We start from the raw sequence: 288,358 nt of genomic DNA, 5'->3' as shown, positions 1-288,358 counted from the left end.
AAGCCATGGTTTGGCCACCTTTCCTGTTTTACTTTCGCGCCAGATAGGAATAAACAATTGTTGCAGTTCACCCACGCGCACATTGAATGTTTACCATTGCCTATCCACCGTCATCCCTTAAGTAACATTTCGCCTCATACCATTGTAGTTTCCTTTATTAAGATTCAGGACCCTAGTCTCAGAATCAACTATGTCACTCTCCAAAACAAAATAAAAACAGAATTACCTGGAAAAACTCAGCAAGTCTGGCAGCATCGGCGGAGAAGAAATCAGTCAACGTTTCGAGCCCTCATGGCTCTTCGGCAGAACTGAAGTATAGTTTCAACAAGGGAGAAATATAAATTGGTTTAAGGTGGGTGGGGGGGAAGAGACACATTGAGGGTGTGGTGTGAGCAGATAATCAAAAGATGTCAGAGACAAAAGGGTCAAAGAGGTGTTGAAGGTGGTGGTCTTTGTCTGAGAAAAGTAAAAGTCTATGTCACTCTCCATCTTGATGAAAAATGCTATCATATTATGGTATGGTATGAGGGGTCGCTCATCCCCAAGGGGCCTTGCCTGATACCAGCAGCAGCGAGGAGGCCCTTGTGTGTGCATTAACTGCCCACTTAAGGCCCTCATTTGGCAGTAGGTCAGGATGGCCCTCCATGGGTCTTTTCACTCTGGGCTTAACTATGGTGGAAGCAGGAAGGTGGCAAAACTCCCCATCCACAACCCTCCCACCTGAATAAATGCCCCCGCCACCAAACTCACCTTGAGGAGGGCACAAAATTCCACCCAATGTATGCTCAGTCATAACATGTTCACTGAAAACATTACAAATATATTTGTTGTAACTGAAGTGGTTGATTATGTGATGGTTTAAGATCATTACTTGGTGGCTTTCAACTGCTTGTTGGTTGTTCCTTGATAGTTGTCCTGCATGTGTGACCATATTTAAGGCACAACATTATTTAGTTTATGAAGACCAGTTTTTGGGAATATACTTGAGCCAATTAGTACTTTAGTTTGTTTGAGCAAGCTTAGTTTGCATGATGGACACATTTGCACCATTTGTCCATGGATTCTGTGGATCTTCTATTGAAGTTATGACAGGATTAGGAGAATTTAAAGAATCTAGAGCAAAACTTATATTAATATAGGGATTAAGGTCTAGAAAGTCTGAATAAGACTGTAAAATTGAGCTCTCTTTATTTGTCTCATTGCACCGATGGTACGTTTTGTTAGATTGTAATTCACAAATATTGACTGTGCTGTTAAATTGCTTAAGACAGGAGAAGAAATGGATGGAGACACCATTGACAACATTAACAATTAACGTTGACAGTGTATGATTTTGTAAGGAAAGATTATCACAATTTTATTAATCACAACAGTGATGACACCATGCTATCTGTGCTGTCAATTCCCTGCAAATGGAACTTTCTTTCCGGGTAGTGGTGCTTTGGGCTTGTACATGCCTCTTATGTTGATCTGGCACAACTGTCAGATTTGAAGATTATCATCATAGGTGAAAAATGACAGATACAATTATCATTGCTTCTTAATGTCACACTGTCTTAGCATGTCAGAGCACTGATAAATTGTGACATCCTGATTAACAATTTTTTTTATAATAAAAGTTGAAGGGGGCTGCATTTTCTACTGCATAGATCACTGTGAGCTTTATGAACAATGTTCTGGCACAGGTAACACATTTTATCTTATGGTCTTGATTTCTTCAGCATGTTTCACGCCTACCATGGGCCAATCGATTTATTGAAGCGCATTGTATAAAGTAAAATGTTACAATGGTAGATTTATTTTGTTAATGCCCATTTAATTAATTTTAATGCAATCTCAAATGCTTTAGGACAAAGTATAGCATTCTTTGAACCTGAAAATAGCATCACGGCAAAGAAAAACTGAGCCATAAAACTTTGAGACTTAGAAGGCATTCATAATTTTACAAACTGATATCAATTTTATGTGCAGGTATCAATTTAGAGGCATTAAGCCGTGTTTCTGATTTCGCTTCATTTTCCATTCCTAGCAGAAGAAACAAAGCAAAAATGGGGTAGAAATTGGTATAACTTATCAGCCATGATTGAATGGCGGAGCAGACTCGATGGGCCGAATGGCCTAATTTCTACTCCTATGTCTTATGTTGTGATCGGTGTTTTTTTTGCATAAAATAGGCTCAAAAATACTTATTTAGCAGTGAGAGAGCCTGCACACAACCTGCGCAGATATTGATCCCATGGCTAATTTTGTGAGGACCATTTATTAGGCATCTCTGGTGGATCCCTCTATCACAGCATCAGAACACAATTTTCCACCTTCCCATTCAGCACGCCATCCATTGGTGCGCTAGCATGTGCTTATAGCTTTAAGCGATCGTATCTTAGACTGCTGTCAATCACTACTACCACTGTCACAGGATATGACATATTAGTTCCATGACTTGCAGTCAGTCGGCCAGCAGCAGGGGTAGGAGTAAGATGTGTGCATAATCGTGTCCCAGTTAACTCAACCTGTAAATAGTCTTATTTTCAAATAAAGAACCCACATCATTGTTTCCCAATCCTTGTGTATGATTGGTACGTTTACATCGAAGAGAAGAAGAACGTAATGGGGGTATGATTAGAACTGACAACTCCGCGCCCCCCCCACCCCTCCCCCACCCTTAAACCAGCTTATATTTCACCCCTTTCCTATTTCTACTTAGTTCTGTTGAAGGGTCATGAGGATTCGAAACATCAACTTTGCTCTTCTCTGCCAATGCTGCCAGACCTGCTGAGTTTTTCCAGGTATTTCTGTTTTTGTTTTGTTGTCGCTGATCGCATGCTTATTAGGCCTCCCACAGATTGCATCGGTTCAAAGGTTGATCAGGACTCTGGATATGCTGATAGATGAGTTTAGCTGGAAGGTGGCTTGTGTGGTGTAAATGGAATTACAATCAGAACAATGGAATCCAATTTGTGCTTTCCAATTATAACTTGCTAAGATCACTTGAGGGATTGTTTTTCATAACATACACTTTCTATATTGAATTTATCTTTCTGATCAGCACATAGGAGAGTCAATTTTTAAAAAAAATCTGTGGCAATGGGATAGACCAAATTATATATTTCTGCACTGTAATATTTTGATTCTACAAACTAAAGCCTCTTTGGTTCTCAATTATTACTTTCAATTCACAAATACAAAAATCAAGAAATTAAAGGTTGAATATTACAATCTTAAACTTGTACTGCAGAAAAAAACAACTTGCAGGACATAAATGGGTCCAGCAAAATGGAGCAAAATGATTTTCTGTGGTCCTGCATCTTACTACAATTCTAAATATCAATAAATCCAAATAAAATACAGACCATCCGAAAACGTAGTGTAATGAAAATGACTGAAGCTAAGTCCAGAGATGGACGATTAGTTTCTCTCTTTACATGTCTCACATGATGTGACTCAATAAGAGGCACAAAATAAAAGGATAAAACAAATCAAATCCTTTGTTGTTGATATCCACTAGTTGAACATGAAAATTAGGTTGCATGTTGGCCTAGGTCTCCTGCTCAGTAGCAATGCTGGGTGCATTTTCTGACTCAACTATGCTATCCATTTCTTCTGGGATCTTTTGATCATGGCTGAAGCAGAATGGGCAGCGCAGACACTCCAGGGTAAGTCCAGCGAGTGTGGGAGAGTCACAGGAAGGAGAGGACATGCCCCCTTTTTATGACAGTAGCTGCTGTATTCAATTAAGTTTTTCACAGTCTTAATTCTTTTACTGAATGAGCGTGGGTGAATGAATGCGTAGGTGAGTGAGTGGGTGAGGGGGGTGAGTGGGTGAGGGGAGTAATTGAGTGAGTGGGTGGGTGGGTGAGGTGGGCAAGGGGTAGGTGAGTATGTAGATGAGTGGGTGAGGTTGGTAGTTATGTAGTCGGATCGGGGGTAGTAGTGTCAGAGGTAATTGGATTGTTGGGAGATAGTCGAGTGGTTGAGGGGTAGTCAGGTCTGATGGAGGGGTAGTTGGGTGGTCGGGGCGGGGTTAGTTGGGGTGGGTCAGGGGGTTAGGCAAGTGGTTGGAGAGGTGATTGTGGGGGGTCGTTGTGTTGCTCAGTTGAGTTACACAGCTGTTAGGCCGGGTTGTAAACAGTCTAACATTTCCTGGGTAAGCATGCGTTTCTGGTCCAAGTCTCCGTCCTGAGCTCAGTGTTGGAGACATTCGTGGAACGTCCTAGGCAGCAAGGAATCAGCCCATCAGTAGTTTAAACTTCCTGTGCAATTCCCAATTGTGTCTGTACATCAGAACTTCCACTGGATCCCGATGTGCATCTCCTGACATATGTCCCTCCGACGATCCAGAAGCAGGAAGATTTGGGCCATTATTCAGTATTGACTTGATTTAAGGCCATGTAATCAATAAGATTGTGCCATTATTCACACAAAGTATGCCAAAGGTTGTCTTCATTCTTTGTTCACATTTTTCCCCATATTGACCTTTTGTTGTAAGAGAATAGGTATTAGTATAACTCCACATTTTATATCGCATCAACCAGCCACCCTTCTCCCATCCCAGCTGTCCACCCCAACTAACCTCTGCTAACAGATTCTAAGTGCCTTTCTCAAACTGTATCTCTTTCCATCACATTCTCAGCAAGTGCTTCCTGCTACTTCTAAAAGCTGAAGTAACCATTTCACCCATTTCTGATTTAACACCAATTAATTAGATTAAAGCTTGAACATGTTCCTCAGGCCATTTATACCTTGGACAGCACTCGCCGAGAGGGGAAGAGAGTCAAAGGCCAGAGCTTGGGCCTGCACCTGTCACACTCAACCTACTGCTCAGTTATATTACGTTACAGTGGCTGATGGTTGCAATCCCAATAAATTTGAGGCTAGTTTGTGAAAATATTGAGTAACGCCTTTGGAGCCAGGGTTGCAGGGCTATTTGAGACCTCAGGGGGTGGTCATCCCTGCCCTTTTGTGAGTCACCCCAGGCCCAGGTAAGGGTACCATCCTCAGCATTATGAACCCTGACCAATGGTGGGGAAGCAACAAATTTTCGGTGATAATGGCAGAAGAGCGAGAGCCTCAAAGGACAATGGCTGCTTACAGGCAGAGCATTCTTTGAGAAGAGGACTTGTGTTTCCTTAACAGCACACACAAGAAAGACAATGGGAAACGATGTCAGGTATTCTTTTCCCAGTCATATTGCTCATTTCTCATTGAACTTGAAATTGGGAGGCTCTTACTGAAGAAGGAAGTGCAAGACTGCAAGGTGTGGAGAAATGACCAGAGGACTTGCCCGGACCACTGCAGTTACCTTCATAGTAAAAATATATTCTATAAGCATGTGAAAGAAGAGTGAGATTCCCATCATTCACAAAGATATCTTTTAACTATTGCATAAATGGTTATACATCTGTATAGCAGGAGCACAAGCCATAAAATTGAGCAGCCCCTAGCCCATGATCAGTGATCCTTCATCCATCTGGGGGACAAGCAGGGTCTACAAAAGTCACATTTCTGAAAGCCTATCAAAAGTCCCAAGATTTTAGAGACCTCTATAAGATCAGTGGAGGGGCTTAATTTTACCTTGATGTGGGCCCAGATCTCCTGAGGACCAGCAATCATCGTCAGATTACCTCTCTGCTCAATGACCTGCCTCAATGCTGTTCTGCATTTCTTGCCAGGTCTTCCAAGCCCAACTTTACCAGGAATGCAGAGCAAGATGTTCCTCGGGATACTCAGTCGCAGAGCTGTAGAGTTGCGGGGTGGGAAGACACACCACATAACACTAGCTACTGTATGGTAATGTTAAATGTCTGGTGTGAATGTTAGTGAATGGGTGAATGGTAAGTGGATGAATGAGTGAATGGGTAGGGTGAGTAGGTGGGTGACTTAAGTGAGAGTGTGGATAGGGTGACTCAGGTAGGTGGGTGGCATGAGTGAGATGGAGGTGGATGAGCTGGTAGGTGTGTAGGGTGGTAGGTGAATGAGGTGGTAGGTAGGAAAGGTGGCAAGTGGGTGTGGTGGCAGATAGATAGGATCATAGTTGGGTAAGGTGGCAGGTGGGTGAGGTGGTAGGTGAGTAAGGTTGTAGGTGGGTAGGGTGGCAAGTGGTGATGTGGTAGCTGGGTGAGCAGCAAGTGGGTAGGGTGGCAGTTGGATGAGATGGTAGGTGGATAGGGTTGTAGGTGGGTAAGGTGGTGAGGTGGGAGGTGGGTGAGTGATTAGGGTTGTATGTGGGTTGGGGAGTAGTCAGCTCGGGTTGATGGGGTAGTCGAGTCGGGTCAGGCAGGATAGTAATGTGATATGGGGGATAGTTGGGTAGTCAGGTGGGGTGATTGGGGGGTAGTCAGGGGATAGGTCGGGGGGATCAGAGGGTAGTCAGGTGATTGAGAAGTGTGGTTGGGCGAGGTAGTCGTGGGGGGGTCAATGTGAGTGGTTGTGGGCGGGTGGGAGTCGATTCTGTAGTGATTGTAGATGTAACCTTTCATACTACCTTTAAGGGTCACGTGATTGTATTGACGAAGGAGCCCTAGGCACAGGTAATCTTAGGGGAGGAGCTTTCTAGTCACAGACTTGGTTCAAGCATATAGCTTCTACAAGAGCTCTGTAATAAAGTTAAAAGCAAAATACTGCGGATGCTGAAAATCTGAAATAAAAACAGAAAATGCTGGAAAAACTCTGTGAGCAGAATTTTCCCCAACCGGGGGTGGGGGGAGGGGTGGGGGAGGTTAATGGGTGGGTGCGTGTGGGCACGCTTCCGATCGGCGCCCCCAATCGGAGGCGCGGCGCCATTTTACATGGGCGGGCCAATTAAGGCCCTCCCAGCGTGACGTCCACAGGGAAGCGCTCTGTGTTCCCTGTGCGGGTGGGGGGGAATCCCTAAAATCGAGAGAACGCTGTATCGTGCATGCGCACGAAAGAGCGCACTCATCTCCCTGAGGCTAAGTGCAGCCTCAGGGAGATCAGCGCTACTTTCAACAATATTAAATATAGAAAAAAAAAATTCCCTTACATGTCACCTCATGTGACATTGTCACATGAGTTCAGACATGTCCATAATTTCCATAACAACTTCATTAAAATTTTAAAAACCCTACATGAAACCTCATCCCGCCGGTGGATGAGGTTTCATGTTTTTTCTAGTTGCCGCCGGGGCTCCTGGCCCTGCCCGCCAACCTTAAGGTTGGATGGGCAGGTCCTTTAATTTCTTAATTAATTCTGTCAATGGCCTCAATTGGCCATTGACAGGTCAGTAGGTGAGCAGCTGTTTTTGCTGCTCCCCCGCCTTCCTGAAAATTTAAACGGAGCAGGGTGACGTCGGGAGTTCTGCCCGACGTCATCCTGTGTCATTTTACGTGTCGGCGAGCGGGCCCTGCCCCTGCTCACCGATGGTAAAATCCTTCCCAGCAGGCCTGACAGCATCTGTGGACAGAAAAACCGTAGTTAACGTTGCGAATCCGTGTGACTCTTCTGCAGAACTGACTCTGTAATAAAGTTATCTGTTTCGAGTAAGAAACTTGTCTGGCACTTCAAGTTCATCACAGTAGCTATCCAGGTGCGTCCATGGAACTGTCTGAAGTCTCCAACTCAAACTCAGAATTGGAGACTGTTGTGGAGGGTCCTGAGGAATTACTCATTGGAAGTTCAAACTTCCCTGGCAATTCCCACATAGGTCTGGGTTTCTGCAGGGCACATCCTGGATTGTACATCTGGTCTCCAATGACCTGTGTGCCAGAAGATTTGGGCCTTCGTGCATTCCTTAAAACTTTCAGTGCTTATTGATTAGCTTTGGTCAAATGTCTGTGAATTTATATTAAAGGTATTTACCTATAGTGCAAACTCAAACCAGTGAGACAGCCTGGTCCCTCTGGTACTCTCAGTAACCTCGTGAACTGCACTCCTACTAATATGCACCGAAAACTACATCATACTGATACAGAAGTAGAAAATAAACAATATCTCTAACCTTTTACTTACAGTTTCATTGTTTCTCTGAGGCTTCCAACTAGCATTTTTTACCAGCTGACTGGACCACTCTGCTGCTAATACACAAACTCACAAGATCTGCTGACTCCCTAATGAAATATAAACCCTCAGGACTAATAGTGAACAAGAGTTAGATACAAGATTTGCGCTAATTATATCCTTTAGGAGCAATCACAATAATTGAACAATTTGTCTGCTATTCATACAATCAACTCCAATTCCATTGGTGTAATATCACAGCATGAACTGACAATTCAAAGAAACACTTTAAAATATACTTAATTACCTGAAGGCATTCATGGATTGTATACCGTAAAAATATTTGTGTAACTTTTGAAATATCGTGTGTATTGCAAAAGAAAAAAATGCATTGTGAAACAATAGAGTACCAAGTCCATCCCACTTCTGAGAGAGACTTCACGACTCATGAGGTCATGTATGAAGGCTTTAAAAATGGAATATTTTGATTGTTACACAATTTTAAAGTGTGATACATATATGAGGCAGCTCATGAAGAATGCTGCACACTGAACAAGGGCAGCACTCAGATTCAATGATGCCTCACGATGATGCCGTGCCGGGGTTTTTTTAATTCTTCCACGGGACGTGGGGGGTCATTGGCTAGACCAGCATTTTTATTGCCCATATCTAATTGCCCTTGAGAAGGTGATGAGCTGCCTTCTTGAACCGCTATAGTCCATGTGCTGTAGGTACACCCACAGTGCTGTTAGGAAGGGAGTTTGAGGATTTTGACCCAGCGACAGTGAAGGAACGGCGGTATATTTCCAAATCAGGATGGTAAGTGACTTGGAGGGGAACTTGCAGGTGGTGGTGTTCCCATGTATCTGCCCTTGCCCTTCTAGATGAAAGAGCTTGTGGGTTTGAAATGTGCTCTTGAAGGAGCCTTGGTGAATTGCTGCAGTGCACCTCATCGATGGTACACACTCTGCCAGTCAGAGGTAGAGGGAGTGGATGTGGAAGGCGGTGGATGGGATGCTAATCAAGCAAGCTGCTTTGTCCTTGATGGGTGTCGACTTTCTTGAGCATTGTTGGAGCTTCGCGAGATACATATGTTTCCCCAACAATGAAAGGAAGGAATTTTCAGCTCCCATCTAAAAGGCATGTTTGGAGGTAACTAAGGGGAGGGCTGTTTTCCAGTTTTGAATGCAATGTAGGAAGTGCATTAAAGTGCATTGGGAAAAGTGAGCACATTTTGCTGATTCAACTAGATACTGTGGTTTAAGTCTATTCCTTTCATTCTGTCAAGTCAAGTGTGCTCAATCTTATCATCCCTCGCATTTATTCAACTTTCAGCAGCAACCAACCTTCACTTTCTAACCACTTCACCTCCACATTTATCCATGCAATTTGACCAGTCACCGAAAAACCTTATGCAATGTGATGCATGTATATCTTAGTCACTCTCACTGAATGCACCATATCCTGAATACCTGACCTTCATTCACTGACTCACCGGTCTGTTTTCAGATCCCTATAGCAGAAGAGAGTGCAAAATACAAGGCAAAGGTACAGGATTGGAGATGGGCAGCCACAAATAGTACAGCTTATAGAGGAGGACACCCTGGAGATAAGTGGCATCTCAGTCAACGATGGGGAGACAGGAGGTGGCATTGGCACTAAGTGCGGTAGCGGGCGAGATAGATGACGTTTTACCCGCCGGCCACAATGGCGGCTTTTCATGCTGTATCATCCTAAACCTGCCGCATTAATTATGCATTCCCGGGAAACATGTCATTTCCATGGTGGGCGGGCACTCATTCACCCACCACGCCATCACCTCGCCACTTCATCACGCCAGGCGCCATACTTAAAGTGCAGCCGCACGCGCACATCTCAGTGCTTCCAGCCCAAGACTGCTGCACAAAAGACAAGATGGCCCTGAAAGGCAAGAAGACTGCAGCCCCTCCCCACACTCCAGGTTTAGTGACGTGTCCCTCAAGCACCTTTTGGATGCCGTGGAGTCCCACCATGATGTTCCCTGCCCCTGCTCCGGCTGCAGGAGGGGCAGCTGCATCACCAATCCAGCATGGGAGGTGATAGCAGCAGTGGTCAGCGCCAATGCCCCGCAAAAGAAGACAGCCGCCCAGTGCCACTACAGGATGAATGGCCGCATTAGTTCTGCCAGGGTAACTCACTCTTCTCATCACTCTCAACTCGCACACTCACAAACTCATCACACACCCACAGGGATCCCACACCTCAAGGGACAACATCACTAACTCTCACACACACCCTCACATCTCCATCAGTCTCATATCCTCTGGAGCTCACATCCTCATCCTGTCCATGGCTCCGCTCACCACACAAACATTCCACACAGTGCCATGTACCCTGCTCACACTCTCTCCATCTGTTTCCATGCAGGAGAAGCCTGCTCACATCAGCAGGGAGAGGTTCCAGACCGGGTATGGAGTGGCCCACATTAGATCCCTCACTCACTTTGAGGAGTGTGCCATCACGCTGACTGGTGAGGACATGGATCCTGTCTGTGGCAACAGTGTGTTCGGCGGCAAACACCCTCATGAGGATCCTGCACCACATCATCCCTCCCTTAACACAACTGTGAGTGCTCTCTCTCCTGCTTTTGACTCTGTTGCCATGCACTAACTATCTCTACTTTGGTTCACAGGGAGCTCTGCCAAGTGACTGACACCCTCAGCCATCCAGTCCCTCAGCTCCATCCAGGTCCTCACCTGCAGCCAAGAGGCCACCTCCTCCATTGAAGAGCTGGAAATAAGCAGCCTGGAAGACCCATCACAGTGTTTACCCACACCCTCCACCAGCGCAGAGACACACACCTCGGTGGGACCTAGATCTAGAGCAGGCTCGGGTTCACAATCTGGCGGTCATCGCACGGAAACGTCTGCAGCGGGAGGAGGCAGGTTTAGCCGAGCTTCCTGGTGCTCGGAGGACTGCTGGGAAAGAGGCATCTGTGAGGTCTGAGTCAGATGATGAGCCTCTGGATTTGGCCTTCTAACTCATCCTGGAGAGTCATCAGATGGCATGAGAACACTACACAGAGCTGTTGGAAGCCCCCAACAGCGTGACATGCGAGTCAGAGGAGTGTGTCTGCCTGCTTTCTGATGAAGTGGTGCCCACATGTGTTGTATGGAGGTCCCAATAGGAAGGATGGCGAATGCCATGGAGATCCTGGTCCAGCAGAATACAGAGACGTGAGCAGACCTGCACTCTGTCGCAGAAGCCATTGGCGAACTCCTGCAATGGCAACACAAGAGGGAAATGGGACACCTTGACATCTCTCCAGGTGCCCCTTCCTCTCAAGGAATCTGGCTGGGCCCTTGGGCACCCGAAGGGAGGAGGAGCAGCAGCTGAACACCCCTGGGTCACCCACTCAATAATCTCAGAGACTGTCCTCTCCCTCCGAGTCCTTTTTGCCTGTGAGCCCCTCAACCTCATCCTCTGCCACTGCAGAGGGAGCAGCTGGCCAACAAGTGATTCTGGAGGGAGAAGTGTATGTGTGGCAGGGCCTTTTGGAGCCTGGTGCAAGCACTCTCCCACACACACGAATTATTCTCATATCACAATAATCTCACTGTCCTGAGCATTTTCAATGCTGCCTGCTGGGGTTCACTTTCAGTTGTCCATCTGAGCTGACCTGCATCTCTGCCCACCCACTGATCATACTCCCATGCAGCACCTGATCTTGCCCACCATGACTCTCTTTTCACTTTCGATTTGGACAGCACGGTTGGGATTCAGCTTTTCATGCACCCCCCTGTCTTCCCCTGCTCCAGTCACCCATTTCCTTTCCCCCATCACAGCTGACACCCCGGCATCTCCTTCCGCCTCCCCTCCGTGACCTACCAGCCACAACCCTTTTCCTTTGGGGATGTCCAGATGAATGTGCACGTTCCCTTCCTTCCTGAAAATCACACCCCCATTCACATTTACCTCCGCAACCTCTTTCCCACCCAGGGTCCCTGACTGCCTCCGAGACCCCACCAACCACCCTCGCCGTCCCTTCTATCGCGACCGCCGAACCCTTAACCTCCCACCCTACCGCCTCACTCTGCCCTCGGTCATTCTCACCATTCCCTCGTTCACATCAACGCTCACTTCGTTCCCCAGGAGGCAGTCATGGACTCATTAGAGCTCTCCCTTATATGTTCACCTGGACTCCCTCCCTCTGGGCCCCTTCCCCCCACCGGAATTCCCCTCCATTTAGTTCTATCCTTTCCCCAGACTCCTTTCCCCTTGGTCCTCCCCCTCCCAGACTCCACACCCGCTTAGTCCTTCCCCCTTCCTGATTTCTTCAGACAACCTTACTCCTTCCACCACCCTTAGTCCTTCTCCTCTTCTGAATATTTCCTCAGCCTTACTCCTTCCTCCAGCATTACTCCTTCCTCCTTCCTGACTCCTTCAGACACCCTTACCTCTTCCTCCAGCCTTACCTTTTCCACCAGCCTCACTCCATACCCTCTCCATACTCTTTCCTCCCCCCTCCGGACTCCCTCCCTTCGCTGCACTCCTTCCTCCCCCCCAGACTCCCTCCCCTCTCCACACTCCTTCCCCCTCTCCGAGCTCCTTTCCCTTACACCTTCCATCCTTCGTACACCTATCTCCCCAGTTGGCGTCTTCTCCCCTGTTACCCCCTCCTCCCCCTGTGCCCCCACCTCCTCAACCTCCCCCCCAACACCTTCATTCCCCACCTCCCAACCTCACCCCATTCATTCCCACACTCCCAACCTCACCACATCCTGACACCTTCATCCCCCCCTTCCAACCTCACCCCATCCTGGCACATCTTCCCCTCCCAGTCGATCCTAGACCATTGTCTAGGATCCTACCTGTTGGTACATTCTCCCTCCCAAACACAGCTGGACCTTCCTCTCCTTCCCCTCGACCATCATCTGTTGTGAGCAGACCCTCAATGGTGACTTTACACCTTCCGTGATCTGCTTTGCAGCAGAGCCATGTCCATGAGGATCCACCCAGTATGCCATGGACGTTCCTCCAGTGTGCCATTGCTGTCGGAATCCAGCATTTTCTGCTCCTTGGATGTCCGCGATGTGAGCAAGGCCCTGACGGTAAGTCCCAACATCTGCATGTCACAGTTGTTAAGATATGTTCCGCACCGGCCGCGCCCCTAGCCAAGCTGTTCCAGTACAGCTACAACACTGGCATCTAGCCGGCTAGGTGGAAAATTGCCCAGGTATGTCCAGTACACAAAAAGCAGGACAAATCCAGGCCGGCCAATTAGCGCCCCATCAGTCTACTCTTGATCGTCAGTAAAGTAATGGAAGGGGTCATCAAAGGTGCTATCAAACAGCACTTGCTTAGCAATTACCTGCTCACTGATGCCCATTTTGGGCTCCGCCAAGGCCACTCAGCTCCTGACCTTATTACATCCTTGGATCAAACATGGACAAAAGAGCTGAACTCCCGAGGTGAGGTGAGAGTGACTGCCCTTGATATCAAGGCAGCTTTTGACTGAGTGTGGCACCAAGGAGCCCTAGCAAAACTGGAGTCAATGGGAATAAGGGGGAAAACTCTCTGCTGGTTGGAGTCATAACTAGCACAAAGGAAGATGGTTGTGGTTGTTGGAGATCAGTCATCTCAGCTCCAGGACATCACTGCAGGAGTTTCTCAGGGCAGTACCCTCAGCCCAATGTTCTTCAGCTGCTTCATCAATGACCTTCCTTCCATCATAAGGTCAGAAGTGGAAATGTTCGCTGATGATTGCACAATGTTCACCACCATTCGCGACTCCTCAGATACTGAAGCAGTCCATGTCCAAATGCAGCAAGACCTGCACAATATCCAGGTTTGGGCTGACAAGTGGCAAGTAACATTCATGCCACACAAGTATCAGGCAATGACCATCTCCAACAAGAGAAAATCCAACCATCGCCCCTTGATGCTCAATGGCATTATTATCACTGAATCCCCCACTATAAACATCCTGGGGGTTACCATTGACTAGAAACTGAACGGACTAGCCATATAATTACTGTGGCTATAAGAGCAGGTCAGAGGCTAGGAATCCTGTGATGAGTAACTCACCTCCTGACTCCCCAAAGCCTGTCCACCATCTACAAGGCACAATTCAGGAGTGTGATAGAATTCTCCCCATTTGCCCGAATGAGTGCAGCTCCCACAACACTCAAGAAGCTTGACACCGTCCAGGACAAAGCAGCCACTTGATTGGCACCACATCCATAAACATGCACTCCCTCCACCACCGACGCACAGTGGCAGCAGTGTGTACCATCTACAAGATGCACTGCAGGAAATTCACCAAGGCTCCTTAGACAGCACCTTCCAAACCCACGACCACTACCATCTAGAAGGACAAGGTCAGCAGATAGATGGGAACACCACTACCTGGAAGCCACTTACCATCCTGACTTTAAAATGTAACACCGTTCCTTTACTGTCCCTGGGTCAAAATCCTGGAACTCCCTTCCTAACAGCATTGTGGTTGTACCTACACCACATGGACTGCAGCGGTTCAAGAAGGCAGCTCACCACCACCTTCTCAAGGGCAATTAGGGATGGGCAATAAATGCTGGCCTAGCCAGCAAAGCCCACATCCCATGAATAAATTTAAAAAACAATTACGCCAACATGGGTGGAAGATCCAGCGGGGAAAGGGGGGGATAAGTCTGGCGCGCTGGTCTTATAATGATATGCAGGTGTATTACAACGAGGTTCCTGATGTCAGATGGGGAACGCGACCTGTCATCGATGGGCTGAGCGGACGATTGCAAACTTTTTTCATTATGTCTTGAAACCGAATTCTGGCTTTCTTGCCATATTGTCCACTCACGCCGCCAAGCATGCCCAACACCAGTGGGCACAGAAATTTCCACCCAGGGAGCTTGCAGATAGCTGGTGACAGAATTACAAATACCTCTGACATACATGTGCTGACTTGATTTTATCAGTGACTTAACTATCAGAAAACTAATTCTAGTCAATGTTAAGGTTGTGGCTTTGCCACAATTAAATCATATCCCTTTCAGCTGGTTAGTCACATCTCACAAGTGAGCAAGAGCAGACACTGGAGGCAGGGGCAGTTGAGGAGAATCTTTGTTGGGGGTGCAATCATCACCAAGATCCACTCAGCTAGACATAGACGTTGAACCCAGGGGGCTGTCATTGAGAAGGAGAATGATTGACATCCATTGACAATGTAACATGGTACTGACAGATGTGCCTTGCATATTCTCCATAATAGTGGAGAGGATGAAGGAGTCCAACTCAATTGTTAATGGATTGGTGACCCAGGGAATTGTGAGAATGTTGTGGAGAGTGAGTGGCCTCCAGGTAGCATCAATCACAGATCTTTAATGGGTCCACATAGGCCATGACCACAGCCATACAGGAGACGTTAGTCACCTTAAACAGGATGTGGCCTTACAATGCATCACTAATCTCCACTAAGCTGGCCTGCAGCAAAAAAGTAGGCTGGTCCAGGAGCGATGATGGCAAAAGGGGACATGGAAGTGGGAACTCCACACAAACACTCCCACTTCTCACCTATTGCTCCCTCTTCAGCTAATATCAGACATGCTGGGCAGAATTTTCCATGCCCGCTGGCGTTGGGCCTGTTTGGTGGCATAAGTGGACAATGTGGTGAGAAGGCCAAAAATCAATTTCACAACGTCATGAAGTTGTCGGCTCTGCCTATCCGTGGCGGGCCACATTTCTCACCGTCAGACAGCTAACCCACGCTTCTCCCTCTTTCACCCTGCAGGAGGAGTACATCAGGAGCATGGAGCCTGGAGCATGGAGGGACGAGCAGCACACTCAGGAAGAAGGGGCAGCTGGGGCTCCTGCACATACCACTGAAGAGCCACAGTGAGCCATCACTAGTCGGCGCCTAGCTAGACCCAGGGTCTATAGACGCCGCCTTTCATTCCTGCAGATGACTGAAAACTAGTGTCACTGAAGACTGCACATGTCACATCTACCAGCTGCTGCAGGATTTGGTGCCACGTGGATATAAAGGGCATCCCTTCTTTCTGAGGGTGCTGCCCCTCCATCAGCAAAGCCAGGCACCTCCGTCACTCTCTTCTCCGTTGTCCACGCTCTCTGTAAGCCATGAAGCATACAGCTAGTTCACCAGGCTCCATGCTCCTGATGTACTCCTCCTGAAGGATGAAAGAGAGAAACGCATGGGTTAGCATGTTCCAAGGACCTCTTTTGGTTAAGTCTGAAGGCCCCTGAATGCATTCCAGAGAGTGCTGACCACCACTTGCCCGTGGCCATGAAAGTTACCATGGCACTCCATTTCTATGCCAGTGGCCCCTTTCAGGGCTCCACAGGTGACCTCAGTGGGATATCACAAGCCTCCACCCACAAATGCATCCATGAGGTCACGGATGCCATCTTGTTGAAGGCACACAATTTTGTGCATTTCACCCGGGACCAGGAAAGCCAGGATGCAAGAGCACTGGGATTTGCCCAGATCTCAGGTATTGCGCAGGTGCAGGGCACCATCGACTGCCCTCATATAGCGCTCAGATCTCCATCACAACAAGCGATCAACTATGTTAACCGCAAGGGCTTCCACCCGCTGAATGTGCAGCTGGTGTGCGACCACCACAAATGCATCCTGCAGGTCTGCACTCGGTTCCCAGGGAATGTCCACAACTCCTACATTCTCAGCCGGTCACAGATCCTTGATGCCTTCCAGGGTCCACAGAGGCTGCAGGGATGACTCCTTAGGGACAAGGGCTACCCGCAGAGGATGTGGGTGATGACACCCATGTGGCGGCCTCAGACTGCAGCAGAGCGACAGAGGCTCATGCTACAACCGCAACTTGGTGGAGCAGACCATCGGGATGCTGAAAATGAGGTTCCGGTGTCTGGACCGGTCTGGTGGAGCCCTGCAATATAGTTAACAGAGGGTGTCACACATTGTGGTTGCCTGCTGCGTACTTTACAACCTGGTGCTGAAATTGGGAAGGGAGCTGGCTGAGGAGGAGATGGAGGAGCTGGAGGTCTCCTCCAATGAGGAGAATACCAATGGGGATGAGGGTGAGGAAGTCCTTGAAGGCGACGACAACCATCACACTGGTCAGACAAGGCAGGTGTGCTCGGGAGGCCCTCATAGCTGCTAGATTTGTGGAGGAGGGTGAAAGCATGCAGTGAGGAGACACCTTGGGTCTTAAATTGTATCTGTGAACGTTTGACTCCAGTCTGGCTTACGGCAGCGCACATACCCTCTGTAATAAGGCTTATGTAATGGAGTTGCAGTGGAGGCACACAATCTTGTGTCAAATTGTCCTGCATGAATAGAGATGGAATGAGTGTAAGCAGGATGCCTGCCAGGCCAGATGATAAATATGCCTGGCAGTGTGGATGGTGAGTGGTCCCATGAACGGGATGAGGACAATAGTCGCTCAATTCCAGGAGGATGATGATGACATGCAGTGAGGAAGATGGGCTGGACGCTCCCAGGGTCACCTGGATGGATGGCTACAGGGTGTGCACCTGCTGATTCTCCTCCCTATGGGTGCCAGAGGATCCCTGGCTGGCTCCTTGAGGAGAAGGGGTAACTGGAGTGAGATCGAGCTGCCCAGCACCCGTCTCGTATATACACTGTTGGAGGCCAACTATGACATTAGTGATGGAGTTAGCTCACACAGCAGTGCAGGAGAGGTGTCCTGGACCAAGGTCTCCATGTCGCCTGCCATCCTATCAGTGTTAATCTCAGTGCGTTGGCATGCTGATGCTATCACCTCAGCCTGAAGGTGGATGTTCTCCTCCATTGTACCATGCAGTCTGAGGAGTGCAGCGGACACCCCTTCCTGATGTTCCTGAGCTTGCCTTTGCAGCTCCGGTAACTGAGGTATGACCGAGTCCAGAGGCTCCTCATCTGACTTAGGCTCAGCAGATTTCTGGCCTCCAGCAGCCCTCCGAGTGCTGGACATCTGAGAAGTCCCTGCTGCCACCTGCTGTGGATCAGACAGTGTGTTGCGCTCACCAGATTGTGATCCCAAGGCTACTCTAAAGCTAGGTCCCGCCTTGGTGTGTGTCTTTGCGCTGGTGGAGGGTGTGGGTGAGCGCTGTGATGGGACTTCAGGGAGGGTGCCTTCAGATTCCTCTTCAGAGGTTTTTTCGGGGCTTGATTGGAGGCCCTGAGTCGTGGACTTTGTCATCTGTTTGGCTGATGTACCTGTGAAAGCACGGGGAGATAATTAGTGTATAGCAGTGGCCTGTGAAACAGGACGCATCACTCACAATATGGTTGTCTGATGGATGTTGCACTGCTGGATACTCACCTGGTAGAGCAGCGCCGACCTCACCATCAGCACAGGACCAGTCCAGATCCTTGCCAGCCCTATGGATGGCTCTGTTTTCAAAGTCTGTAAGAGCTTTGATTTCAGGTATTCCTCCACTGGTCTGCAACCTCTCCCTCTTATAAAAACAAAAAACTACTGTGGATGCTCGAAATCCAAAACAAAAACAGAATTACCTGGAAAAACTCAGCTGGTCTGGCAGCATCGGCGGAGAAGAAAAGAGTTGATGTTTCGAGTCCTCATGAACCTCAACAGAACTGAGTAATATTAGGAGAGGGGTGAAATATAAGCTGGTTTAAGGTGGGGCAGGGGGGGAGAGAAGTTGGGGGGAGTGTGGTTGTAGGGACAAGCAAGCAGTGATAGGAGCAGATAATCAAAAGATGTCACAGACAAAGGAACAAAGAGGTGTTAAAGGTGGTGATATTATCTAAGAGAATGTGCTAATTAAGAATGGATGGCAGGACACTCAAGGTACAGCTCTAGTGGGGGTGGGGTGGAAAGACTAACCGGGCATTACAGGTATAGATTTTAAAATAATGGAAATAGGTGGGAAAAGAAAAATCTATATAAATTATTGGAAAAAACAAAAGGGAGGGGGAAGAAACGGAAAGTGGGTGGGGATGGAGGAGGGAGTTCAAGATCTAAAGTTGTTGAATTCAATATTCAGTCCGGAAGGCTGTAAAGTGCCTAGTCGGAAGATGAGGTGCTGTTCCTCCAGTTTGCGTTGGGCTTCACTGGAACAATGCAGCAAGCCAAGGACAGACATGTGGGCAAGAGAGCAGGGTGGAGTGTTAAAATGGCAAGCGACAGGGAGGTTTGGGTCTTTCTTGCGGACAGACCACAGGTGTTCTGCAAAGCGGTTGCCCAGTTTACGTTTGGTCTCTCCAATGTAGAGGAGACCGCATTGGGAGCAACGAATGCAGTAGACTAAGTTAGGGGAAATGCAAGTGAAATGCTGCTTCACTTGAAAGGAGTGTTTGGGCCCTTGGACGGTGAGGAGAGAGGAAGTGAAGGGGCAGGTGTTGCATCTTCTGCATGGGCATGGGGAGGTGCCATAGGTGGGGGTTGAGGAGTAGGTGGTGATGGAGGAGTGGACCAGGGTGTCCTGGAGGGAACGATCCCTATGCAATGCCGCCAGGGGGGGGGAAGGGAAGATGTGTTTGGTGGTGGCATCATGCTGGAGTTGGCGGAAATGGCGGAGGATGATCCTTTGAATGTGGAGGCTGGTGGGGTGATATGTGAGGACAAGGGGGACCCTATCATGTTTCTGGGAGGGAGGAGAAGGCGTGAGGGCGGATGCCCTCTCCCTCTCCCTCTTGTGTGCCAGATTGTCCTGCATGAATAGAGATGGAATGAGTGTAAGCAGGATGCCCGCCAGGCCAGATGATAAACATGCCTGGCAGTGTGGATGGTGAGTGGCCACATGAACGGGATGAGGACAATGAAGGTGTGTGTGAGAGAGTGAATGGTGATGTCCCTTGAACTGGCAGTGAGTGAGGGCCCTGAGGATGTGCGATGGGTTTGTGAGTGTGTGAGTTGAGAGTGATGAGAAGTGTGACTTGCCCTGGTGGAACAAACAAGTTCACTCATCGTTTTTCGGCACTGGGTGGCTGTCCTCTTTTTCAGGTTGTTGACACTGACCATGGCTGCCACCACCTCCCAAGCTGGATTGGTGATGTTGTTGGCCCTCCTGAGGCCTGAGCAGGGGTAGAGGTCTTCACGGCGGGCCTCCAAAAGGTGCTTGAGGTATGCAACATTAAACCAGGAGGCTTCTATCTTCTTGCCTTTTGGGGCCATATCTTCTCATGGGCTGGAAGCACTGAGAGGTGTGCATCCAGCTGCTCTTTAAATATGACGCCCAGCGTGATGCAGTGACAAGGTGATGGCATTGTGGGCAAATGAGAGCCCACCTGCTATTGAAATGGCATGTTTCCTAGGAATGCATTATTATTGAGGCAGAATTGGGACAATACAGCATCAAAAGCCACCATTGCGGCCAATGGGTAAAATGTCCTTTCTCGCACCCGCTTCTGCACTTAGTGAAAATCTAAGACGATTTCGTCCACTGTCCGGTCTCGCATTGATAGAACTGCCCCTGGATGCAGGTGGAGCAGTCTTTGGTGGTGCCTTCAGAGGCTCCAAAACCCAGGGGGTGGAGGCTGAACATACCTTAACAGTCAGGGCAGGGATCTGAGCAGTCTGCCTCTACCCCTGTTGAAGCCACACACGATCCTCCATGCAGAAGTGGTAGGAAGCAAATGTTAAAAAGATTGTAATTCACCAAATGTATGCATATGGGTGTTTTTCAAAATGTTATGTTCTTCAGTTTCCCTTTTTTAGTAATTCCAAATAAAATTTATTGATTAGCACCACTTCCATTCCTTGCCCATTATTGCATCCAAGTGTAAACCTGCCCTTTCACTAAGATAAAAACAAAAAGCTACTGCGGATGCTGGAAATCTAAAACAAAAACAGAATTACCTGGAAAAACTCAGCAGGTCTGGCAGCATTGGTGGAGAAGAAAAGAGTTGACGTTTCGAGTCCAACAACTGCATGGTTGGATTGTTGGACTCGAAACGTCAACTCTTTTCTTCTCCACCAATGCTGCCAGACCTGCTGAGTTTTTCCAGGTAATTCTGTTTTTTTTCTGCCCTTTCACTAGTTTCATGGAGAATGTCAATACAAAACTGGACCCATTTGGTGGTTTTACGGTGGGTGAATGAATGGTTGAAGAATTGTACAAGAGAAAGGGTCCAGTGGGGTTGGGAACGAATTGCAGGATTTCATTTCTTATGCTTTGCTATGTGAGTCAACACTAGGTGAATGTTCACAATATTAAGACATTCCTGGCATCCTGGGCAGCAACGTCAGTGACTGGTCTGGTGATGAGTACCTGCTCCCTGTAAAATTTCAGAGAGGTAGGGGCAGGCGAGTAGGTGGCAGGAAGGCCACCTGCTGGATTTTACATTCACACAGCCTTCAAACTCGCTGGCGAGGGAACATAAAGTGCAGCCCATTGAGTCAGAGATATATGTAGAATGATACAGCACAAAAGGAGGCTGGTTGGCTCATTGTGCCTGTGCTAGCTGGGGAAGATGGTGGCATAGTGGTAATTTCATTGGCCTAGCGATCGTGACTCCCAGGCTAATGGTTTGGGGATGTGGGTTCAAATCCCACCATAGCAGATGGTGGAATTTAAATGCAGTTAATAAATCTGGAATTATGAAACAAATCTCAGTAATGGTGAGGGGTACAACTATCATTGATTGCTGTAAAAATACAGGGGAGACAATGGCATAGTAGTATTGTCACTGGTAATCCTGAGACCCAGGGTTAATGCTCTGGGACCTGGGTTCAAATCCAAACATGATGGTGGAATTTGAATTTAACAAAAATACGGAATTAAAAATCTAATGATGATTATGAAACCATTGTTGATTGCTGTAAAAACACAGCTGGTTCACTAATGTCCTTTAGGGAAGGAAATCTGCTGTTCTTACCTGGTCTGGCCTCCATGTGACTACAGACCCACAGGAATGTGGTTAACTCTTAAATGCCCTCTGAACTAGGGGGAAACTAGGGATGGGTAATAAATGCTGGCCTGGCCAGTGACACCCACATCCCATGAACGAATAAAAGAAAAATCTGGTTCACCAAAGTGCTTTAGGAAAGGAAATCTGCTATTCTTATCTGGTCTGACCTCCATGTGATTCCAGACCCACAGCAGTGTGGCTGACTCTTACCTACCCTCTGAAATGGCCTAGCAAGTCACTCAGTCCAAATAGGAATGGGTAACAAATGCTGGCCTTGCTAGCAACACCCACATCCCATGAAAGAATAAAAAAAATCTCTTTGAAAGAGATCTCTCCTGGTCTACTCCTGCCCTTTCTCCACACCTCTTCAAATTTTTATCCATCAAGTATTTATTCAATTTCCTTTGAAAGTTATTATCTATTTCCATCACCCTTTCAAGCAATGCATTTCAGCCCACAACAACTTGCCTTGTAAAAAAACTTCTCATCTTGACTTTGGTTCTTCAATCCCTGGTTGCTGACCCTCTACCACTGGAAACAGTTTTCCCTTCAGTCAAAATTCTCCATGTGTCCCCTTAACATTTCCTGTTCTGAAGAGAGCAACCCTAAGTTTTGTAGTATCTCTGCATAACTGAATTGTGTTGAGTTAAAAGAAAACATAACAAAATCTCAGAAAAATGAAATTACCCACTACAAGTGATCTCATAACTCTTGGTGCACTCAGTGATTGCTGACCTGATTCCTGAATTAAACCGTCATTATTATTCTTTACAAGAAATTCCTCCACATTGACATCATCTGGTTGGCCCTCATTATTTATTCTACCTATTATTTAGATATCAATCAATGACAACAACAGCTTACAATTATATAGTGCCTTTAACATAGTAAAGTGTCCCCAAGAATTCCAACAACTTATTGGTGCCAACGCTCCTCCAGATCCTTCCTCCCCTTCCCCTTCCCTCTGACTCCATCCCTTCTTCTAATCCCAGCTCTTACTGTATATTCTGTATATACCCTCTGACCTTCTGCTCTCTGATGCTGAACGAGCTGTACTCAACAAAGGATTCAGTTTTATCCCCTTACACCCTCAACTCAATGAATTTTGGGCTTAGCATGACACTGAACTCCTTGTCCATCACCTTTGCCTTTATGCTCGCTTCTTTGGGCAGGAGTTGGCCCCCTGCTCAATGGACCCTTTCACCCCTTCTAGTATTCTCCCTCTACCTAGACCCCTCCCTCTGGCCTCTTAGTTGCTCTTGATCTTTTCATTGAGAACTGACAGCGTACCATCGGCCATCTTAAGTTCTCTGCTCCCCTCACCCACTCTAACCTATCTCACTCTGAACTTGCTGCACTCCATTCTTTCAGGTCTAAACCTGACTTTGTTATCAAGCCTGCTGACAATGGTGCTGCTCTTCTTGCCTGGCGTACCAACCTCTACCTTGCAGAGGCTGAGCGCTAACTTTCAAACACTTCTTCCTACCTCCCCCTGGACCATGGCCCCACCACTGAACATCAAGACAATGTTTCCAGGACAGTCACTGACCTCACCTCCTTTGGAGACTTTCCCTCCACAGCCTCCAACCTCATAATCCCTCAGCCCTGTACAGCCCACTTCTATCTCCTTCCCAAAATTCACAAACAGGACTGTCCTAATTGACCCATTGTTTCAGCCTGTTCCTACCCCACGCAACATTTTTCTCACTACCTTGACTCTATTTTTTTCTCCCCTTGTCCAGTCTCTTCCCACCAAATTTGTGATTCTTCTGATACCTTACATCAACGATTTCCACAATTTCCAGTTCCCTGGCCCTTACTCCTCCTCTTCACTATGAATGTTCAATCCTCCTACACCGGCATCCCTCACCAGGACAGTTGCAAAGAAGAGTCATATTGAACTTTAAATGTTAACACTATTTCTTTCTCCACAAATGCAGCCAGACTGGCTCCGCTTTTCCAGCAGTTTCTGTTTTTGTTCATCCCAAAGTACTTCACGGGAGCTTCAATAATGTGACATAAAACCACAAAAGGGAATATTATGAGAGTGGACCAAAAAGATTTGTCAAAAAAATAGGTTCTAAATGCTTCCCAAAGAAGGAGAATGAAGAGGTTTAGGGAGGGAAGTCCAGAACTTAGGGCCTACGCTGGTAGAGTGATAGAAATCTGGGATTCCCAAGACACCAAGGCCAGGATTTTCCCCTCGGCGATTTGGGGGCGGGGCCCGCTCACCGAGGGGAAAATGACACGGGATGACGTCGGGGGAAACCCCCGATGTCATCCCACCCCATTAAAAACTTTTCAGGAAGGTGGGGGCACAGCCAAATCAGCTGTGCGCCCGCCGACCTGTCAATGGCCAATTGAGGCCATTGACAGGATCATTGAAACAATTAGAGGACCTGCCCGTCCAACCTTAAGGTTGGTGGGCAGGCCAGGAGCCCCAGTGGGCTTCTGAATAAACATGAAACCTCATCCACTGGTGGGATGAGGTTTCATGTAGGGTTTAAAAAAGTGTAATAAAGTTTTTGTGAACACGTCCCATCTTGTGTGACATTGTCACATGAGGGGGACATGTTAAGGATTTTATTTTTCTATTTTTAATATTTTTAAAAGTGTCAGCGATCTCCCTGAGGCAGCACTTAGCCTCAGGGAGATGTGCGCTCTTTCGTGCGCATGCGCGAAAGAGCGCACTCTCGCTTTTGGGAAATCCCCCCCCCACCCGCACAGGAAGCGCATAGCGCTTCCGGCCGGGTGTCACACTGGGCGGGCCAATTTAAAATGCTGGTGGGGCCTGCTTCTCCAGCAGGGATCGGCTCCCCGCCCACTGGAGATTGGGTCGGGTCCGCCCGCCTGATAGGCAGAAGATTCTGCCCTAGGTTTTTTTCATGTTGCAAGTTGTTATGACTGAGAATGCACTGCCTGAAAAAGATGTTGGAAACAGATTCAATAGTAATGTTCAAAAGGAAATCTTGTAGGGCTATGGAAAAAAACTGGGTAAGTGGGATTAATTAGATAGCTCTTTCAAATGGCTGACGCAGTCACAGTGCGCTGTGTGGCCTCTTCCTATGCTGTAACATTCCATAATCCTGTAATCCTATGGGCTGAATATTAATTCCAATAGTGGACTCACATCAGATGTTTACACAAAATGTCAAACAGGAACCTAACCCACTTGGCCTCTTCAATCACTGGCTTTAATGGAGCCAGGATGAGGAGCGTGTGACCAATCTCCTCACTGGAAGCAAGTTGGTGGTTTAAATATTATGAGGACATTGCTACCTTCAATTTAGCAATTGTTCTATTTTTAACCACAGTCAATTGGGCTTCCCATGCCTTTGGGAGTTCAACAGCATAAAGGAGGTGAGCGGGACTGAATCCATGAGCTAAGTGCCTTTACACCACTGCTTGTGGGCCAGGAGGAGCAGGGGTCCTTTCACACTAAACACCACATCAAAGCCCCGCACCACCCTGTGATCTGTCTGCTTGCATCCCCAACCTCCAACTACTCCACCCAACCCTACATCTGCTGCCACCGCCCACCATCGAACTCCCTCTCCATGATTGGGATCGCCAGGCCACCACTGGACTCCCCTCCATGATGTGGACGGCCACCACTTCCCCGTGATCCAGTCATCAATCTCCAACCTCCACCCCCACAATGCAGAACTTCCCTCCCCATGCTGCACTTGAAATCCCACCCTGCCCCCACAACAATCTCTCTAACTCCCTTAACAGACCTACCTGGTCTTATAGGCTTCGGCCCTTTGGAGCAGTATTCCCAAACGAGAGGCCTCTAGATTGTCAATCAGGCTGCCTCTGGGTGGGACCCCACCTAAAGGAGCCCTGAAGTTCAATTCTACAGGACATGCAGGAAACTGGTTGTTCTGGGTTTCCTGACTTCACAACAGCATTCACCCCACATAAAACTCAACTCCGGATTAAAATCCAGATCTATGATAATCCACTGATAATCGCTTTCTAATCTAAATTAGCATTGTTACATTTTCTCAGAGAGTTGATAGTTCCATCATTCCGCTGATTATGTATTATGCAAGAGCAACTTTGTTGACAGCACTGTCCCTTTAATACAACAGTTGTGGAACTAGCGCTGATCTAATTCAATCAACACTATTGTAGTCAAGATAATCTGTGTAGTGTAAATTAGATTCTGCCAGTGGTGCTTATGCTACTTAGGGGTAAAGGTTCTGTGACCATTTTATCTGAAACTTCTAAAAAGCTTGAGAATTTTGTGTATATATCAGTTTGATAAATCTTTCTATGATAAACACTTCATTGCATACACAATTTCTATATTGTCTCATTTTTCACCTTAGTTGTTGTTACTTGTTTATAGACACAGGTTAGAAGTGTCTATAACATGATTAAAAAAATTACCCAATGAACATCTTTTGCCCAAATTTTACATTATCATGAAAAATATCAACAGAATATATCATATCTATGGATTAAAGTAATGAGTTGTACACTGAACTTTGAAAGGGACAAACCATTTCCAGGAAAGTTGCATTACTTTTGACTTCTGAAATATCTAATAAGAATCTGATTCAAAATTTCCATTTCTATCTGTTTTACATTTAAATCAAATGTAAGCATTGAAATAGGAAAAAGATGTTAACATAAATGCAACACATTATTGAACATTACATGACAAATTCCTTAGTAACAGTCTTTGAGATACCCATTTATATTTGTTACAACTGTCACATTTTACAATAGACACAACATTTTCCACAGTTCGATAGCAAAAAAAAAAATCAGACAATCTGTTTGAAATATGTGAATCCATCTCAAAGGAATGATACATTCTGCTCTAGTGCTCACGGCACCATTTCAGTTTAATATTAAGAATCTTTTCTGCTTGACCGCTAGGGTAGAACCTGAATTAATCACCAAGGATCAAGTGAATGGGCATGATTTTTGAAAAACATGGCAATGCACAGCACATTCGTTTCTGGCCGTGTGCCTTCCTTATGTTCTTTCAACACAGTGAGGGTAATTTTGGCTTTGTGTGATAGTGTGATAGAGAATCTCTTGATTTTTGTTACACTATAGAAATTAATGTAAAAATTTGCAGGTCTATGAAGTAAGAGCAATCAAATGGGAGTAATTGAATGGATCTTTCAAAGAGCTAGTAAAGGTATGATGGGCTGAATGGTCCCCTCCTATGCTATATGATTCTATATGGGTCAATTCTATGAGAAATTAACAATGGCTGTTGATTCTCTATTTTGCACTATTACATAAGCCTTATAATTGGAAATGTGGATGAGTAAATATTTGATTGATTGACATGTGATAGCCTCATGAGAATACAATTCAGAATAGTTTGCAGGTACTTGTACAAGATGCAAAGACTATTTATACAAACAGCAATTTGTGTTTGTCTTTATGATCATTCAGGACGTTACACCTGTTTTTTGTAGACTGTTAAAGAAAATCAGTAAGTCAGGCCTTTTAAAAATATAAAATATTATAAAAATCTTAGAATTTTATCCAATTCAAAATTTTCTATGGCAGAAATAACTTAGTGCAGTGGATGTGCATGTGAGTCCATTGGATGTCTGTCCTTGTGAACATACCAAAGTGACACTGGAGTTTAGAAGAGTAAGAAGTGACTTGATTGAAACCTTTAAAATCCTGAGGGGTCTTGACAGGGTGGATGTGGAGAGGATTCCTCCTGTGGGAGAATCTAGAATTAGGGGTTGCTGTTTAACAATAAGGAGTCGCACATTTAAGACAGAGATGAGGGTCGGTGAGCGGGGGCGGGCCTTGCTCACTGACGTGTAAAATGATGCGCGGTGATGTCGGGCGTGCGTCCCGGTGTCACCGCTCGTCATTCAGATATTCAGTTCAGCAGGCGCGCACCGGAGTTGGGTGCACGCCCGCCGAACTGCCAAAGGCCTATTAAGGTCATTTAAATATAAATTAAAATACTTAACTGAGCTGCCCATCCAACCTTAAGGCCCAGACGGCCTTCACATTTATCAGGAAACCTCATACATGGGCGGCATGAGGTTCCATGAAGGGTTTTTAAAGTTTAATAACATTTTTTTAATAAAATTCTTTGACATGTCCCAGCTCATGTGACACTGTCACATGAGGGGGCATGTCTTAAAAACATTTTTTTCTGTCTTTATTAAAATTTTTCAAGATCAAACTAATCTCCCTGAGGCAGCTCTTTGCCTCAGGGAGATTTCTGCGCTCTTTCGCAAGCATGTACGATAGAGCGCAGATCCCGACTCAGCCTACTCCCCCCGCCTGCACAAGAAGTGCTCAGCGCTTTCGGGTGCGCATCACGTTGGGCGGGCCTTAATTGGCCCGCCCACGTAAAATGGCGGCACGCAGCCGATCGCGGGCGGTGATTGGCTGCACGCCCGCCTGTGCCCGCTCCCATCCAACCCCCCCTGACGGGGAGAAAATTCTCCCCGAGGAGAAATATTTTCTCTCAGAGGGTGTCGAGTCTTTGGAACTTTCTTCTTCAAAAGCCAGTGGAAGCAGAGCTAGATAGATTCTTGATTAACAAGGGGGCGAAAGGTTATTGGGGGGTAGGCAGGTATGTGGGGTTGAGGTTACAGTCAGATCAGCCATGTTAGTGGCGGAGCAGCTCGAGGGCCGAGTGGCCTCCTCCTGCTCATAATTCGTACGTTCGTTCGTATGTTCGTTCGTATGTTCGTATGACAGGTTATTCACTTTGATTCAACACCTCAGCTTCAATTCAGAACAAAAGACCAGCAGAATTTACACATAAATTCCATCGCTACTTTTATTCTGTAGGATCCCAGCACTGAAACAAAATTGGTTTTGGACAATAGTAAAAAATGTGTGGTTTAACATTAGTCACCTGTTACACTCCTGCCCAACATTCGGCTTTATTTATATCAATCGGGCTGAATATTTGATGGACATGTAACAGACAACCAATGTAATGTCACCCATTTTACACAATCATCCAAGGCCAATTTCTATGACTAAAAATTGTACGATTTTGGAGGTGACATATTTAGTGATTAAGATGCCCATAATAAGATCTGGGCAACAAACTGTGGACTTTCTTTTTAAAACATTGATAGTGGTAGCAGCAGTTGTAGTACAGGTTTTCTACCTTTAGATGTTGTTAGTGGGCTTTGTAAATACAGCACTATATCAGTGTGTGTAATACTGCTCAGGTCATGAATGCCACTATTTTTAGTCTCAGTGGTAAGGAATAGAATGCCTTTTTTAAAATACATGCCCCTTACAATTTATTTTACTATTGATGAATATGGTAGACAAGCTTTGCCATGAACTGTTCCATTGTGGTATATTCCACATGCTGCCCAGAAAGACACTGAAGGCAAACGTTTCGAGTGGAGGTCAAGTCCCACTGTTGGGGATGAAAATGAGGCCTGGCCCTGCTCCAGGAAGTGGCAGTACCCCAAGGCAGCATTTTGCCAGCAGTGGCCAATTAACAGGCTACTTCCATGGCTGCCATCGAATTGATCTCAGCAGCCCGAAACTCCCCGGAGGGCTGGCAGCTCAGCAGCCTCAGCTAAATGCAGGGATCAGAAAATTTGCTTTTTGGCGGAATCCTGACTTTTGGATCACAGAATTCCACCCTTTTCATTTTTTTCTGACCTTTGCCTGGCCAAGGGGAGCCATCACTCAGCCCCTTGGCAGCAGTTGCCACTTTCTGCCACCTCTGACTTGGCCTGCTTGGGACCCTGGCTCTTTCCAAGCACCCAGTGATGTGCTCCCCAACTCACGGGTTCTGCCCCTCGGGGTCTGAGCTCCTATTCCCCAGGGAGGTAGCTCACCATTCCCCTGGCAGTGCAGGTCTAAGTGGCGCAGGCTGAGGAGAAGCCATGGCCACCCAATGACAGGGGAAGTGGCAGCAATGAGGACCTGAGTCCGGGCAAGGTGGGGAGATCCAGTAGCGGGATAAATGGAGAAGAAGGAAGCGATGAGTGAGTGGATCCGGGCGGGGAGGAAGGGAGAGAAGGGCTAAGTGAGTGGGTGGCGGGTGGGGAAAGAGGGAGGGAAGGTTGTGAGTGGGGTCTCAATAGGGAGGGAGGTTTGAATGATTGAAGGCGAAGAGGTTAGGGAAGAGAGCCTGCTGAATGAGTGAGTTTGTGGGTGGGAGGTGGATTGGGAAGAGGTGTATGTGTGTTTGCGTGCGTGCGCATGTGTGCGTGTGTATGCGTGTGTGCATGCGGTGGGAGAGTAGCTAGTTACAATGTGTTTGGTTGGGTGGAGAGGGGCTTCACTGAGTCTTCTATCAACATGGATTATGGAGAGTTTGGCTGAAACCTACATGAGTACATAAAATAATATTTTTTACAAAGCATTTTAAAAACACAGATTTTCATATTTATATGATGGATTATTATATGTTGATCGATAATACATGAATTTAAATAATAACATACCAAATGTTACTATGCTGTTATTGTTGTTTTGTTTTTGCTGTTGGCTGGAGTCATGTTAATTTTTAAGAGGTTTTTTTAAATAAATATTCATTCATAAGATGTGGGTATCATTGGTAAGGTTAGCCTTTGTTGCCCATCCCTAATTGCATTTGGGAATGTAGTGGTGGGTTAAAATAGGGTCACATTGGAAAATACTTTGTGAAGGACTGCACACCGTAATCCTTATCCGCTTTGCATGAATATAATCAAGCAAGGTTATGTGCTGTGGTTCAAATGGACTTCATCATGTATTACATGCAGTAACCGCTGAAGTGCTGAGGTCACTGCTGATTTGATACAAATGCATTGGTCCACAGTCTTGGTGGTGATTGAAGGTAAACAAAGGGAAAACTAATGTTTCTACCCACCTGAGGTCTAATAATTCCACCTATATGAAGTGGCCTACAAGTACTTGTATTTCACTACAGGTCATAAAAAAAGTTACGGGATTCCTTGTCACAAAAAAATTTAAGACTTTTTAGTCTTTGGCCAGTCGCACAACCTTAAATGGGATAGATTCACAATAGATCTAGCAGCTCAAAATGGGAAACCAATTCTGCAGAATTGTGGCTGGATGTGGCAGAATTGTTTTCTACCACAATCTATAACCCCTATAACCCCTTACTCCACTGTTAAGCTATGTGACCAGCTCTGGTCCAATCAAGAGTATAGAAGGCCATGCCAGGAACAACACTTGACATACCTGAATATTAGTTGCCAACCTGGTGAAGCTACAACATAGGACTACATGCATGCTAAACAGTGGACACAGCATGCTATAAATTGAGTTAAATGATCCCACAGCCAATAGATCAGATCAAAGCTCTGCAATCCTGCCACATCTAGCCACAAATGGTAGTGAAGAATTACACAACTGATGAAAGGAGGAGGGTCCACAAATATCCCCAATCTCAATGGTAGCAGAGCCCATCACATCAGTACAAAAACAAGCTTTATGATTTGCAACCACCTTCAGCCAGAAACACCGAGTGGATGTTAAATCCAGGCCACCTCCTGAGGCCTCCACCATTACAGATGCCAGTCTTCAGCCAATTCAATTCACTCCATGTGATAGAAACAGTTGAGTGCACTGGGTGCAGCAACAGCTATGGGCCCTGACAACCTCCCGACTGTAGTACTGAGAATTTGTGCTTCAGAGCTAGCCACATCCCTAGCCAAGCTATTCCAGTACAGTTACAACACTGGCATCTACCCGACAATGTGGAAAATTGCCCAAGTACGTCCTGCCCACAAAAGCTGGACAAATCCAACTCAGTCAATTATTGCTCCATAAACCTTCTCTTGGGGAAAAACTTTCCCCCCGTAGGTGGGGAAAGGGAAGGAGTGGGCAGGCAGGCGCGCCTCCGATTGGCACCCCCAATCGGGGGCGCACTGCCATTTTATGTGGATGGGCCAATTAAGGCCCGCCAGGGCTCCCGGCCTGCCGGCCAACCTTAAGGTTGGATGGCAAATCCATTAATTATGTCAATTACTTTTTTAAATGGCCTCAATAGGCTGTTGGCAGGTCAGCAGGAGCGCAGCTGATTCGGCTGCGCTTCCGCCGACCTGAAAATGGAAATGATGCGGGGTGACGCCGACATCATCCCGCGTCATTTTACGTGCCGGCGAGCGGGCCCCACCCCCAGCTCGCCAACTGAAAGGTCTTCCCCTTGATTAATAGCAAAGTGATGGAAGATGTCACTGGCTGTGCTATCAAACGGTTCTTCCTCCATCAATAACCTGCTTACCAGTGCTCAGTTTGGATTCCACCAGGACCACAAGGTTGCAAAAGTTATTACAGCCTTGGTCCAAACATAGATAAAAGAGTTGAATTCCAGAGAGAGAGACTGCCCTTGACATCAAATTGAAATAAATGGGGATCAAGGGAAAAATTCTCCACTGGTTGGAGTCATACTTAGCATTAAGGAAGGCGGCTATGGTTGTTGGAGGAAAATTATTGGAACCACAGGACATCGCTGCAAAAGCTCCTTAGGGCAGTTCTCTGGATACTGTCATATCCAGTTGCTTTATCAATGATCGTCCCCCAACATGTTCACTGATGATTGCACAGTGTTCAGTTCCGTTTACTATTCCTCATATAATGAAACAATCCATGCCCACATGCAGAAAGGCTTGGACAAAATTAAAGCTTGGACTGATAAGTGGCAAGTAACATTCATGACACACATGTGCCAGGTGTTGTGGAGTATTTTAAACCAACACTCAACACAGGGTCTTTCGTTCAAACGTTAAGCAACCTTTGTTTTTACACGGATGGGGAGACAATCTCTACTGGTAAACCAGGAGACTTCTCCAACAACACAGATTTTCAAGCAGTTTATATACTATTCTAATTGTGTTACAATCACAGTGCTGCCTACAACAGAACTGATACTATTAAAAGGATTGGAATTTAGGACATCACAACAATGACATAGGATGACCATCATCATGTAATCTAATTAAGAAATGAAGGAGGCAATTGTAACAACCAAATGGCCCCAGACAACATCCATTCACCCCTGTCACAGACGGAGAGAAATATTTTACATAAAGATCAACTTTGGAGCCAGGGGCAGCTCATCTTGGTGGGATCCATTGTTTTTAGTTGTGGAAATAACATCAGCACTGAGCAGGTCTGTCCAGAACAGACTTGCTGGATCAAAGTGTGTGCTAAGCACCAATCATCCAACAAGATGTCCTCAGGAGATATGTTTGTGATACTCTATAAGCTTAACATCAGGGAACCATTTTAACCCCATAATTGCTGTAGAGCTTGAAAGCCCCACTTCAGGGCTCCACTTTACAAGCAATGACCATCTCCAATAAGGGAGAATCTAGCCATTGCCCCTTGATGTTCAATGCCATTACCATCACTGAATCCCCTACTATCAACATCCTACGGGTTACCATTGACCAGAAACTGAACTGGACTAGCCACATAAATACTGTGGCTACAAGAGCAGGTCAGAGGCTAGGAATCCTGTGGCGAGTAACTCGCCTCCTGACTTCCCAAAGCCTGTCCACCATCTATAAAGCACAAGTCAGGAGTGTGATGAAATACTCCCCACTTGCCTGGATGAGTGCAGCTCCCACAATACTCAAGAAGCTTGACACCATCCAGGGCAAAGCAGCCTGCTTGATTGGCATCCAATACACAAACATTCACTCCCTCCACCACCAATGCACAGTGGCAACAGTGTGTACCATTTACAAGATGCACTGCAGGGACTCACCAAGACTCCTTCAACAGCACCTTCCAAACGCACGACCACTACCATCTAGAAGGACAAGGGCAGCAGATGGGTGGGAACACCACCAGCTGGAAGTTCCCCTCTAAGCCACTCACCATCCTGACTTGGAAATATATCGCCTTCCTTCACTGTCACTGGGTCAAAAACCTGAACTCCCTTCCTAACAGCACTGTGGGTGTACCTACACCATATGCACTGCAATGGTTCAAGATGGCAGCTCACCATCACCTTCTCAAGGATAATTAGGGATAATTAGGTCTAGCCAGCAACGCTTACGTCCCATGAATGAGTAAACAAAAATGGAGGCACTTTCTGTAGCTTTGGGAAAAATTAAATATTGTGCATGGCCACGTGCTGTCAGGCATTTTTGTGGAAGGGGTGTTGTGTTGGTGTGATAGAGAATAGGCATGATGGCCCTGGGCCTCTCCGGCCTCAGTGGTGGATGCACCCTGGTGGATCCATCAACATTCCTCCAATTGGTCTATTTATGGGGCTACTTGGCTACTGCCTGCTGCAGGCAAGTAGCCTCTGCTGTGTTAACCCTGCCTCTGTTCAGATTGCTATTTTGCACCTTTGCTTCCCATACTGCAGAGGCGATACAGCCCAACATTTCAGGTTGGTGACCCTTCGTCAGAACTGAAGGCACATGAGAATGCCACCACCTCCTAGCTCCCTTCCAGGTTACATACCATCCTGACTTGGAAATATATCGCTGCTCCTTCCTTGTTCCAGTGTCAAATTTCTGACACTCCCTCTCTTGCAGTGCTGTGGGAATATCTTCAGCCCACAGAATGCAGCGATTTAAGAAGACAGCTCATACCATCTTCTCAAGGGCAATTAGGAATGGAGGGTAAATGCTGGCCCTGTCAACGATGTACACATACTGTGCATGAATAAATAATTTTTAAAAATTCCTGGACTCCAGCTTGATTTAGCCCTTTAATCTCTTCATTTGTCTTAATCTAAGTGATGTGCACATTTATGATCCCTGTGGGGGAACCATAAACCAAAATAACCAAACTTACCAAACAACCCCCAAATGAAGAAATTAGCAACAAGATTTCACTTCTTGTAACTTTTACATTAACACAAATGAGAACCAATGTAAATTAAGTATGAATTAAGTATGAATGCTACTTAAAATAAAAAGCAAAATTTCACTTTAAATAGTCAATACAACAAAGATACATCTTACATAACCACAAGCATTCACATCACTCCCCGTGGACATGTGGCACTACAGTTCCACACAGTTCCCCAATATGCTGCTCTTTATTCACAAAAGGGTAGATTAGGAGCCCTATCTGACAACAGCTTTCACATTCGAGTATGATTATCATCAACAAGGCACACTTCTACGAACTCCTTTCCCTCAGGTCATGACAGTGTTGACAGTGTCGCTTTCGAGAGTCCCTGTTCAACCAAACAACCAATGACACCTTGGTTCCAGAAATGGAAAAACACCCAGCCCTTTAGCAACTCCAAACTATCCACACAGTTTTCCAGATTTTAGCCAGTTTGAAAAGCGCCTGTTTCCCATTCTGCCAAACAAAAAAAATGGCCTCTTTGTAGAGAGCTTTTCTGGCTTCACGTCATAAGAATTCTGTGTTTCCCTTTCTGTCTCTGCTTTCTTGTTGTATCTGCAGCTGTGTATAGATCACCTTCACCTTCCAACCTCTCCTTTGTACCTGGCCACATGGCTTCTGTCTTAACTTCCATCTTGTTGATGCTGCTTCGAGTTTAAGGGCCACCAGGTCACGTAGACCAACATTTTTTATTATCCAAGAAAATTACAATTGATCCCTTTCCAATTGATGCAAACATTTAAAAGTCCTTTGCTGAGATTTTAAAAACAATTCCAGATTCCACAGACATTTTAACGGAATTGCAAATTTTCCTTATTATGCTGCTTCCAGGTGGTCATCAGAATTTTTTATTTTGATATTTAACTTTTAGATTAAACACAAATCAATTATTTCAAAACATCACATCCAGATTATCCCACTTGCCGTTTTTTGGAATACAACTCGGGGTGATCATTACTCCCTCCACCAAGGCCTGAAAATTAGGTTGGACCATTTCCTGCTCTATTTATGCTGTTACTCCAGCCACCTCCACCTTGGAAAGGGTCCTTATCAAGCAACCAGATCTCTTAACTTCTTCAGGCAGGATGGCTTGAAAATTGGGGTCCTATATGTCCATAGGGTTTAATTTCATTTTGCTCCTTAAAGTGAAAACTGGAGGCTATTCACAAAGATGTAGGAGGACCATCAGTGATATCTCTGGGCCCATCAAAAAACTCCCAACCACTCTTAGCCCACTCAAGGCCCCACACCTCTGGATGCCTCCCTGTCACCAGGCTCCGGCTGTTGGATGACTCACTGTGGGAAGTCGCCAATTTTCTACCTTTCATCAATTGACGAACTGCAACGGGACACCAGTTTGACATGTACAGCTTGTTGGTGGAACATAACTGAGGCCTGGGCTTCTGTACAGTTGAGGCCTCAGGTTGGCAGGAATGGATGGGCAGCAGTTGAGCTACGTCATTTTCATACAATTGTTAAAATTGCCCTTCTTGTTTTCTAATAGAATATCTTTTGACAGTTAGATATTCCTGATATTGTTCTTATTTTAATTACCAAACGTTACAGCGTTCATCATTACTCAAATCAGGTTGATTTATCCCCCACCCCACTCCATTTAATATACATTACACCAGCAACATGCACTTTATTATGTGACAGTTTACTATTCACTTGCTGTATTCTTGCCTCATGAATTACTGATCACATTATTTAAATAATTGATAATTTTCATTAAGCAGTTTTTCATTTAATTTTCTAAAGATTTTTACCTCATAGAAAATTTATTCAGCTTCCTGTCTTATTAATGCTTAATATACCTAGGTTACATATGGTTCATCAGGCTTTGAATTAATATGGAAACATGATGACTGATAGAATCATACAGCACAGAAGGCAGCCATTCAGTTCAAGATGCCTGTGCTAGCTCTTTGATTAACTGTCCAATTAACCAGTCTCTTGCTTTCCCCATAGCCAGATTTTTATTTTATTTTCAAGTATGTATCCAATTTATTTTTGAAAGCTACTATTGAATCTGGTTTCACCACCCTTTTAGGCAGTGCGTTTCAGATCATAATAATTTGCTGGGTAAATAATTTCTCCTATCCTGCTTTCTCATTCTTTTGCCACTAACCTAAAACCATGTCCTTTGGTTATCAATGCACCTCCCACCAACCCCCAACCACCAACCACATGGTGGAGACAATTTCTCATTATTTTGCATGAAACCCCTTTATACTTTTGAACCTCTCTGTTAAATCTCCACTTAACCTCCTCTGCTCAGAGAACAATCCCAGCATCTCTGGTCTTAATTGAATGAAAGTTTCCTCTGTTTGCTGACTGAAGGCCTTGTGTGAAGAGGGTTCACACAATTTCAACTCAGTTGCATGAATATACTGCATAAAGCTGTTCATAGTTTAATGTTAGCATTAATCATCGCTATAATGGAACTTGGTTTAAGGAGGGGCAAAAATGGCAGCTCAACATTCCTAAATATAGACTTTTCAGACAGGATAGGGAGAGGGATAAAAAAGGTGAGGGTGTAGCATTATTGGTTAAAGAGTCAATTACAACTGTGAGGAAGGATGATACACTAAATGAAGCATCAAATTAAGTCATATGGGTTGAGCTCAGAAATAAAAAAAGGGGCAGTCACATTGCTAGGACTGTACTATGGACCGCCAAATAGTGGAAAAGAGTTAGAAGAGCAAATATGTAGACAGATTTCTGAGTGCAAAAGCAATAGGGCAGTAATCGTTGGGGACTTCAACTACCCTAATATCAATTGGAATATGAACAGTGTGAAGGGCAAAGAGGGCACAGAATTCTTGAAATGCATTCAAGAGAACTTTTTTAGCCAGCACTTAACAAGTCCAATGAGAGGGGACGCAATTCTAAATTTAGTTTTAGGAAATGAAGCGGGCCAAGTGGATGAAGAAGCAGTGGGGGATGGGGGACCATTTTGGAGATAGTGACCATAATCTAATTAGATTTAGCATCATCATGGACAAGGACAAAGATAGAACAGGAGTAAAAGTTCTAAACTGGGGAAAGACAAATTTTACAAAGCTGAGAGGTGAGCTGGCGAGAGTGGACTAGACACAGCTATTTGAAGGAAAAACTGTGTCAAATCAGTGGGAGATCCTATGGGGACAGTGTATACATGTCCCCACAAATAAGAAGGAAGGTACTGCCAAATATAGAGCTTCCTGGTTATCCAGAAGCATACAGGCCAAGATAAAACAGGAAAAGAAGTGTATGATAGTCACAAAAGACTTAATACTGTAGAAAGTCTAGAGGGGCATAAAAAGTACATGGGTGAAGTAAAAATGGAAATTAGGAAAGTAAAGCAAGGATATGAAAAAATACCAGCAGGCAAAATCGAAGAAAATCCTAAGATGTTTTACCAGTACATTAGAGCAAGAGAATAACTAAGGAAAAAGTAGAGCCTATCAGAGATGTACATGGTAACTTGTGGGTTGATGTGGGCAGGGTTCTCAATCAGTATTGTGTCCCTGTCTTCACTGAGGAGATATTTTAGTTAAAGAGGGGGAGTGTGAAATATTAGATACAATAAGCATAGTGAGGGAGGAAGTACTAGACAGACGTCCTTGAAGCTGGATAAGTCACAAGGGCCAGATGGATTTTATCCCAGTCTGTTGAAGGAAGCCAGGGAGGAAATAACAGATGCTCTGAAGATCATTTTCCAATTCTCACTAGATACAGGCAAGGTCCCAGGGGATTGGAAGTTTGCAAACTTTGTACCATTTTTTAAAAAGGGTGTGAGGGATAGGCCAGAAAATTATACGCCGGTCAATCTGACTTCGGTGGAGGGCAAATTATTGGGAACAATTCTGAGAAACAGGATAAATTGTCACTTAGAAAGTCGCGGATTGATCAGGGGTAATCAGCATGGTTTTGTTAGGGGAAGGTCGTGTCTGACTAACTCAATCGAAATTTTTGAGGATGTAACAAGGAGGGTTGATGAGGATAGTGCAGTGGATGTTCTCTACATGGATTTCAGTAAAGTTGCACAAGGTCCCATGTGGTAGACTGGTCAGGAAAGTGAGATCTCATGGGATACATGGGAAGGTGGCAGGTTGGATCCAAAATTGGCTCAGCAATTGGAAACAAAGGGTAATGGTCCATGGATGTTTTTGTGAATGTAAAATTGTTTCCGGTGGTGTTCCACAGGGCTCAGTGTTGTGGCCCATGCTATTTGTTGAATACATTAATGGTTTAGACTTAAAAATGGGAGGCATAATTGGGAAATTTGCAGATGAAACAAAAATTGGCTGTGTAGTTGATAGTGAGGAGGATAGCTGTCAACTCCAGAATGATATCAATGGTTTGGTTGAGTGGGAGGAGAACTGGCAAATTAAATTCAATCCGGAAGAGTGTGAGATAATGCATTTGGGGAGGGAAAACAAAGCAAGGGAATACTCAATAAATGGGAAGTTATTGAAAGGGGTTGAGGAAGTGAGAGACCTTGGAGTGCATGTCCACAGGTCATTAAAGGTGCCAGGACAGGTGAACAAGGTGGTCAAGAAAGCATATGGAATGCTTTCCTTTATTGGACGAGGTATTGAATACAAAAGCATAGATGTAATGATGGAACTGTATAAAACGCTGGTTAGGCCACAGCTGGAATTTTGTGTATAGTTCTGGTCACCACATTACAGGAAGGATATAATTGCTCTGGAGAGAGTGCAGAGGAGATTTACAAGAATGCTGCCAGGGCTTGAAAATTGCAGCCCTGAGGAGAGATTGGATAGGCTAGGGTTGTTTTCCTTAGAACAGAAAAGGCTTAGGGGTGACCTAATTGAGGTGTACAAAATTATGAGGGGCCTAGGTAGGGTAGAAAGGAAAGACTTGTTTCCCCTAGCTGAAGGGTCAATTACCAGGGGGAAAAGGTTTAAGGTGATTGGTAGAAGGATTAAAGGGGAATTCTTTTCCCCCCAGAGGGTGATTGGTGTCTGGAATTCACTGCCTAAGTTGGTAGTTGAGACTGAAATGCTCAACTAATTTAAAAGGTACTTGGACCTGCATCTGAAGTGCTGTAACCTACAAGGCTACGGACCAGGTGCTGGAAAGTGGGGTTAAAATGAGCTTCTAGTTTCTTTATTCTCTTTTTGGCCAGTGCAGACACGATGGGCTGAATGGCCTCTTTCTGCACTGTAACTTTTCTTTGGTGCTATGGTTCTAAATTGTTTCTCTTACTCAAAGTCCATCATAAGCCTCACTGGAGTGGGAAATGAAAATGCCACATTACTGCTCCATTTAGATTGTGTAGTTGTTGGTGGTGGATTTGGAAAATTTCTGTCTTTGCTCAGTTGTAGTATACCTGGCCTGATTATAACATCAGGTGCACAGGAAGGAATTATGTGCCCTATTCCTTTGTACAGTCATCGTTTATATCATGAACACATTTCACAGAAAAACTGGTAGTTCCGGTCATGTAACTGAAGGGTTACCCAATTTGTTAATACAATTTAATTAGATGTCTTCTTTTGGCAAAGTTGAATCTTAAAAATTCTAACAACAAAACATAGTGAATGAAGGCATAATGTTCCTTTAACGGTAACATTAAATTCTTAATCATAATTTACACTCAATTGATTTTTTTTAGTGGCAGAAACAGGCCCAAACAATGTTACAAATATAGTGCAGTTTATAGAAAATATCACATGGAATCAATGATTCATAGAATTACTTAGAGCGTGTGGCATAGAACAGACCATTCAACCCAACAATCTGATGCCTGTGTTTGCCCTCCACACAAATCTCCTGCCACCCTTCTTCATCCAACCTTATCTCGATTGACTTAGTTGGACATCTGGAATAAGGTGCATGATTTAAAAACAAGTACAAAAGTAAGGCATGAATGTTATAAAGCAGCAGCTAAGGTCATATATGGGCATAACAGAACATAACATTTGCTTATGGTCTATACAGAAAACAGACAACTGGCATGATTCCAATCATCCTTACCTCCATCTGCATTGACCTGTTTTGGCTGCCCATCCACCCTTCTCCACATCTCTCCATGGTCTCACCCTATCAGGTCTCTGCAACCTTCTCCAGCTTTTTAACCCCACCTTAGAGTCATAGAGTCATAGAGGTCTACGGCACAGAAAAAAGCCCTTCGGCCCATCAAATCTGTGCTGGTCAAACAAGTACCTACCTATTCTAATCCCATTTTCCAGCACTAGGCCCATAGCCTTGTATGCCATGGCATTGCAAATACACATCCAAGTACTTCTTAAATGTTATGAGGGTTTCTGCCTCTACCACCCTTTCAGGCAGTGAGTTCCAGATTCCCATCACATTCTGGATGAAAAAATTCTTCCTCACATCCCCTCTAAACCTCCTGCCCCTTAACTTAAATCTATGCTCCCTGGTTATTGATCCCTCCACCAAGGGGAAAAGTTCCTTCCTGTCTACCATATCTATGCCCCTCATAATTTTATACACCTCAATCATGTCCCCCCTCAATCTCCTCTGCTCCAGGGAAAATAACCCCAGTTTATCCAATCTCTCCTCATAACTAAAACTCTCGAGCCCAGGCAACATCCTGGTTAATATCCTCTGCACTCTCTCTAGTGCAATCACATCCTTCCTATAATGCGGATTCCAGAACTGCACGCAATACTCTAGCTGTGGCCTAACCAGCATTTTATATGGTTCCAGCATAACTTCCCTGCTCTTATATTCTATGCCTTAGCCAAAAAAGTTAAGTATCCCATATGCCTTCTTAACCACCTTATCTACCTGTCCCGCTACCTTAAGGGACCGGTGGACATGCACACCAAGGTCCCTCTGATCCTCGGTACTTCCCAGGTTCCTATCACTCATCGTGTATTCCAGTGCCTTGTTTGTCCTGCCCAAGTGCATCACCTCACACTTATCCGGATTAATTCCATTCGCCACTGATCAGCCCATCTGACCAGCCCGCCTATATCCTCTTGTAATCTAAGGCTATCCTCCTCAATATTTACCACCCCACCAATTTTCGTGTCATCCGCGAATTTACTGATCAACCCTCCTACATTCAAGTCTAAATCATTTATATATACCACAAAGAGCAAGGGACCCAACACCGATCCCTGTGGAACCCCACTGGACACAGGCATCCAGTCACAAAAACACCCCTCGACCATCACCCTCTGCTTCCTGCCACTCAGCCAATTCTGGATCCAATTTGCCAAATTGCCTTGGATCCCATGGGCTCTTACCTTTGTTATCAGTCTCCCATGTAGGACCTTATTAAAAACCTTGTTGAAGTCCAAGCAGACTACATCAAATGCATTGCCCTCAACTACACACCTGGTCACCTCTTCGAAAAATTCAATCAAATTGGTCAGACATGACCTCCCCTTAACAAAACCATGCTGACTGTCCTTGATTAATCCCTGCCTCTCCAAGTGTAGATTAATTCTGTCTCTCAGAATTGCTTCCAATAGTTTCCCCACCACTGAGGTTAGACTGACTGGCCTTGCCCCATTATCCCAGAATCACAGTATGGTCACAGCAAATAAGGAAACTATTCAGCCCGTGGTGTCTGTGCTGGCTCTCACCTAGGCAATTCACTTAGTTCCTCTCCCTGCCATCTCCCTGTAGCTCTGCGCAGATAATAATCTAAATCCCTTTTGAATGCCTCAATTGGAACCTACCTCCACTACACTCTCAGGCAGTGCATTTTAGAGCGTAATAACTTGGTGCGTGAAAGCAATTTTCTTCATGTCTCTGTTGCTTCTTTTGCCAATTTCCTCAAATCTGTGCCCTCTCATTCTCGATCCTTCCACCAGTGGGAACAGTTTCTCCCTATCTATTCTGTCCAGAGCCCTCATGATCTTGAACACTTCTATCAGCTCTTTCTCAACCTTCTCTTCTCCAAGGAAAACAGTCCCAACTTCTCAAATTTATCTGTGCAATTGACATTGTTCATCCCTGGAACCTTTCTCGTGAATCTTTTCCACACTCTCTCTAATGCCTTCATGTGCCTTCACCACAACCATTCCATTGGTCATTTTGGCAATGCCCTTCCTGGATCTGCATTAATTTTCCTTACATGCATCTCTGAAATGCCTTGGGATATGTTTTAAATTAAAGCCCACTATATAAATATAAGTCATTATTGTTGCCTCTGTGATGAATCAAAGCCTATCATCACAGAATTCCACTGACAGATCAGTTGACTAAGAACATAAACTTAAGAAATAGGAACAGGGGTAGACCATATGGCCCATCGAGCCTGCTCTGCCATTCAAAATGATGATGGCTCATCTTGGACTTTGGGTAGACAGAAAACCATCTACCTTAGCCTTAAATATATTCAAAGATGATGCATCCACAACCGTCTGCAGTAGAGAATTTAAAGATTCACAACCCCTTTGAGTAAGGAAGTTTCTTCTCATCTCAGTCCAAAATGATTGGCCCCTTATCCTGAAACTACCCTCATGTTGTAGTTTCCCCAGCTAGGGAAACAATCTCTCAGTATCGACTCTATCAAACCCTTTCATAACCTTGAATGTTTCAAAGAGATCATCTCTTGTTCTTCTACACTCCAGAGAACATAGACTCAATGTGCTCAGCCTCTCATCATAAGACAGTCACCTCATCCCAGAGACCAATTGAGTGAACCTTCGTGTACTACCTCCAGTGTAAGTATATCCTTCCTTAAATTTGAGGACCAAAATTGTGCAGAGTTTGTCAGGTGTGGGACAGAATCTTGTGGAGGCAATAGAGGTCTCAGCCACGGGCTAGAGAGCTGGTGAGGCCCCCACATCGCTTCTTTTTGAGAAGGCCCGCTGCACCTTGTGCCACTCAGGCACTTAACAGGCCAGGGATCAAGGACCCCAGGAGTGGAAATCCTGCCTGTTGAGAGCTGCCAGCCAATCAGAGGCCGGCATCTCTCCTATAGTTAGCTGTTGCCAATAAGACCCCACCTATAGGCCTAGGATAGAGGAGGGTTCCAGGCACAGGTGAGTGATGATGGGAGGGGGTGGCATTCACAGTTTGGGAGTCAGAGAGGATGGAAGGGGATATAGATTAGCAGCCAGGGCAGAGGAGTAGCTTTCAGCAGGCCCACCCTTGCCGTAGACAGGTCAGGTACCGAGTGCCTTTGGAAGAGAGACCCCCTCACCCCCCATCCCCTCCCCCCAACCCCCCAATCCCAGGAGCCTGCAAGCAAATATGCCAGTGATTTCCTGTCTTCCTCACTGCATCGTTCACCCTCCTCCTGCTGCTGGTTTAATACCGGATGGTGGATGAGGCCTTGACATGGGCGTTAAATCTCACTTAAGGGCCTCAATTATGTCAGGGCAGGAAGGCACCCACGGACCATTCTGCCCCGGAATTAGTGAGGGTGAAGGTGGGAAGGTGGTGGGGTTCCCACCTGCTGCCCTCCTGCCTGATTAAATAATTCCCAGCATCAAACTCGCCATGGGGAGGGGCAGGCACAAGATTCTACTCATGGTCAGTTTTCTCATCCTCCTTGCAGTCACTGCTGTCACCCACACAAGCTACAAGAGCCCCGATCCTGTTGGACAATTGAAGGGGCTGAGGCCTCTGCATTGCTACCTTCTGGGTCACAAAATTTGCCTCACTCAGGTCACAACCACCTGTCACTGACAATGGACCAAACAGCAGTACCTAGCCAAAGGTGTGTGACTGCCTCCTGGAACAAAGTGTCCAGGTAACGTTCCCCCTCTATGACGCATTGAGGTGTCCACAGCTCAGACCCAGCTCATCAACTTAGACCCGAAGTTCCACAAGCTGCAGATGCGGTTTCCATGGATCACACTGGCCTCCATCAGCTGCAACATATCACCTGTCCTACCATCTTTATTGTGTTTTATTTAATTAATTCCGTATCAAATTTAGAAATACCACTTAATTGTTATCCATATTTATATTAAGTAGTTTAACTAATTAAGCTATTGTTATGCCATCTTCCTAACTTTTAAGATATGAATTTTGTTCAATGTGGACTCTTTGAAGTTGACTTTTCCTTCAAACGCAGACTGCAAAGATGGCCGCTGAAGGTCAGTTGACCCGGCTAGAGTATTCAAAAACTGGCTCCCTATCCAACAGAGTAAAAACCAGACAAAAAGGTGTCAACTGCACATATCCTGATACCATCAGAAGATATTCCTGAATTGAATGGGTCTTTTTTGAAACAAAGCAGATGATTCTCATAACCCCTTCAGGGCAAGTGTCTTAAAACAATAAATCAGGATGTGGGTCATCAACCTAAGACCACCCCCATATTTCGAAAAGGAATGTGAGGAGTCACGTAGTGAGGTAGCCACGTTTGCCTCCTTTTAATCTTTAAAAGCTGCCTGCAGAAAGGCAGACACAACAGGAAGGGCAATAACATCTCTGTTTTAAGAACCAGAGCTTTAACATCATAAGGTTTCCAAGCCTGTTCCTTTTCAGGTCCAACAATACAGCGAACTGGCCTCTTGGTAATGAGACTACAAGCAACTAACTTCATGACCTGCAGAAAGCCCATCCGTTCAAGAGAATCCTGAAATGACTCTGGCAAATGATTCCAGCTGTTAAATTCACACAAGCAACTTTTCAGTAATGATGATATCTTCTTCATCAAGTATGATTTTTGGAACAAGACAATCATGTGAATGAGGAACTATTTTTTGCTTATAACCTGTAAAAGTGCACTATTCTCTTCAACCGCACCTTCCTTGAATATGTTTGTGTGTGACTGTGTTAGTGAGTGCAGTGGCATTAGATTTCAGGGTGAGCGCATAATTGAACACTCATCTTGCTTTACTTTAAACCCATGAAAATCTAGCTGCTGATTATTCAAATTGTCCACGCACTCAATGGTTAAAACACATGCACACACACACACACACAAACACAACTTCCTCTCAAAAGCCTACTAATTACAGGCAGTTGGGAAGGGAATAAGGATTTCAGCAGTTCTCTCTCACCCTGTCTATGATGCTATAATTTTAATGCAATACTTATATCTCTCCAGTACCCTCATTTAGAGGGCTACTACTACTGCCCCAGTTTAGTGGAATAAAATCTTAAAATTTATCAACGAATCACCTACCTACTTACACACCTTTGAATATTTATCAGCTACTGGAGGATGAAAGAAAGGTATAAAAGTGGTACCTCATGCCCCTCTACACTAATTTCCACCTACAACAAATTTCAAAGTTAGCACCCGTTCTTTGAGGTCTCCACTCTGTGCTCTCACTCTGTGTGGTCACAAAACCTGAGTATTTTTCTAGAGGGCTGGTGACTCACATACAAGTTGCAACTACTAAGTCACCTTCCTGCTGCAGTAATTAACACCTATTCAGGCAACCATCTTCAATTATATAAAAGCAAAATACTGTAGATGCTGGAAATCTGAAATAATAACAGAAAATGCTGGAAAAACTCAGCAGGTCTGACAGCATCTATGGAGAAGGAAACAGTTAACGTTTCGAGTCTGTATGACCCTTCTTCAGAGCTCTGAAGGAGGGTTATACAGACTCAAAGTGTTAACTCTTTTTCTGTTTTTAAACTCATTTTTTGTTTTTATAACCATTCTCAATTGAATGACAGATACCTGCCACTGATTGTTTAGGCCTTTTAACTAGATTATAGTTTTAAAGTTCTAAGTCAGAGCCTGACTGTTAATCTAAATTTCAACTTGAGAGAAACTTGCCAGAGAATACAGACCTGCGCCAAATTCCCAAGTTAGCACTCGTTCCTTGTTGCACTCAGGCCTTGTTGTCTCTACAATTTGCTCCCAATCTTTATTGCATTCCTACCTGAGTTAGCAAATTAAGGAATAATGGTGGGCAGGCATGTTTTTTCACTTTATTTGCCTCGCCTCCCTAAATTGCTGCACATATCCTTCTCCCTCCTGAAAACATTCCCATATTGAAAACCATTGATCACATTTTGTACACTTAATTAAAATAGGGATCTGGTGTATTCCATCTAACAAAGTTTTCTGAACAATTAAGTGAATAAAAAGCATAGTTAAAGGATGGTTAAAGCATGGTTAAAAATACCCACCAATTTACATATATTCTTCAAAACTTGCAGTTCATCTTCCTTTGGTCCATCACATGAAGACTTCTCAACTACAGTCAAGTAATGCTGAATGTGTTAATGAGTGATTTCAGGTTTGGTGTAGTAATGCATAAATAGTGAGACCTCTATATGGCACCATCTAATCTTAATTTTAATATGTTAATGAAGTGTATAATTATAGGATGAGGTCAAATTTAATTGGTTTCTCTCATTCACATGAGATAACAGAACTGAAAATTCTATCTAATGGCTCCCGTGCACCTGGGAAGAGGGATAAAGTGTTTGTGAAGGCAAACTGATTGGGATTGAATAATGGATATGGTGGAGTGGATAAAGATACATCAAAGGAATGATTGATTAACTTTGGTGAACAGGGAATATTTCTGCCCTGGTTAATTTGGGAGATTAAATGGGTGGGATAAGCTCTAGAATAGAATTACTTGCAAATGGTTTGTGGAAACAGTGTGGGTGGGCTGCATGATCTTTCCTCATTCTTCACTTTCTTCCTCTTTATATTCTTGATGATTTGATGTGGTGACAGGTAGGAATATCATAGACATGGGATGTAATTTTCCTCTGTGATCCCACCACCAGACATATCGTCCCCTCCCCTCTTCTTTCCATTTTCTTCTGTGACATCCTTTTTCACTGTTCTACCACTGCTACATCCAACTGCCCCAACTCTGGCTTCTTTCCATATAAACACATGAGGTACAACATTTCTCAAACAATTGATCAGAACCAAAATGCTACTTTAGTATGAAATAGCGATTTATGTGTACCTCTGCTTGTTCAGTATATTGGATTTTCTTGCTCATAATGTTATCTCCCCAATATAGGGGAAACAGATTAAGTGATCACTTTACATAGTAACATAGAAACTAGGAGCAGGAGTAGGCCATTTGGCCCTTCGAGCCTGCTCCGCCGTTCAATTTGATCATGGCTGATACTCTATCTCAATGCCATATTCCTGCTTTCTCTCAATACCCCTTAATGCCCCTAATATACAAAAATTGATCAATTTCTTTCCTGAATATACTCAGTGACCCCGCCTCCAAAGCCTTCTGTGGTAGAGAATTCCACAAGTTGACAACCCTCTGAGTGAAGAAAGCTTTCCTCATCTCAGTCCTAAATGGCCTGCCCCGTATCCTGTGACTGTAGCTGCTGGTTCTAGACTCCCCAACCAGTGGAAACATCCTCCCTGCATCCAGTCTGTCTAGCCCTGTTAGAATTTTATACGTTTCAATCAGATTCCCTCTCATTCTTCTAAATTCTAGTGAATCCAGACCCTGTCAAACCAATCTCTCCTCATACGACAGTCCTGCCATCCCTGGTATCAGCCTAGTGAACCTTCGCTGTACTCCCTCTATGGCAAATATATCCTTTCTTAGGTAAGGAGACCAAAACTGCACGTAATACTCCAGATGTGGTCTCGCCAAGGCCTTGTATAACTGCAGTAAGGCATCCCTACTTCAGAACTCAAATCCTCTTGCAATGAAGGCCAACACACCATTTGCCTTTCTAATTGCTTGCAGCACCCGCCTATTTACTTTCATTGACTGGTGTACAAGGGCACGCAGATCCCTTTGTACATCCACATTTCCCAATATATCACATTTAAATAATACTCTGCCTTTCTGTTTTTCACACCTAAGCATATAACTTCACATTTATCCAAGTTATACTGCATCTGCCATGTGTTTGCCCACACTCACAACTTGTCTAAATTGCCCTGAAACCTCCTTGCATCCTCCTTACAACTCACAACCCCGCCCAGTTTTGTGTCATCAGCAAACTTGGAAATATTGCATTTGGTTCCCTCATCCAAGTCATTTATATATATCGTGAATAGCTGGGGCTCAAGCACCGATCCCTGCGGTACACCACTAGTCACCGCCTGCCATCCGGAAAAAGATCCACTTATTCCCACTCTCTGTTTCCGGTCTGTCAACCAATTCTCAATCTAGGCCAGTATTTTACCCCCAATCCCATGTGCTTTAATTTTGCCCACTAGCCTCCTTTGTGGGACCTTATCAAAAGCCTTCTTGAAATCCAAATACACCACATCCACTGGTTCTCCCTTATCTATTCTACTAATTACATCCTCAAAAAACTCCAGTAAATTAGTTAAGTATGATTTCCCTTTCATAAACCCATGCTGACTTTGTCCAATCCCATTAATGTTTTCCAAGTATTCTGTTACCACATTTTTTATAACAGACTCTAGCATTTTCCCCACTATTGAAGTTAGGCTAACTGGTCTGTAATTCTCTGTTTTTTCTCTCCCTCCTTTTTTAAATAGTGGGGTTACATTTGCCACCCTTCAGCCTATAGGAACTGCTCCAAAGTCTATAGAATTTTGGAAGATGACCACCAATATTTCCAGAGCCACTTCCTTTAGTACTCTGTGGTGTAGATTATCAGGCCCTGGGATTTTTCAGCCTGTAACCCCATTATTTTCTCTAGCACCAATTTTTTACTAATACTGATTTTCTTCAATGCCTCCCTCTCACTAGACCCTTGGTTCCCTAACATTTCTGGAAAATTATTTGTGTCCTCTTTTGTGAAGACAGAACCAAAATATGTGTTCAATTCTTCTGCCATTTCTTTGTTCCCCATTATAATTTCCCACGTTTCTGACTGTAAGGGACCTACATTTGTCTTTGCTAATCTTTTTCTCTTCACATATTTATAGAAGCTTTTATAGTCAGTTTTTATGTTCCTTGCAAGTTTACTCTCATACTCCATTTTCCCTTTCTTGATCAATCTTTTTGTCTACTTTTGCTGAATTCTAAACTGCTCCCAATCCTCAGGCTTGCTGTTTTTTTTTGGCAATTTTATATGTCTCCTCTTTGGATTTAATACAATCCCTAATTTCTTTTGTAAGCCATGGTTGAGCCACCTTTCCTGTTTTATTTTTACCCCAGACAGGAATGAATAATTGTTGTAATTCATGCATACATTCCTTAAATATTAGCCATTGCCTATCCACTGTCAGCCCTTTTAGTAAGGTTCCCAAATCCATCATTGCAAATTTGCGCCTCATACCCTCATAGTTCCCTTTATTTAGATTCAGGACCCTAGTTTCGTATTCAACTTCTTCACTCTCCATCCTAATGAACAATTCTATCATTTTATGGCCGCTCTTCCCCAAGAGTTCCCCAAGCACAACAAGATTGTTAATTAATCCTTTCTCATTGCACAATACCCAGTCTAGGATAGCCTGTTCCCTAAATAGTTCATCAATGTATTAGTCTAAAAAACTGTCATGTACACACTCCAGGAAATCCTCCTCCACAGTACTATTGCTAGTTTGGTTTGTCCAATCTGTATGTAGATTAAAGTCACCCATGATTACAGTTGTACCCTTATGGCATGCGTCTCTAATTTCCTGTTTAATGCCTTCCCTTACATCACCATTACTGTTTGAGGGCCTATAGACAATCCCAACTAACGTTTTATTATGTTTCTTATCTCCACCCAAACAGATTCCACATCATGATTTGCTGAGCCAATATCGTTCCTCCCTATTGCATTGATTTCCTCTTTAGCTAACAATGCTACCCCACCTCCTTTCCCTATTTTTCTGTCCTTCCTAAATATTGAATATCCCTGGATGTTCAGTTCCCATCCTTGGTCACCCTGCAGCAAAGTCTCTGTAATTGCAACTATATCATAACCGTTTATATCTATTTGCATTGTTAATTTATCTACCTTATTGCAAATGCTCCACACATTAAGGTACAATGCCTTTAGACTTGTCTTTTTAACCTTGTTGGTCATCTTAGCTTTATTTTGCACTATGACCCCATTTGTTTCTCGCCCTTGTTTTTTCTGCCTTCCACATTTGCTTCTAACTTTTCTGTCTTTTGTTTCTATCCTTGTTTCCTCCTCCTTTGTCTCCCTGCTTAGGTTCCCATCCCCCTGCCATTCTAGTTTACACCCTCCCCGACCGCACTAGCAAACAACCCTCCCCACCCCCGAAGACATTGGTCCCGGTCCTGCAACCCGTCCTGTTTGTATTGGTTCCACCTTCCCCAGAACCGGTCCCAATGTCCCAGGAATCTGAATCCCTCCCCCTATCACCATTTCTTCAGCCACGTTTTCATCTGATATATCCTGTTATTTCTACTCTCGCTAGCACGTGGCACTGGTAGTAATCCTGAGATCACTACCTTTGAGGTCCTACTTTTTAATTTACATCCTAACTCCCTATATTCAGCTTGTAGGACCTCATCCCTTTATTTAACCTATGCCTTTGGTATCAATATATACCACGACCACTGGATCTTCACCCTCCCCCTTCAGAATGCCCTGCAGCCTCTCTGAGACATCCTTGACTCTGGCACCAGGGAGGCAACATACCATCCTGGAGTCTCTTTTGCGGCCACAGAAATGCCTGTCTGTTCCCTTTAACTATTGAACCCCCTATCACTATAGCCCTGCCACTCTTCTTCCTCCCATCTTGTGCAGCAGAGCCACCCGTGGTGCCATGGACTTGGCTCCTGATGCTTTCCCCCAACAGTATCCAAATCAGTATATCTGTTAGAGGGGTGCGGCTACAGGGGACCTCTGCCTTCCTGGTGGTTACCCATCCCCTTTCTGCCTGTTCAGTCTTTACCTGTAGTGTGACCACCTTACTGAACATGCTGTCCATGGTAATCTCAGCATCTCAGATGCTCCACAGTGAATCCACCTGCAGCTCTAGCTCTGAAATGCGGTTAGGCAGTATCTGCAGCTGGACATACTTCGTGCTCACATGGTAGCCAGGGATACTGGAAGTGTCCATGACTTCCCACATAATGCTGCAAGAGCAGTGTCCATGACTTCCCTTTAGATTAAGCTCATTAGTTACTCCCTTTAAAGAATACCAATTATGCTAGGGGCCTTATTCCACTCCAAACACCCCCAGTACAGTCCAAAGTCCTCACTTTATTTTGTTTAAGCTAATGGACTGCAGCAGTTTAATTAGGAGAAAAAGTAGAAGTAGAAGTACTCACCTAACCCAACTTACCAATCAGCTGATTCCCCTGCGCCGCGTCACTTTTTGAATCGTGACATCACTTCAAGCTCCACTGCCTCTCCTTTCCAGTATCAGCCTCTGTTTTCCGTGCCCTTTTATACCATTCTCACTGGCCTCTCCTCTCCGGTCAGCCCTGAGTCTCACCGGAACTCTCGCTCTGTCCTCGCGCCACTTTCAGCCCCAAGTCTCCCTGGAACTTTGCTCTGTCCTCACACCGCTTTCAGCCCCGAGTTCAGCTCCTTCTCTTTTCAAATCTCCGCTCTGACTCTCAGCTCACGCTCTTTTTAAATCTTACCCAAGGCCGCCGCTCCTCTCGCACTGCCTCCTGGTCTCTTGCACTGCTTCCCGGAGAGGTGACATGCCAAACATACCCATTCTGTTTGCAAGTGCAGCATTGAGCTAACTGTGGGCTCACCATTTTCACTCCCTCCCTTTTCAATTCTTTGCCATTGAACACTGTGCCAATGAAGCTCAATGTCAACTTTACAAACAATATCTCATTTGTCTCCTAGCCAGCCTTCAACTATTTGATCTGAACAGCATCACTCCATAGCTTTATTCCCACTTATAAACCTGTTTTAATTTCACACCTCACCCTCAGATTTTCTATCGATCCCATGTTTTCACACTTCCCCAGGCTTTACGCTTCCTTACATTCATCTGAATTTAGTGTAGGTGATGCAGGCTCAGCTCACCAGTGGAAGAATTGTTGGGAAACCCATGTCACCTCTCCAAGGAGCGCCTGGTGCTAGTCAAGTGTGAAAAAATTAGGCAATTGAGTGGACAGTGTCGGACCTCCCACAGAATTAATTCCTCAGAAGGGTGAAAATTCCACCCCAGAGAGCTGCCGGCCAATCAGAGGCCTGCAGCTCTCCATTACAGGCAGCACCACTGGGAGCAGTGGCTGGTGCCAGTAATGCATTGAGCCTTTCCTGGATCTCTGGAGATAGGTGAGTGTGAATCGCAGGGAGGGGATTACAAGTGAGGTAGGGGAGGGGGATCATTTGCAAGGACAGGGGTTGGCTCACAGAGGGCACCCCCTTTCCCGATGCTGGGTCCCTCAATCGGGCACAGGGCCCCTTTGAAAGAGGGGTTGCCTGGGAGGCTGTTGGACTTAACAGGATTTGCTGGATGGCCTTCAGGGGTCATGGGAGATGAGTTCAGGAGAATCCCTGAGCCGCCACTAAATCCTGGAGGCCTCAGGGCTAATGGGCTTCAAGTGGCTCAATAATGAGCTTATTTAGCCAGTGGGCGGATTCTGTTCATCGGCCCACTCCTGCTGCTGACTAAATAGGGGACCATCTTTCCGCTGATTGGGAGGGATCGCGCAGCCTCCCCTGTAATTATTTGGGCCCACCTGCCAGCTAGCTCACTCCGGCAGGTTCCATTAAATCCCACCATTATTTCTGAACATTACTGAATAGAGATGATCTGCTACATCACTCCACTCATGATTCATTTCTGGGTTTGTCTCTGTAATATATATATGTTTTCACCCTTCCCCCCTGACACAATGAATTTGGGTGTTGTGCTGCACACTTAGCCACTTCAGTTGAAATGCTAACCTGAGCTGACATTCATATTCAAGTTTAGGTAATGATGACAGGAACCCAGTCAATGTTCCCTCTGAGTTGCATGGGTGCAGCAATCAGGGATATGCAAAAATAAGCCATGCACAAGCAACATTCCCGTTGAGATGCATGCATGCATGGCTCCGTGGCAAATGTAAAGGGATCGCACAGTGCAACAAGCAGGCCGTGCAAGGCAGGAAGAAATTAGAGGGAGCATTGGACCTGACTAAATTGACTACATTATTATTCAGTACAAAAACAATTAGAGGCAAGATGCTTTGATTGAGGGAAGGGAAAATTAGCAAGGGTTGCATTTTCAGGTTATATCCTGTCTCCTTCCTTGTTGTTTGGCCATATAAAGGAATGCTTTCCTAATAACAGCACATCCATTGCTACCACTAGAACAGTTATAGTATAAACTATGGGCATAGCTGTGGGCATGCAACCCTTTACCCAAATATTCTTGTGTGTGGTGCAAATGGTCAAGTGAGCTATTGCACATATTTACGTGTGAAATGTCAAGAGCCAAAAAGAGACCTTAATGCATTTTTGTTCTATAAAATTTTGTATGTGTTATCTGTGCTGCTGTGAGCAGCTGCCTATCCTTAATTGTCAACTAGGGCTTTGATTAAATGCCAGAAAAAATACACTTTACTGTATTGCATGAACGGGCATGAATTAAACTCACACTTGTGGTAAAATGGCAGTCGTTCAGCATGTCAAAACCAAATATTTCTCAGAATTTGTGTCAAAGGTATGTTTTCAAAGGTAGCTGGAAAAATATTATCTGTGGAATGGATAGTGAGCTAATGTTACTAACAGTTGTCAGGAGAGTTCTGTTTATAAATTCTGCTTTACCAGTCAGGACAAACTTGCAGCTTTTTTTTCCACATACATTTACTCAGAATTTCGGAGTCATCTTGGAAATAGCCACTAAATTTCCCTTGAAGGATTGAGAACATGTCTAGCCTAACAGCAACAGTCCTAAAGGAATTCAATTCTACCAAGAAATCTTTGCCTTTTTTGCATTTGTCACATTGTGGTGTTAACTTTTATTTTCCTGAATTCTAGTTTGAAATGATAAAGCCAGAAAAGTTATCTTTTAGGAGGCAAAATGGATGCAAAAATATTAAAATCTTTATTTTAAAAAAAAACACAGCCTTGTGCTCTAGCCCTCTGTTGCAGCATGATTTTTCACATAATTTGTGGAATGCATTGCGTAAAATGGTTGTGAAATTTATTCAATTCAAATTAAGTAGATGTAGCACGGTGTAATCCTTCTCTATTAAATGTGTCACTGTCTGCAATTGTTCCTTAATATCCTTCACAACTTCAATCTAAGATTGGTAGTTTCTTATGCTGCCACAGTATCAGTAACCTTCTGAAAAAATCACTGAAGCAGAACCTTGAGATATCAGGTTTGCAAGACCTTGATTATAGCAGGAAGTGGACTGTATAAAGCATTTTTTTTCAGTTGGTGGAAATGTTTAACTATAGAATATGCTGAGGCTGAAAAAATTGCCTAAAATGATTTTTGAACTTGGCATAATTAACCTGATGTACTTTAATTATTCAAGTGTATGAAGTGTTATAATATCTATTTTCGAATTGTAACAATTTATTTTTATAGCACAGTTTCGGTATAAAGTATTTTTAGACACTATTAGCCATTCACTTGCAACAAACGAACAGGAGATCAAACTGTACTGGTTACAAAGTTGTTTGAAAATGAGCCTTATTACAACTTGCAATTTTTTCAACTAAATTATCAGTATTTTTGAAAACTAAGGTTTAAGTGCAGTCTTGCAGCGTATATGTAACAGTGCAGTGCCTTAGATCTTTAGAAAATGTAGCCATAATTCTTCTTATTACTGAGATCCTACTTTCAATGACTGTCAGTGATAAGGTTATGAGGGAATGCAAATTGCTATCCCATGGGGGGAGGAGTCTAGAGAATTGAAAAGCGATTTACCTCGTTTAACAACCAGCAACCACAAGAGTACCAGGGAACAGCATGTTATATACAATTGCAAGTTGCAGAAATGTAGGTCCAGATCTTCCAAGCAGCGGCAATGATCATTGGGTTGCCACTGCGTTCGAAAATTCCCCGACTCGACGCTGCTACACATTTCTACCCGGACCTTCCAATTCCAGCGTTCACAGAAATGCACAGCATCATCCCTTGGAGAACTCTATTGGACTGCAGTGGAGTTGGGGAAGACAGGAAACACTCTCTTTTTAAGGCACTACGTGCCATATGGTAAGTTTAAAGATTCAGTTTGAATGCTAGTGAATGGATGTGTAAATGGGTGACTGGATGAATGGATAGGGGTGTGACGTGGGTAAGTGTGTAGGTGGGTAAGTGGTAAGTGAGTGCGGGGTAGGTGGATGAGGTGTGTAAGTGGGTGAGGTGGGTAAGTGGGTAGGTGGGTAGTAGGTAAGTGGGAAGGTGGATGAGGTCGGTGAGTTGGGTAGGTGAGTGAGTGGGTTGGGGTAGTCAGGTCGGGGGGGTAGTTGGGTGGTTCGGGGTAGTCAAGTTAGGTCGTGAGGGTAGTTGGGTGTTGTTGGGGTGGTCAGGTAGTCGGGGAGAGATCAGATGGCTGGGGAGTAGTTGGGTTTTGTCAGGAGGGTAGTCGGGTGGTCAGGGATGTAGTCGGATCAGGTCGGGGGGGGTAGTTGGGTGGTTTTGGGTAGTCGAGTTGGGTAGCGAGGGTAGTTGGGTGTTGTTGGGGTGGTCAGATAGTTGGGGAGTGATCAGATGGCTGGGGAGTTGTTGGGTTTTGTCAGGAGGGTAGTCGGGTGGTTAGGGATGTAGTCGGATTAGGTCAGGGGGGTAGTTGGGGGGCCAGTGGTGTTAGTCGGGGGGTTGGGGAGGTATCGGGGGGATCAGGCACCGTGATTGAAGGGGCAATTGTGTAGTTACCTGGATGTTAGACTAGGTTTTAATCTGTCTAACATTTCCTGGGTAACTATCCAGGAAGTGCTGCAGAACTGTCTGAAATCTCTGATCTCAGAGTTGGAGACATTCGCAGATGGTCCTGAGGAGCAGGGGAATTGCCCATCAGAAGCTGAAACTTGCTAGGCAGCGCGAAAGGACTTCCACAGCATTTCTACGTGCACCTTTAGTTGTACGTCTGGTCTCCGACGTTCTGGAGACCGGAAGATTTGGCCCATAATATGATTCCAAGTTTGTTGTAGCATTCTATTAAGGCAATAGTTAGCCGATGTGTATAGCTCATGGGTAATCTGAGATTTGGAACATGGTTTGGGTGCTAAACCAGAGCTCTTTTTAACCTGATCCCCTCACCACTCAAATAGTCCACGTCGGGAAATACTTTAAAGGAACATAGCCTGAAGTCAATTAAATGAAGATTTCTGTCTATTTAGCTGTTTGTTAATTCTGGCTTTTAACCTTGGAGAGAGGCCAGGATATTAGACTTCGATAAACTCAGAATAAAACTACTGGCTTTCCTGCTTTTAATACTTCTGACACTTTGAAATGTGATGTCTGAATATTATGTCCTTTCTTCAGGTTCCTTCCTCTTGTTGAGGGTTGAATGCAATATTTCACCAGTCACTTCTACTGTAAGTAACAACATTTTTGTGACTAGGTTTAATTGCTAACAATGGAATGATAAACGGTAAAGTCTCAATCTTTTCAGAGGAGACACAAGTCTCAGTGTGTCACGCATCTTGCTGGTATCCAACTTCAAAGCCACTGATTATCTTCTTGCTAGGATCATTTGCCTCTTCCATTGTTCCAGACTTCATGCACTTAGATGAGTCACAATCCCACATCTACAGACAAGGCTGATGATACCCTCAGTTACTTTAGCTTGTCAGCCATGGCATGGTACCAGGTTATCTCTGCTGGCATGCATTACCAGTTGCTTGGAGGTATAAGTGAGAACTGAGGATACTGTGGGACATCAATGAATCTTTTTCACATTCGAAACCAGAGTGTGCATCTGGCAATGACTCAGAGGTGCTAGTCCTATCACAGATATCCTCCATATACTCCAATGGCCAGACTTATCCGCCCCCGTTGGCATCGGGAGTCATGGTGGGCTGAGGGGGTACACTATGGCATGAAGGCCAAAAATTGGTTTCACGCCAGTGTGAAAACACAGCAGGATCATCTGATGGCGAAACGTCAATCCTGCTGGAGGCCGACATGAACCCAATTTGCATCCTGCTAATGGGATGCAAAGTAAGGCTCAACAGGTTTACTGTTACACCAGCGGGAAAACACGCTGGCCCAGAACACGTCTGGACAAGTGTGACGTGCAGAAGTCAGGACCTACTGTTAGGGCCATGCTTAGATCAGGGACATCTGAGGAGCAGAAGTTGCTGGAGCCCTACAGCTACTGGACTCTGGAGGAACACATGCATCGCATGCTGGGTGGATTCTCATAGACATGGCTCCACCGCAAAGCAGCTCTCGGAAGGTGGGAGGTCTCCGTTGATGTCTGGGGTCTGCTTCAGAACATCACAGTCTTGGCCATGGGCTGCTACAGGTAATCGTGGGTGGTGGGAGAAGAAGGTCCAGCTGTGAATGGGAGAGGAAAGTGCATGGGGGGCGGTGGTGGAAGAGAAAAGTCTAGGTTGCTTGGGAGAGGAAGGTGTACTGGTGGGGTGAGAGAGGGTTGGGGTTGGGAGAGGGGTATAAAAGGTGTCGGGTGTGGGGTGTGGTTGGGGGGGTGGAAGAAGAAGGCCAGGGAGGTCAATGTGGATGGGGGTGGGATTCTCAGGAATCAATCCTTAACTTTTCTAGGCCCACCATTTCTTCTATGTGCTGCCCTGACACCCGCAGCAGGGGTGGAGACAGCCTGCACAATAGTTGGCCCTGTTGCCTCTGATGACTTTGGCTTGCACCCTCAGAGCTGGGGCCTTGAGGGCCCTGATTGGCTTTGGCCAGCTGCTCCCTCTGTAGTGACAGAGGACGAGTTGAGGGGGGGTCACAGGCAAGGGGACTCAAAGGAAGAGGACAGCCTCTGGGATTATTGAGTGGATGACCCAGGGGTGTTCGAGGGCCCTAGCCTGACTCTGAGGGGAGGGAGCACCTGGAGGGACATCAAGGTACCCCGTTTCCCTCTCGTGCATGGCTACAGTGATACCACTCCATTGAGGGCTTCCAACAGCTCTGTATAATGTTCACCTGCCTTCTGCTGACACTCTAGGGTGAGTTGGAAGGCCAAATCTAGAGGCTCGTTTTCTGGCTTGGACCTCACGGATGTCTCTTCCCCAGCAGTCCTCCGATTGACGGGGAGCTCGGCTGAACCTGCCTCCTCCTGCTGTAGACACGTATCCATGTGGTGACCACCAGATTATGAATCTGAGACTGCTCTAGACCTAGGTCCCACCGAGGTGTGTGTCTCTGCGCTGGTGGAGGGTGTGGGTAAGCACTGTGACGGGTCTTTCAGGCTGCTTATTTCCAGCCGTTCAATGGAGGAGGAGTCCTCTTGGCTGGACGTGAGGATCTGGATGGAGCTGAGGGATTGGCTGGCTGGGGGTGTCGGTCGCTTGGCAGAGGTTTCTGTGAACCAAAGTAGAGATAGTTAGTGCATGGCAGCAGAGTCAAAAGCAGGAGAGAGAGCATTTACATTTGCGATGAGGGAGGGATGATGTGGCACAGGATCCTTACAAGGGTGTTCACCGCCAAACTCACCGTCACCGCTGGCATGGTACATGTCTTCACCAGTCAGTGCGATGTTACACTCCTCAGAGTGAGTGAGAGGACTGTGAGCCACTCCACCCACAGTCTGGGACCTCTCCCTGCTGTTGTGAGCCAGCTTCTCCTGCCTGAAAACAAATGGAGAGAGTGTGAGCAGGACACATGGCACTGCATGGAATGTTTGTGTGGTGAGTGGAGCCATGGACAGGATGAGGATACGAACTCCAGAGGATATGAGCCTGATGGAGATGTGAGGGTGTGTGTGACAGTTAGTGGTGTTGTCCCTTGAGGTGTGACATCCCTGTGGATGTGTGATGGGTTTGTGAGTGTGAGCTGAGAGTGACGAGCTGGTTGACTTACCCTGGTGGAACAGATGAGAGCATTCACCCTCTTCCTACACTGGATGGCTGACTCCCTCTGTGTTCTGACTGCCACTGGCACTGCCTCCCAGGCCCATTGGTGAATCTGGTGGACCTCCTGTGGCCAGAGCGAGGGCAGAGGACATCGCGGCGGCCTTCCATTGCGCCCAGCAGGCACCTCAGAGAGGCGTCACTAAATTGGGGGGCATCTTTCGCCTGGAGCAGTCCTGGTCTGTAGATGTGGGCCTGAATTTTGCACTCGTTGGGCACGTGCAATCGGCCAGCCCGGGAACTGACAGGAAACCATCCCGCGACTGCAATCGGCCTCCGACCGCGATTTCACATTGGCTGACCAATTAACAGCCAGCCAGCGTGAAATGTGCCCTGAGAAAGACTCAGCACTGCCGGTGAGGGCGGGAAGAGGGCAGGTGCTGACGTCACCACGGATACTGGTGAGCGCTTCCACTGAGCTCCCTGAAGGCAGGCAGCTGCCTCAGGGAGCTGCAGACCTCCAAATAATAAAAGAAAGCATAAAAATGCTGCAAAAAATATCCATGCAGCACAATCAAGCACCTGAAAGCATACCTCATAAAAACGCTGTCCCCAGACATTTCTTTTTATTTTAAATCCTAACGGAGATTTCATCCTGCCCTTGGATGAGGTTTCATTAAAAATGTAAAGCCCACCTGGCCGATTGGTCCATCCGCCAACCATAAGGTTGGACGGGCCATGAGAAATTGCTGACAATTGGGTCGTCAATGAGCTTAATTGTTGGCAGGTGCTCTTCTGACTTTTGCGCACGTCCTCCGAGCATCGGGGCGCTCGCCCGACGTTCTCTTGCGCGATTTTACGCCCGTTCAGGTCGGGTGCGCACCTGCCTGTGAGACGTAAAATTTTGGCCGTGAGTAGGCTGCCCTTTAGTACGCTTTAAATATGGCGCCCAGAGCAAGGAAGTGCTGAGGTCACAGCGTGGTAGGCAAATCCAAGCCTGCCCGCCAGCAAGCTAGCGTGTTCCCTGTGAATGCATAATTAATGCTGGGATTGGGACGATATGGCCCGAAAAACCGCCATTGCGGCCGGTGTGTAAAACCTCCTTTTTCCCACCCGCTTAGTGCACTTAGTGCAAATCTAGGACGATTCCGCCCTATGTTATTTAGCTGTATTGACAGACTGAGGGAGAGAACAATGCCATCTCTGAAGCAGCAGGCCGAATTTTGTGCCGGATTTAATGGTGAGGTAAGGAGCATTCACTGTTATTAAGGAGTAACTTTCTGGAGCCACACACACAGTTAAATGTAGAAATCAGGAAGTCGCTGTTTGAGTTGCCCTGCTCCATGAGAAGTTTTGCAATAATAGTGTCCTGCTGAGAGACACAATATTCAAATACATAGAGGGACGGGAAATTTCAGTGCTTACCACTAGATACTAAATATGCCAGAGAAAGTTTGGTCTTGTCCATTCAAGTCTAAATAAACTTTTAATAATGTAATGAGCCTTACTTACTGCCATTTCTGTCACTGAAAATTATTTTTAACACACGTGTGATCCCATTGCTTCAGATTTTAATTTTTATTGGAGATTTGAAAACAATTCAGAAATTTAAATAATTTTTGTTTTGCTTCTTCTTTCTGTCAAATTCCTCCTCTCCCTCACATTCCCATCATTCCCTCTCCTTATTTTCTTTCTGCACATGATTTGAAGTTGCATTAATTATTCTAACTAACACTTAGGGCTGGAATTTCCCGAGCCTGATCAGTCCTGAAAGGAGGTGGGCAGGTTAAAAAAAAAGGCGGAACTTTACAGCCCCGTCGCTGCAGGGGTGGGGCTGGAAAATGTAGCGAGCTGTTCAAAAGTCCATTGACTTCAGTGGGGCCGGAAAATCCCACCAGAGGGAGAGGCCGTAAAATTCCAATGGTAACCTGTAAAACCGCAAGGCTGGAAGTTCCGCCTGTTTACACCCTCCCTGATTTTCCCAAGGGCGGAGGAGAGCACTGGGCCTTGGAACATGCCTCCGCCTATCAGGAAGCCAATTAACATTGCCATGGGCTTATTGAAGGCCTGTCTCCTGAAACTTTCCCAATATTCCTGGAGGGGTCCAATGTTTAGCAGCTGTCTGGGTCAGACCAGCTGCAAGGAAGTGAGGACCATGCCTTGGCAATTCATGGAAGTGGGAAGAATTTAAAAAGGTAAGTAAAAATGCTTTTTGCAGTTTAAAGGGCTCATCCTTTTGAAGTTAAAGTTGCAGCAGCCCACCCAGGTCAGGGGAAGAGACAGCACCAAGAGCTTTGCCAGTTCAGGAAATTGTCACCCTCCAGGCAACGTGTGGGCACTGGAGCAGTGGGCACAGCAGCTTGGACTCCACCTAATCACCAAGAAGGCTGTATCTGGAAGTACAGGCCATAGGAGATGAGGAGCTACAGCCTGCACAGGAAGGGCAGAGCGGCGGACATCAGGAGGCCACGGAAGAGGGACGAGGGGCACGAATGAGAAGGCGAGACTACCTCGAGCACAGGATCTGCACACAGAGTTGAAGATACTTGTAGATGATAGAGAACCAGTGCTGAAGGAGGCTGCGACGCCACAGGCAGATGGTCACAGACATCTGTGCCCCTGTCAGTACGGACCTCTGCGGCATCCCACAGGTGGCTGCACTGAGGTACAATACCCGGGTGACAATGCTCACCTCACTGGGGCTGGACAATACGTCAGAGTCACAACTGATGGGACATCATGGGTTCAGAGGGCACTGGCTCCAGTACCTGGTGCAGCCAGATGGTACCATGCAATACCCTCCTGCAAGGGTCTTGGTCATTGTGGTGGTCTGCTGTGCTCTCAGTAACATGGTCCTCCAGAGAGGTGTGGACCTCGAGGAAAGTGAAGCCTTGGAAGGGGGTGTCTCATCAAGGGAGAAGCAGGAGGTAAGAGAGGCAGAGGAATGGAGATGATGCTGAGCAGAGTGGTGTCCCTGCTGCATGACGAGGTGGCCTCCTCCTGCCACACTCTGGGAAGAGGACCTGCCTCCCCTCCCTCATGGATGCCAGGCTCCTGGCTTCCCTGTGCCATGCCAGGTACCTGTGGTGCAGGGGCAGACTTTGGCACAAACTCTCTCCCTCAGGAGAAGCAGCAGCCTCAGTGACGGCTGATATGGGTGTTTGAAACCTGCATCCATTCCTACCCCCACTAGCTCCAATTGAACAGAAAACCCCTTTCCACATCAATTCAGGGCTTACCATTGGGAAAATCCAAAACTCACTCAGTTTCCAAGTGGAGGTGAGATTCTGACACAATGCAGCCCAGGCTCCTGTTTTCTGTCTCAATGGGGAAATTCCAGTTCTTATAGTGCTGCACACTGTAAGGGGGAAGTGGTGGCATAGTGGTATTGTCACTGGATGAGTAATCCAGAGATCCAGGGTAATGCTCTGAGGAACTGGGTTTTAATCCCACCATGGCAGATGGTGGAATTTGAATTTAGTAAAAAAAAATCTGGAATTAAAAGTCTAATGATGACCATGAAACCATTGTCAATTGTTGTAAAAAAATCCATCTGGTTCACTAAGGTAAAAGCAAAATACTGCGGATGCTGGAAATCTAAAACAAAAACAAAAATACCTGGAAAAACTCAGCAGTTCTGATAGCATCTGCGGAGAGGAATACAATTAACGTTTCGAGTCCGAATGACTCTTCATCAGAACTAAGGTAAATTAGAAAAGAGGTGAAATATAAACTGGTTTAAGGGGTGGGGTGGGGTGGGACAGGTAGAGCTGGATAGAGGGCCAGTGATAGGTGGAGATTGCCAAAAGATGTCATAGACAAAAGGACAAAGAGGTGTTGATGGTGGTGATATTAGCTAAGAAATGTGCTAATGGGGACATTAAGGGTGGAAAGCGGGACGAGCAAGGGACAGATAGCCCTAGTGGGGATGGGGTGTGGGGGGGAATCGAAATAGGCTAAAAGGTAGAGATAAAACAATGGACGGAAATACATTTAAAAATAATGGAAATATATGGGAAAAGAAAAATATATATAAATTATTGGAAAAAGGGTGATCGGAAAGGGGGTGGGGAAGGAAAAGAGAGTTCATGATCTAAAGTTGTTGAACTCAATATTCAGTCCAGAATTTCCATCCATTGTTTTGCTTGTCCTGCTTTCCACCCTTAATGTCCCCATTAGCACATTTCTTAGCTAATATCACCACCGTCAACACCTCTTTTCCTTTTGTCTATGACATATTTTGGCAATCTCCACCTATCACTGGCCCTTTATCCAGCTCTACCTGTCCCACCACCACCACCACCACCACCACCACCCCCCCCCCCCCCCTTCTATTTTTCCTTAGTTCTGATGAAGAGTCATTCGGACTCGAAACGTTAACTGTATTCCTCTCTGCAGATGCTGTCAGACCTGCTGAGTTTTTCCAAGTATTTTTGTTTCCATCTGGTTCACTAATGTGCTTTAGGGAAGGAGATCTGCCATCTTTACCCGGTCTGGCCTACATGTGATTCCAGACCCACAGTAGTGTGGTTCATTCTTAAAATGCCTGGAACCTACACCACATGGACTGCGGTTCAAGAAGACAACTCACCACCACCTTCTCAAGGGCAGTTAGGGGTGGGCAATAAATGATGGCCTAGCCAGCGATGCCCACATCCTATGAATGCCTCAGAAAGGATTCTGACTGGTAAAGGAGACATAGGGCAAAATCTTTAGTTCGGCGGGTGGGTGCACGCTCGACCCGACCAAGTGTGAAATGACGTGTGTTGTCTTCAGCCAAGCGTGCCAACATCAATGAGTAGTTGTGCGATGGTTTGGTTGGCGGGTGCGCTCCGGAGCTGGAAGTGTGCCCACCGACAACTAAAAGGCCTATTAAGGCCATTAAGTAATCAATTGTCCTGAATTTTTCTCTGCCTGTTCAACTAATGGTTGACGGGCAGGCGAAAAGGCCAAGCGGCCTTTGCATTTCTTTGGAAACTTCATCCATGGTTTCCAAAAGCAAATGTAAATAAAATAAAAGCTTTAAGTTTTAATTAAAAACACCTCCCTGCTCATGTGACAGAGTCACATGAGGGGACATGCTTTATTACTTTTTTCTGTTGTTTAATAATGTTTTCAATATATTCTTCATCTCCCTGAGGCAGCTCTGTGCCTCAGGGAGATTATTCAGCACTCTTTCGAGCGCATGCGCTAAGTGCGTGCTAGGCCTGCTCGCCCACCTGCCCTCGTCCGCACAGGTAGTGCTCAGTGGTGCTGCTTACGTATGATGCTGGGTGGGCCTTAATTGGCTAGCCGCGTAAAATTGCGGAGCGCTGCCAATCGCGGGCGGTGGTCGGCCTCCCGACTGCCCCTGCTGATCCTGCACACCAAGGACAAAATTCTGCCCATACTATTGTTTGCCCTGTTCAGACAAATTCGCTGTACGGAGCACTGTGTGTGTGGTTTTGACTCTCGCAGTTCCAGTGTGAGAGTCCGCCGGAGAATAAAAACCAGCCTGGAGCTATTGGGTTCAAGTATCAGTTTCTGTTTGTAGAAAGTCTGTCAGCAAGTCTAAGTGCAACAAATGGTTAATTCTCATTTGCCACTGATCACAAAATCTGATCTAATGTTTTCTTATAATATTGCTCTTTAGAGTTATAGTATCACGTCAAGTAAGCAGGAATTTCATGTAACACCTGTTACAAAATTACAGATTTGCCCATCAAAACTAATATATAGAAGTTATTGATTGATGTGTTTCTAAGATCTTAACCAATGCCAAAGAAATAATAGAAAATCATGACAACTAGGAACAAACAATACACATAGGATAAAATAATATATATGGGTTAATAATGTGTTACAACCAGGTGAGAAGGAGTGAACTGGCTCCCCTCTGCTCAACCTCCTCGGTTGGTCACGACAAAGGTTAAAGTTTATTTTTTTCACAAGGATGTGCCTTTTCCAAATCAGAATGTATTCAACTGTTTAAGCTGTGAGCAACAAGGAGCCAATCAAATATGGCTTTCATGTGTCAAAGAAAGAGCAAATTTAATCACTACTTAAGCTGAGAAAAATAATAAAAATGAAATGCCAAGCATTTGGCCCTCGTGCAATCATTCAGGCACACACACACACACATATACACACACAGATATCAGAAATAAGGGGAGTTAAGAGTCCAATAAAAAAAGTAAAAGAATACACAGTTAAGTGTGTCCTTTAATTATCCTTGAGGTGTAGATTTTAAATGTTGTGTCCGATTTGGATTCGCTAGTTTTGTGGATGTGGTCAGATGTAAAAGATATTGCAATGATTATGAGATCTCAGTTCGCAGGTAGATTTCTTGTAGAATTGGCTTCTCGAACCAGGTGGTTCACTTAATCCAGAAGAGAGACAGGGAGAGAGAGCATCCCTCAGCTTGTTTTCTCTACTGAACACTTTCTTGACACTGCCTCTGTCACTTGCAACCTATCTCTAGTGGCTGGGCAGCTTTGCCTTGAAATGTTCATCCATTGCGTATTTCCAAGAGGTTTTGGGTGTACCTGTCTGTGGCAGCCATTGTTTCAATATCCAGTACTTTGCATTTTAATGTCTCTTCCTTAGGCAATTCTGAGTTTTGATGGGTGTCTGGATTATAGGAAATGTCTCTTTCTTCACACTGTACTGAGTGTAATTTGTTTGTCTCTCACATTCACCTTGGAATGTTGCTTTATATTTTTAAGCAGTTTGCTCTGTCTCAGTTCAAACTGCAAAATTTCCAGTCAGTTGAAAGCTGAAAAATCATTTTGTTATGGACACGAGGGGGGTTTAATCTAAACAGCCCTGATTTATCCTTGATTAACATCTCCACAACAAACTCGTGATAGGATAAAATCAGAGGGTTAGTTGATTTTACATACACTCAAAATGTGGGAGGTGGTGTCGCTACATAGCCCCCTCTACATTCATACAATAAAAGAGGGATAAAGAGGTACAGAGAAAAGACCACAAAGACAATAAGAATTATTGTTTCATGTGAGCCCAGAGTCCATCATCAAAGTCCAATGGTGTATTTTTTCAGAGTCGCCAATCTGAAGACTGATTCTGGTTAATTCACTTTTCCAGTAGAGATGATGTTCACGATGAGATGGGCACATAGGGATGAATTAGAACAGAATTACCTGGAAAAACTCAGCAAGTCTGGCAGCATCGGCGGAGAAGAAATCAGTCAACGTTTCGAGCCCTCATGGCCCTTCAGCAGAACTGAAGCATAGTTTCAACAAGGGAGAAATATAAATTGGTTTAAGGTGGGTGGGGGGGAAGAGACACATTGAGGGTGTGGTGTGAGCAGATAATCAAAAGATGTCAGAGACAAAAGGGTCAAAGAGGTGTTGAAGGTGGTGGTCTTTGTCTGAGAAAAGTGCTAACTAAGAATGCAAGACAGGATATTCAAAGTACAGCTCTAGTGGGGGTGGGGTGGAAAGACTAAAGGTTTTAGTTTTAGATTTAAAAATAATGGAAATAGGTGGGGAAAGAAGAATCTATATAAATTATTGGAAAAAAAAAGGCGGGTGGGGGGGGAAAAGAAACGGGGTGGGGATGGGGGGAGGGGGGTTTAAGATCTAAAGTTGTTGAATTCAATATTCAGCCCAGAAGGCTGTAAAGTGCCTAGTCGGAAGATGAGGTGCTGTTCCTCCAGTTTGCGTTGGGCTTCACTGGAACAATGCAGCAAGCCAAGGACAGACATGTGAGCAAGAGAACAGGGTGGAGTGTTAAAATGGCAAGCGACAGGGAGGTTTGGGTCTTTCTTGCGGACAGACCGCAGGTGTTCCGCAAAACGGTCGCCCAGTTTGCGTTTGGTCTCTCCAATGTAGAGGAGACCGCATTGGGAGCAACGAATGCAGTAGACTAAGTTAGGGGAAATGCAAGTGAAATGCTGCTTCACTTGAAAGGAGTGTTTGGGCCCTTGGACGGTGAGGAGAGAGGAAGTGAAGGGGCAGGTGTTGCATCTTCTGCGTGGGCATGGGGAGGTGCCATAAGTGGGGGTTGAGGAGTAGGGGGTGATGGAGGAGTGGACCAGGGTGTCCCGGAGGGAACGATCCCTACGGAATGCCGTCAAGGGGGGTGAAGGGAAGATGTGTTTGGTGGTGGCATCATGCTGGAGTTGGCGGAAATGGCGGAGGATGATCCTTTGAATGCGGAGGCTGGTGGGGTGATAAGTGAGGACAAGGGGGACCCTATCATGTTTCTGGGAAGGAGGAGAAGGCGTGAGGGAGGATGCGCGGGATATGGGCCGGACACGGTTGAGGGCCCTGTCAACGACCGTGGATGGAAAACCTCGGTTAAGGAAGAAGGAGGACATGTCAGAGGAGCTGTTTTTGAAGGTAGCGTCATCAGAACAGATGCGACGGAGGCGAAGGAACTGAGAGAATGGGATGGAGTCTTTACAGGAAGCGGGGTGTGAGGAGCTGTAGTCGAGGTAGCTGTGGGAGTCGGTAGGCTTGTAATGGATATTGGTGGACAGTCTATCATCAGAAATTGAGACAGAGAGGTCAAGGAAGGGAAGAGAAGTGTCAGAGATGGACCATGTGAAGATGATGGAGGGGTGGAGATTGGAAGCAAAATTAATAAATTTTTCCAGGTCCCGACGAGAGCATGAAGCAGCACCGAAGTAATCATCGATGTACCGGAGAAAGAGTTGTGGGAGGGGGCCGGAGTAGGACTGGAACAAGGAATGTTCCACATACCCCATAAAGAGACAGGCATAGCTGGGGCCCATGCGGGTACCCATAGCCACACCTTTTATTTGGAGGAAGTGAGAGGAGTTAAAGGAGAAATTGTTCAGTGTGAGAACAAGTTCAGCCAAACGGAGGAGAGTAGTGGTGGATGGGGATTGTTGGGGCCTCTGTTCAAGGAAGAAGCTAAGGGCCCTCAGACCATCCTGGTGGGGGATGGAGGTGTAGAGGGATTGGACATCCATGGTGAAGAGGAAGCGGTTGGGGCCAGGGAACTGGAAATTGTTGATGTGACGTAAGGTGTCAGAGGAATCACGGATGTAGGTGGGAAGGGACTGAACAAGGGGAGAGAGAAGGGAGTCAAGATAACGAGAAATGAGTTCCGTGGGGCAGGAACAGGCTGACACGATCGGTCTGCCAGGACAGTTCTGTTTGTGGATTTTGGGTAGGAGGTAGAAGCGGGCCGTCCGAGGTTGGGCGACTATCAAGTTGGAAGCTGTGGGAGGAAGATCTCCAGAGGAGATGAGGTCAGTGACAGTCCTGGAAACAATGGCTTGATGTTCTGTGGTGGGGTCATGGTCCAGGGAGAGGTAGGAGGAAACGTCTGCGAGTTGACGCTCAGCCTCCGCGAGGTAGAGGTCAATGCGCCAGACAACAACAGTACCACCCTTGTCAGCGGGTTTGATGACAATGTTGGGGTTGGACCTGAGAGAACGGAGTGCAGTGAGATCAGAGAGAGACAGATTAGATCTGTCTCTCTCTGATCTCACTGCACTCCGTTCTCTCAGGTCCAACCCCAACATTGTCATCAAACCCGCTGACAAGGGTGGTACTGTTGTTGTCTGGCGCATTGACCTCTACCTCGCGGAGGCTGAGCGTCAACTCGCAGACGTTTCCTCCTACCTCTCCCTGGACCATGACCCCACCACAGAACATCAAGCCATTGTTTCCAGGACTGTCACTGACCTCATCTCCTCTGGAGATCTTCCTCCCACAGCTTCCAACTTGATAGTCGCCCAACCTCGGACGGCCCGCTTCTACCTCCTACCCAAAATCCACAAACAGAACTGTCCTGGCAGACCGATCGTGTCAGCCTGTTCCTGCCCCACGGAACTCATTTCTCGTTATCTTGACTCCCTTCTCTCTCCCCTTGTTCAGTCCCTTCCCACCTACATCCGTGATTCCTCTGACACCTTACGTCACATCAACAATTTCCAGTTCCCTGGCCCCAACCGCTTCCTCTTCACCATGGATGTCCAATCCCTCTACACCTCCATCCCCCACCAGGATGGTCTGAGGGCCCTTAGCTTCTTCCTTGAACAGAGGCCCCAACAATCCCCATCCACCACTACTCTCCTCCGTTTGGCTGAACTTGTTCTCACACTGAACAATTTCTCCTTTAACTCCTCTCACTTCCTCCAAATAAAAGGTGTGGCTATGGGTACCCGCATGGGCCCCAGCTATGCCTGTCTCTTTATGGGGTATGTGGAACATTCCTTGTTCCAGTCCTACTCCGGCCCCCTCCCACAACTCTTTCTCCGGTACATCGATGATTACTTCGGTGCTGCTTCATGCTCTCGTCGGGACCTGGAAAAATTTATTAATTTTGCTTCCAATCTCCACCCCTCCATCATCTTCACATGGTCCATCTCTGACACTTCTCTTCCCTTCCTTGACCTCTCTGTCTCAATTTCTGATGATAGACTGTCCACCAATATCCATTACAAGCCTACCGACTCCCACAGCTACCTCGACTACAGCTCCTCACACCCCGCTTCCTGTAAAGACTCCATCCCATTCTCTCAGTTCCTTCGCCTCCGTCGCATCTGTTCTGATGACGCTACCTTCAAAAACAGCTCCTCTGACATGTCCTCCTTCTTCCTTAACCGAGGTTTTCCATCCACGGTCGTTGACAGGGCCCTCAACCGTGTCCGGCCCATATCCCGCGCATCCTCCCTCACGCCTTCTCCTCCTTCCCAGAAACATGATAGGGTCCCCCTTGTCCTCACTTATCACCCCACCAGCCTCCGCATTCAAAGGATCATCCTCCGCCATTTCCGCCAACTCCAGCATGATGCCACCACCAAACACATCTTCCCTTCACCCCCCTTGACGGCATTCCGTAGGGATCGTTCCCTCCGGGACACCCTGGTCCACTCCTCCATCACCCCCTACTCCTCAACCCCCACTTATGGCACCTCCCCATGCCCACGCAGAAGATGCAACACCTGCCCCTTCACTTCCTCTCTCCTCACCGTCCAAGGGCCCAAACACTCCTTTCAAGTGAAGCAGCATTTCACTTGCATTTCCCCTAACTTAGTCTACTGCATTCGTTGCTCCCAATGCGGTCTCCTCTACATTGGAGAGACCAAACGCAAACTGGGCGACCGTTTTGCGGAACACCTGCGGTCTGTCCGCAAGAAAGACCCAAACCTCCCTGTCGCTTGCCATTTTAACACTCCACCCTGTTCTCTTGCTCACATGTCTGTCCTTGGCTTGCTGCATTGTTCCAGTGAAGCCCAACGCAAACTGGAGGAACAGCACCTCATCTTCCGACTAGGCACTTTACAGCCTTCTGGGCTGAATATTGAATTCAACAACTTTAGATCTTAAACCCCCCTCCCCCCATCCCCACCCCGTTTCTTTTCCCCCCCCACCCGCCTTTTTTTTTCCAATAATTTATATAGATTCTTCTTTCCCCACCTATTTCCATTATTTTTAAATCTAAAACTAAAACCTTTAGTCTTTCCACCCCACCCCCACTAGAGCTGTACTTTGAATATCCTGTCTTGCATTCTTAGTTAGCACTTTTCTCAGACAAAGACCACCACCTTCAACACCTCTTTGACCCTTTTGTCTCTGACATCTTTTGATTATCTGCTCACACCACACCCTCAATGTGTCTCTTCCCCCCCACCCACCTTAAACCAATTTATATTTCTCCCTTGTTGAAACTATGCTTCAGTTCTGCTGAAGGGCCATGAGGGCTCGAAACGTTGACTGATTTCTTCTCCGCCGATGCTGCCAGACTTGCTGAGTTTTTCCAGGTAATTCTGTTTTTATTTTGTTTTGGATTTCCAGCATCCGCAGTAGCTTTTAGCTTTTTGTTTTTATCTTTAGGGATGAATTAGGGTTAGTTGCAGACAGTGGTACAGAAGTTCCAGAAGAAACAGTATAAATGGGTTCCAGGCAATTTAACCTGGACATATCTCTGGTTCTGCTGCTGCTTGGTTAATAGAAAATAGTAGTCTGAGCTTTGTATAAGACTGTAAGATGTAGGAGCAGAAGTAGGCCTCTCGGCCCATCAAGTCTGCTCCACCATTCAATGAGACCATGGCTGATCTGATAATCCTTGACTCCATTTTCCTGCCTTTTCCCCATAACCCTTGATTCCCTTACTGATTAAAAATCTGTCTATCTCAGCTTGAATATACTTAACGGCCAAGACTCCACAGCCCTCTGCAGTAAAGAATTCCACAGGTTCACTATCCTCAGAGAAGAAATTCCCCCTCATCTCTATTTTACCTCAATTCATCTTTGCAGCTCCATGAGGCAATATTACAAGTTCCATTGGCTTTGGGATTAGGGGGGGTCATGTGACATGACTCCCACTTCTTCACTTTGGGTGGGACAAAGGCCGTATATTCCTTTGTCTGGATTCTTGACATTGTTAATGTTTCAACCATTAACAATTTCAAAAAAGAGGCTTCAAGGTCCTTTGTCTTCACAGACTGGTCATCTCTGTTAGCCAGGGCCTGGCCTTAGAAATGTAAATGGTCGTTGTACAATTCCTTAATCTGTGCAGTCACGGGGGGCATTAACACCTCTTTAGAGATAACGAGGTGGCAGCTTTTCTGAATGCCAGTAAGTTCATTTTGTTTGAGTCATAGCCAGTCATGGCTTCAGTCACTCCAAAGCCTTTGTCCAGTATTTTTTTAAATTATAAATTAGCCAGGATATATATATATACATATACATATATATATTTTATAAAAATTTAGAGTGATGTCTTAGCTCCACGACAATATTTTCAAAAATAAAGAGGCATAGCCACGTAACAAATGAGAATAAAACAATGCAGAATCAAAGAGTAGATAAAATAATTTGAAGGCCTGGTTTATATTTATGGAGTAATCACTGAGGAATATTGAGGTTGCGTGTGATGAATTGTTTAGCATCCTGCAACTTATGAAACCACCCTGTGGTTTTGTAAAGTGCCACGGCTATCGCCCTGAATTTTACGTGAGCTGAGGATATGGGGTGCAGGGCCAGAGTGGGAGAGAATCATCCATACCATCTCCAGAATGAGGTCCAGGCAATTGTTTTTCTTGGACCATAATGTCTCTATGCTGACTCCTGTCTAAAGTGTATACAAATTAAAGTTACTTGTGCTCAGGCATGTATCAATTTCTGAAGATTTGGATGGTCCTTTTCAGCAGCAATATGTTAATTACATGATCAGCTGACATTTGGCAATCCTAAAGCCAAATAAGTAGCAAGTGCAGAAAGAACATCGTATCAAAGAAAAGTAACAATGCATTGTAATCCAGTGATCCTTAAAATCTTGGAAGAAAGGAACTGCAAAGGATGACAATAACAAACTGATAAACAAATGAATCAATTGCAATATGAAAGGTGCCTTGGTGTCACACTTCTTCTTGCATGAGTTTAAAACCACACCTGAGCCTCCATTAAAACCAGAAGTGTGTTGGTTGGAGGGAAGTTGGGATTGGGACTGAAAAAATTTAACATTCTCCTTGATCCCAACTCACCTATTTTTTTGTGGTTAGCATTACCGCACCCAACCCCCACATCCCACACCCCCACAATGTGTTCCTTTGCATTGTATGTACATTCTACTTCTTCAACAACATTTTCATCATATCCAATATGTAATGAAACAAGTGTAACTTGTATTTATGATGGTCATATTATTACATTTTATGTGGGAAAAAGCTTGTATGTCTATGATGGTTTTAATTACTACAGCCACTGTGCTAGGTATTATAATTTTCACACTCCATTCTAAGATCAATGTAACATCAATTGGCAGAAGAACTTCCTTGATTTTATTAGATCAGGAAGATACATTGCATTGCATGACACCACAAATTTACTTTTAAAAATCCATTGATTAGAAGAAAATCAACTCTTTTCTGGATTCAGATGCTGTCGTAAGCCTTGAGAATAGAATGTTTTCAATGTAATCACTCCCACTCATGATTTTCCCATAATTATGTAGTCGTGTAATTTTTCAACCATAAAAATGAAGTCTTACTCATTGTTGGTGTGTGTGAGGATTTTAAAATTTATTTGAAAGTGTCGTGACTGATAATGATGGCTCTTGGGGAATCTGTTCAGTTGACACATGATGATGGCCTCGCTCAAGGATTAAATCTCTGCTATAATCACTGCAAAATTACTAAAATTTAATCTACAGAGGATTATTGGGAAATAATGCTGCTCTATATCAATCCAACTAGATATTTATTTATAATATTGAACTGTAGAGTATGCACACGTTTCCTGTAAGTGATGCACCCAGAATTGCAGTTGCCAAAATGAACACTAATTCATGGATAAAATTCTACTAAGAGTAGCGGATGTCCTGTGGCATATAGTGGGTGATAAGGTGTAAGTCCAAAGTATGTAGGGGGTGAGAAGGGACCAGGAACGTCTGCTTGTGTGGGGAGTGTGGAATTCAGAAATGTTGGGACTGTGACAGTCTGGCTGCCAAATGGCCTCTTCTAATTGTTTTACCCCCTTTCCTGCCTGGCATTTTCTCAAATTGACAGACTGGCCAGCTGCAGAATGGGAAATTCAGAGGTAGAAGACCATAGTCCAGGATAGTCCTGAGCAAACAGGAAACATTGCAGGTTAATCGGGCGAAGAGGTATTCAGATCAAATATCCAGAGGGAAGGGCACCAGGAAACATTGCAGAGGGAATTTCATGGGGCCTGTAAGAGCAGGAAACGTGGTGGGCAAGGGGTATTTAATTAGGTGGGAGACAAAACCTTGGTTTCCCAAAAGTGGGTTGAGATGTAGGGATTAAGTCAGCTGTATTACTGCGATGGGTAGGGCCTCAAGCAGGCTGGTGGCAGGTTCCTATTTTCAATATATTTGTATCCCATGGATACTCATGATTTCAAAACTTTTTCAAATTAAGTCCTACCTTCAAGATTAAGTCAGCATTTCATGGGAAATTCAGCAAGGGGCCCAGCAGGGGTCTGGTCTCCAACGAACTACCGAGTTTCAGGGCCTTCACTGTCACAGCCTCCTTCAGCTGCTAGGACGTATGTGCAATGTGCTTACCAGGTTGTGTTCCCGATTCTAAATGCGAATCCTCATGAACCACTTGGGTGTCACTCTGCTGATGGAAGGTGTGAAAGCAGCAGGTGACAGTGCACTCTCTGAGCCAGTGGAGTCATCGTCCTCACAGGTGTAGTCTTCAGGCACCTGTCCTGGCTGTGGTCTGACTTTGGGATTGCGAGGACCTGTAGTGGAGAGAAAAAAGAACCACATTAAAGTTTAGCACAGTGCATCACATTTCCTCATGTGCCTCCTGTGTGCCCACATGCCAGCACCAGGTTGGATGCATTCTCACTCTTATCCCTGGCCATTCCAGCCTCAGTGTCTGTAATCACTTGGGCGCCCTCCTCCTGTAATCTGCAATGCCTCTTCCTAGACTGGCACAAGTAGCTTCAGGTCAGGCACTCCACCTCTGTTCTTTGCACTTTCCCTCGAGTTGTGGGTTTGCTTCTCCTGCATAACAATGTGCAGATTTAGTGACATGTCATGTGACATGTAATCCCCTTGTTTGCATACATTCCCATCACGCATACTGGTCCATCAGTGGTATTTTGAATCCAAGTGCTCACACAAGCCAAACTGTCAAACGCTTTGGCCTCAGTTGCCATGTGGTACTGAGGCTGATCATACATTCACCCACCTGGCCTAGCTGCCCAGTTGCAAAGATCTTTGATGACCCATGAAAGACTCATTGGTAACATGCGATCGTGCCACTTACCCTGGTGGATGAGAGAAGGTTGTTGACTCTTTTCCTACACTGGACTCAGAACTTTTTGTCGGACCCCACGGTTGCTCACCTCCACTGTGGTCTCCGTCCAGGCTGCCTTGCTAGGACGGTCTTCTTTTGCCATCTGTGGGAAAGAGCACATCCTGCCTTTCCCAGATGACCTAGAGGAGAATCTGCGGAGAACATCACTAAACCGTGGGGCCGGTCTCTGTCTAGGCTCAGACATGCATGCAGTTGAAGGGGCTTGGATGTGATAGGGGCGGTGTTTGGTGGGGGGTGGGGGTGGGGGTGGGGGTGGGGGGTGGGGGTGGGGGTGGGGGGTGGGGGGTGGGGGTGGGGGGTGGGGGTGGGGGTGGGGGTGGGGGGGGGAAGGTGCGGTGGGGGTGGTGCGGGGTGATTGCCCAGGACACAGAAGAATAATGGGGGAGGGGGTGAGGAGGGAAACGTTTGGCAGGGGAGGGGAGTGAGGCTGATGAAGGGTCACAATAAAATAATGGAACAAAGTGCTGATAGAATGGAGATGGACAGGAAGATGGTCGAGATGCAGAGCCACTCCGTTTGTCCAGAAGGCTCTTTTATGCCCACCCATACCTGCTGCTTTGTCACTTGACTGCGGAATCCACCAATGTAGATCCACCCGTGCCATGTGATCACATATGGCCAGCCTTTTAAGATTTAAATTGAATTGCGTGTGTGCTGGATTCTGACGCACGAGCAAAAAATTATTGACTGCAACAGGTAATATATGTTAAAATATTTAAAATACTTTAAATATTTAACTCATTATTTAACACATATTTAACACCTTATTTCAAATACAGGAATGATAGCACTGTAGTTCTATTACTGGACTAGTAATCCAGAGACCTGTGGTGGTATTTAATGGGGGCAATGGGGGTCTCGCCTGCTAACTGAAGAACCAGCGAGGACCCCATGTTGCCTCCTTTTGGGAAGGCCTGTCATATTAAGTGCCTCTTAGTCACTTAACTGAACGATGGTGGGCCTTCCCTGGGATCAAGATCCCCAGGGGCAGATAACCTGCCCCCCCCGTCCAAGAGCTGCCGGCCAATCAGAGGCTAGCAGCTGTGTATCACTTAGCAGTGCCATGAGGGGAGAGGTGGCTGCTGCCAGTAATGCCCCAACTGGAGGCTGGGACACTCTCATTATCCACATGATCTTGGGGGGTTGGTGGTCAGAATTCAGTGATGACCGGGACCACCTGGCTGTTGGAACATTCTTTTTTTTCTTTATTCTTTCATGGGATGTGAGGATCGCTGGCAAGGCCAGCATTTGTTGCCCATCCCTAATTGCCCATGAACTGAGTGGCTTGCTAGGCCATTTCAGAGGGCAGTTAAGAGTAAACCACATTACTGTGGGTCTGGAGTCACATGTAGGCCAGACCGGGTAAGGATGGCAGATTTCCTTCTCTAAAGAACATTAGTGAACCAGATAGGTTTTTACAACAATCGATGATAGTTTCATTGGCACCATTCCTGACACTAGCTTTTAATTCCAGATTTTATTAATTGAATTTAAATTCTGGCAGCTGCTTTGGTGGGTTTTGGACCCATGTCCCCAGAGCATTAACCTTTACCTCTGGATTACTAGTCCAGTGACATTGCCACTATTTCCATCTGCCACTCCCACCCCTTCTGCCTTCACAGCCCATGAGACGCACAGTCTTCCTTTACCTGTTCTGCCATTGAAGACTTTTGGACCATACTTTGTCTGGCACCCCCCCAACCCCAACAACCTTGCTGCCATGGGTGACCGTACCAGGAGCATGGAGCTCCCGATGGCATCACTCAAGGGATCTTTGGAATGCACAAGCCTGTATACCACATCAAGGCAGCGATCCCCGGAGAAGTCATACCTGGCAACATCCAAGTGAGCCTGGGCTGCACTTTCTCCCTTGTCTCAACATCTTTCTTGCAATGCAAATGGTGAACCAATGCCTAAGACTCTAATATGGTGGACAGGTAGGGTATGCTCATTATGAGCCACAATTGTGCTGCTCTTTATTGGTATAGGCAAAAGAATAAACATCTAAGGTCAATGCCTGAATCAGAAACTTTGTATTTGCAATTGGGGACCCAACATCTGATTGCAGGTGTTGCTGGCCCAGATATATTCATGATCATCAGGCTACTTGAGACCTAATTAATGGAGGAGTCTTTCTCTTGACACTGCAGTCTAAAAAGACTATGCAGGCCACTGTTTTTGTCCCAATCACTACTTCCTTCTCCCAGTCATCTCCCCTCTCTGCTGAACATATCCGGCCCTCTGCCAGCTGCCCGCCTACCTATTTCACTCCCTTCGTGCTTTAACAACCTTCCTACGAGTTGCTGTCAGTGAAGCAGCCGTTCAAAACTCAAAGCCTCTTCGTCAGTGAGTTGCCTGGGAACATCAATAGGTGTCCAGAGCTCTTTGTCCATAATAGAGGAACAAGCATTAATATTGGGTGGGCTTAAGACCTATACCTTCCGGTGCAGAATTGTTCCCTGCACTCAGTTTGTGCTGGCTGATCAGCTCAGAAGAATTTCTAGGCCTCTGTTATGAATTTTATGACTTTATTAAAAATTAGTAATTGAAACAGGAAATGCTGGAAATATGTGGCAGGACCATCATCACCCATAAAGAGAAATACTAATTTTTGTGTTTGGCTCCTTCAGCGGAACTGGCAGGTCCATGAAGCTTTTAATAGAAGTAATAAAGGGTGGGAGGAAGAGAGGTTATAGGTGACATGCCACTCCAGATTTTCTGAATAAGTCAAGTATTCCTCTTATTTATTCAGAAAAAGGAGAAAGCACAAAATGACTGCTACTTAAATGATTTTACGTTGATGAGCCAATAAATATTCTATAAATAGGGAAGACAAGATGACTTGCTCATTAAAATGTATTTGCACCAGTTTCTTCTTGTGGCTTCTAATTAAACTTGTTATTGGTCATAAGGTTATTATTGAACACTGCAAGCCCCTGTAAATATCCACTATTAATATGGTGCCATCAGTATTTTGATACTAGAAATAGTGTGCAATTAGAGTTGGAGTTGTTTGTATGCATGATAAATATACCTTTCATGTTAGCATTTAATTGGTGCTAAAACACTGTAGATGTTCATTTTTAATTCTCTGTCACAGTCGATGTTCATTTTTAATCTTCTGTCTCCAATATAAATTGGAGACATTCTATAATGAAGCTGGTTTTGTAGAGCCTGAGTAACTAGTGGCAAAACTGATTTATTTAAATGCATTTAACATTCACTGATTCAGCACTGCAGGAGCTGGTTCCCAGGGCTGGGTTTTGGAATGGTGGCAAGGATCTCATTGCTGGGCCCGAAAGGAGTGAGGGGGTGGTGGGGGTGTGCAAAACCACTTTGGCAGTTAACGGGACCTGGGTCTGTATCTAAGCAGCGGCAGCCAAATAATGGATTGCACTGGGACTGCCAACTTTATTAAGGATGGCCACTTGCCCTGAAGAGCTACCAGCCAATCGGAGGGCCAGAAACTCCACAGCCTCAGCTACATCACCAGGAAAGGTGGCCTTTGATGGGGCTGCACCTGGAGGATGGGGGTGCATCAATGGCCATGCACCATCACATTTAGGTAAGTGGGGTTTGGGGGCACCGGGTCCAGTCAGGAAGGCTCCCAGGGAGTGGGGGAGGGGGAGGGTGTGGTGGATGGTAAGGGCAGGCGAAGCCATTACCGCAGGCGCAGCCATTGCTGCTGTGGGCCCTTCCATGGGCCAAAGAGTGTCTGAAAAGAAGGGCCCCGATCTCCCCATGGAGCCCTCTGTGAGGCCATCAGGTTTTACCTGGCAGATTCCCTACATGGCGGAGCCCCCACCCCAACACCCCCCCACCCCTCTCCCCCCAACCCACCACACTCCCCCCCCAGTCCCACCCCCACCCCCCTACCCCCCACCCCACCACTGGTTAAAAGCCACTTGAGGTGGGAAGAGGCTCTTTATTGGCCACTTAAATGCTCAATTGGGCTCCATTGGGAGTGTCATCTTCAACCCTTCCTGCCCAGTGGCAAGATAGCATGGTGGTGGGAAGACAACGAGCATGCCACCTTCTCATGCCATCTTGTCATCCATCCCACCTTCCAGCTCATCGAAAAGGGGCTGGTAAATTCTAGCCCCCATTCTAGAAAAAGCCTACCCTAAAGTATGAAAAGTTTGAAGGAATTATTCAATTAATTTTTCCATCTTGTTTGCATAATCCAATCCATTGAATTTTCACTCCATGATATGTAGGGCCATTGGATCTAAGGATTGTGTTTGGTAATATCTCAACAACTTGAATGCTCCCGTCACGTAGTTCTGTTGTAGTATTGACATCAAAAACAGAAAAGTACATTTCATGTTTTACAATGACACAATTTAACTGCTTAATGTATACAATTTTGGGAGAAAATTGTCAGCAGGGTTTTGGGTCAGGACCCTGATGTCGGAGTCAAATGGGGGTCAAGACTCCACCCAGGCTTAAGTGAGAAATAGTCATAGAGTCATAGATGTCTACAGCACAGAAAATGGCCCTTCGACCCATCAAGTCTGCGTCAGTCAAGCAAGTACCGAACTATTCTAATCCCATTTTCCAGCACTGGGCCCATAGCCTTGTATGCCATGGCATTGCAAGTACACATCCAAATACTCCTTAAATGTTATGAGGGTTTCGGCCTCTACCACCCTTCCAGGCAGTGAGTTCCAGATTCCCACCTCCCTCTGGGTGAAAACATTCTTCCTCACATCCCCACTAAATCTCCTGCCCCTTAAATCTATGCCCCCTGGTTATTGATCCCCCCACCAAGGGGAAAAGTTCCTTCCTGTCTACCCTATCTATGCCCCTCATAATTTTATACACCTCAATCATATCCCCGCTCAACCTCTACTGCTCCAGGGAAAATAACCCCAGTCTATCCAATCTCTCCTCATGACTAAAACTCTTCAGCTCAGGCAACATCCTAGTAAATCTCCTCTGCACTCTCTCTAGTGCAATCACATCCTTCCTATAATGCGAATTCCAGAACTGCACGCAATACTTTAGCTGTGACCTAACCAGTGTTTTATACAGTTCCAGCATAACCTCCCTGCTCTTATTTTCTATGCCTCAACTAATAAAGGCAAGTGTCCCATATGCCCTCTTGACCATCATATCTACCTGTCTACCTTAAGGGACCGGTGGACATGCACACCAAGGTCCCTTTGATCCTTGGTACTTCCCAGGGTCCTACCATTCATCGTGTATTCCCGTGCCTTGTTTGTCTTGCCCAAGTGCATCACCTCACACTTATATGGATTAAATTCCATTTGCCACTGATCAGCCCATCTGACCAGCCCGCCTATATCCTCTTGTAATCTAAGGCTATCCTCCTCACTGTTTGCCACCCCACCAATTTTCATGTCATCCGTGAACTTACTGATCAACCCTCCTACATTCAAGTCTAAATCGTTTATATACCACAAAGAGCAAGGGGCCCAACACCGATCCCCGTGGAACCCCACTGGACACAGGCATCCAGTCACAAAAACACCCCTCAACCATCACCCTCTGCTTCCTGCCACTCAGCCAATTCTGGATCCAATTTGCCAAATTGCTTTGGATCCCATGGGCTCTTACGTTCGTTGTCAGTCTCCCATATGGGACCTTATCAAAGCCTTGTTGAAGTCCAAGTAGACTACATCAAATGCATTGCCCTCGTCTACACACCTGATCACCTCTTCGAAAAATTCAATCAAATTGGTCAGACATGACCTCCTCTTAACAAAACCATGCTGATTGTCCTTGATTAATCCCTGCCTCTCCAAGTGTAGACTAATTCTGTCCCTCAGAATTACTTCCAATAGTTTCCCCACTACTGAGGTTAGACTGACTGGCCTGTAGTTCCCTGGTTTATCCCTTCCTCCCTTCTTGAATAACGGTACCACATTGGCTGTCCTCCAGTCCTCTGGTACCTCTTCTGTGGCCAGAGAAGTATTGGAAATTATTGCCATCGCCCCTGCTATCTCCTTCCTTGCCTCACTCAACTGCCTGGGATACATTTCGTCCGGGCCTGGAGATTTATCTACTTTTAAGCCTGCCAGACCACTAAGAACCTCCTCTCTTTCTATGCTAATTTCTTTAATTATATCATAGTCCTTCTGCCTGATTTCCATACCCGCATTATCCCTTTCACTTGTGAACACTGACAAAGTATTCATTTAGAACTCTACCTATGTCTTCCGGCTCCACACATAAATTACCACTATGGTCCTTAACAGGCCCTACCCTTTCCCTCGTTACCCTCTTACTCTTAATGTACTTGTAAAATAACCTTGGATTTTCCTTTATTTTACCTGCCGATGTTTTTTCATGCCCCCTTTTTGCTCTCCTAATTTCCTTTTAAGTTCCCCCCTACACATTCTGTACTCCTCTTGGGCTTCTGCTGTTTTGAGCCCTTGGTATCAGTCATAAGCCTCCCTTTTTCTCTTTGTCCAATCCTGTATGTCTGTCGACATCCAGGGTTCCCTGGATTTGTTGGTCCCGCCCTTTATCTTTATTGTAATATGTTGGCCTTGTACTCTCTCTATTTCCTTCTTGAATGAGTCCCACTGCTCTGCCACAGATTTACCTAAATGTAGCTGCTCCCAGTCGACCCTGGCCAAATCATATATGATCTTATTTAAAATCAGCCTTCCTCCAATTTAGAGCTCTGATTTCTGGCTCATCCTTGACCTTTTCCATAACAACCTTGAATCTAACGGAGTTATGATCACTCTCTGCAAAATGTTCCCCACAGATAACTCTACCACTTCCCCGGCTTCATTCCCTAAAATTAAGTCCAGGACCGCCGCCTCTCTTGTAGGACCTTCTATGTACTGGTTTAAAAAGCTCTCCTGGATGCATTTTAATTATTCTGCTCCCTCTAAACCTATCACATTATGACCAACCCAATTAATGTTGGGGAAGTTGAAATCCCCCACTATTACTACCCTATTATTTTTACACTTCCCTGAAATTTGCCAACATATCTGCTCTTCTATTTCTCTCTGACTGTTTGGGGGCCTATAGTACACTCCCAGCAGTGTGATTGCTCCATTTTTGTTTTTAAGTTCTACCCATATGGCTTCATTTGAGGAGCCTTCTAAGATGCCATCCCTCCTTACTGCTGTAATTGATTCCTTGATCAATATTGCAATACCCACTCCTCTTTTACCTCCTTCCCTGTCTCGCCTGAAGACCCTATATCCTGGAATATTGAGCTGCCAATCCTGCCCCTCTCTCAACCATGTCTTTGTGACAGCAATGACATCATACTTCCATGTGTTAATTTGTGCCCTCAACTCATCTGCCTTATTCGTCAGACTCCTTGCATTAAAATAAATACCATCCAACCTTGCCAACCTCCCTTGTGCCTTAACTGGCCTATAATTTCCATGTCTTCCAGACTCACTTGCTCTCTCTTCTAATTTTGGATGTGCATCTCCCCCTGCTGAACCTCCTCTCAGGATCCCATCCCCCTGCCAATTTAGTTTAAACTCTCCCCAACAGCACTAGCAAACCTCCTCACAAGGATGTTGGTCCCATTCCAGCTCAAGTGCAACTCATCCGCCTTCTACAGGTCCCACCGCCCCCAGAAATGGTCCCAATGTCCCAGAAATCTAAAGCCCTTCCTCCTACACCATCTCTCCAGCCACGCATTCACCTGGACTAACCTCCTATTTCTATATTCACTAGCGCGTGGCACCAGAAGTAATCCAGAGATTACTACCTTTGAGGTCCTGTTTTTTAATCTGCTTCCTAGCTCCCTAAATTCTGCTTGCAGGACCTCATCCCTCTTTCTACCTATGTCGTTGGTACCAATATGTACCACAATCTCTCTGTTTGCCCTCCCCCTTTAGAATGCCCTGCAGCCATTCAGTGATATCCTCGACCCTGGCAGCAGGGAGGCAACATACCATCCTGGAGTCACGTCTACGGCTGCAGAAACGCCTGTCTGTTCCCCTTACTATCGAGCCTCCTACCACTATTGCTCTTCCCCTCTTTTTCCTTCCCCCCTGTGCAGCTGAGCCACTCACAGTGCCATGAGCGTGGCTGCACTCCCCAGAGGAACCGTCACTCTCACCGTTTTCTAACACAGAAAACTGTTATCAAGCAAGATGCACCCTGGGGATTTCCTGATTACCTGCCTGACACCTTTCTTCTGACTGATGGTCACCCATTCCCTCTCTTTCTGAACTTCCGTAAGCTGTGGGGTGGCCACGTCTATAAATGTGCTATCCAAGAAACTCTCAGCCTTGCAGATGCACCTCAGTGCCTCCAGCTGCCGCTCAAGCTCCGAAACTTGGAGCTCAAGTAGCTGCATCTGGTGGCACTTCCTGCACATGTGGTCTGTCAGAGCACAAGGAGCGTCTAGGGCTTCCCACATGTTGCAGGCGGTACATAACACGGGACTGAGCTGCCTTGTCAGGCCTCTAGTTGAAACAAAAACCCTTACTTTAAGTTAAATACAGTATAAAAATGTTAAATTATTTATGTACTTTAAATAAAAGCTAGAACTCTTACCTTTCCTTGGCTTAATCTATTTTAAACTGGAGAAAAACTGGAGAAAAAACTGGAGAAAAACACTAACCCACTAGTCACCAATCAGCTCTCACCTTTGTGCTGACATCACATTTTGAAGCTTTCCCGCACTCGCACTGGTTCTGATCTCTCCGCTGCTCTCTCGCGCTGTTTGTGATGTCACTCTTCTGGCAGTGATTTTTTTTTCTCCGAATTGGTCAATTAGTGGCTGGAAGGTGGGCTCCCCGCCCAATTAATGCGAGGGCAGGTTCTCGAAACTAGAGAGCCAATAGGAAGCCTCCAAACAAAAAGCAGCAGCAACTTGCTGTCAGGGAAGGGAGGAAAAGAAAGGACACCTCTGCCTTGAGCTGCCTTTTCTACAACCTTTAGAAGTTCTAAATTAAAATAGACACAGGAGACAGGCCACCAGTACCTCTGGCTGTAGCTGTGGTCAGGCAGGTGTGGAGGACCTCAAAGCCTGCCTGGAGTGCTAGCCTCCCAGTCTGCTGCTGGGAGGTTGTCTCCAGGCAACTGGGCAATCTTTGCTGCCTCAGGTGCCCCAGGCCAACTGGAAATTCCCAGTGGGCCTCTGGTGATTGGCCTCAGGTGATTGGCCTCAATAAATTATTAACCTGTCTCAAATGAGTTCATAGGCCTGAAACATTGGGCTGGATTTTCATGGAGTCGGGGAGACACATGCGAGGTTTAAAAATGGCAGCCAGGACCCGATTCCAGGATCCCTGACCCCATTCCTGGCATCCCCCAGTTTTGACTTATACAGGTTAAGGGTGCGGCCTAGTGCGGGTTGTGAGCCCACAACCTGCACTTCCTACCTGGCCAGCTTCATTGCAGGAATAGGCATGGCCTAGTCCTCTGCAATTTTCATGGAGTTGGGCCAGATTTTAAAGGGCTCGTGGTTCACAGCGCCTCAGGGGAGTCATGAACCATCGTCTACATGAAAGGACCTTTTGAAAGATAAGTTCAAAAGGGCTTACCCATGTCCCCCATGCCAAACTATGCCCCTGTACCTTCCTCCCCACCCCCCATGACCCATCATACCCTTCGTGCCAAGCTATGGCACTTCCATGTCCATTCACCCATTTTACACTCTGTACAGAACCAATGAACTATATTGTAACAATAAGATGTGTGAAAAAGTTTGAAAAAACAGCTGTTTCCACAGTCCAATGGAAGTTTGGGCTTTCAGCCAAGCCTCGTTATGCATTTTTAGCTGAGATCCCAGACATCCACTAGACTGTGGCAACTGTGACACAGGGAAAACATTGCTTGATTGACAGCTCTTGTCCTCTGATCTATTCTGTCAATTGGCCAATATTTATTTACACAAGATGAAGAGGTTTCAAGTGCTTGTAGTTTCAGCTATTGATACTTTAAACAGTCTGAATGATTGACACTTTCATAGGGCTGTAGTGAAAGGAATTTATTTCAAGAATGTTTTTTAAAGCTTTTTTACATATCCTATTGTTGCTATATACAAGAGTGGGTGAATGGGCAGAGGAGTGCCATAGCTTTGCATGAAGGGCATGAGGGGTCAGAGGGTGTGGGTGGAGGAGCATAGTTTGGCATGAAGGGTATGGGGGCCATGGGGAGTGTGTTGGAAGCATGAGGTGGCATGAATTGGCATGGGGAGAATGTGGTGGTATAAGTGAGTATGAGGGGTGAGGGCTAGTAGGCTGTTTTATATTCTACTGATTTTTTGTAACTGGGACAAGGTCCCAGAGCATGAGACAGGTCTTTTAAACAGGTGGGCCTGGCTCATGTTATTACCTGCCACCTTCAGAATGAAAATCCCATCTTTGCTGGCACTTTCTCCCGTGGCTGGCGGGCCAAGCTGGGAAATTTCCCAACTCCTATTACTCACCTCTAGAATGAAAATCCAGACCATTCACTCTGCTTCTTTTCCCACAGATGCTGCCTGACCTGTAGAGTATTTCTAGCATTTTCTGTTTTCATTAACCCACTTCAATTGGTTACTCACCTCTTTCAGGAGCGCCTCTTGCCCTTCCAAACCCCATCCTGCCTCCAGGCAAAGGGGATGGGGGTGGAACATTGCTGGCAACATTTGTGTCAATGGCACCAATATTCACGCCTGCTGCTTTCATACTCACCCCCATTTGGCATCAATAATTCAGCCCTGGTCTTGTGGCACCCAATTGACAAGCTGTAAAACAGGCAATACCAGGTCAAATTTCAGGGAACAACATTCTGCACCACAAAGACACCTGAAGAATATCTGAACCAGAATTGGGTCTGATCATTTTTTTCAAGCATCCTTGCCAACCACCATATGAAAATGATGTAACTAATGCCTGCCTTATTTCACCCCTGGGAATTGGACAGAGTTGAACAAGGCAGGCTGGAGATGGTCCCCATAGGATTCTTCAGTGATCTCCAATGAAAGATTGAGTTTTATATTTTTTTAAGAAACCTTCCTGTCCATCCAGGTGGAGAAGGAGTGATTCACCGAATCCACAGTTTGCAGCGAGCCCCCTCTCGCGATTTACCATGTTGGCAAGACGAATGTCAAGATATTTTTAAATGTGAAATGTGCAAGCTGTCTACTGAGGCATGACAAGCACCAACAGCTCACTCAATAAATGTAAATAAGACTTGACTCCCAATTGCAGTTGAGGTGTTATTGTCCGTGCACTGCTGACTCTGGGACCAAGAACTAGTCAGTCGAACTTTGTCTTCAAACAGGGTTTGGTAATTGGTGCTAAAAAGTGGGGGCCTCCTGCCTGGTGGAAGCATGTCCGAAAAATGCTGGGCAAAGACCCACCACTGGCTCTTGTCATGGCTGTAGCCACAGCGGAGTTCCCCGGGTCCTATTTCTAGGCCACCTAGATCAGGCCCCTGAGTCATGCAACATATAACAGGCAAAGGGCATCACTCGCTGTTTTTGGACTGAAGTGATAGAGGATGCACTGTGCATGCTTCGAGCAGTATTAGCCTATGGTCCAATTAAAGATGATTCCAAAGCGAATTTTCCCTTTGCTTTTGAGGGGCCAGGAGAAGCAAGAGTACTGGTTCAGAGTACACAAAAGCAGCTTGCATTGCTGCTGCTGTAACTCCACCCACCCCTCCCCCCCCCAGCCTCCCAACATCACTCCTCCTATCCCTCCACTCTTTCCCCCAGGCCACCTGATTTTGTGGTATCCTACACCCAATGGGTTGCTCCTGGGCACCCAATGCATCAATGATCATGAGGCCTGGACTTCAAAATGGGCTGGGCCTCAAGCCAGTTCTACCGGCCAGCTGCTATGATCTGCTCTCCAGCTTCCCAATGTCCAATAAGTAACCTCTGAGCATTGTTCCATTTATAAGACCCAGAACAGATCACCTGCCATCTGGACCTTGGTTTCAATTTCTATACAAAAATCTCAACAGGAATCAATGTAGAAGTACACAATAGATGAGTTGAACATGTTTTGTAGGGCTGAATAATATGGTCATGCGTTGAGGGTAGGTTCTGTACCTGGAAGTGGTGGTGTTCTGACTTCAGGGCACGGCGTCAGTGTACACCCAATAAAATGCTAATTGCTGCGAATTAGTGACATAGGTGGCTGATAGACAGTCAATCTGACAAATGAGTGCTGGTGGGCGGGATGTCCTGTCTCTGAGGCTGCAGGTTGTGACTTGGAACAAGGTTACGGCCAGCACTATAGAGGGCCCCCTGGCACAGGACAGTGTCAAGTGACCCATCAGGTGATCAATCGAGTGCATCTATTATACATAGTAAAGGTTTGTACATTTTCCAGTCTGGCCACGTATGTCAATTTAAATTTTGCCTAACCTCGGCCAAACATGTTAACCTTCAAAGGTAGCAAAAGTTTTAAAAATCGGCAAGACTTTTTGGATTGAGCAGTTGTACATCTATTACATATTTCCGTGCATAGATGCCTGCGCCATCCGAGTGAGGGGAGAAGCGTTCTTGAAGGGGCAAAACTGCCCCCAGTGAGGCTGCCCTTGGTCCGTCCTGCGTGCAGTATATGATCAACGTGACCAGCTCATGTCGAGCACTGGGAAAAGGAGGACCAAAAGTACACCAAACCCCTTCTGTAGCAGTGGCAAGACGTACAATGGAAAACTTTGCCATATTAGGGCATACCTGATGTCACAGCCATCAACAGAAGCAACACTGTGCTCCCTCAACTCATCATCGCCTTCGTCCTCAGAAGATTGGCTGCCATCTGGCGTGTCATCATCTTCCAGCGCATCTCCCCTTTGGATGGCGATGTTATGGAGTGCACATGAGGGGTGTACTGTAATGCACTTCCAGATCGCTACAGGCATTGGAATCGCAACTTTAGGCAACTGATGGCCTGCTCCACTTTGGCCCTGGAGTTGGCGTGGCTCTCATTGGGCCTCCTCTCTGCGTCGGTTCTGAGCACCCTCACAGGTGTCATGAGCCATCTTTTCAGTGGATAACCCTTTTCAGCTAGTAGCCACAACTCCAAGGAATTTGGACAGTGAAAGTTCCTAAGTTCCTAAGGAAAAATGAGTCGTGACTGCTGCCTGGGTTCCTGGCACACACTTGCATGACCAGCCGATTATAGTCGCACACTAGCTGCACATTGATCAAGTGCAAACCCATTCTGTTTATAAAGGTGCACGACTGTGCATGTAATTCCCAGCCCTTCAGAAGATTGGATCTGTGAACACCTTGAGGCAATGGTGTGCAGCAGATGGCATTATCCCACTGAGGTCTCCACAGGCTGCCTGGAATGAGCCTGTTGCAAAGAAGTAAAGTACCACTGTCACCTTCAACGTGACAGGTAGTGGTGGCTCCCAAAGCAGCCGGATTAGATCTCTCCTGCGAGCATCCCACATAGCGATGTCACTTGTGCTCCAGAACTTGCCGCGCCCCTAGCCAAGCTGCCCCAGTACAGCTACAACCCTGGCATCTACCCAGCAATGTGGAAAATTGCCCAGGTATGTCCTGTACACAAAAAGCAAGACAAATCCAACCTGACCAGTTACTGTCCCATCAGTCTACTCCATCATCAGTAAAGTGCTATCAAGTGGCACTTGCTTAGCAATAACCTACTCACTGACACGCACTTTGGGTTCCACCAAGACCACTCAGCTCCTGACCTCATTACAGCCTTGTTTCAAAAATGAGCAAAAGATGAGGTGAGAGTGACTGCCCTTGACATCAAGGCAGCATTTGACCAAGTGTGGTATCCAGGAGCCATAGCAAAACTGGGAACAATGGGAATCGAGGGGAAAACTCTCTGCTGGTTAGAGTCATAGCACAAAGGAAGATGGTTGTGGTTGTTGGAGGCCAGTCATCTCAGCTCCAGGACATCACTGCAGGAGTTCCTCAGGGTTGTGACCTAGGCCCAACCATCTTCAGCTGCTTCATCAGTGACCTTCCTTCCATCATAAGGCAAGAAGTGTGAATGTTCACTGATGATTGCGCAGTGTTCAGCACCATTGACAAGCGGCAAGTAACATTCGCGCCACACAAGTGTTAGGCAATGACCATCTCCAACATGAGAGAATCTAACCATTCAATGGCATTACCATCACTGAATCCCCCATTATCAACATCCTGGGGGTTACCATTGGCCAGAAATGCTGGACTAGCCATATAAATACAGTGGCTACAAGAGCAGGTCAGAGGCTAGGGATCCTGTGGTGAGTAACTCAACTCCTGACTCTCTAAATCCAGTCCACCATCTACAAAGGACAAATCAGGAGTGTGATGGAATACTCCCCACTTGCCTGGATGAGTAAAGCTCCAGCAACACTCAAGAAGCTTGACACTATCCAGGACAAAGCAGCCCACTTGATTAGCACCCCTTCCACAAACATTCATTCCCTCCACCGCCGACAAAGAGTGGCAGCGGTGTGTACCATCTACAAGATGCACTGCAGGAACTCACCAAGCCTCCTTAGACAGCACTTTCCAAACCCACGACCATCTAGAAGGACAAGAGCAGCAAATAGATGGGAACACACACCACCTTGAAGTTCCTCTCTAAGTCACTCACCATCCTGACTTGAAAACATATCACTGTTCCTTCACTGTCACTGGGTCAAAATCCTGGAACTCCTTTCCTAACAGCACTGTGGGTGTACCTACACCACATGGACTGCAGCGGTTCAAGAAGGTAGCTCACCACCACCTTCTGAAGGGCAATTAGGGATGGACAATAAATGCTGGCCCAGCCAGCGAAGTCCACATCCCATGAATGAATAAAAATACAATATTTAGTGTAGAAACTATGGGCTGAATTTTATGCTGTGAGATCGGGAGTGTTTCCCACTTTGTGGAGCGTATTATGGGGCGTGTTGATGTCAGGCACTGTTTATGACATCATCACCCCAGTTTCCGATAATACGGCACACGGGCAGGTCAAAAAGTTGGGAACCCGCCAGCATTATTTAAATATCAATTTAAAGGGTAATTCAGCTAATTAACTACGCATCTCACTGCAATAATATGGTCAGAAGACAGGAATATGCCTTCAGGGTGAGATTTATGACAGGTGGGGAATCCGGTTTTTTAAGTGCGAGCTTGTTTGGGCAGGTTTCACAACTGCACCTGAGACCAGAGTCTGAAGGCAGAATTTTATGTATGATGTGCAGGTGGCAGAGCCCGCACGTCAGCGCTTAAAATGTCACGCGCTGGCATTGGGCGAGCATGCCGATGTCAGCACGTGCCATCGCGATATTTAGCTGGGCGGGCACACGATAAAGCACGACGCACGCCCGCCATTAATTAAAGGCCTTGTTAAGGCCATTAACTCTGCAATTGATGCCGATTTTGAGGAGCTTGTGCGATCTTCGGCTTGGCGCAAGGGCCCAACGGGCAGGCGGGTAAGTGACTTTTTAACAAAACTCATCCACGGGCGGGATATGTGGGCTCAGAGGGGTTGTTAATGTTTTATCTGAAGTATTTATTGCAGAAAGTGTTTTAAACTTGCTTTTGTGATTGTTAGCAGTTCAGATCGATTTCCAGCAGCTTTCTCTGTACTTTGACGCTTCAGCTCACCAGTCTGCAGACAGTAATCTTTATCGGGCCTGCAGCTTTCCGGAGGCCTCCATTTAGCCTGGGGGTATGCGTTCTGACATCTACACTGGAGGCAGCTCTTCTGAGGAGGAAGGGAGGGCTAGAATAAGGAGGAAGCCAAGATTGGACAATCAGCCTCCAGTGGAGCGACCTTTGGGAGGCCAGGCGCAGGCATAAGGGGCGCAGGGCCAAGAGGTTGTCCAAGGTGGAAGGGGCCGCAGAAGACACCGCCATCCGGTTGCCAGGGTATACAGGCGGCGAAGCAGCTACCGCAATATGTCTGAGATGCAGTGTCGAAGGAAGACTGCCAAGGGGGACAGTGAACTATATCTGTCAGATGATTGGCCCTGAGATCTCCCCTAACTGTGTGGGTGGACACCCCATGCCAGCGGCTCTGAAGGTCACAGTTGCCCTCCACTTCTATGCATCTGGCTCATTCTAGGGCTCGGTGGGTGATCTTTGCGGTGTCTCCCAATCAGCGTCCACACTTGTGTCAAGCAGGTTACAGACGCTCTGTTCAGACGGGCATTGACCTTCATCCACTTCCGCTGCGACCAGGCAAGTCAGGCACAGCGAGCCAGAGGCTTTGCGGCCATTGCTGGCTTCCCCCACGTCCAGGGTGCAATAGACTGTACACATGTGGTCATCAAGGTGCCAGCGGGTGAGCCCGGTGCCTTCATCAACAGGAAGGGCTTCCACTCCATGAACGTGCAGATAGTATGTGACCACAGGATGCTGATTCTACAAGTCTGTGCAAGGTACCCAGGCAGCTCCCATGACACCTACACCCTCAGACACTCCCAGGTGCCGGGGCTCTTCAGTGCGCCAGCCCGGCTGGATGGATGGCTGCTGGGTGACAAGGGCTATCCCCTCAGAAGGTGGCTCATGACGCCTCTCCGCTATCCAAGAACAGAAGCTCAGGAGCGCTACAATAGGAGCCACGGCTCCACAAGGGCTGTGGTGGAGAGAGCCATCGGTCTTCTCAAGATGCGCTTCCGATGCCTGGACCGCTCAGGGGGCGCACTCCAGTACCCCCCAGATCGCATCTCTCTGATAGTGGTAGCATGCTGTGCTCTGCACAATCTTGCGCTGGAAAGGGGGGATGCAGTTGACGAAGACCTTGACGCACTGGATGAGGCTGCACATGATGAATCCAGCAGTGGTTCAGAGGATGAGGAAGTACAGGGCGACGATGAGGGGCAGCACGCCGACCCGCTATATCAAGGAGGCAGGGACACCCGGGACACTCTAATCCAACGAACACTCAGCTAGCTCCACACACATGGATCAGCAGGACCAGCATTGCCTGGTGCTTCCATACGTGGCACTTAGGTGCTACATCTTCCACCTCATCAGCTGCAACTAAGGGCTTAGTACAGAAACATCAATGTCCACTCAAACACTCATGAGATGCCTGTGAAAGAGACAAATGCAGAACAAAGGAGACACCCTCAGCCATGGTCACAAATGTGGACTTTATTTCAACCAAAAAAATGACCAGACGTTGCTCTGACGCTGAGAATCAAACATTCCCTAATCTAGGGCCGACAGAAAAGCACCAGCGATAAAGCTGTGGAGTGCCTAAGGTGCCTTATGCTTATGTTTGCGTGTGCTACGTCTTGGTGCCGCCCCATCGCTCGGAGTGGCTTGTGAGACAGCCTGCTGACTCTGCTGTCCTGTTGGCCTCGATGACCTTGGCGGCCGTCCTCTGGCCCGTGGAGCCTGTACTGGCCCCGCCTGGGAGGGAGTGGCCAGTTCCAGAACTGGCACCTCCCCAGTTGTCGCAGCCTCAACGGATGCAACGGTCACTGGCAGATGGGCGGAGGAGCTGCTGCCCTCATCCGGAGTGCCCTGAGAGGAGCCCGCAGCAACGACAGGCAGCTGCTGCGCCGACGTGAGGTCACATTGGATATCGCTGCTCACCGCAGATGGATGGGCACCGAGCGGCGACACTTGGTGCCTAGAACATCTCCCACATTGTGAATGACCACCTGTGGCCATTAGCATCGTGAGGGTTTGCAGGTCAGAGTCTAACCCCATCAGATGATTCTCAATCCGATTGAAGCCCCTCTCCATGAGAGTCGCCAATCTCTCAATGGAGGAAGCCTGAAGCTCTGAGGTTCATGCCATCACTAACACTCTGCCTGGATTCCTCCACCACAGAGACGAAGTGAAGCACACACTCATGCAACCCTGCCAGATACTCCCGCGCACCCTGCCGCTTGTCCTGCAGCTGCTGCATGGCAGACATCTCCAGAGACACATCATCACGCCCCAACTCAGCATGTGCCTGGTCCCCTGCAGTCCTCTGGCTGCTGGCATCATCAGCACTCTCTGTCCGTGCCATCTCCTCCAGCGATTGTGAAGTGCCCTCTCCACTGTAACCCGGGACACTAGCCGATGTTATATTCCCCAGCGATGTGGTAGTCGCTGCACTGGTGCCTGGCTGGCTGAAATGATGTGACGCAAGTTGCAAGTGACGTCCCTCAGGTGTGGAGGGGGTACTCTGGACTTGGTGCTGGCGGCCATGCGGGGGTGATGCTGAAATTAACAACAAGAACCGTGCATCAGTTAGTGTTCAGTCAGTAACACAATTCATCCCTTTCCCCCCCAGGCTCATAATGCGCTCAACCTTCAAGAACCTGAGGAGACCAACATTGGTGGGGTGGTAAATAGTCAAGAGGAGGCCCAAACATTACACGTGCATACAGGCAGGCTGGTCAGATGGCCTAAGGAATGCCACATGGAATGTTATGTGGATAAGTGTGTGGTTAAGCATTTGGGCAAGACAAACAAGGTATGGGAATACATGAGTAATGGCAGGACCATGGAAAGTCACGACGATTACAGGGACCTTGCTGGGCAGACCCGTTAAGGTAGCAGAACAGGAACATAAGGCATTTAACAAGGTCAAAGCCAGTCTTGCCTTTATTAGCCGAGGAATAGAATGTAGGAAAAGGGAGGTCATGTTGCAAGCGCAGAAAACGCTGTCGAGGCCACAGCTACACTTCTGCATTCAGTTGTGATCTGCGCTTCATGGGAGGGATGGCATTGGAGTGGGGAGAGTGCAGAGGTTCCTGACCTAGATGCATGCTAGCCTGGAGAGTTGGAGTTATGAGGAAATATTGCATACACTTGTGACATTTGCCATGGAGCACAGGAGATTGACAGGTCACATTATTGACCTTCATACCGTTATGAGGGGCATAGAACAGGTGGACAGAAAGCAACATTTCCCCTTGGCGCAGGGATGACTAATGAGGTTGACAAGTGAGGTGCTTTTGGACAGAGTAATGTGGGACGCACTGGCTGAAAGGGTGTTGGAGGTACAAACCCTCCTAAGATACAATAAGTATTTGGCTGTGCAGCAGCGATGCCATGACATGTTAGGCCATGGGGATAGTGGTCACAAATGGGGTAAGGCGACTTTGGAAGGTGCTAGAGACGCGCATCCTCAAGGGGCCGAGGGACCTTTGTGTATGACCCATGCGTCTGACTGTATCAGTCTGTGAATGAGCAGTGTTGCAGCATTAACGATTGCAGCAACCATCAGTGCTTTGGATGGTGGGGAGACAGGGTGGATGGGACTGTGGGCCTCAAATACCTGGCCGCTGCACCCCAGCCTCACCGACACCTGCCGACCTGGCCGCTTGCATCCTCCCCAGGTCCATGGCCTGCTCCTCGAAGGTGGTGACATGCTGCAGCACGGCGCGCCCACCACCAGTCCACAAACGCTCCCGGCTATTGTGTTCTGTTTTTGCCTGCAGAACAGAGAAGAGCATTTATTGGGGCTGATCGCTCATGTACTCTGCATGCGCACGCCGCACCACAACCACAGTGGCCCATCTGAGGCCTCCAGCGGCTCCTGTCCACACTACTGGTGATCAGTCACCAGAATATAGTACGGCTGCTCCCAACCCCCTCTCCCAACAGCCACCTTGGACACATTCGGCATCCATCACTTTGAATAACACACGGGTCTTAGTGCCCATGGCAAGGGGGCGCAGCTAGGTGTGGCACCGAAGCCAGCGGATGGCACTTGGCCACGACACCTTGAGGCTCCCCTTCCACCACCTCATTACCATCAATAAGACATGTGTTGGAGTTCTGAGTATGTGTCTAGCTGCCTCCCCTGCAGGTTGCCCCCAGACTACTCATATGTGACAAACAGCAACATATGTTGCAGGGAGAACCCATCTTCTCCTCAACCACTAAGGCTGATGTAAGCATGATTGAATGGCGGAGCAGACTCGATGGGCCAAATGGCCTAATTTCTGCTCCTATGTCTTATGGTCTTATGGTCACTATCTGTTTGCCCACCCAGCGTGCGCCAAATGCCCAATGCAGTAACAACACTAAGACATGGTGGGGGAGGGGAGGTCTCAAAGGCTAAGGCTACCTGCTGGGTTAAATGGCCAAGGCTGACATGGTACTCACCCTTCCAGAGCGCAACAAATCATCGAAGCGTTTGCGGCACTGAGTTCCTGTGCGCCGCACAGCATCTTGAGAGCTTACAGCCTCCGCCACCTCCTGCCAGGCCTGCCTGGTGACGTGGGGGGCCCTCCTCCTCCCATCCTCAGGAAACAACACCTCCCAATGATATAACACCTCTTCGAGGAGGATAGCAAGGCAGGCATCAGAGAACCGAGGGGCACAGTGGCCCCCCGCTGGCCTACCCTGCAGCCTGCCCCCCTCCTCCTCTACCCTGCCCTCCTCTAGAGCCCGCTGTGTTGACTGGTTGCTGGCCATGGTGAACAGCCTAAAGGAGGCTGCCTGGCCTTTCTTTATACGGACTGCTGGTTCCCCATTAGAACCGGCAGCCTGTACACGCCCGCCGCACATTTGAAATTCCCGCTGTACACAGGAGTCTACAATGTGCTGGGCGGGCCTTAATTGGCCTGCCCATGCAAAATGGTGGCACAGCCCGTTTCGCCGGCGGAGATCAGCTACGCGCCTACCGCCGATTGGGTCGGGCCCGTCCGCCCAACAAACATAAAATTCTGCCCTCGGTTTTGCAGTTCAAACTTTATTGACTGCAGGGACTGCTCGTTTGACTGGACAGAGGAACCACTTGTACATTTTTCATGGGGAGAACTCTCCTCCGATTCAGAGACTCCTTGGATGGAATACTTTCCTGCCCATTACCCAGAGGTGAGGGGTGAAAATCCCGGAGACAGGTGGGGATTGTTGAATCAGTTGGAGACATAACCTCCAGCGAGGAGGAGAGAAGCATTAGGAGGAGGAGGAGGAGAAGGGTGAAAGGGAAAAAAGGGAACACAGGAAAGCTCAGGAATGCTGTCAATCTTCAGGAAGGGAACCGAGCAGTGCCAGACTCCAATGATCAGAGGAGCCCAGAAACCCTCATGAGACTCAGTGCAGAAGAAGACTCAGGCTTTCAGTTGCAACATTTTAAAAAATCGTTCATGGGATGTGGGTGTCGCTGGCTAGGCCAGCATTTATTGCCCATCCCTAATTGCCCTTGAGATGGTGGTGGTGAGCTGCCTCCCCGAACCGCTGCAGTCCATGTGGCTTAGATACATCACACTGTTGTTAGGGGGGGGAATTCCAGTGGCAGGGCTCTTGCCTCATCGGGCGGGCGCCGTGGGCGGGCCCGGGAGCAGCTGGGAAACCGACTGCCGCCTGCGATTGGACCCCCACCGCTGAAACAGAGGGGGAGGGGAGAGGGGCGAGCACAGAAGTCAGTGCATGCGCAAGGGTGCGCTCACAGAAAGCCCCCTGAAGGCACAGAGCTGCCTCAGGAGGCTGAAGATTTTTAACATGAAAGATAAATAATTGAAAACTAGGGGAAATATGTCCCCTCATGTGACTCTGTCACATGAGTAGGGACATGTTAAAAATTAGTTTTACAAGTTTTTTAAATCACTGGTTGAAACCTCATCCCGCCCGTGGATGAGGTTTCGCAAAAATTGCAAAGGCTGCCTGGCCTATTTGTACCTTGTGCATGCGCCGACTTCTGCGCTCGCCCTCCTCCCCTGCAGGCAGCATTGAGTGTTTCAGCGGTCAGGGTCCGATAGCGGGTGGCGGTCAGTTTCACACGATTCCTAGCCTCTGACCTGCTCTTGTAGCCACAGTATTTATATGGCTAGTCCAGTTCAGTTTCTGGTCAATGGTAACCCACAGGATGTTGGATAGTGGTGGATATGGTGATGGTAATGCAATTGAATGTCAAGGGGCGATGGTTGGATTCTCTCTTGTTGGAGATGCTCATTGCCTGACACTTGTGTGGTGTGAATGTTACTTCTCACTTGTCAGCTCAAGCCAGGATATTGTCCAGATCTTGCTGCATTTGGACATGAACTGCTTCAGTACCTGAGGAGTCATGAATAGTGCTGAACATTGTGCAATCATCAGCGACATCACTTCTGATCTTCTGATGGAAGGAAGGTCATTGATGAAGCAGCTGAAGGTGGTTGGGCCGAGGACACTACCCTGAGGAACTCCTGCAGTGATGTCCTGGAACTGAGATGACTGACCTCCAACAACCACAACCATCTTCCTTTGTGTCCAGCAGGGAGATTTCCCCCTGATTCCCATTGATTCCTGTTTTGCTAGGGCTCCTTGATGCCACACTCGGTCAAATGCTGCCTTGATATCAAGGACAGTCACTCTCACCTCATCTCGGGAGTGCAGCTCTTTTGTCCATGTTTAAACCAAGGCTGTAATGAGGTCAGGAGCTGAGTGGCCCTGGCGGAACCCAAACTGGGCATCAGTGAGCAGGTTATTGCTAAGTAAGTGCCGTTTGATAGCACTGTTAATGGCCCCTTCCATTACTTTACCGATGATCAAGAGTAGGCTGATGGGGCGGTAATTGGCCGGGTTGGATTTGTCCTGATTTTTGTGCACAGAACATACCTGGGCAATTTTCCACATAGCCGGGTAGATGCCAGTGTTGTAACTGTACTGGAACAGCTTGGCTAGAGGCATGGCAAGTTCTGGAGCACAAGTCTTCAGCACTATTGCCGGAATATTATCAGGGCCCGTAGTCTTTGCAGTATCCAGTGCCTTCAGCCATTTCTTGATATCACGTGGAGTGAATCGAATTAGCTGAAGACTGACATCTGTGATGCTGGGGACCTCTGGAGGAGGCTGAGATGGATCATTCACTCGGCACTTCTGGCTGAAGATTGTCGCAAATACTTCAGCCTTATCTCTTGCACTGATGTGCTGGACTCTTCCATCATTGAGCATGGGGATATTTGTGGAGCCTCCTCCTCCAGTGAGTTGTTTAACTGTCCATCACCATTCACGACTGGATGTGGCAGGACTGCAGAGCTTAGATCTGACCTGTTGGTTGTGTGATCGTTAAGCTCTGTCTATCACTTGCTGCTTATGCTGTTTGGCATGCAAGTAGTCCTGTGTTATAGCTTCACCAGATTGACACTTTATTTTTAGGTATGCCTGGTGCTGCTCCTGGCATGCCCTCCTGCACTCCTCATTGAACCAGGGTTGATCCCCTGGCTTGATGGTAATGGGGGATATGCTGGGCTATGAGGTTACTGATTGTGCTCGAGTACAATTCTGCTGCTGGTCCACAGGACCTCATGGATGTCCAATCTTGAGTTGCCAGGTCTGTTCAAAATCTATCCCACTTAGCATGGTGGTAGTGCCACACAACTTGATGGAGGGTATCCTCAATGTGAAGGCGGGACTTCGTCTCCACAACAGCTGTGCGGTGGTCACTCCTACTGATACCATTATGGACAGATGCATCTGCGGCAGGCAGTTTGGTGAGGATGAGGTCAAGTATGTTTTTCCATCACCACCTGCTGCAGACCCAGTCTAGCAGCTATGTCATTTAGGACTCGGTCAATAATGGCAATACTGAGCCATTCTTAGTGATGGACATTGAAGTCCAGGGTCCAAACTGCTCCCTTGCCACCCTCAGTGCTTCCTCCAAGTGATGTTCAACATGGAGGAGCACTGATTCATCAGGGAGGGCAGTACGCAATAATCAGCAAGAGGTTTCCTTGCCTATGCTTGACCTGATGCTATGGGAGTCAATTTTGAGGACTCCCAGAGCAACTCCCTCCCGACTGTATACCACTGTGCCGCCACCTCTGCATGTCCTGCCAGTACAACAGGACAATTTTGGCCCCCAGATGTTAGTAAGGAGGACTTTGCAGGGTCAACAGAACTGAGATTGCCATTGTAGTTTCCAGTGCCTAGGTCAATGCCAGGTGGCCCATCCAGTTCCATTCCTTTTTTGTGACTTTGTAGCAGTTTGTTACAACTGAGTGGCATTTAAGAGTCAACCGCTGTGGGTCTGGGTCACCTGTAGGCCAGACCAGGTAAGGACTTTAGATTTCCTTCCCTAAAGGGGCATTAGTGGATCAGATGGCTTTTTACAACAATTGACAATGCCAGATATTTATTGAATTCAAATTCCACCATCTGGGATTTGAAACCCAGTCCCCTGAGCATTAGCCTGGGTCTCTGGATTACTAGTCCGGCGACAATACCACTACGCCATCACTTATTATGTCCCAATATCATAAATTCTGAAAGTTTAGGCTTCTAATTAGCATATAGGGCTGTTATTGAAGCTAATGTTTGAAGAAAAGGATAATACCATTAATAATATTCATTTTACATATTCAGTTTTGTAACTGCACTTTTTTTGATAGCAGTGTTTTGTCTTTGTTACTGCACAGGCAGTTCTTAATGTAAAATTGTTAGTGATCTACTGGCATTCATTATGTCTATTGGTTTAATAGTGAGTGTTGATCTTAAGTACACCTGGGTTGACCTGTATGATTCTGATTGAGTGCTTATATAGTTTCTGAAATTAAAATTACTTTATACAGTAAATAATATCATTTGTAAGTTTCTTTGCTCCTTTTATTAAAACTGAAATGCTTGGATTTTTGTGTAGGTCTTTCACTGAGGGAATACATTACAGGAATAAAAGATGTTTTATTATATTTTGCCAAAAGGTGGGATTTATTTGAAGGAATAGAATGGGGTAAAACAGCACCTTCTGGTTCAAATAAACAACATGTATGCAAGTCAAATTCTAGTTTGTGGTAGAGCAAAACCTTTGGTTGTTGTAATTTATGGGAAGATGCTTGCAATTGTGAGCTACCTACATTGTGGCAGGCTGTTCCCAGGCTTCATCTACCCAAGCTGTCCAATGGGATTACTGTAAGCCTTCGCAGCAGTCTGCCAGCCACTGATCAGAAATTCATATCCCAGGATATAAGATTGCTCTCTTCCTTCTGTCCTGTGATGGCTATGATTGTTGTCATAGTGTCAGACTATGTATTAGCATTTTTTTTCTCATCCAGATCATAATTAGTGAAGAACAGTAATTCCATCAGAAATGAAAAATACAGTGTTGCAAGCAATGAGTATTTTAAGGTTCCTAGTTCAGTAAATGCCTGCTGCAGTTAAACATGTAACTTAAAATAAACAGTTTGGATTTTTTCCTTTGCTCATCCTCTAACCCACGTTTCATAATTAAATCATAATTTTCTTGTGTAGTAAAAAAATCCCATCGGAATCCTTTTACATGCAGTGGATGAATTAACGGTGCTTGTAGCTCACACATTAAAATGGTGAAGATTGCAAGCAGATAGTTTCAAGGACATGCTGAATTAATCGCAGGAGGCTGGTTAGCAAGAGGTTACAGAGTGACTTCTGAGCATCAATTTGGGTCATATGTCTAAAGGTGATGGCTCTGCAGGCTACTATCTGATTCCAACTGGATGTACACTTTGAATAGGGCTGTTGCAAAGGAGGGGAAATAACTGGTAAATATGCTTAGTTTTAACCATATTTATTAATAAATTTCAAAACATAAACAAAGCCTAAAATATTTAGAATGCATTTGTATATTATAATCTTCAACTTCCTTCTAATAGTTTCTGTGGTAATTGTTCATGATTCACATTGCAAAGACATTTGTGTCTCTGACATCAAATATTTTATTACATGATTAAAAAATTTGATGTACAAATAATGATTAATTCTCTACAATTTATAGCTTATATATATATACATGTATATATATATATGTGTGTATATATATATATATATATATATATATTTGCTAACAGCATTTAGATAAAGAAAAGAAATGAAAGGGTGTGAATAATGACATTTACCATAAAGGTGAAGGTAAGTCCTCCAGTTGTGTTTTGTTTGTCTAAGGAAATCTACAGGAACCCTAATTCTCTTTGCCATTAGGATTGAACAATCTGGGACCATTCTGACGTTTGAGTTTGCACAGATTTACTATTAACAGCCCCTGATTTTCAGCCATCCAATCTTATCCATCATACTTAATCATGCAAAAAGCAGCATTACTTTATCACAGCAGTTGAAAAGAAAGAAAGACTTTACATTAGAGTGAGTGACATAGGGGGAATATAAATTGAAAATAATCATCAAGGAAATTTAATATTTAGTCTACAGCTCCATTGGTTTTGTGATGCTCATTTGCGGCAATGATCTGCCAAAGTCCTAATGCTGAATTGATGTGAGTTCTTCCTACAGAATCTCAATGCCTTTTTATCCACACCTAAAATTGATATTCACTTAGAGAGGACATGCTCATTTCTTGTATTGAAACAAAGTTTAAAAGCATGTTAACTGCATCCTTCGTTTTCTAAGAGGGTTGTACAACTCTGCTTTTGGTGATCTATATCATTGTGAAATGATAAAAAAAAATCTATTAAACCTCAAAAAAAACTAGAAGCTGGTGGTATAATGATGAGATGTCACATTGGGCCTTCACTCACAATCATAATGACATTTGGGAATGATCTGATACTTATTGATGTGTAATTTAAACAAATCTTTATCGATTTTTTTCCCCTCATGATAATTTTTCTTGTTGCCTACTCATCCAACAGACAGTATAGCCAACTTAAAGGGATTAATATTTACATATGATTCTTCATTAATACTTTAGAATAATATTTATTTGGTTGGTGTGTGCTTTGCACACAAAAGAGTGTTGAATATGGTCAGTTTCAGAAATCATGTATGCCTGGGTTGGAGAGATAGTCCTTTTAAAGAATGAATGCCTCATTGCTCTTTTGAGAAACCTCATCTATCAAATGATACCATGTAAGTATTTTTCAAGCAAAACATTTTAAATTCTACATGATATAATTACCTCATTGTAGGAAACAGATCTTCTCATTGAGAAGAATTAATTTAAAATATATAATGTAATGAATATAGTATAACGAAAGTAATAATACAATATATATTCCGGCATCCTAGTTGGAAACAGACAGGTATGGTCTCGGAGTTACTGAGCATTCAATTTTCTAAGCAGAGCTTTGATTTTCAATGAGCTGTTCTGTGGATGTGAGACGTGAGACGGTTCCAATGAGGAAGATTTGAAGACTTGAATCTCACTTCCTTCTGGCCAGCTACACAGAAGTGTGCATGCCCAATAGATGTTTGCTTTTCTTGCAAAGTTATTTTGCATGTTCTGTTTTCTCTCCTATCTGTCTCACCACAGCAATGCCTCTTTCCTTGCTAGTGTGCAGTCAACAAGTGTGGATGCCCAGCTGGCCCTTGAAAATATCTGCCAGCAATTGTCACCATTTTTAATGCGGGAGATGAAAGTCTGTTTATTTGCAATGTGTAAAACAATTCACATTCTTTTTCCATAAGAAACACAATTAGATTCTCAAACATGGGTGATGGTACGAACAAAAGCACACATTAAAACTATTATTTTTGTTGTGCGTTTAACAGCAACAACAGGCGCCATGGCATTTGCTGCACAAGGCTACTGCTGGTTTTCTCAATAGAGAGGGTGCTAAAAGGAAGGAGATATTTAGATAAGGAGGAAACAAAGTGAAAAATAGGATTATGGAGTTTTAATAAATTCTATAGATAAATCTATAAATTAATGATTTTAGACAGATACAGGAGAGAATACTCATATTGCAACAGTAGAAAGGAAAAGGAATGGTTTCCTTTTGTCATTATTTTCTGTTTTGTTCTTTTTTTTCTGCCTCTGTAAGCTATGTATTATTCTCTGGAAGAAATGACAGGCAGTCAACAAGCTCCCATCTCTGTGCCAGCATTCCTCTGTGATCGGTCAGGGCGTTGTGGGTGAGGGTGGCCTGAATTAATCGCCCACATATCTTCCTCTATCTAACCAGGGGGAAGAATCCTGAAGATACCTCCCACTGCTTTGGTGTAGATAAGTTCAGTATCTCATCACAAACATGCTGCTTCTTCATGGCACAAATTGTTGGTGTCTAAAGCACTGTGCCAGTTCACTGCCTAGGCACTGTAAAGCACTGTGCCAGTTCACTGCCTAGGCACTGTAAAGCACTGTGCCAGTTCACTGCCTAGGCACTGTAAAGCACTGTGCCAGTTCACTGCCTAAGTACTGTAAAGCACTGTGGCAGTTCACTGCCCAAGTACTGTAAAGCACTGTGCCAGTTCACTGCCTAAGTACTGTAAAGCACTGTGCCAGTTCACTGCCTAGGCACTGTAAAGTACTGTGCCAGTTCACTGCCTAAGCACTGTAAAGTACTGTGCCAGTTCACTGCCTAGGTATGTGTAAAGTACTGTGCCAGTTCACTGCCTAGGTACTGTAAAGCACTGTGCCAGTTCACTGCCTAGGACGTGTAAAGTACTGTGCCAGTTCACTGCCTAGGTATGTGTAAAGTACTGTGCCAGTTCACTGCCTAGGCACTGTAAAGTACTGTGCCAGTTCACTGCCTAGGCACTGTACTGTGCCAGTTCACTGCCTAAGCACTGTAAAATACTGTGCCAGTTCATTGCCTAGGTATGTGTAAAGTACTGTGCCAGTTCACTGCCTAGGTATGTGTAAAGTACTGTGCCAGTTCACTGCCTAGGTACTGTAAAGCACTGTGCCAGTTCACTGCCTAGGTATGTGTAAAGTACTGTGCCAGTTCACTGCCTAGGTATGTGTAAAGTACTGTGCCAGTTCACTGCCTAGGTACTGTAAAGCACTGTGCCAGTTCACTGCCTAGGTATGTGTAAAGTACTGTGCCAGTTCACAGTCTGAGTAATAGAATTTTGAAGTTAGTAACAATAACTTCATTAACTTTACACCATTCCAACAAAATCAATGTAATTTTAAAATAAACCTATTTAATATAATTTAATACATTACCTTTAAAAAAAATCTTTGATGTACATTCCCCTTACATGCTGACATTGATTCCTTTCTACTAATTCCAGCTCTGTGATTTGTATGAAGAAATGTTGCAGAATTCATTTCAGTGCAGTTTGTAAATAGTGGGTTCGTTGAAATTTTTGATCATGTAGCAAAATAAAGCTCTAACCTGTCTGAAATAGATTGCATAAATCACTTTCTTAATGCAGTATTTAAATGTAGATCTATCAATGTATGGAGAGTTGCAGCTTTATGCTAACAATGGGATGGGTTCGCATTATTTTCAGCAGTTTCAAAATATTCTGAAAGGACAACCAATTCTATATTGTCTTAAAAACCAATATGGTACTAGTGAGAAACACTTTAAGATGAATTGAGTACTTTGTGGTAGAATTAAGTTGTTGCTTTGGATTTACACTGTTTTAAATGAGATGCTTTCATTTTGAAGTGCATTTTATTATTGTACAGAGCATGCAAAATGAACAACAAAACTTGCAAATAAATTGCACAAATTATATTTTTTCAAGTATATTTCAGTTTTAAATAATCTAAATCTAAAGCTTTGTGATCAAACTTGAGTTGAACATTTTGACTAGAATTCACATGCATTTATTGTACATATTCTAAGTAGATTATTTCATTGAATGTTGTATATTTCTAGTCTAACGTCAACAAGGAAAAACAGCTTAATATTTAGTAACACCACGTTTCCAGTCAGTTTGTAGATCCAGTTCTTTAGGTGCAGTTACCATTTCAGCAGCGTTGGTGTTAAACTGTGGTAGGCACCTTCAAAGTGTTTCTTTCAATCTGCTGTGCCTTTGTAAAATTACTCATGAAACAAACATGTCACATAGTCAGGAACAAAATAGTTTTAGTGATACAGAAATGAAGAGTTAAGATTGCAATTTTATCATTCAACTAGCACCACTCCTCAACAACGATTGGCACTATGTAGCTTTTTCAAATCTGGTTCGAAACTATATTTTTATTGCCTTACATATTTCTGAAAAAGAAAAATCCAGCAGGGTATGAGAATCGTATAAGGAAACGGAAATGAGTAATAGCTATTTCAGAAAGTCAGCCCCACCATGATGGGTCAAATCGCATCCTTCTGTGCTGTAAAATTCTATGATTCTTCAAATGAACAGGCAATCTATGATGTATTCTCTGTGAAATAGAAAGTTTCTGTAAAACCTTTACAATTAATACAGGTATTTTCATTATTATTGATTCATTATGGAGTCAACCAGGAGAGATTTTGAATCAAGAGATAAAGATCTTATTTAAAAAATAAAAATTATGTTTAGTATTTCTAAATATTATCATGCCTTAAGTTTAAACCTGTTAATTGATTTCAGACTTTTTGGTGTATTGCTTGCTCGCAAGCTCATGAATACATTATGGAATGTGACATTTAATACAACATTATGGACAGCAATTTCATCATTTCAATAATTTCTCATTTTAATTTTAGTATCTCCTTGTTGGTAGTATAAAATATTATGATACTGGTTATTTCGGATGATCTATATGGCGTGAGGCTATTTTTTATAAATAATGTGGCTCTCATGATAACCCATTGATGACATTATATGTTTTTCCTTGGGTGGTGAGTGGCGTTAGTCACTTTTATTTAAGGTTAAGATGATTTTAAATGTAATTATTTCGCAAGTATGGAAGACATAATTTATATTTTCTTGTAGTAGATTATAAATTAAATATCCAAGCTCTAGGTGTATGGCTATATTTATCTTAAAATTTTAAAGCATAATTAACCTTATTTTCCCTTATTAAAATGTATATTCTTGAAAATGCTTACTTAATATAAATAGATGGTTCAGTTAATGATTCTTTTGAATGAAACGTAAGGATATTGTGCAAATGTAATTAAGATTTCATCCTATCCCACCATGAAAAATTTCTGTAAAATTGTTCTTCCTGTTCTTTAGTCATATTTACATCTGTTGCAAATCTGTAATTAATAATTGTGGAGGTTTTGTTTTTGTGTGATATGCTGGATAACGTAGCCATTGTTTTCAGGCTTATAAATCCTTATAGTTGTATTTACACTTCAGGTCAGTAGATGGCACTGTAAGCCAGGTCATCTCAATTCTTTTCAATTTACGTACTGTACATAAGGATGTAGGTCAGGGTGGACATTAGAATTGCTTATAGGCAGGGACTTGTATACAGCAAAACAGGCTATACTGGTATTGAGAAATGCAAGGAACAAATCAGTGCTTTAGTAAAAATCTGTTTAAGAATGCTCTTATATCTAGTTTTTGTATAAAAGGGGTTGGATTGGATCTAATCAACGCAATATCATTGACTTATTCATCATTATGGGTAGTAACACATCGGGAATGTAGGAATCGCTTTACAGAGCTCTTCATGATTTTTGTTTGCAAACCAAATAACAGAATTTTTAAAAGATATTATCAAATTCAGTTGTGGAATGATAGAATGAGAAAAAAAAAGTGACTGTTGTTCCTAGATTTTTCTTCCATATCATTTTACTTCCTTTATATTTTCCAAGCGAAATATGACCGGTTTAATGTAATTGTTACTGTTGCTAAAGCATTGATATGGGGAAATTATCTTTTAAGTAGGTCAGATATTGAATTTTTTTAATGCATACTGAGAGGAAAATTACAAATTACATATGAGTTCTCATCAGTGGGGGTTTTATTCAGTTCTATGGAATCCTTTAACAATTTTCCACCAAATATATTGCAGCAATATTTTTTCAAGGCATAAAATGTGATTTCTGATGTTCTGAAACTGACCTTCAGCTTTTGCAGTGCACCATTTTCAATATCCAGCTGAAATCACTCAATCTATTCCAGAACATGTTACATTAAATAAGTATTTCAAAAAGATTGGTATCTGGGACAACCTTTGGTATCACTGTAATTTCAATAGTTTCTTGTTTGGTGACTTTCCAAATAATCATCCACACACTATTAAGTTGGAAGACCCAATCACTGGAACAATGGCCAGTGTCAGGGATGAAAATGGACGGTTTCAGACATGATGATCTATGACAGTGCCCAGAAGTCTGATGAATCATGAAAGCATATGATGTAGATACTTGGATTGCTCAGCTGCAACAGCCAAATCTGTTATTTAATGTAGTGCCATTTACTTTGTTTATATGAGATAAAAGAAAATGATATTTGTTTGTGGTGCAGATTACCAATGGTTTTCAAAGAATTTCCATTTAGTTTCCTACATCTAAATCATGCAGTAATAGATCATTGTTTTTTAAAAATGTAGTTAACATAATAATTAAAATTCCAAACAAATTAATCATTTTATTTCTGTTACAAGTACTTTTAATCCTTAGGCAGTTTAATATTCCTATATAATGCGTGAGGACAGGAAGTTAATAAAACAGTGGATTATGTTTTGTTACAAATAAAACTATAACATATTACATTCATTTTTAGGCAAAGTATTAAGATCATTTGAATAAAACTTTGATAGTATCTCTGAACTCCATTGTCTTAAAGCAAAGGTAAGTATTTTAGCTTTACAAATGAATTATTGGTTAGTAAAGTTTTTGTGAATGTTACATAAGGTGATTGCATTTTGGTGTATTTCACTAAGTTATCCCTCAATTATCCCTCTTAGTTTAAGAACAAACAACAGATCCTGATATTTTAGCCATTATACACAACTGATAATAGAATTAGTATAGTGAACAATATACAATTAATATAATGTAATAACTCAGAATGGAGGAAATATGCTCTGGAAGATGGAAGAAAATATGTTAGTGATGTTCCATTCCTGAATCTGTGATGCAGGCATTAGCTTATTTTACTGAAATAGAAACCAGAAAGCATTTTCTCTGCATGTAGAACTAGCAAATCAGGTTAAAATATTTTCTTCATATTAAATTAACTTTGTACATCCTTAAAAAAAAGTGGCACATTTTAAATATTTCAAATTTATTCTGGAATTATTACTTTTTTGTTTCCTTTGACAGCGTGGAATAAAAGATTACTACAATCATTGTTTAAGATATGCATAATTTGGTTTTAAATAACCCCTAAAATGCATTATTTTTATGTCTTGTTGCCTGTATTTTCAGTTTTAAATTGAGAAACACTCTTTCAAGCATACAGTTTGTAAACTAAATTAAAATAGGTTGCTAGGTCTTCTCTGAATGTCACATTATGGTTTGTTCTTCATGTTTTGATGATGGCTTACTGTTGAATCACAGAACTAGAATTGATGACTTATTTTATTGTATCATTCACCGAAATGTAAAATGTTGTTGATTTCTTTTCTTATTTAAAATCTAAAAACAATTTTTCACTAACTTTACCAGACATCACCTCACTTATACTGGTGCTGAATTGTCTACAGTAAAGTATAACATTTAGGTTTTTAACTCTAAAACCAGAGTCCGTTTATCATTGTCTGGAATAAAGCACTTAAAAGTTGATTACTGGTATGTTATTCAAAGTATTTAGGAAAATAACCAGTTCGTTATTTATAAGATAAAACTATTTTAAACTTGTGCATCTTAATAAAGGTGAGGTCAGAAATATAAATGAGAGACCTGTGAACACAAAGTATAAGAGAGTAATAGAGGATTCTGATGCTTCTGGTATCTAAGCAGCCAAAAGCACAGCAATACTCCCAAAGCAAATTGAAACTGAAGGTTACATTCTTGTAGACTTTATCTTAAAGCAGTAAAACAAGTAGCTGCAACTACAGCTGAGGGTATTGATTTTGTAATTTCAGCAAATTAAGAACAAGACAGGAAACCTATTAAACCTTTTCACTGATTGCCATTGGTATTTTTTGGCGATACTGGGATTGACATTTAAACCAGTCACAGTGCTTTTCCTCTTCTCCAGTCAGATGCTCTGTTGAAAAAAATCAGAAGTAACGGAAAACAGAAGCCATGTTGACAAAACATATTGATTTTCATATATTGTTAGTTTACAATTTGAAAAATGCAGGCATAGTATCATTGAATATATACAAATATCTTAGCTTAATTTCTTATAACTAATGTGTTTGAATATATTCCCATTAATGTTTTCCTTTTATTATGTGAAATGTTATAAAGCACGAGAAATCTTTTCTGTAATGTAATTTAGTAACCTTTGGTAACAATATTATCTGTCAAAAGATTTGAATAATGATCGTATAGAAAATTTCAAGAATCTAAGATTAATGGATATTATTATTGAATTAACTATGCTTATATTTAGGTACCCAATGTGGTGATTTTATTGTAAAGTTGCAATAACATTTTTCAGGGGTTTTTGAAACTATTTCTTATTCTCTGATCAAATTGACTCTGTGTATTGTGCTTTGTTTCTCTAGTTCAATGTTTACAGATTAATTCTATAAATTGTATAATTCAAATCAGACTCTTCTCAGATGGTTATGAACTTAACTAACAATTTTCTTCTAATATTTTATGTTGTTTTGTTAGACAAAGAATGCCATATCGACAAGCACATGTATATAATTAAATAGAACACAGTAAATATTTGATTATCAGATGTCGGAAATAAATGTGGAAAAAATAATTTTGAACAATTAAAAACCTTGAATGAGATTTCCTTATGAATTTCAATTCATTTCTTCAGAACTCAGCAGAGAATGTAATGAAAGCTATTTAACCAGGTTGAAAATGAATTTATATTCCTCACAACTGAAATGTCATTGTTCAGCCCTACTTCCATTTCAGAAGGCACTGAAATGGGCACTGATTCTGTGGGAAAATCACAGGTTAATTCATTGATTGCCCCTTGGAAATTACTGCTGTTAATTGTTAGGTAATTAACGCCATGCTGCAATTATGTTGGCCTTAGGGGGTGATTAATGTTTCAACATGTCACATTAGCAATGTCTGGATTCTAAAAGCATTCCTTTCACATTAGATTTACAGAACAGATGGTTTATTGTCTGTGGTAACATTTTTTTCTTTTATTATAATCTGAGTTAGACTTTTTTTTTGTTTTAATCAATTAGCTATCCCATTAGTCGTGCTTGAAAAATGATTGCGTAATGCAAAATTATTCAGCCAGCAAATTGTCAGAAACCTTTATGGTTCAGATCCAGTGGCTGCTCTGCTTTCATTTTGTAAATAGATTATTTGAAATTTGAATTTATGTTTTCTACCAATACCATGTGTCAGTATACCCAGAAACCCCTCATGCCATTTGGTGTTTAGGCATCAAGTTGACATTGATCACATTGGCTGTGGACTTGTTGTGGCGATATCTCTAGCATTAACACCTCTGGCTAATCAGCCTGACAGAACTTGGACCTAGACTGAAAAGCCGATCACATCCCCAGAAGAAGTTGAAATGACAAGGCCACCACCCCTTAAGGTCACATTTATCAAGGATTGTAGAGACGTGGATTCCAAGCCACTAACTATAAATTTTCTATTAATTCCTATTTTAAACAGAAGCTTCCTGTCCACAATTTTAAAATGCCACCCCACAAAGTCATCCAATGGAACATTTTATTCAGCATTTATTGTTAACTTTGCTTGCTATTTTATTGTCATCCTTGAATTTAATATTCTAAATGAAGAAACAATAAATATGTTAACATTAATGTGCATTTGAGGTTTAAAGTTTTTCACATATCACATAGAATAATAACAGTAATGAGCTGGCAAATTTATAATTCAGTGTTTACCTCACATGCAATATACAACATGCAGCAGTATATTTCCTTACATCAAATTGCAAATTTAATTTCATTTGACAGCCTCATGCTGTGGTCACTGCATTAAAAGCAATGTGTTGTTATCCTGATTTGGGCATAACTAGTAGCAAATGAGCACTCAGCATGTTATTTGGCAATTGTTCTGAAAAGATGACATTTAGCATCTCCCAAAGAGAGTCTTGAAACTGGAGTCTAATTTGTGCCATTATTAAAAATACAGGGGGAAAAGTGAACGAACAGAACAACTAAATCACGCAGTGCATGAAAGCATTTCTGTAAAAACAATCAAACAAAACAAGAAATAGAAATGACTAATAATTAAGTAGCATGTGAATAAAACAAGAATCGAATTTATAAACAAGAGAAATGTATAACTTTCTGTCAGAATTTAAGGACAGTGAGGTTATCTCATTCGAATGAATAAAATTACTTCCATATTTTTTACAGATCGCTTTTAAAATGATTTACATCCATTGATTTGTGTTCCTCTGCACATCAGTCAGACGATCGGTTTGTATCTGTTTTTGAATATCCCCTTTAGTAATTTGATTGTTGTTTTTGACATGTGAATACAGCTTTTCCATGTTTGATTTAAGATCCTTGTAAGCATCAATCAGGATGAGTGGGTGGGGTATATAATTGTTTACCTTGATTTGCCTTGTCTATTATTGTATTCATATTTCTGTGTATTTCCACATTTCATATTCTATTGTTTATTCACCATAAAGATAATACTGTTGAATCCACTTAGATCCATTATGTCATGTTTTAATACTTTTAATACACCTTTCAGATTTTGTGGAATATCTTCTTGCTTACAGTGTGGCTACTTATTTTGAAATCAAATTATATGTAAACCACAGAGCCCTAGATAATATAGAATTGCAAGATGCATTTGTTCTAATCCTAGTCCGATTTACTTTTGTATTTGAAATTCAAAGAAATGATTTTTTACATTTGATCCGGTAGGTGACCTTTTATTGTTACCAAATTCTTCAGCTGGGATGGTGCTCTATAGTTGTCATTTATACCACTTCATGATTTAACAGGAAGAGTTTCTGTGTCTTCCTAGATTAAGTGTTCCATTGGTCTATGGGGCTTCAACAAAGGAACTGGTCCACAAAACTTTATCCAAGCAGCTAGTTCATGGGCTTCATCTCAGCATCTTATCAAAGAACTAGCAAAAGTTGCCCAATGAATAAAGAACAAATCTAAAAGCAAGCCAAGGCAAATTTGCAGCTCCCTTGATCAGTAAGTGTGTGTTTTATTGTTAGGGCTGTAAGCCACTTGAGATATTCTAGTCCATTACTATCCCACACTCTCCTGGCTGAAACTTCAATCTTGTTCACCAGTTGGCATTTGGTGCCCTGTTAGCTCATGTAGCTTCCAGTATATTAACCCAGTTATTTGCATAATTTGATTGAACAATACAAAGACAACAGAAAAGCAATTAACAATCAAAGGAATAATTATCCTTTTCTTTTTCTTTCCTTTTTATGTTGGTGGAAATAAATATAAAGGTTCTCTTGAGAAAGGATAAAATGAGTAATGAATTACTGTACAGGGAGCATTTAGTTAAATAAATTAGACTTAAAATGATCTTAACTGTTAAAACCATGACAGTCTTCAATGCATAAAATTGCTTTGTGCAGCTATTATCCGTTTAACAGTTTCTCGTAGCACATGCCAAGCTGAATGCTTTTGTATTTTATCAAATAGTAGAACAAGCTGTTTACATTTGCTTTCACAGAAATTACTTGAGATAAGTACATTTGGAATTCATATAGCAATTCCAAAATAATACAAAACCTAAACCAAAAATGGTATCTTGCATTTTATAGGTGGAACTTGTTTCAGCATAAAAACACTGGATAATGTTTTTACTTACACGATTTTGTGTATTAATATGATTGTGCAGCCTTAGAATTTATTAGGTCACAAGAATTTCATGCAGTGTAAAGTATGAACCTGAAATTGTAATGTCCAGTTATGAAATTTTTTGCTGCAAAGAGAATAGTTAACAGGTTTTCTAACAGTAAAGATAGAAACAATCATTAGTATACATTTGTAAATAAAATGACCTCATCTGCAACCATATGCTTCTCTTATTTGCATATTATCAAAAGGTTAAATGTAATTGTATATGAAAAATTGCAATTCACTGTGTGATGTGTTCTTATTTTTCATATAATTGCATGTCATAATGTACTAAATAAATTTACATATATAGAGGATTAAGAAAGATTAAATATTCTTCAAAATAAAAATTAAAGCATATTTTATGTTATTTTGCATAGAGTAAGGCATGTTTAATCTGTGTTTAGAATATTTTTGCTTCCATCACGCTTTTTACCAACATAGGCTTAATGGGCCTGTGACTCCATTTTCTCCTCTGTACTCTCATTAGTTTACTTAGCTATCAGTATTAAAAATACCATGCCTACTTCACAGTCTGGCTTCCATGGAAAGTGGTACAGTTGCACAACAACCTCATATTTGCCCAGCTCTGCGCAGAGCCAGCATCTGCACAAACATTTACCAATGGAAGGCTTTTGTTTCTCTTGTGCCTGGCGCACTAAGTTTGCCATGACGGGTTAAAGCAACTAAACTATCCACTCTGTATGTGCCAAACTGTTGAAAGTTCTGAACATTCATCAGAACCTTCACTTCTGTATGATCTTTCTGAATCAAAGTAAGCCAATATCTGGCCCATTCTTTAAAAATCCCCAATAATAGCCCCTTGTTTCCAAGCTTGAGCAAGTTAGACCATTGTCATTTACGCTTGCAGAATTCCAAAGATAGTGCATTATTGTCATCTGGAATTAAATCAACCATATCCTGTGTACTATTGAAATCAAAACTTCTGTGTGTTTAATGATGATATATGGAAATTTATAAGTATGTAAAAGCTTAAGTAACTTAGACCATTGTCATTTACGCTTGCAGAGTTCCAAATATAGTGCACTGTCACATAGACTTAAATCAACCATATCTTGTGTGCTAATTGAAATCAAAACTTCTGTGTGTTTAATGATGTGCATTATATATGCCATTTATGGTTGATGTTCTGTACTTCTGGAAATTTATTTATAATGCACTCCGTAGAAAAAATTGTAACCTCTTAAACATTGAATCATCTTCTATTTTCCGTGGTCCTCAGTTACAAAACAATGGGAAAATACAGATAAAGTATCAATTTCAATTTACTGACAATTTCAAGAGGCTAGCTTCACAATATTACCAATGATAAAATAGTAAAAATATGTGAAACATGTTAAGCGCTTCTACAGTTTTCTATACAAAATTGGTTTGATATTTTTGTTAACAAATGCATGTAAAATTACAAGTATAATGTATGGGCTATTAGGGGAATATTTTTAATTGGAGAAACTTTGTACCAAACATTAATGTGCACATTAAATTAATTATAGCAAATAGGATTGTTGAGCTTTCAAAGTGGAAACTACAGAATTTGTGCAGAGAATAGATACTTCCTGCAATGGTCACAAAATATTGTACTTGTGACTGCTTGCTTTGATAAGAATTATATGAAATTTGGGGCTAAAATTGATAACATATTTCGGTAATGTGGAATTAGCAATTTTTAAAAAAGACGTTGCAAATATAAAGCACTTCAAATATTTGTTGAAAAAAATTGCATAAAAGACTTCAGTCGCATTAAAGTGGATTAAATATATATTTCTTAATCTGTTAAAAACAAAAATAAATGATATAAACGCTCCATATGATACAACATAAGGAAACAGAAAGATTTTTTTAAGTATTCTAATCTAGACTAAATTCTTCTAACAAAGTCTGAAACATACATTCCACATAGTCAATTGAATTTGTTCGTTTTCTTAACAGTTGACTTTGTTGTAACACTTTGCCTACTATACATGGTTATAAAATAATGATGGAGTTGATGTTTCATTAAAAAAAAACTAAAAAGAAAATATGCAAACATAGTTTGCAAACCTCACTAGCACAGCGGTAACTGAGTTTTTGGAAGCTCCTAAGTAGCCCTTCAGGAATTGTCCATGAATTTTAAACACTTACGAAGAATAATGTAGCTACATAAAATATTTGATTCTTAAGTTAAAAATTAAATAGAAAATCAGGAAAATACAGTGATAATTAACAAACTAAATATCATGAATAGGTAGGTAGAAGCAGTGAATGTTTCACTGTAAACTAACCTTTCTAACTGATTAAAAGGAATCCCTGTATTGACCTGATCTCAACAGCAGTGGATACATAGCCTGAAAAACATTTCTGAAAAAGACCAGATGAAAACAGCTTGCACAGCAAAAGCTTACAAAAGTGTCAGGACAACAACCAGTAATTTATCATAAACGAATTTGCTGCAGAATCGTCAGATACCTGAAATTGCAGAGCGTCGCCTGTGTACCTCACATTACAGCAGCACAGTCATAGCAACACTAAAACTGTATATAAATGTCTGTAAACAAAATATCATTGCCTTATCACAAAATCATTGCTCATTACTGCCATGATAAATAAAGTTTAATTGGTAAAATAAATTATTAAACTGGAACAATGTCAAAAAAGGCCCTTGTGAATTTCAAACTATAGATTACACTTGACAAAGCAATTATTTCCTTTTTAATATTAAATATATTTTGTAATAACTTGTTGGGATCTGATATAAATATTAGCTTATTAGCACAAAGTTTACCAACTAAACAGGAAAAAATCAATTGAACAAAAACAAATTTTGATCAGGTATAAGTATAGATGTGAGCATTGCAATGTTATATATTTCAAAGCCCAAGAACTTTATGAAAATAATATAGTTATTTAACATTGGTGAAAAAGTCTTGTTTAGTAATTGAGAGGCTAATCCAAAAGACATCTGTGTACCTATTATTGCTAAAATCAATGCTGTGCTGGTTAAATTGATCAACCAATAGGAGACACAAATAGAATTGAGAGCTCTCATCCTTCTTACTGAAAGGTGAATGAACTTTACAACAAAGCAAACAAAGGCACAATGTAAATCATTTACAGCTTTGTTTTAATGTATAACCTTGGTAAAGAAACAAGCTTGAATAAAAACATTGACCAGTGTTCAAGTGTAATATTTAGAAAATTGTCATTACAGAATTCTTACTGCAAAATAATATTGTATTGATAAATAGGGTACAGAATCAGTGTTATTAAATTTACATAACTTTTATATGTTTGCTCCTTAGCCATAAAAAAATCAATATTACTGTATTACATGAAGGAAATATACACACTACTGCAATCTATAATGTTCGATCACGTTTGAGCATTTTGTACCATGAGATTATCACTTCCTAAATCATGTCTGTTATGTAATATATTTTTATTATAATGTCTGTGTGACAATAGTTTTGCTCCACACGCACTTCCCCCAATTCATTCCGTGGTGGGATTTGCATCTGTGGAAGAGTCCCAGAAGTTGCTGTGTCTTGATTTCATGCTTTCCTTGACAGATTGTTAAATTTAGTAGAACAAACTGTTTTTCCAATGATATATCATTATCACAACTTTGGGAGGCAATCCATAAAATCAATAAGTTTATAGCCTAACTAGGATTTGGATTGCTTCCATGCTGAGTGGCTGCCACAGCACAAGTCATGTATAGTGAGCCATAGGCAACAGTACTTCAGTAAAAGGACGTCTTGTGCACTTGTTGTAACTATTGTACATACAATTCTCTCAGAGGCGGAATAGATTTTTTTAAAAAGTCTTCTCTTCATACAAGAATGTCACTACATTCATGTTAAGGTAATTTTCTTAAACATTCAGAGGAAGAACAAGCAAAAGTTGCAATTTACTGACATGTACTCGATTTAAAATAAAAAATACTGATAGCTGAGTTCATTTTGGAAACATTCTTCCATCATAAACAATTGAAATGAAGACATCTGAAATTACGTTTGGTAAGTACAGGACAACATCTGTGACATTTTCGAACAAGAACTGCTTTTGGATGCAGAAACTGCTCAAATTTGCATTAATTAAGAGATCAAGATTTGCTTGCCTGGGCCAAAATGAGTCCATTGTGCTTAAGGTAATTAGTGTTTGATAAACAGGCCTGAAATGAGCTAAGACACAGCTGTCTGTGTTTGTGGTAGAAGACATATCAGTGGTCGTGCTACAGCAATCGATTGGCTAGCTGTGACATCCCTCAAGCCATGTCACCAGAGTGAAAGAAACCCCAAATTGACCAATAATAAAGTGTTGGAAGTTGTAGTAGCTGCCTCATGGGGCTTGTACTTGTAGTACAAAGCACACCCCTCCCCCACTGTCATCAATCCTCCCTGAAGGACTGTATGTGGCACTAAATTAGCAAACACGCCAACATAACATCTAGAAGGGACATCTGTTAAAGATCCCCACCCTCTCCATGACTGTTCTTTTCCCAAGAAGATCTTTTGGTGGAAAATTCCATACATTTACTTTGTCAATAAGTTTTCTTTCCCGTGCATCTTAAAAGTTTCAGCGGAACACAAATTATTGGTACTGAATACAAGTTACATGTTTTATGATTTGGAAATTTGTACATCTGTGCATCAACAAAAGAGAAAGAAATTTAGACTGCAAAGCTCAAATAGGTATCACATGAGCCCTCATTACAAAATAAAGCCAACTAATGCCTCTGCTATTTTAAATGTTTGTAGTGACTTACAAAGTAATGCCTTTTTAATGACCCTCAATTCATTTTTTTCACCTGAATCAAATATGTCAGCAATTGTTAGCTATTTCTTCTTGATTTTTACTGCTCTGATTGTGCAGTCTTTTTCTGTCATGGGCCACTGACCATACAGAACATCAGCCGACTTTATATCAAAGACCAACAAGCATGGAAGCTGTTGGTGTTAGGGCATTGAAGACCAGTGACCATAAATATTTAATCCATCAGGAGTATCTATCGGCCTTGACTGAGTCTCTCATCTATTCAGTCTTTTAAGTTCCATTGAAGAAAGATTAAAACATTACATCAGAAGTTTTTATATGCACTATAAAATTACAAAGTGTAATGCAGGTGAATCTGGCTTCTTCAAAGCTAATTAAATAGATTTGTAAAGAGTTTCTCACAGGGTGTTGTAATCTGATCAAATATAGTAGAAATTAGACAAAGGATAAAAATCATTAAAATATTCCTTTGCTTTATGTCTTAACTAAAGTAGTTTTCTAAATTATGCTTTATAAAATGAACAGTTTAATAACAATTGATATATAGCTACCATAAATTGTAAGGAATAGATTGTGGGTTTTACTTACCTTAGGGACATTTATTTGATAATTTTTATGATTTTCTCTGATTTAATATGCCTAATCCTCTGAAGTACACATCAGAAGTTTCAATGTAAATAATGCACATGAATTTCATGTATATACAAATTTGATCATTATAATCCAAATTACTACACAGTAAGATACTGCTTCCCAGAATCATCACTGGTGCTGCTTGTTAATATTTGGAATCACAGCTCATCCCAAGCTCACGTATTTAGCAATGGGCGCATTTGCAAATTCCTCAGGCAAAACTAAAACTGAACAAGTTGCCTCAATGGATCCATGGCCTATTCTAACTATTGTTGGCCGATGCTTAATCTCATTTTTTATATCATTGTGAAGTACTGATTTAAAAAATAAAACAGAACGTAACCTAATCTTCGAGCTTACTTAAAATATTTACTTACTTAAAATCTTTAGTAGCAGTGTCTATTGTATGATAGTGAGATTAATATTTTATGGGCAGAATTTTCCCATTGGTGTGCGGGGGTGGGCTCCAGTGACGTTGGGCGAGCGTCCTGACGTCACCGCACGCCATCGCGATATTTCGTTGGGCAGGAGCGCAATGATATCCGCTGCGCGCCCGCCACTAATTGACAGGCGACTGAAGGCCCTTGACTCACCAATCGACGCCGATTTTTGGGTCAGCGCACGGGTTGGGAGGGATAGGAGATAAGACTGAGGTCACGAGTGTGCTCTCTCAAGTATTGATTTTTCAAAGTTATTGAAACTTGCCTGTGTGATCTGCAATACTTCAAAACGCATACCAGCTGCTTTGTTCTGGACTCTTAACCTTCAGGTCAGCACTCCGCAGTGAGGAATCTTTTTTGGGCCTGCAGGTTTCAGGAAGCCTTCCCATAACCTGGGAATGGGAGCTGAAATCTCCACTGGAGGCACCTCCACTGAGGAGGAAGGGAGGGCTAGAAGGCGGAGGAGGCCAGGAGTGCACATTCAGCCTCCAGGGGAGCCATCTTTGGGAGGACAGGCACAGGGACAAGGGGCGCAGGGCCAAGAGGTAGTCCAAGGCAGAAGGGGCCGCAAAAGACGCCTCTATCCTGCTGCCAGGGTATAGAGATGGTGAAGCAGCTACCTCAATGTCTAGGTGCAGGGCCAAAGGAGGCTCCATCTCTCAAGGAAGACAGTCAACTATATCTATAAGATGATTGGGCCTGAGATCTCCCCTAACTGTGTGGGTGGACATCCCACACCAGTGGCTCTGAAGGTCACAGCTGCCCTCAACTTCTATGCCTCTGGCTCCTTCCAGGGGCCAGTGGATGATCTTTGCGGTGTCTCCCAATCAGCTCTCCACACTTGTGTCAAGCAGGTTACAGACGCTCTGTTCAGACGTGCATTGACCTTCATCCACTTCCGCTGGGACCAGGCAAGCCAGACACAGCAAGCCAGAGGCTTTGCGGCCATTGCTGGCTTCCCCCGTGTCCAGGGTGCAATAGACTGTACACATGTGGCCATCAAGGCGCCAGCAGGTGAGCCCGGTGCCTTCGTCAACAGGAAAGGCTTCCACTCCATGAACGTGCAGATAGTGTGTGACCACAGGATGCAGATTCTACCAAGTTTGTGCAAGGTACCCAGGCAGCTCCCACAACGCCTACATCCTCAGACACTCCCAGGTGCGGGGACTCTTCAGTGCTCCAACCGGCTGGATGGATGGCTGCTGGGTGACAAGGGCTAACCCCTCAGAAGGTGGCTCATGACGCCTCTCCGCCATCCAAGAACAGAAGCTGAGCAGCGGTACAATAGGAGCCACGCCTCCACAAGGGCTGTGGTGGAGAGAACCATTGGTCTTCTCAAGATGTGCTTCTGATGCCTGGACTGCTCAGGGGGTGCACTCCAGTACCCCCCAGATCGTGTGTTGGTGATAGTGGTTGCATGCTGAGCTCTCCACAATTTTGCGCTGGAAAGGGGGGATGCACAGATGGACCTCCAGCCAGCCTGGGCTGTAGGCTCCATACTCGGTACCTAAGTGCCAAATCTTCCAGGTTAGGAACAGTAACTAAGGGCCTTGTTAAAAAAGCTGAATGTCCCACAAAGCACTCCTAACATTTTTGGAAACCACACACATGCAAAAGAAAGGAGGCACCCTCAGCCATGGTGACATGTCTGAATTTAATATCACAGGCAAAGAAACTCAATGAAACAAAATGACAATGGTGTTCCAATTCAAAGCAAATCATAAAGACTTCATCTCGGGCCAACACAAAAGCACCTGTGATAAACCCATGGTGTGCCTAAGGTGCCTTATGTTAACATTTCTGGGTGCTACTTCTTGGTGCTGGGAGTGGCATCTGAGACAGCCTGCTTATTCTGCTGTCCTGTTGGCCTCGATGACCTTGGCGGTCTTCCTCTGGCCCGTGGAGCCTGTGCTGGCCCTGACTGGGGAGGAGCTGCCAGTTCCACAGCTGGCATCTCCCAATTGTCGCAGCCTACGGTCACTGGCAGAGGGGCGGAGGGGCTGCCGCTCTCATCCAGAGCGCCCTGAGAGGTGCCCACAGGGACGACAGGCAGCTGCTGCGCCGACGTGAAGTTGCTTTGGACCTCCCTGCTCACCGTGGATGAATGGGCACCGAGCTGGGAAACTTGGTGCCCACACCATCTCCCACACTGTCACCGACCATCTGAGGTCAATGCCAATGTGAGGGCTCGTGGGTAAGAGAGCATCCCCAGGAAGCCCTGATGGGTCTCCTGGAGGAGCCTCTCCATGTGAGTCACCGCTCTCTCCATGGAGGACGCATGGCGCTTGGACATGTGGCTCATTGCTTCAGCGATAGTCCGTGTAGACTCCTCCACCACGGACACCAAGCCAAGCATAGCCTCATGTATCTCCCCCCGATGCTCCTGCACACTCTGCCACATTTCCTGCGCTTGCTGTGTTGCGGATGACTCCGGAGGCACATCATCAGACACCGACTGAGCATTTGTCTGGTCCCCTCCAGTCCTCCGAGTGCTGGCTCCATTGGCACTCTCTGTCTCCGCCAGCTCCTCCAGTGACTATGAAGTGCCCTCAGAGCTGTGCCCCGGACACTAGCCGATGTTATAATTCCCACCGAGGTGCTAGTATCTGCGCTGGTGCCTGCCTGGCAGAGATGGTGTGACACAGGTGAGGCTTCAGGGCCCTCAGGTGTGAGAGGGGCCTCTGCTGCTCCTCCTCCAGGCTCCGCTGATGCTGAAAGGAAGAACAAGGACATTGGATCAGTTAACGTGGAGACAATATCAATGTGTATCCCTTTCCCCCGGATCATTATGCGCTGCCTCCACCACATTAGGCACCACACGGTATAGCCTTCCATAGCAAGGAGGCGCAAGCATGTGGAGCGCAGAGGGTGGCAGATGGTTCGTTGCCACCTTGAAGCTCCCCTCCCAGCATGTCATCACCCTGACTTGGACATGTCCTGCAGTTCAAGCACAGTCCCTAGGTACAGCTCCTCCATGTTGCCTCCACACCAGTCATGTGGACCTCGGTGTACCACATGCTGCAGGCGCAGAACCCATCTCCTCACCACCCTCCTATGCTGACCTTGGCATGGGCAATATTTGCTGGCTCACCCAGCAAAGGACATATGCCGTCAATGATTCAATGCAGCCACTACACTCAAACTTGGGAAGGCGGGGAGGGCACAGCAAGGGGAAAAGCCGACCTGCTGGGTTAAGTGACCAATGCCAACATTGTCCTCGCCCTTCCAGAGCGCAACAAGTCGTTGAAGTGCTTGCGACACTGGGTCCAGGTGCGTCGCATCAGACCGCGGGAGTTCACCACCTCCTCCCAGGCACGCTTCGTCATGTGGGGGGGGGCGTGGAGAACAGGCCTGGCACCTTTTTGTGAGTGTTCAGCAGCAGCGGGGTGAGGAGGCACTAGAGCCCTGATATGTCCCACTCTGGTTGGGGTAGGCCGTGTGTGAAGAGAGTCCATGTACAATTTACACAAATCAAAGCTCTTCTCTCATTTTCAGGAGAAGAATGCTCACAACATGGCAGAGCAGGTGAGGACTGGCAGCGGCCAGGTGCAGTTAGCCACTCTCAGCCGGTTTGAGCAGGAGGCCCTGGATTTGGCCTCCTTTCCGGGGGAACCAGCACCTCCCACCGTGCTGCCACCTCCTTGTGGAGGGTATCAAGGCAGTCATCAGAAAAACGAGGGGCACAATGGCCCCGCCCTACCCTCCAGCCTGGCCTACCCCGATGGCCTACCCTCCGGGCTAGTGTCACCTTCATTACCCCTCTGCAGAGCCCTTTGCCCAGCCATTGCAAGCAGCCTTTGAATGGCTGTCAGGCCTTCCTTTATACAGGTTGCCGGGTCACCATTGGACCCAATGGGCTGAGCGCGCCCGCCGCTGCCCACCAAGGGAGTCATGAAGTACACTGGGCGGGACTTCATTGGCCCGCCCATGAAAAATGGCGGCGCGGACCTGATCGCGAGCGGCGATTGGGTCCATGCCCGCTCCCACTCCGCCCCCCGCCATCCAGAAAATTTTCCCCTGTGTGTGTTGCTGGTGCTCTAATTCAGCAAGGTAGGGGGAAGGTGGAATTTATGGTCTGGCCATTATTTGTCTGTAATTAATGAACAGGTGTTCATTACCTTGCTGTGCAAAAATTGGATTCCATGTTTTCCTAAATTTTACCAATGATTACACTTCAAAAAAATACTTAATTAGCTGTGAAGGTCATGTAAGGTGCTGTTTAAATCCAAGTTCTTTCTAAAAGTATTTTGGCAGGGTCGTGTCACGTTTTAGACCATGGGCAGAATTTTGCCCTTGTTGGGCAGGCTTGGCGGGGGCAAGTGGGAAGCCAACCGCTGCCCGCGATTGGGGCCGGATCCCAATTTCACACTGGCGGGCCAATTAAGGCCCGCCCAGCGTGAAACGCTGCCTGTGTTGGGGGGTGGGGTGGAGGAGGGCGAATGCAAACTTTACGCCTGCGCGCAGGTGCGTGCTTGAAAATCTCCCTGAGACACTGCCTCGGGGAGAGGGTGACTTTTAAAAATTAGAAATAAATATTTAAAAAATGTTATAAAGCATGTTCCCTCATGTGACTCTGTCACCTGAGTAGGGACATGTTATAAATGAAATTTTAAAAATGTTATTTTTATTTGCTGTTAGAAACCTCATCCCGTCCGTGGATGAAGTTTCTTAAAAAATGCAAAGGCCGCTTGGCCTTTTCACCTGCCTGCTGTAAGTTTGGATGGGCAGCGAAAAATTTGTTTCACTGACCTTGTTAATGGCCTTAATAGGCATTTTAATTGTCGGCGGGCGGGCTGCCATCTCTGTCACATACCCGCCAACCGAAATGTCACGCGAGTGATGACGTCGGGATGCTCACCTGACATCATCGTGCGCCATTTTCTCGGTCGGGTACGCGTCTGCCTGCCGAGCTATAAATTCTCCCCCATTATATTTTTGTTTAAACCAGAAATGTTCTTCTTGAAAATGGGCTTTTACAGTGAAATTCAAGTTTGCTGTTGTCAAAAGTACAGTTTAGTAAATGTGTGGATTTAGATTATATTTAACATATACTCATCTTCTCACCGTATAGATTCAAATAAAAACAGGATTGTTCTCATTAAATGCAAGACCTGCATGGATTTAACAGCCATTTCACAAATATCAGCATTAAATTCAATATTTTTATTTTTGCTTATGGTGCAAACTCCTTCTCCTCTTTAGAAAGTGAAACAGCAGACAGGCAACAATTTCAGCATTAAGCACTTATGTCCTGATGTGGTTTGTGCAATAGTTCTCTTAAAATCAAATTTTTGACCAACCAAAACTGATGCTCCTCTGGAGGGCGTCTTCATCACTTTGCTACAGGACTGAATTAAAGCAAACAGACTTTACTGACATCAATGCATGCTTATAGAGGACGTCTTCCAATGGCTGATCTATATATACTGTTCTGGTGATTATTTACTTTTTCAGCTTGCCGCGCAAACCTCTAGGATATTCTCAGCAAACAGTAAAATGCATTTTATCATTTTGAATAGGATGCTGCAAAATTCAGTTGCATAGCATCCGTGGTTTCAATGCTATGCATTTGCACCACACTTGCACACTTCTGCTGCTGGTGGCGGATGCCATTTTGGTATGGCCTCCATTTTGTTGCTGGGTGTGTGCACCAGAAGTATGCAAAATAGACAGATTGTGATGCCAGTCAGCTTGTAACAGTGGTTTGACAAAATCATTGCCATTTTGACCTAAACACTCCATCTAATGCCCTTTCTTAACCTTGCACATCTGAACATGTCTTCAAGAGCAGAAAGGACACCCACACAAAAACTATTTAAAGGAATCATCAGTCATTCTCAGATTAGTTGCTGATTAATTTCTACTGGCCACTGCTGAGTAAGTAGTAGTTTTTGGAGTTTTGTACTGTTAGTTGCTGTAATGTTCAATGGTTTGATTGATCTGTGTTTGATTGTGTTAGTCAGTTCTCTGATCTAAGTAACTGTACTTAGTTTATTAAGCCTGTGGTTGGAGCTAGAAAGCTAATCAAACAGAGAGCTTCCAGTGAGAAGATCTGGGCTGAGACCATCTGTGTGTAGAGAAATCCTGTAAGTTCTGAGGTATTTGTAAGTAATCTAAATAAATTGTTGTAGACTTAGAACTAGTGTCATATCTGCATTGCTCTCAGTAAACCAGACATATAAGATAAAGAGCAAACCAGTGAATACTTAACAGTTGAAGCTGCTGAAGTCTATAGGGAGTAGTGTGGCATGCGGTGATGGAATTGATTTGACTTCAAGGGTTCTGTTCAGACCCTTTGCTCCCAGTCATGGGTGCTGTAGTATCAATACTCCTTGGCTAGCAGCATGACAGGGAGAATGAGCAGAAGCAAAACAGAGGAGGTATTGCTGCTTGAGGAGGAGGAGGAGAAGGAGGAAGAAGAAGAAATGCTCTTATCAAGAGGCTACAACTACCTAAGGTGTTGGGTAATCAATCTTCCTCCACATTCTGAATGAAAAACCATGAATGAAATTTAATCCAGGTGATGGGGAGATTCTGTGGTCAGCTCATCTGACTGGGATACCAGTGAATGCAGCCCAAATACGCTGATAATCAACAGACCCACACCTTACCTTTCCTTTGTTACTGTCCTCAGCACCCCCTTCACCAGATGTATGAATCAAGCTATCCAATCTTGCATACAAACATCAACTAATGACCCTTTTGCAGTGCCCAGGATTTAGGACTCGGGGGAAAAAATCCCCCCACCCCGCCAACCCCATGAGAGCTGCTGGCCAATCAGAGGCCGTCAGCTCTCCATTTCCCATCAGAACCACTGAGTGAGGTGGCAGCTGCTGGCAATCCACCCACTAGGGGTCTAGGATCACTGAGTGATCCAGGCTACAGGTGAGTGAGGACAAGATAGAGGTCAGTAACTGGGGTGAAGGTTGGAAGAAAGGGTATAGTGGTGTGTGTCAGTGGGCACCATTTTTCCGATGCCAGGTCTCTCAATCAGGCAGAGTACCTTTAAACAAGAGACCTTCCCCAAGTGACTGGGTTTCCCAGATGGCAAGTCCCTGCCTGCCTTTGATTGAATACCAGCGCCGGTGGGAAGTACATCCACGAGCCTTTTGACCCCCAGAGATAAGCTTCCGACCCTGGATTTAATCAGGCAGGAGGCAGGAAGGGGGCAGCTTACCCAGCCTGTACCTCCCACTGATTAAATACCTCCAAGCTCACTGCAGGGGAGTGGGAGGGGCATTAAATTCTGCTCAGCGTGTACAATGTCTCCACTTCACGAAGGAGGCACTTGCTGAAATCTGCTACCTGTTGCAGACAGACCTGCAGCCTGAGAGCAGGGCAGCAACAGCGTTGCCAATGGCTGTAAACATGGCCATGGCCTTGAACTTGTTTGTGTCAGGTTCCTTCTAGGCTGCAGCAACATCTTCATCTTGGAGTTCACCATCCACTGTTGCATAAGGAGACTCCATATGCAAACAGAATGCATTTCATTCTCTATTTCCAAAGAGAATTGGGCAGAGGAAGCATATGGATTCACCAGAATAGCAGGTTTCCTCATGTGCAGAGTGCCATTGACAATGCACACGTCACCCTGTGAGCAGCACAATGTAAATTCTGAGATGTGCCAGGACCACAAATGGTTCCACATGCTCAGTGTCTAGTTGGTGTGCACCCATACTCAACATGTCAGACAGGCCTGGTATTATCGAAGCAATAATGTTGCCTTTATTCTCTGCCAGTCCACAATATCATTAGTGTTCAAGCCACCAGAGGATGGCTACTGGGTGACAAGGCCTCTCTGCTGACCACCTGGCTCCTGACTCCAGTGCATAACCCACATACATGTGGTCAGCATTTATATAAGAGAGCTTGTTGCCAAATGGAATGGAATCAAGCAGGTAACTGGGGCACTCAAGCAAACAATGGCGCCTTTGCATTGATGGGAGGATGAATGCTTTCTTTCTGAGAGTGGAATGTTGGTTAGTACTCCATGGAGTCACTGTCACTCTCATGGGGTAGCACCTCAGCATCTCAGTGATCTTTTGGCAGGCAGATTGCTGAAATTCCATGAGGGCCAGCATGCCCCTTTGATATCATTCTGCAATGCTGAAATATCATGGCAGAGTCTGTAAGTGTTGTCGTCGGTTAGCCACCACTCACTCCCAGGCTCTGCATGAAGACCTCTGCCATGTTGGAGGCGGACTCCTCCATGCTCCTCAACAGTGACAAGAAGATGTCTGGCAGGTCTGTCAATGCACTAAGTGTCTCAGTGTGTTCAGGCATCAGTGTACTGCTGTCGGGCACCTGATTAAAGTCCTCATCTGAATCCCCTGTGAGAACCCATTCATGACTTCATCCTCCTGTGAGTTGGCACACAAACCATCATTTGCCCAGGCCTTACTGCAGCCCACTTGTGCCCGGTGACTCACCATATGCAGATCCTGATTTTATAATAGCTTTTAAAGTTCATGCAGTGCCAGTCACTGAGCTGTTGGCTGAAAGTGCTTCTTTATTATTGCTGTGGCATTCCTTTCTTTGTTCCTCCTGAGTAAAGTAAAAGATCCATGATCACAGCGTTTGCAGCTTGCATATCATGCTATGTAGCAGCATGAAGATAAGATGGGAGTCTAGAAGAGTCATAAAGCAGTAACATACCATAATCCTGAATGATCTCAGTGACAAATTTTCATTTGATGGAAGTACGCTGGTAGTATTCCAAAATGTGTGGAGAATAAATTAGTGCAATATTCCCACTACTTATCGATCCAATATTACATTGTTCGGTGATCTAGACTCCCACCTGTTGGAGGTGGGACTCTCACTTAGATATTTAAATCAGGGTTCAGTGACCTCATTGGAAGTCCAATACAATTTTGACTGATCAAAGCACCAGTAGTGCTGAGCAGTGGATCCACATAAGAATACTGGGTGCTACAGGCTAAAAATTGGAAAGGTTGTTTCAATCTGCACACAATCTGCCACCATTTGTGGAGCTTTTGGAGCATCTATTGGGAGAAATTTTTGCCTCTTTATTCCAGAATCCATTTGTTTCTCTTAACAACACATCATAAAACACTGTAAATTACTTTGGAATGTTAAATGTTCATGAAAGCCGTTACTAAATTCAGTTCTTTCAGGATATCTAAAGAGCTTTATAGCTAATAAAGTACTTTTGAATTGTAGTCAGGGTTGTAAAGTAAGAATTGAGTATGAAGAGTTCATAGGATGGCTACTGGGAGACAAGGCATATCGTTTGCACAAATAGCTTGTGATCCTTCTGTGGATTCTTCACATCCCAACTGAATGAAGATACAGTGTGAACTAGACAACATTAGACTTATAATCGAGTGGACAATTGGTGAATTTAAGCAACACTTTCAGCACCTGTCTTGAATCAGGGTCTTTTGCCGTATAGCCCAGAATCACTGCACAACCGAGCAATTTGACGCACACAGGAAATGGAGCCAGCAGTGACTGATGAGCTCCCATCATTCCAATGAAGAATGGCCCAAGGATAGCATGGATGGTGACAGTTAATGATCTAAAACAACAATAGCTTGCACTTACAAAGCACCTTTAGCTTGGTACAGTGTCCCAAGGTGTTGCAGAGGAGCATTATCAAATAAAATTTCACATTCAGCTACATAGGGAGAGATTAAGTCAGGTGGCCAAAAGTTTGGTCAAAAAAGTAGGATTTAAGGAATGCCTTAAGGAACCAGAGAAATGTAGAGCAGCGGAGAGGTTTATGGGGGAAATTCCAGAGCTTAGGGGCTGAGGCAGCTGAAGGCATGGCCACCAATTATGGAACAATGAAAATCCAGGATGCTGAAGAAGCCCAAATTAGACTGCCTCATGCACAGTTCCCATGAGCTCCCACAATGACAACGATGTGTGGTGAAAGGTTGCTCTTTCTCAGATGAGGGGGCATGAGATCTCAGGATCAACAACTTCCAAGTGCTCAAGGTCTTGAAAGCCCAGCAGCATATTGCAATATCCCAGCTGGTGCCAGATCAGTATGACTCAGTTGACTTCAATTTCACTTTACTGCCCACACAGAAATTCATTTTGGGTACATTGCTCATTTGTTAAAAAATTACATATAAATTACAAATAAACAACAATAAAAAGAAAGAAAATTACCCTGTCACAGAGGTCTAGCTTTAATTAAAATATGTATGAAAAACTATTCCAATGTATTAAAATAATCAATGAGTCCCACCATGGATGCATATCCTCATCCATACATCAGGCTTCTGTTAAAAGTTCTTATGGAGAAGGGCTCAAATGAGTTCAGGAACTGATGCCTCTGGGGGATTGGAGCTTTATGCTGAACGCAACCAGCAGTAATACTTAGACAAGGGGTGATTCTCCTTGTTCATGACACTCTTAACTTGTGTCAAAATTCTTTGGGAGCATATTTTGTCAAGAAAGATCTGCTCTTCAAGTATCCTTCCTACCTGGTTCAATAATCTCTGTCCCCTTAAAGGGTCTACTTTCCTAAGACAACAGTACCAGGAGAGACATCCAAAAAGGATGCTATTCTCAACTACAGCTGTATAGAAGAGTTTCATGATTGTGAGACCTACTCAAAAGGATGTTAATTTTCTGAGGTAATTGTGTATGTCCATTGGCCACCACATCCATAAAGCACTGTTCCCCCAATTCAGCTCATCATCTATTTTGTTACCTAGATACATGTAGTTAGTAAGTATTTCAATGTCCACATCATGAATCTTCATGGGAACAATATCACTAACTGGCTTTTTCCTGAAGTCTATAACTAGTTCTTTTGTCTTGTTTTCAGGCGAAAGACCTTCCTGCTCTATGGCAGCTGTTGATTGAGTGGATAGTGCAGCAGCAGATGTGTTGACACCCTGAGTGGGCATTTTGTGCCACTCCCATTGGGCGGCACCTCATCACTTCCAATCATCTGCAACTGACCTGAGACGTAACTGAAGCTTCTTTTCATGTAGCCCACTAGCCTTTCAAAGTTGGTGGAGAAGATACAGCCGAGAACATGAATGGCATCAGTTTAAGCTTTGATCAAAGTGGAATTGACCTGGCTGCAACATCCCCAGAGGTGACCACATGCACTAAGGCCACTGGTCAGAATGCCAGACATACTAAATTGTATTCCTTTGGCAAATCTCAAGCAAGCTCTGAAGAAGAGTCATATGGGCTCAAAACATTAACTCTGTTTTTTCTCTCTCCACAGATGTTGTTAGACCTGCTGACTTTTTCCAGAATCTTCTGTTTCTGTTTCAGATTTCCAGCATCCACAGTACTTTGCTTTTAAAAAACATCTTGTTCCTTCAGTGTCTCAGCTGCTTCTCCTCTTCTGCAGAGAAAGTAGGTGCTTAAAATATACAAGAGATTGGCTTGTCACAAGACCTTCTCTCTCCAACTGCTCAGGGATCCAAATAAGGTTATGGCCAGTGTATTCCAATTGTAACTTGGTTATATCATGTCTGAGAATGCCTCCCTCAGCCAGGATCCCATTGTCTTAGTGATTATCTCTAATGGTTTGTCTCCACCCAGTTGGGAGTCTGAATGCTATGCTAATGAGATAGGAGGTCATGTGAGGTCATTGTTTCGGGTGTGTTTTTACAAACTGGTAGTCTCCATCTCAATGATGTGGAAATTGTGTAGCCATCTTTGGCTGTGAGCTCAAGTCACTGGAATGAACTTTAGTCTCTTTTTTAAAAAAAAGTTATTTGATTAGGGGTTTCCAGCAGGATAAAATTTCTGTAATTAAATTTTTAAAACTTAAAAATATTTGGGCAGAATTTTTATAATGCATATGTTTAGGTGAGTGAGTCTGATGTGTGGACATTTTTTCTGCATTTATAAATCTTAATTTGATAGTTTAATACTCTTCAGCTCCCTGCAGCAGCTCTCTGCCTTCAGGGAGCATTCATTGCGCACTCCCCAATGCCTACGCTGACTTCAGCACTTGCCCTCCTCCTGCCCCAACCCTGGCAGCGCTGAGACTTTCAGCGTGCGCTTCGTGCTGGCAGGCCGTTAATTGGCCAGCCAGCGGGAAATAGCAGTCAGGGGCTGGTTGCGGACAGTGGGCCATTTCCCAGCCGCTCCTGGGCCCGCCCACCATGACCGACCCACGACCCGAAAATCCTGCCCAGGAAGATTTGGGTCAAAGTATTTTTTTAAACCCATGCAACAATTATAATCTATTGCTTCCAGATACCAAATTTGAACAAAAATGTGTTAGAAAGATCAAGTAAAATATTTCTGTTTAATTGTAGGTGAAAAGTCTGTTAAATCCCAATTAAAATTCGATATAATCCTGGTTAAAGTCATCAACCAATGGTATGAAAAATTAATTTCTCATATAAATAATCCTGCAATGGAAGGAACTTGTTTCCATCAATTAATTATTTAATACTGGTTTTACATTTATTATCATATCTATTGTGTGTTTAGTCTTTAACTTTTACTTATGACTTGTCTGTGCATTGGGTGCATTCCAGAAAAACTGGGTCTTCTGTATAATATTCAGTTAACAGCAATTTATCTGTTATGTAGATTCAGTACCACAGCAGAACATAAATCAAGTAGTTTAGTGACAGGTCAGAATGGATGTTTGATAAGACATAGACAATAAAAGTTTATTTACCAAAGCAATTCTTTCATCTGTGGTGCCAGGCTGACTACTTCTGAAGATTTACTCCTACAAATAACCCACCTCTCCATCCATTTCCAAAGGAATGAAATCTGAGCTGTTTGAAGTCTATAGATCAAGTGCTGCCATTTTCTAACCTACCGACTCCAGATGCATGCAAGGCTCTTGCCCCAGAATATGACTTCTGCCATTGGATTTATTTTGGAAGGAAAATTATAGTTGAAATAATTGGGTATGATATATATTTTATTAAGTGATTTAATAGCTTCGGTTACTTTACAAAATTAAAACTATATTATAATGAAGGTTTGAGTAACCACATTGCTCAACTAAATGTGGCCACTGGGGAATAATATAGCAGCACAACTTCATAGTTGTGTACAAATATTTTCAATTCTGATTATTTTTGTTTATAATTAGGAATATTCACAAATATTTAGTTACCGACTATTTGGCATGTTTGAAATAAATTATTGCAAAGTAAGCAATATATCTTGATAAAAAAGTAATTCTATATTTATTTTACTGAACAGAGCTGGGACAAATGTCCTCATAAGGTGGTTTTCTAGTCATGGTGGGAAGGGTTTAAATTAACTTGGCAGGGCATAAGAACAAGTTGCAGCATTGGAAAAGAGGAACAAAATGCATAAAGGATTAGAAAAGACAGGTAGCACTAGAATAAGAAATAGTAGGGAATTAGGTGAGGTCAGACAAAGAGGGAATGCAATAAGGTCTAAATTCAGCTTTACAATGCATGTATGTAAACGCAGAAAGTGTGGTGAGTAAAGTTGGTGAATGCAGATGATGTGGTGATAATAGACATCTGGCTCAAAAGATGACAGGACTGTGCACTAAATATTCCTGGATATAGGTGTTCAGGAAAGATAAGGGGGGGAAGGGGGGTTAGAAGTATTGATTAAGAAGAATTTTGCAGTGCTGGTGTGAGAGGATATCCTCACGACGTCAAGGATAAAATCTATTTTGTTGGAGTGAAAAAACAATTGAAATGTCATTACACTATTGGGTGTATTCTATAGGCCGCCAACTAGTAGGAAAGATATAGAGGATGAAATTTGCAAGGAAATTATAATGGGGTACAAAAATATAGCGAAGTGAGAATGGAAGGGGGGCTTTAATTTCCCAAAATAGACTGGAATAGTAATATTTTTAAGAGCAGAGAGGGTAATGAGTTTCTGAAGTGTGTTCAGGAATATTTTCTTGATAAGTATACTTCCAGCCCAATGAAGAAGGAAGTTTTGCTGGATTTGTTTCTGGGGAATCAGGTGGATCAAATGGCAGTACAGGATCATTTAGAGAAGAGTGATCGTTGTATCATATTTAGGTTAGCAACAGAAAAGGACATGGGGGAACAGATCTAGCCCAGGTATATTGGAATCAAAGAGTGGCAGGCAAACTGAAATAGAACAACGGACTGCCTTTAAAGAGCAGATGTTTCGTGTGTAGTTGAGGTACCAGAGCTTCCTTGATAACAAAAGAGGTAGAGAGTAAGATGAGACAGAAAAATAGTGTGTGTGACAGATGTTAGATTGATAATACAAGTGAGAACCAGGCTGAGTATAAAGAGAGGGGAAGTGAAAAAGGAAATAAGAGAAGTAAAGAGAAAGAATGGGAAGACACTGGCAGTCAAAAAAAGGGAATCCAAAAGTCTTCGATAGGCATACAAATTATAAAAGAGTCGTAAGAGGGAGGGGAAGCCAGTTAGAGTGAGAAAGGGGATCTACGCATGAAGACAGAGGAGCAGCCGGGAAATGAACCCCCAACCGTGATCGGCCCCCAACTGCGATTTCACACTGGCTGGCCAATTAATGGCCAGCCAGCGTGAAACATGCGCTGAAAAGCTCAGTACTGCTGGGGTGGGGGCGGGAAGAGGGTGGGCAATGATGTCATCGCAGCAGCAGGTGAGCGCTGCAAGAGACCTCCCTAAAGGCAGAGAGCTGCCTTAGGGAACTGCAGACCTGCAAATGGTGAAATAAGGTGTAAAAAGTTGCAAAATAATGTCCACGCATCACAATCAAGCAACTGAAAGCATACCACGTAAAAATGCAGTCAACAGATATTTATTTTTATTTTATTTCCTAACGGAGATTTCATCCCACCCTTGGATGAGGTTTGATGAAAAATGTAAAGGTCGCCTGACCGATTTGCCCGTCCGCCAACCGTAAGGTTGGACGGGCCACGAAAAATCACAGACGATTGTGCCATTAATAGTGAAATTGTGCTGCCATGTTATTCTCCAGTGGCTACGTTTAGTTGAGCAATGTGGTTACTCAAACCTTTATTTTAATATATTATAGTGAAAGAGGATGCAGGTGAGGCTAAAATCAAACTCCCTCCCTAACAGTGCTGTGAGTGTACCGACATGATATGGACTGCAGCGGTTCAAGAAGGCAGCTCACCACCACCTTCTCAAGGGCAATTAGGGAAATAAATGCTGGCCCTGCCAGCGATGCTCACATCCCATGAATGAATTTTACAAAATTAAGGAAAGGCAGTATGAATTGGTTAAAGGTAAACAGTGTTTAATTAATTATCAAAAATTCAAAATTCAAAATCATGAAGGGTCTGGACAGACTAGATAGGGAGAAACTGTTCCCACTTGTGAAAGGGTCAACAGCAAGAGGACACAGGTTTAAAGTAATGACCAAACGAAGCAAAAATGACGTGGGAAAAAAAGATTTATCACACAGCAAGTGGTTAAGGTCTGGAGTGCACTGCCTGAGAGTGCGGTTGAGCCAGGTTTAATTGAAGTATTCAAAAGGGAATTAGACTGTCCTCTGAAAAGGAAGAATGTGCAGGGTTATGGGGAGAGGGCAGGAAAATGGCAGTAAGTGAAATGCTCATTTGGAGAGCCAGTGCAGGCATGATGGGCCAAATGGCATCCTTCAGAACTGTAACAACCCTGTGGTAATTTAATTGAGCTTTTTGATGAGGTAATACAGAGGGTAATTTGATTGCTGTTATGTGCAAGAACTTCTTAAAGGTGTTTGATAAAGTGCCACATAACAGACTGATCAGCAAAGTTAAAGGCCCTGAATTGGTGGCAGCATGGATATGAAGTTGACTGGGTGTCAGAAAAAAGAGAACTATTGTTTTTCGGGCTGGAGGAAGGTACACAATGGGGTTCCCCAGGGCTAGATCACTACTTTACTTGATATACATTAATGTCCAAACTTGAGTGTACAGGGCACAATTTCAAAATTTGCAGATGACTTAAAACTTGGAAGTATTGTGAACTGTGAGGATGATAGTGATAGACTTCAATAGGACATAGATGGGCTGGTAGAACGGCAGCGCTCATGGTCATTAGTGCCAGGTTTCGCAGGCAGTACCACATCACTTTTAAGAGCGGCTCACGGGCAGGTCTCTATTTGGAGATCAGCTGTAAGGCGGGGGTGGCTTTTCAATGACTGCAAGGCTAGGGCCTGCTTGGGGAAGGGGGAGAAGTGGCCTCAGGCAAGGGAAGAGCCTGCACGGCTGGGGCATTACTGGGTAAGTGGGGTATCCCAGGGTGTGTTTGGGGACATGTGTTGATCTGTGCAAATGGCCTCAAGATGGTGTGGGCTGAGGAGGCAGTCTCCAGAGGAGATGAGGCCAAATAGAGATGTGAGAGTGTGTATGAGAGAGTGTGTGGTGATGTCCCTTGAGCTGGCAGTGAATGAGATGCCAATAAATGTGTATTGGCTTGTGAGTGTAAGTTTAGAGTGATGAGATAGTTGCCTTACCCTGGCGGCACAGATGAGATCATTCATCCTCTTTCTGTGCTGGATGGTGAACATCTTCTGAGCAGCATTGGCACTGACCACCACTACCATGGCCTCCCAATCCGGAGTAGTGACACTGATGGGCCTCCTGCGGCCAGAGCAGAATAGAGGACATCACGGCAGGCTCCAGCAGTATCTAGAAGGCGGCCCAGGGATGTGTCACTGAATCGGGGGGCTGCAATCTTCTTGCCTTTTGGGGCCATTTCTTCTGTGCAGCAATCCTGGGCTGGAAGCATTGAGAGGTGCTGTGCAGCTGTACTTTAAGTATAGTGCCCGGCGTGAGGAAGCAGTGAGGTGATGGTGTGGAGGGCAAATCGGAGGTCGCCCGCCAGCGAAATGGCATGTTTCCCAGGAATACATGATGATTGAGACTGGATTGGGATGATGGCGTGAAAACCCACCATTTCAGCCAACGGGTAAAATGCCCTTTTTCCTGCCCGCTACTGCACTTAGTGAAAATCAGGGATGATTCCGCTCTATGATTTTATAATAAGATGCAACATATAAGTCCTTCAGCTGTGCTCTAGAAGATAAAATACAAACAAGATTCTAACAGAAACATTATTGTTGATATACTAAGGGGCCTGCAGGTAGTAACAGAGTTTGCTGTGATGGGAAGGCTGCACTGTGTGGGACATGTGTACCAGGTAGTTGAAAATCAAGAACTTTGGGAGATGATCAAATGGCTGGGAAAAGATTACCTAAATGGCCAGAACTAAAATAGCAGGGCTGAAGATAGGAAGGTTTCAATGGAAGAGTGTTACTGGGCTGAAAGTTGTGAAAAACTTCAGAGAGAAAATAGTGATGATGAAGTTATGTTTTACTTACATACAGCCTCATAATGTTTGGTTACTTGGTCTTTAACTGAGGTCAACAAAAATTTTGGAAAAAGGGGTTTGGTCTATTTTTTCTTAATTTACATATCTTCTTCAATGCTTTTCCCAATTTCCTCTGATGGATCTCCTGAAGGTTAGTAACTTAGGCTGTAGTATGGTTCCAAAGACAGAAACAGTTCTTTAGGATGTCAACAAAATGGTCGATCTACATGGGTGAGCCAGCAAACAATTCGAACAATGTCATCACATATATACTCCCAGTGCTGATCAACGATCAGGAGTGGGACCTGATCAACGTTGTTCATTTCTAGTCTGAGGTTCACTGAGACTGATAGTAGTGCCTCCCTTCCATTCAAACTGAAACTGGTCAGCACTGACCAGGAATTAAAACTGGGAACTTCCAGTTAATATTGTTTAGTACCAAACTACACAGTGCATTTAGCCTGAAAAACATGCATCAGGACACTTCTAAAATGATACAACTACAACCTCATCTCCAATGTTTACTTCTGTGCTTGTTAGTTGTTTGCATCTTATTGAATAAATGACAGTGTATGGAGCACAACACAATCTTTAGATTCAGGAACATTCCCATTAGATTGGAAGTTGGCAAATGTTACACCACTTTTCAAGAAAGGAGGGAAAGAGAAAACAGTGAATCACAGGCCAGGTTAGTCTAACATCAGTTGTTGGGAAAATGCTGGAATCTATTATTAAGGAAGTCTTAACAATGCACTTAGAAAAACATCGTATAATTAGAACAAGTCAACATGGATTTACTAAAGGTAAACCCTGTTTGACAAATTTACTAGAGTTTTTTGAGGATGTAACTAGTAGGGTAGATAAAGGGGAACCAACAGATGTGTATAACTGGATTTCCAAAAGGCATTCGATAAAGTGCCACACAAAAGGTTAATAGGCAAGATAAGGGCACATGGAGTTGGGAATAATATTTTAGCATGGATAGAGGATTGGTTACCTTATAGAAGGCAGAGAGTGGGCATAACTGGGGCTTTTTCAAGTTGGCAGGCTGTGAATAGTGGAGTGCCTCAAGGATCAATGCTGAGGCCTCAGCTATTTACAATCTATATTAATGACTTAGATGAAGAGACAGAGAGTAATGTGTCAAAGCTTGCTGATGATACAAAGCTAGGTGGGAAGGTAGGTCGTGGGGAGAACACAGAGCGGCTGCAAAGAGTTAGAGACAGGTTAAGTGAATAGGCAACAAGAAGACAGATGGAGTATAATGTCACGAAGTGTGAAGTTATTCACTTTGGTTTTAAGAATAGAAAAGCAGAGTATTTTTCAAAGGTCTAAAACTTGTAAGTGTTGATGTTCAGAGACTTGGGTATGTTTGTATAAGGAATGCAGAAAGTTAGCATGCAGGTGCAGAAATTAGGAAGGCAAATGGTATATTGGGCTTTATTGCAAGGGGATTGGAGTACAGGAATAAAGAATTCTTGCTACATTTGTACAGGATTTTTGTGAGACCACATTTGTAATACAGTGTGCAGTTTTGATCTCCATATTTAAGAAAGGATATACTTGCAATAGAGGTGGTACAGTGAAGGTTCACTAAATGGGATAAGGGGGTTGTCTTATGATGAGAGATTAAATAAATTGGGTTTATGTTCTCTGGAGTTTAGAAAAATGAGGGGCTATCTCATTGAGGCCGACAAAATTCTGAAGGGGCTTGATAGAGTAGACACTGAGAGATTGTTTCCACTTATCAGGGAGTCTATAACACAGAGGCACAGTCACAGTTAAGGGGCCGATCACTTAGGACTGAGTTGAGGAGAAATTTTATCACTCAAAGGTTGATAAATCTTTGGAATTCTCTACTCCAGAGGGTTGTGGATGCTCCATTGTTGAATACATTTAAGGCTGGAATAGACAGATTTTTGGTCTCTCAGGGAATTAAGAGTTATGGGGAGTGGGCAGGAAAATGGAGTTGAAACCCAAGATGAGCCATGATCGTAATCAATGGCGGAGCAGGCTCGATGGGCCATACGGGATAGAATTCTACCGTCGGCAAGCGGGGGTGGGGCCCGCTCGCCGACGCGTAAAATAACACGCGGTGATGTTGGGCGGGTGTGCCGATGTCACCGTGCGTCATTTAGATTTTCAATTCGCCGGTCGCGCAGCCACGTCAGCTGCACGCCCGCCAAACTGTCAAAGGCCTATTAAGGCCATTAACAAAGTAATTAAAGCTGTTAAGAATGCTGCCCATCTAACCTTATGGTTGATGGGCAGGAGAAGAGCCCAGGCGGCCTTCGCATTTTTCATGAAACCTCATCCACGGGCGGGATGAGGGTTCATTAATTAAATAAAATTTTTTGACAAAATTAAGGGACGTGTCCCAGCTCATGTGACAGTTTCACACGAGGGGATATGTCCTTAAAATTTTTTTTTAACCTTTATTACATTTTTCACAACTTACACTAATCTCCCTGAGGCACAGAGATTTCTGCGCTCTTTCGCGCGCATGAAAGAGCGCTGGACCCGACTCAGGGAATCCCCCCCCCACCCGCACAGGGCCTTAATTGGCCCGCCCTACGTAAAATGGCAGCGCACACCTGATCGGGGGCGCCGATCGGGTTCGCACTCACTCCTGCCTGCCCCCACACAACCCCCTGACGGGGGAAAAACTCAGCCCATGGTCTACTCATGCTCCTCTTTCTTATGTTCTTGTGAACAACATGTCAAGAATTATAGATTTCTTAGACTGTGATGAAGAAAATGGTCAGACTTAGATATTCAGTGCCAATAAGCTTTGAAGTTTGGCCAGTCATTGTGTATCTTAAAAATAAAATTATTATTTGTTTTCTAGAAAATATAAGAAAGATAGATGCGTCAATTAAACAGTAACCATTTTAAATACGTTTATAAATTATTCTGATCACCAGACTTCTGCAGGCTTGTAAAATGAGTCTAAAATTATAAAGCAAGTATTTGATCCTGGCCAGATTTTTGCTCCTGAGATAGGTAGCTAGAGTTGGGAAATTTTCTGGCTCAGTGCACCCACATTGGGAAAAGGTACCCTGAGTGATGCAAATTTCATACTGGAGGTGTTGGTGCTGTATGGAGTCAGATTTGCTGTCCCCCGACACAAATCTGAGGCATCCACAGAGGCTACCAAGTAGTGAGGTGGGCTGTTTAAAAGGCCACCTCAGCTCTCTGGAACTTTGCCCAGTTGTTTTGTTAAATATTAGGCTCTCTAACCCTCACTCCTCACATCTTATAACCACCTCATCCATCCCCTTGGCCCCTTATAGCCTCCATGTCAACTTAATGCCAACTCATGCCTCACCTACCACCATTTTCCCTTATACCCTACATGTCACCTCACCAGTAAACCAATGGGCAGACCTCAGGAGCCATGCTGAGATGAAATAAAATAAAGATCTAAATAGATATTACAGCTTTCATTATAATATTTAAAAAATTTCATTGATAAACACCCACTTTAAAAGTCCCTCAAGTACTTAATCCTGTGTCAAAACAAACAGACTTTTATTCATAATCCCACATCAAGGACCACTAATCCTTTAATAACCTCTGTCAGCTATCAATTAAAGAGAAATTACAACTCCGCTGTTGGATAATTTTAAGTTGTGAAATCAACTAACCATTAATAATATAATAATAACCCTTGGGGTAATGTCAACAAATTAATACTGCAATTGTGTCATGATGACAGGAAACTGAGTGAGAGCTAACTACAACCTCACCAGCTAACCACAAATATATTGAACTGTTTAAAGAAGACCTTTTTTAAAAATACAAGAAAAGACACTGATCAAAAATGACTGCCATGAGTCACCTGATACTGATACTAGTTGACCACTTCTGGAAAGTTTCTATATGAATTACATTACAGACTTGTTGCATGGAATTTCACACCTGGGCCGGGGGCTGTCAAGGCCCACTTCAAACAGGGATTCTCTTGAAAGCAAGGTGTTAAAGATGCAAAGTGGTGGGCCAGAATCTTCTGTTCGGCGTGTGGGACCCGCTCCTGCTTGCCGAAGTGTAAATGACACGTGGTGACATCGGGTGTGTGTACCGACAGCACTGCGCATCATTCAGATCCTCAGTTCAGCGGGCATGCAGCGGAGTCGGCTGCACGCCCACTGAACTGTCAAAGGCCTATTAAGGCTGTTTAAATTCCAATTAAGATAATTAACTGAGCTGCCCGTCCAACCTTAAGGTTGGCGGGCAGGCGAAGAGCCCAGGCAGCCTTTGGATTTATCATGAAACCTCATCCACGGGCGGGATGAGGTTCCATGAAGAGTTTATAAATTAAATAAATTTTGTTTATTTAAAATTCATTGACATGTCCCAGCTCATGTGACATTGTCACATGAGGGGACATGTCTTAAAAAAATGTTTTTGTTCTTTATTAAAATTTTTAAAAATCAAACTAATCCCCCTGAGGCAGCTCTGTGCCTCAGGGAGATTTCTATGCTCTTCCGAACGCATGCGCAAAAGAGCGCAGGCCCTGACTCAGCCTACTCCCCCTGCCCACACAGTGAGCGCTGAGCACTTCCGGGTGCACGTCATGCTGGGTGGGCCTTAATTGGCCCGCCCACGCAAAAGGCGGCACCCAGACGATCGCGGGCGGCGATCGACTGTGCGCCCACCCCCACCCGCTCCCGCCCAAACCCCCCCAACGGGAAGAAAATTCTCTTTGATCAGATACTCATCAGACATTCAAAGCCCCTGTGGAGGACAAAAATAACCCCCCTCTCCTGTTGATTTATATCTTGAAATGTATCAAATGTTTTAGAGATGAAAAGATCAAAAAATTGGATTACTTAGTCTACAACAATGAATGCAAGACATGCTAAATGAACTTCCTTATGGGAATATACAGACAGGAGTTCAAAAATTGGTGCTGCCAGTAGAATCTGAGAGAGAGAAAGCAGAAGGAAAAAGAAACATGACAGTCTTCTAAAACACTCTTGGAATAGAGCAGGAAAGTTCTTTCTCTCTCTCTCTGGAAGCTAAAAGGGTGTCTTCAACAAAATGCAGATTGGAACAAAGTCAACTCCAGAATTCTACAGGAAACCCACTAACTTCAAACGGCCGCAACATTCAACAATCTCTGCCTCAAAGACAAGTAAAGAACTTAATCGTATATTCTTTTTAACTTTTAATTGGACTCAAACTTTCTAACTTCTAATATAGGTGTGTGTGTCTGTGTGTCATTGTTTCTTTATTAGTTTTTCTTGGGTTTAGTAACTAATAACCTTACTGTTCCTTTGAGTCAAGAAAACCTGGTTTGATTGGCTCCTTATTAACAAATAAATGCATTTGGATTGGAAAAGACATTTACAGGGAAAATAGTTTTTTAAAACCTTTGTTGCAATCAGCCAAGGGGGCTGAATAGAAGGGGAGCCAACTCATTCCTTCTCGCCGGTCATAACAAAATTGGGATAAAAACAAAAAGCTAAAAGCTACTGCGGATGCTGGAAATCCAAAACAAAAACAGAATTACCTGGAAAAACTCAGCAGGTCTGGCAGCATCGGTGGAGAAGGGTCATGAGGACTTGAAATGTTAACTGATTTCTTCTCCACCGATGCTGCCAGACCTGCTGAGTTTTTCCAGGTAATTCTGTTTTTGTATAACAAAATTGGGGACTCATTTCCAAGATTTGTACGCACAGACTAACAAAAGGGTTAGAGTGGGGAAAGTAAGTTATTACTTCGGAAACAATTTAAAAACTGCAAAAAGGCTTTCTTGAGTCTTTAATACTGAAGTGCAAAAATGTCCACATTTGATGCCAGTGCTTTTGTAGAAGAGGGAAGTTACTTATGAGGGTTTAAAAGTTCTGTCCTTCAAAGCACTAAAAAAGCTAGCTGGGCACCCAAAAGCTGTAATAAGTATGATGTTAAAACATGTGGCCAGAGAATTGGGTTGTGAACCTAAGACAACAGTAAGAAAATAAATAGAATTGGACAAAATACAGCTAGAACAGAGACAAAAAGAGTTAGAGCTCCAAGCATTAGAAAAAAAAAAGAAAAAGGAGAGGAAAAAGGGAAAGAGGGAAAGCTTTCCAAAGAAAACTATGTGAACTGGAAAGGGAGATAACAGCAGCCAGGCAGACAGCAACACTGGCTGATGATTATGTGCTGATCCACGAAGGATCCACTAAAGGAAACCCTTCCCTAGATTGATGTTACGTGTATGTTTTTATATTTCTGTGTTTACGCACACATTCTGTGTAGGTAAGGGTAGCTTATGTGTCTGTGCGTGTCCAGGCTTAATCAAAGGTGAGATTGTTGGAGTCAGATTTTCTGTAGAGTCTGAGGGATGAAAGACTAAAGGTGTTATCTTCTTGCATTTTGTAATGAGGCCTTATGGTGGATCTTAATTTACAAGGAAACAGAGTAGATCTGAAATTAGCATTTGGGGATATGTTTGAAACTGATTTGCAGCTGCTGCATTTCAAGGGAGTCTCAAAGGTTAAAAAAAAAAATTGCATTTTACAGGAGATTTCTGAGTACATGGGGCAGAGGTTTTAAATTTTATTAAGCCAAAATAGAGGTAAAATAGGAATGTGAAAGGTTTGAATATTTGCAAACCAGAGTGTTCAAAGGGGTATTTAAAGACAATGGAGAACTATGATGATAAGGCTGGAAAAGTATTTATGAAAATGGGTTTTCAGTTGTAGGGAGTTGTTGTGCGGGGGAAGTACTACTGAAAGCCAACTCCTGTGTTTTGGAGTGTGCTAAAAAGCTGTGAAAGTCTTTTAATTGAAGAAAGCAACTCAGTTTTGCGCCAGGAGAATATTTGTCCTGAGAAACAGTTTGTCTTAAATCTCCCTTTGGAAAAATCATATGAGCTTGGATTTGTTCTGGGAAATCGTGGATTGTACTTCTGTTTAAAGTGAAAGCAATTTCTCAGTTTGTGTAATATTTCCTGGATTTTATGGTTAAGAATCTATAAGGGCTGTTGCCAAAAATATAGTTTTATTGTGTATCTTTGATAAAGATTTTGGGGGTTATTTTGTAAGGTTTTTTTCTAACTATGTATATTTTAACTTGTGTGTTTAAGTCTTTTTTTTTTGCCCTTTTTTTAAATAAACATTTTATTCTTCAAATTTTAAAAGATATCACTGGAGTCCTGTGCTTTTATGTTCAATAATTTTCCTGCCTCGTTTCTACAATACAGAAAAAAAAGTCACAATCAGTCGAGACAGATTTCAATCCGAGGTCTGACTTGCTCAACATTAACATCAGCTGCAGTCATTACACTAGCCATCCATAACCAACTGAAAAGGATAGAAGGAGTGAGAGTGATAGGAAATTGTGCACCCATGGGAGAGAAAGGACATCTGGAAATGCTGGGTGCCCTCCTCAGGCCAGAAAGGATGGTGCTGAGAAGAAAAGCGAGGCCAGGAAGCCTGTATGTTATAACTGCTAAAAGGTAGGACACTCCCGTGCTGAATGCTGGGGGTTACGGCCAAAAACCGTGGGATTTATCGGGGCACATAAACCCAGTGCAGAGAATGGGGGATAGTGAGAGAGCATAGCAGACCAGACTATGGCTCTGACTGCAACAACAAATCCCCGTAAACGCACTGAGAGTGTGGGTGAGCTTAAGCAAATCCCTGAGAGTTACAAGGATTTTGTATCAGAGGGAAGAGTGGCCACATTTCCCCAGAACGAGGTGAGTAAGCCTACAGGGATACTGATGGATACAGGGGCTAGCCAAACTCTACTGCTGGGAAAGGTATGACCTTTGCACCAGAGAGTGCAGTAAATGCAAAGTGTTGGTAAAGGGTATTGAAACAAGATACATGCCCATCTCCGTATACCAGGTGCACCTGGAGTGCAAGGGCCAGTAACACGGCCTACATTACAAAGATAGATTTACTCAAGGGACACTGGCAGGTTCTCTTGACCACCCATGCAAAGGAAATCTCCAGATGGGTTATGCAAGTATTGAGTCATGCCGTTTGGACACAGAAATGTGCCAGCTGCCTTCCAAAGACTGATGAACCAGGTAGTGGCAGGCTTATCCAATTGCGTTATGTACCTAGATGAACTCCTAGGTTACAGTGACACTTGGGAAACTCACTTACAGCAACAGGAAGCCCTCTTCCAGAAATTACAATCAGCTGACCTTGTGGTCAATCTTTCAAAGAGTGAGTTTGCTAAGGCTCAGGTGACCTACCTAGGACATGTGGTGGGTCAAGGACTAGTGCTGAATGAGCTACAAAGGTACCAGCAGTAGCACAGTTCCCCATTCCCATAACAGAAAGGGAAATAATGAAATTCTTAGGGATGTGTGGGTTCTACCGCAAGTCCGTCCCAAACTTCAGCATGGTAGCTACCCCATTGACAGACCTACTACAGAAAAAAGGAAAAGTAGTATGGACCGACAATTGCCAGACAGCTTTTGAAAAATTGAAAGCCATTTTAATAAACAAACCAGTGCTAGCAGCTCCAGACTTTAACCAAGTATTTAAAATAGTCATCAATGCAAATGATATCAGGATAGAGGCTGCTCTCCTCTAGGATGACAAATCAGGAATAGAGAGACCAATTTGGTACTCCTCCAAAAAACTAAACAATGATCAGAAATGATATTCTACAATAGAAAAAGAAACCCTAGGTTTATTAATGGCTCTCAAACACTTTGAGATATATGTCCAAAATGAGTGCAGAGTGACCACAGTTTATACCAACCGCAACCCTTTAACCTTTGTGGAAAAATTCAAAACTCAGAATGCAAGATTATTCTGTTGGAGTTTGTTTCTCCAACCATATCATCTAAAAATCACCCACATTGCAGGGAAATTGAATGTGATTGCCAACGCCCTGTCCAGAACGTAAAGACACCCAGTTAGAACTGAGGAGATAATCTAAATCAAGGCTAAGAGAATGACTGGGGGTGGATATGTCTGTTGTTGTTATATATATTATATATATATATATATATAGTGACAGGAAACTGTGTCTGAGTGAGAGATACCAGCAACTTTACCAGATAACCACAGGCATATTGAACTGTTTAAAGAAGACCTGTTTTTTTAAAAAATACAAAAGACACAGATCAAAAAATAGCTGCCATGAGTCACCTGATAGCTGATACTGGAAAGTTGACCACTTCCCTGGAAAATTTCTATATGAATTATACTGCAGACCTGTTACATGGAATTTCACACCTGGGGAGGTGGGGGCGATGGAGTCAAGGTCCACTTCAAACAGGGATACTCTTGAAAGGAAGGCATTAAAGATGCAAAGTGCTAAACTTTGATCAGGTATTCATCAGACATTCAAAACTCTTGTGGAGGACAAAATAACCTCATCTCCTGTTGATTTATACCTTGAAATGTGTCAAAGGTTTTGGAGATGAAAAGATTTAAAAATGAGATTGTTTGGTCTCCAACAATGAATGCAAAACATGCTAAATGAATTCACTTCCGGGAATATACAGACAGGAGTTTTAAATACTGGTGCTGCCAAGCAGAATCAGAGAGAAAGAAGGCAGGAGGAAAAAGAAACATGACAGATCTCTAAAACACTGCTGGAAAAGAGCAGGAAAGATCTCTTTCTTTCTTTGCAATCTAAAGGGGGGTCTTCAACAAATTGCAGTCCTGAGCCAAGTCAACTCCAGAATTTTACAGAAAAGCAACTAACTTCAAATGGCCACAATGTTCAACAATTTAGCCTCAAAGACAAGTAAAGAAATTAATTGTATATTCTTCTTAACTTTTAGCTTTCTTATTTCTGTTATGAATGTGTGTGTGTCATCGCATCTTTATTATTTTTTCTTGAGTTTAGTAACTAGTATGCTTACTCTTTCTTTGACTCAAGAAAACCTGATTTAATTGGCTCCTTATTAACAAATAAATACATTTGGATTGGAAAAGGCAGTCACGAGGAAAATAAAATTTTAAAACCTTTGTTGCGACCAACTGAGGAGGCTGAATAGAAGGGGAGCCAAATTGCTCCTCCTCACCGGGTTGTAACAATTGCTAGAGCTGATTTTTTTCAACTCTCACTGACACACGCAAGCTGTTTTTATTCCAAATTTTTAAGGGGCTGGGGATTTAAATAGCTTGACAGTTCAACATACCTTGTCCGGTCTTCACGAGCATTTACATCTCCTCCATAAATTTATGACTCCCACACTGCGGGTTAAGACCCTGCTGTAGTATAAATGGAGACTGTTTGAATTCAGCACTGAGTTGAAATGGCCCTGCTGAGTTTGAGTTTCCCGCCTGCGTGAGTCATGCCCTGCCCTCTTACCCCTACAGCAAAAATGGGATCTGTCAGAAATGGGAATGGGACATCCAGATTCGGGTCCGTTCCACCATTCTTAAACGTCCATGGAGTCTCCACAACTCTGTGAAAATCTGGCCCGTTATGTGCTTTGGTTTAGAATGTAAACATTGAAACGTGTGAGAAGAATTGCACTGCTGCAAATGCAGATTAACTTTACTTATGGATAATTCCTTGAGAACTGGAAATTATTTGAACCCAGTTTTCAAGTGCCAACTTCATTAATTGTTTACAAGATGGCAGTTACGGTTTGTGTAGGGTAGCTGCTCAATACTTTCCATTGAATTTTGTATTATCATGCTAGATATGGTTATTATTACTACCCCAAGGAAATCTTGAGGCAAAGCTATCAGGAATTCTTTTTATTTACTGATTTTGTTACCATTGCCTTTCTTGTCACAGAGCATTGTAAGCTTACAATAGAAGCAGGACAAATTAAAGAGTGATGATCCACTCAATTTCCAGATACTGGCTGCAAATGTGTACTTTGAGATTTTATTTCTGTCTTTCTTTACTGCCTCAGTAATGTACCACTATTATCAAATGTTAATGAACTAGAACAAAAGACTATGGCCGGAATTTTCCAGCCCCATCGGCATCAGGTGTCATGGTGGGTGCGGGGGGTGGGGGATCATGGGGGGCACAATATGGTGAGAAGGCCAAAACTCGGTTTCATGTCGGGGTGAAAACACAGCAGGATCATCCGATGGTGTATGCCATGGCGGAATGCCAATCCCACTGGGGGCTGACGTGAACCCGATTTGCATTCCGCTAATGGGATGCAAAGTAAGGCCCAAAGGGAATCGTTTCCCCCACTCCGGATTTACCAATATGCCAGTGGAAAAACACACTGACCCAGAACATGTCTGGACAAGTGTGATGTGCAGAAGTCGGGACTTACCGTTAGGGCCATGTTCAGATCGTGGACATCGGATGAGCAGAAGATGCAAGGGCCCCACAGCTACCGGAGCCTGGAGGAAAATGTACACTGCTCCTGGGTGGATTCTCATGGACATGATCCTGTTGTGAAGCAGCTCACGGAAGGTGGGAGGTCTCTACTAATGTCTCAGGTTTGCTTCGGGGCATCACAGTCTTGGCCATGGGCTACTACGGATGATCATCGGAAGGTTGCGGTGGGGGGGGGAGAGCAAGGTCCAGCTGTGAATGGGAGAGGAAGGAGTACCGATGGTGGGAGGAGGTGGGAGAGGAAGGTCTAGGTTTCACTAGGAGGGGAAGGTGTACGGAGGTTGGGGGGGAGGTGTGCAGTTGGGAGAGGGGTCAAGGGTGTCAGAGGGTGAGGTTGAGAGTGGGGGGTGCAAAGGTATCAGGTGGGATTGAGTTTGGGAGGGGTGGGGGGGATTATGGGGGAGGAGTATGTAACGGGGCAGAATGGGGCAAATGGGGAGGTAGGTGTAAGGTGGGAGGAAGGAGTAAAAGAAGGAGTTCGGGGTGGGAAGGAGTTCAGAGTGGGAATGGTGTCTGGGGAGAGGAAGGAGTTTGGGAGGGGGGAAGGAAGGTGTCTGGGGGTGGGGGGGTAGTGGGGAAAGGTGTCCAGGATGGGGGAAGGAGTCTGGGGGAGGAAGGTGTCCAGGGGGCGGAGGGAGTAAGGGTGAAGGAGGGAGTAAGGGTGAAGGAGGGAGTAATGGGGGCATGTCCAGATGAACATGCAAGGGAGGGTTGTGTAGAGTTAATGGCTGCCTCCTGAGGAGCGAACTGAGGGAGGGCATGGTATGAAAGAATGGTGAATATGAGAGAGGGCAGAGTGAGCCGGAAGGTTGGGAGGGTTAGGGTGCGGCGGTAGCGGTAGAAGGGACGGCGAAGGTGGTTGGTGGAGCCTCAGAGGCAGAGATGGACCCTGGGAGTGGGAAGGAGGGGGTCAGGTAGGTCAATTTGGATGGGGGTGGGGTTCTCAGGAATGTAGGGAATGTGCATGTTCACTTGGACATCCTGGAAAGAAAAGGGTTCTGGCTGGTAGGTGATGGTGGGGAGGTGGAAGGTGATGCCAGGGGGTCAACAGTGATGGGGGAAAGGACATGGGTGACTGGAGGAGGGGAAAGGATGTGGGAGCTGATCAGAAACTTAACAACTATCATGGCTGTTGAAATCGAAAGTGAGCGGAGCCTCGTGTTGGGCGGGCACAGGTGCTGCATGGGAGTGCGATCAGTGGGTGGGTGGTGATGCAGGTCAGTTCACACGGACAACCGAAAGAAAACCCCAGCAGGCAGCAGTGAAAATGAATGAGCGTGATGGGTGAAGGCTCTGCCTGCGTAGGAAAGTGCTTACATGAGGTTCCGAAAGTCTCTACCACACACACACTTCTCCCTCCAGAATCACTCATGGTCTGGCTGCATGGAGTTGGACTGCTAGTGGCGGGGGAGGGGGAAATGCAGTGGGAGGATGCTCAAAGCCTGTAAATGAAGCGAAAGACAACATTACACGTTATTCTGTGAAAGCAAATACATTTTCAAATTATGAAGTGACAAAATGTGTTCACCTGTGCAACCACTTGCGACCAGAATTTCTTAACCTTTCTAGACCTACCTTCTAGGTGCTGCCCTGACATCCGCAGCAGGGGTGGAGAGAGCCTGTGCAATAATAGTTAGCCCTGTTGCCTCTGATGACTTCAGTGTGCACCCTCTGTACAGCCAAAGTCTTGAGGGCCCCGGCTTGCTTTGGCTGTCCTCCTATGGGCCAGCTGCTCCCTCTGTGGTGCCAGAGGATGAGGTTCAGGGGATCACAAACAAAGGCGATTGGAGGGAGTGGACAGCCTCTGAGGTCCCTGAGTGGGTGACCCAGGGGTGTCCAGCTGCTGCTCCTCCTCCCTTCAGGTGCCCGAGGGCACCAGCCTGACTCCTTGAGGGACATTGAGGCACCCCATTTCCCTCTCACGTCTCCACTGCAGGAACTCACCCATGGCTACTGAAATGGAGTGCAGATCTGCATGCATTTCCGCGTTCTGCTGGACCAGGATCTCCATGGGGTCTGCCATCCTTTTCATGGAGACCTCCAAATGTGCACATGTGGGCACCGCTTCATCAGAGAGCAGGTGGATGCACTCCTCCGGCTCATGTGCCACTCTGTTGAGGGCTTCCAATAGTTCCGCGTGATATTCCCTGTCTTTTGCTGACTCTCCATGATGAGTTGAAAGGCAGAATCCAAAAGCTTGTCATCTGACTTGGACCTCACAGATGCCTCTTACCCAACAGTCCTCCGAGTGCCAGAGAGCACAGCTGAACCTGCCTCCTCCTGCCGTGAACACAGGTCTGTGCGGTGATCACCAGATTGTGAATCCGAGCCAGCTGTAGATCTAGGTGTGTGTCTCTTCGCTGCTGGAGGGTGTGGCTGAATGCCGTGATGAGTCTTCTAGGCTGCTTATTTCCAGCTGTTCAAAGGAGGAGGTGTCCTCTTGACTGGAGGTGAGTACGTGGATGGAGCTGAGGGACTGGCTGGCTGCGGGCGTTGGTCACTTGGCAGAGCTCCCTGTGAACCAAAGTATAGATAATTAGTGCATGGTGGCAGAGTCAAAGTCAAGAGAGAGAGCACTCAATGTTGCATTGAGAGAGGGATGATGTGGTGCAGGATGCTCACGTGGGTGTTCGCCGCCGACCTCACCGTCGCCCCGGCATGGTCCACCAGTCAGCGCGATGGCACGCACCTCAAAGTGATTGAGGGGCCTAATGTGGGCCACTCCACCCTGGGTCTGGGACCTCTTCCTGCTGATGTGAGCAGGCTTCTCCTGCATAAAATCAGATGTAGAGAGTGTGAGCAGGATGCATGGCACTGCATGGAATGTTTGTGTGGTGAGTGGAGCGATGGACGGGATGAGGATGCGAGCTCCAGAGGGTATGAGTCTGATGGTGATGTGAGGGTGTGTGAAAGTTAGTGGTGATGTCCCTTGAGGTGTGAGATCCCTGTAGATGTGTAATGGGTTTGTGAGCATGAGCATTGAGAGTGATTAGGTGTTTGACTTACTCTGGCGGAATGGATGAGGCATTCATCCTCTTCCTACACTGAATGGCTGCCCTCCTCTGTGCTCTGGTGGTGCTGCCCGCCGCTGTCACTGCCTCCCAGGCCGGATTGGTGACTCTGGTGGACCTCCTGCAGCCAGAGCAGGGGTAGAGGACATCGCAGTGACCTTCCACTGCATCCAGCAGGCACCCCAGAGAGATGTCACTAAATTTGGGAGCTGCCATCTTCTTTGCTTTCAGGGCCATCTGTCACATGGAGCAGTCCTGGCCTGAAGACATGAAGTAGGCATGTGCTCTGGTGTGCTTTAAATATGGTGCCCAGAGTGAGGAAGCGCTGAGGTTACAGTGTGGCAGGCAAATCCAAGCTCACCCGCCAGCGATCCGGTGTCTTTCCAGTAAATGCTTTGGCCAGAATTTTCCCATTGGCGATTTGGGGGTGGGACCTGCTCACCGACAGAAAAATGACGCAGAATGACGTCGGGAGTCATCCCGGTCCCTTTAAATTTTTAGGAAGGCGTGCGGAGAGCGAAATCAGCTGTCTGCCCGCCGACCTGTCAATGGCCAATTAAGGCCATTGACAGAGTAATTAAGATCGTTAAAGACCAGCCCGTCCAACCTTAAGGTTGGTGGGCAGGCCAGGAGCTCCAGCAGGCTCCTGATAATACATGAAACCTCATCTACTGGCGGGATGAGGTTTCATGTCCGTTTTTAAAAAGTTTAATAAAAAATTTATGTCACATTGTCACATGAGGGGGACATGTTAATAATATTTTTATTTTCCTATTTTTTAACTTCTGTGCACTGTCACTAATCTCCCTGAGACAGCACTTAGTCTCAGGGAGCACTGCGCTCTTTCGCGTGCATGTGCAAAAGAGCGCACTTTGACAGCTGGGGAATCCTTCCCCCCCTGCACAGGAGGCGCATAGCACTTCCTGTCGGGCGGGCCGCTGGGCGGGCCTTAATTGGCCCGCCCAATCAAAATGGCAGCGGGCCCCGTTTCAGCGGCGGGGGTCGGCTGTCCGCCCACCGCCGAGCCGGTGGGGCCCGCACGCCGACCAAGGGCAAAATTCTGCCCTTTATTAATGAGGCAGGATGTGCCGAGAATAGGACGATATGGTGCAAAAACCCACCATTGTGGCTAGGGGGTTAAACTTGCTATTTCCTGCCTGCTACCGCACCTTGTGCAAATCTGGGATGATTCCACCCCATAATTTAATTCCACAAATTTTGGTTGAACTAATACCACACACTAGTAACCAGGAATTAATTAGTATAATTTCATGTGATTGAGAACATTAAATTAAGCTTTCTGATTTATATTATAGGATTTATAATAAATATACACCAATTAATTTTGTTTACAGAAAGAAACACGAAATATTTTAAATATAATTAGTGTATATTAATTTAAATTTAGTGACCATTTGGTCTGTATACAATTATATGGTTGTGTTTGCCTCTGAAAGAGGATTGACTACTGTTTTAATTATTGCAGGAATGTTTCCTTTTAAGGAATAGACTTATTTTTATATTTCTTACATTTTTATAAAACTTTAGTCCCGATGTATTTGCCAAAGTTTTCTTAGGCCATAATTTTACATTGGGCATGCGGTTGCGCGCCCGACCCGCCCGAGCGTAATATGACACGCGGTGATGTTGGGTGTGCGTCCTGCCGTCACTGCGTACCCTTGCGATATTTTGCTAGGCAGGCACGCGATGAACATGGAGGCACGCCCACCGTTAATTAACGGGTCAGTTAAGGCCCTTGAGACACCAATTGTCTGGGAGTTTGTGTAGCCCGTGCGATTTTCAGGGCGTCGCAGGGGCGCAACGGGCAGGCGGGTAGGCCACCTTTTCAAAAACCTCATCCACGGGCGGGATAAGAGGGGTGAGTGGGCTCACTAATGCGAGTTGTTTGTACTTTAGCTTATAAGTTGCTGCTGTTTGCTTGTGTGAACAGGACATCTTCATTTTGCTTCAGAGCTGCTTTGACAGAAATAAGAGGCTTCAGTTCAGGACTCCGGCGGAGTCATACCACTTGGGTCCTTCCAGGTATCAGGCAGCCTTCCTTTACCCTGGGAATGGGGATTGTGGTCTCTGCTAGAGGCACCTCCTCTGAGGAGGAAGAGAGGGGGAGGAGGCCAGGTGTCCCTATTCAGCCTCCAGGGGCGCAACCTGTGGGAGGATAGGAGCAGGCACAAGGGGCGCAGGGCCAACAGGAAGTCCAAGGTGGAAGGGGCCGCAGAAGACGCCACTATCCTGCTGCCAGGGTTTAAAGGCAGTGATGCAGCTACCTCAATATGTCTGAGGTGCAGTGCCGAAGGAGGCTCCGCTTCTCAAGGGAGACAGTGACCTCCATCTGTCAGTTGATCAGCCCTGAGATCAGCTCCAACTGTGTGGATGGATATCCCATGCCAGTGGCGCTGAAGGTCACAGTGGCCCTCAACTTCTATGCCTCTGGCCCTTTCCAGAGTCGGTGGGTAATCTTTGTCGAGTCTCCCAATCAGCTGTCCACCGTTATGTCAAGCTGGTGACAGGGGCTCTGTTCAGGCGTGCATTGACTTTCATTCACTACCGCATGGACGAGGCCAGCCAGGCTGAATGGGCCAGAGGCTTTGCGGCGATTGCTGGGTTCCTCGACTGCACACATGTGGCCATCAAGGCGCCAGCAGGTGAGCCGGGTGTCTTTGTCAACAGGATGGGATTCCACTCCACGAATGTGCAGATAGTGTGTGATCATAGGATGCAGATTCTGCAAGTCTGTGCAAGGTACCCAGGCAGCTCCAATGACGCTTACATCCTCAGACACGCCCAGGTGTTGAGGCTCTTCAGTGCTCCAGCCTGGCTTGATGGATGGCTGCTGGATGACAAGGGCTATCCCCTCAAAAGGTGGCTCATTATGCCTTTCTGCCAAGAACAAAGGCTGAGCGGCGGTACAACAGGAGCCACACCTCCACAAGGGCAGTGGTAGAGAGAGCCATAGGTCTTCTCAAGATGTGCTTCCGATGCCTGGACCGTTCAGGGGGACGCACTGCAATACCTCCCAGAGCACTGTTAGTGGTTGCATGCTGCGCTCTCCACAATCTGGTGCTGGAAAGTGGGGGGGACGCAGTAGAGGAAGATGTTGACGCAGCCGCTCTGGCAGCAGATGATGAGTCCAGTAGTGAGTCTGAGGACGAGCACGGTCAGGAGAACACTGAGGGGATAGACGCTGACCTAGGCAGCCTCCAGGGAGGCAGGGACACCCAGGATGCTTTGATCCAACACTTCTTCAGCTAGCCTACCAAATAAGAACCACCACCACATACCAGGGCTGTGGCTCCATACTCGATACCTGACAGGAACACTTGCTTGGTGAACAACATGCACCATGTGCCATTTCAATAAAGTTCAATCACAACCAAGACACTCATAACATCATGGGTTACCCTGCACCTGCAGAACTAATGAAGCACTCAGAGGCTTGTTGAACACAAACACACTTAATGCTGTGGTGCCTGGCATACATAATACAAACTAAATTGAAAGGTGTTATCCATCACACCAAATAACATTTAACGTAGAAGTGAGAGAAAAGAAAATCACCAGTGATAAGCCCATGTTGTGCTTAAGGTGCTTTAAGTTTTTGCTTGTGGGTGCTATGTCTAGGTGCTCCCCACTGGCTGGCACTGGCATCTGAGACAGCCTGCTGATTCTGCTGTTCTGTTGGCCTTGATGATCTTGGCTGTTGCCCACTGGTCCGTGGAGTCTGTGCCCCGCCTGGGAGGGAGCAGCCAGTGCCACGGCTGGCATCTCCCCAGTCGCTGCAGCCCATCAGATGCCACGATCACTGGCAGAGGGGCGGAGGAGCTGCTGCCATCATCTGGAGCGCCCTGAGAAGAGCCCGCAGAGACAACAAGCAGCTCGTGTGCCAATGTGAGGTCGCTGCGGACCTCCCTGATCACCATCGATGGATGGGCACCTAGCTGGGATACTGGGTGCCTCATCCATCTCCCACACTGACACTAACCGCTTGAGGTCATTGCTGGTGTGAGGGCTTGCAGGTCCGAGCACATCCCCAGGAACCCTTGATCCAGGTCTTAGAGGAACCTCTCCATGAGAGTCGCCACTCTCTCCATGGGAGAGGCAGTGCGCTTGGCCATCAGAGTCATTGCATTGCTCATGGCACGCATTCCCTCATGTACCTCCGCCAGATCCTCCCGCACGCCCTGATGGACTTCCAGCATCTGCTGCCTCAGGGACGATTCCAGAGGTACATCATCAGCCACTGACTGAGCATGCTCCTGGTCCCCAGCAGTCCTCCGACTGCCAGCGCCCTGACACTCTCTGCCTCCGCCTACAACTCGAGCAAGTGTGAAGTGCCCTCACCTATGTGCATCGAGATACTAGCCATCAATGTAATGCCCACCGAGGTGCTGGTGTCTGTGCTGGTACCTGCTTGGCTGAGAGAGTGTGATGCAGGTGCTTTTCGATGATTGCTGTCCTCTGGGGTCAGAGGTGGGCCTTCAGGCTCTTCACCCCGATGGGCTGCTGGTGAGCCTGAAAGGAAGAACAAGGACATGTCATTCATTGAAGTCATTCCACTGTTACTGTACATGCCTGGCACCCGGATCAGGGTGCCCTCATCTTTCCATTATCCATGTATGAGGCTCACATCAATATAGAGACTACAGTGGAATGGTTGCTATTAAAGACATTCTGACCTCAGTGCACTGCACTCTTACCTCCCTGTGGCACCCCAATCTCACCACGGCCAGTTGACCTAGGCGCATGGCGCCTCTCCAGCTCCAGGGTCTCCTGCTCATATCACGCTAGGATTAGTAGGTGGGGCTATCCTCCTCCAGTCCGCAACCTCTCGGAATTGTTATGGGGTGTCCTCTCCTGAAAGGACAGAGGAGCGTTGATTAGTCCACCCTGTACCTGCATTGCTATTGCAGCCTGGCCAACGCCATCTGAGGAATACCTCGCAGGGCTCAACCGATTCGTGACCCTGGAGCCGCAAGCCACTCATTCCAAGCAGCCAGGGCTCACCCCCTTGCCCAGATGCTGCCTCATTGACATTTGCCACCCACACTCTAAGAGCTCTGAGGCCCAAGGAGGGGTGGGGGGCAGCTCCTAAATGTTGTGCTAAGTGACCCATGCTAACACGTTACTCACCCTTCTCGATCACAGGAGATCATTGATCTGCTTACGGGCACTGCACCCATGTGCGCCTCACCACATCAAGGGGGCTCACTCTGGATGCCACCTCCTCCCAGGCTTTTTGGTGAGGTGGGGGGGCCTCCTCCTCCCGTCCCTGGGGACAAGGACCTCTCTCCGTGCTGCCACCTCTTCCAGGAGGGCAGTGAGACACTTATTGGAAAAGCGTGGGGCTGACTGCCCCGCCTGCCGTGGTCACCAGTAACGAGCTCCGTGACGAGGTGTGTCTGCTTCACTGGTAGCCTTCGCATGGCTGCTGCGGCCACTTTTGAATCAGCCGCCGGGTCGCCGTTGGACCCGGCGGACATTGAGCTCCTGCCCCCGCCCGCCCCTTCTCCCTGTTGCAGCTTTCACATCTTACACTGGGCGGGCCTTAATTGCCTCGCCCATGTAAAATCGCGGTGCAGAGCCGGTCGCGGGCGGTGGTCAGCTTCCCGACCGCCCCTGCCCACTCCCGCCAAGCCCGTACGCCGAATGTAAGGTTCTGGCCACAATTTAGAAGCCAGAAGTGCCCAATGGATGATCTACCTTGGCCTCCTCCTGAGGTCCCCAGCATTATAGATGCCAGTCTTCAGCCAATTCAATTAATTCCACATGCTACCAAAAAATGGATGAAGGCACCAAATACAGCAAAGGCTATGGGCCACTGATAATATCTCAGATATAGTACTGAACGTATGTTCCTGAACAAACCACGTCTCTGGCTAAGCTGTTCTGGTACAGTTACAGCACTGGAATCTACCTGACAATATGGAAAATTGCCCAGGTATATCCTGTCCACAAAAAGCAGGAGGAATCAAACCCAGTCAATTACCATGCCAGCAGGCTATCCTCAATCATCTGTGAAGAGATGGAAGGTGTCATTGCCAGTGCTTTCAAGTGGCACTTACATTGTAATAACCTGCTTACTGGTGCTCAGTTTGGGTCCCATCAGGGCCACTCCTGTCTGGACCTCATTGCAACCTTTGTCCAAACATGGGCAAAAGAGCTGAATTCCAAGTGGTGAGGTGAGAGTGACTGCACTTGACATCAAGGCAGCATTTAACTAAGTGTGACAATCAAGGAGCCTTGGCAAAATCAAAGTCAATGGCAATCAGGGGAAAACTGTCCACAGGTTGATCATACCTAGAACAAAGGAAGGTGGTTGTGGTTGTTGAAGATCAACCATCTCAGCCTAGGACGTTCTCAGGATAGTGTCTTAGGCCTAACCACCTTCAGCTGCTTTATGAAATGATCTCCCTTCCATCATAGGGTCGAAAGTGGGAATGTTCGCTGATGATTGCACAATGTTTAGTTCCATCCTCAACTCCTCAGATACTGAAGCAGTCTGTGTCCATATGCGGCAATACCTGGACAGCATTTAGGTTTGGGCTGATAAGTGGCAAATAATATTCACTCCATTCAAGTGCCAGGCAATGATCATCTCCAACAAGAGAGAATCTAACCATCTTCCCTTGACATTCAATGGCATTACCATCGTTGAATCCAAAACTGTCAACATCCTGGGTTACCATGGACCAGAAACATATTGGACTAGCCATATAAATTCCATGACTACAAGAGCACATCAGAGGCTGGGAATTCTGTGGCGAGTAACTCATCTCCTGACTTCCTAAAACCAACTACAAGCCACAAGTCAGGAGTGTGATGGAATACTCTCCACTTGCCTGGATGAGTGCAGCTTCAAAAACACTCAAGCTGCTCAACATCATCCAGGACAAAGCAGCCTACTTGACTGGCACCCCATCCACCACCACATTCACTCCCTCTACCACCAGCACTCAAGGGGTGTAGTGCATATCATCTACAAGATGCACTGCAACAACTCACCAAGGCTCCTTCGAGATCAATTTCCAAACCCACGATCACTACCATCTAGAAGGACAAGGGCTGCAGATGCATAGGAACACCACCATCTGCAAGTTTCCCTCCAAGTTATACACCATCCTGACTTGAAAATATGTCGTTGTTCCTTCACTGTTACTGGGTCAAATTCCTGGAACTCCCTCCCTAACAGCAGTGTGGGTATACCTACACCACATGGACTGCAGTGGTTCATGAAGGTGGCCCCCCCACCAAGGGCAATTAGGGGTGAGCAAGAAATGATGGCCTAGCCAGCAAAGATCACATGCTATGAACAAATTTTTAAAAATACAAAATAATTCCATAAATATTGAGATGTCGTACCTAATGATTGCCATCTTTAAAAATTTTATATCCTTTTCTTTCTGCTAAAAGGGTTTTGTGATTGAGCCTTGCTTAATGGTTTGTTTTAAAGAAATTGAATTTACACTTGTTTAAAAGAAAAGACCACTAGATTCAGGCAATCAAGGATGTGCATAAAAAACACTCGGTCCAGATAGCAAGAACCCAAGATTGCTGAGGGAACAAGGGTAGAAATTTCAGATGTACAGGCCACAATCTTCCAATCCTGCAAGCTGTCAGCACAGGTTAACAATGTAGTTAATAAAACATATGGGGTCATGGGCTTGATAAATAAAGGCTTGGAGTATAAAAACCAGGAGATTATGTTCAATCTATATAAAATACTAATTTGGCTGCAGCTGGAGTATTTTGTCCAATTCTGAGCGCCACATTTTAGGAAGTACGTGAAGGCTTAGGAGAGGATACTGAAAAGATTTACTAGGATAGTTCCAGGGATGAGGGATTACAGTTACTTTGAAAAACTGGAGAAACTGGAGTTGTTCTTCAAGCAGAGAAGGCTAAGAGGAGATTTGATGCAGTGTTTAACATCATGAAGGGTTTAAAAAGAGTGATTGAAGAGAAACTGCTTCTAATGGCCAAACGGTCAAAAGCTAAAGGGCACAGGTTTAAAGTGATTGGCAAAAGAACCAGAGGCAACATGTGGAAAAACGTTTTGATGCAATGAGTGGTGAGGATTTTGAACACCAATAGGCTGGCAGAAACAGATACAATAATAGCCTTCAAATTGTAATTGGAAAAATACTTGAGGGAGAAAAAAAATGCAGGGATATGGGGAACAGGCGGGGGAGTGGGACTAACTTGATTTCTCTTTGAAAGAGCTGGCACAAACTTGATGGGCTAAACGATCTCCTTCTGTGCTATATTATTCTATGAAAGTCAGATGAACCAGTTTTGGGCTTGTCACAAGCCACAACCTATTTCAAAATGATACAATAAGGAACCATCTGGTCTCCGGATCGTCGGAAACTGGATGTACCCCCCCACTCAAGATACACTTCGGGGCCCTGCGGAAGTCCCAACACAATGATTCTGTGGCTATTGCCTGGGAAGTTTCAACTTCTGATGGGCAATTTCCCTGCTCTCTGGGAGCGTCCAAAAAAATTTTCCGACTCTGAGTTTGGCTGGAATTTTCCAGCATCCCGCGGTGGGTTCCCCCCAGTGGGGCTGGCCAGTCAGTTAAATCTTCATTCACATCAGTGGGATTGGAAGGTCCCGCCGGCATGAGCGGCTGGAAAATTCCGGCCTTAGAATCGGAGACTTCAGACAGTTCCAACTTACTTACCTGGATAATTACCCAGGAAATGCTGGACAGAAAAATCCTAGCCTAACACCTGGGTAACTATAAAACTGACTCCCCATCTGACTCCCTCCCCCTTCCACCCCCTGACTACACCCTCTAACCCCCTGATACCCTCATCCCCAGGCTCTCCCCTGACTCCCCCTTACCCCGACTCCTCCTCAGCCTGACCTGACTATCCCCCACCATCCAACTCCCCCCATACCATTGGACTCCTCCCCGACCCCCCCGACTACCTCTTCAATCAGACGTGACTAGCCTCCAACCTGACAACCCCGCTCAACCTGACCCAACTATCCTCAACACACCTACCCACTCACCCACCCTATCCACCTACCCACTTCACCCACCTGTCCCCCATCTCCTCACCCACTTGCCATCTTACCCAGTTGCCACCCTGCCCAGCTCCCTTCCCACCCAGCTGCCTCCCTAGCCACCTGCCACCCTACCAAGCTGCCACATCCACCTACCACCCTACTCACCTACCTCACCCGCTATACCCGCTTACTCACCTACCCATTCATTCACTCATACACTCATTCACTAACACTAACTGAAAAGCTGTTTAAATTTCCAAATTCTTTTCGGTGTGTTAGTGAACACTTACCAAAATACAGCAGCTGGTGCCATAAAAAGGGGGTGTGGCTTGTTTTACCCCAACAATCCAGTGCTACGAAGAAGCAGTTCAGTGGAAGACTGCTCTGCATTTCTGAAGAAGCCAGGATCGGAAGACCTGGCCAGAAAGGCAGAGCTCTGTCCTGGTGCAGAAAAGTAGGAGCAGAGCAACAATCTGGCAGTGATTGCCATTCTTCGGAAGATTCAGGCCACAATGTCATCAAAGGCCTATTAGCCAGGATAACTGGGAACTTTAACAATTTGTCATCTCTTCTCATCTCAGGAGGTCTAGTTAACGGGCCTGTTGACCATCCGTGCCTAGAACAGTGTCAAGGGCATTACTCCTGTGTTTGAGGCTCAAATCAACAGAGAGAGAAAAGGGACAAAGAGACAGTCAGGTTTTGAACATGCCATAATGAGACAAATCCCTTGGCCCAGAGCTGAAAGGTAAAACGTCAAGAGGGTAATTTTTCAATTAGAAGCATTCTAAAAGAAAAGTAAAACCAAGGTGAGACACCCATGAAAAGTGTGGGCATATGGTTTGTTATTTTTTCCATCTTTCCACAGAGAGAAGTCAGATTCAGCTTTTGAAATGGAGTTTGCTTTGAATGGTAATCCGTATGCTTACTTCATATTCGTGAAATTTAGCAGCTTAATGATTTGCATCTGGGCTGGTATTTCTAAACAGTTTTGCCATCCACCTTCTGAAGTATTGGAGGTGTGCATCTGAGGGTACCAGTTCAGTTCAGATCAGAAGGGCTCCTCTTGTTATACTCTACCCCTGGGTGATGCTATTGCATAGCATACTGGGCATTACAGGCACAGCCTGAAAATTAAGATACTTAGGGTGGTATCGTCCCAGATTTGCACCAAGTGTGGTAGTGGGTGGTTAAAATAAGGTTTTACCTGCTGGCCACGATGGTGGCTTCGCACACTGTATCATCCAAGTCCTGCCACATTAATTATGCATTCCCAGGCAACATGCTGTTTTGAAGGCAGGCAGGCTCTCATTCTCAATCTGCCGCCGCTGTTTCCTCAGACTGGGCGCCATATTTAAAGTGCATCCACACACACCTCTCAGTGCTTCCAGCCCAGGACTGCTGCACAGAAGACATGGCCCCGAAAGGCAAGAAGACTGATGCACCCCCCCACCCCCCCCCCCCCCCCCACCACACACACACACACACACACGGTTTAACAATGCCTCAAATGCCTTTTAGACACATTGGAGGCCCGCCATGATGTCCTCTACCCTCACTCTGGCTGCAGGAGGGGCAGCAACATCACTAACCCAGCATGGGAGGCGGTGGCAGTGGTGGTCTGTTCCAATGCCCTGCAAAAGAGGGATCTCACTCACTGCCAGTTCAAGGAACATCACCATTCACTCTCTCATCCTCATCCCATCCTTGGGACCACTCACCACCCACACACATGCCAGGCATACTTATCATCTGGCCTGGCAGGCATCCTGCTTACAATCTCTCCATCTCTATTCATTCAGGGCAAGCAAGCACACAACAAGGGGGAGAAGTCACAGACTGGTGGAGGAATGCCTGAAATCAAGGTCCTTGTGGATTGAAAATAGAGCCATCCAACTGGCCAGTGAGGATCAGGACCATTCCTCTGCTGACGGTGAGGTCAGTGGTGCTCTACCAAGTGAGGATCCAGCAGTGCAACATCCATCAGACAACCATGCTGTGAGTGATGCGTCTTGTTTAACAGGCCACTGCCATGCACTAATTATCTCTTCTTGCTTTTGCAGGCACATCTGGGAAACAGCCAAGGGGGTCCACGACCCAGGTCCTCGACTCAATCCCTGAAGGAACCTCTGAAGAGGAATGTAACGGCGCCTTCATTGAAGACCCATCACAGCACTCACCCACACCTTCCACCAGCACAGAGACACACACCTCGGTGGGACCTAGCTTTAGAGTAGCCTCAGGATCACAATCTGGTGAGCACATCACACTGTCTGATCCACAGCAAACGGAGGCCGGGACTTTCCAGGTCTCCGGCAATTGGAAGGCTGCTGGAGGCCAGAAATCTGCTGAATCTGAGTCAGATGACGAGCCTCTAGACTCAGTCATACCTCAGTTGCTGGAGCTGCAAAGGCAAACTCAGGAACATCAGGAAGGGACGTCTGCTGTACTTCTCAGATTGCAAGGCACAATGAAGAAGCCTGTCTGCCTTCAAGCTGAGGTGATAATGCCAGCATTCCAATGCACCGAGGTCAACACCAGTAGGATGGTGGCTGCCATAGAGGCCTCGGTCCAGGACATCGCTCCTGCACTGCTCCATGGAATGAACTCCATCAATGACACCATAGTTGGCCTCCAATTAGTGTGTATGCGAGAGGGGTGCGGGGCAGCTCGATCTCAATCTAGCTTCACCTTCTCCTCAAGGAGTCAACTAGGGGCCCTCCACCACCCATAGTGAGGAGGATCAGCAGGAGCACACCCCGGGGCCATCCACCCAGGTGACTGGCAGTGTCTGGCCCATCAAAATCCCCTCTTCCTGTGACCCAAGCAGCTCCAGCTCCACAAGCTGAGGAGGGTGCCACTGCCACACAGTAGGACCCCAAAACCAGGCTGGGGCCTCCAGGTATTGACCCTCCAGAGGACATCCACTAAGGTCATCACAAACAGGGCGTAGTAGTCAGCAGGCTGCCTCCGCCGCTGCTGTGGATGTCCGGGGAGCACCAAGATATGGCGGCAGAGTTAGGAAGGTTAAGAAGATGTAACTCATTTGAGTCAAACAATTAAAATAAATTAACAAAATCAGGGACAAAGTAAAAGCAGTCCCTTAAAGGGAAACTGCAAAAACAAAAGACAAAATGTTAAGGAAACTTAGAAACATTTAATCAAAATGTAATTAAAAGGGCCTATAAAGCACCCCAGTCTCCGCGGTGCCCACCGAGCATGGAAGGCCTCAATGATGTCAGCGGACACCGCGTGCTCCCTCTCCAGGGACACCCAGCTGTGAACATAGCCGCAGAAGAGGGGCAGACAGTTGGGTCACGACCCCCTCGATCGCCCACTGCCTGGACCTGTTAATGGCCAACTTGGCCAGGCCTAGGAGCAGGTTCACGAGGAGGTCCTCCTCCCTCCCGACCTCCGCCGCACTGGGTGTCCGTAGATCAGGAGCGTGGGACTGAGGTGCCAACAAAACAACAGTAAAAAGTTTTTCAAGAAACTAAAAAGGGGGTGCAGCCTACAACAACTTATATACTCATGGTCCACGAACTCCACAAGGCCTCCCTCGGGAGCCCGTGAACCGACAGAACCTACGGTTGTATGGTACTGCTACATGCAGCACCCTCCACCCCAGGTCCCCGATGGAAAGTGGGAGGACACCCCCATAGAGAGCCCCCCAATGGGGTCCTTCACCGCCAGATGGCAACAAGGCACGCCAGGGCGGGCGAGGGCAAGGAAGTGAAGGGCAGTAGCAGCCCATATAGGAAACCCCTCCGTGCCATGCTAAAGGCCACGGAGGGCATTTCCGCGAGGCAACTCAGGTTGCGGGGCACCGGCTCCCGAGGGAGGGTTCGGGGCTTGGGGCCAAGGTGGAATTCCATTCGAACAGGGGTACGCTTGGATGGGAGACCACCGCGCACCTATGCCACCTCGAGACCCAGAATGACGTCGGGGCTGAGCGCGACCATCCTAAGGTCTTGAATGGCATTGTCCGCGAGCTGGATGCCCACAGATGCGCAACGCGCCAACTCCTGTGGTAGCATCCAGCCCACTCCTCCACCACCCAGCATGCCCTTGATCTTGGTCACCCCGGCAGCCACAGCCCTCCTCTCCGCCAGCCACTGGAAAGGCGGAGGGGCAGATTCCCAAGCAGCAACTCTCTGACGATAGCCGCTACTCCTGATGGCGGAGAGCTGCGTTGTGAGGCGACCGTGTTCCAGACTTTGATCAGGTCTTGCTAAAAGACGGGCAACGCCCGCAAGGAGCCACGGAGGCCCCTCTGGTGCACATCATAATTTAGGCCGTGCACCAGGTGGAAGAAATACGTTGCCAGTGTACACCATTTCGGAGCGGGCCCAATGTAAAAGTATCGCTGCCTGGTCTGAAGGCAGAAAGTCACCACCTGGATGCTTAGGCACACCAGCGCCTGACCAATCTCCCTAAGCAGGAGACTCAGAACCTCAGCGGTGAGCCAGTGCAGCCTTTTGTCCCAGAAGTAGTCAATGAACATTCTCTGGGTTTTTGTGACAAAATCCAGGAGAGGGGTCAAAGTGACCAGCCGGTACCACAACATGGCGGCAATCAGCTGGCTTATGACCAGAACTCAACCCCGGTAAGACAGCACTTGGAGCAGTCCTGTCCAGCGCCGCAGGCGAGTGGTGACTTTGGCCTCCAGCTTCTGCCAGCTCGCCAGCCAGGATTCCCCAGCAGGGCAGAGGTGGACCCCCAGGTAGAGGAGGCTGGTCCTGCTCCAAGAGAAAGGCCTGAGTTCCTCGGGTAAGGGATCCATCTGCCACTGACTGACCAGGATTCCAGAACACTTGTCCTAGTTGATCCTGGCAGAGGACGCGACAGAGTAGACCTCCTGACAGTCGCGCATCTTCCACAGGTCAGCCGGGTTAGTGATCATGAGGAGCGTGTCATCGGCATAAGCTGAGAGGACCACCCCAATGTCCGGCCCTTGCAGGACCAATCCCGACAACCTCCTCCGCAAGAGGCGCAGGAAAGGCTCCACGCAGATAGAATTCAATTGGCCAGACAGGGGGCAGCCCTGACGCACTCCTCTCCCAAAGCGAAGAGGCGCCGTCAGGGACCCATTAACCTTAACTAGACACTCTGCGGCAGTGTACAGAAGTTGGATCCGGACGACGAAATGCATCCTGAACCTGAATGTTCGCAGAGTCCCGAATAAATATTCGTGATCCAGCCTGTCGAACGCCTTCTCCTGGTCAAGAGGCAGGAAGGCACTCGACAGACCAGTCCTCTGGAAGAAGTGGATGATGTCCCAGACCAGATGGATATTATTGAAGATGGTACGGCCTGGGACCATGTAGGACCGGTCAGGGTGGATCATGTGGTCCAGCATGATGCTGAGGAGGGAGACCGGGAGCCAGTTCTTAAGGTGGCGGAGATTCCCCTTCTTTAGCAACAGGGCGATCACGGCCTGCGCCATGAGAGGGGCATCACCCTGGTCAAGAGACTCTCCCCCAGGACCCCCGCGTAGTCGTTCCCCAGGACATCCCAGAACACCCTGATTACTCCATGGTCAGCCCGTCCAGCCCTGGGAGATTACCCCTGGAGAGGCTGTCAAGGGCGCCAAGGTCAGCTCCCCCAGACTTACAGGGGAGTCAAGCTTTCCAGCGCCCTCCGGGCTGACCTGCAGCAGGTCTTCCCACAAAATTCTGCGAGCATCCTCGCTGGATGGATCTGGAGAGAACAGGGCAGTGTAATAGTCTCAGGCGATGGCCCTGATGCCCTCCGGATCCAAGACAAGGGATCTGTCATCGGCCAGCAGCGTAAGGAGCTGCTGACAGACCCCGTGCCTTTCTTTCCAGCAAGTAGAAGAAGGGGGAGCCACGGTCCAGGTCCCGCAGTGACTGGATCTGTGACCTCATGTTCGCGCCCCGCGACCCAAAAAGTTGCAGGTCACGCAGCGCACTCTTCTTCTCATCGTACGCCAGCCGCAGGGCCAGGTCTGCATTGGGCTGATGGAGACAAGCCTTCAGGTCGAGTACATCCTTCTCCAACTCCTCGACCCTGGATTTCCACCTCTTTGTCAACTCCCCACGTTCTCTTGACATAAGACACAGACATGAACCTTGCCCACATTCCACCATAGCCTCAAGGAGGGGAAGCCTCCCCGTTTCCTTCTCCAGACAGCCCAGAAGCAACGGAATGAGTCCAGGAACCCCTCGTCCTCCAGCAGCAGGCTGTTAAAATGCCAGTACGGGGACCCCGTTCGAATGCAGAACGGAGCGAGCTCCGCCCACACCAGACAGTGGTCCGAGTACGGCACCCACCGCACAGAAGCTGACGGAACGCAGGACACAAACGCCTTGGAAATGTAAAGGCAGTCGAGTCTCGACGCTCCGACTCCAGGTGACACGAAAGTGAAAACACTTTTTGGATGGAGATGTCTCCAGATGTCCACCAAGTCGAAGGACCCGACCAAGTCCCTCAACTTACTCACACCTAGCGAGCAGTGCTGGGCACCGTGACGGTCCCTAGCCCTGAGGAAACAGTTGAAATCCCCCCCCAAAGGACGATGCACTCGCCCACATCGATGGAGCAGAGATGAGTGGGCACTTCCTCAAAGAAGCTCGCTTGCTGCTGCGCACCCAGGGGAGCGTACACATTCACAAAGTGAAGCGCCGCGCCCCCCAGGCGCACAGTAAGGTGCAGCAACCGGTCAGGCACCGGCTCCTTGACCCCCAAGATCTCCGGCTGAAAACGTGGGGCCTACAAGATAGCCACCCCGCCAGATTGGAGGCTAGGTGACTCATGTAGACCTCCCCTTGCCATTCCAGGAGCCTCGTAGCTTTGTCTCCCAGAACGGTATGGGTTTCCTGCAGGAAGCACACCGCATACTTCCCGTCCCTGAGGACTGAGAAGTTCTGGAACTTGCACTGTGCGTCCCTGCTGCTGTTATGTTGAGGCTAGCTGTGTTAGTCTTCATTGTCAGAAGTACGTGCTACCATCACCCAGTGCAAAGTGCAAGAAGGAGACTATTTTACTCCTTCCTCTCTTTCAGGAGCCAAGCGAGAAACGTGTGGACCCTTCTCTTAGTGTTCCGGTCCAGCCCAGGGGCCTTGAGGGCCTCACGGATGGACCAGAACACAAGAGGAAAGGGATGCTACCAGTTCAGGGTCGACTGGACCCTGTCTCGGCGACCACGATTACTCGCTAAAAAATCCTGGAGCTCCCATAAAGGAATGAGGGGACAATCGGTGGGGGGCACCAGAGGATCCACCACCTCACCCGACAATGACTCTAAGTTATCCCCAGTGCTCACCACCGAAACCCCTTCCTCCTCCAGGTCGTCGCCTCCCCCATATTGAGTACGGGGACTGCTTTTCGGAGCTGCCAGTCGGCTCCACCTCCACTTTGAACCCACCCTCAGGATCAAGGGCAGAGGGGTCCTCTCTGGTCTCCTCTTGGGGATGTGGGCCAAAGAGCGGTGGAGGCTCAGAGCCCCGCTTCCCCTCAGGCACCTGGTCTCCAGCCGAGTCCAGAAAAAACTCCGGACCTAGGGCAGAGGTGCCCGGCGCTGAAGGTTGGGAGGGAGCGGGGAGGCCCTCCTCGCCACTGCCACCCAATGACCCAGCTGTTGGGGCCATGAAGGGACTGCTGCTGTCCCCTGGTGGGCCAGATGGCATCTTGCGGGTATAAAGTGGGTCAGAATGGAGCACCACTGCAAGGGCGATACCCTCACAGGCCCCCGAGGGGCCCTGCTCAGGGGAGTGCAGCAGGGGAATGAGGGTTTGGGCTCCCCCCAGAGGGAAGAGCGAGGAGGAGACGCCACCACTTCACTGGGGGAGGGGACACATCCGACCTCGCGAGCTGTGAGGACCTCCCCCTCCGAGGGGTGGCGTCTCTTCTAGGGTAGGCTGGGGGCTGGAGAGACCTCCATCTGCGAAGCCCCTGCTGCCTCCTCCAGCCCCTCTGGACGCTCCACCTTCTGGGGTTTGGGCTGGTCCACCCTCTTTAATAGGACCAACGGCTCGGGGTCACGTACCCCATCGCTGCCGGACATGGGAACCTGTGTGGGGACAACGTTGGGCCTAGCACATGGCACTGAGGTGCATACGGGCTCAGGAGCACGCGCAGACACATCGCTGGAGCCGGATGCTGTTTTTACCCCCAAGCTGGTGTTTTCAGGGGTCTGGGGATCAGGGTGGGTTTGGGGGGTCTAGGGGGCTACCTCCCGCTGGCGGGCCTTCTTCCACGCCTTCTTCTGGCGTGGGGTTTCTACCCCCGCCTTGTCGGCAGCCAAGATGGCGGGGGTACAGGATGACAGGAGCCTTGTCCCTCTTCACCAGGCAGCACCAGCTACCTGGACTCAGACACGGTCGGAGCGAGGGGCGGTGGCAAGATCTTAGTCTTCTCTCCTCCCCCTACAAAACACACAGCTGTCTGTCTCTCTCTCCCTCTCACTCTCTCTCTCTCTCTCCCTCCCTCCCTTCCCACCTTCCAGGCACCTCCTCAGGCACTGCAGCCTCCAGGTGCCCAGCAACACAGAGGATGGAAGAAGGCTTCAGGGAAGGCAGTAACACAACAATAGGATCAGCCACAGGAAATCACACAGCAGCAGGAACAGCCACAGGAATACAGCAGCAGCAGGAACAGCCACTGGAAATCCCACAGCAGCAGGAACAGCCACAAGAAAACAGCAGCAGGAATAGCCACTGGAAACCCCACAATTAAAGGTCTAACAATGACCATGAAACCATTGTCGATTGTTGTAAAAACTCATCTGGTTCACTAATTTCCATCCTTTATGAAAGGAAATCCGTCGTCCTTACCTGGTCTGGCCTAAACGTGACTCCAGACCCACAGCAATGTGGTTGACTCTGAAATGCCCTCTGAAATGGCCTAGCAAGCCACTCAGCTCTAACAAACCACTAGAAAGCCACAAACTGGTATACCAAAAAATGAGGTATCAACCTGGTGAAGTTATAACACAGGACTACTTGAGTGCCAAACAGTATAAGCAGCAAGTGATAGACAGAGCTAAACGATCCCACAACCAATGGATCAGATGTAAGCTCTGCAGTCCTGCCACATCCTGTCGTGAATGGTGGTGGACAATTAAACAACTCACTAGAGGAGGAGGCTCCACAAATCTCCCCATCCTCACTGATGGAGGAGACCAGAACAGCAGTGCAAAAGATAAAGCTGAAGCATTGGCAACAATCTTCAGCCAGAAGTGCCAAGCGGATCATCCATTTCAGCCTCCTCCGGAGGTCCCCAGCATCACAGATGCCAGCCTTCTGCCAATTTGATTCACTCCACATGATATCAAGAAACGGCTGAAGACACTGGATACTGCAAAGGCTATGGGCCCCTGGCAATATTCCAGCAATAGTACTGATGACTTGTGCTCCAGAATTTGCCGTGCCCCTAGCCAAGCTGTTCCAGTACAATTACAACACTGGCATCTACCCGGCAAGGTGGAAAATTGCCCAGGCGTGCACACAAAAAGCAGGACAAATCCAACCTGGCCAGTTACTGCCCCATCAGTCTACTCTTGATCATCAGTAAAGTAATGGAAGGGCTCATCAACAGTGCTATCAAGCAGCACTTGCTTGGCAATAACCTGCTCACTGATGCCCAGTTTGGGTTCCGTCAGGGCCACTCAGCTCCTCACCTCATTACAGCCTTGGTTCAATCATGGGCAAAAGAGCTGAACTCCCGAGGTGAAGTGAGAGTTCCTAACCTTGACTAGTGGAGTTCCGCAGGGGTCAGTGTTGGGACCACAACTTTTCACTTTATACATTAATGATCTAGATGAAGGAACTGAGGGCATCCTGGCTAAGTTTGCAGATGATACAAAGATAGGTGGAGGGACAGGTAGTATTGAGGAGGCGGGGAGGCTGCAGAAAGATTTGGACAGGTTAGGAGAATGGGCAAAGGAGTGGCAGATGGAATACAACGTGGGGAAGTGTGAGGTCATGCACTTTGGTAGTAAGAATAGAGGCATGGACTATTTTCTAAATGGGGAGAGAATTCAGAAATCTGGAGTGCAAAGGGACTTGGGAGTCCTAGTCCAGGATTCTCTTAAGGTTAACTTGCAGGTTGAGTCGGTAGTTAGGAAGGCAAATGCAATGTTGGCATTTATTTCGAGAGGACTAGAATATAAAAGCAGGGATGTGCTGCTGAGGCTTTATAAGGCTCTGGTCAGACCACATTTAGAATATTGTGGAAAAACTCAGCAGGTCTGGCAGCATCGGCGGAGAAGAAAAGAGTTGACATTTCGAGTCCTCATGACCCTTCAACAGAACTGAGTAAAATTAGGAGAGGGGTGAAATATAAGCCAAACCAGCTTATATTTCACCCCTCTCCTAATTTTACTCAGTTCTGTTGAAGGGTCATGAGGACTCGAAACGTCAACTCTTTTCTTCTCTGCCGATGCTGCCAGACCTGCTGAGTTTTTCCAGGTAATTCTGTTTTTGTTTTGGATTTCCAGCATCCGCAGTAGTTTTTTGTTTTTATCTTTAGAATATTGTGAGCAATTTTGGGCCCCGTATCTCAGGAAGGATGTGCTGGCCCTGGAGAGGGTCCAGAGGAGGTTCACGAGAATGATCCCAGGAATGAAAGGCTTAACATATGAGGAACGTTTGAGGACTCTGGGTCTATACTCGATGGAGTTTAGAAGGATGAGGGGGGATCTGATTGAAACTTACAGAAACTCAACAATCATCTCAGCTCCAGGATATCACTGCAGGAGTTCCTCAGGCTAGTGCCCTCGGCTCAACCATCTTCAGCTGCTTCATCACTGACTTTCCTTCCATCATAAGATCAGAAGTGGGGATGTTCACCAATGATTGCAGAATGTTCAACACCATTCGTGACTCCTCAGATACTGAAGCAGTCCATGTCCAAATGCAGCAAGGCCTGGACATTATCCAGGCTTGGGCTGACAAGTGGCAAGTAACATTCATGCCACACAAGCGTTAGGCAATGACCATCTCTAACAAGGGAGAATCCAGCCATCGCCCCTTGATGTTCAATGGCATTACCAGCACTGAATCCCCAACTATCAACATCCTGGGGGTACCGTCGATGAGAAACTGCACTGGACTAGCCATATAAATACTGTGGGTACAAGAGCAGGTCAGAGGCTAGGAATCTGCGATGAATAACTCATCTCCTGACTCCCCAAAGCCTGTCCACCATCTTCAAGGCACAAGTCAGGAGTGTCATGGATTACTCCCCACTTGCCTGGATGAGTACAGCTCCCACAACACTGAGGAAGCTGGACACTGTCCAGGACAAAGCAGTCCGCTTGATTGGCACCACATCCACAAACATTCACTTCCTCTACCACTGACGCACAGTAGCAGCAGCGTGTACCATCTACAAGATGCACTGCAGGAATTCACTAAGGCTCCTTAGACAGCACCTTCCAAACCCATGACCACTACCATCTAGAAGGACAAGGGCAGCAGATAGATGGGATCACCACCACCTGGAGGTTCTCCTCCAAGTTGCTCACCATCCTGACTTGGAAATATATCACTGTTCCTTCACTGTCGTTGGGTCAAAATCCTGGAACTCCCTCCCTAACAGCACTGTGGGTGTGCCTACACCACATGGACTGCAGCGGTTTAAGAAGGCAGCTCATCACTACCTTCTCAAGGACAATTAGGAATGGGCCATAAATGTTGGCCCAGCCAGCGTAGCTCACATCCCATGAATGGAATCAAAAAAAAGCAGGAACAGCCACAGGAAAACAGCAGCAGTAGCAGCAGCAGGATCAGCCACAGCCAACGTCAAGCACAACCACTGCAACAGCACACAGCTCAGGCAGTAACGAGCTGAGGCTGAGACCAATCAGAATCTTATAGGTTAAATCACTTAGGGAGGTGGAACAGAGACACCAAGGGCATGGCCTCCCCTGCAGAGGGAGCTCCTACCCCCTCCCCAGTCCAACAATTCTCCGATGTTCCAATCACAGGAAGCACAGCCTGGGCACAGATGTTAATCACTTGTACATAATGTTCACTATTGTAAATAAACTCCCAAGAATGTCTCCTTGCCTATGGCGCTTTGTTCTGATGAGCAGTATTCATGTCACTCAGGTGTGAAACCTTAGTTCCTGCACAAGATAAAGGTAGATGCCTCAGTCCAGGGCCTCTTCCCTGTGCTTTGTGCAGCCTTCCGACCAAAGTGATGGTCCGGCCTCACACTCACTGGATACATTACTGATGTCTGCACCTTGATGGTGCTTGTTATTGTTGCCAGAATGTCGTGGGCAGGCGTCACAGAGTTCCGTCATCCTCTCTGTGTGCTCTCAGCACCTTTGAGGTGGGCTGGCCCCCATCTCTTCAGCATCTATGACCAGTGACACTGTGCTCCTGAAGGGTTCGGGTGTTGAAGTTGGACAAAGGATCAGGTGAATTTAAAGTTAGGTGACTGTGTCTCCATGATATGATCCTGATCACTAAGCACCAGCCCTTGGGCCAGACAGGAGTTAGACATTCACAGAGGCTATGTGAAGATCTATGGAGTGTCCTCATTGCATGTCATCATCAATCAAGTGACAATTAAGGTCCCCTGCATCTCCATGACAGGAGCCTTATCACAGAGGTTATGTGCGCTTCTGTCAGCCAGACTGGAGTCAAACGTTGTGACACCGCATGTTATCATCATCCTCCACAAATCTAGCTTTCATAGTTGCCTTCGAGGACCTCCTTACCCTCATCCCCATCGACGTCTTCCTCATCAGAAGAGACCACCAACTTATCCATCGCCACCTCAGCCAGCTATCTCCCTGTTGCAGCGCCAGGTCACAGCAGGCAATGAAGGTGCATGACACCCTCTGTGGACTGTATTGCAGGGCTCCACCAGACCGGTCCAAGCACTGGCACCTAATTTTCAGCATCCTGAGGGTTTTCTCCACCAATGTGCGAGATGCTGCATGAGCTTTGTTATACCTTCGCTCTGCTGCAGTCTGAGGCCGCCACAAGTCTGTCATCAGCCAAATCCTCTGCGGGTAGCCCTTGTCCCCGAGGAGCCAACACTGCAGCCTCTGTGGACCCTGGAAGATGTCAGGGATCTGCAACCGACTGTGAATGTAGGAGTCGTGGACACTCACTGGAAATTGTGGACACTCCTTGGACACCATACACAGGCCTGCAGGATGTGTTTGTGGTGGTTGCACACCAGCTGCAAAGTCAGCAAATGGAAGCCCTTGCGGTTGACATAGTTGACCGTTTGTTGCGACAGAGATCTGTGCGCCACGTGAGTGCAGTCGATGACACCCTGCACCTGCGCAAAACCTGAGACCTGGGCAAATCCAATAACTGTTACATCTTGGCTCTCCTGGTCCTGGGCGAAATGCACAAAGTTGTGTGCCCTTGTGAAAATGGTGTCCATGATCTCATGGATGCATTTGTGGATGGAGGCTTGTGAGATCCCACAGACGTCACCTGTGGAGCCCTGAAAGGAGCCATTGGCGTAAAAATTGAGTGCTGCAGTCACTTACATGGCCACTGGCAGTGGATGCCCTCCATGTCCCCGTGGCACCAAATCCTGCAGCAGGTGGCAGATGTGACCGACCAGTTCCTTAGACATGTGCAGTCTTCAGCAACACTCGTTCTCGGTCACCTACAGGAATGAAAAGCGACGCCTCTAGATCCTGGGCGCTGACCACCGACGACTCTCTGTGGCTCTTCAGTGGTGTGTGCGGGAGCACACTTCCTGAGGGTGCTGCTCCTCCCTCTGCGCAGCCAGGCACCTACCTCGCTCTCTTCTCCGTCTTTTCCACTCTCGGTACGCCATGAGGCATTCAGCTAGTTCATCAGACTCCATTCTCCTGATGTACACCTCTTGCAGGATGAAAGAGAGAGGCGCATGTGTTAGCTTGGATGTTCTAAGAACCCCTCTTGATTAAGTCTGAAGACCCCTTTAACGCTGACCACCACTTAGATGGCAAGAGTTTAGGGCTGCCCGAAACCTCAACTTCCTCCGCCCCACTCCCCCTGACCGATTGGCAGCAGCTTTGCCCATTGGACTGTATGCTGTGCTCTCAGGCATTTTCGTAACCCCCACTGCAAGGCTGGGCTGTTAGCTTGGACCATGGGGGAGACAGATCCAAACTGGGATGATGACATTGCAAGGGGCTGTGAGCGCCTCCATCAGTGGAGGTTCCATGTCAGCTTTCACAAGGAGATTGTACAATGTGCCCAGTTGTCCAACTGTTCTGCTGTCCACTAAAATGCTCATTAGTTTGCAGGCTGTGCCCGAGGGGTGAAAAGCTCTGGAACACTCAGTGGCACTTTTATGTCTCTGTGTTGCTTGTGTGGGCAAATAAGCTAGAGGTCTGACTCCAAGCATTTTAATGTGGCTGCGTCTGAACTGTCTCAGCTGCGGAGGAATGGCCACATACAAGGTTTCCCTGATGAGTGGCTGCTTCCCTCCTCCCCCCACCCCGCATGTGCTTGTGCACTACCATCAACCGCAGTGCAGCCCTTTCCACCCCCCACAAGTCGCCTCAACTGCAGTGCAGCCTTTACCCCCCCCACAACCACGGTGCAGCCCTTGTCTCCCCTCAACTCGCCTAAACCTTGAAGTTCAACAGGTGACCCTCGCAAGCACAGCGCAATGTTACTGCGCACTCACCTCCGAGTTCCCCTCAAAGTGCGGCTCGCCAAGTGCACGTCTTATGTATGCTGTTGTGAAACACGTTGGTTTGGGAGGATGATTCTGGCAGGCTGGGCTTATAATGACATGCAGATGTATTACAATGAGGTCCCAACGTCAATGGGCAGAGAGAACGATTGCAAACTGGTTTCACGATGTTGTGAAACCGATTTTTGGCCTTCTCACCACACCGCCTGCTCACGCCACCGAAGACACCCAACGCCAGCGAGCATGGAAAATTTCACCCATCGACTGCTTGTCTGAGAGAATATCTAAGATAGACCCAAAACTTGTATGAGTGGCACTTTCAACACAAAATTAGCAAAGGCCCTACTTCCTTAAACCAAAAAAGCTTTGCCAAGCGCTGAAAATGAAACTCCTTAAGGTTCAAATGCTGTGCCGACGGAGAATGTGCTGCACTCATAATGCAACACCACCTACTGCAGGTAATTACACAAGCAATGCTGAGTTGTGTTACACCGTATGTTTAACATTCTGGTCATGCAAAAGCTCATGTTGTACTGATGCCAAACATTCGTTATAACTCAATGTCTGGAAAGCCCTTTACTGCTGAATAAACAGAAACTTCATATGCATTGCACAAGATAATTGACTTAAAATGAAGTCAACAGTAATTTAATTTGATGTACCTGTATGCAAACATATGCTTTGCCAAAATTGATATGCTAAAGTAATTTGATCCATGTTGTTGCGTCGTCTTGGTTATGTCAAATTATCCCTGCTTGTAAATGTGTCAGTGTGAGATAAATCATCATTTAATGCAACAAAATGCTACAGCTATCACTTTAAGGGTTAATACCTTCAGAGTGTAATGCAAAAATATATATGAATACGATACAGGTAGAAATTCAGGTTTAAAATGTCCTTTGTTGTGGTGTCATATTATAGCCTTTTGTATTCACAAGTAACATTTGAAGTGTCAGCAGTCTTGAGATTCTCTCATCTTATAATTTTAGGCTTTTATGTGAAGTAAAGACTACAGCTGCAACGGATAGTCACAGCTGAGAGCAAATCACATAGAAAAATACTTAAACTGTTTAATCGAACATTCTGCATAAAGTAACTATGTGAATGATACAATGTCATTTGCATAACTTTCAAAAATTTATACAGGCACAATTAAAATAATTAAAATCAGTGCTGTGTCAGCTGCATGCTGCCACATGGCACAGCAAGTGCATCCATACATAACACTGCAAATTCAAATTCTCTTAAGCAATGTGCTTGAGGTTTTTTATGTAATTATTACTTTATGCTTATTTAATTATTTTCTCTATGCTTCCATTGTTTCTATTGGCTGTTTGGTGTGTGGTCAGCCATCATAAGGCATGATTTTCAGTGGGCTGAATAAAACATTTTTGATTTTCTTCCCTCACCGAAAATACAAAGACATTCCATTTAATTAGAAATCATCTCTAGTTGGGTTTTCAAGATCCTGAATTTCCTGCATGATTTTCCGTTTGATTTCCCATCTCAGTCCCATGGTTGCTGCTATCATTAACCTGTCTCTAGCTACCAGCTCTGCCCCTATATCCTTCCAATCCAGCATCATCCTAAAAACCAGTTCTACTATTCCAACAACTATTGGTTTCCAGTTTTGCCTTTCCTTACAAAGTCATGAAACATGTTGCCTCACAATTATATCTTGCATCACTGCCCGTTTCTGACTTTTGCTCAGACTTTCTACCTGCCCATGACAAAAACACTGAACTGGAACAAAGTCGCAAGTAACTACGTGTTGCTGGACTATAGTTCACTGTTCCTCCCCAACCTACTTGAACTTTGTACTGCCATCACTTCCATCACTGCATCTTCTTTACAATTTTCTTAGCCATCTTCCATCACTGTGACATTGCTCTCTCATTCCTACCTATCATGATGCATGCATTTCATCACTTTCTGTGTGATCTGGTGCTTCCCAAATGCCATTCTCAATCTTCTCATCTTCATTGTTTACATATTATCGTTGACAACTTCACCTAGAATAGTGGGTGAAAGGAAATAGTGAGAGTGCAGAGCCAACGTGTTCCCTTAAAGGTGAAGGGCGGGACCAACAAGTCCAGGGGCGAATTTTCCCGTTGGCGTGCAGGGGCGGGATCCAAACGCCGATGCATAAAATGATGCGTGGTGAGGTCGGGAGAACATCCCAACGTCAACGTGCGCCATCGCTATAATTCATTGATCTCGGATGTGTGCCCACCATTAATTAACAGGTCACTTAAGGCCCTTGAGGTGCCAATTGACGGCGATTTTTTGGCGCCTGTGTGATCTTCAGGTCATCGCACGGGTACAACAGGCAGGCGGGTAGGACACATTTGTATAAACCTCATCCACGGGCGGATAAGAGGGCTCAGTGGGGTCACAAGTGTGCTCTGTCAAATATTTATTTTTCAAAGTTACTGATAGTGCCTGTGTGATTTGCAACACTTCAAAACGCATAATAGCTGCTTAGACTGGGCTCACAACCCTCAGGTCAGCACTCTGCAGCAAAGAATCTTTTTTTGGGCCTGCAGGTTTCAGGAAGCCTTCCCATAGCTTGGGAATGGGAGCTGAGCTCTCCATTGGAGGCACCTCCTCATCTGAGGAAGGAAGGGCTAGAAGGGGGAGGGGGCTAGAAGGGGGAGGAGGCCAGGAGTGCACATGCAGCCTCCAGGGAAGCCACCTTTGGGAGAACAGGCACAGGCACAAGGGGTGCAGGGTCAAGAGGTAGTCCAAGGTGGAGGGGGCTGCAAAAGGCACCACTATCCTGCTGCCAGGGTATACAGGCGACGAAGCAGCTACCTCAATATGACTGAGGTGCAGTGCCGAAGGAGGCTCTGTCTCTCAAGGGAGACAGTCAACTATATCTGTCAGATGATTGGGCCTGAGATCTCCGCCAACTGTGTGGGTGGACTCCCCATGCCAGTGGCTCTGAAGGTCACAGCTGCCCTCAACTTCTATGCCTCTGGCTCCTTCCAGGAGTCGGTGGGTGATCTTTGCAGTGTCTCCCAATCAGCTGTCCACACTTGTGTCAAGCAGGTTCCAATGCTCTGTTCAGATGTGCATTGACCTTCGTCCACTACTGTTGGGACCAGGCAAGCTAGACACAGCGAGCCAGAGGTTTTGCAGTGATTGCTGGCTTTCCCCGCATCCAGGGTGCAATAGACTGCACACATATGGCCATCAAGGCACCAGCAGGTGAGCCCAGTGCCTTCGTCAACAGGAAGGGCTTCCACTCCATGAATGTGCAGATAGTGAGTGATCACAGGATGCTGATTCTACAAGTCTGTGCAAGATACACAGGCAGCTCCCACAACGCTTGCATCCTCAGACACTCCCAGGTGCCTGGGCTCTTCAGTGCTCCAGCCTGGCTTGATGGATGGCTGCTGGAGGACAAGGGCTATCCCCTCAGAAGGTGGCTCATGAAATCTCTCCGCCATCCAAGAACAGGAGCTGAGCAGCGGTACAATAGGAGCCACGCCTCCACAAGGGCTGAGGTGGAGAGAGCCATCCGTCTTCTCAAAATTCGCTTCTGATGCCTGGACCACTCAGGGGGTGAACTCCAGTACCCCCCAGATCGTGTGTCGGTGATAGTGGTTGCATGCTGCTCTCTCTACAATCTTGCGCTGGAAAGGGGGGACGCTGTGGATGATGAAGATGTTGACCCAGTGGCTGCGGCTGCACACGATGAGTCCAGCAGTGAGTCCGAGGATGAGCACACACGGAAATACTGAGGGGGTAGGTGCTGACCCGGGCATACTCCAAGAAGGCAGGGACACCCGGGAGGCTTTGGTCCAATGAGCCTTCAGCAGCACACCATATATGGACTTCCAGGACAAGCCTGGGCCGCAGGCTCTATACTCAATATCTGAGTGCAAAATCTGCCTGAATAGGAACATTAACTAAGGGCCTTGACAGTAAAGCTGAATGTCCCACAAGTCACTCATAACATTATTGGTAACCATCCACCCGCAAAAGAAAAGAGGCACCCTCAGCCATGGTGACACGTCTGAATTTAATATTATAACAAAAGGAACTTAAGAAAACAAAATGACAAAGGTGTTCAACATCACACCAACTTATAAAGACCTCATTGCAGGCCAACACAAAAGCACCAGTGATAAACCTGTGGTGTGCCTAAGGTGCCTTATGTTTACGTTTCCAGGTGCTACGTCTTGGTTCTGCCCCCTTGTTGGAAATGGCATCTGAGACAGCCTGCTGACTCTGCTGTCCTGTTGGCCTCGATGACCTTGGAGGCTGACCTCTGGTCCGTGGAGCCTGTGCTGGCCCCGCCTGGGAGGGATCTGCCAGTTCCACAGCTGGCATCTCCCTAGTCATCGCAGCCTCATTGGATGCAACAGTCACTGGCAGACGGGCGGAGGAGCTGCCGCCCTCATCTGGAGCGCCCTGAGAGGAGCCCGCAGAGATGACAGGCAGCTGCTGTGCCGACGTGAGGTCGCTTCGGACCTCCCTGCTCACTGTGGATGGATGGGCACCGAACTGGGAAACTTGGTGCCCACATCATCTCCCATGCTGGCACTGACCAGCTGAGGTCATTGCCAATGTGAGGGCTTGCTGGTCTGAGCGGATCCCCAGGAAGCCCTGATTGGTCTCCTGGAGGAGCCTCTCCACGAGAGTTGCTACTCTCTCCATGGAGGACGCATGGCACTCAGCCGTGAGGCTCATTGCATCGGCAATGGTCTGCGTAGACTCCTCCATGACGGATACCAAGCCAAGCATAGCCTCATGTATCTCCCCCAGATGCTCCCGCACACCCAGCCACATTTCCTGCGCTTGCTGTGTCGTGGATGACTCCAGAGGCACATCATCAGACACTGACTAAGCATGTGCCTGGTCCCCTGCAGTCCTCCGACTGCTGGCGCCATGGGCACTCTCTGTCTCTGCCAGCTCCTCCAGCGAGTGTGAAGTGCCCTCACCGCTGTGCCCGGGACACTAGCCGATGTTCTAATTCCCACCGAGGTGCCCGTATCTGTGCTGGTGCCTGCCTGGAAGAGAAGGTTGACGCTGGTGAGTCCGAGACTTCAGAGCTTTCAGGTGTGAAAGGGGGTCCCATCTGGTCCGCCTCCCGGCCCTGCCCCGTTGATGCTGAAAGGAAGTACGAGGATATTTGATCAGTTATCGTGGAGACATGCCAATGTGCATCCCTGTCCCCCGGCACCAGGGAGGAAAGCCTACCTGCTGGGTTAAGTGACCAATGCCAACATGATACTCGCCCTTCCAGAGCGCAAGAGGTCGCACTGAATCCATGTGCATCGCACCGTCCTAGGGTATGAGGACCTGCCGCCGTGCTACCGCCTCCTCGAGGAGGGCAGCAAGGCAATCCTCAGAAAAATGAGGGGCACAGTGCCCCCCTGCTCTACCCTCCTGCCTGGCCTGCTCACCAGCAGCGCTCTGGGAAGCCCTTCCAGTAGCCATGTTTGACAGCCTTTGAAAGGCTGCAGCAGCTTTTTAAAACAGGCCGCTGGGTCGCCATTGGACACAGCGGTCATTGCAGTCCCGCCACCGCCCGCCCACTCCCACTGTCCTCGGGAGCTGCGATTCACGCTGAGGGGGGCCTTAATTGGCCCGCCCGCATAAAATGGCAGCACACACATTCGGCTCCTCACCTGCCCGTGCCTACTCCCGCTCCGCCCACCCGCCAGGAAATTCTGTCCCAGGGAACCCTGGATATCGAGGAATGTACATGACTGGATAAGGAAAAAAGAGAAGCTTTTGATACTGAGGGCTCAAAAAAGCAGAAGCCCTAGAGGAGTACAGAAAGTGCAAGGGGGTTACTTAAAAAAGAAATTAGGAGAGTGAAGAAACCTCATCCACGCTGCCCGTGGATGAGGTTTCCTAAAAAGTGCAAAGGCCGCTTGGCATTTTCGCCTGCCCGCCAACCGTAAGGTTGGACTAGCAGCGTAAATTTGAATTTAATGACTTTTTAATGGCCTTAATAGGCCTTATAACTGTTGGCGGGCGCGCTGCTGACTCTGGCACTCGCCCCCCAACGAAATATCGCGGGACTATGCGGTGACGTCGGGACACTTGCCTGACGTCATCACGCGTCATTTTATGCTCAGCTGGATCGGGCATGTGCCCGCCCGGCGAGCTCAATATTTTGTCCTATGAGTCTAAAATCACAAAGCTACTTCTACGTATATGTCCCTGTCTTCTCCATCAAACCCATGGCTGGTTATGCTCCCTTCAACTCAGCATCTGATATTAGGACCAGAAAGAGCTGATACATCTGTCAGCTAAGTATCACCAAACTCAAAGTCTTCCTCCTCATGTCCTGACCTTTGTTCTAGCAATGTCCTATGCTACTTTCCCAGAGGTGCAGATCCTTGCCACACTGCTCAATCCTGAGCTCAGCTTCCTTCTCTATATTGAACACATTTTCAAGACTAATATCCTTCACCTCCAAAATATTGGCCAGCTCCATCCTGAACTTCCCCCTAGGAGTCGAAATTTGAATTATTGCCTTTACACCTCGAATTTCAACAATGTGTTCCTGTCTGCTTTCTCATTTTCACCCTCTACAAACTATATCTTATCCAGAAAATCATGGTTTGCTTCCTTATCTGCTGAACTTTAGTTACTCCTGTTCATAGTTAAACTTCCTTGGCTGCCCATGCCCCAGTAAATGAAATTTGTGATCCTCATCCCTTCATGGCATTTTTCCACCTTCCCCAATGATTTCCTTCAGATGTATTCATTCTCTTCACTGCTCCAACGTTGGCTCACACCGTGCGCACCCCCCAAATCCCCTTCACCGATGGCTAATCTTTAGCCAATATCTTCTGCCATCTGGAACTTGCCCCTTCAACTTCTAACTTATTACCTTCTTCCCTACCTTTAAGAGCCTCTTAATAGCCCTTCTTTTGGATTATGCTTTTGTCCTTCCTCTTCTCTTTTCCTTGTTTCCCATTCAACACTGTGCTCTGTTCTCTGCCAAAATGATGAGAATTATATAAATGTATTTTATGGTTGTAAAGACATTTGCATCTACATAAGTCTCCATTTCAAGTTCCTGATGTATATCACATTTTGTGAAAGAGCATTCTGATGTGGAGGCTCACGCTCAGAAGCACATAAAAGGAAACTGTGGGCACTGAAAATTGGAAAGTTGCTATAATAAACAGCGATCCCACCTTAGTTATTTATAAATCTACCGCATTGATACATGGAAAAAAATACACCACTACCTATTGACATAACAGGTAATTACAGAGGCAGTGTTATCATTTACTATTGAAAACCCATTGCAATACCACCTAGTGTATTAAAAGTATCATAGGCAAGTATTAACCTTTAACATCAGCATTACCATAAGAAAAGTTTACATGGTAGGTTCCAGTGTAGCACAATGTATATGTTAACACAAAACGCTTTATTATCGATCTGAAACCAATGAACTTTCTGTGGAAAGCATGGCTCAAAATATTTTTTCTAAGGACTCTTCTTCAGATTTTCTCAAGGGTTACTTTTTGATTTTCGGTGGCTACATTATGGTTTTCAGGGGCTCCTTTTTCATTTTCACTAATTCCTTTATTAGGTGATGAGGTCACTTAGCAGCATTACCTTCTCTACTCGTGTTGACATATGTGGTATTTGGACTCACACAGAAGCAGAATTAGAAGAATGTATCAATATCCTTAATAGTCATCACCCCTCCATTAAACTTAAAGCCGCAACACACAAAGAAAGCATTAATATTCTATACACCACAGTATTTAAATTGGCACAAGACAACAGGCATAAATTAGCAACAATTTTTTTTTCAAAATAACTGACACACATTTCTACACACAAAAGCCATCACATTGCCTTGGCAGAATGGTGACATCCAGGCTGAGGTCACATGTGTTTCTGTTGCATTTGCACAAAACTGGAAGATTTTAACCAGGCAGTTACTACCCCTCTTACTGGATCTCAGATCTCAGTCTCAGATTTAAATTTAACAATTGATCTAGCATAAAATTTGATCTAGCATCAATTGCTGTTTGCGGAAGAGAGTTCCAAAAATCTACCACCTCACTCCTGAAAGATCTGGGTCGCAAATTTACGGCCCTGTCACAGTGGGGAAAGGGATGTAAAATGCAGGAAGCCATTCTAAACTCTATTCACTTCGGTGGGACCATAAAATTCCACCCCTAGTTCTTATTTCAATTTCATTTTTAAATTTCACTTTATTGTCCATACATATTATTCCTTTCAGGTACATTTCTCAATCATTTAAATAACATATAAATGAATAATAACAATAAAAAAAATACTCTATCACAGTGGTCTAACTTAAATTAAAATATCAAAAAATAAAAAGAACTATTCCAATACATTAAAACAATCAGTCAATGAGTCTCATCATGAGTGCATCCATTCATCAAACTCCTGTTAAAAGTCCTTCTTGAGAAGGGCACAAACGAATTCAAGAAACTGCATCTGAGGGATTGTAGCCTCTTTACTTACATTAATATTCTTTCAGAACATATTTTGTCAAGAAAGATCTGCTCTTCAAATACCCTTCCTACCTGGTTCAATAATCTCTGTACCCTTAAATGTAAGAACATAAGAAATAGGAGCAGGAGTAGGCCATTCGGCCCCTCAAGCCTGCCCCACCATTCAATAAGATCATGGCTGATCTGTCCCAGGCCTCAACTCCTCTATCGTGCCAGCTCCTCATAACCCTCAAATTCCCGATATTTCAAAAATCTATCTACCTCCTCTTTAAATGCCTTCAGTGATCTAGCCTCCACAACTCTCTGAGGTAGAGTTCCAGACATTCACTACCCTCTGAGAGAAGGAATTCGCATCTCAGTTTTAAATGAGTGTCCCCTTATTCTGTAACTATGTCTCCTAGTTTGCGATTCCCCCACTAGTGGAAACATCTTCTCAACATCTACCCTCTGAAGCACCCCATCAGAATGCTGTACTTTTCAATAAGATCACCCTTCATTCTTCTATACTCTAATGAATAAAGGCCGAACCTGTTTAGCTGTTCTTGATAAGTCAACCCTTTCATCCCAGGATTCAGCCGAGTGAATATCTTTTGAACTGCCTCCAATGCCAGTATATCCTTTCCTAAATACGGGGACCAAAACTGTACACAGTACTCTAGGTGTGGCCTCACCAACACCCTGTACAATTGTAACAAGGCTTCCCTATTTTTAAACTCCAACCCCCTAGCAATACAGGCCAAAATTTCATTTGCCTTCTTAATTATTTGCTGCACCTACATGATAACCTTTTGTGTTTCATGCACAAGAACACCCAGATCCCTTTGTGCTGCACTTTTTTGGAGTCTCTCTCCATTTAAATAATAGTCTGCTTTTTGATTCTTCCTACGAAAGTGCATGACCTCACACTTTCCTATATTAAACTCCATCTGCCAAGTTTTTGTCCACTCACTCAACCTATCTATGTCTCCTTGCAGGTTCCTTATGTCCTCATCACAACATGCCTTCCCACCTATTTTTGTATCATCAGCAAATACGGATACACTCTGCCCCCTCCTCCAAGTCATTAATACAGATAGTAAATAATTGAGGCCCTCCAATAGTTACATCTTTCCAACCTGAAAAAGACCCATTAATCCTGACTCTCTGACTTCTGTGTGTTAACCAATCCTCAATCCATGCTAATACATTACCCCCAATACCATGAGCTCCTATCTTGTGCAATTACCTTTTACATTACACCTGATCAAATACCTTCTGGAACGCCAAATACACTACATCTACCGGTTCCCCTTTATCAACTCTGCTTGTTAAGTCCTCAAAGAACTCGAACAAATTTGTCAAACATAATTTCCCTTTCACAAAAACATGTTTAGGCTATTTGATTGCATTAAGCTTTTCTAAATGTCCTGCTATTTCTTCCTTAATAATGAACTCTAGCATTTTCCTAACGACAGATGTTAGGCTGACTGGCCTATAGTTTCCTGCTTCTTGTCTCCCTCCCTTCTTGAACAGGGGTGTCATATTAGTGGTTTTCCAATCCGCTGGGACCCTCCTGGAATCCAGAGAGTTCTGGAATATTTCGACCAATGCCTCCACATTTTCTGCAGCCACTTCCTTTAAAACCCTTGGATGCAGGCCATCAGGTCCTGGTGATTTGTCTGCCTTTAGTCCCATTAGTTTCTCAGATACTTTGTACCTCATGATAGAGACTGTTAAAAGATCTTTCCTCCCATTAGCTCCTTGCTTATCTGATATCTTTGGGATATTTATAGTGTCCTCCACCGTGAAGACCGATGCAAAATACTGGTTTAAGTTATATGCCATTTCCCTGTTCCCCATTATCAATTCTCCAGTCGCATCCTCCAAGGGTCCCATGCTCACTTTAGCCACTCTCTTTCTTTCATTCTGTATATACCCGTAGAAGTTCTTGCAGTTTGTTTTTATATTTCTTGCCAATTTACTTTCATAATCAATTCTCTCCCTCTTTATTAACCTTTTAGTCATCACTGCTGGTTCCTAAAAAAATTCCCAATCCTCTGGCCTACCACTAGTTTTCGCCGCTTTGTATGCCTTTTTGATTGGATACTCTCCTTAACTGCCTTTGTTAACCACGGGTGTTTCATCCTTCTCGAGTCCTTCTTTTTGACCGGGATAAGATTTTGCTGAGCTTTATGAAATATCTGCTTAAATGTCTGCCACTGCTCATCCATTGACCTCCCCTTAGTTTATTTTCCCAGTCCACTTTAGACAGCTCTTTCTTCATACCTTTGTAATTGCCCTTATTTAAGTTGAGGACACTGGTTTGAGACCTGAGGTGCTTGCCCTTAAACTGAATTTGAAATTCTATCATGTTTTGATTGCTACCCCCTAGAGGATCCTTAACGACAAGATCTCTTATTAATCCTACCTCATTACGCATTATTAGATCTAAAATAGCCTGTTCCTGGGTAGGTTCTGCAATGTATTGCTCTAAAAAACCATCCCTGATGCACTCTACAAATTCGTCTTCCACCTAACCCCTGCCAATCTGATCTGTCCTGTCAATAATCAGACTAAAATCATCCATGACAATTGTAGCGTCCTTCTTACATGCCTCCATTATTTCCCGATTTGTACTTTGTCCTACAGTGAGGCAACTCTTTGGGGGCCTACAGATGACTCCCACCCGTGACTTCTTTCCCTTGCTATTCCTTATTTCCAATCAAACTGATTTCACATCACGATCTATTGCACCTATATCATTACTCACCACCGCACTGATACCTTCCTTCATTAACAAAGCTACCCCACCTCCTTTTCCTTTTTGCCTATTTTTCCAGAACGTCGAATATGCTTGAATATTGAGTTCCCAGTTTTGGTCGCCCTGTAAAACACATCTCTGTAATAGCTATCAAGTCATATTCATTTATTTCTATTTGTGCCGTCAACTCATCTATCTTGTTACAAATGTTGTGTGCCTTCAGATAAAGAGGCTTAAGCTTTGACTTTTTACCATTATTACTCATTCTGGTTCTAATTTCTGTTTCACTCTTCTACTTATATTTTCTGCCCCTTCCTGTCACACTTTGATTATTGTTCGCCTCTTCACTACGCTGCACCTCTGTTCTCTCATTTCTTTTTTATTTTTTTAAACCCTCCCCCTACTAATTAGTTTAAAGTCCTATCTGCAAACCTAGTTATGCGAATTGCCAGGACACTGGTCCCATCATGGTTCAAATGAAGCCCATCCCAATGGAGCAGCTCTCTCCTTCCCTAGTACTGGTGCCAGTGTCCCATGAATTGGAACCCATTTCTCCCACACCAATCTTTGAGCCACGCATTTAACACTCTAATCTTATTTACTCAACGCCAATTTGCACATGGCTCAGGAAGCAATTCGGAGATTATTACCTTTGTGGTTCTGCTTTTTAATTTAGTCCCAAGCTGCTCGTAGTCCCTCAGCAGAACCTCTTTCCTAGTCCTACCTATGTCGTTGGTACCTACGTGGACCACGACAACTGTATCCTTCCCCTCCCACTCCAAGTTCATCTCCAGCCCAGAAGAAATGTCCTTAACCTTGGAAACTAGGTAGGCAACAGAGCCTTCGGGACTCTGTCTTTGCTGCAGAGAACAGTATCTATTGCCCTAGCTATGCTATCCCCTATAACGACTACATTTCTCGTTTCCCCCCCCGCCACTTGAATTGCGCTCTGTATCACGGTGTTGTGGTCAATTCGCTTATCCTCCCTGCAGTCTGTGACCGCGTCCACACTGGGAGCAAGAACCTTGTACATATTGCACAAGGGCACTGGTTGAGGCTCCTCCAAAGCTAAGTTTTGGATCCCTAAAGAGTTTAAGTCTTAAAGAGCCTACTTTCCTAAAACCACAGTACCAGGAGAGACATCCGAAAAGGGTAACACCCTCAACTGCAGCCATGTAGAAGAGTTCCATGATTGTGGGATTTACTCAAAAGGATTTTAATTTTCTGAGGTAGTATAATCGTGTACGTCCCTTGGCCACACATCTGTACACTGTTCCCTCCAGTTCAACTTATCGTCTGTTTTGATACCTAGACACTTGTAATTAGTAACTATTTCAATGTCCACACCATGAATCTTCATGGGAACAATATCACTAACCGGCTTTTTCCTGAAGGCAATAGCTAGTTCTTTCGTATTGTTTTCATTTAGTTTAAGAGAATTGTTATCACACCATTTTACAAACTTCACCACCAAGATCCTATTGTTTACTTCATTATTCCTTATGAGATCCACAGGTATTGTATCATCAGCATATTTCAGGATCGTTACGTCATCGTACTCTGATCCACAATCATTCGTATAGTAAAGGTGACAGTACACAGCTCTGAGGAGATCCAGTATTCATTAACATGGGCTGTGAATAAATTGCAGAGACTAACAACCATTGGATCCTGTTATGAAGGACATCACTAATCCAAAGTAAGAGAGTGGGATCGACATTGATGTTTTTCAATTTCTCAATATGATTGAATGGCTGCATAGTATCAAAAGCTGAAGAGAAATCAGCAAAGGTAGTGCAAGCTTAGTTGCCTAAACTGTCCATGTGCTGTTGGACCAAATGGACCAAGGTCAGAACAGCATCATCCACTGACATATGAGGTTGATAGTCAAACTGTAACTGATTGATATGTGCAACAATAGGATCTAAAAGATGCTTTGACACAAAATAGTCAAAACACATCATGACTTTCAATATAAGAGCAACTGGTCAGTAATCATTCAGTTCAGCAGGCCGTGACTTCTTAGCAACAAGGATGATGATGCCTGATTTCCAAGAACAAGGAACAGTATGCATGTCAAATGATTTCTGACAGACCAGAGAGAAAGGAACTGAAAGATTATGCTCCCTAGTCCTAGACTGCCCAAATTAATTGATCATTTACCTCATTACATTTCCTTCATTACAACAGTGACTACACTTCCAAGGTGTTTCAGTGACTGTAAAGCACTTTGAGATGTCCTAAGGTCATTAAAAGCACCATAAAAATGCATTCATTACTCTTTGGGATCTTAGTATATGCAACATGGTTGCATGTTTATCTCTAACACAGTCACTGCAACTCAAGTAGTTCACAGTATGTGAAATGTTTTGAGATGTGATAACACACAAATGCAAATCTTTCTTATGAAATAAAACTGTTTGGTATTAAATTATCCAATTAACACGGTGTTCATTTAACATCCACTACTACATTTTCCCCCATACGGTAGCTCCTGAACTTATGCAGCCTTAAGCTAGAGACTCCACACTCATTTGCAAGAAATTCATTACCTCAGTGACTTCAGGTTTTCCTGGCTCCCCATTAGCTGAGTATTCCTTCATTGAAAGGTTTAAAACTGTTCTCTCTCTCCCTCACAGCTTCTGTCTCCCTCGGAGCCTCTTTCTCCTTTGCAACTGCTCTCTCTCCTTTTAATGCTGCTCTCTTTCCTCTGTAGTTCCTCTCTCCCATTTTGTAGCCTTAGCACCCAGCAGTCTCACTTCCCAGCTGGCCTTGCTTCTGGCCCAGCCTTGCTTCCCCCCACCTCTTGTTTCACTTTGCTTCCTCCCACCCCGGCCTCACTTCCAACATCCCCCATCCCCGGCTTCTCTTCCCTCCCACCCAGCAGCCTCTCTAACCACCTCTGCTCCAGTCCTTAGGCTAAGTGCTACTGAACCTATCAGCAGAAAGCATGGGAGAGAAAAATCCTGTAATTGGAGGAGCAGTCCTTACAGATTCTGTCAGTTACATGTATGGGGATGACTTTTCTCTGACTGGCCACTCCCTTGATTGAATTTTCCCAAGTATTTTGGGGGCTTTTGGGTGCAAGCTTACCTGCAACACCACCCACCATCCCCCCCCACCCCACCCCACCCCCACCACCCCCCCAACTCCCCGTGTATTTTGAACACTGTTGGCAAGCCTCACCTTTAGTCAGGGAGCAAAGACCAGGAAGTAGGTGAACAGCAGAACAGATGGTGACAACTGGGTTTAGGAGAGACCAAGGATGAGGCAGGCAGTGAGAGTGATGAGCAGGACCGGTTTCCAAAAGAGATGGAGAGAGGTCAGAGCACTACTGCTGGATTAATTAAAATGTAAGGTAAGGTATTTGAACATTACAGAGTTACCAATTCAAAATTTTAAAATATTTCCAGCAAGTCTCCTGCGGCATTCCTAAGTCCTGTGTAGCTCTGATCATTTTTTGTCTTCTATTCTGTTAATTTGAGCTCTTTGTTACTTGTCTGTCTGCTATATCTGTCTATTTGTGTTGATATGCATGTCTTGATAATTATTGGTTTTGTGTGTTGATCTGACAGCATTAGAGCACAGTGAAGATATAGACGAAAGGGCAAAAAACCGAATCCATTTGGTTAGACTAAAGGAATAAAAAAATAATGAATATTGCTGAAAAGAGACAGAATGAGGAAAAGAATGCCAAATTTCAAATGATCACAACAATTTATACTACAGGAGAAAGGGGGTGCTGATTGGTTGGCAGGTCGATTCTGATTGGTCGATGTTTTGCCATGGACAAAGAATTATGGATCTATAGGTTCTCCATGCTTCTGGGTAATTCAAAAAAAGGCAGAAGGCTTTAACATATTCCTCTTGTTTTCAGGGAACAGGTCCCAGTATATGAATGTATGTCACTTCTAGCAAGTGTAAATGAGCCACGTTACGAGCCGAATTGATTATCTTAAATAGGTTGCTAGTATAGCTATTAGAGCACTCAGGATTGTTCAGTAAGTGCTGTGTAATTGCAGAATTACATATAACAGTAAATGTTTTGTTTTGGGATTTGCAAGCATAGGCTGGTTGAGTATGGTCTGTACTCTGCCGATTATGAACAGTGGAGGAACATGTTGTTTGATTTGATCAGCCAATAGTTGGGACATATGGCCTATGTACCTGGCATTGCACCAGCACTGAAATTCATACATAATGTTGCTTAGTTGTGTGATAGGCAGAATGTGCTTTTGGACTGATAGCAGCATCCGTTTAGCGGAAAATACCACTTACATCACCACTGCATAGTAGCAGCGTGAAGCGACTTGCTAAACTGTTGTCATTTACGCTTGTTAGAAGCAAAGGAAAAGGAATATGTCCAAGCCTTGTGCCTTTTTTTGAATTACCCAGAAGGATGAAGCCTTTAGTTTCCCGTTGCTTTCTCCACGGCAATGCCTCGACCAATCAGAGTCTCATCTGAAATTTGGCATTCTTGTGTTTGTTCTGATGAGTTCAAGACAAAAAGCATCAGCAATATGTCTCTCTTTTCAGCAAAGTTCAAAAAGATAATTGTTATTGTATTGGGATCTATTGTAGAAAACGGAACTGAAATGGCTCTGGGGAAAAAATGAAGTAAAAAGCAGGACTAACAGGGCCATAGTGACAGTTGACTTTAATTATCCAAAGGTAGACTGTGGTAAGAGCAGTGTAACTGGAAAAGAAGCAAAGAAAGTTATACAATGTTTTAGCCCTGCTTTTTAGATCAGTATAGTTTTAATCCAAAATGGAACGATGCAATGCTGGAGCTAGTTCTAGGAATTGATGAGAGTTAGTAAGTAACGTTGGGATAGAGGGATATCTATTGAACAGTAGCCATAACATAATTAGGTTTGATATGAAAATTAATAAAATCACAGAAAAGTCAAAGATAAAAGTACTTGATCAGAAAAAGCCAATTTCAATTAGATAAAGAAGAAAATAGCTCAGATAAATTGGAAAGACATATTGACAGATATGACCAAGCTCGGGAAATGTTTTAACAGGAGATCATTAGAATACAGACTTAACACAATAACAGTGCTAGGGGTAGTCAGTGCTGCGGCTACTAGCAGTCCCCAGTGCTGAGGAGCCCAGACTGGCAGGTAAGTCAGCTGGGAGTGGTGGCCACTGCTGGGACTACAGACAGTCCAGTCCATGTAATCCTGCAGTCAGATGTCTCAGTGAGGTGATTGAGGGTTGGGGGGGTGGGGGGAGGGTCCTCGTTCAAGATGTCATGGGGAGGGTTAAATGAGGGACAACTTAAGGTGTGGGGGGTGTTGTCTCCAATGGGCCCAGGGGGCCCACAAAAGAAGGCCTCATCCTCTCCTGACACTAGGCCGCACAGCTAAAGCTGCCGTGATACTCTCATGATATGGGCCTCCACCACTGGATGTTACGTGCACTCCCGCCTTCAAACCTGCCTGTGGGGAGCATAAAAATTAGTCCATAGAATATTAAAGGAAGTCAGAGAGGAAACAGCGGAGGTTCTGACCACAATCTTTCAACTATACTAGGACATGGGCTAAAGGGTTGTTAAAGTAACCTATGTTCAAAAGAAAGATTATATAAAACTGGTATCTGTAGACCAAATAGTCTAATAACAGTAGCAGACAATTATTATTCACCTATGGATACATGGGTTAATTAATGATAGACATTATGCTTTAAAAAAGGAAAGTCATGTCTGAAAAACATAGTAGAGTTCCTTGAGGAAGTAATAGAGTTCATTGATGAAGGAAATATGGATCTTGGGCAGATAGATTTTCAAATGACAGGGTGGCACATAGGAGGCTTGTTGATAAAATTAAGGTAACAATGTGGTAGCCAGAAAAGGACTTTGGCTCATGTAGAAACAAAATGCAGTGGTTAATGGATACTTTTCAGGTGTGGTATCCCCAGAGATTAGTTTTTGAGACTACTTCCTCTTTCTCTGACTTTCTTGTTCTCTCTCCGTTCACCCAGCACCACAACTCCAACATACACGTGCACACATGCATCTGAATTTGGGTATAAGTGCATAAAATCAAAATTCACAGACAACACAAAAATAGGGAGCATGGTTAACCGTGAGGAGAAGGAAAGTACTTCAGAAAGATGTACACAGGTTAGTAGATGAGATGCAGTCTGTTCTGTTTTATTTTTATTCTTTCACAGTATGTGGGCATTGCAACGACAAGCACCATCGAGGTGCAGGCATCAGTAATGTGTCCAGTGAGTGTGAGGCTGGACCATCACTTTGGTCTGAAGGCTGCACAAAGCACAGGGAAGAGGCCCTGGACTGAGGCATCGGCCTTTATCCTGTGCAGGAGCCAAGGTTTCACATCTGAGTGACATGAATACTGCTCATCAGAACAAGGAGCCATAGGCAGGGAGACATTCTTGGGAGTTTATTTACAATAGTGAACAGTATGCACAAGTGATTAACACCCGTGCCCAGGCTGTGCTTCCTGATTGGTCTCAGCCTCAGCTCGTTACTGTCTGAGCTGTGTGCTGTTGCTGTGGTTGTGCTTGGTGCTGGCTGTGGCTGTTCCTGCTGCTGCTGTTTTCCTGTGGCTGTTCCTGCTGTTTTTTTATTCATTCATGTGATGTGAGCTTCGCCAGCATTTATTGCCCATCCCTAATTGCCCTTGAGAAGGTGGTGGTGAGCCACCTTCTTGAATTGCTGCAGTCCATGTGGTGTAGGTACACACACACTGCTATTAGGGAGTTCCAGGATTTCAACCCAACGACAGTGAGTCCTAACCCCAATCCCCAATCTCTCACATTACCCAACCCCTGACCCTATACCAGGCATGCCATCTCGACCTACTTACCTGAGTGTTTTTCCAAGAGCTGAGCTCTGGTTCCATTCAGGCTCCATTGTAATGAGCCTCAGTACCTGGGGTACCTCAGCCTCATTGTTCAGGAACCACCCTCTCCAGCCTTCACCAATCCATCATGTTCCCCTAAAGAATTGTGAGAACGCTATCATTTCCAAGCTCCCCTTCCAAAATCCCACACCATTCTGACTTGAATATATACCATTTATTCTTCATTAATATTGGGTCAAGGTCCTGGAATTTCCTACTTAATGCAATTGTGGAAATGTTGTAAGCACAGGGACTGGAGTCCCTGTGATTCGAGAGGAAGGCCACAAGCACTTTCTCAGCTCAGCTAATAATGGCCAATGAAGGCAGCCTTGCTGGCACTGCTGACACAGTGGGAACAAATAATAATAAAATGCTGCTGTTACTTTCTCAACAACAAAAATTACCAGGAGCCTGACTCACACAAAAAGTCATGTTATAATAAACATGCCAAGAACCTGCAGCAGAGTAATACTGGAAATATTACAATGTGCCTTGTCATAAGATGCTGTTTGCCTTCAGGTCCTTCATCATTATCAGCACTAATACCTTATATCCTATGTCACACCTCCCAAGGCTCTACCTTCATGTTCACAATGTAACGGGAAATCTCTATCTCAAAGTAATCAAAGTCCGTAGTTAAAACTCTTTCAAAAGTGGCTAAGTGACATTCAGAAATGGTTTGTCCATGCACAAAGATAATGGTTTGCACATTGAAACAAACCAGCACCACCAATCATTTTACTTTTAAATATCACAGGTCTCAATATATCACTTATATTCCAAATTACAGCAGGCAACTGGAAGCAAAAGACTTGTCGGAATTTTCTGCCCCCATTGGCATCAGGCGTCATGGCAGGCGTGAGTGGACAATATGGCGAGAAGATCAAAAATTGGTTTTACACCGTTGTGAAACCAGTTTATGATCATCCGCTCCACCCGTCAATGGCAGGCCGCCTTCCCCACCTCCCAACGTTGGGAGCCTAATTACAATGCATTTGCATCTCATCATCTTGCTTGCTCACTGGAATCATCCACCCACGTCAAATTTACCGCCCACGTTGACGGGAAAACACGCCAGCCCAGAACATGTCTTGACAAGTGTGATGTGCAGAAGCTGGGACTTACTGTTAGGGCTTGGTTCACATTGTGGACATCCAAGGAGCAGAAGTTTCTGGAGCCCCACAGCTACCGGATCCTGGAGGGACACATGCATCGCATGGTGGGTGGATTCTCATGGATATGGCTCACCGCAAAACAGCTCATGGAAGGTCTCTGTTGATGTTTGGGTCTGCTTTGGGACATCACGGTCTTGGCCATGGGCTGCTACTGATGATCATCGGCAGGGTGTGGCAGGAAGAGGAAAGTTCAGCTGTGAGTAAGAGAGGAAGGTATATGGGGGTGGTAGGGAGGGAGAGAATGGTCTAAGTTTGACTGGGAGAGGAAGGTGTACCTGAGGAGGTGGGAGAGGATGGTCTAGGTTTGACTGGGAGAGGAAGCTGTACCGGGCAGGTGGGAGTGAGGCTGGGGGTGAGGGAGGACGAAGGTGTCGGGGCGTTGGGAGTGAGGTGGTTGGGAGGGGTGGAATGAAGGTGTCGGTGGGGTGAGATTGGGTGGGGGGAACGATGGTGTCGGGGGGTGAGGTTGAGAGAGGGAAATAAAGGTGTCAGGAGGGTGAGGTTGGGGGGTAGGGAGTAGGGGCGATGTGGGTGTAATGGGGGGAAAGGCGGCAACTGGGGAGGTAGGTGTAAGGGGGGAGGAAGGTGTAAAGCAATGATGGGAAACCCAGACTAGTGAGTGGGCCATATGAGTGGCCCTCCTTCATCTCAGTGGGCCACAAGATTGAAATCAGGCATATGCACTAACCGTGTCCCCATGAATAAGAATTTGCGGGGCATGCCTATTGAACCACAGCAGTGCTTTTATTGGACACAGAAGGAGCGCAGGGCTCTCACAATCAATTTTGTGTGCAATCAGCATGCACCTCACTTCACATGGCCTTGCCTTGCGTGTGTATCACTTTAGTAATACTGGTAGGAAAAGACTACATGGACGGAAACCAGTGGAATCCCTGCGCGTGGACAATGGTCAACAAAAGGTCTCGCGTGCCGTACTCAGAACCCTGATGGGCCGCATGTGGCCTGCGAGAAACAGGTTATCCACCGCTGTTCTGATAGGTACCCACTGGCTGAGTGGATCCCTCTGCTCGGTGTCCTCCTTGGCTGAAGACCTCTGCTGGCGAGGGCCTAGTGTCCCACAATGAATGCTCTACATTGGGCAGGGCCCAGTCTCTGGCCCTACTCCAAAATCAGAAGCTGGAAGTCAGAGCACCCTGCAGTGAATGCCCTGCAGTGAGTGGGGCCTGGCCTCTGGCCCTGCACAGAAGTCAGAAGCCAGAAGTCAGAATCCCAAGGGCTCACTCACCTCTCTCATTATACACTTCCCTGCTTGAGATTTGTAGTCTCAGCAACTATGCACATCACATGGTGACTGTTTGCTAAGCAATCACGTGATCAGCAGGTTCGATTGAGCTATGATAACTAGCACATTCGAATCCACATTGGTGACAGCCTTTTCTTGGTGCAGACTGATTGGAGCAAGTGGTAAGAGTTGGGATGATATCTGGCATTTGGTTGAGATGGCCTTCCCAGTCCATAATCCGTACTGGCACTTTCAATGGGATCCAGGCTTTGGAATGGATCAGGCACCGAGGGTCCAGGTCAGTCATGTCTCCTGGGATTACATGATCGGCAGCACCTGATGCTTCAGCTTCAGCTTCAGCCTCACTGCAGGTCAACTCTGCATCCTCTTCCAGTACGGAAGTATGCCTCCTCACACCAGATACACCTCCTGGGTTCACAACACACAAGTCACTCCAGGATTCCTCATTGCTATCCGAGTCCCTGTCGCTCAAGCCACTGCCCGCCAACGCTTCAGGGTCGGCAATGCTGTTGAGTCAGCTGCTTGCCTCCACATCATCCGCCAAACTTTTGGCCTCGAGTAATTCCCCTCTGTAATCTATTTTCTGAGGCTGTCCTCAGCTACAGGTCCAACAACATTGGTATGGTTATCAGTGCCAAGCTACTTGATAACTTTGTGGGGTTCAGGATTGCAGACGTCCTGTACAGTACTCCAACCCCTGATATTCCTGTTCTGGAAGAACACTCTTGCACTGATCAGAAGGTTCACCTTGTCAGCTTTGTGACCGTGTAGCATTTTTCTTTGTAGCGCTTCTTTCCTAGTCCTTTTGGGCGCCATCTCGAATGCCTGGTTTAGCTTCATGTGATGCTCAGCTATTCACTCATCAACTTGGCCATCTCTGTCTGAATGTGCGGTGACCCCAAGGAGATATTCCATGGGAAGACCAAAGCTTCAAAAGGAGAGATAGTGTAGAGAGTAACCTGTGGAGAAATGTGAGATAGTCTCGCAAGCATAGAAGATACTCAGGCCATGATTGTTTACTTTCAGGAGGCAAGGTGCCCAGTCGGTCATACAGAGTATGGTCGAATTGTTCACACTGACCATTTCCCTCCAGATGATAGCGGGTAGTGTGGCTCTTGACAATGCCATACACCTTGCACAGCGAAATTGCACCCTTGTGGATCCAATATGGACACCAAAATAGATGAACCAATCGTGTGCTGGCTATAGTTGAGGCCTTTTGGTCACATGGGGAATAGCCTATATAAACTTGGCGAAGACATCAGTGAGTATGGTTACCAGTGGGGTCAAAGACCGTAAAATCCATCACGAGGGCCTCCAGGGGCCTAGTGGCAGCTAGGGATCCCAGCTGCTTCCCTGCTTTGCCCAAAATACACCTCTTTCAGTTCCGATAGCAGTCTTCAATATCGGCAATCATCCTGGAGCAGTAACACCACTCCCTGGTGTCTACAGTGGTCTTCTCCAATGCCTAGTGCCCTGCCTGATCATGAACCGCTGTCAAAACTTGATGCTTGAGACTGTGAGGAAGGATAAGTTGCTTCACCTCTGTCCCATTGTCATGAACCAACCGACAGAGAACTCTATACTCCTCCCGATCCTCTTTCAACACCCCAGCAGTTTCCATGTCTGTTTGATCTCCCTCATAGGATGGTGCTGGGTTGGTTGATGTTGGGCTTTCCAGTAGTGGTGAATTCTACCAATGTCTGCATCGCCCAGCTGAGATGGATGGCAAAGGTGAAACTGCACATAGTTCCACCTCTCTGAATCTCACTCATAAGCACATGGGTGACACTCTGCTGAATCCTAGCCCGGATGTCATGAGGAATCGGGGTTGGCATGCTGCTTTTGACTTGAAACCCGGGAATAGCATTAACCATTCTAACCGAATGGGGTGGGTTCACTCTCCTGGTCAGTTTTCCGACTAAGGACATCAGCATTTGCACTACATTTGCCTGACCTGTGCCTGATCTGGAATTGGAACTGAGTGAGTTCGGCGGCTCATAGGGTTTCTGCCACTCCAAGTTTGGCATTGAAAAATGTCTGGTTGTGGTAAAACTGGAGGCAAAAGGCCAAGGCTCGCTCCTCCAGAACCGGTCTCCAGTTCCCCGTCGGCCGTATCCACCGGCTACTGTGTAAGGATCACTATGCCGAGCGTGTCGGGGCCGGAACCCCATCTACCTGGCCGCCGTCCTTGAGTACCTGACGGCCGCAATCCTCGAGCTGGCTGATAACATGGCCCGGGACAACAAGAAGACTCACATCATCCCCCGCCACCTGCAGCTCGCCATCCGTAACAACGAGGAGCGCAACAAGCTACTGGGAGGGGTCACCATAGCCCAGGGTAGGGTCCTGTCCAATATCCAGGCTGTGCTGCTGCCCAAGAAAACAGGCCACCCAACAAGGTTTATGCCTTAAGGGGCGAGATCAGAAAAGGATCAATCTTCTCTTCTCCAAGGAGAACAGCTTCCTTTTCCGTGGAACCCTTCTCATGAATCTTTTCTGCACCCTCTCTAATGCGTTCACATCCTCCCTAAAGTGTATAGTGCCCAGAACTGGATGCAATACTCCAATTGAGGCCAAACCCGTGTTTTATATAGATTCATCATAGCTTCTTTGCTTTTGTATTCTCTGCCCTTATTTATAAAGCCCAGGATCCAGTATGATTTTTAAACCGCTCTCTCAGTTGGCCTTGCCACCATCAATGATTCATGTACGTATATACCCCAAAGATCTTTATCTCCTGCATCAGCTTTAGAATTGTACCTTTTACTTTATATTGCGTCTCCCTGTTTTCCTACCAAGATGAATCGCTTCACACTTCTGTTACATTTGTGAGGTCTATAAGACCTGGCAAATCTGGTCAATCTGTGTAAAAGCTTCACAACTCTAGTGAAGGCTTCCTCTTGCTGTGCCCTCCAGAACCATCTGTTGTACTTCTTAATAATAACTGCAAAGGGGCAAACATACAGATAGATTAGGCAAAAATTGACCATAATGGTTTACCATGCTCAAAAAAGACTTGAGCTCCGTGATGTTAGTAGGAGAGGGCGCTCCCTTGACTGGCCTAACTTTCTCCTCTAATGGATGTGCCCACTCGATGACCTAGATATGTCACTTCCTTTGCTTGGAAGGAGCACTTTTTTTAAAAATGGATGCCAGCCTCTAAAAACCTCTTAAGAGCCTCTTCCAGGTTTGCCACATGCTCTGCTTCGGTGGATCCTGTGATTAGGATGTCGTCCAGGTACACTATAACTCGGGGGAATCTTTGTAGAAAGCTTTTCATGGTTCTCTGGAAAATCGCACAGGCAGATGACACACCAAAGGGTAGGTGTGTATACTGGTACAGGCCCTTGTGCGTGTTTATGGTGACTTAACTTCTTGATGTGTTGTCCAGTTCAAGCTGCTGATATGCATGACTCATGTCCAGTTTAGTGTAGGATCTTCCTCCTGCAAGTTTAGCATATAGATCTTCAATCCTTGGGATTGAGTATTTGTCTAATTTCGCAGCCTTGTTTACCATTAATTTATAATCCCTGCAGATGCGAATGGTTTGGTCTGGCTTTAGCACAGAGACTATGGGTGCTGTCCATTCTGAAAATTGGACTGGCTGTATTATTCCTAATTTCTGCAAACGATGTAATTCCGCATCAATCTTTTCTCTCAGAACGTAAGGCACAGGTCTTGCCTTAAAAACCGGGGCATTGCTTCAGGGTCCACGTATATTTCAGCTTGCAGACCGTTGATTTTTCCCAACTCATCTCGGAATGCTGTGTCATACCTTTTCAGAAACTCTGCCACGCCCGCACTTATATCAGCGCCCACCCTCCTCCCACCCCAACCCTGAGCATTTCAGCGTACCTTTTATGCTGGCTGGCCGTTAATTGACCAGCCAGCATGAAATCGCGGTCGGTGGCCGATCGCGGTCGGCAGTCTATTTCCCGGCCGTTCCCGGGCCCACCAATCGTGTGTGCCCACTGAACTAAAAATCCTGCCTTGTGTTTCTTGATAATCTACTTTGATATTATTTTCTCTTTCTTTATCAGTTTTTGGCCCTTCTTTGCTGAAATCTAAAATCCTCCCGATCCTCAGGCTTATTTATTTTGACAATGTCACAAGCCTCTACCTTTGATCTAATAATATGCTTAACTCCTCTTTTTAGCAACCATTGGATACCGTTTCTGCAGGGTTTTAGAGCGTTAAAGGAATAATTAATAATTTGTCAATTGCTTGTCTACCATCATTTTTTTAAATGTAGTTTCACAATCTATCTTAGCCATCTCATCCTTCATATCTACATAATTTGCATTGTTTAGATTTAAGACCCTAGTTTCAGACTTAGCTAAATCACTTTCAAACTCAATATAAAATTCTACCATATTATCATCACTCTTCCCTAGAGATACCTTTTACTAGAAGGTTATTAACTAATCATTTCTCATTGTCTAATACAAGATGCAAAATAGCCTGTTCCCTTGTTGGTTTTTCGACATAACAATCTAGAGAACTAATTTGCATACATATCATGAACTTATCCTCCACACTATTGCTGGAAACGTAGTTTGCCCACTCTATATGAAGATTAAAATCCCCCATGAATATGATATTATCCTTGTTACGTGCATCTCTAATTCCTTTATTTATAGTCTGCCCAAAACTAAAACTACTATTAGGGGGCCTATAAACAACTCCCACCATGTTTTCTGACCCTTGCTGTTTCTTAGCTCCATCCAAACTGATTCTCCATCAAAATTTTCTAAACTAAGATATTTTCTCTCTATTGTTTTCATCCTATCCTTAATTATCAGAGCTATCTCCCCCTTTGCTCTGTTGGCTAACTCTTCCAGAAGTTAACCATCCTGGAATATTTAGTTCCTAACCTTAATCACTTTGCAACTACTTCTCCATAATGGCTATTGCATCAAACCTATTAATTTCTATCTGTGCTATTAATCCATTTACTTTGTTGCAAATGTTTCTCATATAATGATATAATGCCCTTAACTCAAGGGGAGGTGATGGTGTAATGGTAAGTCACTGGACAAATAACCCAGAGACACAGGCTAATGGTCTGGGGATACAGGTTCAAATTGCATGCTAAATTAACAGTTAACAAGTCTGGAATCTTTAAACCATGTGACTTCAGCCCACAGCAATCTACTCTTAAATGTCCTCTGCCCTCAGTTGACCTTGCCTTTACCAACCTATGCATCAACATTGGTAGGAGTGACCACAGCACAGTTCTTGTGGCGATGAAGCCCCACCCTCACATTGAGGATATCCTCCATCATGTTGTGTGTCATTACCATTGTGTTAAATGAAATAGATTTTGAATAGATTTAACAACTCAAAATTGGGCATCCAAGAGAATTGTATTCAGCCATAATATGTAACCTCATGGCCTGGTATATCCCCCACTCTACCATTACCATCAAGCCAGGGGAACAATCCTGGTTCAATGAAGAGTGTAGGAGGGTGTGCCAGGAGCAGCATCAGGCATATCTAAAAATGAGGTATCAACCTGGCGAAGCTACAACACGGGACTACTTGCATGCTAAACAGCAGAAGCAGCATGCGATAGACAGAGCTAAGCGATCCCACAACCAACAGATCAGATCTAAGCTCTGCAATCCTGCCACATCGTTGTGAATAATGGTGGACAATTAAACAACTCACTGGAGGGGGACGCTCCACAAATATCCCCATCCTCAATGATGGTGGAGCACAGCACATCAGTGCAAAAGATAAGGCTGAAGCATTTGCAACTTTCGTCAGCCAGTAGTATTGAATAGCTGATCCATCTCAACCTCCTGCTGAGGACCCCAGAATTATAGATGCCAGTTTTCAGCCAATTTGATTCACTCCACATGACATCAAGAAATGGCTCAAGGCACCAGATACTGAAAAGACTATGGGCCCTGACAACATTCTGGCAATAGTACTGAAGACTTGTGTTCTGAAAGTTGTGCCCCTAGCCAAGCTGTTCCAGTACAGCTACAACACTTGCATCGACATGGCAATGTGAAAAATTGCCCAAATTGTCCTGTCCCCAAAAATCAGGTCAAATCCAACCCAGCCAATTACCACCCTTCAGTCTGCTCTCGGTCATCAGTAAAGTGATGGAAGGGGTCATCGACAGTGCTATCAAAACGCTCTTACTCAGCAATAACCTGCTCGCTGATGCTCAGTTTGGGTTCCACCAGGGCCATTCATCTCCTGACATCATTACAGTCTTGGTTGAAACATGGAAAAAGAGCTAAACTCCAGAGGTGAGGTGAGGTGAGAGTGACTGCCCTTGGCATCAAGGCAGCATTTGACCGAGTGTAGCATCAAGGAGCCCGAGCAAAACTGGGGTCAATGGAAATCAAGGGGAAAACTCTACACTGGTTGGAGTCATACCTAGCACAAAGGTAGATGGTTGTGGCTGATGGAGGCCAATTATCTCAGTTCCAGGACATCACTGCAGAAGCTTCTCAGCGTAGTGTCCTCGGCCCAACCATCTTCAACTGCTTCATCAATAACTTTCCCTCCATCATAAGTGCGGATGTTCGCTAATGATTGCACAATGTTCAGCACCATTCATGACTCCTTGGATACTGAAGCAGTTTATGTCCAAATGCAGCAAGACCTGGACAACATTTAGGCTTGGGCTGGCAAGTAACATTTAGTGGCAAGTAACATTCGCACCACATAATGTCAGGCAATGACAATCTCCAACAAGAGAGAATCTAACCATTGCCCCTTGACATTCAATGTCATTATCATTGCTGAGCCCCTATTTATCAACATCCTGGGGGTTTCCATTGATCAAAAACTGAACAGGGCCAGCGGTATAAATGGGAATTCTGCAGATAGTAACCCACCTCCTGACTTCCCAAAGCCTGTCCACCATATACAAGGCACAAGAGTCCAATGGAATACTCTTCACTTGCCTGGATGAGTGCAACTCCACTCAAGCACTCAAAAAGCTTGACACCATCCAGGATGCAGCCCATTCGATTTGTACCCCATCCATCACCTTCAACATTCATTCCCTCCACCACAGATGCACACTGGCAGCAGTTTATTCCATCTACAAGATGCACTGCAGCAAGACACCAAGGCTCCTTTGACAGCACCTTCCAAACCCGTGATCTCTACCACTGAGAAGGACAAGGGCAGCAGATGCATGGGAAGACCACCACTTGCAATTCCCCCTCCAAGACACACATCATCCTGTCTTGGAACCATATTGCCATTCATTCACTGTCACTGGGTCAAAATCCAAGAATTCCCTTCCTAACAGCACTGTGAATGTATCTACACCTCATGGACTGCAGAGGTTCAAGAGATGACTCACCACTATCTTCTCAAAGGCAATTAGGTTTCAGCAATAAATGTTGGCCTAGCCAGCGATAACCACATCCCATGAAAGAATAAACAAAAATCTTTGATTTTTTTTCTCATTTTCCTTGACATCACCTAGGTCACTAATAGCCTATTATCTTTGTTACTTTCTCTTTGTCACTCTTCTCTAGAGGCCCTTTTACTATAAGGTTATTAGCTAACCATTTCACACTGTTTATACTAAATGCAAAATACCCATTTTGACCTAGCCTATTCACCCAAAACACAGCTCTGCTCCAGAGCTTTGACATTTCCCTTCCCTTTCCCTCCCACCTCCCACTTCTCTACTTTAAAACCCTGTCTACTGCCCTTGTTATTCGATTCACCAGCATACTGCTGCCAGCCCAGTAAAGGGATAGGACCCCTCCCAATGTAACCTGACCAAAGTTGTCCTTATTTAAGATAAAAGCAAAATACTGCAGATGCTGGAAATCTGAAACAAAAACAGAAAATGCTGGAAAAACTCAGCAGGTCTAGCGGCATCTGTGGAGAGAGAAACAGAGTTAATGTTTAGAGTCCATATGACCCTGTCTTTATTTAATGTACCTAGAAAATATCAGGTTGGAATAGCAACAGGTTGTGTATGAAGCAGTTACTCTTAAGTTTACCACTGTGCTCTACTTCTCTTCTGGTTCGGGATGAATAACTTCATTTTCATCCCATTGATTCCTTTCATTATTTAAACAAATAGATTATTGGGTACTAAAAGCCATGGTGAATTGAACTCCACAGAAGGGGCTACACATGTTGGCTGACCGCACCCAGCTCCACCCTACTACCACTTCTTGCGACCCCTCCACTGCCTTTGTATAGTCAGACTGCTCCAGTCTTTGATGAGCAGCAATTTCCTCCAATTAAATGTTGTGACGAACAAAGCCACTATCTTTAGTTCCTGTCAAAAATTCAATTCTCTAGCCGTTTATTCATTTCCCACTCCCAGGCCACTATCTGAAGCTAAACCAAACTTTTTTGCAAACATTGGCATCCTTTTTGACTCTGACCTGATCTTTGGACACCACATCTTATCTAACAGAAAGACTGCCTACTTTCACCTCTGCAATACCATCCATCTGTGCCTCAGACTAAGTCCACTTTCTGCTGAAACCCTCACCAATGCTTTAGGTCCCTCCAGACTTGACTATTTCAATGCTCTTTTGTGATGGACTTCGCAGTTTGTGGGACCAGTGGGAAGTGTGTGTGAGCTGTTGTCTGAACAGATGACTGGTGGAATGTTCTGTTGGATGCATTGATTCTGGTTTCAAAGCTTTATCTTTTTGTTTTTGTCAGGCCCTAACTGAAAGCGACAATGACTTTAAGTTTCTGGGAAATAAGGCTGTGACTTCAGGTATCTGGGGGAACGGAGGCTAGTTGAAACCTGATGAAGTCAAAGAGCTATAAAGAGCTCAGATTGCCCCAGCGGTGCAGTGCAGGCAGGCTGTGGAGAGTTGTATGTGTGACAGTCTAAAATAGGATACTAAAGGCTGGAACTAGGAGCGGGGGTAAAAAAGTAAAGTTTCTGCCTTTTCTTCAGTTATTTTAAAGGGACTAATTAACTAGAATTGGGAATTTTGGTGAAGACCATGCCCGAGTACCTGGGTTGGGAGCAGCTCTCAGAGGAAAATCGGTCCCTAAATCCTGCATAAAGAAAGGAAGTGGAACTTGACCTGAGGAAGATAAGAGTTTTGAAGAGTTTTTTGGCTGAATGTAGTGCTATATATGCTGAGTGGACTACCTGATAAATCTGTGAGACCTATCTTTGTTGTATGTGCTAGTTAATGTGTAATTTTTGACATATATGTTGACCATGATTTGCCTGTTAATTTATATTTAATTTATGTTGATTTTTGGTTTAATTGTTAAAGTAAAAGTGATAAAAGTGAAATCTTGTTCATTTGGTTCTTCATTGGAGTCGTTCAGAAAATTTCATGCTTTTGGGTTTTTTGGTCTCACGGGGTTTGCAACACTTTTGGTTGGCCTCTTAACTTCCACTCTCTGTAATCTTCAGTTTATTCAAAGCTCTGTAGCCTGTGCCATTAATTGCACTGAATCTTGTTCAGCCATCGCTCTGTGCTTACCAATCTACATTGATTCCTGGTCCATTAGCAGGCAATTTTAAAATTCTCATTCCATATTCAAATCCTTGCATTGCCTCACCTCTCCCTATCTCTGTAACTATCTCCAGCCTTACACCTCGCTGAGAACTGCATTCATGCAACTCTGACCATTTGTTTATCCCCCACTTCATTTGCTCTCCATTGGCCTCAATGCCTTCAGCTGTCTCAACCCTAAACTCTCTAAGCCCATCCTTCAATCTCCACTCCTCTCTCCTCCTTTAAGTCACCAGTTTAAAGCCTATCCCTTCAGCCAAGTTTTTGATCACCTGCCCTAATGTCTCCTCCTTTTTCCCAGTGTTAATTTTTGTCTGATTCCAGTGAACTGCCTTTGGATCTTTTGCTACATTGAATGTGGTATATAAATGCAAGTGCATTGGTTGTTGCTGAATTAGAATGCATTCCATTTCAACACCAAGGCTTGCGTAAATTATTGAGATAAGAATCTGTCTCTGCTAACTGTCATTTCCTGATTCCGGATGAAATGTATTTTCCCACCATTGAACAAGTTATGTGTGCACATGGCTTATAAGTGCAATATTTTGTACTATACTGGAAGCATTACTGAGAGAGCATAAAAAATAGCTCTATGAAACCCAAAAAACAGAGTGATATCCTTTGGAGGTAGCATTAAGGCACATTCTAGGAGAGCGCCAGAATGAGTTTGCACTGACCTGGGAGTATTTCATGCTGACACTGTTTGTCAAAAGTGAAAGAAGAGCTCATTCATCAAAATTGACATCCCTCAACATGATAAACACCAAGTTCATAAAAAATAAAATAAAATCCTCTGGATCATGTCAATTTTCTCCAGACTTCTTTTGTATGACTCCCAAACACAGAGATACAGAAAGCGTGGAGTACTCTGTCATCTTTTCTTTTAAATGCACAAAAAGCTGCAGACTACAATAGCATTAAAACAATTTATTAAAACATGAAATTGTCAATATCTACACGTATACAGACTTACATACACAAACAAATATGCACAAAAATACAGGTTCGTAGTTTCATACATAATATCAGTCCTTTAACTTAAATATTCTGAAAAAATTTGCAATGTTGTTTACCACTATTATAACTCATTCATTTTAAAGGGGTTCATTCCATTGAAATAACAGAGTAAGGAATTGACATAAATGAGTTCTGCATCTGTATTCTAATCTCTGCACAGCATAGTTCCAAATGCCCTTTCATAAAAGATAAAAAATGTTGTTTTTGCTTTATTGTTCAATATCGCTTTCAGCACACAGATGCATAAACCTGTACATAGCAAACAAGATTGGGATCTTTGTCATTATATTAGAAAGCATATCAAATCAAAGATTCAAGTGTCTTTGAAATAGTTTTCATAAAATTGCATGAACATAATTATTCTGATGAATAGCAAAATATTTAAAATTAAAGAACATTCTTCTAATCTTTGCATGATTTGTTCTGTTGAATGACATTGCAAGATTAATGTATTCATTGGGCTGCTGTGGATGTTTTAAAACCCAAATAGTAATGAAGCATGGTAGCTTGTTACTTATCCAAGAAATGATTGGAAGTATAGAATAATAGAATTTTACAGTAAAGAAGACTATTCAGCATCTTGCCCTTTTTCTATACTCTTTTAAAATTTGTACATAATACCATTTCCTATTTTCAGGGGAAACACTGACTATATTCCATAATCCCTCTTTTAATGAAAAATGGCCCATTGTCTGTTTTCTTATATAATTATCCATTCAAAAATGAAATTGCATCAACATGCGACACTGAAAAGGTACATTTTCTGAAGAACATTGTAGTTGATGCTTATTCTTGGAGCTTTATGCACAATGTCATTCAATGATGCAAACAAAAGCTCACAAGATAATTACGGATGAGGAAAGCCTTTCAGCCATTTTAATTTATCTATCCAGGGAGATATTTAGGCTCCCCCCATTCTTGTAGTCATTGATTGTGGCTCACCTGCGAGGCACAATACTATTGCTGTCCCACTGGGATTGGTTTTAGGCCTGGTAGTGTTTATTGTTTTTATTAATGACTTGGAGAGTGGTGCTGAGGTATTGTCAGTAACTTTTCAGATCATAGAATAATACAGCAAAGAGAGTCATTCCACCCATTGTGCCTGTGCCGATTGACCAACAAATCCCATTCTCCTGTCCTTTCCCCATAGTCCTAAGATTTTTCCCCTTCAAGTATTTATTCATTTCTTTTTTGAAAGTTATGTCTGAAGTTGCTACTTGTTGGTCAGTTGGCATAGGCACAATGGGTGGAATTACTTCCTTGCTGTATTATTTTATGATCTGAAAATTTACTAACAATATCTCAGCACCACCCTTACAACAGTGCATTCTGGATGACAACAGCTTGCTGCATTAAAAAAAAGTCCTCTGCTTGCCTCTGGTTCTTTTGCCAATTTCCTTAAATCTGTGACCTCTGGTCATTGACCCCTCCGACTCTGGGAATGGTTTCTCCATAATTACTTTATACAAAGCCCTCATGACTTTGAACAACTCTGTCAAATCTCACCTTAAACTTATCTGCTCTAAGGAGAACAACCCTAGCTTAATTATCCAGTCTCTCCAGGTAACTGAAGTCTTTCAGCGCTGGATCATTCTATGAAATCTCCTCTGCACTTCTCTAAGGCCTCAACATCCTTCCTGAAATGTGGTGGCCAGAATTGGATGTAATACTCCAGTTGGAGCTTAAGCATTGTTTATAAAAGAACTCGCACTACTGCCACTCGGCCAGTTCCCATCCTGTCATCTGTCAGTCAGATAGCCCAGGCTGCTGCCACCTGGGAGGTGCAGTCCAAAGCTGGGCCCTCAAGGCACAGAGCTGTTCCAGGGCATCCTGCAAAGCCATCTGCAGTCTCCTCCAGTGGAAGTCTGTGGCCATCCACCAGTAATGCTGCAATCTCTGGGGTATCACTGTGTAGGAGCATTAGGCCAGGCAAAAGCACCTGCAAGTCTGGCACTAAGGGCTTTCACAAGGAAGAAAAGTACAGTTCTTTTGTATTATTGGATGAATTTTTGGATTAAGTTGTTACAGAAAGGCTTTTTGTTGGTGGTTTTTAATTACAGGATTTTGGCAAATAGGGCACTATAATGGGATGTTGCAGATGGATGGGAAGCTTGGGGGGGTTATGGAGTAATAGTGGTGAAAGGATGACATCCTTAGGGAACAGAAGTCTCAGTGGGTGTCCATGAGCAACTCACCTGGTGTGAAGTGTCCTAGAAGGTTGCTCCTATTACTCTGGTATCCGCTTCTCATTTTCCACCTCCTCCTCTTCCTAAGGCTGGTTTCCGTATGCTTTGTGGCAATAGCTGCCACAGTAATATCCTGAATGTTGAGGATGCAGCAAGCTACCATGAGCTTAGTGACATGCATTGACCGTTATTGCAGGGCTCCCGAGTGGTTCAGCCAGCAGAACAGTTGTTTGAGAATGTCAATGGTACACACCACCATATACCTAGTGATAGCATGGCTCTTGACGTAGTCATTGTCTTCACATGGATAGGTAGTGCAGGCTGTCAGCCATGTTTACAAGAGGTATCCCTTCTCTCCAAGCAGTCAGTATGGTTCTTCATGATGACCTGAAGATAGCAGGAATTACAGCCTGCCTCCAGAGGAAGGCACCATATCTGCTGCCAGGATAGCGAGCTTTCACAGACATGATGGTTACACACCAACTGCACATTAATCAATTGAAACCCTTTGAGCTTCTTGTATCTCTCCCTGTTTACATGTGGGACTCGCAGAGCTACCTGTGAGCATTTGATGGCTCCCTGCATCATTGGGAATCCTGCTAGAGTGGCAAATTCACATGCCTGGTCAACTTTTAACTCTCTAGTTAGAAAGAAGCCAATGAATTCTCCTTTCCTCACATACAGAAACATTATCAACGCTGGGATGTCGCAATGGAAAATAAACTTGGATCTGCTTACAATATCACCTGCTCCCACCTGGAAGAAGCCAGTCACGTAAAAGTTGAGAGTGACAGTGACCTTGAAGGCCACTGGCAGTGCTGTCTTCAGTCTGTTGTGAGGTTGCAGGTTCTGTTGAAGGAGGTGACCACCTTCTTAAAGAAGCTCAGGTACATCAGACATTGCTCTTGGCTGAAGTGAGAGTATAGGAAGTGCACTCTGAAAACCTGTAGTGTATAGAGTCTTCTTGGGCAAGCCTTCCACCTCTTCGCTCTGTACAGAGCTTCATCTCTCTGCAGCTTCTGTTCTATTTCCCTTTGATAATGCAAACCTAGGGCAACTACATCCCATGGCAGTCTTTCCCCAGACAGGTCACATAATTCCCCTGTCCTTCCTAGCTATCAGAATGCAGTAACACTCCCTCCCAAATCAACAACTTACTAGCGCACCTCCAAGAACACACCATAGTATTTCCACAGGTTTTGCAAGAGCAACAGCAAGTCAAATGCTTCCCATAGGCTAATTAGATGGCTGGCTCTTTAAGTTATGCTAATGGGAGAGTCCCACAGGCAGGTGAACGCATGTTCATCTGGGAATGGTTAGCACGGCACAATGTTTAGGATGGTGCAAGTTTGTAGAACATGTGTCCAGTCAACCTGAGAGGCTGTTTGATGTTAAAAACTTACACTGCACGCATGGCACGCTCTTGCTTGCACCCTTCCCAGAATAGGGAGCCACACGGGTCACACTGGAAACAACCAGAACCAGTGCAAGGACCATTTTGAAGGTCTCTGTTCACATGGCCAAGATACTTATGTCTTTTTAATAACCTTCTCATCTTGTCCTACCACCTTAAAAGGCCTATGTATGTACAGTCCCAGGTCTCTCGGTTACTGCACCTGCTTTAAAATTCTGCCATTTAGTTTATATTGAATTTTCTTATTCTGCCTACTAAAAGGCATCACATCTCACTTCTCCGCACCAAATTGCATCTACCCATTTCATCAGTCTACATTCATGTGAAGTCTCCTTACTATTTACTACATTTCTTAATTCCATGACTTTTACAAACTTTGAAATTGTGTCCTGTATACCCAACTCCTGGTCATTTATACACATCAAGAACAGAAGTGATCTGAATACCAAATCCTGAAGGATACCACTGTCAGATAGTCCATTTAACAACAACTTAATATTTATATAGCACTTTTAACATCATGAAATGTCCCAAGGTGCTTCACAGGTGCATTATAAAACAAAGTGTGACCTCGAGCCACATGAGGGGCTGGATTTATTGGGTGCTGTGGTTCTAGCCCAATCGACTAGAAAATCAGTTGTTGGGGGGAAGCCTGCTCATGAATCCACAGGCTGTCCCGTAGCAATTTAACGCTGGTAGATTAAGGTGAGACTCCACCCCTTTCTGGAGAGCTGCCATCAAATCCAATTAGCCAGCAGCTTTGCAGTCCCAGCAATACCAACAGTAGCCATTGCTGAGACTACAATGCTGAGGAGCCTGGACTGGCAGGTAAATCTGGGGTCATGTCAAAGGGGCGAATGGGGGCAGGAGTGGGGAGAGGCGGGGGGTGTTGGGTTCAAGAGGTCAGCAGGGAGGGGTAAAGTAGGGGGAATGGCCTTGGTGGTGGGGGTGTAGACCAAAGGAGACTTCCCCCTCCTTACCCGACATCAGCCCATGCAGCTAAAGCTGCTGGGCTTCCCGCATGGCTTGGGCCTCACCTTGTCATTGGCAAAATACAGGCAGCAGTGGGTTAAGGCACTTAAATGTCCATTAATCGGTCACTTAAGGGCCTCAAGGCTAAGGGTGGGCAGGCCACCCAATGCCTCCTCTGACACCTGTAAAACTTCAGACAGGTTGGAGGTGGGAAAGTGGATGGCGGGAAGGGCGCCCACTGGATTTTACATGCCCCTACCTCCAAACCTGCCAGTGGGGGAATGTAAAATCCACCCAAGGAGTTCAGATGACTAAAAGCTTGGTCAAAGAGGTAGATCTTAAGAAGTATCTAAAAGGAATGCGAGGTAGAGAAGTGGAGAGGTGTAGGGAGGGAATTCCAGAGCTAGGGGCATGGGCAACTGAAGGCATGGCCATCAATAGAGTGATAAAAATTAGGCATGCATAAGGGGCCAGAAATAAAAACTATCAGGTTAATGTTGTGGTAGATGGTTGACAGAATGCAAAAAGCGCTGATAACAGTATTACCTGTCAGGTCAGATGTGAGAGGTCTGCTGCTGCTCACTGTCACCCATTTACTACCTATCTGAGTCAATGGTCAGTGACTAAATCAATGGCACAGTAGAAGGCAAAGCAGCCAAGTAAATGGTTCAGTATGGCATCAGCACAAATAAACACCAACAGGATAGACGGGAATTCCTAACAAAGGACTGTGAGGTTCAGCTTGGCAAGGGAGCGAGGCCTCCCAGGTCACCATCCAGCTAAATCATCATATATACATGCTTGATAATATTAAAAGAATAGGAATATGGGATATCTGAAAAAGGAACAGGAAAGGAAAGCTAAGAACCTAAAGCAAGAAATGGAAAAGGAGAAATTAAAAATCCTAGGATTAAATGAAGTACAGTGGACAGGAGAAGACAACATCATGAGTGATGAAGTGAGAATGATATACTCAGGAGAAGAAAAGGAACAGAGAATAGCAATAATGCTAGACAAGGAAGCTGCCAAATATGTGAATGAGGTGAAATGCGATTCACCATAAATTGATGCTAGTGAAACTAAATGGGCAACCAGTGGACATCGCCAGCATTCAGGTATATATGCCCACAAGTGAACATCCAGACAAAGAGGCTGATGAAATGCATGTTAGAATTGAAAAACTAATCGAACAGGAAAGTGGGACGGACAATGCAATTGTTTAGGGAGATTGAAACAAGATTGTTAGAGAAGGAAGAGATGGCAAAGAAGAAATACCACATGGTCTTGAAAAAAGAAATGAACGAGGCCAAAAACTGGCAGATTTTTGCAGAAGAATAGGACTCATAATAACAAATACATGGTTTAGGCATCATAACAGAAGACGATATACATGGAATATGTTTGGCGATACAGGAAGATTTCAACTGGACCAGATAATGGTGAGACAAAGATACAGGAATACTGTTAAGAACTCAAAAGCTCAGCTGAATGATTGAGATCTGAAGACTCGGATCATAATCTTGTGAAAGTGGAAATAGTATTCTGGCTAAAGAAGATCCAAAGTGGAATCCACAGAAAATGGTGGAATCTAGAGAGACTGAGAGAAGTAAATGAAGAATTTATAAATTAATTAAACAAATCTCTAGCTAGAAAAGATAAGTATACCACCAATAGGAATGAGCAATGGAAACAGATTAAAGAATCTGTCAAAAAAGGCGGGGTTAACAGCATAGGGTTTTGAAAAGGAAACCATGGGTTACGACTAAAATATTGCAAAACTGGAAGAAAGGAGAAAATGGAAGAATATTAATACTGAAGAAGGCAAGCTGAAATTCAGACAATTGGATAATGAGTTAAGAAGAAGAATGGAAAAGGCACAAGAACAATGGTTAAAAGAGTAGTGTGATTTACTTGAAGAATTGGATCCACTGGGAAGGATAGACCTTATGTTTGCAAAAATAAAGGAGGTTAGCAGCACTCAGCAATAGAGAATAAGGAAGGTGCTTTGTTAACAAACCTGGATGAAATGAAAAGAAGATGGAAGGAGCATATTGAAGAACTAGATGCAAAAAATGAAAAACCTGAAATGATTGAGTTAGAAGAAGAGAGTAATGTTCACATCATTTTCATTGGACCAGAAATACTAGAGAGCGAGATAAAAGCAGCAATAAATTAGATAAACACTGGACAAGTGACTGGAATAGATGAAATATGGGAACTAACTTAACTTCAATGTTTACTAAGCTGTGCAGATACGTACTTATCAGAACAATGGCCAGAGGACTTCATGCAGACAATAATAATCATCCTAAGAAATAAGTCAAAGGCATGTCGATGTTCTGACTTTCGTACAATTAGCCTGATTGCTCATGTATCGAAGGTTCTGTTGAGAGTTATAATAAAAAGAGTGAGTGGAAAGGTGCAGAACTATATCAGAGATGGCCAGTTTGGATTCCAGGGAGGAAGAGGGACAAGAAAAGCAATCGGCTTTATAAGATGAACGAGCGAATACAGTTTAGAGTTTGGACCGGAATTACATGTTTGTTTTGTTGATTTTGAAAAGGCATTTGATCTGGTTGATTGGATGAAGCTCTTGACAGCACTGAAAGACATTAGAGTAGACTGGAGAGATAGACGACTCATAAGAAATCTGTACATATGACAAACAGCAACAGTGAGATAAGCCAACGGGGAGTCAGAACCACGCATAATTGGAAGAGGAGTTTGACAAGGGTATTGTTTATCACCAGTCCTCTTCAATGTCTATGCAGAAGCAATGATCAAAGAAATGTTTGAAGTCACAGAATCTGGCGTAAAGATTGAGGGGCGGGGGTTGTGAATGATAACATCAGTTAGATTTGCAGATGATAAAGCACTTGCAGCAAGTACAGAAGAAGGATTACAAGAACTAGGTGAAAGACTAGCAACAGCAGGCATGAACTTTGGAATGAAAGTGAACATTGACAAAACCAAAGTGATGCATATCACAAAATCACAAAGAAATATTCATATATTCATAGAAAGAAAAGAACTAGAACAGGTGCAGAATTCAAGTATTTAGGAGTATAATATCTGCAAATGGAAGATGCAACAAAGAAATAAGAACAAGGATAGCACTGGGAAAGCCCATATTTGGTAAGAAGACTTGGTTACTAACTGGAAAGCTGATTAAACAACTCAAAAGACAACTTATAAAGAGCTTGATTTGGAGTGTTGTTTTGTATGTGAAACATGGACCTTACGGAAGGAGACCAACTTGCTGAATAGCTTTGAAATGTGGGTTTGGAGGAGAATGGAAAGAATCTGCTGGGCAGAAGTAACATGATCAAGTGCTGAGGAGAGTGAACAAACAAAGAAATGAGTTGAACATAATTAGGAAAAGGCAGAGAGATTGGGCAGGGCATATCTTGAGAGGAAATGGACTTGTAGGGGATGTTATGGAGGGAAGGTTTCAAGGAAAATGAGGAAGAGGAAGGAAGAGAATGTCAGTGTTGGTTGGCTTGAAAATTAACAGAAGTGATTGGCAGATGAAAATAATGGCACAGGATAGAGAGCTATAGAAAGACTACAATAAGCCAATGACCTGCCTTTGGGCAAAGCACACATGATGATAATGAAGAGGTCAGAATTAGAGTACGCAGTTATCTTGGAGGGTTGTTGGGTTGGAGGAGATTACAAAGAAAGGGAGGGACTAGGCCTTAGAGGTGTTTTGGTGCTGTATCAGGGCTGGAAACCTAATTGGAGGGATTCGAACATGTACATTAAGGAAAAATGGGAACAGATTTGGGAAGTGATAGCACGTTCTCAGACTTTGGGCAGGAAAGGGAGGTTGGAGATGGGATGGTAGTTTGCAAGGGCAGAGGGATGAAGGGTGTTTTTTTTTGAGGAGAGAGGAGATGCCAGTAGATTTAAAGCAGAGAGGGACAACATCTGAAGAGAAGGAACCCTTTGCAAAAACAGCTAAAGTGGGTGGTGGTGGGGTGGGGGGAGGTGGGGGACGGTGCGCAGGTGTCAGGAGGAGAAGCTGGGTGATTAAAAAGGTTAGTGGGAAAAGGACTGACAGGACAGCAGATCCGTCTCATAGACAAGATGAGCTCAGAGAGCACATGAGGAGAGATAGGAGAGAAACTAGAGAAAAATGCAAGTTCAGAGCCAGAGCAAGGAGAAGCATTAAAGGAAGTTTGGCCAAGTGGGCTGCTGGAAGGGAGGGACGAGGCAGATAATCAGATTATCTTAATCTTAGTGACATGAACTCCTCGCTTTTGTTTTTGGAGATGAATGTGGAGGGGACAGGGAAGAGGGGTTTCAGAAGGCCGTTTGAAGTACAGAAAAGAAGCTGAGGGTTATCTGCATTCCATTTTCATTCCAAGATGATCCCAAAATAGTTTTAGCAGATGAGTGTATTAAGTGGCCCAGCCATATCTGGTGGTGGATGGCTAAACCAGGGGTCTGCAATATTCTTTTAAGTTGGCACAATATCAATTGCACTACCCTCATCAATCCATTCTGTTACTTCATGAAAGAACTCAATCAAGTTAGTCAAATGTAATGTGCCTTTAATAATTCCTTGCTGGCTGCCACTTATGAACCAACATTTTTCCAAGTAATAATTTTGCCTTGGAATATGTCTCTAAAACCCTCTCCACCACAGATACTAAGCTAACTAACCTGTAGTTGATGGATTCATGCCTCTCCCATAACATGTGTAATTATTTAGTCTTCTGGCACTGCTCCCGTATTTAAGGAAGATTAAAAGATTGCTTTCCCACCACCCTTACTTTGAGGCCACTAGATGATAGTAAATTCTGTGCATCGGTTAAGACAGTAGAGCGGTTCAATCTAATGCAATGCAACCTAATGCAAGGAGACTGAGATGCACTTGGTGAATGGGCCAAACATTTAAGCTAGGTAAATGCAGTGTCCCATATGTAGGTAGGACCAACACAGAATAAGCATCATTTACAGGGAACATTACTGAAAGCAGTTGAGAAAGAAAGGATCTAAGCGTTATTGTGCACAAATCACTATAAGTTCATGACCATTGCAGAGAAGCTGTAAACAAAACAGACAGGGTATTGGGTTATATTAACAGAACTATTCAGCACAAAGAACACGATTCTGTTATTTTATTAGTTGTAGTTTAGACCCCATTTGGAATACTGCACCCAGCTTTTGTCCAATGTGTGGGTGGATGATATAATGGCCTTGGAAAAGATTCAGAGGAGAGTCACAGGAATAATACCTAGTTTAAAGAACATTAGTCAATCAGATAGGATTGAAGAGATTGGTTTATTTACTCTAGATAAGTGTTGGTGTAAAGGTGACCTAATAGGAGGTATATAAGGTAATGTAAGGACTGGATTCCAGGCCTATTGATAGGAGTATTTCAGTCTGACAGATTGGGAAGACACAAGGACATGCACTTAAAATATGCAAAAGCAGGAATGGGCCTGATGCTTAGTGATTTCCTTTCCCAGAGAGTAGTGAGCCTTTGGAATGTATTACCAGTTTGTGCAGTGTACGCTGACATTCTACATGCCTTCAAGAGGGGGCTGGACATACTCTTGGCAAGGACACAGATCACATCATTTAGGATGTAAACAGGCTAACAGGTAAAGTACACATGGTCAATGTGACCACCTAGAGTGGTTTTGTTCACCTTTGAGAAGATTGAGGAAGAATTTTGAAACTTTTATTTCCTTATTGCCTCTGAGACTTTTTCTTAATTTTTTTTAGCAAATTCTGTCATAGGCATGGCTGCATCTCAGTGAGAGGCACCCATCTATTATTACTGACCCTCACAAAGTTCCTTGCGAATGGTCATATGCAGGTGGCATTCATGTACCCCCATCTTGGACCACTGGGTTGCTAGCATCATAGGCATTCTACTTGTCTCTGTGGAGAAACTGATAGTCCTCTTTCTTGTTCTTACTGGAAAAGACAGCACACAACACTAAAGAGAGGGAAAAGATGGGGAGAGGGCTGCTGTACCACCACATCCTGAACCCCATAGAGGAGAAGGCATTGGAAATGACAGGGCACCAGGACAGACATGTGATTGTTGAAAGCAAGACAGGAGTGCCAACCCAAGAGGGTGAGAGAATGATTGCAGGTGCATCTGGTACACAAAAAGCACAGCGGTTTATACGTCCGCCATTGGCTGCAGTGAGCTCCACGTCAGGCATAGTTCCGATGAGGAAATGGGAAGCCCTTAATGTTACATTTTACGTTCTCACATGTAAAGTCAGGGTCAAGTTGAGGCATGCAGAATTCGAAAGATTGGGGGCTAGACATCCACCTCAGAGGAGGAAGAGGGATCCTCAGAAGGTGCAATGTCACATCATTTCCCCATAACCTCCATCTACACAGATTTTTTAAAAAATTCTTTAATGGGATGTGAGCGTCACTGGCAAGACCAGTGTTTGTTGCCCATTCCTAATTGCCCTTGGGAAAGTGGTGGTGAGTCGTTTTCATGAACCGCTGAAGTCCATCTGGTGTAGGTACACCCACAGTGCTGTCAGGGAGAGTGTTGCAGGATTTTGACCCAGCGACAGTGAAGGAACAGGGATGAAGATCTAAGTCAGCATGGTGCATGGCTTGGAGGGGAACTTGCAGGTGGTGATGTTCACATGCATCTCTTGCCCTTATTCTCCTAGGTGGTGGAGGTTATGTATTATGGGATGCCGATCAAGTGGGTTGCTTTGTCCCAATTATATCAAGCTTCTTGAGTGTTGTTGGAGCTGCACTCATCCAGGCAGGTGGGGAGCATTCCATCAAACTCTTGACTTGTGCCTTATAGATGGTGGGCAGGTTTTGGGGAGTCAGGAGGTGAGTACTCACCACAGAATCCCCAGGGTGGAATCATCCCAGATTTGCACTAAGTACGGTAGTGGGCGGATAAAGTGGTGTTTTACCTGCCGGCCGCAATGGCGGGATTTCACACCATATCGTCCCAAACCTGCCGCATTAATTATGCATTTCTGGGAAACACGTCGTTTCCATGGCAGGTTCTCATTCGCCCGCCACGCCATCACCTCGCCACTTCATCATGCTGGGCGCCATATTTAAAATCCAGCTGCGCACACACCTCTCAGTGCTTCCAGCCCACGACTGGCCCTGTAAGGCAAAAAGACTGCAGCCCCCAAGTTCAATTACGCGCCCCTCAAAAGTCTCTTGGGTGCAGTGGAGGCTCGCCGTGATGTCCTCTATCCCCACTCTGACCACAGGATGGGCAGCAACATCACTAATCCAGCTTGGGAGGCGATGGCAGTGGTGGTCAGCGCCAACGTCCTGCAAAAGAGGATAGTTATCCAGTGCAGCAAGAGGATCAATGATCTCCTTCCTTCCACCAGGGAAAACCACTCTTCTCATCACTCTCAACTCACACATTCACAAACCCATCACTCGTCCACATGGCCCTCACTCAATACCAGATCAAGGGACATCGCCATTCATGCTCTCACTCATCTTCACTGTCCTCATCCCATCCATGGGACAACTCACCACCCACAACGCCAGGCATACTTATCATCTGGCCTGGCAGGCATCCTGCTTACACTCTCTCCATCTCTATTTATGCAAGACAAGCTGGTACACAACAACAGGGAGAGGTCGCTTACTGGCGGAGGAATGCCTGAAATCAAGGTTCTCATGGACTTTGAAAACAGAGTCATCCAGCTGGCTGGCGAGGACCTGGACTGTTCCTGTGCTGATGGTGAGATCAATGGTGCTCTACCAAGTGAGGATCCAGCAGGGCAACATCCATCAGACAACCATCCTGTGAGTGATGTGTCCTGTTTCACAGGCCACTGCCATGCACTAATTATCTCCCCTTGCATCCGCAGAAACATCTGCCAAACAGCCGACAGAGTCCATGACCCAAGGCCTCCAATCAAGCCCTGCAGAAACTTCTGAAGAGGAATCTGAAGGCACCCTCCTTGAAGTCCCATCACAGCGCTCACACACACCCTCCACCAATGCAGAGACACACACATCGGTGGGATCTAGCTTTAGAGTAGCCTCGGGATCACAATCTGTTGAGCACATTGCACTCTCTGATCCACAGCAGGCAGTGGCAGGGACTTCCCTGGCGTCCAACACTCAGTGGACTGCTGGAGGCCACAAATTTGCTGAGTCTGAGTCAGCTGACAAGCCTCTGGGCTCACTCACACCTCAGTTGCTGGAGTTGCAAAGGCAAGCTTGGGAACATCAGGAAGGGATGTCCACTGTACTCCTCAGATTGCAAGGCATGATGAAGGAGTCTGTCCACAGTCAGGCTGAGGTGATAGTGCCAGCATGACAACACACGGAGGTCAACACTGGTAGGATGGCGGCCGCCATGGAGACCTTCGTCCAGGGCGTCGCTCTTGTACTGCTGTACGGTCTCAATTCCATCGCTGACACCATAGTTGGCCTCCAACAGTGTGTATGCAAGAGACATATGGGGTAACTCTATCTCGCTCCATCTACCCCTTCTGCTCAAGGAATCAGCTAGGGGCTCTTGGGCACTCATAAGGAGGAGGATCAGCAGGTGTACACCCCGGGGCCATCCACCCAGGTGACTCCAGGAGTGTCCGGCCCATCCGAATCCCCTCTTCCTGTGACTCCAGCAGCTCCAGCTCCACAGGGTACAACTGCTACACAGCAGGTCCTCAAAAGCAGGCCAGGGCCCTCCAGGTCTCGGCCCTCCAGAGGACACCCGTCAAGGATATCACAGACAGGGCGTCGTTAGCAGGCTGCCTCCACCTCCACTGTGGATGTCCGGGAAGCACCAAGACATAGTGGCAGGGTTAGGAAGGTTAAGATGTAGTTGCACACCCTGGGCACGGGTGTTAATGACTTGTACATAGTGTTCACTATTGGCAATTAACTCCAAAGAAGCTCCCTGCCTATGGCTCCTTATTCTGATGAGCAGTGTTCCTGTCACTCAGATGTGAAACCTTTCTGCACAAGATAAAGGCAGGTGTCTCAGTCCAGGGCCTCTTCCCTGTGCTTTGTGCAGCCTTCAGACCTAAGTGATTGTCCGGCCTCACACTCCCTGGATACATTACTGATGCCTGCACCTCAATGGTGCTTGTCATTGCTGCCAGAATGTTGTAGGCAGGTGTCAAAGAGTTCCGTCATTCTCTCTGAGTGCTCTCAGCACTTTTAAGGTGGGGCTGGTCACTATCTCTTCAGCATCTGTGACCAGTGATGCTATGCTTCCGAAGGGGTCAAGTGCTGAAGGCGGACAAAGGATCAGATGCTTTTAAAGTTTCATGGCTGCGTCTCCATGATATGACCCTGATCACAAAGTGCAAGCAAGCTGCCCTTGGCCAGACAGGAGGCAGGCATTCTCAGAGGCTATATGAAGATCGATGTCCTCACTGAACGTCTTCATCATCGTCCTGCAATCGAGCGACGATTAGGGCCTGCACTGCATCTCCATGACAGGAGCATTATCACACAGGGTACGTGCGCTGCCATAAACCAGACTGGAGTCAAACGTTTATGGATGCAATGTGGGGATCTTATGATGTCTCCTCACTGCATGTCGTCATCATCCTCCACAAATCAAGCAACTATGAAAGCCTCCCGAGCGTGCCTGCTTTGTCTGGCCAGTGCGAGGGCCCCATTGCCAATATCGTCGCCTTCAAGCACCTCCTCATCCTCATTCCCATTGACGTCCTCCTCATCCGAGGAGACCTCCAGCTCCTCCTCAGCCAGCTCCTCTCTCCATTGCAGCGCCAGGTTGCAAAAGGCACAGCAGGCAACAACAATGTGTGAGAACCTGCACTATATTGCAGGGCTCCTCCAGACTGGTCCAGGCACTGGAACCTCATTTTCAACATCCCGATGGTTTGCTCCACTAAGTTGCAAGTTGCATCATGAGCCTCATTATACATTCGCTCCTTTGCAGTCTGAGGCTGCCGCAAGGGTGTCATTAGCCATGGCTGCCCAAAACCCTACCTTCCTTCACCTCACTTCACCTAACTGATTGGAGGAGGCTTTGTCCATTGAACTGCATACTGTGCTCTCAGCTCAGGTGCAGCCATTCTCCTAATCTGCGCTGCAAGGCTGCACTGCTACCTTGGACCATGGGGGAAACTGGTCCAAAGTAGGATTATGACATTGCAAGAGGCTGTGAGCGCCTCCACCAGTGACTGCTCCACGCACAGCTTTAGCAAGGAGGTTGTACAACATGTGCAGTCATCCAACTGTTCTGCAGTCCACTAAAACACTCATTAGTTTGCAGACTGTGCCCGAGGGGTGTAAAGCTCTGGAGCACTTGGTGGCACTTTGATGTCTCTGCGTTGCTTGAGTGGGCAGATAAGCTAGAGGCCCAACTCCAATCATATCAATGTGGCTGCACCTGACTGTCTCAGCTGCAGAGGAATGGTCACCTTATAAAAGGTGTCCCTAATACATGGCCGCTTCCCTCACCCATTCCATCCCCCACATGCTTATGCGCTACCTTCAACTGCATTGCAGCCTTTGCCCCCTCCTCCCCCCAAAAGTCACCTCAGCTTTTGCTTCCCCCACCCCAATGCGCCTCAACTTTAAAGTCCAACAGGCCTCCTTTGCGAGCAGTCAGCAACGTTATTGTGCACTCACCTCCAAGTTCCCCTCAAAGCACAGCCCATCAAGTGCACATCTTTTATGTGCTGTTGTGAAACACATCGGTGTGCACTAACGTCTACGTGGGCAGACGATCCAGATGGGGGGGTGGGGTGAGTCCAGCAGGCTAGCCTTATAATGAGATGCTAATGTATTACAATGAGGTTCCAGACGTCCCGAGGCGGGAAACGCAGCCCGCCATCGATGGGTTGAGCGGACAATCGCAAACTGGTTTCATAATATCATGAAATCGATTTTTGGCCTTCTTGCCATATTGTCCGCTCACACCACTGAACACGTTCGACACCAGCAGGCATTGTTCTTGTAGCCACAGTATTTATGTGGCTAGTCCAGTTCATTTTTTGGTCAATGGTGACCCCCAGAATGCTGATGGTGGAGGATTCAGTGATGGGTATTGAAACTTTATGAGGATTCTTTAGTGCCACACTCAAGTCAAAAGCAGCCTTGGTGTTGAAGGCAGCCACTTTTACCTCACCTCTTGAATTCAGTTCTTTTGTCCAAGGTTGAACCAAGGCTGTAATGAGGTCTGGAGCTGAGTGGTCCTGGCAGAACCCAAACTGAGCAATGGCAAGTAAATTATAGCGGTGTAAATGCTGCTTGATTGTTCTGCCAACATCACCTTCCATCACTTTGCTGATGATCAAGAGTAGACTGTTGGAGTGGTAATTGACTAGGTGGGATTAGTCCTGCTCTTTTTGCATACCTGGACAATTTTTCACATGGTCGGGTATATGCCAGGTACCCTCATGATAGTGAGGTTTAGCAACAGCCAGAAGGAATCAACTTGTAAGTAGTTGATGATCCCTTTAAATAGCATTGGTGGTGGTCCATCCTGCTGTTGAATGTGGGTTCAGTTGTGCAATATTAACAGTGGGCATTAGCCAGGCTGTTGATCTCCAAAATGGCACTGCTGGCATCCAATCAATGTTGCCTGCGGTTTGATGTCATGCTCTGCCTGCCTGCCTACCTCTGGAGGACATTCACTGCACTTGCACTAATGCCCTCACCAACCCTGTGGACATCATGACTGGATTTTTTGGGATGCCATTGTAACCCACCCTCCCAATGGCTAAAGAATTGGGGGAGCCCGCCCACAATTCCACCGGCTGCCCCACATAAACTTAACACTGGGAGCAGAATTATTAGCTTTAAGGTGAGACTTCCACCTTATCTTGGGAGGAAGTCTTACCTTAGAGTGCTGCTGGCCACTTGGATGGCCGACAGCTCTGTCGCCCCAGCAGTGCCAGGCTGGGAGTACCGCCAGTCCCAAACAAGAAGAGCCCAGACTTAAAGGTAAGCCCAGGGTATCACCAGGGCTAGGCTGGCAAGCCCGGTGAGAGAGATGAAGGGCTGGGTTTGAGAAGCCGGTGGTGAGGGTAAAGGGTATGACCTGGTGGGGGCGGCGGATGTTGGTTCCAATGAGCACAGTGCACCTGCAAAGGGAGTCCCCCACCTCTTGACGAACACCAGACCATGCAGCTAAAGCTGCCTGGGTACCCACATGTCGTGAGCCTCCCCTTGCCTCGGGTAAAATAGAGGCTGGAGCGGGATAAGGGCCTTAAGTGGCCATTAATTCTCTTACTGTACCTGATTTGACATTCAATTTACTCGCTCTAATTTACACTTCCTTCTTAGTCCTTGCGCTGTTAATTTCACCATCTTTTAATCTGATTGGTTAAGGCGATACATAGTTGTTTGCCCTGTTCATTCAAGTCCTAGATACCCTGTTTTTCTTGGTGCGATGTTAGCCGCTCATACTTTCAGCAACCTGGCACGTGAAGAATTGGAAAGACTAAGGTTGGGATTAGCAGAGTCTTCTGGAGTGGTCTAGGTGCTGGGCAGACCCACACAATCGTGGGGAGGGCTTGTGGCCCGTTCCCTCCGGCGGGAAAACTGGTCCCCATTTAGTCAGTGGCAGGAATGGGCTGACACTGCGAGCCTACCTGCTGGCTAATCAGCTCATTATTTAGTCACAAAGGCCGTTATCCTTGAGCCCACCAGGATTTAGTGGTGACTTAGGGATTCTGCTCAACTCATGCAAGTCTCCTGCGCCTCCTGAATGCCACCCAGTAAGCCTTTTTGGGGGACCTGACTTTGGGAAGTCAAATAACTGCTAAGGGCCACCCCTACCCTTGCACCTAACCCCCTCCCAGCAATCTCCAACCTGCCCAGACTCACCTGCCTCCAGGGATCCAGTGATGATCCCAGGTGAAGGCCTCACTGAATTACCAGCAGCAGCCACCAACCCCATGGCGCTGCCTGGAGTGGAGCGATGCTGGCCTCGAGTTGGCCGGCAGCTCTTGGGGTTGGGATTTTCACCCTACTGGGACTTGATTCTGTGGGAGGCCCAACGCCGCCCACTTAGATGCCTGATTGCACTTAAATAGTGTTGGGCTTCCCTTGGAGAGGTGATACGGGTTTCCCACCGGTTCTCCAACTGGTGAGCTGAACCTGCCTCACCTACACTAAATCCAGCCCTAAATATACGACGGCAAGTCTAACTAATGGCAGATAATATTAAGGTCTAACAATTCTTGACTGCAAGATTGTAGCAGGCTTATATTTTATCATGAGTGACAGCTGCATCTAGGATTTTACCCTAAATAATTATCCAATATCAATTAACATGAAAATTTCATGAAATTGCCATTCTAAATGTATTGATTAGGAAGTAAATTCTCATGAATAATACCCGTGAGGATGTTAAATGTGTAGTGGTTTCTTTGCCCTTTCTTAAACAGTTCTTTTAATATTAATTTATTAATTAAAACACAAGCATTTTCTAATGATGCTTATACAATCCAAAGATACGGTTTTAGCCTTTGTCTACTGTAACATCTACAGATCCCACTGGGAAGTTTTCTTAGGAAGAACATGTGTTTGAACTTATTGTTTTCATATTAAAATCCTCCTGAACATTCTCAGTGTTTTATAGCTGTACATTACAATTAGACATATACGCCAAAGTCTTCCGGTCAACAGCAATGCACCCAGCTGCCCACAAAGCTTTTTCCAACCCGACGATACTATCTATTTCTTCCAGGATCTTCTGATCCTGGCTGAAGTAGAAATGGATCAGTTTAGGCACTTCAGTCCAGTGAGCATAGGAGAGTCAGTGGGAGGAGAGGACATGCCCCTTTTTTTACGACAGTAGCTGCCGTTATTCAGGTAAGTTTTTAAAGGTCTCAAGTCTTTTAATTAATGAGTGAATAGGTGAGTGAATGGGTGTGTGGCGGATGAGTAAATGGGTGAGTGGGTGAGATGGATAGATGGGTGGGTGTGTTGTCAGGTGTTCGGGAAACAGTTGGATGGTTGGGTGGGCGTGATGGAGGGGTGGGGTCAGTTGCGGTGCTCAGTTCCATTACCCTGACTAATCACTGAGTTAGACCAGGTATTAAACTGTCTAATATTTCCAGGGTAAGCATCCAGGTAAATCCTGCATGTCTGGCCCAAGTATCCATCCTAAGCACAGGGGCGGAGACATTTGTGGAGAGTCCTGGGCAGCAGGGAATCAGCCCATGAGGGGCTTAAAACTTCCCAGGCAATTTCCACACATGTCTATCATCAAGACTTCCGCAGGATCCTGATATACATCTTTCAATATATGTACCATCTCCGATTCTGAGACAGGAAGATTTGGGCCTTATCTGCTGGAGGCAAAAATATGTCTTTAAACAAAATATCTTCTAGGGTGAAGCACAAGTTATGCAAAATTAAGGTAAATGCCCTTGTGGAGTAAAGTATTTCCAGTGACAAAGCTGTTTTCACAGGGTTTGTAGACAAGGATCATGAGCCAATCATGAACTGTACAGCTCTTATTCGAAATATTCCACCTGTTTCTGTATCCCTGAAGTGGATATGGGATGCGGATTGCTTCAGAATGTGGAAGGCAGTGGAATTTACTGGAAACAGCATTTGTGAGCTGGACCCTGTTATCACAGGCTGTCTTCTTGTTGAGCTTTTTTTTTTAAAAAAAAAATTTCACATTGCATGCAGGGAAGATGCTCTGATTGCAACATGGATGTAGTCCAAGTAGGTCTTTGGGAAATAGCAGGGCAGAAATCTTGCTGGGTCTGTGGATGCATTCCTTGTCCCAAATCCCAGAATGAGGATCATTTTCATAGTTCTTGTGGGACCACTGTCATTTCACATGAGATACACACCTTTGATGGGGAGGAGGAAGGGGTTTACCAATGAACAGCACTTAGGGCAGCATTGGTGCAAATAAATATAAAAATCTCACTGATTTCACTGCCATGTGGTTTTCTGAAAACAATTGAACTTTCTGGGACACATAGATGTCCCTTATTTGCTTAGTAGACTGTGAAATGTTGGTACCATATGGTCCTGCTTATTCTGGAAGTCAGCTTTCCAAAAGGAATCATTGATTGGTTTAAGGAAGGTAACCCTTTAAAATTCAAATCCTCCTAAATTATTGGAGGATACTCAGGTAGGATCCTTCACGGTCTGATATGCTCAATGTTCACAGCATCCAAGTGATCCAGTACAACTGGGCTCAGCCCATGGAAAATCATTCCTTCCACATTATCTGTTCATTTCTTCAATGTACCACTGGTTATAAAATAAAATATCTGCCACCTCACCGGGCTGAATAACACACTCCCAAATTGAGAGCATTCCCTGCCTCCAGAGATGTACTATCAGATGTGATGACGTCAGGTCATGTTGTTGATGTCAGCACGCCAGTTTCGTATAAAAGGGCAGGTGGACAGGCTTAAAAATCAGGAGCCGGCCCGCATTATTTAAATTTATTTTAAGTGGGTATTTAAGTCATTAACGACCCAATTGATTGCCATATAATAACGTGTGAGCAAAAATACGCCTACAGAGTCAGATTCACACCATGTGGGGATCCTGTTTTTTATGAGGAGGGTTGTTAGGGTAGATTTAAAAGGCTCAGCTGAGCCCTGAGTCTCACCCTGGCAGTTTGGAGTTCTGTAACTCCCTTGTCGCTTATGAGACATCCATCCAGGGAGTCAGGGCCACTGAACAGGTCTGGCACCTGTGAGCTTTGGAAAATGGAGGAGCCGTGGCTGCCGCCCGGGTACCTGGCGCAAACCTATATGATCCACTGATGATGATCACAGATCATCCTAGTCTGCTGGGAGTGCTTCATTCAAGGAGCAGAGTTTCTATTTAAAACTCATGTTATTTGGGGGTCGTTTCTTCACCTGCTGTGTGCCAGATTTGGTTCTTGTCCATTTCCCAGGCTGAGAAGTAGCTGAGAGAACTGGGCATTGTGGTCTCGGTGGGCGACCAGTGAGGAGAGGAGGATGAGGAGAATAAGAGGAAGAAGGGCAGAGTGGGAGGTTCAACGATGCACTAGTGGTGCATGAAGGGGCCAGAGTTGTGCCAGATCCTGAGGGTCATGAAGACGTCAGACATCTTCAGTGGAGGCACAGAAGAAGGTCTTATGTAGCCCCTTGACTCTACAGGCAGAGACTGAACTATCTGCAGATATCAGGGACTCAATATAAGAGAAGGCTCAGGTTAACAAGAGCCACAGTCACATCACTCTGTGACATGCTCGCAGGGGAGATCTCCTCCAACTGCATTGGGGGGCAACCGTTACCTGTAGAACTGTAATGCTCAATTTCTTCATGACAGGCTCCTTCAGGCAGCCTGTAGAGGCCTCACATAACCTGCTGCACACCACTGCATCAAGGTCTTCACTGTTGCAATGTTTCGAATGGCAGGGAATTACATCTCCTTCACATTGGGGGATGAGAAGAGTCAATTGGATAGAGCTTTTGCGGTGATTGCAGGTTTCTCCAGGGCGCAGGCAGCCATTGATTGTACTCACATCTCCTTAAAGGTTCCTGCTGGACAGCCCTGCACCTTCATCAACAGGAAGGGCTTCCACACGTTGAACGTCCAGCTGATCTGTGATCATCATTGGCGAATCATGCAGGTTTGCGCCAGGTGCCTGGGCAGCAGCCATGACTCCTTTATTTTTGAAACTCACAGGTGACAGACCTGTTCAGTGGATTCCCTGGATGGGTGGCTCATAGGTGACATGGGCATCCATTGAAGAGGTGGCTAATGACGTCTGTGAGGGTACCCAGAAGAGAGGCGGACAGGAGGTACAATGAGAGCCATAGAAGCACCAGGGCCATTGTCGAGTAGACCATTGGTCTCTTGAAAACGAGATTCAGATGCCTTGACAGGTCTGGAGGGGCATTGCAATACACTCCCTCATGTGTGTCCCTGACAGTTGTGGTGTGCAGCACCCTCCATAAACTCTATCCGGAGAGGGGATGCTCGAGAGGATGAGGGCACGGCAGATAGGGGCCAATCCTCAGATGATGAGGCAAGGATAAGGTTAGGGAACACGGTGACGTTCAGGGTGAAGGCCCTGGCCATGATCGCATGGATGGCCATGACACCGGCGATGCCTTAATAAGGCAGAGGTTTCAATAGTCTCCAAAGTCCCGGCATCACAGATGTGTGGTCGCAATATGTACAACCCTTTGCCCATGTTCACTGAGCAAATCCTGTCACTGTCATATCAACCCACTGAGCCTTTCCAAACATAAACTCACGAGTCCTCCTGTCTTGTTTCAATAAGTCAAGCTTTCCTCTACCTCCAGATAACACAGCCATAGTACAGTATTAATACATCAGCATGAGGGTGTGTGAGATATGGGCTTATTTACAAACGTGAAAGGAATATTTATAAACACATCAATAAGCTACTCAGCCATGTGACCCTCTTGATGACTACTGTGGAGTGCTCCAGCGCAGTGCTCCCCCCTCGCTTGCTGCTGCCCTGGAGAGATGCTGCTGATCTGCCATGTCCCTTGACCAGGATGATTTTGGCGGGTGTCCTCAGTGTGGCTGCGGCCTTGAGCAGCCAGGCATGTTAGAAGACTCTTGCTAAGAGGCAGGAGAATCTTCAGTCGCTGCGGCACTGCATGAGGACTGTGTCAATGGTGCTGGACGGAGGAGATGCTGCCACCATCAGAAATGCCCTGAGAGGTACGTCCAGATGGAGTCAACTGCTGCTCAACCTCTGCCACTAGGAACACTTGGTCCTGCCTGCCAACCGGTAAGGTCTCTGAGCTTGGAGCCAGGGCGATGGTGTGCAAGTCGGAGCGCGTCCAGATTATTGTATTTGCAATGAGCCTGGTTTTCCCCTCCAGGACAGTCACCAATCTTGCCAATTGGAGGAAGCTTGGAGCTCTGAAGAGTCGGTGATCACAGTTCACATGGCCTGGATGGACCCCTCCACAGTCTGGGCCTGGGCACGAAGCCCCTCTAGAATGCTCAAATCTTCACAGGCCTCGCGCTGGACATCCAACATCTGTCGCCTTATGGATGACTCCAGAGGTTCATCATCTAACTCAGAATCAGTCTCCGAATCACCCCAGACACTCCTCCAACTGCCCAAAGCCTGCTCCATGCGCGACTGTGAAGTGCCTTCACTATTGTGTGCATGACCCCTGTCCGATGCAACAGTCCCTGCCGAGGTACCAGAATCTGCAATGGTGCTTGGTGTAGAGAGAGGATGTGATGCTGCATCCTCCGAGGGTTCTTCCTCCTCCTTGGAGAGTAGTGGTGGTACGGCATTTGCAGGAGGGTCAGCAGAAAAGGCTTCCCCTGTGACAAAAAGACATAAGTAAGGAGGTTACTGGGCATCACAGACTTTGCCACATTGGCACTAAGTCACTGAGCTCAGCAACATTACTCATGTTCAACATGAGAGATGAGACTTTGCAGACACAATGCACACTTGGAACGATAATCTGAAGCTTCAGGTAATGAAGCTTGTCAGGGTTTCAATATCTGAACTATATTAATGAGCTTCAATAAATCATGATAACCCTTCATTTGCCTCCCACTTACCCTCTCCCCTTTCCTATCTGGCTGTGCCTTTTGCCATCTCACCAGACCCAGGCCTTCCTTCAATCTCATCTCTACCAATGGTCAACACCTCCTCTTCAAAAAGACTCAGTATGACAAGGTTTGGAACACTCGTGCCAGCCCGGCCTCGCTCTCGGGCATTGTAGGTTCACTTCTCCTGAAAAGATGTGTAAGAGCGCATTCATTAGCAATTTCCAATTATTTAATAGCATGCTGCTGGTCCTTTATTAGGAAAGTGCACGGCAGTCTGGATGTTGTGCCCTCAATTGCAGATTTTGCCAATCACCCAACCTCCAACTGTACCAAAGCTTTAAAAGCACAATGACATTGTTGCTGACAGCTAAGTTTTCGTTGCATCATGCTGCCTTGGAGCTCCAGTCAAATGCACTTTCCTTCTGCCTTTGCAACCACGCCCTGTGGCAAAAGGTTGCACATACTGAGGCCTGACTCAGCCTGGCTGCCCTCATGAGGTCATTGAGCCTTTTTGGCTTTGAGACCAGATTCTCCTCACCAGCACCAACACTGCTGACCACCTCAGCTACCTCCTCCCAGGCACCACTTGATTGGCTTGGCTTTCTCCTCTTCCCACCGGATGGCATCAGTTGCTTACATTGGAAATCAAGGGGCTGGTTTGGCCCTTCTCCCCTGCCACTCCCCTGGCTCCAATGGTACAGACATCTCTGGAGAGAAACATGCAACAAATCGGCAACTCCTCCATGCGAAAATGTGGAAAACTGGTTCAGGATCAAAAAGAATGCCACCTCTGCTCAGTGGCAAAGTTTGGAGACAGCAGAGCTCAAATAAATAAACACTCAACATAAAAGCCAGGGAACAGCTGAAGTCCAAATGATCCTCCAAACTGTGAACAATGCTGGCATTTGTCCCGTGCCAGGGGGTCCTTTAAATTACCGGCCGTGACCTCATTCTGGGTCACAGCCAACGACCTCGGAGGCCAGACATCCCACCCTCCATCACTGATTGGGTGGGATGAAGACCTCAAACCGCCCCTGCAAATTCAAGTGCCCCGTTTTATCAGGCGTGTTTCAAAGGTAGGACCAGAAGTTGAAAGGCTGCCGACTTCTAGGTGTGGAACCCACCCTCGGAGCCGCAGCATATTATTCAGTCCACCATCAGCAATGTCCAGGAACTTCATTAATGTGTGTACATCTCCCAGGATACTGCTCAAGGACAAAAATAAAAATATGAAAGTCATGGACAAAAATAAAAATATAAAAGTATGTCTCTTTCTCTTTGTTTCCCATTCTCTCTAAGTTTGCACTTCTCTGTCTCTCTCTGTATAGCTTCAATTCTTTCTCAGCTTTCTTCATTTCTTTGACTCATGCATCATTTGAATTTGCTGCACCTCTTTTCTCTTTCTTAAGGGGAGTAGTCAACATATGTATGATGGCTACTGACATGTACAAAGGCCTGAAAAAGATCACAACCGCATGTCATTAAAGGGTCAGAAAAGGAATATTTATCTGTGAGGTCATGCATGCTCAACAAAAAAAAGTGGGAAAACTTTGCATGCTCTCATGGAAGTACTTCTATAGGACTGAAAGACAACTCGCAGTTTTCCATGCAGAAGCACAGCAAAGATTATGACCCAAGGCCAGGTTCAAGATCCTAGCTGTGGGAGTGGAACAGAAAATAGGCCCGAGACCCTTGAGGGGATTTACTGTTCAAAATGGAATGAATAAGTTTATGGACAATAATTTTTCAAAACTGTATCTTTTCAATGGATCAGAAGCTGCTGAGAGAATAACAGTGTGTGAATGAAACATGGTGTTACTAATGTACAAGCCAGCCAGCAAACTGTAGTGAGGTGGAGCTACCCAATGAATTGTGAGTTGCAACAAGTTGTTGATAACGTTGCAAAAATTGTATCTGGCACTTAACCTCCCTGTGAATTTCATGAGGTTTCTGTATTTGCACAGTATAATTTCCAATTAAATGCACTACAGAAAGTTAATTCTAGTAATTATCATAAGTACTCCTTTAATGACAGGATAATTGCTGATGACTGCCTGTTAACCTCTCTGGCATAGGAAATGAATAATTAAAAAATATTCTTTTGGGTTTTAATTGTTGTTAGAAGTTTTAAAAATAACATTTTTGCTTGTTTAAGTCAATATTGCTTTCCTTTTCTTTTTTCTCTTTCTTTATCTTATTGATGTTGAAATCACTCTCATTAATTCACCCTCCATCTCAATCCTTCCTTTTTCATTCTCAATCCTTAAATTTCATTGGTTAAAGAGTATACTAAGGTCCAATTGTTCGCTATGCTTTCAGATGCCCCATTACCATCGTTTCACTATTAACACCTCGCATATTCAGTTACTTACATGGCAAAACATTTTTGAGCTGAAGGGTGCAGGAAAAAAGTCCAACTAACTGTGAGAATCCCTGCTGTTGCAATATTTGTGCCTTGGGTGTTTAACTACATTAAGGGTGTTATATAAATGGAAATTGCTAAGTGATATATTTTAATTTGGGGGCGGGGCATTTTGGGGATTCAACAATATACCTGATTTTTTTTTCTAGATACTATAGGTTCCTTTAATGTAAAAGGGAATTTGTTTTGTTAGAGACACTTTGGCTTGGCTCAAATTTTACATTTACTATAAAGCAACCAATCTTCATACACTACAGATGATTCAGGCATATGCCAGAAGCAAAACTTTTAATTATGAATATTTTTATGATGGATATTTTAATGACTGACAGATAAATTATGATGCATATCTCCATCCATGAGGGAGAAGGAAAAATTAAATGACGCCACTTTGTCATTGTAATATCTGATATTATTATTATATCCATCTTAGTATTGTAATTAAACAAACAGCCTATACAGTATATTTAACACTGAAGTTCAGTCACTGGTCTAGATTCTAATTATCTTCACATTCAGACTGCGCGTGGAGGATATGAAGTTTTAACTCAAGCCTTCATTGTTAGTGTAATTCACAAGTATCACAGCAAATTGAAACCAGGGTTCCAGAGGTATGTGTAGAGCTGAGATGCTTCTATGCAGCAGGGTGGACTAAATATTTACAGCGGTAGCCACTCTTGTAAAAGGTCATCAACTGTCAGCTGGTAATATTCTACTACTGCTCTCAATCATACAAAATCTGTGGAAGAGCAGGAGAATTTGGGGGTACAGGACATTAAAGATAGCATTAATACAAAAGGAAAATATTGTGGATGCTGGTAATATGAAATATAAAGAGAAAATGCTGGAAATACTCAGCAGGTCTGGCAACATCTGTGGGGAGAGAAACAGAGTGGGTTGCTGGTTGGGCCAAATGATCTGTTTCCATTTTATAATTTAGGTCATTCTATATTTACAACTTACAGACAAAATATGATAACAGGAGGCAGCAGGATACCAACAGGGAAGGTAATGCAAATATTTCCACCCATTTGAAGTGTAACATTAGGGTTTTATTTAAGTTTCTGAACAACTGTTTGTTTCCTGTTTTAGCTTTCAGCTCCGCGTTGTTGTTGCGGTATTGAAAAATAGTTCTTGCTGTATTGGCAAATATGACGAGGAAGTTAAAATAACTCTTTGGATGACAAAGCAGTGTTTTAGTCACCTTAAATTCAATTTTATGAGCTTTATTTGATTTTGTTGCTCATTTAATATAACATTTGTTGTTTATTTCCCACACTAAAAGTTACTACAGAAATAACAAGTAATTATACAGTGCCAGTGTTGGAACTCTGTGAGGCACCAGTACATGTTGTGAGGGAACACAGGGACAATAGCCTATTTCACTGAGTTGCAATGTAAATGACAGAACGGTGAGGAAATATTGAGCAAATGCCAGCCACCTCTAAATGTGATAAAGTGAGAGACCAAAATGTGGCACTGTAAAATAAGTTATGGCAGCTGCCTTAAAGAAGCATTAACAGAATCCCAGAACAATACAATCACTAACCATCACATCACAATGGTACATAGACCAAGAAGAACTTCTACTTATCTAGCATCTTTCACGGTCTCAGGAACACTCGCTGAATACAGTCATTGCAGCAATGTAGGAAAGCACCCCTGCTCTTCATCACTGGATCTTTTCCATCCACCTGAAAAGGTAGATTTGGCCTCGGGTTAAAGTCTCATCTGAAAGACAACAACTTCCCACAGCAGTCCCTTAATACTGCATCGAAATGTTAGCTGCGGTGAGGAGAAATTGAGCGTGGTTGGACCTGTTTTATGGGCGTTAAATCAACAACAAGGGGATGAATTTTGGGTCACGACTTCCCACGCCTGATCTTTCTCAAAAGTATGTCGGTTGGTAAATTGGAAGCCATTGGTGTGTAGGGCATCCACCTGCAAACGTGAATTGGGGTCCTAATTCTGGTTGCAGTACCCCAATCAAAATTGGTCAGCAGAGCTTGTGCCATGTATGAACCCCTCAGTCGTTCCAGGTTTTCAGTTGTCTAAGCAGCAACACTTAATGGAAGGACTGGATACCACACAAAAAAGGTACTTAAAATTTTTAATACTTTCATTTCTGTGGAAAAAGGAAGCTCTTCCTAGCCCCAAACAAAATCCTACAGTCTGCTGCTTCACTACCGCTCCCCAAATGGGTTTTGCAGGTTGGCTCATCATTGGAGCTGTCTGAAATGTCTACATCGGGATTAGTATCTGCAATTCGCTGACATGATACAGATAAAATCCGAGGCCCAAATTTGCTCAAACCACGACATTGGGTATACATCTGGAAGTTGACGTGAATTGAATTGTTCCCTCTACTGTGATCGTGACTCTGGATTGGGGCAGGTATCGGGAGCCCAATATTGGCCCATATGAGAGTCCTGACCCTCCCATGTCATCGTGTCCATCAGTGCAACCCACCGGAACATGGCCTCCTAATTGGCCGCCTCCGCACTCGCCGCCCGATGAAGGATGCCAAGCAGGCTCCCAATGCTGCAGATGTAATCAGGGGTCTGCAGCAATGACAAGCCGGCAACCACACCAGGAAAGGTGGGTGCTTCTGAGGCAAGTAAGGAAGTGTGAGGGCATCTCAACATGGAGGCTCACTCAGCCAGGGGAACGGGGCTGCAATCTTTTAATCCCATGGCCCTGTCATTGGTGTATGGAACCTCTGGCTCTGATGGCCCCCTGGTCTGCCACTGGGAGGGCGCCTCAATTGAGCTGAAAGTCTCCATAAATGACAGGACTTACTCGGATGTTGGTAAATGACCACAGTCACAACACAAAATGGCCTCTAATTGTTTTAATTAATGGTACTAGTTGGCTGCCTACCTTTGTGGAGCGAGCTGCCGACCCAGTTTTGAGTTGTCAGTAACCAGGGGGAGAGCCCTGGGGCTCTCGGGGAGCCATCTTGACTCGGTTTTCCCTAATTATCTCAGCCCCGCTGCCTCCAACCTCATTTCCTGGCTCCAGGATAATCCAGCCCAATGTGCAAGTAGCAGAATCTTTTTATAAGCACAGTTTACAGAAAGGATTGGTAAAGACATTGATACAGAGACCAAGTAAGTTAACAGGCACCAGCCAACAGAAAGTTACACAGATCCAAATGCAGAGCACTGAGTTGATCACTCTCCATATCTATAATATTCTTGCCAAATTACAACAGCTTTAGTTGTGGGTGAATACATAATATTTGAATTTAGACAGTAATTGCTATGAGATGTGATGGATGGTCAGACATTTTGATATCAGCACAGAAACACAGCTGTCTGATTATACATAACCTATATAATATACACTAGAAAAATAAACTGGATTGATTTGTTTAGTCAAATTTATTTCTGAGATTTGACACGAGGCATTCTGCAAATTGATGCAAAACATTTCAGCACAAGTCACAGATCATTTGTAGCATTGCTGATCCATTTGTTGGTTTATGCTGGTTGGACAAAAGAATGAGGTGGTCTTTCTTTGTCTTTTTCTATCCAAATTGCACCAGAGTAATTTATTTGTGACCATAAGCAATATACATCGACAACATTTGATTAGACTTGTATAGGAAAAATATTTGGTGTTAAGATAGAAAGAAAAAAAATCACACTGGTATATTTGCATGAATTTATTTTTCCATTCTCTTAAAGGTGTTCTGGGTTGAGCTAATCACTAACGTTGTTTCTGAAATGATTTACTTGTTGGTGAAGTGCTGTAGTTGAAAGGAGTCGCTCTGTGATATTAATAAAACACACTAGATTTTAGCTGCTAAAGCAACCCTGTTTCCATCAAGCGTGTCTCAGATTTTAATAAAGAAACTTGAGTGGTATAGGTGAAAAATGACTTTTCTCACCCGGTCATCTGTCTGTCATGTATTATTCAGGTCAGCGATGTTTGTCCTGAAGTGTATCATTCTGTAGTTGTGTCAGGTATGAAATATGCTCAATGTAATTCCATCAGACTCTGCAAAGTTGATTAGAACAGATCACATTTCAGCAAAGACGCAGGTTATCTCAACAGATTGACTGAAGACAACAAATCATAAGCGTACGTTCACTGAAAGAACAAATCTTAATTTTGACATTCAATATGTATAGAGCCTCAGCCCTACTTCTGAAGGAGCAAATCCATTCCTGACTATGCCGGGGTATTTGGGGTTATATTGGGCAGGTGCCTAGCCACTATCAAGGCATCTTGAATGTCCTCTAGAAGGGGAGATTGGGGAATGTGACTCTAGATGGTCACTTGAGTTGGGGCATTAATGGGCTCTTCTATTCAAAGTGCAGGAAGGAATGTAGGCCATCCCTCTCATTGGCAAGTCCAACAGCAGGCAATATCCCTACTTTTCAAGGCATCATGAAACCAATCTGGAGGCCCGTGGGCAGCACCTTAATCCCTTGGCAGAACTGCGTGCCAGATTCATCCTGGCTGAGGAAATCTTCAGCATGGCAAATCTCTTCACTCAGCCATGTCAACTCTAACATCATAAACTATATTTAGATGGAAGATGAAATCTTGATTAAACACAGGCACAGCCTGTTCCATGTGGGGATAAAACTGGCTTCAGTCTGAATCCTTTAATCACAAAGGAAATGACAGGTCACATGACTATGGCAAGTCACAATATGCAACAGGTGACTGCAAAGACATTTCTCTAAACACTGCCAAAAACTGGCTGCCAAAAGGAATCTGAGCAGAGACATAGCATTTCTGCACTCCACCAGAATCCCCACCTCTGCCTCTTGCCCAGCATGTACCCCCACTAGTCCTGATATGCCTTTTGGCCAAATAATTTTTCCCCCATTTTGTAATTAGTAATTGATTATTTTTCAGACTACAAGATTATTGTGTTCTGAACATAAATTGAAAACTTGCTACAAAAAAAAAGGTACCGATTCTAGAATCACATGTTCCATGGCATTGCTCAGAGTAATTCATGGGGTACGCTCAAATGTGGTAGGAAAAGAAGGTGCTTCATTGTTAAAGTAAATTAGGCTTCTACAAAAACATCAATTTAAAAAATAAGCCAACAAAATTTTGCTCATTTAATATTAATACCTCGACATTCCCTTTGAGCAAAAAGGCACATATTATATTTCCTTGTCATGTATCATTTCCATGTTAAAATACACGTTTAATGTTTTTCCTTGTATGTTAGAATTTACAAAGTTTCCTCACCAGAGAGAAACATTAAGGTTGTTATCTTCTAAAACTTCTTTGCCAGTAGAGGCTAAAATCTTTTCACATGCAAATACCTCCTGTAAATTAATTAGTAACTCATACTATAAAAACACCACTTCTTTTAACTGAATAGTTTTAGATCAGGCTTGTCCAACACGCAACCAGCAGGCCGGATTATGGCCCCCAGAGCCACTGTTCAAAATGCCGGTCAGACAGATAAGTGAAGTTGAAGATTCTGCAAGGGGCTGCTTCTCCAATCAAAGGACAGTCCTCTCCCACATTTACTGCTGATAGGCTCACTCATGAGCCTATCAATAGCAAATCTGGGAGAGAGACAGGCCATGATTGGAGAAGCAGAGAGCACAAGTGGCAGTGAGTATGCTGGGGGAAAAAACTAAGGTTTTTGGTGGTTTGGGGAGGGGGGGGTGCAGGGATGGGGAAGGAGAGGCTTCCAGGGCCACAGGGAAGGAGAGAGCGCGCGAGAGAGAGCAAGAAAGCGATTGTGTGAGAGAGATTGAACCTATCAACAGCAAATCTGGGAGAGAAACAGGCCATGATTGGAGGAGCAGAGAGCACGACTGACGGTGAGTATGCTGGGGAAAAAAACTGAGGTTTTCGGTTGGTGGGGTGTTCAGAGATGGGGAAGGAGAGGCTTATGTGGCCACGGGGAAGGAGAAAGCAAGAGAGAGGGCGCGAGAATGATTGAGAGAGAGAGGGTGTGAGAGTGATTGTGTGAGAAAGGGCGCGAGAGTGATTGTGAGAGAGAGGGCACGAGAGTAATTGTGAGAGAGAGGGCACGAGAGTGATTGTGAGAGAGGGCGCGAGAATGATTGTGTGAGAGAGGGTGCGAGAGTGAGCGAGTGTGTGAGAGAGAGCGAGAGAGTGAGCGAGTGTGAAAGAGAGTGAGTGTGTCTGAGAGTGTGTGTGAGAGAGTGTGCGTGTGAGAGAGAGAGTGAGAGAGAGAGAGTGTGTGTGAGAGAGTGAGAGGGGGAGAGAGCGAGTCTGTCTTTCTTTCAATATCCCCTTAAAGCAAGTATTTTACCCGTAAATAATTTGTAAAATAGATATGTTACATTATCTAAAACAGGCTTATCCGACCTTTATGCATTGGGGCGGGTGGGGGCGGGGCACATTTCAATATTTTTCTTACTCAAAAGGCCAATAAGCACATTTCAGGAGGATACATGAATCTCAAAAAAAGGTTGAGTATGAAGAAAAACAAATTGATGAGCAAAAATAAAACAATGTCAAAGCAATAAATTGATAACTAAAAAAAGAGTAATTAATAAAGATCACCATTAGAGTATGAGAAGGTAGTAGTGTGTGTGTCTAGTTCACTCCCAGTCTCAGGGTGCTCACTCACACCCTCACCCACTGTGTGAGTGAGTGTGAATATCTGTTGCTGTGTGGGAAAGAGGGTGAGAGAGAATTCTGAGACTGGGAGTGAGACACACACACACACACTCTCTCTCACATTCTGGACCTCACACTATTCCGGTTAATGTCGTGTCGCATCAGTTACACGAGGAATCACCACCGGTGCTATTTAAATGCACCAACATGATACCTTCAGGTGGCCTGTTTTGACTTTATCTTGCTGCTGCAGTGTTAGTGGAAGTGCTGCGTGCTGTGTTGTTGGAGGAGCTCACTCAAGTTCTTCAAGTCAGAATGGGTTGGTGCTGGAACTTTAAAAAGAGCTGAGTGAATTTTGAAGGCCTCTGAGAAAAAAAAAGTTTCCTCTCAGTCACATGGTAATAGTTGCAGTCCCTTTTGGGCTGGAGCATGACAGGGAGATGGAGAAGAGAGGGGAAGCGGTGCAAAGAGGGAGGGGAAGGAAGGCTCTTAACAGAACGCTACACCCATCTAAGATCTTCAGAAGCGCTTTTCCTATTTCCACCTCAGCCAGCAACAGATCTGAGGTGGCTACAATTCACCAAGAAGGTTGACTGTGCCACCTTCTCCAATCAGACTTGCAGCTGCAGAGCAGGGCAAGGATGACATTGCCAGTGGCCATCAAGGTTGCCATCGGCATTGGGTGGCTTCTGCCCATGCTGCAGTGGAAGCTGAATCATCAGTCAGAAGATGCTACAACTGCTGAATCCACATTGAGTTGGTCACCATTTTCACTGTAGAAAAGATGGGCTCCAATCTCTGCGCGAAGCCCTGTATCAAACTGGAGCTGGACTCTTCCATGCTGCTTGGCTGCGCTAGCAAGTGCTCTGGCAGGCCTGTCAATGCACCAAACTGTGTGTGCCGGATTTTTTCCTGAATATTGCCCCATCAAAGTCCTCACCTGAATCCACTGCAGCAGAAAGAATAATGGCCCAAATCTTCTGAGCAGCGGCAATGATGGTTGGATTGCTGCTGCGCTTGAAGATTCCTCTGACTGAATGCTGCCGCACATTTCTTATGGGATCTTTTGATCCTGAATGTCAAAGAAATGTGTAGATCAACGATCCTTGGGGAAATCAGTTGGAGCAGAGAGATTTGGGGTAAGAGATGACACCCCCCCCCCCCCCCATTTTACAGCACTAGCTGGGATATGGTGAGTTTAAAGGTCCAACAGTCTTTGAATGTTAGTGAATGGATGAAGGAATGGGTGAGGTGGTAGTTGGGTGAGAGGGTAGGTGGGTGAGAGTCTGTTTGAGTCGGGGTTAGGGTTAACCGGGTGGTAGTTGGGTCTGGGGAGTGGTAACCAGGGCCGAGTGGTTGAGGGAAAGTCAGGTCGTCGGGGAGAGGTGTAGTCGGGTTTGGTTGGGTTGGGTATTAGATGGGTGGTTGGGGGTTAGTCAGATTGAGCTGGGGGGCTACATGGGTGGTCAGGAGGTAATTGGGGCATGTTGGTTGGCTGGGTAGCTGGGTTTAGTCATGGCAGCATGGGTGGTTGGGGGTGGGGTAGTCGGGTCATGTCGAGGTGGGGGGAGCAGTTGGTGGTCGGGGGATATTTAGGTCTGGTTCGGGGTGTAGTTGGGTGATTGGGTGTGGTCGGGTCAGGGGGTTAGTGTCACTGGGTTGGGGGGTAGCGATGGTCGGGAGGGTAGTCAGGTTGGGCCAGGTGGCAGGCAGGTCAAGTTGGAGCGGAAGTTGGGTGGTCAGGGTGTAGTTGGGGATGGTTGGGAGATGATGATGGGACAGTTGGAGATGGTGATTGGGGGGTTGGTTGTGCAGTTACCCAAATGTTAAACTAGGCTTTTTCCTGTCTAACATTTCCTGGGTAACTACGCAATTAAGTACCATGGAATAGTCCGAAGTCTCAGGCTCTAGCTGCTGCGGGGGGTCCTGAGGAGTAGGGGAATTGCACAATGGAAGTTTAAACTTTCCAAGCAATTCCCACGTGGGTCCACACGTCAGGCCATTCACAGGGCCCCGATGTGCATCTTGAAATATATGTCTGATGATCCAGAGACCAAAGGTTTGGCCCAATATGTAACAATGGAACTTGGAGAGAATTTAAGAAATTCGTTGAACAGTACAGGTTTAATATCATCACCGCATTAGCACTTTATGCAAAGGGACATGAGCTTAGAGAAAGACACATCCAGGCGGTAAAGAAAACCCTCTCAAAATGTCGAGAGATAAAGGAAGACCCAAACCTTGCCTTATTGTCACTCCGATCTACACCTCTCGGGGCTGACATGAAATCACCTGCAGAGCTGTTGAATGGAAGAAAGCACAAGACTAATCTGCCAAGCAAGAGAGATCCTTCAAATGACCAACAGGAAATAAGACAACTCACTGGTGCACAGTAAAAGGTCAACACTTCAACAAACATGCTAAATCCCTGCCTGAATTACATGTACAGGATTCAATCATGAAAACCTGGGACCCAGCAAAAGTTGCTGGTGAAGCTGAGACATAAGAACATAAGAACTCGGAGCAGGAGTAGACAATTCAGCACCGCGAGCCTGCCCTGCCATTCATTACGGTCATGGCTGATCTCATTTTGGCCTCAACTCCAATTTCCTGCCCTCTCCCCATATCTGCCTAACGGGTTGAAAGGTTTTTTAATTAGTATCTCCTCCTTAAATTTATATAACATCCCGTCATCTACTGCACTCTGAGGTAGTGAATTCCAGATTCACTACCCTTTCAGAAAAGTAATTCCTCCTCATCTCTGATTTAAATCTACCACCCCTCAGCCTAAAACTTTGGCCTCTTGTTCTAGAATGCCCAAGGGGAAACATCCGCTCCACGTCTACTTTATCTATCTCCTTTAGCATCTTATATACCTCAATTAGATCTTTTCTCATCCTTCTAAACTCTAGCGAGTATGGGCCTAAACTACTCAATCTCTCCTCATAAGACAAGCCCTGCATCCTTGGAATCAATTTAGTGAGCCTCCTCTGAACCACCTCCAATGCAAATACATCCTTCCTCAAGTAAGGGGACCAAAACTGTGTACAGTACTCCAGGTGCGGTCTCACCAATTCCTTGTACAGTTGCAACAACACTTCCCTATTTTTATGCTCTGTTCCTTTAGCAATAAATGCCAAAATTCCATTTGCCTTCCTTATTACCCGCTGTATCTGCATACTAGCTTTCAGCGATTCATGCACGAGGACACCCAGATCCCTCTGCACTGAAGCATGGATAACCAAAATGGATAACCTCACACTTATCTACGTTAAACTCCATCTGCCAAATTTTGACCCATTCACCTAACCTGTCCATATTCATTTGTAAATTTCTTATTTCTTCATTGCAACTTACTTTCCCACCTATTTTGGTGTCATCTGCAAATTTAGCTATAGTACCTTCTATCCCTGAATCCAAGTCATTAATATAGATTGTAAAAAGTTGGGGCCCAAGGACCGAACCCTATGGCACCCCACTAGTTACAGCTTGCCATCCAGAAAAAGACCCACTTATCCCGACTCTCTGCTTTTTCTGTTGGTTAGCCAATCCTCTATCCAAGCTAATATATTACCCCTATTCTCCGTGTGAACTTATCTTGTGTATTAATCTTTTGTGCGGCACCTTATCAAAGGCCTTCTGGAAGTCCAGATATACTACATCTACAGGATCCCTATTATCCACTTAGCTTGTCACATCTTCAAAGAACTCTAGCAAATTAGTCAAACACGATTTACTCTTCATAAAACCATGCTGACTCTGACGGATTGCATTTTGACTTTCCAAATGCCCCATTACTACTTCCTTAATAATGGATTCCAACAATTTCCCAATAAAAGACGTTAAACTAACTGGTCTATAGTTTCCTACTTTCTGCCTCCCCGCCTTTTTGCATAAGGGTGTTATATTAACATTTTTCCAATCCACTGGAACCTTTCCAGAATCCAGGGAATTTTGGAATATTATAGCCAATGCATCCACTGTCTCCACATCCACTTCCTATAAGACCCTGGGATGTAGGCCATCAGGTCCTGGGGACTTGTCACCCTTTAATCCCAATAGTTTGTTCAGTACTTTTTCTCTAGTGACGGTGGGTTGTTCTAATTTCCTCTTTCTATATACCCTCTGCACTACCTGTTACTATTGACGTGGTACTAGTGTCCTCCACCGTGAAAACTGAGGCAAAATATTGATCAAGCATCTCTGCCAGTTCTGCATTCCCCACTATTAACTCCCTAGGCTCATCCTCCAAGGGACCAACATTCACTTTAGCTACTCTTCTTTTATATACTTGTAGAAGCTTTTGCTATCAGTTTTTACATTTTGCACTAGTTTTCTTTCATAATTTACCTTTGCTCTTTTTATTATTTTTTAGTAACCCTTTGTTGATCTTTAAAAGTTTCCCAATCTTCCAGCCTGCCACTGACCTTTGCAATTTGCTATGCCTTAGTTTTTGCCTTTATGTTATCTTTAACTTCCTTGCTTCGTCTTCGATTCTCTTTCCCCCTCTTAACATCTTTCTTCCTCTTTGGAATATATTTTACTTTGGAGGAATTAAATATCTCCTTAAATATCTGCCACTGTTCATCAACTGTACTACCTTGTAGTCTTCCTGCCCAGTCCACTAGGGCCAAATCTGCCCTCATGCCTATGTAGTTACCTTTGTTTAACTCCAGAACACTAGTGTGGGACTCAGGTTTCTTGCTCTCAAACTGGACTTGAAATTCTAACATGCTATGATCACTCTTCCCTGGAGGATCCTTTACTATGAGATCATTAATTAATCCCAGCTCATTACACAAAACCAAATCCAGAATAGCCTGCTCCTTGGTTGGTTCCACAACATATTGCTCCAAGAAACAATCTCTAATACGCTCTATGAACTCTCCCTCGAGGCTACCCTTGCCAATTTGATTAGTCAATCCAAAAGCATATTAAAATTATCCATAATTATTGCCGTGCCTTTCTTACATGCTCTCAGTATTTCCCTGTTTATACTGTGCCCTACTGCTGAACTACTGTTTGGGGACCTGTAGATTACTCCCACCAGGGACTTCTTTCCCTTGTTATTTCTTATTTCTACCCAGGCTGACTCTACGTCTTGCTCTCCAGTGCCTATATCATTCCTCACTATAGCACTGATCTCTTCCTTTACTAACAAAGCTAGACCACCTCTTTTTCCTTCCTGCCTATCCTTCCGAAACACTGAGTACCCTTGGATATTCAACTCCCAAACCTGTTCTCCCTGTAACTACGTCTCAGTAATCGCCACCAAATCATACCTATTTATCTCTATTTGCACTGTTAACTCCTTAGTTTTATTCCAAATGCTATGCACATTCAGATACAAAGTCCTTAAGTTTGCCCTATTGTCAATTTCCCCTACTCTTATATGATTCTTTGGTGCAATATGGCATTCACACACTCTGTCCCTTCCTTTGACTTTTTGGTAACAACCAGCCTCGTCACCAGCCTGCACTCTTACCCTCTTCTTAAACTTTGATTTTTTATATTTCAATGCAACTGAACCCTCCCCCCCCACCACTCTTTAATTTGAATCCCTATCTATAACCCTAGTAATGCGATTCGCTAGGACACTAGTCCCAGCAGAGACTCTAAGGTCATACACCATTGAGACAGAAACCCTTAAGGAAATGAGATGGAACAGAATCCATATTCAATATACGCCTGAGCTGGAAAAGCAGAAAAGATCATCAACACCAACAACATCACTAACCAGTGAGACAACGTCAACAGCATCACCAACAAGCAATGCAACATTGACAACGTAACCAGCAAGTGACACAACATTAGCAGCATTAAGCAAGACTTCCACAACACCAGAAGAACCATACACAACATCACCTGTGCAGCATGCCATCTCATCACTGAGAGCAATGAATGCCAAATCTAAAAGCTGGAGGCACACATCCTACCACCAAGGAATACTGTTAAATGATATTTTTAGAAAAGAAACAAGCTATAACAAGCTTATATCTTAAAGTGTTCAGTTTATTTATAAAAGTCAATTGTTAATCTTCTTTAGTTTGGAAAAATAGGTTAATGATTGGAATAGTTATAATGGTATAGAAGCATTATACATTTTTCAAAAGAAAGAGGAATGTTATTTGATTGTATTGATATATTATTCGTAAAGAAATAGGAACAAACTGTTATGAAAATGTACATCCAGGGTGCCACAGTTTACTGCTGCTCTGCAGTCATGTGCCGAATAACAATGTATCAGCCACATGGAGAGCTGTAAGAAATGCACTCAATGAAACTCCAGCATTTTGAGTCTAAAGTGTTATTATTTGGTACTTAGTGTTATGCATTCTGCTTCCCTTATCAGCTCCCATTTCTTTCAAAGTCCACGTCTAGAGGGCCCCCTGCAGAAACATGGCCTCTCTCCTCCTTTCCACCTTTATCATTAAGACCTCCACCACTACATTGGAGAATCTGGGAGGCCTCTCTCTGGCCTCCAGCTCCATTGATCCTCTGTCTTCATTATGGAAACACCTTCAGAAACAGTTTCAACACCCTCTGCATCCAGGACGCAGCTCTTTACTGGATGCACGTTGACTTTAAGAAGTGCAGGCTAATTTTAACTCATGCTAGTCCCACCTGAACCAGCTGAGTGTTCAGCTAGTCAGGTGTGTTTAGCTCTGCACATCATGTTCTAAATTATGGACTTGAGCATGCAGCACAAAGTTTTTGTGCTGCCTGTGTTATTTTGATCGGCCCTGCACCAAGAAACCAGTACTATTGAACTTTTAGCCCAAAGAACTACCACTAGCGTTAGCTAAGTGCCCAAAATTAGCTCCAGCTCCACAAAAATGTATAAAAAGCAACTGTCTTTTAACTTTGTTCTTGCAATACCCTTGTATGCAGGGTTAGATGGCACACACACACAGTTAAGCACTACTGTAAAACTTGCAAAATCAGGCAAATGATGTTGACGGAATGAAGACAGTTCAAATAGTCATTTGGTTGTATTGAACTTGAGATTTTCTGGAAAAAAGAAACTTTTTTGTCAAAGCTTTTCATTTTGCACTCATCAGGACGATTCACAAGAAAATGCCAATGTCCAGGGAAAAACAAATTTATACTGTATGAGAAGATAATTGATTGGTCGAGACAGTGTTAAGAATTATGCTGACAATCAATTTAAGATTGTCAGGCTCGCCATGTGGCTCATTTGCATGTACTGGAAGCTACATATATTAATGCACAGGGCCCTGTTTCTTGAAAACAGAAAGAACATTACACACATTGCCCTTGTTTCAGCTAAACAAAATAAGTGACAGCCATTTGCTGGTTCATTCCCCAGGGCAATGTCTTGACCAATCAAAGTCAAGCTGCCAAATTTCAACCAATGCTTGGTAGTTATTGGTGCAGTCTTTATGGAAACGCTTCTACCGATCAGAGTCCACTTGGCAACTAATCAGCACTCGCTTCTCATATAGTATAAATTTGTTTCCCCTGACATTGGCATTTTCTTGTGAATTGTCCTGGCGAGTGCAAGACAAAAAGCTTCGGCAAAAAAAGTCACTTTTTTCAGCAATACTGAAGAGAGTTAACTTGTGCTGCCTATTCACCATGTCCTTCTGTGGTCATAGATTTGTGGTAATCTGAAGTGTAATATACCTTTAAGAAGAACGTTATAATGGAAGACCACATGATCTTAGATTCCAATAGCAGAGTAGCACGGGCTTACTTAGTAGTTAGTAGAGAGCAGTCTAGAGTTAGAGTCTGTAATGTAGAGGCAGGGTTTGAGTTGTAAGCACACAAGTATAGCTGCTGAATTCCTTTGCAAATAAATAGAATGTGAAACTGTCTGCTGATCTACTCTGTCTTTGGTACCAACTCAGCCATCCAGAAACAAGGCGCAACCCGGATCCATTAGTCCAACTAAACTAGTGACAAGGATTCAACAAGATTTTAGTGCAGAAGAGAGACAACCATTAGAAGCCTAACTTATAGAGCCTTGGCAAACTAACTGGCATCTTCCAATTTGTAGATGCATTTGAAATCCATGCCATAATGTCTTTGATGTTTTATCTTGAAGAATTAATGATGCCTGGTTCATATATGCAAGATGGAATGATTCCAGATATATTGGTCTACTTTTTTTTCATTTATAGAGATTATAAAGAATGTGCAGTGTGGGGTTAGTGGCTGAACCTAACACACAATTCCCCAAAAATAGTAGCAAAGGAATTATTAAAAAAAAAGAGTGCCTGCATCTGTAATCAACTACTTAATGTTATCGATAACAATATTAGAATTTTACATTTTCCCCAGCTACAACAGAAATGCAATATAAAAGCATATGTATTATACAAACACCATTTAATCTATTTTCATTTAAGAACATTTGGAATACAATTACAATGCTAAGAATTATAGGTACTATGTCTATAATGTACATGGCAAATACCTGAAACAAAATGTCGTTCCTTACCAAATGCCAACAAAGTGCTAAGAAAACTGATTTTTTTATAACTTATATTAATATGATACATTGTATTTTTCATGTATTTCATTAGGTATCTGCATGCCTGAATAAAAATGGGTTTCAGCTAAAAAAAAGCTGAGGACATTCAGTTCCTAAATTGCAAATAGATTGAAACTGGTTAGTCTGTATAGGCACTGCTACACAGTTCTTTGTGCTGCTCAATATATTCCATTTCTTTCTCTAATCTGGATGAGATATTTATTTGGGGATAGAAAATAAAGTGTCATTTTTTCCATTTGCAGGGAATAGCGGAAGTTGTTACAGAGGCTTTACTGTCAGCACCACTCATGCGCAACGGTTGGTTTTCAATTGCTATGGAGCCATTTTTCTGAGTATTCATTGAATCAGTGACAGGTGAGAGAAGGTCCAAGCTGATGTACAGTAGCATCAAGCCAAGCTGAATCTGCCCCATGTCATAAATGCTATATTTCTCCACACTTTTTGGTGAGTAAATAATTTCACACATCTCTGTTCCATATTTATGATTGCCATGGAGAACACATTCTTTTCATTTATGCTGACTTCTTTTATGATGTGGACACCGGATTTATTTCTTCACAATGTGTCTGAGCACACAGTGCTGCTCAATTTATTTTTGCAACAGAATGCAAATACACATGACTTAACAAAAAAAATTACCTGATTTAATCCTCAACATACAATATTCAGTCACCAATTTCTTTATATACTACAGGCTTTGATTTTCTGAGGTTAAGCCAAGAAAACTGTCTCCTGCCTCCTCCCCCTCGAAATAAAACACTAACTGAGCTGGGACTCATGGGACAACATAACTTTTACATAAACACATATAAACACACTTATACAAAGGTTTGACTGCTATATTAAATAATTTGCATAATTCAATAAGATTAAGGAACATTGCAAAAATAGTTGGGTAAAATGGTTCATTTAATCACTGTTGGACATTGCTTTCTTTTCTGTTTAACATTAATGAGTTCTTTTCTTTTGATGCACATAGATATTTTGAGAAGAAAGCACTTATCTGACGATATCATGCAGGGCTTTTTCTCATCACAAGAAGCCAGGCCATATAAATGATGCATGTAGCGTGAGCCTAGTATTAGTTCTGACAGAGCCAAGAATGGCAGCGGCTACTGGACAAAGGCAAGATGTCATTTGCATCACTTATACACGATGAACTTGCACTATAAATAAGTCAATACACTCATAGGAAATTTCAACAAATGATAGGATTGGGATTGACAACTGATGTCATTTCCGAGATTTAGATCCCGTATATCTAGAAATGCTTTGTGCTGGTGATAAAAATTGAGTTTAGTCTTACATGATAACATTAGACACTGTAATTTTTAAAATACGGTTAACTGGTAAAAGAGTATTTCTGTATGATAGCTTTCAAATATGTATATGATATGCATATTGATTTACCTTCATTAGTGTTGGGCCTGATGGTTTCTGATCAGAGCTAACACAAACAGTTAACATTTAAATAAGAAGCTATTTTAAGTGGAAGCACATGGATTAGATTCACAGAATAGCTTTACTTTAAAAAGAGGGAAAACAAAATGCATAAAATATAAACAGAAAAATATAATTACTGTTTTAATGCTTTGTTTTAATTTAGTTTCATTTTTTATCTTAAAAATCAATATCTGACTCTTTATAGCAATAGCCAAATATTGAAATATATTCAGGATGAAATATTTTCAATTAGAAGTCTCAGATATTGACTTATCAACATCAGCATAGGCTGTGTACGTGTGTGGAAGAGAGAGAGAGAGATAAATTATTTTTTAGTCTGTAAACGACAGCTTGTCAACCTTTGTAAACTAGGCAACATTTTTGTTGTAAACTAATGATTTTTCTAGTATTTGTCATAGTTTCGCAATGCATTTAAAAATTTTTTTTTGTATTCTACATAATTTGTGTTCTATCACTTAATTGTTAAGCAAATATCAATATGTAGCTATACATGCTACTTGAATCACTTCACAACTGAAATATATTCATAATTATTCATACAAAATCCTATTGTTAGGAAGGTTTATTTAAGAGTTTAGTAAAATGAAGCAAAGTCTGGAATTAATTACAGTTTCAATTGTCGTGTCTGTTGTAAAGATTAACTGTAATAGCTATGGATATATCAATAATTCAACTGCTATAGAGCTGTAAATGTGGGCTGATGAAATAGAGTTTATCATAAGGCCTAAATTAAAGTGAGAACCCTCAGTAGAAATATAGAGCTGAATTCCATCCACCTAGCACAGTGCAAGTCAGTTGATGTATTTGTGTTCAGCTCATTTGCATGTTGTCGACTCACTCTGGTCAGGATGACCACCAGGGATTTGACACGTGTTATGTTATTCTTTGACATAAGTGTACCAATCGTACTCAAGGATTGGTGAAACAATAATGTAGGTTCTTTAATTGAAGATAAGACTATATGGAGATAATGTTCACTGGGAGACTGAGACACACATCAAATCTCAACTCCTGCTGCTTGAAGGCTGACTCACAAGTCATGGAACAAAAACATCACATCCTGTCGAGGTGTGTAATTATTGACAGCAGTTTTAGATACGCCTCCTTAAAGGTATATGCACATCATATTACAACGTCCCTTTTTTTCCTAACTAAACGTTTACCTTTAAAGAATCAAACTATTTAAATGAAAGCAAAACAAAATAACATTGTTATTTTGAATGTACTTTAACACAGAGCAATAAATTTACAAGTCTCTGAAGCATATTGGCTTATCCGTCCAGCTTTAGTTATGGTGATCTTTGCTGGAGGCTGCTGTACATTTTCAGGAGGCTGGTTAGGGTTGCTTTGTTTGTGTTGCATCTTAGACCATATTCTGTTCACAATATGACTGCTCAGTGTTTCTGGTTATGGAATTGTTCTGATTTGACATCTATTTCATCACACTGTCATACCGTTTGGTGTTTGTACTTGATACAATCTTGGCCCTTGGCATACGGTGACAGTTTCTGCTGGACTCAAGGTGCCATCAGTTAGATGTTATACTTGAAATTTCTGTCCAATATTCAGGCAGGGTACTTTGTTACTCACATACTGGCCATGGGCACCTTCTCCGATTTTTTGAGTAATGCATCTCGTACGCCTGGGACTAATGGCGAGTGCTTACTGGGGAGCCTTGTCTGTACTTGTCTGCTGAGTAGTAATTCCATGTTGGTTCTGCAGTATGAAGTTTGCAAGTTCAGAATGGGTATTTGGCTAAAACAGTGCTGTGTAACTTGTTGGCTGATAATCTGCATTGCAGAGTTAGATGATCTCTCATTATAAACACACGGTTTCTGATCTTGCCTCTTGTGGTCTCTGGTCCTCATCATGGTCTTGTCGTTGCCACGGTTGGTGACCAAGGACAGGTCCTTGTATGCCAGTAAGCTTGTAATCACTTACATTCAGGGGGATTGACACAGTTCTCTGCAGCCCAGAGAGAGAGTCCAGATGGCTGTGTTACCTGGCCGGTGCCAGGGTTCAGGACATCTGCTCTGGGCTGAAGAGGAAATTGCAGTGGGAGGGAGCGGATCCAGTGTTCATGGTCCATAGAGGTACCAACGACATAGCTAGAACTTGGAAAGAGGTTCTGCTGAGGGAGTTTGAGCAGCTAAGGGCTAAATTAAAAAGCAGAACTTCAGAGGTAATAATCTTTGGATTACTACCTGAGCCATGAGCAAATTGGCATAGGATAAATCAGATTATGCATGGGTCAAAGATTGGTTTGGGAAAAATTCATAGGGTATTGGCATCAATACTGGGGAAAGCAGGAGCTGCGCTGTTGGAACGGTTTTTAACTGAACCATGCTGGGACCAGTGTTCTGGCGAGTTGTATAACTAGGGCAGTAGAGACAGCTTTAAACTAAATAATGGGGGCAAGCGATCAAGTTCAAGAAGGTCTGATAAATTAAATAGAGAAGATAAGGCAAAAAAGCAAGGTAGGAATAAGAAAAATGTTGATCAGAGTGTGGCAGGAAGGGGCAGAGTGTACAAACCTAAGAGTGAACCAGGAGATAAGGCTAGAAGTTACAAAACAAGACAGAACTAAAGGCTCTGTATCTGAAAGCATGTGCCATTTGTAACAAAACAGATGAATTAACAGCACAAACAGAAATAAATATGTATGATCTGATAGCTATTACAGAGACATGGCTGCAGAATGACAAAGACTGGGACCTGAATACTCAAGGGTACATGACATTTAGGAAGGACAGGATGCTAGGAAAAGATGGAGGTGTAGTTAATTAAGGATGGCATTGGTACAAAATAGAGAGATGACCTTAGTTCTGGAGTTCAGGATGTAGAATCAGTTTGGGTAGAGATGAGAAGTAGTAAAGGTAAGAAGTCACTTGTGGGAGTGGTTTATGGTCCCTCTAACAGTAACCACACTGTAGACTGGGGTATATAGGAAGAATTAATGGGGGCTTGTGAAAAAGGTATGGCGATAATTATGGGTGATTTTAATCTACATATAGATTGGGCGAATCAGATTGGCAAAGGTAGCCTGGATGATGAGTTCATAGGAGTGTTATTGGGACAGTTTCTTAGAGCAGCATATTCTAGAGCCAACCAGAGATCAGGCTTTACTAGATCTGGTAATATGCAATGAGACAGGAGTAATTAATGACCTCATAGTGAAGATGCCCTAGGTAACAGTGATCATAATTTGATTGAATGTCACATTTTGAGGGAGAGAGGAGTGGATCTAAGACTAGTCTAAACTTAAATAAGGGCAATGCTGAGGGCACGAAGACAAAGCTGGCTAAAGTGAACTGGGAAATTAAGCTAAAGGATAAGTTAATAGAGGTGCGGTGACACTCATTTAAGGGGCTATCTCAGAATACTCCGAAAAGATGCGTTTCAATGAGAAAGAAAGGCTCTTAGGGACGGACACACCATCGTGACTAACTGAGGGAGTGTGGGGGAGAAGCTCTGATCTCCATTTTCCCAACAGTGACCATGAGGCGATGCCTGTGCACTTCTCAGCTCCCTTGCTAATGCCACCTCCTTCAATAAGAGTACTTCAAAGTCCAGGCCCTGCTAACTCCTTCCAAGTACAGCACTTGAATTACATATGTTAGCCCCTTGCCAATAATTACAGAGAGCAGCTAACACATGGGATTTGGGATATAACTGGCCACTAATGTAAATTGTTCAATGTATGTTTATACTTTGTGACCTAAAGCAGCATATATCTGGTAAGAGACCATGAAGCTCATCCTTTCCCTCCTTTAGCAGAACAGCCCCTTGTAGGGATTGGACAGGAAAGCAACTGGAGAAGGAGGAAGCATTGCCTTAACTCTGAGTTTGTGTTACACTAAGACATTTCCAAACCTATTCATTTACGCAATCAATCACTTACACCAAAGTTAGCACTGACTAGGGGCTCCTTTGTCGCAAGCTACTTTTGCCAGTTCGACTTGTTGATAATCCTTACCTTGTTTCTGTTGTTGCATGTTTGGCAGAAGAAACTGTCATTGGCCCTCACTATCTCCACTGGAGTGATCAGCTCACTTAGCACCCTACCCACCATCTGTACACAGCCCAGAAGCAGCACAGGGCCATCCATCCTGGGAGAATTAGCTTTTGAAGCTGAGGGTGGAATTTTCCGAGCCCACTGGCGGCGGGCGTGATAAGGGGCATGCACAGAAAATATGGCGGGACTCACTTCACAACGGCATGAAGGCAGGTCGTGATCTTCCACTCAGCCCGCCATTGGCGGACCGTGTTTCCCGCCATCGGTCAGCAGGAAGCTAATTGTAATACATTAGCATATAATTAAAAGGTCATCCCACCAGGCTCTTGGAACCCCGCCGTATCATCTGTCCACATCGGCGGGAAAGTATGCCAATGTGTTTCACAACAGCATGCAGGCAACATGCACTTGGCGGCCTTGACTTTGGGGGAACAGAGGTGAGTGAACTGCAGCATTCGCCACAGCTCGCCTGTTGTTTACAGGCCTCAGGGGCGCTGGGGGGCGGGGTAAACTGATGCCTGGTCCTGCAGGCGACTGTGGAGGCGGGGTTGGGGGGGGGGGGGCAGGGGTGTGTGTCCGGGGACAAGTGCTGGTCAGCCTCAGAGGTGACTGCTGAGAGCTAGGGGTGTGTGGGGGCAAGTGCTGGCCAGCATTGGGGGAGACCGCTGAGGGGTGGGGGAGGAGTCAAGTGCTGCCCTGGCGCTGCATCCCATGCACAGGTTGGGGGCAGGGTAAGCAAGGGGAGTGGCATTAGGGACGCCTGTATAAACTGACCATGCCTCAGCAATTAAGACAGATCAAGCACAGCCACAATGATAAGATTGGGGTCAGGCTCCTAGGCTGCATGCCCATGCAAGCAACGCGAAGGCACCAAAGGGCCAACAAGCGCTCCATACCTTATCCCCGCCCCCCAGCCAGACTTCGACACAGACTTCGAGCCCGCCACCGCTTTATTGGACCGCGGAGCAGTTGGACTGCACACGTTGTACAATCTCCTCGCCAACACAGGCCATGTAGCTGTCACTGCTGGAGGCGCTCAAAGCCCCTTGCAATCTTAGCATCCTGGTTTGGACCAGTGTCCCCCGTGTCGTAGGTTGACAGGGCAGCCATGCAGTGCACTCATCTCTGGCCATCCGAGGGGTGACCAACACTCTCCAGGAAGCATTAAGGGGCGGTCACACAGGGCCAGGAAAGGTGCTAAGTACAACCATGATAACCACGTCTCTCTCTCTTTCATGCTGCAGGAGGACCATGTCAGGATCATGGATCCTGGTGACCTAGCTGTATGCCTGATGGCCTACTAAGACCGTAGAAGACGGAGGAGAGAGTGACTGAGGCACCTGGCCGCGCAAAGGCAGGAGCAGCAACCTCAGGAAGAAGGAGCAGCAGCGGCTCCTGCACACGCTGCCCAGAAGCGACAGCGAGCCATGGCTGGTTGGTGCCCAGCGACACCCAGGGTCTATAGACTCCGCCTGCCATTCCTGTGGATGACTGAGAACCAGTGTCGTCGACGAATGCGTATGTCTAGGGACCTGGTGGCTCACATCTGCCACTTACTGCAGGACTTGGCACCAAGGAGACATGGAGGGCATCACTGCCAGTGGCCGTGAAAGTGACCACGGCGCTCATTTTCTGTCAGTGGCTCCTTTCAGGGCTCCACAGGTGACCTCTGTGGAATTTCACAATCCACCACCCACAAATGCATCCATGAGGTCATGGATGCCATCTTCTCCATGGCACACAACTTTGTGCAATTCGCCTGGGACCAGGACAGCCAGGATGCAAGGGCCATTGGATTCGCCCCAATCCTGGGATTCCCACAGGTGCAGGGTGCGACTGGCTGCACTCATGTGACGCTCAGATCTCCATCACTACACTCAGTAGACTTCATCAACCGCAAGGGCTTCCACTCACTGAATGTGCAGCTGGTGTGCGACCACCAGAAACGCATCCTGCAGCTTTGTGCAGTTTCCAGGGAGTGTGCACGATGCCTATAACCTCAGTCACTCGCAGACTCCTGCAGTCTTCCAGGGTTCACAGAGGATGCATCGTTGGATCCTTGAGGACAAGGGTTACCCACAGAGGACGTGACTCATGACACAAGCGGTGGCCTCAGACTGCAGCAGAGCAACACTATAATGAGGCCCATGAAGCAGCTCGCAACTTGCTGGAGCAGACCATCGGGATGTTGAAGATGCGGTTCCAGTGTCTGGACCGGTCTGGTGGAGCCCTGCAATACAGTCCGCAGAGGGTGTCACGCATCGTCGTTTTCTGCTGCGCCCTTTACAACCTGGCGCTGCAACGGGGTGAGGAGCTGGTTGACGAGGAGATGGAGGAGCTGCATGTCTCCTCCGATGAGGGGGGTGAGGGTGAAGGGGTCCTCGGTGGTGACAACGATGGGGTTGAGGCTCTTGCACTGGCTAGATGAGACACCCCCACTTGGGAGGCCCTCATAGCTGCCAGGTTTGTGGAGGATGACGACGACATGCAGTGACGTGTCTCCGCAGATCCTCACATAGCAGTTGTGAATGTTTGACTCCAATCTGGCTTATTGCAGTGCCAATACCATCTGTGAGAATGCTCCTGTCAGGGAGATGCAGTGGAGCCCCTAATAGTCGCTCCACCGCAGAAGGATGATGACAACATGCAGTGAGGACACTCCATAGATCTTCACATAGCCTCTGGGAATGTCTGACCCCTGTCTGGCCGAGGGCAGCTCGCTTGCACTCCATGATCAGGGGCATCTCAGAGACGCAGCCATGAAACTTTAGACGCGTCTGATGCTGTGTCCACCTTCAGCACCTCAGCCCTTCAGGAGCTGGTGCACAGCTTCACTGGTCGCAGATGCTGATGTGATGGGGGCCAGCCCCAACTTAAAAGGTGCTGAGAGCACACAGAGAGTGAGAGAGAACTCTGTGGCACCTGTCCACTATATTCTGGCAGCATTCACCAGCACTGCTGAGATGCAGGCATCAGTAATGTTTCCAGGGAGTGTGAGGCTGTACCATCACTGTGGTCTGAAGGCCGCACAGAGCACAGGGAAGCAGCCCTGGACTGAGACACCTGCCTTTCATCTCGTGCAGAAACGTATCACATCTTAGTCACAAGAGCACTACTCATCAGAACAAGGAGCCATAGGCAGGGAGACATTTCTTGGGAGTTTATTGACAATAGTGAACCTTATGTACAAGTGATTAACACTCATGCCCAGGCTGTGCAATTAATTCTCCTTAACTTTCCTAACCCCGCTGCTACATCTTGGTGCCCCCCTGGACATCCACAGCAGAGCTGGAGTCAGCCTGCTGACTGTGACAACCTGTCTGTGATAGTTTTGGTGGGCGTCCTCTGGAGGGCCGAGACTTAGAGGGCCCTGGACTGCTTTTGGGGCCCTGCTGTGTGGCAGTGGCACCCTCCTCAGCTTGTGAAGCTGGGTCGGCTTAGGTCACAGAAAGAGGGGAGTCAGATGGGCTGGTCACTCCCAGAGTCACCTGGATGGATGGCCCCAGAGTGTGCACCTGCTGATCCTCCTCCCTATGGGTGCCCGAGGGCCCCTGGCTGACTCCGTGAGTGGAAGGGGTAGCTGGAGTGAGATCGAGCTGCCCAGCACCCCTCTCTCGCATACACACTGTTGGAGGCCAACTATGGCATCAGTGATGGAGTTAAGCCTGCGCAGCTGTGCAAGAGTGACGTCCTGGATCAAGGTCTCCATGGCGGCCACAATCCTGCCAGTGTTGATCTCAGTGCGTTGCAATGCTGGCGCTATCACCTCAGCCTGAAGACAGACGGACTCCTCCATCGTGCTTTGGAATCTGAGGAGTACAGCCAACATCCCTTCCTGATGTTCCCGAGTTTGCCTTTGCAGCTCCAGCAACTGCGACATGACCGAGTCCAGAGGCTCGGCAGCTGTCTCGGACTCAGCAACGTTCTGGCCTCCAGCGGTCCTCCGAGTACCAGGGACCTGGGAAGTCCCTGCCTCTGCCTGCTCTGGATCAGAAAGTGCAATCTGCTCAACAGATTGTGATCCCGAGGCTACTATAAAACTAGGTCCCACTGAGGATTGTGTGTCTGCGCTGGTGGAAGGTGTGGGTAAGTGCTGAGATAGGGCTTCAGGGAGGGTGCCTTCAGATTCCTCTTCAGAGGTTTCTTCGGAGCTTACTTGGAGGTTCTGGGTCGTGGACTCTGTTGGCTGCTTCACAGATGTGCCTGCGAAAGGAAGTGGAGATAATTAGTGCTTGGCAGTGGCCTGTGAAAGAGGACACATCACTCATGGCATGGTTGTCTGATGGATGTGGCACTGCTGGATCCTCATTTGGTATAGCAGCGCTGATCTCACCGTCAGCACAGGACCGGTCCCGGTCATCACCGGCCAGCTGGATTGCTCTGTTTTCAAATTCTGTCAGAAATTTGAATTTTAGCATCCCTCCACCTATTTGCGACCTTTCCCTCCTGTTGTGAGCCAGTTTGTCCTGCATGGATAGAGATGGGGAGAGTGTATCAGGATGCCTGCCCGGCCAGATGATAAGTGAGCCTGGCCTGTGTGGATGGTGAGTGGTCCCATGGACGGAATGAAGACAATGACGGTGTGTGTGAAAGAGTGAATGGTGATGACCCTTGCACTAGCAATGAGGGCCTTGTGGATGTGTGATGGGTTTGTGAGTGAGAAAGTTGGGAGTGATGAAAAGAGCGTCTTACCCTGGTGGAACAGAGGAGATCATTCATCCTTTTGCGGCACTAGGTGGCTGTCCTCCTCTGCAGGGCTTTCACGCTGACCACCACTGCCACCGCCTGCCAAGCCAGGTTGGTGGCATTGCTACCCATCCTATGGCCAGAGTGGGAGTGGGGCACATACTGGCGGGCCTGCATGGCATCCAGCTGTCGCTCGAGGGACCCGTTGCTGAAGTGGGGGGGCTGCAGTCTTTTTGCCTTTGCTGGCCATGTCTCCAAGGCAGCAGTGGTGAGCTGGTGGTGATGAGTGATTTGCTGGCAGCTGCCTTTTAAAGATGGCGGCCGGCATGATGCAACAGCGGGGTGATGGCGAGCAGGCGAATGAGAGCACGCCCACCATGGAAACAGTGTATTTCGCGGGAGTGAATATATAATGAGGCTGGCTTGGGAAGGTACAGTGCGAAAACCTGCCAAGGACTCCATTTTACCCGCCCGCTACCGCACTTAGTGCAATTGTAGGGAAATTTAGCCCCGAGGCTCACTCTACAAGAACAGAATGAAACACAATGAGCAGGAGTGGTGGGGGAGGTGGAACAAGAAGTACGAAGCATTGGCCAGAGGGTCATTGACATCCATCCACCGTTGATAAGGCAGGATCCTCAGCTTCAAGCGCAGCAGTTAAAAAGTGGACACATTTGGAGATTGGCAGATTGTTAGTGTTATCAAAGGAATTGCCTATGAGCTTTCAGCACACGACAAGCAATATGGAGGATTCCACAATGCAGGCTTCCATTGCATGGCATTGAACGCCTGCTGGGGTAAATATTTAAGTTCACTTTCTTGTTACTGAACTTGGTCTCCTGAGAATCAGTGATTGAAATAGGACAGCTGAATTCCATCCACCACCACAAATCACTGATCAACTGGTGCTGTGGCTCAGTCCATAGCACCCTCGCCTTTGAATCAGAAGGTTGTGGGTTCATGTCCCACTCCCGGAAACCAAGAACTGTGATTGTACTCAAAAGAGTTGCAATCTGTGACTGTTGATAACTTGAAAGAATTTTTTTTTTTTTAAATGCACCTGACTTGAACCTTCTTGCGTTTCTGAGTTCATATCATGGATGCAAGTTTCATAATTTTCCTCACATTAAGTTGAATAGATGGAAACCATGGGGAGCAGCTGATAGCTGCTCTTTTGGGTGCAATTCTGCATTGAGAGTGGAAAATCATAAAATCACTCCAGTATTTAGATTAAATTTTGCTTCTATGTCTGGGAAAAGTGACATTTTAATACTTTAATTGTACAACAAGAGGCTGTGTATCTCACAATCAACAATTGTAAAGGAATTTGTTCTGAATAAAATATTTAGCAGATCATATTGATTTTAAAAACCTTTGAAAGCTTGATTTAAATTAATGGAAAATTAAAGTTTTGCTTGCGAAGTTGTCACAATGAAACTGCCTTTGATTTATCAACTTTAAAAAAAAGGTAGAACATACACTGGAACATTTTCTGGAATAAATGTCCAAATAAGTACAACGCAGGGAAGATATCCTCTTGCCACTTAATGCGGAGAAATTGTAATCATTTTTATAAAATGCTGGCTGATGATATTGCTGCACTTGGGAAATATTTTCCTGGATTATTGTAAATCTAGAAAAATATCTATTCCCCCGTCGGTTTGTTACAAAACATCAGACTTTAACTGATGCTACAAAACTTAAATAAAACCAGGATATACTGGAAATACTCAGCAGGTCTGGCAGTATCTGTGGAGAGAGAAACAGAGTTAACATTTCAGGCCAGTGACCATGATGCTGCCTGGCCGATTGAGTATTTCCAGTATTTTCTGTGCTTAATTCAGATTTCCAGTATCCACTGCATTTTGCTTTTGTATTACAATGCTAAAAGCTGTGAATGAATTATTTGAGATTCAGTATTTTTGCGGCTAGTATGAAAACATTCAGTCATTTTAAATTAATGCAAAAGAATGAGCAATAAAATGCAGAAGCATAATTATGGGCGGCGTTTTCCATGCCCGCTGGTATTGGGCGTGCTCGGCAGCGTGAGCAGACAATATAGCGAGAAGGCCAGAAATTGGTTTTACGACGTCGTGAAATCAGTTTGCAATCGTCTGCTCAGCCCATCGAAGGAGGGCCGTTTTTCCCGCCATCGGTCGTCGGGAACCTCATTGCAATACATCTGCAAACCATTATAAGGCCAGCCCGCCGGAATCATACCCCCACGCCTGGATCATCTGCTCACATTGGCGTGATCGCACGCTGGTGCAGAATACGTCTTTACAAGTGTGACGTGCAGAAGTCGGGAATTACCACCAAGGTCTTGCTCACCTTGTGGACATCCGAGGAGCAGAAGATGCTGGAGCCTGACAACAACACCACAGTGAAGGAATGTCCATGGCATACTGGGTGGATTCTCATGGACACAGATCTGCTGTAAAGCAGCTCATGGAAGTTCTGCTCAGAACAGATGATGGTTGAGGGGGTGGAGAGGAAGGTCCAGCTGTGTTTGGGAGAGGAAGAGGTACCGGGAGATGGGAGAGGTAGGTCTAGGATCAACGAGGAGAAGAAGAGGTGTTGGGGTAGGGTGAGGTTGGGAGGGGTGCAATGAAGGTGTCAGGATGGGGTAAGGTTGGGAAGGGGGAAATGAAGGTGTCAGGGGGGAGGTTGAGAGGGGCTAGGGAATACAGAGGAAGGAGAGGGTAACAGGGGAAGAGACGGCAACTGGGGAGGTAGTTGTAATGCGGGGTGGAAGGTTTACGGAGTGGGGAAGGAGTGCAGAGTTGGGAGGGAGTCCGGGGCGAGCAAGGAGTGTGGAGAAGGGAGGGAGTCTGGGGGGAGGAAGGAGTAAGGGTGGAGGAAGGAATCGGGAAAGGGGAAGGAGTAAGGCTGGAGGAAAAAGTCAGGAGAGGGGGAAGACTAAGTGGAGAGGGAGATTTTGGGTGGGGGAGGATTTAGGAGTCTGCGAGTAGGGGTAAGGGGTACCAAGGGTGGGGGGGGGGGGGAGAGAGGGGTTCTAAGAGAGGAAAAAGGGTTCCAAGGGGGTAAAGGGGTCCGGATGGGGAAAGGGGTCCGGGGTGGGGGGATGTCCATGTGAACATGCAATGGAGGGCTCTAATGAGCCCATGACTGCCTCCTGAAGAGCGAACTGAGGGCGAACTGAGGGTGGAATGAGAGAATGGTGAGGATGACCGAGGGCAGAGTGAGGTGGTATGGTAGGAGTGCGAGGGTTCAATGGTAGTGGTATAAAGGATGGCGAGGGTGGTTGGGGGGGACTCAGAGGCAGACACAGACCCTGGGGGTGGGAAGGAAGAGGTCGTGGAGGTGAACGGGGGTGGGGGTGGGGTTTTCGGGAAGGAAGGGAACATGCACGTTCACCTGTACATCCCAGAAGGAAAAGGGTTGTGGCTGGTAGGTCATGGAGGGGAGGTGGAAGGTGATGCCAAGGGGGTCAATAGTCATGGGGGAAAGGAAATGGGTGACTGGTGGAGGGGAAAAGACAGGGAAGCACACGAAAAACTGACTCCTGACCATGCTGCCTAAATCAAAAGTGAAACGACAGTTGTTTTGGGCGAGATCAGGTGCTGCATGGGAGTGTGATCAGTGGCTGGGTGGAGAAGTAGGTGAACTCAGATGGACAACTGAAAGTGAACACCAGCAGGCAGCATTGAAAATGCTCAGGGCAGAGAGAGGAGTGTGATACATGAAGGATCCGTGTGTGTGGGAGAGTGCTTGCACGAGGCTCCGAAAGGCCCTGCCACACACATACTTCTCCCTCCAGAATCACTCGCTAGCCAACTTCTCCCTCTGTAGTGACAGAGGACGAGGCTGAGGGGCTGAAAAACAAAGGGGACTCGGAGGGAGAGGACAGCTTCTGAGATTCCTGCGTAGATGACGCAGGGGTGTCCAACTGCTGTTCCTCCTCTCTTCGGGTGCCCGGGGGCCCTGGCCTGACTCCTTGAGGGGAAGGAGCACCTGGAGGGATGTTGTGGTTCCCCGTTTCCTTCTTGCGTTGCCACTCACCCATGGCTACTGCGATGGAGTGCAGGTCTGCACAGATCTATGTTCTGCTGGAACAGGGTCTCCATGGGGAGGAGGGTGGACCCATGGAGACCTCCATACACGCACATGTGGGCACCACTTCATCAGAGAGCAGGCAGATACACTCCTCCAAATCGCGTGCCACTCTGTTGACGGCTCCCAACAGCTCTGCATGATGTTCCCACGCCTTCTGCTGACTCTCCAGAGAGTCATCATCTGACTCGGACCTCACAGATGCCTCTTCTCCAGCAGTCCTCCAAGTGCCAGGGTGCTCGGCCGAACCTGCCTCCTCTTGCTGCAGACATGTGTCCGTGCAGTGACCATCTGATTGTGAACCCAAGCCTGCTCCAGATCTAGGTCCTACCAAGGTGCGTGTCTCTGTGTTGGTGCAGGGTGTGGGTAAGCGCTGTGACGGGTCTTCCAGGCTGCTTATTTCCAGCTCTTCATTGGAGGTGGTGTCCTCTTGGCTGGAGGTGAAGACGTGGATGGAGCTGAGGGACTGGCTGGCTGAGGGTGTTGGTTGCTTGGCAGAGCTCCCTGTGAACCAAAGTAGAGATAATTAGTGCATGTTAGCAGAGTCAAATGCAGGAGAGGCAGCACTCACATTTGCACTGAGAGAGGGATGATATGATGCAGAATACCACGAGAGAGTTTGTCGTCGGCCTCACCATCACCGCAGGCACTGTCTATGTCCTCACCAGTCAGTGCAATGGCACATTCCTCAAAGTGAGTGAGCGGCCTGATGTGGGCCACTCCACCACCGGTCTGGGATCTCTCCCTGCTCATTTGAGCAGGTTTCTCCTTCTTGGAAACAGATGGAGAGAGTGAGAGCAGGACACACAGCACTGCATGGAATGTTTGCGTGGTGAGTGGAGCCATGGACAGGATGAGGATGCAAGCTCGAGAGGGTTTGAACCTGATGGAGATGTGAGGGTGTGTTTGAGAGTTAGTGGTGTAGTCCCTTGAGCTGTGAGATCCCGATGGACATGTGTTGGGTTTGTGAGTGTGTGAGCTGAGAGTGATGAGAAGAGTGAGTTACCCTAGCAGAACAGATGAGACCATGCATCCTTTAGTGATACTGGGTGGTTGTCCTCTTTTGCAGGGTATTAGCGCTGACCACCACTGCCACCACCTTCCATGCTGGATTGGTGACACAGCTGCCCATCCTGCAGCCGGAGCGAGAGTAGAGGACTTCACGGCGGGCCTCTACGATGTTCAAAAGGCGCTAGAGGGACGCGTCACTGAAGTAAGGGGCTGCAGCCTTTTTGCCTTTTGGGGCCATCCTGTCTTCTGTGCAGCAGTCGTGGGCTGGAACCACAGAGGTGCGCGTGCGGCTGGACTTTAAATATGGCGCCCAGTGTGAAGAAGTGGTGGGGCGAATGGTGTGGCTGGTGAATGAGCCCTCCTGCATCGAAACGGCGTGTTTCCCAGGAATGCATAATTAATGCGGCATGTTTGGGACGAAACAGCGTGAGAAGCTGCCATTGTAACCGGCAGATAAATCACCATTTTACCCACCACCCCCACTACCGCACTTAGTGCACTTACTCCCTCGCTGCCTATTCCCCTCAATCCCCCAACCAACTCACCCTGTATCAACTATAAACTCGTGAGCCTTACAATAACATTTGGAAGTCTTTGAAAAGCTCTTAAACTATCAAAATAAACATAACTTGAACAGTTGCTTAAAAGTGATTATTCTTTTCATAAGCTCATAAACCTGTCAAAATAAACAATCAAACATATATTGAAAGCCACTTAAAATGATTATCCTCTTCATAGCTCATAAATCTATCAAAATTTACAAACGCTACTTGAACAACAACTTTAAAATGTTATCCTATTCAGGAGCTCATAAGTCTGTCAAAATAAACAAGCTCACAGTCCCATGAACAAGATTGTAAACAAATCCTGATGAGCAGATTCAATTAGTGTTTTGGAAGGCAATAAAGCATTCAAGCTCATATTTCCTTGAACAGCTGTGTAAACAAGCTCTGCTGATAATCTCACCAAGGGAATATTGCCTCTAATTTTCCTTTGCTATGCGTGGCCCATTTGTAGCAGTGTGTAATCCTTTTAAAATTGCTGGACGGCCGCACGTAGATGCATCTTAAAGGGAATGTTGCTTTTGCACAGCCTATTTATCATCTGCACAGTACCTTCCTGATTGCTGCATAGCTTAGAGGTAACACTGACCCAGCCTATACTGCAGGAGTTCCTCAGGGTGGTTGGCTAGGCCCAACCATCTTTAGATGCTCGTCAGTGACCTTCCCTCCAACATAAGGTCAGAAGTGGAGGAGCTCGGTGATGATTATGGTGTTCAGTTCCATCGCAACTCCTTAGATAATGAAGCAGTCCCTGCCAGCATCCACTTGACATTCAATGGCATTACAATCATTGAATTGCCAACCATCAACATCCTGGTGGTCATTATTAACCAGAAACTTAACTGGTCCAGCCACATAAATACTTTGGTTACAAGAGCTGGCCAGAGGCTGGGAATTCTATAGCAACTGACTCACCTCCCAATTCCTCAAAGACTTGTCCACCATCTACAATGCACAAGTGAGAGTGTAATGGAATGCTCTCCACTTGCTGGGCGTATGCAGCTACATCGACATTCACTCCCTCCACCACAGATTCAAAGCAGCAGCAGGGTGTGCCAGCTACAAGATGCACTGCAGTAATTGCTCAAGGCTTCATTGGCAGTACCTTGCAAACCTAATTCTACTATCTAGAAGGAAAAAGGCAGAAAATATATGGGAACACCACAATCTGCAAGTTCCTCTAAGTTAAACACCATCATGATTTGGAACTATACTGTAGTTCTTTCATCATCACTAGGTCAAAATCCTGGAACTCTCCCCCTAACAGCTCTGTGGGTGTACCCACACCACATGGACTGCAGCGGTTCAAAAAGGCAGCTCACCACCATTTTCACAAGGGCAATTACTGATGGTCAACAAATGCTGGTCTAACCAGTGACACACACAGCTCACGAAAGAATTTTAAAAATGTACCAGCCCCAGCTCAACACTGGCTTCCGATAGAACTGGGGTATTAGAAGCTCTTGATGTAGGGCTTTACCACCCAGCTCTGGCTCTGCCTCTAGCATTGGTCCCTCATTTCATTGACCTTGTAAGACTCTTAAACAGGGGAATCTCACTACCCTATAAGGTTTGGAACCCGTACTCTGGGTAACGACGACACAAAACTATCTTGGATGTAATTTCTAGTTCAGATGGAAAGCCTTTATTTATTCACTAAATGATAGCTTATACTCACAGTCGCGGCTGCTTGGTGATCCTGCATACGAGTTTGCCCTTCAGCTGGTCGGCCTGCCAGATGAGGTCTCCACATGTCTTCCAGTGACTGACCAGGCCACTATCTTCCAACTCAGTCCCAGTCTTCTTGGGTTCTGATTTTTATAGCCCTTTTCTGACTCCTGTCCCTTCCCCTTTGATATATAAGGCAAAACTTCGAAACAGGTTATCCGATTGGCTTTCAGTACCTTAATGATTCATCTGCTGGCACCTCACCACCCCCTTCACGATCACATAGCATGTGGTCTGTTCACAACAGGGGGTGAGGTGGGGCCTCCAGATACATACCAGTAACAGATGTCCTTTGTCTAGGATACCTTAAGTTAGATAAGGCAGGAAGAAAGCCATTTACATCTTCTTAGATGGGGGAGTCATTGTCTTTGAGGATTGTTACAGACAGACTGTTTGGTGATGTAATCAGTCTGGGCCACCAGCTCAATGACATGCCCAGGCATTCGGGATAGAATTAATAGTCACATGGAAAAATATGGATTGATTCGGAAGAGTCAGTATGGATTTCTTAAAGGAAAATCGTGTCTAACTAAATTGCTGCAGTTTTTTGGAGAGATGGCTGATGAGGACAAGGCCGATGATGTGGTGCATATGGACTTCCAAAAGGCGTTTAATGCAGTGCCACAGAGCAGACTTGTGCAGAATGTTATAGGTTATGGAATAAAAGGGACTGTGGATACAAAATTGGCTGAGGGATCGGAAACAGAGGGCAAAATTTTCCCCTTGTCAGGCAGGCACGGTGGGCGGGCTCGGGTGTGGCCATGAAACCGACTGCCGCACGTGATTGGGCCCCGACCGCGCTTTCACACTGGTAGGCCAATTAAGGATCGCCCAGCATGAAACACGGCTCCGCACTGGTCGGGAAGGGCCAAGCTGGGGCGGGGGCCTTTCAGCCCCGGGGTTCAATGGTGACCCGGCAGCCGGTTTAAAAATGGCCCAGGCAGCCCTAGAAAGGCTGCCATGGAAGGATGTCTGTCTGCCATTGTAACGATGGAGTTGAGTGCGGCTGAAAATGCCAGGCGGGAGGGCAAGTTGGGTGGGCACTGGGCCTGCTTTTCTGATGAGCGCCTCACTGTCCTCCTGGAGGAGGTGGCTGCCAGGAGAGACACCCTTGTCCCCAGAGATGGGAGGAGGAGGCCACCGCACCTTGCCAAGAGGGCATTAAAGGATGTGGCAGCCGTGGTGACCAGCCATGACATGGTGTGGCATACACATGAGTGCAGTGCTGGTAACGCTTCAATGACCTGCTACGCTCAGGAAGGGTGAGTACCGTGTTAGCATGGGTCAGTGTGCAGAAGTGTTAAGGTGTGGTTGTCCCTCCATGGACCTCAGGAGTGCTAGCGTCTGAGTGCCAACTGTCAATGACACTGGAGGTGGCCAAGGGGGTGAGCCCTGGCTGCTTGGACTGAGTGCCTGAGGGCCATGACATGGATGTGCCCTGTGAGGTGTTCCTAAGCTGGAGTTGGCCAGGCTGCAATGGAGCTGCAGGTAGAGAATGGACTAATCAATGCTCCTCTGTCCTTTCAGGAGAAGATGAGCCATAAGCAAGCCAAGAGGGCACTTACAGGCGGAGGCCCGCCCAACCTGCTGCTCTCCCAGTTTGAGCTGGAGAGCCGGCACGAAGGTGAGAGTGCAGTGCACAGAGGTGAGACTTTCGGATTGTGCAACCATTCTAGTGTAGTCTCCTCACTGATGGGAGCCTTGAACCTGGAGCCCCCATTGATCACTGAAAGACGATGGCGCCGTGATGCAGATTTCCATTGTCCCACTAGGGCGTCTGGCATGTGCAATGACAGTGTGATGACTTTAACTAATGATGTGTCCTTCTCCCTTTTAGGTTCGCCAGCAGGCTTCCAATCTGCAGATCCCGAAGGGCCACTGGCCATAATTTTCACATGCATCACACCCGATCTCTGAAGCAGGCACCAACGCCGATACCAGAACCTCGGAGGGCATTAGAGTGGCGGCTAGTATCTTGGTGAGGGCAATTCACAGTCGCTTGAGGTGAAGGCAGAGGCAGAGAGTACCCAGGGTACCAGCAGTCGGAGGACTACTAGGGACCAGGATGATACGCAGTCGAAGGCTAATGATGAGCCTGTGGAGTCATCCATTGGGCAGCAGATGCTGGATGTCCAGCGAGATGTGCGGGAAGATCTGACAGAGGTCCATGAAGGTCTGTGTGCCATGGTCTCCATGATGGAGGTGTCCATGCGGAGCGTGAGTACTGCATTGACCGTTATGGGCGAGTGAACTGGCTCCTCCATTGAGAGAGTGGCGACTCTCACGGAGAGGCAGCTCCAGGACAGAATGAGCGGTTGCTGGGATTGTGCTCAGACCTGCAAGCCCTCACACAGGCACTGGCCTCAGGTGGTCAGTGTCAATATGGGAGATGATGAGGAACCCAGTATCCCAGCTAAGTTTCTGTCCATCAATGGTAAGCAGGGCGATCCTCAGCGACCTCACGTTTGCGCACAAGCTGCCTGTCATCTCTGTGGGCTCCTCTCAGGATGCTCTGGATGACAGCAGCAGCTCCTCCATGCCTTTGCCAGTAACCGTGGCATCTGATGAGGCTGCGATGACTGGCAAGATGCCAGCCTCCCAGGCGGGGTCAGCACAGGCTCCACTGGCCAGAGGATGACCACCACGATCATCAAGGCCAACAAGACAGCAGAGTCAGCAGGCTGTTTCCAATGCCGGTGCCAGCAAGGGGTAGTGGCAAACGCAAATGTAAGTTAAAGGCACCATGAGCATGAGAGACAAATCACGGGTGATTTTATGTTCATTTATGTTTACTTTATCTTTACTGGTCTATGAACGAAGACCAGAGAAGTTTATGTAAATAGTTTCTCTGCCTCTGTTCTAGGGTGGCAGAGACGCGTCATGAGCCACCTCTTCAACGGATAAAAGCAAAATACTGCGGATGCTGGAAATCTAGAGCAAAAACAAAAATACCTGGAAAAACTCAGCAGGTCTGACAGCATCTGCGGAGAGGGATACAGTTGACGTTTCAAGTCCGTATGACCCTTCATCAGAACTAAGACATGTAGAAATGAGATGAAATATAAGCTGGTAGAAGGGGGTGGGACAGGAGAGCTCGATAGAGGGCCAGTGATAGGTGGAGGCCAAGAAGAGACTGCCAAAGATGTCATAGACAAAAGGACAAAGGGGTGTTGACAGTGGTGATATTATCTAAAGGATGTGCTAATGGGGACATTAAGTTAAGCAAGCTAGTGGCAGATGGCCCTAGTGCGGGTGGGGTGGGGGGGGAAGGGATTGAAATGGGCTAAAAGGTGGAGTTGAAATAATAGATCAAAATAAATTTAAATAGAACAGGGAAAAGAAAAAAATATAGTTGTAAAAAAATTATAAATTATTGGAAAAGGGGGGATCAGAAAGGGGGTGGGGATGGAGGAGAGAGTTCATGATCTGAAATTGTTGAACTCAATATTAAGTCCAAAAGACTGTAAAGTGCCTAGTCGGAAGATGAGGTGTTTTTCCTCCAGTTTGCGTTGAGCTTCACTGGAACATTGCAGCAAGCCAAGGACGGACATGTGGGCATGAGAGCAGGGTGGTGTGTTGAAATGGCAAGCGACAGGGAGGTCTGGGTCATGCATGCGGACAGACCAAAGGTGTTCTGCAAAGCGGTCACCCAGTCTGCGTTTGGTCTCTCCAATGTAGAGGATAGCCCTAATCATCCAGCAGCTATCCAACCAGCCGGGCTGGAGCACTAAAGAACCTTGGCACCTGGGAGTGTCTCAGGATGTAAGCGTCATGGGAGCTGCCAGTGTACCTTGCACAGACTTGCAGAATCTGCATCCTATGGTGATACGCTATCTGCACGTTTATGGAGTGGAATCTCTTCCTGTTGACGAAGGCAGCTGACCCGCTGGCACCTTTATGGCCACTATGTGCTGTCAATGGGACCCTGGATGCAGGGAAATCCAGCAATCACTGCAAAGCCTCTAGCTGGTTCAGCCTGGCTGGCCTCATCCATACAGTAAAGAATAAAGGTTAGTATTCACTTGACGCAACTATGGGGGACTCCACAAAGATCCCCCATTGCACCCTGGAAAGAACCAGAGGCATACAAGTTGAGGGCCACTGTGACCTTCAAAGTCACTAGCATGGCGTGTCCACCTATACTGCTAGAGCTGATCTCAAGCCCAATCACCTGGCAAATGGAGGTCACGCTCTCCCTCGAGAAGTGGAGCCTCCTCCGGCATTGCACTTCAGACATATTGAGGTAGCTGCATTTCCACCTGTAAACCCTGGCAGCAGGGTAGTGGTGTCTTCTGCGACCCCTTCTGCCTTGGACTACCTGCTGGCCCTAGGCTCCTTGAGCCTGCGCCTCTCCTCTCACCTGTCCCTCCGCTGGATGCTGCATTGGGACAACTGGCCTCCTCTCCCTTCTGCCCCTCTCTTTCTCCTCAGAGAAGGTGCCATCAGTGGAGACCACAATCCCCATTACCAGGGTAAAAGAAGGCTGTCTGATACCTGGAAGGTTTCACACGGTCTGGATCCTCCAGGGGCCTGGCAGACAGCAATGAGTCCTGAAATGAGGCCTGGAAATGCTAAGAATGCAGCCCTGAACAGAGATGAAGCTGCCAAGTACCAATAAGCAACCAGCTGTAAACTATCTCCAAAACTGCTCACTACTCAGACTGGCAACGCTGCTGACCCTTTTCTTCCCGCACTTGGATGAGGTTTGTGAAAATATCGGCTGGCTACCTGCCCTTTTTGCCTGCGCGATGAGCAGAAAATCGCATGGACAATGTAAAATCACAGTCAATTGGACTGTTAAGGGCTTTAAGTGGCCTGTTAATTAATGGCGGGCTCCGTTCCATCACCCACGCACGCCAAGTGAGTGTGTGATGACGCTGGGACGCTCACCCATTGTCAACAAGCACTATTTTACTCCCATTCGGGTGGGCCGAAGTTTGTTGTGTATATATATATATATATATATATATATACATACACACACACACACATATATAAAAATAAATAAATGATCTAGATGTTTGTGTGCGCAGGGGACAGTTTCAAAATTTGTGGACAACACAAAACTTGGGAGAGTTGTAAACTGTGAGGAGGACAGTGTAGAACTTCAAAAAGGCATTGACACATTGGTGGAGTGGGCAGATAGATGGCAGATGAAGTTCAACGCGGAGAAGTGTGAGGTGATACACTTTGGTGCAAAGAACATGGAGAGACAGTATAAAATAAAGAAAACTGTTCTAAAGGGTGTGCAAGGGCAGTGAGACCTGGGTGTGTATGTACATAAGTCATTAAAGGGGGCAGGACAGGTAGAGAGAGCTGTTTGTAAAGCATACAGTATTCTAGGCTTCATTAATAGGGGCATAAGATTACAAGAGCAGGGAGGTTATGATGAACTTATATAAGACACTGGTTAGACCTCAGCTGGAGTACCAAATATAGTTCTGGGCGCCACACTATAGGAAGGATGTGAACGCATTAGAGAGAGTGCAGGAGAGGTTTATGAGAATGGTTCCAGGGATGAGACACTTCAGTTGAGGAAAGATTGGAGAGGTTGGGACTGTAGGGGAAGGCTAAAAGGAGATGTGATAGAAGTTTTCAAAATCATGACGGGTTTGGACAGGGTAGATAGGGAGAAACTGTTCCTACTCGTAAATGGATCGAGAATCAGAGGGCACAGTTTTGAAGTGTTTTGCAAAGGAAGCAAATGCAAGGTCAGAACAACCTTCTTCACACAATGAGTTAGGTTTGGAATGCACTGCCTGGAAGTGTGGTGGAGGCAGGTTCAATTAAGGCATTCAAGAGGGCATTGGATGATTATTTAAGTAGAAAAAATATGCAGGGTTACGGAGAAAAGGCAGGAGATTGGCACTTTGGCACTAAGTTAAAATGCTCAGAGAGCCAGTGCAGACACAATAGGCCGAATGGCCACCTTCTACACCATAACAATTCTGTGATGTCAATGTGCATGTGTATTCCTGTGTCCTTAGTCCTTTTCATTATAAAAAGTCCAATATATGAGCCCCGCTAATGATATTCCTGGTCAGGATTCTTCTCCCCTGTACTCATGTCCCTATCATGAACTCTGCACACAGGATCCAAACCACAACTGGTTACATACTAACATAGTTAAAAATACAAAACACACTGAATGAATATAAAAACACTGAATTAATGGAACGATTCAGGAGGTTCATCTATAGTTCGAAACACAAAACAAAATTTCAAAAATAGCAGGTGCAGCAATCACTTCATGGGGTACATAAATTTTTAAAAATCAGCTGGATTGCCTTACAGCCTTGTAAGAGGCGAGCAAAGGTTCAGTGCCACACAAAGCCCAGAGGAAAATTCCAGTATTGGTGGGATCCTCCACAATCGGGACTTTGCTCATTTTTGGTTGGTTTTCCCTGGACTCCTGTTAGACTTGTCCTGTGGGGTTTGATGAAAGCCCCAGTAAAATTGAGGGATGGCAGAAGATAACAGGCAGCATGGATCAGAAATATTTTTAACGTTTTATTGTGGCAACACCTAGCTTGTGTTGTGACAAGTTTAAAATGTGTGTGTATGGTAACTGACTGAAATATGTGCTTTCTGCCTTGTGCAGATACCAATTCAAAGGGCAAGAAGCATTCTCCAAAGAAGTAGATTGTTTAACAGATGACTACTCTTAGCAGTGCTCACTGGAGGATGGTGATCACTTTTTATATCAAACTTCTCTTGTTTCACACGTGTAAACACCTGTACATCAGGTAAAGCTCTATTGACTTTGAAGTCTAGTTTTGATCAACAGCTTTATTTAGTGTCAAATGCCTTTGGTATTTCTTTGTCTCAGGTCAGATTTCAAAGCAGAGATTAGTTGGAATTGCCGCCCCATATCTAGACTTTTGAGCAAATGTTTGCTTCAACAGGCAGCTGACAGACTGGAGCCAGTGGAGTACCCTGTGTAATGTCTGGCTCCATCTGCATTATGGACATGGATCGAAGATAAAAATGTTAACTCCAACATCTTTAAGAAGCCCATGGCAATTTATTGTTTTCGAGTAGGGACTGTAAATTTAAGCAGAATTTTTTGCAGTCTAATTCAAATATGTTGTGGTATTTGAGCTGTCTCCAATAACAACAACTTTTGCATAAAGACCTGCATCTATGTAGTGTTTTTCACAACCACCTGATGTCTCAAAGTACTTTACAGTCAATGAAGTAATTTTCTGAAGTGTAGTCTCAGTTGTAATGTAGGAAACAAAGCAGTCAAACAAAGCAGCAAACTCAAACAAATTACAGGGGCTAAGAGATGATAATAGATGAGCTGCTTTATTTTTTGTGGTATTGATTGAGGAGTAAATATTGGCCAGGACAGAGGGGATTACTCCCAGCTCTTCATCAAAATAGTACCATGGGATCTTTTACATCCACCTAAGGAGAGAGAGGGGGACCGGTCTCACGTAGGGTTTCTACTCCACGCACTTTAGAAGACTTCACTTCAGAAGAATTTGCTCAGGTCAGACATTTTGTAATGGCGATAAACTAATTTAATCAAAGTTATTCATTTCCACAGGCAAGCAATGTTTTATTATGTTAAAGGTGTCATGTAGATTGTCAACTGTTCTCAGTTGGTAGCACTCTAGCCCCTGAGTCAAAGAGTTCTGGGTTCAAGTCTTCACAAGGCAGATGGCAGGCAAAATGGGCAAGACAGTACAATGGAGCTTTGAAATAAAGTTTATGAACACAAAACAGAAGTGTTGCACTGTGTTAAACATCCAGTCAATACCTGTGTGCAACTACAAATCCTGATCTATTACACACACTACTGTCATCACCCTTTCCCCTCCCTCCCAGAACCACGATAGGGTCCCCCCTGTCCTCACCTTCCACCCCACCAGTTTCCGTATTCAATAGATCATCCTCTGCCATTTTTGCCAGCTCCTGCGTGATGCCACCACCAAACAACTTCCCAGCCCTCTCCATTCAGCATTCTGAAGGAACCATTTCCTCTGTGACACCCTTGGTCCATTCCCCAGTTACTGCAGCACCCACTTCCTTTCCATGCAAGCACAGGAGATGCAACATCTGCCCCTTTTAACTCCTCCTTTCTCACCATCCAAGGCTCCCAAAAAAACTGCTTCTAAGTGTACTTCTTTCAACTTAGCATACCGTATTCGCTGTTCAGGACGTGATCTCCTCTACAATGGGGAGATCAAATGTAGACTGGGTGATTGCTTTGAGGAACATCTCTGTTCAGTGTGCAAACATGACCCCGCTTCCTGTCGCTTCTCATTTTCATTCTCCACCTCGCTCCCATGCTGACCTTTCTGTCCTTGGCCTGCTACAGTGTTCCAATGGAGCTCAACACAAGCTCAAGGAACAGCTCATCATCTTTTGTCTCTGCACTCTACAACTTTCTGGACTCAACATTGAGCTCAACATCCATCTTGTTCGATTTTTTTTTATTTGTTGTTTTTCTTTTGCTTTTTTGTTTTGCTGGCTTGTTCTTTTCTTTATCCCTTCATGGTGCATTCAGATGGCTGTTATATAGTCAGTCACGCCTCATCTGAACACAACCATTGTGTCTTTACTATACTCAGTACCACTCTCTTTGGTTTCTGCATCATGAAATCTTTTGTTTGTTAATCTCTCCTGCCCTCCACCCTATCACAGACCTTCCCTTTTGTTCTTCCTGCCCCTCCCTCCTACTAGCTTAAAATTTCTTATATTTCTATCGTTCTTCAATTCTAATTGAAAGGTCATCTACCTGAAATGTTAACCCTGTTTCTCTCCACAGATGTTGACTGACCTACTGAGTATTTCCAGCATTTTTTGTTTTTATTTGAGGAGGGTCACTGTGGGGCATAGGTGTGATGCTGCATTCAGATCAGGGACTGATGCCATTGGTGGCTGGTTAGATGGGGATATGAAGAGATGCCTTGAGAGATGGGGTGGGTGCACCAGCAAGATGTGTTGACATGAGGAGCAAAGTTCAGGAGAAGGATTGAGAAGGCAGAGTGAAGGGGTTTGGGTAAAACACAGCTCAGGATACACTTGAATCTGCCAAGTTACTCACTTTTCCTGACCCGATTAGGTAATTGAACCTCTTGTGGAACTGTATCCAGTGTGGCACCACAATCCTGCTGTTGACCTCCTTAGCAACTTCCAACCATGACTTCTGATTTGAGGCAGGTTTCTTCCTAATGTCTAGAGTGAACAGAATTTTCCTGCAGTCCATATAGCCTGCAGCACGTCCAGAGATGCATCCCTTAAGCGTGGTGTTACCTTGTGTCTCCATTTCTGCAGCTTCGAGCTCTGTCTGCTCATTTGCTAATACTTCAACTCGGATCCTCACAGTGTTCCTGAGGTGAAATTGACTACTGCCGGCCGTCATCGTGTCTGCTTGCTCCAGGAATGGTCAGGAAAGCTGGAGGTCCAATGCAAATGCTGACCACAGATAAACGTATCGCTGAAACTTCTGTCCCCAATATGTTGCCAGGCTTTCCCGCTAACAAGGGGTTGGAAAGTTGAAATTCAGCTTTAAATCCATCAGCACATGCCGATGTTTGTGATAGTTGGTGAGAATGACATAAGGTGCCTTAAAGGGTTGGCTTGCGTGGGCCACTTGTAATGCTGCTAGCCTGTTCTACCAGACCTTAAAAAAAAAGGTAACAATTATTCTAATACTAGCTGCACAAAGTGCTTACATTATAATATATTTCTGGTCGGTTGAATGAATAAGCGATTGAATGAGTGAAATGGTTGAGATTATTGGAGGCTAGCCAATCAATCCCAGGACATCACTGCGGGAGTTTCTCAGGGTAGTGTCCTAGGCCCAACCATCTTCAGTTGCTTCATCAATGACCTTCCCTTCATCAGGTCAGAAGTGGAGATGTTTTCTGATGATTACACAGTGTCCAGTACCATTCGAGACAGCTCAGATAATGAAGCAGTTCATGCCCACATGCAACAAGACCTGATTAACATTCAGGCTTGGGCTGATAAGTGGCAATTAACACTCATGCCACACAAATGCCAGGCAGTGACTATCTCCAACAAGAGAGAATCGCACTATCACCCCATAATGGTCAATGGCATTACCACCGCTGAATCCCCCATCACCGACACCCATGGGGGTTACCAGTAACCAGAAACCTAACTGAACAAGCCAGATTAAAATCTTGGAACTCCCTTCCTAACAGCACTGTGGGTGCACCTACACCACATGGATTGCAGTGGATCAAGAAGGCAGCTCACCACCACCTTCTTAAGGGCAACTAGGGATGGTCAATAAATGCTGGCCAATCCAGCGAAGCCCACATCTCATGAATGAATAAAAATTCTATGGTGACCAACTCATCTCCTCACTCCTCAAAGTCTGACCACCATCTACAAGGCACAAATCAGGAGTGTGATAGAATGCTCTCCACTTGTCTGGATGTGCAGCTACAACAACACAAGAAGCTTGGCACCATTCAGGACAAAGCAGCCTGCCTCAATGGCACCCCATCCACCACTTTAAACAATCATTCCCTTATTCCACCAGCGCAGCAGTGGCAACAGTTGTACCATATATAGGATGCACTGCAGCAACTTGCCAAGGCTCCTTCGGCAGCACATTCCGAACCTGCAACCCCTACTACCTAGAAGGAAAAAGGCAGCATAGGAACACCACCGCCTGCAAATTCTCCTCCAAGCCACACGCCATCCTGACCTGAAACTATATTGCCATTCTTTCACTGTCACTAGGTTAAAGTCCTGGAGCTCCTTTCCTAACCACACTGTGGATGTACCTACACCACATGGACTTCAGTGGTTCAAGAAGGCAGCTCACCATCGCTTTCTCAAGGGCAATTAAGGATGTGCAACAAATGCTGGCCTAACCAGCGACGTCCATATCCCGTGAAAGAACAAAAAATTCCTGCTATTTATATAGAAAAGCGGACTGCAGCAGTTAAAGAAGGTGATTCACCACCACTTACTCACATTCTATGAATGCATATTAAAAAAGCAGAATGGTATTAAGAGTGAGTTTAGCATTCAGGCTGGGGCAACCATTTTGGATGCAGCACTATTGTGTAGCCTTATGTTGGCAGGTCTTGTCAGGCCTGTCATTATCTTCCAGATTCACAGCCAGTGTGTTTCTGACAGGATTCTGGGCTGACCGCTGGGGGCATGTTATAAACTGGGACCGGTGTCCATGGAACAAATAAGAGAAAAGAGGTTGGGGGGTATCCATCAGCTTCACATTCCTCACATAAAAAATGATTTTGAATTGGCATTTTCTATATCAAGGCAACTTCATATCTTGTCACCACAGTGCAAGAATTAGCATGAGATTTTGGAAAGAGATTTAATTTGGAAACTCTATTTTCAGGCTAAGGTCTCAATGAAAAATACAAAGGATCATGGGGAGGAAAGGAACCATTGTGCACCTTTGTATAATTTCTTGTGCTCATTGAAATGCACTGGGAGCAAACAACAAACTTGCATTTATATAGCACCTTTAATGTATCACAACATCCAAAGCCCTTCAGGAGCATTATCAGACAAAATCTGATACGGAGTTACATGAAGAAATAATAGGCCAGGCAACCAAAAGCTTGGTCAAAGAGGTAGGGTTTTAAGCATCATATTAAAGAGACTGTCAGAGGGGTGGAGAGGCTTAGGGAGGGAATTCCAGAACTTAGGGCCTATACAGTTGAAGGCACGATCACTAACTGGGAATGTAAAATCTTATACCAAGGGTAGCTTCAGCAGATGGAGCCTCAAAGATGTGTGTAAGTGCATAGAGGGACAGTTGGATTTTGCAACCACATTTGCGAATGAGTCAATCTAAAAGATTATAGTAGAGTGCTAAATGAGTAAGATTATTCATTGAGCATTGATATCAGATCTTCAAAGCTGTGAAGGCACTGATGGCATAGCATTTAAAAAAGTGAATATGAAGCAGATTTCACAAATTCCTGCTCTGGCTGTGGAGTGTCTAATGTACTAAAATTTCAGGTGTAGGGCTCAGTGGACCCAGAAAGATTGTCTGCAAGTAAAATTTATAAGGTCTACCCTCATAAATATGTAACATATTTGAGGGTGATTTTGGTGAATCTTGTACTTTCTTCAGTATTGCTTAGGTGAGTGTCTCTTCCAGGACCATTTTTTTTCAGTGAATGGGAAATATGCAGCACACAGGTTATTAATTCACAGTTATATGATAGTTACCCACTGAAAATTACTTGAGTTAAAATTTGCTTAATCCTGACTTGTTTAATTTATTTAATCCTACAAAATACATTTGTTCATTCATATTTTCATTCAGTTTAAACTACAATTGTATCAGTATGTTTGCAATCAGTGCTTTTCCAAGGAGGCTTACTAATCATTTGGTCAAGTATGAGTCTGTGTACATGTGTGGACATGCATCTCCATATGAGTGAAAAATGTATTTGCTTTTGATCAAATTATGAGTGACAAAGCTAGTAGTTCCCCTGTTGGGGTCAAATTTGTTTTATATTGACTTTTTGTTTAATCAATTTAATCTTTTGGACTACATTTTCTGATACATTTTGTCATTCTGTTGAAAGCACAGTCGTAACACTCGTGTATTTCTAATTATGACTTTGATCCAGAAAGGCTGCCTGATAATCCAACAGTATGGCCTGGATTATGTGGTTAGCAGTGAACAAATGGCCCTCATGTTCACCTTGCTGACAGCTGTCCACAACAATCTGAATGGCTTTAGAGCGGAGGCTTCCTGTCATCGGGCTTCTAATGCAGCGTGGCATTTTCCACAGAGGATCGGTAGTGTCTGTGGACAGGAAACCGTGAGGCTCTTTAATCAATCAGATTGACAAATCCTCACTGAAACATGTAGAATGTGAAACTCAGATCCATGGCACTGCTGGAGGTGGCGCTAAGGAGGCTGGTCACCCTCCTGGGGGTGAACTGTGTGCCACTAGTTGCTTCCATCAGGGCTCACCATCTTGAGAAGGGTGGCTCCTGCAAGCACCAGAAGTAACTGTATTGTCTGAACATAATGTCACACAGCCGTAGCAGCTGATATGATATGGCTGTGTGACGTTATGTTAGGACTAGGACAACATAACATGTTTTGTGAAATAACAAATATATTAAATTTTCCAAGTGTGGACCATGTAGGGTTAATCCATTCAATGAATTCACACGTCGCTCAAAAAGGATAAGGTATTCAGCAGCACCAGTGTTATTTAAAGGGCCAGGCACCCGATTTACAAGTAAGATGATTTTGAAAAGCTGCTGTTGCAAAGTGTCTGACTCCAAAGTGTTTTTGAAAGTGTTGATGAGTTGTGGATTTGTCAAAGTTTTTGCTGCATACTCACAGTAAGGGCAGAGACGTAGGTGACCTGTCCACACAAAGGCTGTAACATTGTGTCACCATCTGCAGCTTCAATGCCTCTTGGCCTCCAGCACAAGGAAATGGAACAAAGGCTGCAGAGAAGGGATGTGACAGAAGGCTGTCTAGAATGCCAGCCAATACACTCAGCAACTCGGTGTGTATGCCCATTAGCATTCTCCTGTATGCCACCCCATCAAATTCCTCATTAGAGTCCCCTGCAACAGAACTCTTAACTTTGTCTTCCAATGAGCTGGTACATGAACCATCCATTATCTCTGGCCTGGCTGCAGCCCACTTATGCCTAATGATTCATAATGTACCGATCCCAACTCCATACTAGCTTTAACATACATACAGTGCCAGTATCTGAGCTGGTGGTTGTGAGTGTCAGATCAAACATTAGGGCCTCTTCAACAGTGCTGATGCTCTCCCTCCTCCTCCTGGGACTACTGTGGCTGGTCAGGCAGCAATGCTTGGGTGGTTGAAAGCAGAAAACCAGAAGGGGAGGGTCAAGGTGAGGGAAGTGGGGTAGGGGCAAGTTAAGAGATCCATTATATTACCATGTATAGCTTGCTCATCATGCCAGATAGCAGGGTGAGGGTTAAACTTGACAGGGGGATAGTAACCAGGATGTAGCTTAAGAAAGAAGAAACAAGGTACACAAAGGATTGGAAGAGATAGATAGAAATGGAGTAAGGAAAAGTGAGGTATCATGTGGGGTCAGACAGAACGAATACAGTAAAATCGAATTCAGGTTTACAGAGTGTGTATCTCAATGCACAAAGCTTGTCGAACTGCAGGCACAGATAGACACATGCAAACATGATATTGTGGCAATAATGGAGACCTGAGTCAAAAAAAGGGCAGGACTGGGTGCTAAAAGTTCCTGGATGCAAGGTATTCATGAAAAATAGGGAAAGAGAAAAAAAAGAGAAGGGAAGACTGCCTTTAGGAACAGAAAGTAGACTGTACCATGTGCTATTACCACACACTGTTGCTAAGTGGAGAGGAAGCCAACAGCAAAGCAGATACTCTGCCATATGCTACATTCAGATAAATGAGGTGGCAGTACAAATTTGCATTCCATCTACCTCCACCAGAACTGGCACAGGGGGGGTTGCAAATCATGACTCCTAAGCACAAAAGATGGCACATACCTGATTTTTGTTTAATCAGTAGAGTCATGACAACGGATCACAGCCTGAATTACTTACGGGAATATTGATCTTTTTTGAGGACCTCGGGTTTTTTTTTTAAAAAAGGACATACAAGCAAAAGATGGCTGACAATGTAAAGTAACCACTTTCTGGAAAATTCCTATGTGGATTATGCTTGACCAGAGGCGCCCTGGAATGTTGCACCTAAAATGGTTTCAAGGCCCACTTCAGACAAAGACACTTGAAAGGGACAGATGCAATGCAAAAGACTGAACCAAAATCTCCTGTGGTTGCAGAGACAAAGGAGACTGATTACCATCTCAGCAGAAGCCATCTCCTGTTGACTTATAGCTCAGAATGTGGAAATGGTCCGAGTTGAATGAAAGCAGATTCTGGGTGAAATGCATGATTTTTGACTCACTCCCTTTCCTTTCCTTTCCAACCCCCCTCCCCACCCCGGTAAACATCAGGGCCAAAATATTTGCTGAAAATAACGCTATCCGAAAAACACAGCTAGCATCTGTGCAAAGTCAAAACAAAAAGCAAGTAATTGTGGCTTTGTGTAACAGTGTATATTGGTTGACAGCCAGTTTTATATTGAGATTCACCCGCTTTACACCTTTGCACGAAGTCAAAATTACCCCGATAGTCTAGAAGTTCTCACGAAAGGAGCTTTTCTTTCATGCACTAAAACCATTAATTGCATGAATTAACAATCTTCTCTATACATAGGTAAGCAATTGTTGTCAATACACATGTAAATTGTACAAAACATGGAGCTCCTTTAGCTTCTCTCAGTAACACCAGGATTCTTTAAGTGCCAGAAAATAACAACTCCAAAACAAAAACCAGCTTTCTCCTCACCGACCCCTCACCCTACAAACGCTTCCAGGCCTTAGTCAAGGGCATACACCAGTAAGGGTTACCCTGTTAAGCTGAGCATAGAAATTGGAAAGGACTCTGGAGAAACATCTGCTGAGCTGCTTGATGCAAGTGTAAGGCTGAGAATCCAAACTGCAGATAGTTTTACAACAGTCCCTTGCTTCAGCTGTGGAAACACTTAACCAGGTGATGCCAGCAATATTTAGGAGCCTCCGGGCTGAGTATACGCAACATCAATTTGGGAGATATACAAAATTCAGTTTAGTCAATTTTGAATTCCTAGGCCTCCAGGAGTTGGTTCTTGGATAAACCTCATTAACTTTATATCTTGTTCTGCAGCATGGAGATCCTATCCTTGCAGATATTTTTATAGTGTAGTTCTGTTAATTTCATGCTTGCAATTGGATATTTACTTTGCCACAGGGATAGCCTTTGGCTGTGATTGGCATTGCAAATAGTATAAGACAGTTATGGCAAGTTAACAAAGAAGTAAATGTGGCCAGCTCCTAATTTATTGTGCTCACCTTCACTAATGAGGAAATTTGCTTACTGTTGTTATTCACCTCTTATGTTGCACTCCTCACTGAGGTCAGAGCACTCAGTTCAGGAGAACTTTGATATGAGAAATAGGGCTATAAGATGGAACGTTCAATCTAAAGGCAGTTTCACGAAGGTTCTATGAAAACATTCAGGTATAAACTGCCTGGATCGATAAGAAAGCTTATGCTTGCTGACTTCCAGTCTAGGCAAACTTCTGGATTTTTTCCAGTGTTGGTTCTGATGAATTAAGCATGACATGCTCCTTACCCACATTGGATCTGGAACTGCTTTCTCACCAAAGGGAAGCAGGGAAATCACAGAATCATAGAATAGTAACAACACAGAAGGCAGCCGTTTAGCTTGTTGCGACCATGCCGGTTCTTTGCAAGAGCAACTCAGCTAGGTGTAGTCCTCCCACCTTTACCCCTTGGCACGAGAATATTTTCTCTTCAGATAATTATCCAATTCTCTTTCAAAATCCACAATTCAATCTGCCTCCGCCACACTGTCAGGCAGCCCATTTCAGATCTTAACCACTCACTGCATAATAGATTTTCCTCATGTCATCTTTGATTCTTTTGCCAATCACCTTAATTTAGTGTCCTCTGATTTTTGACCCTTCTGTCAATGGGAAGTCTCTCCCTACCTACTCCGTTCAGACTCATGGTTTTGAACACCTCTATCAAATCTCCTAACAACATCCTCTTCCCCAAGGAGAAGAGCCTCACTTTCTTCAATTTACCCATTTAACCAAAGTCCATCATCCCTGGACCCATTCTTATAAATCAGCCCAGAACTGGACACAGTTCTCCAGCCGAGGCCAAACCAGTGTTTGTAAAGGTTCCCCATAACTTCTTCGCTTTTGCACTTGCCTCTATTTATAAATCCCAGGGTCCTGTATGTCCCATTAATTGCTTTTTTAACCTGCCATGCTGCAAGATTTGTGCACATCTACCCCCAGGTGTCTCGGCTCCTGCACCCCCTTTAGGATTGTATCCTTCATCTTATGGGGAGTCTGAAAGCAATGCGAGAGGAGAGAGCAGCGGGAACATGAAAACAGTGCAAGAGGGGAGAGCAGCGGGAACATGAAAACAGCGCGAGAAGAGAGAACAGTGGGATTCTGAAAATAGCGTGTCAGGAGATAGAGCAGTGAGTCTGAAAACAGCGCGAGAGGAGAGAGAGAGAGCAGGAGTCTGAAAACAGTGCATGGGGAGAGAGAGAGCAATGCGAGTCTGAAAACAGCACAAGAGGAGAGAGAGCAGTGGAAGTCCGAAAACCATTTCAGCTGCTGAAGAAACTAAGTTTAAAAAACTGACATCACAGGAAACTAGTAAGTTGATTGGCTGGTAAGCTCTTGGTGTAAGGGACAGTGTGTTAATAGCTAGCTTCAGACACCAGAGTTAAGGTAGACCTATAAATAAAAGAACCAAAACTCAAAAATAAAATAATTTCAAAAATAATTAAAATAAGTACCCCTAAAACACAACTGTAATTAAAAAATATATAATTTTTAGTTGTAGGTGGTACTAGCATTTAATAAGCACAGTAAATTCAAGTATACATAGGAATTATTCCAAGCTAATTAATAAAAAAATAAAATAAAATTAATTAAATAGCATTAGAACAATGGCAGGACAGGTGTTATGTCACAGCTGTGGAATGTGGGAGCTTTTGGACGCCAAGGTGATTCAGGACAAATATGCCTGCAGAAAATGTAAACAGCTAGATGAATTCTGGATCAGGATTATTGATCCGTAAGCCAAACTGCAGACACTGCACAACATCCGGGAGAGGGAAAAATACCTGGACACTTCTCCAGAAGTCGGTCACACCTCTTAGAATAGGGCCGTCTGTATTGGTCAGCAGTGAGGGACAGGAGGACGTGACCATGACTGAGGCAGTTAAAGGGACCAAGCAGACAATAGTGGAAGAGTCTCAGACTTTGCAATCGTCAAACAGGTTTGAGGTGCTCACGACTTGTGTGGATGAAAGCGAGGTCTGCAAGGTGGATGAGCAGACTAGCCATGGCACCATGGTACAGGAAACCATTCAAGCAGCGGGGGGCAAAAAGGAATGTAGTGGTAGTAGGGGACAGTTTCTTAACGGGGATTGACACTGTTCTCTGTAACAAAGAGTGAGGCTCCAGAAGGCGGTGTTGCCTGTCTGTTGCCAGGGTTCAGGACATTTGCTCAGTGCTGAAGAGGAACTTGGAGTGGGAGGAGGAGGATCCAGTTGTCATGGTCCATGTAGGGACTAACAGCAAAGGAAGAACTAGGAAAGAAGTTCTGCATAGAGAGTATAAGGAGCTAGGCACTAAATTAAAAAGCAGAACCTCAAAAGGTAAGAATCTCTGGATTATTACCTGCGCCATGTGCAAATTGGCACTGGGCAAATAAGATTAGTGAGATTAATGCGTGGCTTAAAGACTGGTGTGGGAGAAGTAGATTTGGTTCGTAGAGCACTGGCAACAATACTGGGAAAAGTGAGGGCTGTACCATTGGTACAGTCTACACTTGAACCATGCTGGGACTGGTATTCTTGCAGCCGCGTAACTAGGGAAGTAGAGGGGGTTTTAAACTAAATAGTGGGGACAAGGAATCAAATTTTTGAAGATGTGGGAAATCAAAGTAGAGGCAAGGCAAGAGAGGAAGGTATTAATGTGGGTAGTGATAAACAGACTATGACAAGAAGGGACAGAGAATATAAATCTAAGAGTAAAACAGCAGATCAGGCTGGAGGTTACAAAAATAATAAAAAGACAAAACTTAAGGTTCTGTATCTGAATGCAAGTAGCATTCGAAACAGATTAACTGATAGTGCAAATTGAGATAAACAAGTATGATCTAATAACCATGACAGAGACATGGATGCAGAATGACATAGATTAGGACCTGACTATTCAAGGGCATGTGACATTTAGGAAGGACAGGAAACTAGGAAAAGTCGGAGGGATGGTTCTGTTAATTAAAGATGATATTAGCACAATAGAGAAGTATGACCCAAGTTCAGGAAACCAGGATATAGAAGCCGTTTGGGTAGAGGTGAGGAGTGATAAAGGCAAGAAGTCACTTGTGGGTGTGGTGTACAGGCTACCTAACAGTAACCACACAGTAGGACGGGGTATCAAAGAAGAAATAATGGGAGGTTATCAGAGGGGTGAAGCAATTACCTTGGGGGATTTTAATCTACATATAGACTGGAAAAAATCAGATGGGCAAAGGTAGCCTAGATGAGGAATTCATAGAATGTTTTCGGGATAGTTTCTTAGCACAGCATGTTCTCTCGCCAACCAGAGAGCAGGCCATACTAGACCTGGCATTGACCAATGGGATAGGATTAATTAATGACGCCCTAGTGAAGGCGCCCCTAGGTAGCAGTGATTAGAATATGACTGAATTTTACTTTCAGTTTGAGGGAGAGGAAAATGGGCCTAAGAATATTTTAAACTTAAATGAGGGCATGAAAGCAGAGCTAGCAAAAGTGAACTGGCAATTTAGGTTTAAGGGATAGGTCAATAAAGATGCATTTAAGTGGATATTTCAGTATACACAGAATTCATACATTCTAATGAGAAAGAAAAGTTCCAAGTGGAGGACATACCATCCATGGTTAACTAAAAAGGTTAAAGATAGTATCAAACGTAAAGGTATATAATTGCACAAAGATGAGTGGTAGGTCAGAAGATTGGACAGAACATAAGAAAAAACAACAAAAATGACTCAAAGATTAATAAGAAGGGAAAAATTAGAGTACAAGAGAAACCTAGCTAGAAATATAAAGACAGATAGTGAGAGTTTCTACAGGTATTTAAAAAAGGAAAATTAACCAAGTGAGCATTGGTCCTATAGAGCGTGAGGGCAGGATTTTGTGTTTGGCGAGCCGGGGCGGGGCCCGCTTGCCGATGCATAAAATGACGCGGGATGACGTCAGGTGGAACTCCCGACGTCACCCCGCGTCATCTCAATTTTCAGGTCGGGGGGGGTGCAGCCGTATCAGCTGTGCGCCCGCGGACCTGTCAACAGCCAATTGAGGCCACTTAAAAATTAACTGAAGTAGTTAAAGGACCTGCCCGTGGCAGATGAACCAGTATTTTGCAATGGTCTTCAATACAGAAGATACAAGTAACATCCCGGGTATAGGTGCAAACCAGGAATTGGAAGGGAGGGAGGAACTCAAGAAAATTGCGATCACCAGGGAAGTAGTGCTTAGTAAATTACTGGAATTGCGGGTTGACAAGTCCCCAGGTCCTGATGGATTTTAGATGATGGATCCTGAGGGCCTTAAAAGAAGTGGCTAGTGAGATAGTTCGTGCATTGCTTTTAATTTTCCAAAATTCACTAGGTTCGGGAAGGTTTCATTAGATTGGAGAATAGCTAATGTAACTTCTTTATTCAAAAATGGAGGGAGAGAGAAAGTACGAAACTATAGGCCAGTTAGCTTAACATCTGGCACAGGAAAAATGTTAGAAGCTATTATTAAAGACGTTAAAATAGGGCACTTAGATAAATTCAAGGTAATCAGGCAGAGTCAACGAAAGGGAAATCATGTTTAACCAATTTATTGGAGTTCTTTGAAGGAGTCTTATGAGGAGAGATTAAGCAGTTTAGGCCTATACACGCTAGAGTTTAGAAGGATGAGAGGAGATCTAATTGAGGTATATAAGATTCTAAAGGAGATAGACAAAGTAGACCTGGAGCGGATGTTTCCTCTTGTGGGGCATTCGAGAACAAAAGCCCATAGTTTTAGGCTAAGGGGTGGTAGATTTAAATCAGAGATGAGGAGGAATTACTTTTCTCAAAGGGTCATGAATCTGTGGAATTCATTACCTCAGAATGCAGTGAATGCCAATACGCTGAATAAATTTAAGGAGGAGATTGACAGATTTTTAATTAGTAACGGGTTGAAAGGTTATGGGGAGAGGGCAGGAAATTGGAGTTGAGGCCGAAATTAGATCAGCCATGATCGCATTGAATGGCGGGGCAAGCTCGAGGGGCTGAATTGCCTACTCCTGCTCCTAGTTCTTATGTTATGAGTCACATGTGCTGTGGATAAAGGGGAACCAGTGGATGTACTGTACTTAGATTTCCCGAAGGCATTTGATAAGTGCCACATCAAAGGTTATTGTGGAAAATGAAAGCTCATGGTGTAGGGGGTAACATATTGGCATGGACAGAAGATTGGCTAGCTAACAGGAAATAGAGAATAGGCATAAATGGGTCATTTTCTGATTGGCAAGATGTAATGAGTGATATGCCACAGGGATCAGTGCTGGAGCCTCAACTCTTTACAATTTATATAAATGATTTGGATGAAGGAACCGAAGGTATGGTTGCTAAATTTGCTGATCACATAAAGATAGGTAGGAAAGTAAGTGGTGAAGCTGGCATAAGGAGGCTACAAAAGGATATAGATGGGTTATATGTGAGTGGGCAAAGATCTGGAGTATAATGTGGGAAAATGTGGAATTGTCCATTTTGGCAGGAAGAAGAAAAAAGAAGCATATTATCTACATCCCAGAACACAGGAAATGGCCCTAGAAATAGTGGATGCATTTGTGGTCATCTTCCAAGATTCTATAGACTCTGGAACAGTTCCTACAGATTGGAAGGTAGCTAATGTAACCCCACTATTTAAAAAGGGAGGTAGAGAGGAAACATGGAATTATAGACCAGTCAGCCTGACGTCAGTAGTAGGGAAAATTCTAGAGTCCATTATAGAAGATTTAACAGCTGACCACTTGGAAAACAGTGGCAGAATCAGAGAGAGTCAGCATGGATTTACGAAAGGGAAATCATGCTTGACAAATCTACTGGAATTTTTCGAGGATGTAACTAGTAGAATTGATGAGGGGGAGCCAATGGATGTGGTTTATTTGGACTTTCAGAAGGTTTTTGCCAAAGTCCCACATAAGAGATTAGCATGCAAAATTAAAAAGCATGGGATTGGGGATAGCGTATTGAGATGGATAGAAAACTGGTTGGCAGACAAGAAACAAAGAGTAGGAATAAACGGGTCTTTTTCCGAATGGCAGGCAGTGACTAGTGGTGTACCGCAGGGATCGTTGCTGGGACCCCAGCTATTCACAATATATATTAATGATTTAGATAAGGGAACTAAAAGTAATATCTCCAAATTTGCAGATAACACAAAGCTGGGTGGGAGACTTCGCTGTGAGGAGGATGCAGAGATGCTTCAGTGTGATTTGGACAAGCTGAGTGAGTGGGCAAATGCATGGCAGATGCACTATAATGTGGATAAATGTGAGGTTATCCACTTTGGTAGCAAAAACAGGAAGGCAGATTATCTGAATGGCCATAAATTGAGAAGGGGGAATGTGCAAAGAGACCTGGGTGTCCTCGTAAACCAGTCGCTGAAGGTAAGCATGCAGGTGATAAAGGCGGCAAATGGTATGTTGGCCTTCATAGCAAGAGGATTCGAGTACAGGAGCAGGGATGTCTTGCTGCAATTATACAGAGCGTTGGTGAGACCACACCTGGAATATTGTGTGCAGTTTTGGTCTCCTTATCTGAGGGAGGGTGTTCTTGCTATAGAGGGAGTGCAGCGAAGGCTTACCAGACTGATTCCTGGGGTGGTGGGACTGACATACGAGGAGAGATTGAGTCGGTTAGGGTTATATGTGCTGGAGTTCAGAAGAATGAGGGGGGGGGATCTCATAAAAACCTATAAAATTCTAACAGGACTAGACAGGGTAGATGCAGGAAGGATGTTCCTGATGGCGGGGGAGTCCAGAACCAGGGGGTCACAGTCTGAGGTTACGGGGTAGACCATTTAGGACTGAAATGAGGAGAAATTTCTTCACCCAGAGAATGGTGAGCTTGTGGAATTCGCTACCACAGAAAGTAGTTGAGGCCAAAACATTGTATGTTTTCAAGAAGGAGTTAGATATAGCTCTTGGGGCAAAAAAGATCAAAGGATATGGGGAGAGAGCGGGAGCAGGCTACTGAACTGGGTGATTAGCCATGGTCACAATGAATGGCAGAGCAGGCTCAAACGGCCGAATGGCCTACTCCTGCTCCTATTTTTTATATTTCAATGTAAATGATGAGAGGTTGCGCAGCTTCAAGATGCAGAGAGATCTGAGTGTCCTTGAGCATGAATCATGAAACGTTAGTATGCAGCTACAGCAATTAATTAGGAAAGCAAATGGAATGTTATTGTTTATTGCGAGGGGAATTGAATGCAAGTGTAGGGAGGTTATGCTTCAATTGTACAGGGCACTGGTGAGACCACATCTGGAGTACTGTATAAAAGTACTGGTCTCCTTATTTAAGGAAGTGTAAGAAATTGGGATCTTTAAATAAAGGTATTTTCTGCATAATATAAAACCACCTAAAAAGCTTTTTAAAAAGGCAACAATTTTCAGTCTTTGGAAACGGGCAAGGTCACTTCGTTCAGGCTGCCGTGAGTCCTCTGTGCCCCCTTATCAATGCAGTTGCTTAGAGAGGACCAGAATATGACCTTCAGCATTGTGCAAACTAAGAAGCTGACCTTGAGCAGGATGACGAACACGGAACGTGGTAACTACCCTCATGTCTGGAGTATCTGTCCTGTATCCATTGGTCAGAATAGTTAGATAGATGATTGGCGGGGGGATGTTGGTAGCTTACCCAGTGTCAAAAAATGTATATATATTAGTGTTATATTGGTGGTAGGGGGCTGAGGTGCTGGTGAGCTGGCAGTGCTCGTTGGGCAGCTGCTTTCTTCAGATGGAAGATGGACCAGAGGAGGAGGAAGATTGAGGGAAGAGCTTCCTAACACTGTGACTAGAGAGCAGATGCAGTTATCACAAGCTACTGAGATCAATACACTCTGTGCCAACTGTCCGTTTGTCCTCTGGGATCAGTAAACTGCTCTCAACTGTTAAGGGTCATATTCGTTTTCTGCGTAATTAACTAATGTATCATATCTAAACTCTTGCTTCTTAATAAACCATTTTAAAATTACTGATGACTAGTCGACTGCCTACCTGTGGGTCCGAATCCAAAAATCTTACAGAGGGATGTAAATGCGTTGGGAACAGTTCAAAGAAGGCTTACTAGACTAATACCTGGAATGGGTGGGTTCTCTTATGAGGAAAGGCTGGACAGGCTAGGCTTGTATCCGCTGGAGTTTAGTAGACTAAGAGGCGATTTGATTGAAAAATATAAGATCCTGATGGGCCCTGAGAGGGTGGATGTGGAAAGAATGTTTCCTCTTATGGGAGAACCTAGAACTTGGGTTTACTGTTTCAAAATAAAGGGGTCTCCCATTTAAGACAGAAGTGAGGAAAAATCTTTTCTCTGAGGGTCTTGAGTCTTCAGAACTCCTCCTCAAAAGGCAGTGGAAGCAGAATCTTTGAATATTTTTAAGACAGTAGATAGATTCTAGTTAAGCAAGGAGGCGAAAGGTTATCGGGGATAGGCAGGAATGTGGAGCTGAGGTTAAATTCAGATCAGCCATGATCTTACTGAATGGTGGAGCAGGCTTGAAGGGCCAAGTGGCCTCCTCCTGCTCCTAATTCGTATGTTTGAATGTCTTCTTTCTTCTTAACCAAATGTATCACTTCACACTTTTCTGCAATAAATTTCATCTGCCATGTATTCGCCCATTCCACCAGTCTTGCTATGTCTTCTTGAAATCTACTACTACTCTCCTCAGTTTACAATACTTCCAAGTTTATATCACCCATAAATTTTGAAATTATATCCTGTGCACAAAAATCTAAATCATTAATATATGTCAAGAAAAGCAGCGGTCCTAATACCAATTCCTGGGGAGCCTAGTATATACTTGCCTCCAGTCCAAAAAACAACATTTCATCATGAGTCTCAGTTTTCAGTCACTCATCCAACTATCCATGTTGGTACTGTCACTTTTATTCCATGGCCTTTCAATTTGCTAACAAGCCTGTTATCTGGCACTTCGTCAAATACCTTTTGGAATTACAAATACATCACATCAACTGCATTATCCTCATCAACTCTCTGTTACCTCATTAAAAAACTCAAATCAACTTTGTTAAATATGATCTGCCCTTTAAAAATCTGTGCTGGCTTTCCTTAATTAATTCCCATTTGTCCAAGTGACTGTTAATTTTGTCCCAAAATATCATTTCTTAAAACTTTCCCATCACTAATGTTAAACTGACTTCCCTGTAGTTGTTTTTCGAGCAAGGGTATAACATTTTCAATTCTCCAGTCCTCTGACACCATCCCTGTAGGATTGGAAAATTATAGCAGGTACCTCCACAATTTCCATCCTTACTTCTCTTAGCATCCTCAGATCCATCTGATCCAATCCTGGTGACTTATCAACTTTTAAGTACAGCCAGCCTTTCTAATTCTTCCTCTTTATCAATAGTTAGCTGATCCAGTGTCTTAATTACCTTCTCTTTCATTATGACTTTGACAGCATCTTCTTTCTTGGTAAAGACAGAAGTGAAGTATATATTTAGTAACTCAAGCATGCCCTCTTTCTCCATGTGTAAATCCCCTTTTTAGTCCTTAATCAGCCCCACTCCTCTTTTCATCACCCCTTTACTATTTCTATGCCTATAGAAGACATTTGGATTCACTTTGTTAGCTTCCAGTCTCTTCTAGCACTCTCTCTTTCATGTTTTTTTTTCTCTTTCTCTCTGAACTTTCTACATTCAGCCTGGTTCTCTCTTGTATTACCTACTTGTCATCAGTTATATCTGCCCTTTTACTGCTACACCTTACTCTCTCTTTCATCAAGGCAGTTCTGGCTTTGTTTGTTCCACCTTTCTTCCTAACGACATTGTATCTCAACAAGACCTGAACTCACTCCTGTTAAAAGCAGCCCATTGTTTCCATGAATGTTTTCTGCCAATCTTTGATTCCAATTTGTGTGTGTCAGATCTGTTATCGCCCCAATGAGATTGGCCCTCCCCCA

This window comes from Cetorhinus maximus, chromosome 4, assembly GCF_964194155.1.
Source record: "Cetorhinus maximus chromosome 4, sCetMax3.hap1.1, whole genome shotgun sequence".
Taxonomy (NCBI): Eukaryota; Metazoa; Chordata; class Chondrichthyes; order Lamniformes; family Cetorhinidae; genus Cetorhinus; species Cetorhinus maximus.
This window is presented reverse-complemented; position numbering follows the sequence as displayed.